Source organism: Lissotriton helveticus, chromosome 9 (assembly GCF_964261635.1).
Source record: "Lissotriton helveticus chromosome 9, aLisHel1.1, whole genome shotgun sequence".
In the NCBI taxonomy this organism is placed as follows: domain Eukaryota; kingdom Metazoa; phylum Chordata; class Amphibia; order Caudata; family Salamandridae; genus Lissotriton; species Lissotriton helveticus.
In genome coordinates this window covers 1,278,790,635-1,279,065,960 of record NC_136070.1, presented here as the reverse complement: position 1 = coordinate 1,279,065,960, position 275,326 = coordinate 1,278,790,635, and the positions used below count along the sequence as shown (strand labels likewise).

The 275,326-nt window shown below is 50.3% G+C and overlaps 1 protein-coding gene across 1 annotated transcript; it reads left to right on the top strand.

The window, feature by feature from the left end:
* The first annotated feature begins 35,259 nt into the window (after positions 1 to 35,259).
* Positions 35,260 to 237,672, top strand: LOC144780823 (SRSF protein kinase 3-like). The gene is made up of 12 exons (XM_078659326.1): positions 35,260 to 35,632; positions 103,933 to 103,992; positions 104,127 to 104,235; positions 144,811 to 144,898; positions 178,851 to 178,940; positions 180,535 to 180,639; positions 184,796 to 184,979; positions 222,766 to 222,863; positions 233,507 to 233,614; positions 235,852 to 235,921; positions 236,041 to 236,133; positions 237,316 to 237,672. Exons 2-12 carry the CDS (start codon positions 103,944 to 103,946, stop codon positions 237,498 to 237,500), a joined length of 1,179 nt encoding a protein of 392 aa, XP_078515452.1. The 5' UTR covers positions 35,260 to 35,632; positions 103,933 to 103,943; the 3' UTR covers positions 237,501 to 237,672.
* Positions 237,673 to 275,326: the final 37,654 nt, after the last annotated feature.

Genomic DNA, 275,326 nt, shown 5'->3' with positions numbered 1-275,326 from the left:
TCCAGCAATGTGTCTTTTCACATGGGACCAGCCCCATGTGAAAGTCCTGCTTCACTCCTTACGCTTTCTTCAAGCAGGCATAAGGATTTGACGTAGTGATGCCCTAGAAGTGGCGCAGTGGAATCTCATAGATTTTGCTGCATCACTTCTACATGGCTCTGCTGCGCCAGAACGCCCACCCTACAACAATTATACACGTCGCACCAGTAATGTAGCGAAGGGGTTTACAAAGTGCTGCATCTGCCCAGATGCTCCACTTTGTAAATATGGCGCAGTGTATGCCGCCATAGCATCACAAAAAATGATGCAGCAGCGGCATGAGGCCTCATAATAAGGCCCAAGTGGCATTTGGCATAACAGGAACAAGTTGGTTTAATTAAACGCAGCAGTTTAGAGAATATTGACAAAGGCGTGTCTGAAGACAGTCTCAAAGTACAGACGTTAGGGCCGCACATATATAGATTTTGTGGGTACAATAAAACACTTTGGGCCTCATTTACTACAAATTGATCCAGTGCCGGGCCCTAAGCTATTTTGCTGAGCCAAGCGGCATCATTTTAAAAGCACAGGGATGCGCCGTTTTAACAACAATATGTCGCATCCCTGTGCTTTCTCCTACACTAGCGTACAATTGGCTGTCATGCGCCAGCGCAGGCACCCTGCATGTTGGAAGCGTGCCGCGCTGATGATTGTTTTTGTGCAGGAAACAATAATTGGTGGCATTTTCCTCTTTTTATGCGTGCTGCAGGATGCAGTACACATAGAAAGAAAAATTAGGAGAAATAAAAGTATTTCTCCTTGCTGCGCCACTCCTACGCCACCCTTGGGGAGGTGTAGGAGTCTGTCGCATTCCCCAATCTACAAAACATTGTAATTCTGGGAATGTGTCAGGTTCCATGCATGTTGCGTGGGAACACCCACAGCAACACTCATTGTACGCTCCTTTCACGCAGAGCAATACGTGAAAGGGACCCATAGTTACAAAGGCAATGAAAAGTCACACAGAGTGACTTCACATGGGCTTGTAAATATGGGCAAGCCCATTGCACCGCCGGTACGTCAAAAAAAGTGACGCACCGGCTCCACAATGGGCTTGTAAATGAGGGCTGTTGACATTTCTTGAAAAGCATTGTTGTCATAAATAACCAGAAAAAAACATCAGATAAGGGGGAAACAGATGGCTCTCAACCTCGGAAGATTTAGTGTGGGCCGATGTGTGCATGTCCAGATGTCCGGTGTGGTTAGCACGTGTTCATCTTGTGCGGTGTGCATGTCGTGTCCTGGTTGTAAGAGTGTTTCTAACTACATTTGGTATCTAGCATTTGTGATATTGGCCAAACATGTTTCTTAGGGGCCAATCTCCTAGGTCCTGTTTGTGTTCAGGCTACCTATCTGTGGATTGGATCAGGGCTTCCCCTGGAAAAGGGTTTGACTATGGGCTAAGTGAGACCCCCACCTGTGAGCTGTCACTCGATAGGCGTGAGTTGGGATTGCAGGGCTTGTCTGACCACATATATCTGACTTAGGGTTGATAGGGAGGTCACCTTGGGTGAATTCGACAGCAATGTTATGAGCTAGTTAGATGTAATTTGTACCTGTAAATGTAGGTGTACTTATATAGCGCAAACCTGTCACCCAAAGGGCATCCTGGCGCTTGCTTAGGGAACCCGTCCTGGTATTCCCCTGTGAGAAACCCTGGCAGGGTGTCCACAAGGTGAAAGCCAGGCATCCCGCCGCAAGGGGCCGTAGTGGAGATTAAGCAAGCTATTGCCCAGAGTTGCAGAGTGTGACCCCGTGAGTCGAGTAGGCACCGGAGCGAGAATTGTCGAGTCCGTGGAATTTTTGAGCCCGCGACCCGCCGAGGCGGGGAATCGAACCCTGGTCCACGGTCGATCTCAGCTTCCGGGTCTGCCGCCTCTAACCACTGAGCCACGCTTCTCCACCTACATCCTCAGTATTGTGCGTACAGTTGTCATAGTGTACATAGATATTGTCTTCACTGATATTGGCATTATTATGTGTGCCTAGATCATGGCGTACATTGGCATTGTTTCTAGTGGTATTAACACAGTTATGCGTGCACACATTATGGCATACATTGACATTGTTTCTACTGGTATCAAAACAGTTACGCATGCATAGTTTATGGCATACTTTGGCATTACATTTATTGGTATTGTCGTTGTTGGGCCTTTGTATATATTGACATTGTATTCACCAAAACTAACATTCCCCCTCCAGTTGAATTTTCAACTGCTTTATCCTCCTTATATGTCATGACTGATATATTATTTGGAACAGTGTGTGTTGCTGTAGTGTCTGTTACTCTTTCCCTAGCTATGTGCATACTACCTAATTTGAGGTCTGCATTTTTACAGCAGGAAACCCTCACTTGTAGGAAACCACACAACAAAAGTACAACAAAAACTGGGATTAGTGACATGAAAAGTTTGGACACTCAGAGGGTGATCGAAGAAAATATACTATGCAACCAGTCTTGCTCAGGGGCACTTCCCTCCTTCTTCAAGTCAGCTTGCAGACGATGTAGTTCTTGGATGGCAAGTACAAGAGTTCTTTTGTTGAGATCCTTTCCTGGTTTTGTTGAGATCCTTTTCCTGGAATAAAAGCGCAACAGGAAGCACCAATCTTGGCACACACAATTGTGGTCATCAAGTCAAACATGTACCGATGTTGCATCTCCAGAAGGCGGATTGCTCTCAGTTCTTCATTGATAGCGTTTAGGCCGAGCTCAGTATCGTTTATCATCTTCAAAAACTCCAAGCTGGTTATCTGTAATCAGCGGGTGTTCGCTTTTGTTTGCATGGTGAAGAACGGTATCGACCCTCCTGCGTTTACTTAAGTCTCTGTAAACAGTCTAAATTCATTCTTCTGGAATGCCCTTGTACTGAGTCCAGCCAAAATAATCAGCAGTTCTTCTTCTTCGAGCCTGATGCAGATCGATCTTGCTCATTCTCTCTTTTCTACCACATTTTCACATATGTTAAAATGTTCTGTATTTACCAATCTCTAGTCCATTCTATGTTTTGAAATGTTTTAAGGTTTAAATGTGTATTCAGGTCCTGTCCTTGTTAAGCAATTGAATTGATGTCATTTGTTTCTCAAAGTAAAGTTTGTTGACTTCAAAAATGTAATTTTGGTCAATTTGTATGCTGAATATAAGTGGTTCTTTATTTAAATGCAGTGCGCAACGTATATATGATGACTATGGGGCTCGTTATGAACAATGTTGGTCGGAACGCTTCCGACCACTGGTCGAAGGCTTTACAACCGACACAGTAGGTTTAAATTCCGACCGCCGTATTACAATGACAGTGGCTGGAGTTTAAACCACGGTTCCGATGGCCTCAAGAAGTCCGTCGGCCAGTCGGAAACCACTCAAGGGGCCATATGTAGATAGCTAAATACCGGTTGGTAATGGCCGAAAATTGGTAATTATCCCGTTACCGTCCAGTATTTTGCCTTTTCTAATGTAGGAGGCAGGTTTTAAGGATTCGGTAATTTACCGATTCCTTATTTTAAGGAATTGGTAAAATACCGAATCCTTATTTTAAGGAATCAGTAAATTACCAAATCCTTAAAAGCTATGTAGGAGGCACTCAAGTGAGTGCATGTTAGCTTTAAGGATTCGTTATTTACCACCAACTACAGGTTGGTGGTAAATACCGAATACCTTACATAAAGCATTTTTTTGCTTTTTACTCAGTGCCCTTAGGGCATGTATGTGTGCCACATGTGCACACATGCACGATTCAGGGGTGCAACAGGGTGTCAATGTGACACCCTGCCACCCTTGAATATGCTCCCCCTATTACCATTACCGATTCGGTATTTACCGAATCGGTAATAGTGAATGGCTTCCTATGATCGGTATTTCATATTTACCTACATATGGCCCATAATCTCTTAAGGAAGGCGTTCCCCCCGTCGGGATTATGATGTCGGAACCCCCCCTGACGGCATCCTAATCAGCTGTTTGGATTCATGTCCAACTGACCCTTTTGGATGGAGTTGGGTGGAACGGAATCCGAACTGGATTTCTGAATTGCTCTGAATGGGCTCGGAGAGCCCGTCTGCCATTCGGAAAGTCTCGAGTAATCCCAAGGGCAGCACTTTCTGCCCAGGGAATTACCATGTCAGATTCTGACAGACTTTCTGTGCCTCCCTTTCCCACAAAGGCTGTCAGAAGTCGACTTTGAGGCCCCCCAGCAGGGCCCCCATGGGTGCACCATCCTCGTTTGGAGGCCAAGAAAGTAACTATGGTGTCCCCCTGTTGATCCGTGCATCCAGTAGCAGGCCCCATGATCTGCCTGCCACGGGAAGCAGGGATGAACTGCATCTCTTCTCTTTACAATGAGAGCATGCACTACAGTTGGAATGATTGCTCCCATTGTAAAAAATAGGAGTGAGACCGAAACGTGTTGGGTCGCATACTAATTGCTGGATTGGGACTGCCGTCAGGAGGTCGGGCGGTCCCAGTACCGAATCAATGTCAGACGTATTCAGGTTCCTCCGACAGCGAAATCAGGCCCTAAATTATGTAATAGTCAAAATTGTAGGTTGCTAAGCCTTGGAATGGTTTATTTCGGATTTCCCCTCTCTACTGTGGAGACGTTTTGGTATATTTCATGTATGCTTACTAATAAAAAAAAATTCCTTTCAGGACGTCTTTTTATCAGTTTTTTTGAAGTAATGTGTCATTTAAACTGGTTCTGTCATTCATTATAATACCACTGAAAGGTACAATTGTTATGTTCATTTTGTTTTTCTTTTTCTGTTTAGGTTGTTTATTTTTTAGCTTCAAACACATTTGATGTATATTACAGACTTGCTAATTTCTTTTTTTAATTCATAATAGGTCCAACTCTGAGAGTACGCGGGCAACCACCTGCCTCTGACGATGCCTCCACTGCACACTAGGAATAAGGCTTCAGTGAGGTCTCCACTCCTGCAAGTTTGGATGATGAGGAGCTGCCTGGTCCATCTGGTGTGCCTGGGCAGGCAGAGCCAGTGAGTCTCACTCTGCCCACACCTACATCTCCAACCGCTGCTGTTACCAAATCCCAGGCCATGGGTACTGCCACTTCCTGTGTCCAAGGCAGCATCACCCCAATCTTGTGGCCACAGTCTGGGCTGCTGATCGTGCAACACCACCTCCACCTCCAGTCCAGCCAGGAACCAGTAGGATTGGACACTCTCTGGGTCAAGGGCACAGGGCAGTGGGGGTAGTGCTTTTGGGAGGGAATCTCTGGGCCTGCAAAGTGAGGCCACTGGGTTCACTGTCACCCAGGCCACCATTGACCATGTCTTGGGCTCCCTCCATCAGTCAGTGTAGGGAAATGATGTGGCATAATGGCCTGAGCTGCTGAGCCCGGAGCCGGTGGGAATCATGTTCAAGTCTCGGCATCAGCGTCAACATCCTGTGATTCTGGGAAGATCACTTTATCTCCCTGTGTCTACAATTGAGGTTCCTGAGACTCTCACATGGGATTTGCCATGGTTTGTACTCGTGGATTATTTAAAGTTTTCTGTCCTAAGGCATGATGGCCCAGGCCCTGACATAGCTCAAGCAGATGAAGCAGTTGCAGAGGGAGCAGGATGGACAGATGAAGAATCTGAACTCTAATGTGGGCTTCATGACTTGGGTGCTGCAGTATATTATTCCCCACGTGTGCAGGGGTTTTCCGGCAACATCTGCTCCTTTATGTGGTCAAACAACATCTGGGCCAATTACATCTGTCACACAAAGGGAGGTCACAAGAAGAAACACCTTCACCCACCTCAGTCCCTGCAACTGTGGAACCACCAGTCAGCCTCAGGAGGGGACGTTCATCCGGACCACCAGGAGAGGATGGCAAGACCTCCCTCACCACCAGCAAGAGACGCAGAACCGAATGTCCTCCAGTGTGTGACTCCCATTCACACTGTGGACTATTTTCTGGACATGTTTACCTTTCTGATGCCAGTTGTATCTTGTTTTATTGGACTTCAAACAATTCTGTCTCTTAAATAATAGCTTCATTCACCATGACTGACTTTTCTTTTTTTGTTTGCTTATTTGTTTTCATCCTGTTTTACTTTATTTGGTTTTGTTGAATAAAAGAAAAACTTCCAAAGTCAAGGATTGGTGTATTAATTTTCTTAATTAGTTCTTCATATTTTTTCCTTCCAACATACATTTTAATGTGTCAAAAATTAAAGAGATGCTTTGTTCATAAATAAATCCCATGTAGGTAATGTTTCCCATATCTGTCAGAAATGACAACAATATCAAAACTCACAAATCAATTTTATTAAATAGTAATAAAGAATTATTTGTCATAGTTTTCCAAAAACATTACAACACATGCATACCCCAAATGCTCAGAGCCAATTTTACATTTAAAGTTCCAGACCTTGCCACCATGGAAGAGCGGAATATAATTAAAGAAATCTGATTCAATAGATAAACTATTATTAATTGATGTCATCAGCTGGAGCCAGAGCTTCTGGCTCCCAATAGGAATCCAACATCAGTAACACCTATAGTGAAAATCATGGCATTACTCCATTTTGTACCCACGGGATAATTCCAATACACTGTTGCAATCTCACATCCAACTTTAAGCGGTGTGCTACAAGAAGTTCTTTCTACAAAGATGAGAGACATCAACAGCTTCATACGCTTACCACAAAATGAAGGGAGATTAGTATGTGGTTAGAGCAATTTAAGCAACAATCAACGGAAAACAAGTCTAACGCAATCTCTAAAACTTAAATTCAATCACCAAAGTCTGTGTATCTTTCACAGGATCAACCCATGTTCCCTTTGTACTTCGCAACAGCAGCATATAACTGTAAATGTCACAACATGGTAAAGGAACCTAAAACAGATTAAACAATAAGAATCATTAAATTACAAAATAGACACATTCCTTATGAATAATTTTGAGGACATATTTTCTAACAATCAAAGATAAACAATGCAAATGAACACAATTGTCAATTTGTCAAAACTTTGATCAACAAACATCTTTGCCCTGAATTGTCCTTAACTTGCCCTTTCTACAAAATATCCAGCACAGACTTTTATCCTCGTTAGATCTAAAGTTGGTTTAACATGTAGCGGTCTATTCCAATGTCAGACATCGAGCAGGAGCTGTAACCGACCGACCTGCTGTCGTCAGTTACAATTTGTATACCTTACAATGCAAGCATGCTTTCCGGTCGGAAAGCATGCTTGTAATGTAGAAAGCAGGGGTGCAGTTCATCCCTGCACCTTGTGGGTGGCACCCCAAGGTGCCTGCCACCGGGTGCAGGGATCAACGGAGGGGCACCATAGGTGCCCTCAGTCCGCCATCTGGCGGCCTCACACCCATGGGGACCCTGCTGGGTCCCCCAGAGACAGCTTCCGACTGCCTTTTCGTGCCGGACAGACCGGCACAAAAAGGCAGTGAAAAGCTGCCATCGCACTCCCTCGGTCGTACAGAGGCGACCGATGGAGTACTGGAGGATTTCCGCACTGCGGAGAGGCTCTCCGAGCCTCTCCGCAGTCGTCCGCAATCTGGAAATCCAAGTTGGATTCCTTTCCGAACATGGTTCGGAGCCCTTCCCGACGAAATCGGAATCGGCCCCGTAATGTAATAATATGTAAATATATACTTACACTCATGTGAAGAAGTTGCCAATAACATATTAACGTAAATCAATTCCTTCCTCTTCACCGCTATCATCTTCATTTGGCATTTCAACATCCTCACAGGGCGGCACTTCATTGTCTCTATCCTCTGCAATGTATGGGATGTTCGGTCACAGGGCTCTGTTGTGTTACATGCAGCAGGCCATGGTGATTTGGCACACTTTGGGGCCGATTATGATGGCGGACGGACCTGAGTCCGTCCGCCACCATAGAGTAGGAGGGACCGTCCACAGGGGCTGCAGCTTCGTGCAGATTAGGATGTGACCGCCAGGGTGGCGGTAACATCCTCAATCTTTAACATTGCGGCGGGTGCAGCTTCAAGCTGCACCCGCCGCAATGTCAAAAATGCATACATTGCATTTGTATGCAGCAAGCGGCAGGCACCGCGCGGTGCCTGCCGATTACTGCATACAAATTCAGGGGGGTACCATAGGTACCCCCCATGTGCACCCCCCATGCCCCCCTTCACCCAGGGGGCCCGCAACGGCCCCCGCAGTGAAGCTCCGTATGCTTTTCCACGGCGGAAAACCCGCCGTGGAAAAGCATTTCTTTTCGGGCATCCTAATATGGCTGATGGTGTCTGAGAGACACCGTCACCATATTAGTGCTTTTCCGCCGCGGTTGTAAGCCAACCGCGGCGGAAAAGCTGCGGACGGAAACCAGGACCCACCAGCCATCCTAATGTGGCGATGGGTCTTTGGTGGGTCTGCAGAAGATTTTACGCATCCTCCGGGCCGGCGGTGGCTTCCGCCGGCCCGGAGGATGCGGAAAATCCTCCATCATAATCGGCCCCTTTATCGGGTGAGTAGAGAAAGGCTCCACCAGTCTTATCCAGACATCGAAATCTGGCATTTAGGAGTCCAAAAGCCCACTCCACTGGTCTCCGTGTTCTTCCATCGGCCTCACTGAAGCGGACTTCACCTGAAGTTGTTGAGTTCCTCCGTGGTGCTAACAACCATGGTAGGTTAGGATAAGCTGAGTCTCCTATATGAAAAAAATGAAATGACCCAAAAAATGTAACACAATTTTAGATCATGAAACTTAAAATTAACCAAACAATATATTGATAGATTTTACTTACCAGCAAGCCAGTTCCTCTGAGGTTTAAGTTGTAACATTTGGAGGGGTATGCTGCTGTTCAGTAGTACAAAGGAATCATGGGTTGATCCTGGAAATTGTGCGCACTCACTTGTGATGTGCAAATCTGGTAAGCAGACAACTTGCACATTGATTTAATGGAAGCTCCTTCTATTATGGTAGACTTGGTCTCTGGTATGTGGTGGCACTAAGGCAATATTTGTGGAACAATTGCTCCAAACATATGTGGGAGGCGACCCAAAGCATAATAATCTCCCTTTACATTGTGAAAATCTTAGTTTTGTTAATGTGTCTCATCATTGAAGAAAGAACTTCTTGTAGCACACAACTGAACGTTTGTTGTGACATTCCACCAGATACTGCCACCATTGATCCACTGGCCACAAAATGTACTATTGCCGTGATTTTGACTATTGATGTTATTGATGTAGGATTCCTATTGTAAGGCAGATGGTCTGGATCCAGTTGATGACACAAATCTATACTTGTTTGCCAATTCAATCTGAATTTCTCTTATATCCCATTCTCTCATGGTGGCAAGGTATGGAAACGGTCTGAACACTTGAGGCTGTCATCTTTTCACTCTTCCTGGGTTCTATGTCTGCATTCAAAAAAAGAAAAATCCTTTTATAAATTAGCAAACATTTTTTAGATATATGACACAAATGGGATGCATTTGTTAAAATATACTTCATTTCTTACCATAATTTAGCCCAACATTTATTATTGATTTTTTATATCCAATTCCAATTTAAAACATTTATAGAGCGCAGCGTGCACCGTACGGTTTCTTGGCGCTAGTGGAGAGATCAGCAACTAAGGCAGAAGAAACCTGTCGTAGAAAGAGGGGAAATTACACGGAGAAGGCCTGTTGTTAGACGGGGACCCAGAGGGTCGGCCGAATACTGGGGGAGAGGCCTCCGATGAGGGCCGTCTCCGGCGATCGTACAGGCAAGTCACTTCCCTCCCCACAGATAGACACCACACAAGGATGAGATCAACACTCTTTATATAGGGTTCTTGCGGCAAGGTTATCAGCGGTACAGGAGATTCAGGACTCGAGGGTCCTCTCAATTCTAGTCTCTGTAGGGAAAGGGGTAGCGGGACAGTCTTGGTACCGGGTCGGTACAGAGGGTGGTAAGAGAGAAGCTCACAATCCTCGAGCTTAGGAGTCTGCAAGGTTGGGCCGCGGCAGCGCCAGCCGGCTAAGATGAAGGTCGACAACGAAGGGGCCGCGGCAGCGCCAGCAGGTCAAGGTGATGGTTCAAGTACAGGGGGCCGCGGCAGCGCCAGCAGGCTAAGGCGATGGTTCGATGGGCAGAGGGCCGCGGCAGCGCCAGCAGGCCAAGGTGGTAGTCCACGTTGCAGAGGGCCGCGGCAGCGCCAGCAGGCCAAGGTGGTAGTTCACGTTGCAGAGGGCCGCGGCAGCGCCAGCAGGCCAAGATGATGGTTTCACGAGGGTGGGCCGCGGCAGCGCCAGCAGGCCAAGACGAAGTGTTCACAGGGCAGGGCTGCGGCAGCGCCAGCAGTCCGTCAAGGATGAGTTCTTCTCGGTGTCTCTCGACTCCAGGATACAACTGCCCTCCTGGTCTGGGGCTTCCCCAGTTATAGGTCTGGTTCCCTTTGATGTCCGGACCCTCGCGCCTTGAGGTCGGGAGGTCCGGAATGAGGGGGTCCCGACACCCAGCAGGGGGTTGGAGCCAGCGCCCAGGGAGGCCGGGGGTGATCGACACCCGGCGGAGGAGAGCCGTTGACGCCTTCTTCTTTCATTGACCTGCCAAGTGGTCTCTTTACCTCCTGCGTGGAGGTTGGTGCCGCGATGTCGGGGCCGGGCCAGGCCCAGGGTTGGGGTCGAGTCGAGGCCATGCGGCCTCGTGCTGTAGTGTCCAAAGATGGCGGCTGGGCCGGGGCCATGGTGCTGACGGGGACCAGGGCCAGCCGGTACGGGAGGGTTCAGGAGCTGGCGTCCCGTTGTGGACGGGTTGTGGGTTGCCTCGGGGGGATGCCGGGGTGGCTCTTGCTGGGGATTCAGGGAGAGCCGGGGTCCAGGCCCCGTTGTGCGGAGGGGGGACGGCCCAGCCACGCGGCCTGTCCAACATGCGTCCCCCCCAGCTGAAGGCAGGGAGAGTCAGCCATCCTCTTGGGGGCTCTCCTCGCCGAGGCGGAAAAAGCGTGACAGGCCGTCTGCGTTGGCGTGGTGCTGGCCTGGATGATGCTCCACAGTGAAGTCCATCCCCTGTAGGGAGATGGACCAGCGCAACAGTTTCAGGTTCTCCCCCCGCATCTGCATCAGCCATTGCAGGGGTCGGTGGTCTGTCTGCACCCGAAAGGGGGTGCCGAAGAGGTAGGGCCGGAGCTTCTTGAGGGCCCATACTACGGCGAAGACCTCCCTCTCGATGGTGCTCCAGCGCTGTTCCCGGGCCAGCAGGCGTCGGCTGATGAATGCCACTGGCTGATCGACTCCCTCGGTGTTGAGTTAGGAGAGGACGGCCCCCACGCCATGATCGGAGGCGTCCGTCTGCACGATGAATTCCCGGCCGTAGTCGGGAGCCTGGAGCACGGGGGCAGTGCACATGGCGGCCTTCAGCTTCTCGAAGGCCGATTGGCAGTCCGGAGTCCAGTTGATCGTTTTGGGGCTCTTCTTGGATGTGAGCTCCGTGAGGGGCCCCACGATGCTGCCATAGTCCTTCACAAACCGCCGGTAGTACCCGGTGAGTCCCAGGAAGGCCCGGACCTCGGTTTGGGTCGTAGGGGGTTTCCAGGCCTGGATGGCAGCGATCTTGAGCTGGAGGGGGGCCACCAGACCGCTTCCCACCTGGTGTCCTAGGTAGGTCACGGACCCTTGGCCCACCTGACATTTGCTGGCCTTGAGGGTGAGCCCGGCCTGCTGGAGGGCGTGTAGAACTTTCCGCAGGTGGCGGAGGTGGTCGGTCCAGTGGTGACTGTACACAGCGATGTCGTCCAGGTAGGCGGCGCTGAATCCTTCGAGGCCCGCCAGTACCTGGTTCACGAGTCGTTGAAATGTTGCCGGAGCGTTTTTCATGCCGAATGGCATCACCCTGAAGTGGTAGTGACCATCCGGGGTAGAGAAGGCGGATCGTTCTTGGGCCCTGGGGGTGAGGCCGATTTGCCAGTAGCCCGCTGTTAAATCGAAGATGCTCAGGTAGCGGGCGGCCCCCATACGGTCAATTAGCTCATCTGCCCGGGGGATAGGGTGAGCATCGGTCCTGGTAACGGCATTCAGTCCCCGGTAGTCCACACAGAACCGGAGCTCAGGGGCAACGCCCGGGGCGGCAGCCTTGGGGACCAGGGCGACGGGGCTGGCCCAGGGGCTGTCCGAGGGTTCGATCACTCCCAGTGTTAGCATCTTGGACACCTCGGGCTGGATGCAGGCGCGCACCCGATCTGGTACGCGGTACGCCCTGTGGCGAATAGGGGGGCTGTCCCCGGTGTCCACATCGTGAAGGCACCAGGGGGTGACCCCAGGGGTGAGAGAGAACAAGGATGCGAATCGTGTCAGGAGAGCTTGACAGTCTTGACGTTGCTCCGGGGCCAAGGCCTCGGAGAGTCTGACCCCTTCCACGGAGCCATCCTGCTCGAGGGTCCTCAGCAGGTCCAGAAGGGGCTCGGAGTCTTCTTCCGTCCCATTATCGGTAGCCATCAGGAGGCTGAGTTCTGAACGTACAAAATGGGGCTTGAGTCTGTTGGCGTGGAGGACCCGTAGGGGGTTCCGGGAAGTTTCCATGTCGATTAAGTAGGTGACGGGCCCCTTGCGTTCGATCACCTTGAAGGGCCCGGACCATTTGTCCTATAGAGCACAGGGTTCAACCGGGGACATCACCCAGACCTGCTGTCCCAGCTCGAACTCGAGGGAGGAGGCGTGCTGGTCATACCATTTCTTCATGTCTTCCTGACTGGCTTCAAGGTTGACTTTGGCGATCTCCCTGAATCGCCGGGTCTGGTTGCGAAGGGCCAAGAGGTATTTGTACACATCCGGGGGAGTTTTCTGGGGGGGCCTCTCCCAACCTTCTTTGACTAGGCTGAGGGGACCCCGGACGGGGTGCCCGTACAGGAGTTCAAATGGGCTGAAGCCTAGGGATTTTTGAGGGACCTCTCGGTAGGCGAACAGGAGGCACGGGAGTAGCACGTCCCACTGGCGACGGAGGGGCTCTTCTAGGCCCATGATCATTCCTTTGAGAGTGCGGTTAAACCGCTCGACCAATCCATTTCCTTGTGGGTGATAGGGGGTCGTGAATTTGTAGGTGACCCCGCACTGTTGCCAGAGAGACTTCATGTATTTCGAGATGAAGTTCGTGCCCCTGTCGCTGACGACCTCCCGGGGAAAGCCCACCCGGGAGAAGATCCCCATCAGGGCTCGGCCTACCACAGGCGCCGTCACGGTTCGAAGAGGGATGGCCTCGGGATAGCGGGTGGCGTGGTCCACCAGGACAGGATGAACCGGTGTCCTTGGGCGGTTCGGGGGTCCAGGGGCCCCACAATGTCTATTCCCACCCGTTCGAACGGGGTGGTGACGACGGGAAAAGGCTGCAAGGGTGCTTTGGTTTTTCGGCCACTTTTTCCGCTGGCCTGGCAGGTGGGGCAGGCCCTGCAGTGGTTGGTGACATCTTTTCGCATTCGGGGCCAGTAAAAGTGGGTCACCAGGCGGTCGTACGTTTTGTCCTGTCCCAGGTGTTCGGCAAGGGGTATATCGTGGGCTAAGTTCAAGAGGAAATCTCTGAAGCGGAGGGGCACCACCAGCACCCGACTGGCCCCCAGTTCTGCAATCCTTTGCTCACTGTAGAGCAGGTCATTGTCCCAGTAGATCCAGTGGGCCCCTGAGGTGTCCCCTGCACTCTGGGCAAGGGCTTGCTGCCGGAGTCCCTCGAGGGAGGGACAGGTTCTTTGTTCTTGTTGGAATTGTTCCTGGGTGGGGCCCCCCTCTTGACGCCACTGGGCCAGGTCGGGGAGGTCCGGGAGCTGACCGGGTCCTTCTTCGGTTTGGGCCGGGAGACTTGCTTCTGGAGTGGCCTCCTCCGGGACAATCGCGGGAGGAGGCTGGACCGGGTCGTGGCACAGACCCATTCGGGGAGGCCCAGCATCCCCAGGTGCTCTCTCCGTTCGACTGCTGCCCAGGGAGAACTTTCAAGATCGTTCCCCAGGAGGCAATCCACGGGGGCATCATCGCGGACAGTTACTTTCAGCATCCCTGATACTCCTCCCCATTCGAAGGGGACGTAGGCCATTTGACATAGACTTTCTGAGTTGTCGGCCGACCGGACAGGGCAAAGAATGTTCGGCAAGATCTGGTCCGGGGCCACCAGATGACAGCGGACCGCTGTCACACTGGCCCCGGTGTCGCGGAGGGCTTCCACCCGGCAGCCATTAATGTTGACCCACTGGCTGTACTTCTGCGTGTTGGCGGGAAGGGGGGCCCGAGGGATCAGGTCTCGCTCCCCTAAGCAAACCAGGGACATGGTGGCCGGTTCCCACTCAGGCTGGTCGTTTTCGTACTCTTCCTGGTCTTCTGGGTGCTGCTCTTCCCCCAGGGCTGCAGCAGCGACCTGGCGGGGTAAAGGGTTCGGGTTCTTTGGGCAATTGGGATCATTTGCGTAGTGGCCGGGTCGCTGGCATCGGTGGCAAGTGATGTTGGCTCGGAAGCCGGGTCGCATCGGGGGGTTTCCCCTGCCGGCCGGGGGCGGGGTGTTGCTGGCGGGAGTCACCGGGCCGGTGTCCCTACCCCGGCCATGGCCTCCTCCTCCACGGGGGCGATGGGGCCCTTGGGCAGTTCTGTGCGCTTCGCTGGGTCCGTTTCGGCCAACTCGGGTGCTTTCCCATCGGTCAGCTTCAGCGGCGAGTTGCCGAGGTTCCGTTAGTTTACTGTCCAGGAGGTGCTGCCTGAGTTTGATGAAGCAGTTGTTAGAAAGGTGCTCCCACACAACAAGGTCAAAGAGCTGTTCGTAGGTGGTCACGTTGCTGCCCTTGATCCACCCCTCGAAGGCCCGGCTAAAGAAGTTCACGTATTCCACCCAAGTTGTACCCGGGATCCGTTTGCAGTCGCGGAACCGCTGGCGGTACATCTCGGGTGTGAGCCCGTATCGAGTGAGGAGGGCGGCCTTCATGTGGTCGTAGGATGTCATCAGATGGTCCGGGAGTTGCAGCAGGGCGTCTCGCCCTTCGTTGACAAACCTCCCCCATAACCCGGCTCCCCAGTCGCTTCGGGGAATCCAGTGGGAGGTCATGGCTACTTCGTACGCTTTGAACCATTGCTGGATGTCATCGTTCTTGTAGTACTCTCTGACGACATCTTTGGGTATGTGGACCTTGGGGTCTGTAGGGGCAGGAGTGTTCGTGCGCTCGGGGACCCCGAGTTCCTTGTTCTGCTTCCGAATCTCTAGTTCTTTGAGGTTGCGCTCATGTTCGTAGGTTAGCTTCTTCTCTTCTAGCTCTCTCTGCCTTTGTTTCTCTTCTCGCTCCTCTCGGAGCCGTAAGTGTTCCAACGTTATTTTTTGTTCCGCCAATTTGAGCTCTCCATCTAAGCGAAGTCGTGCCAGTTCTAATTCATGGAGCCTGCTTTTTTCCCGTTCCCGGACCTCTTCTGGGGAGAGACCCGATCTTCTTTCTTCCGTCGGCGTGGGGCTTGTTTCGGGTGTCTCGTGGCTTTGTGTTTGGGGTACGGTCGTACCCGTCTCCGCCCAAGATTCCAGGGCTCGTTTGAAGTCCTCTTTCGTGCTCAGTCCTGTGGTTGAAATGCCTAGTTCCATGCAAAATTGTTTCAGTTCTCTGTGGTTGTATTCTTCCAGCTTTTCCATCTGGAATTTTTCTGTTGCTCCGCTCTCTTTTGTTGTCATGGTGGTTGTGTGTCGTGGGGCGAGTGACCCTCTGTACGGTTATGCGTAGGTTCAGATCGCGCCGCTGGCCACCAATGTTAGACGGGGACCCAGAGGGTCGGCCGAATACTGGGGGAGAGGCCTCCGATGAGGGCCGTCTCCGGCGATCGTACAGACAAGTCACTTCCCTCCCCACAGATAGACACCACACAAGGATGAGATCAACACTCTTTATATAGGGTTCTTGCGGCAAGGTTATCAGCGGTACAGGAGATTCAGGACTCGAGGGTCCTCTCAATTCTAGTCTCTGTAGGGAAAGGGGTAGCGGGACAGTCTTGGTACCGGGTCGGTACAGAGGGTGGTAAGAGAGAAGCTCACAATCCTCGAGCTTAGGAGTCTGCAAGGTTGGGCCGCGGCAGCGCCAGCCGGCTAAGATGAAGGTCGACAACGAAGGGGCCGCAGCAGCGCCAGCAGGCCAAGGTGATGGTTCAAGTACAGAGGGCCGCGGCAGCGCCAGCAGGCTAAGGCGATGGTTCGATGGGCAGAGGGCCGCGGCAGCGCCAGCAGGCCAAGGTGGTAGTTCACGTGCAGAGGGCCGCGGCAGCGCCAGCAGGCCAAGATGATGGTTTCACGAGGGTGGGCCGCGGCAGCGCCAGCAGGCCAAGACGAAGTGTTCACAGGGCAGGGCTGCGGCAGCGCCAGCAGTCCGTCAAGGATGAGTTCTTCTCGGTGTCTCTCGACTCCAGGATACAACTGCCCTCCTGGTCTGGGGCTTCCCCAGTTATAGGTCTGGTTCCCTTTGATGTCCGGACCCTCGCGCCTTGAGGTCGGGAGGTCCGGAATGAGGGGGTCCCGACACCCAGCAGGGGGTTGGAGCCAGCGCCCAGGGAGGCCGGGGATGATTGACACCCGGCGGAGGAGAGCCGTTGACGCCTTCTTCTTTCATTGACCTGCCAAGTGGTCTCTTTACCTCCTGCGTGGAGGTTGGTGCCGCGATGTCGGGGCCGGGCCAGGCCCAGGGTTGGGGTCGAGTCGAGGCCATGCGGCCTCGTGCTGTAGTGTCCAAAGATGGCGGCTGGGCCGGGGCCATGGTGCTGACGGGGACCAGGGCCAGCCGGTACGGGAGGGTTCAGGAGCTGGCGTCCCGTTGTGGACGGGTTGTGGGTTGCCTCGGGGGGATGCCGGGGTGGCTCTTGTTGGGGATTCAGGGAGAGCCGGGGTCCGGGCCCCGTTGTGCGGAGGGGGGACGGCCCAGCCACGCGGCCTGTCCAACACCTGTTTAAAAAGAAACATTTTTAGGTCTTTACGGAAGGTAAAATAATGAGTGGCAGAACGAAGGTGATCAGGGAGGGAGTTCCAAAACGCGCGGGCCAGGGTAGAAAAATTGGTTCCACCCCACTTTTTGCGTTTGAAACGTGGGATTTGAAGGAGAGATTTGGAGGAAGAGCGAAGCTCTCTAGTGGGGACATATTCTTTTATTAGCGAGGAGATGAATGCAGGGGCAGTGCCTAGACGGGCCTGGAAGACCATGAAGCCGGTCTTGAACAAGGAACGTTCCTTAACAGGGAGCCAATGAAGCTCCCTGAGAAGAGGTGTGGAATGATGATAACGTGGGAGAGCATAGACCAGCCGGGCCGCCTGGTTCTGGACCATCTGGAGTCTCCGCAGGCTGTAAGCTGGAATGCCGTTGTAGAGGGCATTAGCATAATCCAGCCGCGATATCACCAGTGCGGCCATGATCAGCTTAAGTGCCTGTGGGGAGAAAAAACGGGAAACAGTGCGGATGGTTCGAAGGGTGAGGAAACAAGAGGAAACTACACCGCTGATTTGTGAGTGAAGGGTGAGCTGATTGTTCATTTTAACCCCCAGTGTTTTAACTGTGGTTGAGGGAGTGGGGGAGGGACCAAGAGAGGAGGGCCAGAAGAGGGAGTTCCAGGGACTGGACGAACCACCAGTGAGAACCAACTCGGTTTTGTCCGGGTTCAATTTGAGATGGTTGTAGTTCATCCAGTCCCTGATGAATGTCATCGTGGACTGGAAATTGGAGACATAGAGAGGAGAAGAGGATAGGTCGAAGATGAGCTGGAGGTCGTCGGCATAATTGTACACGGTGACCTCCAGCTGCTGAAGAGCGAAAATAAGAGGAAAGATATAAAGGTTAAATAATAAGGGAGAAAGGGAGGAGCCCTGAGGAACACCACAAGTGACAGGAAGAGGTGTGGTCGTGAAGTCTCCTAGCCGGACCGCCTGGGTACGGTCTCTCAGGAAGGAGGAAAGCCATATCAGGGCTGAACCCTCTATTCCAGCCGCCTTGACACGGGACAGTAAGATGGTGTGGTCCACCGTGTCAAGGCGGCGGAGAGATCGAGGAGTACCAGCGCCTGATGTTTGTTATTATCCATACCCTTCCTGAGGTTGTCCAAGACCGAAACCACAACTGATTCGGTCGAGTGCCTGGGACGAAAGCCAGCCTGGCGGGAGGCCAATCCCCCATTAGCCTCTACGTGGGCGCTGAATACCGCGGTGGCATGGCGTTCCAGCACCTTGCCCAGGTAGGGCAGCAGGGAGATGGGGCGGTAATTGGCTGAGATAGACGGGTCCGCGCCAGGCTTCTTTAAAATGGGCACTATAGTGGCTGATTTGAGTGCCGGGGTCACTACTCCCTGCACAAGGGAGTTGTTGAGGAAAATAATGGGGGGTTCGGGGCAAGAGGAGTAGATTTGTTGCAGGATTCGTGCCGGACAGATGTCTGCTGGAGAACCCGATTTTACTTTGGGGAGTATCTCCCGGAATCTAGCCTCAGTAAGGGGAGGGATAAAAGTAAGGTGACTTTGAACAGTGGGAGGGGAGGGATCAACAAAGGCCGATGAGGGGGGGGGGGTGTTAGACTTGATAGTAGCGATCTTCTCCAAGAAGTAAATATTGAGTTGGTCACATAGTGACTGGGATGGAGGGATTTGGGGTGAAGCTCTATCGGAGTAGGCCAGGTCATTCACTATACCGAATATTTCTTTAGGTTTGTTTTCGGCTGACAGTATTTTTGTTGAAAAATAGGTGGTTTTAGCGGAGAGAATTGCATTTTTGTAATTGGCAAGTGATTTAAGATAGAGGGTTTTTAATGAGGGGCAATAATTTTTCCTCCACTGCCTCTCTGCCTGTCGAGCAGTCAGTTTAAGTTCTTTTAGGTGGTCGTTAAACCACCTGTTGGAGTCCTTGGGTCGCCGGATGGAGATGCGACGCAGGGGAGCCACTGAGTTGCAGCCTCCAGTCAACCAGGTGTTAATAGCGTTGACTTGAGAGTTGGATGAAAGCCCGGAGAGAATCGGAGTGGAGTTCCGCAGCAGGGACGACAGGGCAGGAAAATCGACTCTGTTCCAATTCCGCGCCCAGGTGTTTTTGGCGTGTGGGGCTTTAAATACGGGGTTGTGAGAGATGGTGAAAGAGATGAGGGCATGGTTATATGTTATTAACACGTTCACACGTGCTTTCTTTTTTTCAAAAAATGTGTAAATAATACTTTTTATGATTCTACCGGGTAGTGGGTGTAAAACTCTACGACGGGCACAGCCATAGGCTAATGTGTGTGAAAGCAATGTTCAAACGCCAATAGATGTGTCTGTCTCCGTTGGCGATAGCGTACCTCGTGTACATGTGCACAGCGTTTGAATAAAAGAGATCACTTGCCTCCTAACACTGCAGCCAACAACACCTCCTCAGCATTTCCTGCTTTTTCTGACCTCTGGGAGCCACAATGCCCAGGAAAGCAGGTGACAGGGCCTCAGCCTTCTCGCCAGAGGAGCTGGAGTGACTGGCTACAGAGGTCCTGTCCCTGTACAGCCAGCTTTATGGCTCACCGGAGGAACAGGTACATGTCACGTCCTTTGACCTTGTGGTATCACCGTGTTGGCCCACATTCTTAGACACTGTGGCTGATCCTCAACAGCCCCCTATTTGCGGCTGGAGAGCACAGATAGGCCTGATGTGGCAACAGTACCCGGCGGCCAGCGCCTGTATGGCGTTTGCCTCGTCACTCTCCCCATTGGCTACGTCACAGTGGGTGTTACTGTCAAATCAAAATATACTAGATTTCTGGGTGGTAGGGCAAGGTGGTAGGTGGTGAGACGGGTCGCTGGCCCTCCCCCACCCCCCGGGCTGGGGTGGGGCCCATCCATGTGCTTTGCAGGGGTCCCACTCAAATTTCGTTACACCACTGCTGATAGGACGGTCATTTATTTATTTTTATTTTATTTGCAAAGTTTTATATAGCGCTGGCTAGACCCGGAGGTATCAGAGCCCTTCACATGAGGATCAGCGAGTTACAGGATACATAGTTACATCAATTTGAATCAAAGAATCACAGGGAAGGAGGAGGGGGAGGGAAGGAGACACAAACGGAGAGACGAGGAAAAACAATGTCAGATGACCGGCTGGGTAGGTGACGGCCAATTTATTTTTTATTTATTTATTTTATTTTATTTATTAATTAATCTTGTAGAGCGCGAACAGCTACCCGTAAGGGTTTCCCGGCGCTGATTGACAGTATAGCATAGTAATCCACAGGGAGTTATTTTGCAAAAACCAGGACTTAAGGCATTGCGGCTTATCGGAGAGATTTATTGAGCAAAAAGCCAGGTCTTAACGGCTTTGCGGAAGCGAAGATGGCAATGCTCTACTCGTAGGTCCAAGGGAAGAGAGTTCCAAAGTCTGGGTCCAAGTACAGAAAAGGAGCGGCCACCCACTCTGGTGAGCCTAAACTTAGGCACACAGAAAAGATGTTGGGAGGAGGAGCGGAGGGAGCGTGTAGGGACATAGGATTTGACAAGAGATTGCAGATAGGAGGGGGCAACTTCAATTTTTATTTTGTGCATAAAGCATAGTGCCTTGAATTTAACTCGTTTATCGAGGTTGAGCCAATGGAGTTGTTTGATGCGTTCGGTAATTGGATCATATTTCCGACATCCACACAGAAGCCGAGCAGCGGCATTCTGGACTAGTTGGAGACGGCGCAAGACTGCCCTGGTCGCCCCCAGATAGAGCACATTACTATAGTCCAATCTAGAGGTCACCAGCGCCGTCACAACAGATCTCTGGGTGTCAGAGGGAAGGATCCAAAAGATTTTACGCAGCCATCTAAGGATGGTAAAGCAGGTGGCTGCAACTTTATTTACCTGATCCTTCATCGATAGCTCCCTATCGATAATGACCCCGAGATTTCTCGCTCGCTCCGATGGAATGGGTAAATCGCCCATAGTTGACGGCCAATGTCTCGAACTCCAAAGGTCAGGCTTATTACCAAAGACGAGCACCTCCGTCTTATCGCTGTTGAGTTTAAGAAAATTACAGCTCATCCAGCGGGAGATGTCTCTAAGACCTGTTTGTAAAGAAGAAGGTGATGAAGGGTCGGCTTGGGATAGGGAAAATACAATCTGTGAATCATCTGCGTAAGTAAAAAGATGAAGACCAGAGTGATAAGCAACATGTGCTAACGGGACAACATAAAGATTGAAGAGAAGAGGACTTAGGATAGAACCTTGGGGGACACCATGTGGAGAAAGATAAGTATTGGAGGTGGAAGTATTGGAAAAAATTTGAAAAGTCCGGTCAGTAAGAAAGGATGAAAGCCAATGCAAGGCTTTGTCACATATACCAAAGGAGGCAAGGCTACTGAGAAGGATACTGTGCAAAACAGTATCGAAGGCTGCACTGAGATCGAGCAATATCAGTGCAGCCGTTTCACCTCGATCGAGTAATTGGCGAATATTCTCAGTTACTCCTAAGAGAGTGGATTCAGTGGAGAAGCCTTGACGGAAGCCTGACTGGGAGGGATGAAGGAGCTTATTAGTGACGACAAAGCGAGATAAATGTGAATGAATATGCCGTTCCAAAATTTTCGAAAAGGCCGGCAACAGCGATATGGGACGGAAGTTGGCAGCTACATTTGGATCCGCAGTGGGCTTTTTAAGAAGTGGGGTCACCATTGCATGCTTCCAGCTCTGAGGGACCGTGGCTGTATCAAGAGAAGCATTTAACAAAGTGCAGATTACATCTAGTTGAGAAAACTCAAGTTGACGTAAAACCGAAATAGGTAGGGGATCCATGGGTGAGCCAGACTTTATATTGTTTAAAATTTCCAAAAGGGTAGCGGGTACAAGATTTGGCCAAGTCTGCAGTAAGGCCAGAGGAGGGCAAGGAGTGGTGAGAGAAGGAAATACGCTAACGGCGGATTTCTCCTGGGCTGCTATGTCTTTATAAATAGTATCAATTTTAGATATAAAATATTGGGCAAGTTCATCACACTTCGTGTTGGAGAGAGGGGGGGGGTATAGCAACTGTCTGTGAGCCAGCAAGATCTTTTACCACCTTAAATAAAACGTTGGACTTATTTATGGCTACTGTAATCAAGTTGTTGACATAGGTAGCTCTGGTGAGAGCACAGGCCTTATGGTAAAGTTTTAGTTCAGCTTTATACGTAAGCCCAGCAGAAATGGAATAGTCTTTCCTCCAGGTTCGCTCAAGTCTTTTACATTGAGATTTATGAACACGGAGGGTTTCATTGTACCATGGGGCAGGGGAATTGTGGACAGTATTTTTCTTATTTGTGAGAGGGAGGCAAGTATTTATAGCCTCAGCGAGCCAGGAATTTACCGAGTTAGCAGATGCATTTATCTTGTCTAAAATGAGTGGGTATTTAGACATAAGATCATATAAAGTTTTATTGAAAGCAGCTATGTCCAGATTTTTCCAAACTCTTTTTTTAAGATTCATAGCAGGATTAGCTATAGCCTGAGTTGTGATATTTGTTATAGTAAATTTAACAAGATAGTGATCGGACCAGGAGACAGGCAAGGCGGGAAAACATGTAATATGTGAGGAGTTAGAGAAAATAGGATCTAAGAGATGCCCACCCCTATGTGTAGGACCCTTATTAAGTAAAATTAAATTCATGGCGGCAAGATCAGTAATGCAATTATCAGCAGAATGATCATTGGGGTTATCCAAATGTAAATTTAGATCACCAATAACCAGAAAATTACTAGAAGAAATAAGCACAGATGATATAAAGTCCAAAAACTGGGTATACCAGGAATTTGCCGTGCCCGGAGGACAATACATTAGGAGCCCTGTAAGAGTATAATTGGGATTCAAGGTAAGCTTGAAAAACAGAGCGTCACATCCGTTCAAAGTAATAGGGTCCGAATGACACTGATATTTTTTATTAAAGATGATCGCCACACCACCCCCCGTCCTTTTAGGACGGTCATTGCGAACAATGGCATAGTCAGTGGGCAGCGCTTCGGCGATATCAGGGCCGGAGCTGTCATGAAGCCAGGATTCCGTGATGAATAATACGTCCGGTGCTTCATCAGTAAGCAAATCGAAAATGTTGCGCTTATGTTTAGGCAAGGAACGACAATTATGACTAATAAATGTAAATCCAGGAGGAGAAGGAATAGTCACTAGTTGACGTTGACTGTTGCATAGTAGAGGAGTATTTAGCAGAAATGGGCAGTCAGGGCAGTGCTGAGGAAAACAGCCAAGCATATCAAATGTATGCATTTCATGCGTACAAGAAGGTCTTAAGTCGAATAATTGTCTACTAGTGTAAAAGTGAGGCACCGTAGAAAAAGAGCCAGGGGTTTTGGCCCCGAGGCCCGGTTGGGCGCGGACGGGCGCAGACGGGCACGCCTTTGGCGCACCTTCGGCACGCCATCGGCGCGCCCGCTGCGCCCGCCCGCTGCGCGGACGGGAAATGACACACATATATACAGGAGGAGGGTGGGAGGGTCTGAGAGCCTAGACCGCGATCCCTGCACCTCCCTAAGATGGCGGCTGACCCCCGGCTCGATCCGCGACAGCGTGAAATCGGCTGTGCGGTCAGAGGAGGGTAACGGGAACAAAGTGACAATGTGCAAATTTAGCAAAAGTTTAAAAAGGTTTTTAAAATACACCAGTAAGCACACACATCAAACACAATATAATTTCCCGGCTTTTCGCCTCAGGAAAACACGCTGGTAGCAATCACCGAGCAGTGTTGAAGAAGCTGTTTAAACACCCGGGAGGGCGGGAGGGTCTGAGAGCCTAGACCGCGATCCCTGCACCTCCCTAAGATGGCGGCTGACCCCCGGCTCGATCCGCGACAGCGTGAAATCGGCTGTGCGGTCAGAGGAGGGTAGCGGGAACAAAGTGACAATGTGCAAATTTAGCAAAAGTTTAAAAAGGTTTTTAAAATACACCAGTAAGCACACACATCAAACACAATATAATTTCCCGGCTTTTCGCCTCAGGAAAACACGCTGGTAGCAATCACCGAGCAGTGTTGAAGAAGCTGTTTAAATACCCGGGAGGGCGGGAGGGTCTGAGAGCCTAGACCGCGATCCCTGCACCTCCCTAAGATGGCGGCTGACCCCCGGCTCGATCCGCGACAGCGTGAAATCGGCTGTGCGGTCAGAGGAGGGTAGCGGGAACAAAGTGACAATGTGCAAATTTAGCAAAAGTTTAAAAAGGTTTTTAAAATACACCAGTAAGCACACACATCAAACACAATATCATTTCCCGGCTTTTCGCCTCAGGAAAACACGCTGGTAGCAATCACCGAGCAGTGTTGAAGAAGCTGTTTAAATACCCGGGAGGGCCTGAGAGCCTAGACCGCGATCCCTGCACCTCCCTAAGATGGCGGCTGACCCCCGGCTCGATCCGCGACAGCGTGAAATCGGCTGTGCGGTCAGAGGAGGGTAGCGGGAACAAAGTGACAATGTGCAAATTTAGCAAAAGTTTAAAAAGGTTTTTAAAATACACCAGTAAGCACACACATCAAACACAATATAATTTCCCGGCTTTTCACCTCAGGAAAACACGCTGGTAGCAATCACCGAGCAGTGTTGAAGAAGCTGTTTAAATACCCGGGAGGGCGGGAGGGTCTGAGAGCCTAGACCGCGATCCCTGCACCTCCCTAAGATGGCGGCTGACCCCCGGCTCGATCCGCGACAGCGTGAAATCGGCTGTGCGGTCAGAGGAGGGTAGCGGGAACAAAGTGACAATGTGCAAATTTAGCAAAAGTTTAAAAAGGTTTTTAAAATACACCAGTAAGCACACACATCAAACACAATATAATTTCCCGGCTTTTCGCCTCAGGAAAACACGCTAGTAGCCAAGAGGCCAGAACTCCTCTATAACTGTATTGGACAGCTCCACCGGGCATCGGCCAAGGTTGCTCGGGCTCTGGGGAGGGTACAAACAGTTTTGGTATCCACCCAAGGGGCATCATCATCGTTGCATCGAAGAGGAAGAGAACGAGACACAAATGTGGAGACGAGGAAAAACAATGTCAGATGACCGGCTGGGTAGGTGACGGCCAAGGGGCCAGACTCCTCTATAGCTGCATAGGACAGCTCCACCGGGCATCGGCCAAGGTTGCTCAGGCTCCGTGGTAGGTAAAAACAGTTTTGTTATCTACATCAGTTGAATCAGCGAGTTACGGGTTACATAGTAATATCAGTGTGAATCAAAGAGTCACAGAGGGAGGCGGAGGGCGAGGGAAGGAGACACAAACGGGGAGATATGGAAAAACAATGACAGATGACCGGCTGGGTAGGTGACGGGCAAGGGGCCAGTCTCCTCTATAGCAGTATAGGACAGCTCCACCGGGCATCAGCCGAGGTTGCTTGGGCTCCGCAGTAGCTAAAAACAGTTTTGGGGTCCACCCAGGGGGCGTCATCATAGTTCCATCAAAAGCATCCGGTGATTCTGACTGCTGGGTAGGATTGTGAGATGGACGGTGGGAGCTTAGACCGATCCACATAGAGGCCTGCTTTGCTGCACCCAAATCTTAGGCGCCAACGTAGAAACAGCTTACAATAACACCAAAATGCCTTTTTTTGGTGGCATATAAGCAGCTCAGTGAGTTCTCCTCGTTGGGCAGTGTACTCCCCCTCCGGTATGCGGCTTCTTTGCGTAGATGAGGCACGTACTGGTGACTATCTAGTATGTAGAGGCCAAGTCAGTGGCACTTTGCATTGTGAACCACGGCGCCCATCTTAAAGTCAGGCATGGAGTGTGGCTCTGTGTATCATTTCACTGTAGTCTGTGCTCTTGCTGGTGAGTGTGGGAGGTCAGGGTGTCTCCACTAGCCTCTTAATCGTTCACAGCGCATGTATCTCAAGACCTGTGGCCCTAAGTCTTTCAGGCTCTCTCCCTGCGGGCACCATTTTGGAGTCAGGCAGATATTCTCACCCCCATGGAAGATCTAGGCCTCTAGCCTCATAGTAATCTACAGGGGGTGTCATCCCTCCGAGCCCCCCAGTGCCGTACTCCACTGCTCTCGCTGTTCCCTCTTACCTCCGCTTCCTCAAGGTGCCGGGTAGGTTCTTCCCACGCCAGTCACAAGTGAACAGAACCCCTCCTCAGGGCCCAGACAGGAGCATTTCTATGGGGGAGAGACCAACAGGCAGTAGCAAGGAGCCAGCAATGCATGGAGACCGCTGCCAGGGAGAATGGCTCCATATGTTGTTGGGGCCCTGGCAGCACCGTGGGGTCTCAGCAGCTCACCGCACAAACCGCAGGAGTCATTGGCGCCGTGCCCTGGTGCCTGCTGACATCTTAGGGTCAGGAATGACGGCCTCGCAGTAATGGCATCAGGAGGAAAATCGCCTCAGGAAGCAGCAATTGCCTGGTAGCGCTCGCGCCAGCAGTCTGCTCACATGTGGCGTACGAGCGAGCGCGAGGGGGCTCAAAATCGGAGGTGGCATTGGGTCGAAGGACACCGGATGAGAGTCCCCTTAATAATCATGGCTTGGGCCCAGAAGCCGTTGTCTGTCCTGTGGCTTGCCAAAAGGTATGTATGACATAACAACGCGAGTTTGTACAATGCATGACGCTACATCGCGGTCGTTACAACGACCGCGATGTTACAACAACTGCGATGTTACCACGATATGCCACCACAACGCAAGTCCCCACATGGACCCGAGCCAGATGGCGTGCCAACATCAGAAAAGGGTAATTTACTATTCCAGCTCCAGTCCACTTAACAGTAGGGAAGGTGTTGGGATAGTAAACCACACTACTTGTAATGTTAGCACGCCACCTAGCGCAAGTCGATGCAAAGACCTGCGTTGCACTGGCATAGCGTGGTCACATTGCGGTCGTTGTAACAACCGCGATGCAACAGCGTCGCGGTGTACTGACCACGATGTTAAGGATATTTCCCGCCAAAAGTGGTCTGACACTTGATAATATAAGTTAAGATACATACTGCCATGTGATAACACAGCAGAGCAACAGCACACAGTCGAAATCACTGCAATTAGAGACTACATAGAACCAAACTCCCTGTAATCAGTGAGACCCAAGATTAAGGCAAGGAGACCTAGCTCGCTACAGACAGCACAAAGTCAACCTCACTGCAAAAACAGAATTAACATCCAGTCATTATCACGGCAACTTAATAATAACATCAGGCCAAATGTATTGCAACAGAAACAGACTACAAGAGGTATCCTCAGGGTCCCGTTATAATTGACAAAATACTGGGAAATTTGTCATTTCCATTGCGATTCCTCTGATAATTCCCCATTTTACCCAAGAGTTTCACCCAGAGAGGCTCCGGGTTTCTGCTGATGCTGGATGTTTTCGGTCTCTTCAAAATTCCTCAAACTTCAGTTCTATGCCTCACTGACAGCTGGCTATCTGGTTCTAATTTTTATATCAAACTATATGACTTTCTCTTAATCTACCTAACAGGCCCGGCTCCAGGAATTTTTATTTTGGTGGACCGGTGGGCATTCCGGTGGGCAACTGCGGGCTCGATTTGTTGCATATATTTCTGGGCAGGCTTGCTTCAGGGCCCTCCTTTATCTCTTGTTAGTCTTTCAAGGCCCAGTAAAACGCCCTCTTTTCCAAATCTCTTTCTAGAGATTATCACTCTCAAAAAGTGTTTTTTCCATGTCAGGTTCCTTTGATGGGGGTTTTTGAGGTGGGACTATCAGGCAAGCGACACATCTCGGGCTCCCTCTGTGCGAGCCTTCAGGGAGAATCCCTCAAATAAATAATAATAATAAAAAAACATTTATTAAGCGCCTGATTACACTAAGAACAGTGCGCCTCCGCGCTAGGATGCATTTCAACAAGACTCCTAACAAAGACCGGTCCATGATGAGGGGAAAAGACAGGAGAGGTGAGGCACTGACTCCATTCTAATCTTCCGGGAACAAGTAAGTCTTAAGTTTCAGCCGGAACCTTGTTTCTGAAGGTTCCATCCGAAGCTCAATGGGGAGTTCGTTCCATTGTTTGCAGGCTAGAAACCTAAAGGAACGCCCACCCATCCGCGCTTTATAGATGCGGGTACCGAAAACTGCATGCTGCCCATAGATCTCAGAAGGCGTCTTGGACGATATATGGTCAACATCCTTTGGAGGTAAGCCGGGCCCTTGCCCTGTGCAATGCGGTGGATAATGCACATGGCCTTAAACCGGATACGTTCCCGCATGAGGAGCCAGAGCAAGATCTGTAACGCACGTTTTCCCGACGACTTCCTCGGCAAGTTTAAAACAAGCCTGGCCGCCGCATTTTGAACACATTGAAGTTGGTTCAGGCCCCTTTTACTAAGGCCTCTTCATTACTACCTCACCCTGACCCCGGACTCTGCAACTCACTCCCTTACAGGCTTGAATAGCCACTACTGCTCTCCAGTGCACCTTACCTCACAGCTGACCTTGGGCCCCAGCCCCATATCAGGCACCATCCGGCTCCACTTTCATTTTTCCCGGTAAAAACATTAGTAAAATCACCTTCAAACTTAAAACATTGAATACAGCAGTAAATATAATTAGCACGTACTTTAAAGTATGTCCCACAGAAGCCCTTATGACCCGACTGTTAATTAAATAAACAAAAACAGGACAGGCCCGGCATTAGCGCTGATACGAAAGTCTTTTTTTGGCACCACACCAATAACCTCTTTTTCCTTAAATACCTTTACTACCACCTTCTAACAGTGCCCCTCATCACTCCATGGCCCCCCTATTGACCTCCTCCTCGGATTCCCTCACTGCCACCCTCCACCAGTGCCCCTCATCTCTCCCTAGCTCCCCCTCCACCCCATGAGCTCTTCCTCAGATTCCCTCACTGCCACCCTCCACCAGTGTCCCTCATCGCTCCATAGCCCCTCCCACTACCTCCTCCTCGGATTCCCTCACTGCCACCCTTCAACAGTGCCCCTCATCTTTACGTAGTCCCACTGCCATATGCATTTCATTTGTTTTATAGCGCTACTCATATAGGTGTAGTGTGTGTTAGTACTTTACATCACGCACACACTTACAGAGACAATGAATCATACAAGTATGTAAATCAGCCTATAGGGAATGCCACATAAGCCAATGAGGATTACAAGGTGTAGGAATCACGTCATCCATACTGGTGAGCAGTTTATTTTAAAATGTTTTGGTCTGGGGAAACACAACCTTAGGATTTAAAGAGTATTCCATGGGGGTCAGCTTTACTGATAAAACTGTATATCTGCCCAAACATACTCATTTTAGCAACATTACAATAATTAAAGACTGAGGAAGTTCTAACTATATCACAAAACACAAAAAAGCGAAGTTCTAACTATAGCATTCATGTTTGTTTGCAGCTCTTTGGTGACAGTTCATTGGTCACTGTCCTTTGTTAGGATTGTACCTTCTGAACTGCAAGTAACACAAGGATCTCTGTGACAAAGGCAGAAACCCACTGAGCTATCCACATAAAATACAGTTCATCTACATTTAAAAACTACTAACAGACAAATGATTGCTCTCCAGCAGGATCATTAATCACCAGCGTTATCTGGGCATTTTGTATTATTATTGTTGTCCTGCATTGGCCATGATAATGATAAAAAAGAAGCACACACGACGTATGTGTCCTGCTGGGCCTGTGCAGATTTAAAAAAAACACAAAAAAACAAATAGTAACACATTCTCTTGCCTACTACTCCATTAGTCAAACTCTGTGTCACAGCCTCATGTGATAAGCAGCTGCAGGGGTCAGGAAAGGTGACTAGGAATAAACAAACGTTTCTCCTGGGCTGCATAGAAAAAGAAATATCCACGCAGCAGAACAGTAGTCAAAGGTTACCAAAGGTCACCAGTGTCAAAGAAAGGATTTGTTGCCTTTAGCCAGTGGAGATGAAGGGGTGAACAAATAAACAAAGCCTCCTTAACATGTAAATGGTCTTTTAAAGACCTGTGAAGTACTCGGGTGCGTCTGTTTGTGCGCGCGCCCCAGGAAGCTGTCTCAGCCCGGGCGCATACACACACAGACAGCCTTCAAGCCCTCACTGCGAGGGCCAAGGCTCATGTTTGGGTGGGCCAGGCCCGCCCGGCCCACCCGCTAGAACCAAGCCGGCTACCTAATATTAATCGATTGTTTGAGGAGAGGTAGGTAACTCTGTTTCAAGAAGACAGTCTGTAACTATTGCTAAAGATATTTAGATGTTTCTGTCACCGATCACCAGTGGCGGCTGGCACGGTTTGGGGCTGGGAGCCAGGGAGGGTAGTAAAGAAATAAAATTGCAGTAGGTTTTGTCTGAGACTCGTGCCGCGCACCCCGTCTGTCCTTCAAGCTCGTGCCCCCTCTGACAACAGCAAGACAATCTTTTGAAGGAATGTTAATGACAGCTCGGTGGGTGATTGACAGCTCAAACCAGAGACACAGACCTGCTCACGATCACACAGGGCGCTCGGAGTGCGCTGGCCTTGAGGCTGAAGGCGGTCTAGACTCAGCCCTGGTGGAGGTCACACACACACCACAGCAGCAGGCGCTGAACCCGCCCAGCTGTGCACTGGGGCTCTCGGGGGCACAGGTGTTGGGGTGCTGACAGGCGTTGGGGGTGTGCTGCCGTCGAGGCTGAAGGCCGTCCAGACTCAGCCCCGGTGGAGGTCACACACACACCACAGCAGCAGGCGCTGAACCCACCCAGCTGTGCACTGGGGCTCTCGGGGGCACAGGTGTTGGGGTGCTGACAGGCGTTGGGAGTGTGTTGCCCAGAGGACAGGGGAGGGTCTTATAGGATCTATAGGTGCCCTGTTGAGTGAGGGTAACTAACCTGATAGTACTGTGAGAAGCACGGATCTCGGCGTGCCCAGCCCCTGGCCACACCGATGACCCCCCTCTCACAGTGCACCCCCCACCCCTCCACTGCAGATCTCATGACGGCCTCTCGTGAAGACCTCTCTGACTGCAGCTGACAGGAGGGCGCCCCCAAGTGCCGGCTCAGCCCCCTTCCAGTGCACCCCAGCCCCTTCCAGTGCACTCCAGCCCCTTCCAGTGCACTCCAGCCCCTTCCAGTGCACCCCAGCTCCTTCCAGCGCACCCCAGCCCCTTCCAGTGCACTCCAGCTCCTTCCAGCGCACCCCAGCCCCTTCCAGTGCACTCCAGCCCCTTCCAGTGCACCCCAGCCCCTTCCAGTGCACCCCTAGCTCCTTCCAGTGCACCCCAGCCCCTTCCAGTGCACCCCAAACCCTTCCAGTGCACCCCAGCCCCTTCCAGTGCACCCCAGCCCCTTCCGGTGCAGGCCCAGCCACTTGGAGTGCACCCCAAGCTCCTTCCAGTGCACCCCTGCCCCTTCCACTGCACCCCTAGCCCCTTCCAGTGCACCCCAGCCCCTTCCAGTGCACCCTAGGCCCTTCCAGTGCATCCCCAGCCCCTTCCAGTGAAACCTCAGCCCCTTCCAGTGCACCCCCGGCCCCTTCCAGTGCACCCCAATCCCTTCCAGTGCACCCCAGCCCCTTCCAGTGCACCCCAGCCCCTTCCAGTGCACCCCAGTTCCTTCCAGTGCACCCCAACCCCTTCCAGTGAAACCTCAGCCCCTTCCAGTGCACCCCAGCCCCTTCCAGTGCACCCCAGCCCCTTCCAGTGCATCCCCAGCCCCTTCCAGTGCATCCCCAGCCCCTTCCAGTGCACCCCAGCCCCTTCCAGTGCACCCCAGCCCATTCCAGTGCACCCAGCCCCTTCCAGTGCACCCCAACCCCTTCCAGTGCACCCCAGCCCATTCCAGGGCACCCCCAGCCCCTTCCAGTGCACCCTAGGCCCTTCCAGTGCATCCCCAGCCCCTTCCAGTGCACCCCAACCCCTTCCAGTGCACCCCCAGCCCCTTCCAGTGCACCCCATCCCCTTCCAGTGCACCCCAGTTCCTTCCAGTGCACCCCAACCCCTTCCAGCGAAACCTCATCCCCTTCCAGTGCACCCCAGCCCCTTCCAGTGCATCCCCGCCCCTTCCAGTGCACTCCAGCCCCTTCCAGTGCACCCCAGCTCCTTCCAGTGCACCCCAGCCCCTTCCAGGACAGCCCCAGCCCCTTCCAGTGCACCCAGCTCCTTCCAGTGCACCTCAGCCCCTTCCAGTGCACCCAACCCCTTCCAGTGCACCCCAGCCCATTCCAGTGCACCCCAGCCCCTTCCAGTGCACCCCAGCCCATTCCAGTGCACCCCAGCCCCTTCCAGTGCACCCCAGACCCTTCCAGTGCACCCCAGACCCTTCCAGTGCACCCCAGCCCCTTTCAGTGCACCCCAGCTCCTTCCAGTGCACCCCAGCCCCTTCCAGTGCACCCAGCCCCCTTCCAGTGCACCCCCAGCCGTTTCCAGTGCACCCCAGCCCTTTCCCGTGCACTCAGCCCCTTCCAGTGCACCCCAGACCCTTCCAGTGCACCCCCAGCCCCTTGGAGTGCACCCCCAGCTCCTTCCAGTGCACCCCCGCCCCTTCCAGTGCACTCCAGCCCCTTCCAGTGCACCCCAGCTCCTTCCAGTGCACCCCAGCCCCTTCCAGGACAGCCCCAGCCCCTTCCAGTGCACCCAGCTCCTTCCAGTGCACCTCAGCCCCTTCCAGTGCACCCAACCCCTTCCAGTGCACCCCAGCCCATTCCAGTGCACCCCAGCCCCTTCCAGTGCACCTCAGCCCCTTCCAGTGTACCCCCAGCCCCTTCCAGTGCACCCCCAGCCCCCCTTCCAGTGCACCCAAAGCTCCTTCCAGTGCACCCCCAGCCCCTTCCAGTGCACCCAAAGCTCCTTCCAGTGCACCCCAGCCCCTTCCAGTGCAACCCCAGTCCCTTCCAGTGCACCCCAGCCCCTTCCAGTGCACCCCAGCACCTTCCAGTGCACTCCAGCCCCTTCCAGTGCACCCCCAGCCCCTTCCAGTGCACCCCAGCACCTTCCAGTGCACTCCAGCCCCTTCCAGTGCACCCCCAGCCCCTTCCAGTGCACCCCCAGCCCCTTCCAGTGCACCCCAGCCCCTTCCACTGCACCCCAGCCCCTTCCAGTGCACCCCAGCACCTTCCAGTGCACTCCATCCCCTTCCAGTGCACCCCCAGCCCCTTCCAGTGCACCCCAGCCCCTTTCAGTGCACCCCAGCCCCTTCCAGTGCACCCCAGCACCTTCCAGTGCACTCCAGCCCCTTCCAGTGCACCCCAGCCCCTTCCAGTGCACCCCAGCCCCTTCCAGTGCACCCAAAGCTCCTTCCAGTGCAGGCCCAGCCCCTTCCAGTGCACCCCAGCCCCTTCCAGTGCACCCCCAGCCCCTTCCAGTGCACCCCAGCACCTTCCAGTGCACTCCAGCCCCTCCCAGTGCACCCCCAGCCCCTTCCAGTGCACTCCAGTGCACCCCCAGTCCCTTCCAGTGCAACCCCATCCCCTTCCAGTGCACCCCAGCACCTTCCAGTGCACTCCAGTGCACCCCAGTCCCTTCCAGTGCACCCCAGCCCCTTCCAGTGCACCGCAGCCCCTTCCAGTGCACCCCAGCACCTTCCAGTGCACTCCATCCCCTTCCAGTGCACCCAAAGCTCCTTCCAGTGCAGGCCCAGCCCCTTCCAGTGCACCCCAGCCCCTTCCAGTGCACCCCAGTCCCTTCCAGTGCACCCCAGTCCCTTCCAGTGCACTCCAGCTCCTTCCAGTGCACCCCCAGCCCCTTCCAGTGCACTCCAGTGCACCCCAGCCCCTTCCAGTGCAACCCCAGCCCCTTCCAGTGCACCCCAGCACCTTCCAGTGCACCGCGGCCCCTTCCAGTGCACCCCAGCACCTTCCAGTGCACTCCAGCCCCTTCCAGTGCACCCCCAGCCCCTTCCAGTGCACCCCCAGCCCCTTCCAGTGCACCCCAGCCCCTTCCAGCGCACCCCAGCCCCTTCCAGTGAAACCTCTGCCCCTTCCAGTGCACTCCAGCCCCTTCCAGTGCACCCAGCCCCTTGGAGTGCACCCCAGCCCCTTCCAGTGCACCCAGCCCCTTCCAGTACACCCCCAGCCCATTCCAGTGCACCCCAGCCCCTTCCAGTGCACCCCAGCCCCTTCCAGTGCACCCCAGCCCATTCCAGTGCACCCCAGCCCCTTCCAGTGCACCCAACCCCTTCCAGTGCACCCCAGCCCATTCCAGTGCACCCCAGCCCCTTCCAGTGCACCCCAGCCCATTCCAGTGCACCCCAGCCCCTTCCAGTGCACCCCAGACCCTTCCAGTGCACCCCAGACCCTTCCAGTGCACCCCAGCCCCTTTCAGTGCACCCCAGCTCCTTCCAGTGCACCCCAGCCCCTTCCAGTGCACCCAGCCCCCTTCCAGTGCACCCCCAGCCCCTTCCAGTGCACCCCAGCCCTTTCCCGTGCACTCAGCCCCTTCCAGTGCACCCCAGACCCTTCCAGTGCACCCCCAGCCCCTTGGAGTGCACCCCCAGCTCCTTCCAGTGCACCCCAGCCCCTTCCCGTGCACCCCAGCCCCTTCCAGTGCACCCCAGCCCCTTCCAGTGCACTCCATCCCCTTCCAGTGAAACCCCAGCCCCTTCCAGTGCACCCCTGCCCCTTCCAGTGAAACCCCCAGACCCCCTACTCGGTGCAGCTCTTCCCCACTGGAGCACCCTTGCAGTGCAACTCCCAGAGTCCCCTCTCACTGCAGCTCACATGGAGCCTTCAGGCGCAACCCCCTTCCCACTGCAGCCCCCTTCCAGTGCAACCCCCTGAACCCCCTCAGTACAGATGAAAGGGCCTCTCTCTGCCCAGCCCTCTTCCAGCTTCCAGTGCAGCTCCTACAACCCCCCCCCCCCCCGCCCCCCACCACCACCACCACCACCAGTGCCGATGAAAGAGCCCCTCCTGTGCAGCCCCCTCCCGGTGAAGCTCCGGGGCCCTCTCCAGTGCAGCTACAGGGCCCCTCCCACCTCCGCCCCAGGGCCCACCCTACTCCCCCAGACACCACCAGATGCCCCCTCCCTTTCCACGGACACATTCCTGCTGAGGGCACTCCACTCCTCGCCCCCCCACACCCACCCCTCTAACCCCCATGGCAGCTGAGCGCGATCACGTCTGCCAGGTTCACTTCCAGAGGCGAGTCTGCCCTGCGGCGGTGCCAGCCCGGCTCACCCCCTGAGGCGTGTGTGCCCTGCAGCAGTGCCAGCCCGGCTCACCCCCTGAGGCGTGTGTGCCCTGCGGCAGTGCCAGCCCGGCTCACCCCCTGAGGCGTGTGTGCTCTGCGGCAGTGCCAGCCCGGCCCGGCTCACCCCCTGAGGCGTGTGTGCTCTGCGGCAGTGCCAGCCCGGCCCGGCTCACCCTCTGAGGCGTGTGTGCCCTGCAGCAGTGCCAGCCCGGCTCACCCCCTGAGGCGTGTGTGCTCTGCGGCAGTGCCAGCCCGGCTCACCCCCTGAGGCGTGTGTGCCCTGCGGCAGTGCCCGCCCGGCTCACCCCCTGAGGCGTGTGTGGCCTGCGGCAGTGCCAGCCCGGCTCACCCCCTGAGGCGTGTGTACCCTGCAGCAGTGCCAGCCCGGCCCGGCTCACCCCCTGAGGCGTGTGTGCCCTGCGGCAGTGCCAGCCCGGCCCGGCTCACCCCCTGAGGCGTGTGTGCCCTGCGGCAGTGCCAGCCCGGCTCACCCCCTGAGGCGTGTGTGCCCTGCGGCAGTGCCAGCCCGGCCCGGCTCACCCCCTGAGGCGTGTGTGCCCTGCGGCAGTGCCAGCACGGCCCTGGTCTCCGTGTGGCAGAGAGAGCCCTGGACTGGAGGTGTTGGGAGGTGAGAGACGCTTTATTAGAATTATTAATATGAATATTACTAGTATAATTAGCATCACTACCACTGTTGTTGTTGTTATTAAAAATGTATTAATGATAATTAGAATTGTCAATCGTGGCACTTATGTATTATTATTACTATAAAATATGACTATTGTTTTAATAATCAGTAGTTTTATTACTATTTTTCTGTGTATGATCTGCACGTGCACAAATATGGTCTTATCGAGCTGTGGAGTGTGGTACATGACATATGTAAATGTGCCTGGAGTATTGTAGCATTTGTATAGCGCTTGACAAGGCCCGTGTGTCTGTTTGTGTGTGTCTGTATGAGTTTGTATGTTTGTGACTGCGTGTTTGTGTGTGTTGCTGTGGGTGTTGTGTCTGCGTTATGCTTTTGTATGTCTCTGTGCGATTGGTTGTGTCCATGTGCGTGTGTGTGTGCATGTAAGTGTGTCTATGTGATGTCTGACCGGCTGGGTGTCTATGTGTCTCTCTGTATGTCTTAGTTTTTGTGTGATTGAGTGTTTGTGTCGGTGTTTGTATGTGTCAGTGTGTTAAACTGTGTGTGTGTGTGTGTGTTTGGCTGGCGAAGTGTTTGTGTGTGTCAGTGTTTTGTGTGCGCGTCTGTATATCGCTGTGTGTTTGTCTGTGAATACATTTGTGTTTGTATGACTGTATATGTGTGTTTGGCTGGATGCGTGTCTGAATGTATATGTATGTGAATGTGTCCCTTTGTGTACGTATATAGATCATGTATACATATCTACATATCTGTGTGTGTGAGTACTTGGTGCGTGTGTTTGGATGTGTCTATGCGTATGTATGTATGTGTTTGTGTGTCTGTGTATGTATATAGGCGTGTGTGTGTGTGTATGTATATCTGTGTGTCTGCGTGTGTGCTTGTGCGCTTGTATTTGGCGATAGGTCATCTTTTTAATGCACTTCTCAAGAGTGTTTTTTTATATCGCGATCCCGGGTCCGAGAACTTCACGGAGGACACGTTATCGGCCATTAATGGCCCCGTGCCTGGGTTCATAGAAGGACAATGAATGCCATCTGTGTGAGCCGCTATATTCGGGGGGGGGGGGGGCTAATCCTGTGTGGGTGGTCCACGTGTTCGCCCCCCCCCCCCCCCATCCTCGCCCCCACTGTCCTGGACGCGCCCCCACTGTCCTGGACGCGCCCCCAGGCCGACAGACTCGTGTACATGCAGAAAGTCTGTCCAAGTCACAAGTGCGTCGCGCACGTGGCAGCCATTTACTGGCAGTGCTAGCAGGATAGCTCGGTGGGCTCGTGTGCCTGCCGCACAAGGCCTGCCTCGCCAGAGGAAGCTTCATCCTCCCCAGGTTGATACATTCCGAGCTGCTGTGCCGTGTAATATTAACCCTGTCGTAACCACAGACCATCAGACACAATCCACCCAGGAAACGGCTCAGTGGGTCGAGGCACTGCTGCAGCCTGGGAGTACGTCATTGGCAATAATATTAATTTTAATAACGTCACGTGTATGCCAATGCTGATTAAATATATAGCGTTTCAATACTTGGTGTAGAAACTAAGCGCTGGGATCTGTAGGCGCGTGCATTACAAGTGATTTATTAACCAGTTAAATAGTATTAAAGCTGTACATTTCAGAAGTGAGAGTGGTTGAACTAGTTCGGACCGGTTTGAACCCGAAAACAAACAAGCCCCGCCCACACATGCACACTTTCTACAATGAGCGTGTAGCTCACTGAGCCATCTTTCCTGCTTCAGTGAGCTTGATGACGCTTTGTGAGGGAGCGCGACAATGCAGCCGGCGGCTGATCAGCGTAAGTAGATCACACTTGAGCATAGCGCCAGCTGAATGACCTCGAGGCGCTAGGGGCGGCTTAGTAAGTGAATACGGAGCCCGTGGCAGATATGAGACCCACAGCACGGATCTGCGGACTTCTCGCTCCCAATCTGTGTGCACCAAGCACCTTTACGCTACAAGATGTGGGGGAGTTCAGTCGGTGCCCATTCAGACCCTGGCCTCTCTACTCCTTACGTGCTCCCCTGTGGGGTCCCTCAGGGTTCGTCGCTTAGCCCATCTCTGTTTAACATTTATGTCTCGGGACTGGCTCCTTTAATTCAACACTTCAGTTTCAATTTAACATCATATGCTGATGATACTCATGATGGCGGTTCATAAAAATTAAGCATCCCCCCTACCACCCCTCGCAACGCAGTTTCAAAACTGCATGAGGGAAATCAGCAGCTGGGTGGGCAGGCATGGGCTGAGGATTCGGACAAAACCGAAGTGGTGATCTTTCGTAATCTCCAACCAAGATCTGACGGACTCTGGCGGGCTGTCGAGATCGGAGAGTTACCAAAACCTGTAGAAAAGGCAAAGGGCCCGATTCACAGAACTAACTTAAGACAAAATCCAAAACTTACTACTTTTGGTATTCACAGAAGGCATTTAATAGTAGTAAAGTTAGAATATTGTCTTAAGTCTGTCTTAAGTCTGTCTTAAATTTGTCTTAAATTTGTCTTAAGGCAAATTTAAGACAAAATCCTAACTTTACTACTACTAAGTGCCTTCTGTGAATACCAAAAGTAGAAAGTTTAGGATTTTGTCTTACATTTGCCTTAAGACAAATTTAAGACAAACTTAAGACAGACTTAAGACAGACTTAAGACAATATTCTAACTTTACTACTATTAAATGCCTTCTGTGAATACCAAAAGTAGAAAGTTTAGGATTTTGTCTTAAGCTAGTTCTGTGAATCGGCCCCTTATGAAGAACCGGGTTTTCAAGTACCCAGCGGCGCCAGGGACACGCCCAGAGTCCTCTAGGTTCCCTTGCCTTGGTATACAGAGACACGGAATACTTCTTGGTGGCGTCAGAGATTATATTTATTAGCTGCAGCTAGTAGCAGAAATCCCAGTAATACAGCACGATGTACAACTCAAGAAACTGCTCAATTTTACTAAGGCGAGACATCCCTATTTATACACAAAAAAGGTACATTTAAAATGCACACCCCTGCACCAAAATTCAATCAATAGAAAGTACATGACATCACACAGCATCATACAGTACAGCTCATTTTACAGTGTCCCAACCCACAAGTTAATATTTAGGCATATCTAAAATATTAATCTGAAAAGCCCACACAAACCTTTAATTGAAAGCGTAACCCATGAAATGAAGGAACAATAAAAAAGTAGTTTCAGATAATATGCAAGATTAACAAAGACGTAAAGAAACTTTAAAAGTTAACAAATGTCTTGAATAGTGATTGGAAAAAGTAAATAACGATCTTGCAGGGAAATTGGCTTGGCAGGGTCAATTCCTAGGTGAAAGGCCAACTTCTAAAATTAACTCCAGCGCACAAAGAAAATCCCTGGTTAATGTGTACATGTGATTCACAACAGGTCAGATTGCTTGGCTCACAAACTAACTTCTGAAGCCTACATAGAAAGCAACACTAGATGGCAGTCACGACACATAGCAAAAACCCAAGTTTCAGAAGAGAAAGTCTTTGAGGAAAGAATACATTTAGATGTTGTTTAAGATAACACATGCGCAAGGAAACTTAATGGTTAACAAGATCCTAATCAGTAATTGAAAAACTTAGATAACCATCAGCTAGGGAAATTAGTTTTACAGAAAGGTCAGTTCCAGTTCTGAAGTTCATTCAGAGACAGAGAAACCCAAATTAATATATGCACGAAAAGCCACTTGTTCGCTGGGACCCCACAGCACTGGCCTACGTAAGGGCAAGATTAAAATGCAGACAGGTTTGAGAATTTCAGAACCACAGTCCCTCCTTTTGCCATTACGTAGGCAATAACCTAAACTCATGTCAATCTGAATCTAGGTCTATATCTATTCTCATTAGGTCATCAAGGTGTTGCTGTAACATCATCTTATTATCCTTCACTTCTCTCGGAACTGGTCTTCTCACACAGATCATAGCACAAAGACTACAAATGGCGGGACCACACTGGATGCATAAACAACACGAGAAAAGGATAACTAACGCCATACCAAGGAACGTCAGAATCTTCCATCCCCATTTGGACAACGACTCCCATAACCATCCCATCAATGACCAGTCTCCTTCGTCCACATGAATAGACTCAGAGATCTTATGTAGTCTAGAGATGGCTTGGTACACTGTCGGGGCATTATCTGGTATGAAAACGCAGCAACTAGATCTAATCAATTTGCATACCCCACCTCTATCTGCAAGTATAATATCTAAAACAAAACAGTTCTGTAATGTCATAAGGCGATCCGCTTGAAGCTCAGCTGTAATATTGCTAAGGGCACCTGCAGTCTCATTTATAGTGGCCTCAACCACTCTCGTAAGCTGACGAATATTCCTACTATTAGCCATAGGACCCCAAAAGGGTAGGAAACCCTTAAAGAAGTCTCCAGCTTCTTGTGCGACAGTATCTTTCGCATCGATTACACCTCTACCATATCTTGTCTTATGGTAGTCGAAAACAGCAGTGTATGTAGGGGGAAGCAAAAATGCCACATAACATGTGCCAGAAAAATCAGATGGCAACCATGTGTATGCTCTATCATGACAAACAAAATACGTGCCTTTAGCTGGCACGAACGGAGGGGATTTCTGGGACGTATAAACGTATGTGTGAACACACACACTCTTACCAAGCTGAGCTCTCGGATTCTGACCATTACCTTGCAAACAAAGATGACCTCGGTGGGGTACAATCCAAATAGGAGGGGACCTTCGCTGTCTTTCTTTCTCCGTCAAGCTAGCACTATATGTCGTTTTATTCCAACCGACATATGCTCGCACCTCATCTCTAGGGATAGCGTGATACGCATCGATATCTCTAATCATATCAACTATTCCCCGTATCAAGGCATTATTACTTGCATTGTCTTTGACGGACGTACAGGAGAGGCTTCATTCACATAGATAAACATTGATTGGAGTGCCCAAACTGACCCGTTAGGCGAAAAAGGCAAAACCAAATATGGCATTCCCTTATCTGTAGTATGTGGCATAAGACCACACACCCAACAATTCGTGGTATTTATGACTAGCTGATGCTGATGCAACATCTGTATAAACGAATTGTTCACAAATTCTGGTCTTCGTGTCTGTTCATGTTCAGGTAACGTATGAAACTCATGTGAAGAAACAGTAGAAAAAGAAAGAGTAGGTTGAGAAGTTGGTGCAGACGTCAATTGTGTAGGAGAAACAAACCAGAATATAGTAGCTAATAGAATACATAAAAGTATTAAAATAGATAAAGCTATACCACACTTAGAGAACAACATTCTGTAATATCGGTTTTTCATCTCTTGCTTTTTATCATCATTCCTCAATACAATCTCCATTTTCTAATGTCGCTCACGCAATCTTGATAGAGTACTTCAGCTGTGATTATTAGCAGGGCATAGGGACACTGCAAGTCCTGCAGACCTACTGCCACTACTCAGGTCACAAACTGAACCGTTGGTACTCCTACGTGACCCTGCAACTGGCAAATGGTAACCAATCAAAAATTTAACAGAAAACCATAATACAATTTCAGAAAAAGCAAGACAAAAAGAAAAACAAAATTCAAATACAAAATACTTGAAGAAATTGTCTCTTTTTGGTCTCAGTGTGGGAGAGAAAAAATAAAATAAAATAAATGTAATGTTCAAAGTCCCTTTATTTATTTCGAGATCGGAGGTTGTAACGTGATTTAGTCGGCACACTTTGGTCGGTAAACAAAAGTTCAGGTTCGGTAGTGTCCAATCTCAAACGTGGAGGAACAGCTTCTTGTAGCACATTGTCATCCTCGCGTTCTGACCGTGTCCATGTCAAATGAGCATCACTAAAAGGAACAAACCTAGGAGTTTTTTCACATTCAGAATCGGCTATACCTTCCCTCACCCACTTGTCATATGGTAAGGGCAATGGAACCTTTTTTGTATGGGTGGCATGCACCCAGTTTTTCTTGCCAGCTACTCTAACAGCAGTTCGAGTCACTAACAAAACTAAATGCGGTCCAGTCCACCTCGGCTCCAGATTCTTTGTTCGTTGAAAATTCTTCGTAAGAATGTAGTCGCCGGGTTGAATTGTGTGTCCTGGATCCGCAGTTGCTGTCGGTAGACTGTCATAGACCTGTTGGTGGAGAACACGTAATTTAGCAGTCAAGTCATGTAAGTAATCCACCAACATAGGGTACTCAATACTGCTGTATTCTTTAGGACGAGGCACACCCCAAACATTCGCAGGACGACCAAACACAATTTCATACGGACTAAGTCCCACTCGAGAATTCACAGTCGTCCTTGTTGACAAAAGAGCCAACGGCAAGGCATCCGGCCATGTAAGGCCAGTGCTTGCTTGAACCTTAGCTAATTTCAGCTTCAAGGTACCATTGTAACATTCAACAAGTCCAGCAGACTGGGGGTGATTCGCTGCATGGAACTTCTGATTTATTCCTAATCCAGCACATACTTTCTTCATGATTTGACCCACAAATTCACTCCCATTGTCCGACCATACGATTCTCGGCAAACCATACCTAGGGAAGTACTCTCTCAGCAAAACCTTGGCTGTAGACAAGGCAGTATTATCCTTTAGGGGGTAGGCCTCTATCCACCTGGAAAAGGCACAAACAACCACAAGGACATACTTCAAATTGTTGCATCTCTCCATATGTATATAATCTAGCTGTATCACCTCAAACGGATACGTAGGAGGAGCAAAATGACCAGCTGGAGTTGGAGTTCCCTTACCAGGATTATACTTCAAACAAATCATACAATGTTTCACCACGTTCTCTGCACATTTCGGGATTCCAGCATTCTGCCAAACTGGAGCCAACAACTTGCATATTCCCTTCGAACTTATGTGGGCCATTCCATGAGCCATTGTAACCACTGGGAGCACATACGCATCCGGCAACAGCCATCGCTGGTGTTCTGACAACTCAACCCAACAACCTGTTGAATCCAACATACCCGTAGTTTCTCTCCAAACACTCACTTCTTTCTCAGTCGCTTCAGCCTGAATCATTTTCACACTTTCTATTGTGTCTTCACACATTCCACCAGCCATAACCCAATTAGCTGGGCCTGCAACATACATACGGCTCATCATGTCTTTCGCCGTTTCCTTCGCAACTTCATCCGCAAACGCATTCCCTCGACCAACATCGTCCACAACTTTCTTATGCGCACTACACTTCACAATTGCAATCTGCTTCGGGAGAGTGAGAGATTCCAAAAGTTCATTCACCAACTGCCCATGCTGTATTTTGGTTCCGTGCGAAGTAAGGAACCCACGCTCTCTCCACAAACGCCCAAAACTATAGGCAACTCCAAACTCGTACTGGCTGTCGGTGTAAACATTCACTCGCTTTCCTTCTGACAACACACACGCTCTAGTCAAGGCAAGTAATTCTGCTGCTTGCGCAGAATTCTGTGGTATGCGTGCTGTCTCAACAACTGTATGTAAAGTTGTAATAGCATACGCTGCAGTCGTTTCACCATTCGGAAGCTTAAAACACGAACCATCCACCCATAGGGTACCATCAACATTCGTAAGGGGAATATCATTTAGGTCAACTCTAGCTTTCGTTTCTTCCTCTGTACGAAGAAAACAATCATGCTTTTCTTGAGGATCCGTCTCTGTAGAGATCGGTAACAACGTGGCTGGATTCAGCACATTACATCGTTTGATGTGAACATGGCTAGCCAACAGTGTCAGCTCGTAACCTGAAAGACGTGCACTAGTAAGGTGCTGTGTCTTAGTCCTGTTTAATAAGGTATCCACTGCATGTGGGACCATTACAATCAACGTATTGTCCAATACCAAACCAGCAGACTGTCGGATAGAAACAGCCGCTGCAGCTGTAGCTCTCAGACAACTCGGCAACGCCTTAGCAACTGGGTCTAACGTAGAGGAGAAATACGTGCATGGACGTTGCTTGTCCCCAAACGTCTGTGTCAACACTGACAACGCACAACCTTCTCTCTCGTGCACGTACAACGTGAAAGGCTTACTATAGTCTGGAGTACCCAACACAGGAGCCGAACACAATGCATCACGTAGTTCAGAAAAACTTTTCTGACATTCGTCAGACCAAGGAAGAGGATGCGGAGTATCTTTCAGAGTCAATGCTAACAAAGGTTTCGCCAACAGTGAAAAATTGGGGATCCACTGTCTACAATACGATGTAATACCTAAAAAGGCACGCACTTCTCTCTGTGTGGATGGTACATTCATTTGCACAATCGCTTGAATTCGTACTGGGGTCAATCTCCTTCCCTCCTTCGACAAGAGATGACCTAAGTAGGTCACTTCTTGGCGACAATACTGTAACTTTGAAGGTGACACTTTATGATGAAGGTCAGAGAAATACCGCAACAAAGAAAGAGTAGCCTCTTTACAAATCTGTTCATCATCAGCAGTAACCAACAAGTCATCAACGTACTGAATAAGAGTAGCACCAACAGGTAACACAAAACCATCAAGCTGAGTTTTCAACGCCTGACTATAGATGGAGGGACTTTCACAATAACCTTGGGGAGCTCTCTTAAACCGGAAGCTTCGGCCTCCTAATGAGAAGCCAAAAATATCCCTGCTCTCCTCAGCAATAGGAATACTGAAGAAAGCATTCTTCAAATCGATGACAGAAAACCAAGCTGCCGAAGCAGGAATCAAAGTCAACAAAGCAGTGATATCAGGTACTGTTGGACAGGCCGCATGTTCGAGCGGTACCCCCTCCCCGCAATGGGACCAGGACCCTGGCTCTCCCTGCATCCCCAGCCAGAGTCCACCAACGACCACCCGAAGTACCCTGCAATCCCTCCACTACAAGACACCAGCTCCGGACCCAGCTGGCCCGGGTCACCATCTACCCCACGACATCGACCCGGCCGCCATCTTGGGGCACTGCAGCACGAGGCCGCGTGGCCTCAACTCGACCCTCGCCCTGGGCCCGGCCGGGCCCGACATCGAGGCACCAACCTCCCCCCAGGAGGCAGAGTGACCACTTGGCGAGTCAATGGGAGAAGGAATCGTCAACGGCTCTCCTCCGCCAGGTGTCGATCACCCCAGGCCGCCTGGGCGCTGGCTCCACCCCCCTGCTGGGTGTCTGGACTCCCTCATCCCGGACCTCCCGGCCCCCAGGCGCGAGGGTCCGGACATCAAAGGGGACCAGACCTATAACTGGGGCAGGACCAGACCAGGAAGGCAGTTGTATCCTGGAGTCGAGAGACCCGAGAAGAACTCATCCGTGACTTGGCCTGCTGGCGCTGCCGCGGCCCTCTGCCTCGTGAAACTATCGTCTTGGCCTGCTGGCGCTGCCGCGGCCCTCTGCCTCGTGAAACCATCGTCTTGGCCTGCTGGCGCTGCCGCGGCCCTCTGCCTCGTGAAACCATCGTCTTGGCCTGCTGGCGCTGCCGCGGCCCTCTGCCTCGTGAAACCATCGTCTTGGCCTGCTGGCGCTGCCGCGGCCCTCTGCCTCGTGAAACCATCGTCTTGGCCTGCTGGCGCTGCCGCGGCCCTCTGCCTCGTGAAACCATCGTCTTGGCCTGCTGGCGCTGCCGCGGCCCTTTGCTTTGAGAGAATATCATCTTGGCCTGCTGGCGCCGCCGCGGCCCGATCCCTAGACACTCCAGCTCGAGGATTGTGAGCTCGCCTTTTACCACAACCTGTACCGATCCGGTACCAAGACTGTCCCGCTACCCCCTTTCCCTACAGAGACTAGAAGTGAGAGGACCCCCGGGTCCAAGTTATCCTGTATCGCTGAGATCCTTGCCTTAAGAACCTTATATAAAGCCTTGAACTCGACTTGGTGTGGTGCCTGTTTGTGGGGAGGGAGGGTACTTGTCTGTACGATCGCCGGAGACGGTCCCCCTCGGGGATCTCTCCCTCGGTATCCGGCCGACCCTCAGGGTCCCCGTCTAACATTGGTGGCCAGCGACGGGATCCGAACCTACGCATAATCGTACAGAAAGTCACTCGCCCCACCACACACAACAACCATGTCAATAGAGAGCGGAACAACGGAAAAATTTCAGATGGAAAAATTGGAAGACTACAACCACCGGGAACTGAAGCAATATTGCATAGAACTTGGACTTCCAACCACAGGTCTTAGCACAAAGGAAGACTTCAAACGAGCCCTAGAAGCTTGGGCAGAAACGGGTACGGCCGTACCCCGAACACAAACAACCGAAACGAGCCCCGCACCAACTAAAGAAAGAGCGGATCTCTCCCTGGAAGAGATCCGAGAAAGAGAAAAAACCAGACTCCACGAATTAGAACTTGCCCGACTTCGCTTGGATGGGGAACTCAAGCTGGCAGAACAAAAAATAACCCTGGAACACTTACGGCTCAGAGAAGAGCGGGAAGACAAGCAAAGACAGAGGGAGCTAGAGGAAAAGAGACTAGAATACGAACATGAGCGCAATCTCAAAGCACTGGAGATTCAGAAACAGAATAAAGACCTCGGGCTCCCCGAACGACCGACCCCGTCTGCCTCGACCGAACCCAAGGTTCACATCCCCAAAGATGTCATCCGGGAATACCACAAGAACGATGATATCCAGCAGTGGTTTAAAGCCTATGAGGTGGCAATGACCTCCCACCGGATTCCCCGAAGCGATTGGGGAGCCGGATTATGGGGGAGGTTTGTCAACGAAGGGCGGGACGCCCTGCTGCAACTCCCGGACCAGCTGATGACCTCCTACGACCACATGAAGGCCGCCCTCCTCACTCGATACGGGCTCACCCCTGAGATGTACCGCCAACGGTTCCGCGACTGCAAACGGATTCCGGGTACAACTTGGGTGGAGTACGTGAACTTTTTTAGCCGAGCCTTCGAGGGGTGGATCAAGGGCAACAAAGTAACCACCTACGAACAACTCTTTGACCTTATCGTATGGGAACACCTGTCGAACAACTGCTTCGTGGAGCTCCGGCAACACCTCCTGGACAGCAAGCTAACCGACCCTCGACAACTCGCCGCCGAAGCCGACCGGTGGGAAAGCACCCGAGTTGGCCGGAGCACACCCAGCGAAGTATCCAGACCGTATCGCCCCCGAGGGGGAGGAGGAAGTCAGGGTCGGGGGAGAGACCCCGGCCCCTCGTCACCCCCCAGAAACCCCTCGACCCCGGTTGGCCGGGGAAGCCCTGCCGTCCGGGCCGGTTTCCGGGCCAACATTACGTGCCACCGGTGCCAGCGACCCGGCCACTACGCCAGCGATCCCAACTGCCCAAAGAATCCGAACGCTACTCCCCGCCAAGTTGCAGCGGCGGCCCTAGGGGAAGAAATAATCCCGGAAGACCAAGAGGAGTACGAGACCGATCCTTCTGAATGGGCACCCGCCGCCATGGCACTGGTCTGCTTAGGGGAGAGAGACATGATTCCGCGGGCCCCCCTTCCCGCCAACACACAGAAGTACGGTCAATGGGTCAACATCAATGGCCGCCGGGCGGAAGCCCTCCGCGACACCGGGGCCAGTGTAACGGCGGTCCGACGCCACCTCGTCACTCCAGACCAAATCTTGCCGAACATTCTTTGCCCTGTTCGATCAGCCGACAACTCCGAAAGCCTATGCCACATGGCCTGCGTCCCCTTCGAGTGGGGAGGAGTAACAGGGATGTTAAAAGTAACTGTCCGCGATGATGCCCCCGTGGACTGCCTCCTAGGAAACGACCTTGAAAGCTCTCCCTGGGCAGCTGTCGAACGGAGGGAGCACCTGGGGATGCTTGGCCTCCCCGAATGGGTCTGCGTCACGACCCGGTCCATGACCGCCCGCGCGGTCCCCCGCCCAGAAGAGCCCGAGTGGCCAGAACCTCCTCCCGCGCTCATCCCAGAGGAGGCCGCCCCAGAAGCCATTCCCTTGCAAACCGAAGAAGGACCCGACCAGCTTCGGGACGTCCCTGACCTGGCACAATGGCGGCAGGAGGGAGGCCCCACGCAGGAACAATTCCGGGCCGAGCAAAAAACCTGTCCTTCTCTCGAAGGACTCCGGCAGCAAGCCCTGGCCCAGAGCACCGGGGATACCTCGGGGGCCCACTGGATCTACTGGGACCAAGACCTGCTCTACAGCGAGCAGAAAATTGCAGAACTAGGGGCCAGTCGGGTGCTGGTGGTGCCCCTTCGCTTCCGAGACTTCCTCCTGAACTTAGCCCACGATGTCCCCCTTGCCGGACACCTGGGGCAGGATAAAACCTACGACCGCCTGGTGACCCATTTTTTCTGGCCCCACATGCGGAAGGATGTCGCCAACCACTGCAAGGCCTGCCCCACCTGCCAGGCCAGCGGAAAAAGTGGCCGAAAAATCAAAGCACCATTACAACCCTTTCCTGTCGTCACCACCCCGTTTGAACGAGTGGGAATAGACATTGTGGGGCCCCTCGACCCTCGAACAGCCCAAGGACACCGATTCATCCTGGTCCTGGTAGACCACGCCACCCGCTATCCCGAGGCCATCCCTCTTCGGACTGTGACGGCCCCCGTGGTGGGCCGGGCCCTGATGGGGATCTTCTCCCGGGTGGGGTTCCCCCGGGAGGTCGTCAGTGACAGGGGCACGAACTTTATCTCCAGATATATGAAGTCCCTCTGGCAGCAATGCGGGGTCACCTACAAATTCACGACCCCCTATCACCCGCAAGGAAACGGACTGGTCGAGAGATTCAACCGCACCCTCAAGGGGATGATTATGGGTCTAGAAGAACCCCTTCGACGCCAGTGGGACGTACTGCTGCCATGCCTCCTGTTTGCCTATCGGGAGGTCCCGCAGAAGTCCCTCGGCTTCAGCCCCTTTGAACTACTGTACGGACACCCCGTCCGGGGCCCCCTCAGCCTAGTCAAGGAAGGTTGGGAGCAGCCTCCCCAGAAAACTCCCCCGGACATCTACCGGTATCTCCTGGCTCTCCGCAACCAGACCCGGCGGTTCCGAGACACCGCCAAAGCCAACCTCAAGGCCAGTCAGGAGGACATGAAGAGGTGGTACGACCAGCACACGTCCTCCATTGAGTTCGAACCTGGACAACAGGTCTGGGTGATGTCCCCGGTTGAGCCCTGTGCCCTCCAAGACAGATGGTCCGGGCCCTTCAAGGTAATCGAACGCAAGGGGCCCGTCACCTATTTAATCGACATGGAGACTGCCCGGAACCCCCTACGGGTCCTCCATGCCAACAGGCTCAAACCCCATTTTGTGCGATCCGAACTCAGCCTCCTAATGGCTACCGATACTGGGACCGAAGAAGACTCCGAACCCCTTCCGGACTTACTGAGGGCCTTCGAGCAGGATGGCTCAGTGGAAGGGGTCCAGCTCTCCGAGGCCCTGTCCCCGGAGCAACGCCAAGACTGCCAAACGCTCCTGAGGCAGTTCGCCTCCCTGTTCTCCCTCACCCCCGGAGTCACCCCCTGGTGCCTCCACGATGTGGACACCGGGGACAGCCCTCCTATTCGACACCGAGCATACCGCGTACCAGACCGGGTACGAGCCTGCATCCAGACCGAGGTGTCCAAGATGCTGACCCTAGGAGTAATCGAACCCTCAGACAGTCCCTGGGCGAGCCCAGTCGTCCTGGTTCCCAAGGCAGCTGCCCCGGGCGTTGCCCCTGAGCTCCGGTTCTGCGTGGACTATCGAGGGCTGAATGCAGTTACCCGGACCGACGCTCATCCCATCCCCCGGGCAGACGAGCTAATTGACCGGATGGGGGCCGCCCGCTACCTGAGCATCTTCGACTTAACAGCGGGCTACTGGCAGATCGGCCTCACCCCTAGGGCCCAAGAACGATCCGCCTTCTCTACCCCAGACGGGCACTACCACTTTAAAGTCATGCCCTTCGGCATGAAAAACGCCCCGGCAACGTTCCAACGGCTGGTAAACCAGGTACTGGCGGGCCTGGGAGACTTCAGCGCCGCCTACCTGGACGACATTGCTGTGTACAGCCACCAGTGGACCGACCACCTCCGCCACCTGCGGGAGGTTCTACTCGCCCTCCAGCAAGCCGGGCTCACCATCAAGGCCAGCAAGTGCCAAGTTGGCCAAGGGTCCGTGACCTACCTGGGACACCAAGTGGGAAGCGGGCTGGTGGCCCCTCTCCAACTCAAGATTGCTGCCATCCAGGCCTGGCAACCCCCTACGAGCCAAACGGAGGTCCGGGCCTTCCTGGGGCTCACCGGATACTACCGGCGGTTCGTGAAGGACTATGGCAGCATCGTGGGGCCCCTCACAGAGCTCACCTCCAAAAAGAGCCCCAAAACCGTCAACTGGACCCCGGGCTGCCAATCAGCCTTCGAGAAGCTAAAGACCGCCATGTGCACGGCCCCCGTGCTCCAGGCTCCCGACTACAGCCGGGAATTCATTGTGCAGACGGACGCCTCCGATCATGGTGTGGGGGCCGTCCTCTCCCAACTCAACGCCGAAGGGGTCGACCATCCGGTGGTCTTCATCAGCCGACGCCTCTTGCCCCGAGAACAGCGCTGGAGCACCATTGAGAGAGAGGCCTTCGCCGTAGTCTGGGCACTCAAGAAGCTCCGGCCATACCTCTTCGGCACCCACTTCCGGGTGCAAACAGACCACCGACCCCTGCAATGGTTGATGCAAATGCGGGGGGAGAACCCGAAGCTGTTGCGCTGGTCCATCTCCCTGCAGGGGATGGACTTCACGGTGGAACATCGTCCAGGCCAGGACCACGCCAACGCCGACGGCCTGTCACGCTTTTTCCGCCTCAGCGAGGAGAGTCCCCAGGAAGATGGCTGACTCTCCCCGCCTTCAGCTGGGGGGGACGCATGTTGGACAGGCCGCATGTTCGAGCGGTACCCCCTCCCCGCAATGGGACCAGGACCCTGGCTCTCCCTGCATCCCCAGCCAGAGTCCACCAACGACCACCCGAAGTACCCTGCAATCCCTCCACTACAAGACACCAGCTCCGGACCCAGCTGGCCCGGGTCACCATCTACCCCACGACATCGACCCGGCCGCCATCTTGGGGCACTGCAGCACGAGGCCGCGTGGCCTCAACTCGACCCTCGCCCTGGGCCCGGCCGGGCCCGACATCGAGGCACCAACCTCCCCCCAGGAGGCAGAGTGACCACTTGGCGAGTCAATGGGAGAAGGAATCGTCAACGGCTCTCCTCCGCCAGGTGTCGATCACCCCAGGCCGCCTGGGCGCTGGCTCCACCCCCCTGCTGGGTGTCTGGACTCCCTCATCCCGGACCTCCCGGCCCCCAGGCGCGAGGGTCCGGACATCAAAGGGGACCAGACCTATAACTGGGGCAGGACCAGACCAGGAAGGCAGTTGTATCCTGGAGTCGAGAGACCCGAGAAGAACTCATCCGTGACTTGGCCTGCTGGCGCTGCCGCGGCCCTCTGCCTCGTGAAACTATCGTCTTGGCCTGCTGGCGCTGCCGCGGCCCTCTGCCTCGTGAAACCATCGTCTTGGCCTGCTGGCGCTGCCGCGGCCCTCTGCCTCGTGAAACCATCGTCTTGGCCTGCTGGCGCTGCCGCGGCCCTCTGCCTCGTGAAACCATCGTCTTGGCCTGCTGGCGCTGCCGCGGCCCTCTGCCTCGTGAAACCATCGTCTTGGCCTGCTGGCGCTGCCGCGGCCCTCTGCCTCGTGAAACCATCGTCTTGGCCTGCTGGCGCTGCCGCGGCCCTTTGCTTTGAGAGACTATCATCTTGGCCTGCTGGCGCCGCCGCGGCCCGATCCCCAGACACTCCAGCTCGAGGATTGTGAGCTCGCCTTTTACCACAACCTGTACCGATCCGGTACCAAGACTGTCCCGCTACCCCCTTTCCCTACAGAGACTAGAAGTGAGAGGACCCCCGGGTCCAAGTTATCCTGTATCGCTGAGATCCTTGCCTTAAGAACCTTATATAAAGCCTTGAACTCGACTTGGTGTGGTGCCTGTTTGTGGGGAGGGAGGGTACTTGTCTGTACGATCGCCGGAGACGGTCCCCCTCGGGGATCTCTCCCTCGGTATCCGGCCGACCCTCAGGGTCCCCGTCTAACAGGTACCACAGGAAACTGTGGCACGACTATCTTGTTTACCTCTCGAAGGTCAATCACAAACCGATACACAGGTGGCTGAGAAGCATCAGTACGTTTAAGGATAGGCAAAACAGGACTGTTACAAACATTACCTCTCGTTTCCTCAACTACACCCTTCTCAACCAGATCATAAACAATCGCTAAAAGAGCTCTCTCACCATCACTCGAGATCTTGTATTGGGGAATACGAGGTAGCCTAGCATTCAATTTAAGTGTGACAACATAAGGTGGAATTTGCAAAAGACCAACATCATTTGGACCTGTAGCCCAAAGTGTATCAGGAAGCGAACGTAATTCCAGTGGCAAACAATCCTTAGACAAATACATTGGAGAAATCACTTTCCTACCAAGGGTAAGTTGTACTCCTGAAGGAGAACAATGTAATGTCGCATACAATCTTTTCAGCAAGTCAAGTAAGTAAGTAGTAATAACTTTATTTCGACTTCAAATTGAAATCATAAAAGTGTACATACAAAATATTAAAAGACATTGCAATTAATCCGCCATAAAACCACAGTACATGTTTACACAATTTTTAAAACTAATTTCCATCAGGATTCAGTATCTATTTCTAGTCACAAAAAGCTATCAGAAATGGGGGAAAGGGTAATTGTTGGTAGCACACAGTTCATGGCATCCCCTTTTACCAATAATTATAGTTCCATGCCGCTTGCCTTAGGGACGGGTAGGGTCGGGGATCGGGATAAAAATCGTGCAAGTCCCATATGCGAATGGGACCATCTCCCTCTTTGGTTTGGGAGGATCGCAAATAGGGGACAATATTCGTAGCTTTGAATTTAATTAAAATAAGGTCGCCAGGGATGTCTTTGGTCGATGTACCAAGCCACCCCACCCTCCCGACCCTCAAAATTCCGCCATCTAAAGCAGGTGGCAATGGTCTGTGTTGTTTTAGCCAGGAGATGGTTTTATTTAACAAATCCTGATGGGATTCAAATTTGCCCTTAATAGGTGCAGGGAACCCAGAAAGAACAGTCACGTAAGGGGCAGCTTCTGGAGGTAAATTGATCCAATTCCTGCGCTCATGTGCAAACCTGGGTAGTCTATGTGGTGCAGGTACGGAGTTAGAAATAGTGTTCCGGCCTCTTGGATTGGGTGGAGAGATGAGGGGTTCAGGGATTTGAGCTTCCATAGGTATCGTGGGTTTAAAGTTTTCTTTATTGCAGGGGAGAATAGAGTAAATGGGTGCAGCAGTTGTTTCAGCGGCGATAGGATTTCTGGATAATTTATTTTCAATACTAGTCAGCCTGTCTCCCAGCTCATTGATTTTAGTAATAAAAGGTGATAGTGCGGTTGTTAACAAAAGTTCAATCTGTGCCAGTAGGGTCACTTGAGGTGGTGAGACTGGGTCAGGTGTTTTGTTCATCGCCTCAGTTGGGAAAATTATTAATGGTAAATCGGAGGGTTGTGGTGAAGGACTAGTGCACATTTTGTCAGTGTTCAGAATATCAATGTCATTTGCCTCATCGGTATCTCTGTCCATTATAAGGGGAGTAGATACATTCTGGGCGTAGTTCGTGCCACACAGGGCGTTCAACTCCTCCCAGATGGACATGATATGAGAACAATGAAATGTCAGAATCGGTATAAACAAATACAGTACCTCCAAGTTCGTAACAGCCAAATGGGGTAGCCCGTCCCGGCCTCCTCGTGCCTCTGAGGGCCACAGAGGGCCCGCCCTTTGCCCGGGCTTAGCCCCGCGCTTCGTCCCGCGTGCGTCCCGCGGGACGGAAACAGGGAGTGTATGTATTAGGCAGGTAGGCGGGGCCGGCAGGGGAAGAGTACCAGCTGTGGGTGGTCAGGGAATGCTGGTACTCGCAGTCCCCGGCCGCCGCACCCGCCGAATCCCCGTAGGCAGGAAGAAAACAGGGGCAGACAGCAGCAAGCAGTCCCCAGGGGGAAGAACGGCTCCTCGGATCTCCTAGGGTCAAAGTCCCGACCCACCTCAAGCCGCGAGTCGCACCCGCGGAGCGGGGGCGGCAAGAGGTATTTACAACAGGCAGGCAGGTAGGCGGGGCCGGCAGGGGAAGAGTACCAGCTGTGGGTGGTCAGGGAATGCTGGTACTCGCAGTCCCCGGCCGCCGCACCCGCCGAATCCCCGTAGGCAGGAAGAAAACAGGGGCAGACAGCAGCAAGCAGTCCCCAGGGGGAAGAACGGCTCCTCGGATCTCCTAGGGTCAAAGTCCCGACCCACCTCAAGCCGCGAGTCGCACCCGCGGAGCGGGGGCGGCAAGAGGTATTTACAACAGGCAGGCAGGTAGGCGGGGCCGGCAGGGGAAGAGTACCAGCTGTGGGTGGTCAGGGAATGCTGGTACTCGCAGTCCCCGGCCGCCGCAACCGCCGAATCCCCGTAGGCAGGAAGAAAACAGGGGCAGACAGCAGCAAGCAGTCCCCAGGGGGAAGAACGGCTCCTCGGATCTCCTAGGGTCAAAGTCCCGACCCACCTCAAGCCGCGAGTCGCACCCCCTTTTCAGCAAGTCCAAACCCAACAGGTTCTCACCACAACCAGTCGTTAAAATAAGTGGAGCTTCCAATTCGCAAGGGCCAATCGAAAGGGACAAAGGACTAGAAACCGGATTACGAACTGGGGCGCCTGAAAATCCTACTGAAACATTGGTTAAGCCAGACAAAGGTGCGCCAGGAAGTTTAGAGTGCATAATAGAACTCTTCATCGCACCAGTATCCAAAAGAAAAGGTTCTACCACACCTGATGTATTCACTTCAACATAAGGTCCACTCTGGTCTACTGGAACTGACACTACTCCCTCACTTTGTCCTTGGCTGTCCTAGTTATCATTATAACCAGAACTCTCACCTTCGACATAGTAATCCTCAACATAATATTGGGCAGACTGACCACTCGGAACATTCTGTCTGTCAAAATAATTCGCAGAATTCTGTAGGGAAGAGGAACGCTCAGTCTGAGGGATCACACCACGTCCCCTACCCCTAGGAGCTTGCTGAAAACTACCACGACCTCTTTGACCAGATACACCATTCGCACGCTGTAACAAAGCCGGGCAACTGTTCTTGTAATGACCTTCCTCTCTGCAATAAGCACACTGATTAGGGCCAGGAAAGAATCGCTGTACATAAGGCTCGGACTTCTGTAACAATCTCTGAAATTGTGGAGGTTGCTGAAACTGAGGCTGATTCTGACGAGGCGGATAAGCTTGCTGCAAAAGAACTTTTGTCTTTAACTCTTTAGTTTTTTTCTCCACTTTATCCTTCTCCTCTTTATCCCTATTCTCGTAATATTGTGCAGTAGCCAATATCTGGGCCAAAGAAGAGACAGCTCATGAACTCTCAGAGTCCTTTAACTTATTAGAAAGTTCAGGAAGCAAATTAAAGACAAATTTATCCACAAACAACCTTTGACCACCCTCCGTACTCATATCCTGACCACTATGATCAATAAACGTCTCTTCAAACCTAGTGAAGAAATCAGATACACTCTCGTCTTTCTTCTGCTTACATGCTGCTAACTTATCCCAATTCACTCGTAAAGCGGGCATCATCGTTTTCATCAGATTAATAATTCTACCTGGTAATTCTGAAACTAGAGGTTCAGGTTTAGCACCTCCCTCCTGTCTACCATCTGCAGCAACAATATTTGCCCAGGTATCACCTAATTCAGCAGCATGATTCTCATGACGAATCTTCGCCCACAAGGGTTGAGGGACTACATTACCCATCAACATATCGATGTCAGCTAAATTCATAATACACGCTTCAACTGTCTGGGACAACTCCTTGTAATAACCAGCAGGATTCTTACGAGGGTCAGGTAAGGTCTGCTTAAGAGCCAAGACCTCTGCTCTCTTCCAAGGGACATGTACCCATACTCTCTGAAAATGAGCCGGAGCGGCAACAATACCCTGATTTACATTAGCCTGAACTGCTTCTTTCCATACTGGAGGAACTTCTCTCATAGGGTACTGTTTCACTTTCCTCCTAATAGAGGAATCAGGTTCATACAATGTCTGAGGCGGAAGTCTAGATCTGAAAGCAAGTATTGTCTCTACGGCATCTGTAACATCAGATTCCACTATCATCCCTTTGGCAAAATCTGACTGAACATCGAGCACATCCTGCGGAATCGGACCCAACTCATTATCTTGCCATTCCTGACGCAGAAAAGTACACATTACATCAAAAACATACCGTTGCTTAGGCGGTTCCCACTGAAAGAAAACATCCATAACTGCTGGCAAATTATACCTCGAAGCATTTAAAATCCACCTACGAGCCAACAAATCCAACACTGTCCGTTCTTCAGAACTAGGAAGCTGACTACGACTCTGCTTACGTTCCGAAACAGGGGTCATATTCAGTGACCCAAACAATGGTGACAACAAGTTAGAAACAGTCTCTGTCATTCGTTTTCGAACAGAAGGAGAAGAAGCAGACATAAGAACAGGAGAATAAGTATTCTGAGACAAGGAAGGTGTAGGGACAAGAACAGTAGAAATCGAAGATGCAGAAGCAGAAGGCAAAGGAGTTTGAGGCAAAGCTGATAACAAAACTGGCGACCCTAGAATGGGCTGCGCAGGAGGAGGCAAAACCATCTGTGGAGCACCGGGTGGCTGAACAACAGCAGGAGGTTGAACAACAAAGGGTGGAACAACCGGGGGTAATTGAGGCGCAGTAGCACCCTGCACATAGGGAGGAGGCAATCTCAGTAAATGAGAGATCAAAGGATCTTTTTCAGGGTCTTCCATCACTTTCGGAGGAGAAGACGGCAAGGCCGGATAACATTTATCTATGGCCATGCAACGCTGTATATCTAAGACTTCACTCGCACGCTCTTCTCCATCTTCCTTAAACTGTCTAGCAGCTTGTAGTACTGACATATTTTTATCTTTCCTATCTCTCTTTGCTTGCTTAATTTCTCTCTGTTTGGCTTCCTTACGCCAAAGGCGGAAAGAGTCAAACATTGCCGGCCGGGCTTTCTTCTTAAATAGCTTAATTTCTAGATTGTCTAAAATCTCTGTTTCAAAACTACCATGTGGGGGCCATTGTAAAACACCATCTTTTTTAGTGTAGCGGACCCATACTTCATTATAAGTAATAGGGCCTACTCCATGTTTTGAGTACAATTCATAAGTCGGAGTTCCAACCGGAGGTATCGGACATGAATCCTCCAATCGGGAATCCCTGTTACTTCCACAAACAAACCAATTACCAATTTTACCAAAACTAGGCATCTTGCTCACTAGTCTGGTTTCAAACTTCAAAGGGAATCAAAAAAATGATATACTTTGTAAATATACAAGCCCTTCGGCTTTGGATACTGCAGCAGCCAAATCAAAACCAATCAAATCAAAACCAAGTAACCAGACAAAGTCGTGGGAGCGACCCATTTATACTTAACTAAATATCTGTCACGCCACCAGAAGACCGTCTATCGTCTCGCTTTACAGACATCAATCGGAGGGTCCAAGACAAGGCGACAGTCAGGGCAGCAGTCCTTCGCAGCCGTTGGAAAGCGGGAAGCCTCGCAGAAAAGTCCTTTGGTCCACGCCGACATGCAGGGGTCGATGAAGTGGGGGCCCTCCTCCAGAATTTCCTCACGTGGCTCCTCGCAAACTTCGGGCTTGGACCGGTACCACTGAAGTCGCCCTACGTTGGGCGCCAACTGAAGAACCGGGTTTTCAAGTACCCAGCGGCGTCAGGGACACGCCCAGAGTCCTCTAGGTTCCCTTGCCTTGGTATACAGAGACACGGAATACTTCTTGGTGGCGTCAGAGATTATATTTATTAGCTGCAGCTAGTAGCAGAAATCCCAGTAATACAGCACGATGTACAACTCAAGAAACTGCTCAATTTTACTAAGGCGAGACATCCCTATTTATACACAAAAAAGGTACATTTAAAATGCACACCCCTGCACCAAAATTCAACCAATAGAAAGTACATGACATCACACAGCATCATACAGTACAGCTCATTTTACAGTGTCCCAACCCACAAGTTAATATTTAGGCATATCTAAAATATTAATCTGAAAAGCCCACACAAACCTTTAATTGAAAGCGTAACCCGTGAAATGAAGGAACAATAAAAAAGTAGTTTCAGATAATATGCAAGATTAACAAAGACGTAAAGAAACTTTAAAAGTTAACAAATGTCTTGAATAGTGATTGGAAAAAGTAAATAACAATCTTGCAGGGAAATTGGCTTGGCAGGGTCAATTCCTAGGTGAAAGGCCAACTTCTAAAATTAACTCCAGCGCACGAAGAAAATCCCTGGTTAATGTGTACATGTGATTCACAACAGGTCAGATTGCTTGGCTCACAAACTAACTTCTGAAGCCTACATAGAAATCAACACTAGATGGCAGTCACGACACATAGCAAAAACCCAAGTTTCAGAAGAGAAAGTCTTTGAGGAAAGAATACATTTAGATGTTGTTTAAGATAACACATGCGCAAGGAAACTTAATGGTTAACAAGATCCTAATCAGTAATTGAAAAACTTAGATAACCATCAGCTAGGGAAATTAGTTTTACAGAAAGGTCAGTTCCAGTTCTGAAGTTCATTCAGAGACAGAGAAACCCAAATTAATATATGCACGAAAAGCCACTTGTTCGCTGGGCCCACAGCACTGGCCTACGTAAGGGCAAGATTAAAATGCAGACAGGTTTGAGAATTTCAGAACCACACTTAGAACCTCGGGGTCCTGATTGAAAATAAAGGTACCTTCTCCCAGCGAACCAATGCCACGGTTTCGGGCACCTTTTATCTGATTGGAACCTAAAGATGGTTCTGCCCTACGTCCCCCTCGATTCCAGGAGGACGGATGTAACTACATTAGTACTATCGAAAGTAGACTACGGTAACGGCCTCTACCTTGAGATGCAGACGCAACATCCGAAAAAACTTCAGATGGTGCAAAACGCAGCTGCCAGGCTTTTATTGACCCCACCAACGTATGAACCAGTTTCTGAAGACATTTGGAAACTGCACTGGCTTCCAGTGGCACAAAGCATCAAGTTCAAGGCACTATGCCTAGCCTATAAGACCTTGAATATCACAGGACCAGTATTTCTGAAAAGTATATTCTCCTGGTACCACCCGGGCAGACAGCTACGGTCCACCAATGCCAGGAGGATGATGGTTCCAAGGATCCGAACCTCGAGTTGGGGCGGTCGAAGCAATGGCCATGGTACGGCTAAACTATGGAATATGCTCCCTATGGACATTAGAGCTGCCAGTTCTCTTACTTCATTCAGAAAAGACCTGAAAACTTGGCTATTCTTAAATTAATTCTTCTTCCCTTTCATTCCCCAGGGCTTACGGTCAGGTTTAGCGCCAAGACACCTCCGGGTATTCATGCGCTTTAAAAGTTATATTAACATAACCTAACATAACTTAGCGTCAGGACGGCCACGTGTGTTCCAGGGATCCGCGGCTGTTCTAGAGCTGGAGGCCTGTGAGGGCACCCTGACTCCTCTGAACTGTTTGGCACGATGTCAAATTGACAACAGACTGACACGCTGTCCAGCTCACAGGTGGCAGAAAACGGGCACGCTGTCCAGCTGACAGTGGTGCTAGCGGAATGTCATGTTGTCCAGCTCACAGGTGGCATTGGACTGGCACTCTGTCCAGCTCACAGGTGGCATTGGACTGGTACACTGTCCAGCTCACAGGGGGCAGCAGACTGGCACTCTGTCCAGCTCACAGGTGGCAGCAGACTGGCACTCTGTCCAGCTCACAGGTGGCAGCAGACTGGTACACTGTCCAGCTCACAGGGGGCAGCAGACTGGCACTCTGTCCAGCTCACAGGGGGCAGCAGACTGGCACTCTGTCCAGCTCACAGGTGACAGCAGACTGGCACTCTGTCCAGCTCACAGGTGGCAGCAGACTGGTACACTGTCCAGCTCACTGGGGGCAGCAGACTGGTACACTGTCCAGCTCATGGAGGTGGCGGCGGACTGGCACTCTGTCCAGCTCACAGGTGGCAGCAGACTGGCACTCTGTCCAGCTCACAGGTGGCAGCAGACTGGCACTCTGTCCAGCTCACAGGTGGCAGAGGACTGGTACACTGTCCAGCTCACTGGGGGCAGCTGACTGGTACACTGTCCAGCTCATAGAGGTGGCGGCGGACTGGCACTCTGTCCAGCTCACTGGGGGCAGCAGACTGGCACTCTGTCCAGCTCACTGGGGGCAGCGGACTGGCACTCTGTCCAGCTCACAGGTGGCATTGGATTGGCACTGTGTCCAGCTCACAGGTGGCATTGGACTGGCACTCTGTCCAGCTCACAGGTGGCATTGGACTGGCACACTGTGCAGCTCACAGGGGACAGCAGACTGGCTCTCTGTCCAGCTCACAGGTGGCAGCGAACTGACACTCTGTCCAGCTCACAGGTGGCATTGGACTGGCGCTCTGTCCAGCTCACAGGTGGCAGCAGACTGGCACTCTGTCCAGCTCACAGGTGGCAGCAGACTGGTACACTGTCCAGCTCACTGGGGGCAGCAGACTGGTACACTGTCCAGCTCATAGAGGTGGCGGCGGACTGGCACTCTGTCCAGCTCACAGGTGGCAGCAGACTGGCACTCTGTCCAGCTCACAGGTTGCAGCAGACTGGCACTCTGTCCAGCTCACAGGTGGCAGCAGACTGGTCACTGTCCAGCTCACTGGGGGCAGCTGACTGGTACACTGTCCAGCTCATAGAGGTGGCGGCGGACTGGCACTCTGTCCAGCTCACTGGGGGCAGCAGACTGGCTCTCTGTCCAGCTCACAGGTGACAGCGGACTGGCGCTCTGTCCAGCTCACAGGTGGCATTGGACTGGCACTCTGTCCAGCTCACAGGTGGCATTGGACTGGCACACTGTGCAGCTCACAGGTGACAGCGGACTGGCACTCTGTCCAGCTCACAGGTGGCATTGGACTGGCGCTCTGTCCAGCTCACAGGTGGCATTGGACTGGCACACTGTCCAGCTCACAGGTGGCAGTGGACTGGCACTCTGTCCAGCCCATGGCCCACGGTTGTCGTGTTCTCGGGAGTGACAGCCATGTTCGGACCCACTCGAGAATGTTTCAAATGCTTCGCCTCCTTTTGCGGCTGGATTAAGCACCTGTGAGTGAAAAGAGAGAGTGAACCGAGGTGAGACATACCTGGTGCTGGTGAGAAAATACTCGGTCTTTTATTAGTCTCATTTCTCAAGAGGTTCCCAGAAAGGGGATTTTGGTCTTAACCACTGCAGCTATTCCAGTTCCAGTAGTGGCTCGAATCCAGTTCTTAGAAAGTAGCGGCCCGAAATGGGACCAGGGGCATCCTCCTTATGAGCCCAGGGGGGCACCCTTCCCAAGAGTCCAGGGGGGCACCCTTCCCAAGAGTCCAGGGGGGCACCCTCCTCAAGAGTCCAGGGGACACCCTTCTCAAGAGTCCAGGGGGGCACCCTTCTCAAGAGTCCAGGGGGTCACCCTTCTTAAGTGTTCATGAGCACCCTAACAAGAGTCCAGGGGGCACCCATCTTCAGGAGTCCAGGGGGCACCATTCTTAAGAGTCTAGAGGGGGCACCCTTCTCCAGAGTGCAGGAGCACCCCTCACAAGAGCTCAGGGGGCACCCTTCTCAAGAGTCCAAGGGGGCACCCTTCATAAGAGTCCAGGGAGCACCCTTCACAAGAGTCCAAGGGGGCACCCTTCTCAAGAGTCCAGGGGGCACCCTTCTCAAGAGTCCAAGGGGCACCCTTCACAACAGTCCAGGGGGGCACCCTTCACAAGAGTCCAGGGGGCACCCTTCACAAGAGTCCAGGGGGGCACCCTTCACAAGAGTCCAGGGGGCACCCTTCTCAAGAGTCCAGGGGGGCACCCTTCTCAAGAGTCCAGGGGGCACCCTTCACAAGAGTCCAGGGGGCACCCTTCACAAGAGTCCAGGGGGCACCCTTCACAAGAGTCCAGGGGGCACCCTTCTCAAGAGTCCAGGGGGCACCCTTCATAAGAGTCCAGGGAGCACCCTTCACAAGAGTCCAAGGGGGCACCCTTCACAAGAGTCCAGGGGGCACCCTTCTCAAGAGTCCAGGGGGCACCCTTCTCAAGAGTCCAAGGGGGCACCCTTCATAAGAGTCCAGGGAGCACCCTTCACAAGAGTCCAGGGGGCACCCTTCTCAAGAGTCCAGGGGGGCACCCTTCTCAAGAGTCCAAGGGGGCACCCTTCATAAGAGTCCAGGGAGCACCCTTCACAAGAGTCCAGGGAGCAACCTTCACAAGAGTCCAGGGGGCACCCTTCTCAAGAGTCCAGGGGGCACCCTTCACAAGAGTCCAGGGGGTCACCCTTCTCAAGAGTCCAGGGGGGCACCCTTCACAAGAGTCCAGGGGGCACCCTTCTCAAGAGTCCAGGGGGGCACCCTTCTCAAGAGTCCAGGGGGCACCCTTCTCAAGAGTCCAGGGGGCACCCTTCATAAGAGTCCAGGGAGCACCCTTCTCAAGAGTCCAGGGGGCACCCTTCTCAAGAGTCCAGGGGGGCACCCTTCCCAAGAGTCCAGGGGGGCACCCTCCTTATGAGTCCAGGGGGTCACCCTTCCCAAGAGTCCAGGGGGGCACCCTTCTCAAGAGTCCAGGGGGCACCCTTCTCAAGAGTCCAGGGGGGCACCCTTCCCAAGAGTCCAGGGGGGCACCCTCCTTATGAGTCCAGGGGGTCACCCTTCCCAAGAGTCCAGGGGGCACCCTTCTCAAGAGTCCAGGGGGGCACCCATCCCAAGAGTCCAGGGGGCACCCTTCTCAAGAGCCCAGGGGGCACCCTTCCCAAGAGTCCAGGGGGCACCCTTCTCAAGAGTCCAGGGAGGCACCCTTCTCAAGAGTCCAGGGGGCACCCTTCTCAAGAGTCCAGGGGGGCACCCTTCCCAAGAGTCCAGGGGGGCACCCTCCTTATAAGTCCAGGGGGTCACCCTTCCCAAGAGACCAAGGGGGCACCCTTCTCAAGAGTCCAGGGGGCACCCTTCCCAAGAGTCCAGGGGGCACCCTTCTCAAGAGCCCAAGGGGCACCCTTCACAAGAGTCCAGGGGGCACCCTTCTCAAGAGTCCAGGGGGAACCCTTCTCAAGAGTCCAGGGAGGCACCCTTCTCAAGAGTCCAGGGGGCACCCTTCTCAAGAGTCCAGGGGGCACCCTTCTCAAGAGTCCAGGGAGGCACCCTTCTCAAGAGTCCAGGGGGCACCCTTCCCAAGAGTCCAGGGGGGCACCCTTCTCAAGAGTCCAGGGGGGCACCCTTCACAAGAGTCCAGGGGGCACCCTTCTCAAGAGCCCAGGGGGCACCCTTCAAGAGAGTCCAGGGGGCACCCTTCTCAAGAGTCCAGGGGGCACCCTTCTCAAGAGTCCAGGGAGGCACCCTTCTCAAGAGTCCAGGGGGCACCCTTCTCAAGAGTCCAGGGGGGCACCCTTCTCAAGAGTCCAGGGGGGCACCCTTCACAAGAGTCCAGGGGGCACCCTTCTCAAGAGCCCAGGGGGCACCCTTCAAGAGAGTCCAGGGGGCACCCTTCTCAAGAGTCCAGGGGGCACCCTTCTCAAGAGTCCAGGGAGGCACCCTTCTCAAGAGTCCAGGGGGCACCCTTCTCAAGAGTCCAGGGGGCACCCTTCTCAAGAGTCCAGGGAGGCACCCTTCTCAAGAGTCCAGGGGGCACCCTTCCCAAGAGTCCAGGGGGGCACCCTTCTCAAGAGTCCAGGGGGCACCCTTCACAAGAGTCCAGGGGGCACCCTTTTCAAGAGTCCAGGGGGCACCCTTCACAAGAGTCCAGGGGGCACCCTTCACAAGAGTCCAGGGGGCACCCTTCTCAAGAGTCCAGGGGGCACCCTTCACAAGAGTCCAGGGGGCACCCTTCTCAAGAGTCCAGGGGGCACCCTTCACAAGAGTCCAGGGGACACCCTTCTCAAGAGTCCAGGGGGGCACCCTTCCCAAGAGTCCAGGGGGCACCCTTCTCAAGAGCCCAGGGGGCACCCTTCACAAGAGTCCAGGGGGCACCCTTCTCAAGAGTCCAGGGGGCACCCTTCTCAAGAGTCCAGGGAGGCACCCTTCTCAAGAGTCCAGGCGGCACCCTTCCCAAGAGTCCAGGGGGGCACCCTTCTCAAGAGTCCAGAAGGGCACCCTTCTCAAGAGTCCAGGGGGGCACCCTTCTCAAGAGTCCAAGGGGCACCCTTCTCAAGAGTCCAGGGGGGGCACCCTTCTCAAGAGTCCAGGGGGCACCCTTCCCAAGAGTCCAGGGGGCCACCCTTCTCAAGAGTCCAGGGGGGCACCCTTCTCAAGAGTCATGGGGGCACCCTTCTCAAGAGTCATGGGGGGGCACCCTTTTCAAGAGTCCAGGGGGCACCCTTCTCAAGATTCCATGGGACACCCATCTTCAGGAGTCCAGGCGGCACCATTCTTAAGACTCTAGGGGGGGGGGCACCCTTCTCAAGAGTGCAGGAGCACCCTTTTCAAGAGTCCAGGGGGCACCCTTCTCAAGAGTCCAGGGGGGCACCCTTCACAACTGTCCAAGGGGGAACCCTTTTCAAGAGTCCAGGGGGCACCCTTCTCAAGAGTCCAGGGGGGCACCATTTTCAAGAGTCCAGGGGGCACCCTTCTCAAGAGTCCAGGGGGGCACCCTTCTCAAGAGTCCAGGGGGGCACCCTTTTCAAGTGTCCAGGGGGCACCCTTCTCAAGAGTCCAGGGGGGCACCCTTCTCAAGAGTCCAGGGGGGCACCCTTTTCAAGAGTCCAGGGGGCACCCTTCTCAAGAGTCCAGGGGGGCACCTTTCTCAAGAGTCCAGGGGGGCACCCTTCTCAAGAGTCACGGGGGGGACCCTTTTCAAGAGTACAGGGGGCACCCTTCTCAAGAGTCCAGGGGGGCACCCATCTCAAGAGTCCAGGGGGGAACCCTTTTCAAGAGTCCGGGGGGCAGACTTTTCAAGAGTCCAGGGGGCACCCTTCTCAAGAGTCCAGGGGGACACCCTTCTGAAGAGTCCAGGTGGGGCACCCTTTTCAAGAGTCCAGGGGCACCCTTCTCAAGAGTCCAGGGGGGCACCCTTCTCAAGAGTCCAGGGGGCACCCTTTTCAAGAGTCTAGGGGGCACCCTTCTCAAGAGTCCATGGGGGCACCCTTCTCAAGAGTCCAGGGGGCACCCTTCTCAAGAGTCATGGGGGGCACCCTTTTCAAGAGTCCAGGGGGCACCCTTCTCAAGAGTCCAGGGGGGCACCCTTCTCAAGAGTCCAGGGGGGCACCCTTTTCGAGAGTCCGGGGGGCAGACTTTTCAAGAGTCCAGGGAGCACCCTTCTCAAGAGTCATGGGGGGCACCCTTTTCAAGAGTCCAGGGGAAACCCTTTTCAAGAGTCCACGGGGGACCACCCTTCTCAAGAGTTTAGGAGCACCCTTCTCAAGAGTCCAGGGGGGCACCCTTCACAAGAGTCCAAGGGGGCACCCTTTTCAAGAGTCCAGGAGGCACCCTTCACAAGAGTCCAAGGGGGTACCCTTCTCAAGAGTCCAGGGGGCACCCTTCACAAGAGTCCAAGGGGGTACCCTTTTCAAGAGTCCAGGGGGCACCCTTTCAAGAGTCCAGGGGGCACCCTTCTCAAGAGTCCAGGGGGGCACCCTTCTCAAGAGTCCAGGGGGGCACCCTTTTCAAAAGTCCAAGGGGCACCCTTTTTAAGAGTCCAGGGGGCACCCTTCTCAAGAGTCCAGGGGGGCACCCTTCTCAAGAGTCCAGGGGGGCACCCTTTTCAAGAGTCCAGGGGGCACCCTTCTCAAGAGTCCAGGGGGGCACCCTTTTCAAGAGTCCAGGGGCACCCTTCTCAAGAGTCCAGGGGGGCACCCTTTTCAAGATTCCAGGGGGGCACCCTTCACTAGAGTCCAGGGGGACACCCTCCTGAAGAGTCCAGGTGGGGCACCCTTTTCAAGAGTCCAGGGGGCACCCTTCTCAAGAGTCCAGGGAGGCACCCCTCTCAAGAGTCCAGGGGGCACCCTTCTCAAGAGTCCAGGGGGCACCCTTCTCAAGAGTCCAGGGAGGCACCCCTCTCAAGAGTCCAGGGGGGCACCCTTTTCAAGAGTCCAGGGGGCACCCTTCTCAAGAGTCCAGGGAGGCACCCCTCTCAAGAGTCCAGGGGGGCACCCTTTTTAAGAGTCCAGGGGGCACCCTTCTCAAGAGTCCAGGGGGGCACCCTTCTCAAGATTCCAGGGGGGCACCCTTCTCAAGAGTCCAGGGGGGCACCCTTCTCAAGAGTCATGGGGGGCACCCTTTTCAAGAGTCCAGGGGGCACCCCTCTCAAGAGTCCAGGGGGGACCACCCTTCTCAAGAGTCCAGGAGCACCCTTCTCAAGAGTCCAGAGGGGCACCCTTTTCAAAAGTCCAGGGGGCACCCCTCTCAAGAGTCCAGGGGGGCACCCTTCTCAAGAGTTCAGGGGGCACCCTTCTCAAGAGTCCAGAGGGGCACCCTTCTCAAGAGTCCAGGGGGCACCCTTCACAAGAGTCCAAGGGGGCACCCTTCTCAAGAGTCCAGGGGGCACCCTTCACAAGAGTCCAAGGGGGCACCCTTCTCAAGAGTCCAAGGGGGCACCCTTTTCAAGAGTCCAGGGGGGCACCCTTCACAAGAGTCCAGGGGGGGCACCCTTCACAAGAGTCCAGGGGGCACCCTTCACAAGAGACCGGGGGGGCACCCTTTTCAAGAGTCCAGGGGGCACCCCTCTCAAGAGTCCAGGGGGGCACTCTTCTCAAGAGCCCAGAGGGGCACCCTTCTCAAGAGCCCAGAGGGGCACCCTTCTCAAGAGCCCAGGTGTTGGACAGGCCACGTGTAAGGCTTGCTCCCTCCCCGCACGACCAGGCCCGAGCCCCGCTCCTCAGGCGTTACACGCAACAACAACCCGTTTCCCGTCTCCTATAGGGCCCCTGCCCCTGAACATCTCCACATCGTGGGCCCGATTCCCTACCGGCCCTCTCGCCCGGCCTGGGCGCCATCTTGGACACGGCACCACGAGGCCGCGTGGCCTCCGATCAACCCTAACCCTGGGCCTGGCCAGGCCCCGACATCCCGGCACCACCATCCACCCAGGAGGTGAGCGGACTACTTGGCAGGTCAATGGGAGAAAGAGGTGTCGATGGCTCTCCCCCGCCAGGTGCCGATCGCCCCCAGCTCCCCCAGGCGCTGGCTCCACCCCCCTGCTGGGTGTCTGGACTCCCTCATCCCGGACCTCCCGACCTCCCAGTGTGAGGGTCCGGACATCAAAGGGCGCCAGACCTATAACTGGCGCAGCTCCAGAGCAGGAAGGCAGTTGTATCCTGGAGTCGAGAGACGCAGTGAAGAACTCATCCTTGACGGACTACTGGCGCTGCCGTAGCCCTGCCTTGCGAACTACCGACCTGCCTGCTGGCGCTGCCGCGGCTCTCTGCACCCATCTTCATCGGGACCTGCTGGCTCCGCCGCGGACCGTCACTACCTTCAACCATCCCGGGACCTGCTGGCTCCGCAGCGGCCCGATCATCTAGAACGCCGAGCTCGAGGATTGTGAGCTAATTCATCTACAACCACATCCCCCAGAGTGGTAACGAGACTGTCCCGCTACCCCCTTACCCAACCAAGAGACTAGAATAGAGGGGACCCCGGAGTCCAGACCTCCTTGTACCACCTCACCGTACTTAAAGAATTGCTTATAAAGTAACGTTGAACCTTATCCTTGTGTGGTGTACGTCAGTGGGGGGGAAGTTATTGGTCTGTACGATTGCTGGAGACGGATCTCCCCGGAGACCTCTCCCCTTATCCTCGGCCGACCCTCCCGGTCCGTCTAACATTGGTGGCCAGCGACGGGATCCGAATCAACGCGTAATCGTACAGAGAGTAGCTCACCCCACGACAAAACCACAATGTCAACCAAAGAAAGCGGATCCACCGAAAAATTCCAGATTGAGAAATTGGAAGAATACAGCCATCGTGAGTTGAAACAATTCTGCATTGAACTAGGTATCGCTACCACCGGTCTGAATACTAAAGACGATTTCAAGCACGCCATTGAGTCATGGGCAGAAACCGGGGCCGTCAGACCCCCGGACCAAAATCTCGCAACAGCAGAGAAAGACACCACGGCTCCCGAGGAGCGAAGAACGGGTCTCTCGCAAGATGAGATCCAAGAACGAGAAAGAAACCGACTACATGAGCTAGAGATGGCCCGGCTCAAAATGGATGGCGAACTCAAATTAGCCGAACAAAAACTAAATCTGGAACATCTGCGGCTCCGAGAAGAACGGGAAGAGAAACAGAGACAAAGAGAGCTTGAGGAGAAGAGACTGGCGTACGAACACGAACGCAAACTAGCTGAGATAGACTTACGCAAGCAGAACAAAGAATTAGGAGTGCCCGAGCAACCGCGCCCCCCGGGGGTGACAGAAAGGAAGGTACACATCCCCAAGGATGTCGTTCGAGAATATTTCCGAGAGGACGACATACAGCAATGGTTCAAGGCCTACGAGATCGCTATGACCTCCCACCGGATCGATCGAAGCGACTGGGGAGCCGGTCTATGGGGGAGGTTCGTCAATGAGGGCCGCGATGCCCTGCTACAGCTCCCAGACCATCTGATGACCTCCTATGACCACATGAAAGCTACCCTCCTCACCCGCTATGGGCTCACACCCGAAATGTACCGCCAGAGGTTCCGAAACTGCACTCGGATCCCGGGCACAACTTGGGTGGAATACGTGAACTATTTCAGCCGGGCCTTCGAGGGGTGGATCAAGGGAAGCAACGTAACGACTTACGAGCAACTCTTCAATCTCATGGTATGGGAGCATCTATCGAACAACTGCTTCGTCGAGCTCAGGCAGCACCTCCTCGACAGTAAATTAACTGATCCACGACAGCTTGCCGCCGAGGCTGACCGGTGGGAAATTACCCGAGTGGGCCGAACTGGGCCCCATGAACAGAACCGGAACAACCACGGTCAGCACCGTCCCCGAGGAGGAGGAGGGGGCCAGGGACGAGGGAGAGACAACGCCCCGGCCGCTCCCGCTACCAGCACCCCACCCCCGGCCAACCGGGGCAACACCCCGGCGCGGCCGGGATACAGAGCCAACGTCACGTGTCACCGATGCCAGCGAGTCGGCCACTACGCCAACGACCCGAATTGTCCACAGAGCCAGACTCCGAGACCCCGCCAGATGGCTGCCGCCGCCCTGGGGGAAGAACAAACCTACGAAGAACATGAGGAATGTGAGCAAGAACGCCAGGAATGGGAACCAGCCGCCATGGTGCTAGCGTGCCTAGGGGGAAGAGACATGGTCCCGCGGGTCCCCCTACCCGCCAACACCCGGAAGTACAGTCAATGGGTGAACATTAATGGACGCCGGGCCGAAGCCCTACGTGACACCGGGGCCAGTGTAACGGCCGTCCGATGTCACCTGGTGACCCCAGAACAGATTCTGCCGAACGTCCTCTGCCCGGTCCGTTCAGCCGACAATTCGGAGAGTCTATGTCGGATGGCTTGCGTCCCCTTCGAGTGGGGAGGAGTCTCCGGCATGTTGGAAGTGACGGTCCGAGATGATGCCCCCGTAGACTGTCTCCTGGGAAATGATCTTGAGAGTTCCCCGTGGGCCGCCGTAGAGAGGAGAGAGCACCTAGGGATGTTGGGCATCCTGGATTGGGCGTGCGTAACCACCCGGTCCATGGCTGCCCGTGCCATCCCCCGACCCGAAGAACCTGAATGGCCGGCACCTCCTCCCCCGGTCGCTCCAGACACCGACCGTGCCGTCACCCCAGAACCAACTCCCGAGGGGCTCGTTCAGCCTCAGGACCTTCCCGGCCTGGATCAGTGGCGTCAGGAGGGGGGGCCCACCCAAGAACAGTTTCGCCACGAGCAGAAGACCTGTCCCTCCCTCGAGGGACTCCGCCAACAAGCCCTCGCCCAGAGTGCAGGGGATACCTCCGGAACCCATTGGGTCTATTGGGACAATGACCTGTTGTACAGCGAACAGAGAATCGCAGAGTTAGGGGCCAGTCGAGTACTAGTGGTGCCCCTCCGCTTTAGAGACTTCTTGCTAAACCTGGCCCACGATGTCCCCCTGGCTGGCCACCTGGGTCAGGATAAAACCTACAGTCGCCTGGTGACCCACTTTTTCTGGCCCAAGATGAGGAACGACGTACTCCAACACTGCCGATCTTGCCCCACGTGCCAGGCCAGCGGGAAGAGCGGCCGCAAGCTTAAAGCACCTCTGCAACCTTTTCCAGTGGTCACCACCCCGTTCGAGAGGGTGGGGATAGACATTGTGGGACCCCTGGACCCCCGTACAGCACAAGGACATCGGTTCATCCTAGTACTGGTGGACCACGCCACCCGCTACCCCGAGGCTGTTCCCCTGCGAACTGTGACAGCCCCGGTAGTCGGCCGGGCCTTGATGGGGATCTTCTCCCGGGTGGGCTTCCCCCGAGAAGTCGTCAGCGACCGGGGCACAAACTTTATTTCAAAATACATGAAGTCCCTCTGGCAACAGTGTGGGGTCACCTACCGATTCACGACCCCCTATCACCCTCAAGGAAACGGACTGGTTGAGCGGTTCAACCGCACGCTCAAAGGGATGATTGGGGGGTTGGAAGAGCCCCTCCGTCGCCAGTGGGATGTGCTACTACCGTGCCTTCTCTTTGCCTACCGAGAAGTCCCCCAGAAGTCCCTCGGCTTCAGCCCGTTCGAACTCTTGTATGGGCACCCGGTGCGGGGGCCGCTCAGCCTAGTCAAAGAGGGCTGGGAAATGCCCCCTCTAAAGAACCCTCCAGATGTTTTCAAGTACCTCCTAACCCTCCGCAACCAGACCAGACGGTTCAGAGAGATGGCAAAAGCAAACCTGGAGGCCAGTCAGGAGGACATGAAAAGGTGGTATGATCAGAATGCATCCTCCATCGAATTTGAACCCGGCCAACAAGTGTGGGTAATGTCTCCCACCGAACCATGCGCCCTGCAAGACAAATGGACGGGGCCCTTCAAAGTAATCGAGCGCAAGAGCCCTGTCACCTATCTCATCGATATGGAATCTTCACGAAACCCTCTCCGGGTCCTCCACGCTAATAGACTTAAACCCCACTTTGTACGCTCAGAGCTCAGCCTCTTGATGGCAACCGACAATGGAACCGAGGAGGACTCCGAACCCCTCCCTGACCTCCTACGGTCTCGGGAGAAGGACGGCTCCGTGGACGGGGTCCGACTCTCGGAGGCCCTCACCCTGGAACAGCGCCAAGGCTGCCGAGACCTCCTGCTGCAGTTCGCCACCCTGTTCTCCCTCACCCCAGGGGTCACCCCCTGGTGCTTACACGACGTGGACACTGGAGACAGTCCCCCTGTCCGCCATCGGGCCTACCGCGTACCAGATCGGGTACGGGCCTGCATCCAAGAGGAGGTGGCCAAGATGCTCACGCTCGGGGTCATCGAGCCCTCAGACAGCCCCTGGGCCAGCCCAGTGGTACTGGTCCCCAAAGCGGCCGCCTTCGGCGCCACGCCGGAGCTTCGGTTCTGCGTCGACTACCGGGGCTTGAATGCGGTCACCAGAACAGACGCACACCCCATCCCCCGAGCAGATGAACTAATCGACCGCATGGGAGCTGCCCGCTACCTCAGCATCTTCGACCTGACAGCAGGCTACTGGCAGATCGGTCTCACACCCCGGGCCCAAGAACGATCTGCATTCTCCACTCCTGATGGCCACTATCACTTCAAGGTCATGCCATTCGGCATGAAGAATGCCCCAGCAACATTTCAGCGGCTAGTGAACCAGGTCCTGGCAGGACTCGAAGAATTCAGCGCCGCCTACCTGGACGATATCGCTGTGTACAGCCGCCACTGGTCCGACCACCTCCACCACCTCCGAGAGGTGCTACAGGCCCTCCAACGAGCTGGCCTCACGATCAAGGCCAGCAAATGCCAAATTGGCCAGGGGTCCGTGACCTATCTCGGGCACCAGGTGGGAAGCGGTCTGGTGGCCCCTTTGCAACTCAAGATCGCTGCCATCCAGTCGTGGCAGCCCCCCATTACCCAGACCGAGGTCCGCGCCTTCTTGGGACTCACAGGCTACTACCGGCGGTTCGTGAGGGACTATGGCAGCATTGTAGGGCCCCTCACGGAACTCACATCCAAAAACCAACCCAAGAAGGTCAACTGGACCCCAGACTGTCAAGCGGCCTTCGAGAAGCTGAAGGCCGCCATGTGCTCCGCCCCGGTGCTCCAGGCCCCCGACTACAGTCGGGAATTTATCGTCCAAACAGATGCCTCCGACCATGGCGTTGGGGCAGTCCTTTCCCAGCTGAACCCCGAAGGACTTGACCAGCCAGTGGCTTTCATCAGCAGACGGCTCCTGGCCCGAGAACAACGCTGGAGCACCATCGAGAGGGAGGCCTTCGCCGTGGTGTGGGCCCTCAAAAAGCTCCGGCCTTATCTCTTCGGCACCCACTTCAGGGTCCAGACCGATCATCGACCCCTGCAATGGCTAATGCAGATGCGGGGGGAAAACCCGAACTACTACGTTGGTCCATCTCCCTGCAGGGGATGGACTTCACTGTGGAACATCGACCCGGGCAAGACCACGCCAACGCAGATGGCCTGTCACGCTTTTTCCGCCTCGACGAGGAGAGTCCCCAAGAGGATGGGTGACTCTCCCCGCCTTCAGCTGGGGGGGACGCATGTTGGACAGGCCACGTGTAAGGCTTGCTCCCTCCCCGCACGACCAGGCCCGAGCCCCGCTCCTCAGGCGTTACACGCAACAACAACCCGTTTCCCGTCTCCTATAGGGCCCCTGCCCCTGAACATCTCCACATCGTGGGCCCGATTCCCTACCGGCCCTCTCGCCCGGCCTGGGCGCCATCTTGGACACGGCACCACGAGGCCGCGTGGCCTCCGATCAACCCTAACCCTGGGCCTGGCCAGGCCCCGACATCCCGGCACCACCATCCACCCAGGAGGTGAGCGGACTACTTGGCAGGTCAATGGGAGAAAGAGGTGTCGATGGCTCTCCCCCGCCAGGTGCCGATCGCCCCCAGCTCCCCCAGGCGCTGGCTCCACCCCCCTGCTGGGTGTCTGGACTCCCTCATCCCGGACCTCCCGACCTCCCAGTGCGAGGGTCCGGACATCAAAGGGCGCCAGACCTATAACTGGCGCAGCTCCAGAGCAGGAAGGCAGTTGTATCCTGGAGTCGAGAGACGCAGTGAAGAACTCATCCTTGACGGACTACTGGCGCTGCCGTAGCCCTGCCTTGCGAACTACCGACCTGCCTGCTGGCGCTGCCGCGGCTCTCTGCACCCATCTTCATCGGGACCTGCTGGCTCCGCCGCGGACCGTCACTACCTTCAACCATCCCGGGACCTGCTGGCTCCGCCGCGGCCCGATCATCTAGAACGCCGAGCTCGAGGATTGTGAGCTAATTCATCTACAACCACATCCCCCAGAGTGGTAACGAGACTGTCCCGCTACCCCCTTACCCAACCAAGAGACTAGAATAGAGGGGACCCCGGAGTCCAGACCTCCTTGTACCACCTCACCGTACTTAAAGAATTGCTTATAAAGTAACGTTGAACCTTATCCTTGTGTGGTGTACGTCAGTGGGGGGGAAGTTATTGGTCTGTACGATTGCTGGAGACGGATCTCCCCGGACACCTCTCCCCTTATCCTCGGCCGACCCTCCCGGTCCGTCTAACACCAGGGGGGCACCCTTCTCAAGAGTCCAAGGGGGCACCCTTCTCAAGACTCCAGGGGGCACCCTTCTCAAGAGTCCAGGGTGCACCCTTCTCAAGAGTCCAGGGGGCACCCTTCTCAAGAGTCCAAGGGGGCACCCTTCTCAAGAGTCCAAGGGGGCACCCTTCACAAGAGTGCAGGAGCACCCCTCACAAGAGTCCAGGGGGCACCCTTCACAAGAGTCCAAGGGGGCACCCTTTTCAAGAGTCCAGGGGGCACCCTTCACAAGAGTCCAAGGGGGCACCCTTCACAAGAGTCTAGGGGGGCACCCTTTTCAAGAGTCCAGGGGGCACCCTTCTCAAGAGTCCAGGGGGGCACCCTTCACAAGAGTCCAGGGGGGCACCCTTTTCAAGAGTCCAAGGGGGCACCCTTCTCAAGAGTCCAGGGGGGCACCCTTCTCAAGCGTCCAGGGGGGCACCCTTTTCAAGAGTCCAGGGGGCACCCTTCTCAAGTGTCCAGGGGGCACCCTTTTCAAGAGCCCAGGGGGCACCCTTCTCAAGAGTGCAGGGGGGCACCCTTTTCAAGAGTCCAGGGGGGCACCCTTCTCAAGAGTCCAGGGGGCACCCTTCTCAAGAGTCCAGGGGACACCCTTCTCAAGAGTCCAGGGGGCACCCTTTTCAAGAGTCCAGGGGGCAACCTTTTCAAGAGTCCAGGGGGCACCCTTCTCAAGAGTCCAGGGGGGCACCCTTTTCAAGAGTCCAGGGGGGCACCCTTCTCAAGAGTCCAGGGGGCACCCTTCTCAAGAGTCCAGGGGACACCCTTCTCAAGAGTCCAGGGGGCACCCTTCTCAAGAGTCCAGGGGGGCACCCTTCACAAGAGTCCAGGGGGCACCCTTCTCAAGAGTCCAGGGGGCACCCTTCTCAAGAGTCCAGGGGACACCCTTCTCAAGAGTCCAGGGGACACCCTTCTCAAGAGTCCAGGGGGCACCCTTCTCAAGAGTCCAGGGGACACCCTTCTCAAGAGTCCAGGGGACACCCTTCTCAAGAGTCCAGGGGGCACTCTTCTCAAGAGTCCAGGGGACACCCTTCTCAAGAGTCCAGGGGGCACCCTTCTCAAGAGTCCAGGGGGCACCCTTCACAAGAGTCCATGGAACGCGACACATTTCCAGATTTATGAACAATCGTAAATCCGGAAACGCGTGTCAATGCTACAGCTCCCCAGGGGTGGCGTAGGGAGGTGCAACGAGTAGAAATGTTTTCAGTTCTCCTCGATTTTTCCTCTTTATTCTACAGCACGCATCGAAAGAGGAAAGTGCAAACTACCCACGACGCAGGCATTCTTGCACCATGGTGCAAGGGTGCCTGCGCCGGCGCATGGCTGCAGTTTGTGCGCCAGCACAGGGGAGAGCACAGGAATGCGACATATTATTGTAAATATGTCACATCCCTGTGCTTCGGAAGTGCCGCAGCGTGGGGCAGCCAAAGTGCTTGCGGTGCCACGCTGCAATACTTCCTTGTAGATCTGCCCCTGGGAGTGTAACAGGGGTGGCTTTGGTGATAGCAGAGCGTTATGGAAGGTGACCTGCTTGGGAACGGCAGCGGGAGTTACGATGGTGCTAGAGATGTGACGGTGAATGAAGTAGTGAATGAATGAATAAATGAACGGAACACCCAGATTTAGAGCCTGGAGGAGCTAAAAACCCAAGGAGTGACAGAAGATGGAAAAGTAACCGGGGCCTGGTCGGTGAAAGGGATCTTGTAAACCGACAGACTGGGGGAGTTTAGTATACATCCTCTCCCGGGGAACCCCAGTAGATCGCCACAGCTGCTGAATGTCACGTGATCACACGGGCCCGCCCCCTGGAGAGAGGTGGCCGGTGCATGCAAAGCCTGGACCCTACCAAGCTACTATGCACCCCCACCCACCCCCACCCCTTGACGCAGAATCTGCTAAAGATTGAGGCCAAGAGATTGATGACCAAAGAATGTCCAGAAAGGGACCATATACCGTATTTTCCGGCGTATAAGATGACTTTTTAACCCTTTAAAATGTTCTTGAAAGTCAGGGGTCGTCTTATACGCCTGGTGCCAAATCAAACAACGCTCCACCTCAGTGCCGACTTTGACATTGGAGCTGAAATCATTCACCCTCAGCAAACATCAGAGCCTGCGCTTCAACAGGAGTTACTGTACCGTAGATTCTAACATCCTAATCAACTAAGTCTGTGGTTTATGCATCCTATTCCTTAATTGAGTTACAGCCTGCTTTTCTAATGGATTAATGTATTTCCTAGTGAAGCAGCAGGGGCAAGCTGTATCCTTGCTTTATTAACCAGCGATTATTGGTGGTTATGAGTTGCTTGTTAAAACAAAACAAAGACTGTTTTTGCATTATGTATGCAGGTATTCCTCCGTCTTTTGCTGAAGGTCATATTTTCTCCGATACCTTTTACTCTTTTCCCTTTTATCACGAGTTAAAAATAACGTGCACCCAGATCGAACTCACACTATTCCTCTTATCCTGTTTCCTTTTAGACCTTTCCCTGCAAATTTTGCACATTTTACGATATCAGTTTTTAACTTGACTTAAAGTTGATTTTGCGTTGTTTTTATTATGTAATTGCCGTTTGCATGGTGGTAAGTCCACCCTTTTATGATTTTTTTTTTAAATCAAATAAAGTATATTTTCTTGTCTATATTTTCTGCATGGACGGCCTGCCTAATTACTGTATGTATGTGCTTGGAGTCTGTCCTTTTAACAGTGCGATCCATGTTAGACATTCTCTGATTTGAGCTGCTATGTTGGGCAAATACCACGTTCTCTTCGAGTGAATTGTCCCGTATGAGAGCAACCCCACTACCGACAGTACAGTCAACGTCACAACTTATACACCACCTCCGCTTTGACTGTTCCATTCTACAGAATATATGGTACCGGGTAAACTATAGACACCAAGATGGGGCACCAACAGCACTATGCCCATATTAAAAATATATAGGAACAGGACAGTTCTTTACACTTCATGTCACGGAGGAGGGCTAGAATCACTAATAAGCCCAAAATAAATTCTCAAAATGGCTATGCAGATTGGTTGAAGATGTGGTGACTGCGTTGGAAGAGGGGTAGTCTTATACGGCGAGTATAGCACAAACCCTATATTTCAACAAGAAAAGTAGGGGGGTCGTCTTATACGCCGGAAAATACGGTATATGGATCTATCTTTGAAAAAATCACTAGTTATGTAATTGCAAATTAGCTAATGCAAAATTATTCGCACCTTTGGGCCTTTTGGCCTATAGGAATGAATGGAGTCATATTACCTAATAGCGATTCGCTATTTACCAAATTGCTTTTAGGTAATATTATGGAATTGCAAAATTCTTTGCGAATCCTACATACATAGCATTTTGCGATTCCCAAATAGCGATTGGTTAAAAATCGCTATTTGGGAATCGCAAAATGCTCTTTTGATAAATTTGCCCCTGAGTCGCTTACAAAGCACAGGGATGCGTCATATCTACGATGTTATGACAGATCCCTGTACTACCCCTGCGCTGGCGCACAAGTGGCTGCCATGCGCCGATGCAGGCGCCCTTGCACGGGTGCCTGCGTAGCGCGGAGACTGTTATTGTGCAGGAAGGGGCACCTTCCTGCACAAAAAAATCACGAGAGCTGAATTCCTCTTTCTATGTGTGAATGCAGCACGCATCGAAAGATGAAAACACTAAGAGAAATAAAATATATTTCTCCTCGTGGCTCCTCCTCACGCCTCCCCTGGGGGGCTGCAGCATTCTGACGCATTGCCAGGTTTACGATTCCTCGTAAGTCTTGGAATGTGTCAAGCTCCATGGGCGTTGGTATGTTATGTTATGTTACCTACAATTTGTATAGCGCATAATCACCTGCAGGTCTCTTAGCGCTTGTTGGGAAGACTCAGAAGCCATCTGCCAGTCCCGAAAGCACCTAAGCGGAGGACTTAGACAATGTCCGGTGCCAGTTGCGTGGGAACACCCACAGGAACACCCACGGAAAGCCCCCTTCACTCAAAGTGCTGCGTGTAAAGGGGCCGTATTTACAAAGACAAGAAAAACCATGCAGGGTGGCTTTCTGTGTCCTTGTAAGTATGGGCCAGCAAAATGCGACGGCGGTGCATCATAAAAAGTGACGTACCCGCAGCGCAAGGGGCTTGTAAATACGGCCCAGAGTGTCCAGAGCTGCTGCCAGGTGAAGCCAAGTTCTAATACTAACACCACTTAACATCAGCAGCTGTGGTGACTGCGGGGATTCTTTCCACTTGGAACTGGGCACTGAGTTCAGGAGTGCACGGAGGGCAGCCCGGTGCCAAGCACCTTATGCTACCACCCAGAGGCCCCATCTAAGGCTGAAGGGGGGCTGGACCTCGACTGGGACGTGGCACATTCTTGGCACAGGGCTGAAAATGTCATAAGGGGCACCAGCTGAGCAGGTGTCAAGAGCCAAAGGTAAGAGGAGAGATGGCACAGGAGCCAGCTGGCATACGTAGGAAGAGGGACAGAGAGGGGTGAGAGGAGAAATGGCACAGGAAGCCAGGTGGCACAAGGAGGAAGAGGAGCAGAGAGAGGGGTGAGAGGAGAGGTGGTCCAAAGAAGCCAGGTGGCACAAGGAGGAAGAGGAGCAGAGAGAGGGGTAAGAGGAGAGATGGCACAGGAGCCAGCTGGCACAAAGGAGGGAGAGGAGCAGAGAGAGGGGTAAGAGGAGAGATGGCACAGGAGCCAGCTGGCACAAAGGAGGGAGAGGAGCAGAAAGGGGTGAGAGATGGGGTGGCACAGGAACCAGCTGGCACAAGGAGGGAGAGGAGCAGAGAAGGAGTAAGAGGAGAGGTGGCACAGGAAGGCAGCTATCACAAGGAGGAAGAGGAGTAGAGAGAGGTAATAGGAGAGATGGCACAAGGAAGCCAGCTGGCATAAGGATGGACAGGAGCAGAGAGGGGTGAGAGGAGGGGTGGTACAAGTAGAAAGAGGGGCAAAGAAGGGTAAGAGGAGAGGTGGCACAGTAGCCAGCTGGTATAAGTAAGAGGAGGAGCAGAGAGGGGTGAGAGGAGAGGTGGCACAGGAGCCAGCCGGCATACTGAGGGATTGGAGCAGAGAGTGGTGAGAGATGGGGTGGCACGGGAGCCAGCTGGCACAAGGAAGGAGAAGAGCAGAGAGAGGTAAGAGGAGAGGTGGCATTGGTCGCCAGTTGGCATAAAGAGGAAGAGGAGGACAGAGAGAGAGGTCGTGGGCGAGGAGGATCGGATCACAGGTGGCACCTGGTGTGTAAAAGACGAGCCGCTGACAAATTCAGCCCGGATCAAAAGCTACTCAAGGAAGTCCTTGCTCGACATGTAAAGACTACGGCTGTCGGGAGTCACCGGGACTTTCTTGAAGCTTTCTCGCCTCGTCATAGGTCAGCCTTCTTACAGCAGCACCAGTGTCCAGGTGTGTCTCCTCACAGGCAGTCAGGAGGGAAAGAGCCCTCTCTCCAGGGGTCCGTCCCCCCCTTTCACGCGTTGGCACTGGGCGAGGGGAACTGGAAACAGGAAAGGGCGGGAAAAGCAACGAGCGTGGGAGCACGAGGTCAGCAACCACAATCTCTCTGGGTACTCCGGGCCCGATTCACAGAATGAACTTAAGACTCAATCCTAAACTTACTACTATTTTGGTATTCACAGAATGCACTTACTACTTTTGGTATTCACAGAATGCACTTACTACTTTTGGCATTCACAGAATGAACTTACTACTTTTGGTATTCACAGAATGCACTTACTACTTTTGGTATTCACAGAATGCACTTACTACTTTTGGTATTCACAGAATGCACTTACTACTTTTGGTATTCACAGAATGCACTTACTACTTTTGGTATTCACAGAATGCACTTACTACTTTTGGTATTTACAGAAGTTAGGATTTTGTCTTAAGTCAATTTAAGACAAAATCCTAACTTCTGTGAATACCAAAAGTAGTAAGTTTAGGATTGAGTCTTAAGTTCATTCAGTGAATCGGGCCCTCCGACATTACTACTGGCCGTGGCTGGGTCTTTGGTGGTACAGACATGAGGGACTTGTTTTGCCTCCTTGGTCATCTGGTCCCTGAATGGAGTCGTCTCAAAGGTTTCTGTACGTGATATTCAGGGCTCTGCTTTTCAGAAAGGACCATTTCGGTCCTGAGCTCCTGACATGTGGCTCTCTCTTTCGAGGCTGTCAATCAGAATGTTTTATTTTGGACCTACTGCGCTCTTACCATAATGTAGTTATGTTTTTTAAACTGCCCTGGCTTTTCCCGTGCGGAGGTGTCTGGCCGCTCTCACGATTCAATCTCCATTAAATCCTGTAGCACTTCACCTGCACTGGTATTATATTGTATTGTGATGTAACATTTCTATAGCGCTTACTACCCCTGACGAGGCGTCGAAGCGCTTCTTTAGGCAAGTAGCACGCTACGCCGGGACCCATAGAGGATTAGTGTTGAATTAGTATAGTGAAACATGCAAGTACATTTTAAGTGGTGGATAGGTTAATCAGTTGTTTGGATTCGGAAGATAGCAGAAGGATAGAGGAGGAAAAAAGATTTGTATTTATATAGCGCTGTTACCCCTAATGAGGTATTGAAGCACACTATTGAGGAAGCCCATAAAGGATTAGTGGTGAATTACTATGGTGAAATATGAAAGTAATTTGAGTGGTGGATATTAGTCAGTTATTTGGAGCGAGAAGGATAGCGGATGGATAGAGGGGAACAAAGGTTTGCATTCATGTAGCACCTCTTACACCTGATGTGGTTTTGAAGCGCTTTTTTGGTGAGTAGCACGCTACTATGGAACCCATAAGGATTTTTGTAGAATTAGTATGATGAAACAGGAAATTAATTTGAGTGGTGGATATGTTAGTCAGTTATTTGGATTGAGAAGGGTTGGGAGGGATAGCAAAGGGAAAAAAGGTTTGCATTTATATAGCACTTATAACCTTAATGGGGTGTTGAAACGCTTTATTGACGGATAGCATGCTACTCTGGAACCCATTCAGGATTAGTTAGAATAGTGGAATATGGAATTTGAGAAGTGAATATGTTAGTCTGTTATTTTGATTGAAAAGGATAGTCTAGGGATAGAAGAGTAATGGATTAGAAAAACTATATTTTTAGGTCATAGCAGTAGGAGGAAGCTTTTGGATGAGTAAAAAGGGTTTTTGGAGGGGAGGAGTCAGAGGGAAGAGTTTCAAGAGGTTTGTTTTGGGGGATCGGTATAGTAAAAGAGGTGTCAGATGATGCAAGGAGGGGTAGAGTTGGAGAGAGTCTAGAAAGGATTATTTTGCAGATCATAGTAGTGGTATGGGGTTTGGAATAAATTAGGGAGTGGGTGTAGAGGATATAATGATAGATGTATAGGGTGAGAGATAGGGTAGTGCATTGGAAAGAGTAGTAGAAAGTAGTTTGAGACGAGTCAGAAAGTTGGGCTAGAAGATATATTGAGCGAAGTATAGGGTGAGAAATATTATATTGAACTGTGTTGTAACATTTAAATAGCACTTACTGCCCCCATGGGGGATTCTGAGGGTCTTGCCTACACGAGTAGCACATTTCACCATGTAGGGTGTTTGGTTGGAAAGGTGTTATCTGTTTTGATCCTATGTGAAAGTGTTTCTATGTCCTGAGTGATGACCACCGAGGTGCGATGACCATGTTACGGACACCACGCGTAGCAGTGTGGTGGATGAAGAGTGAGAGACAGACGAGCAGTTGATGGTTTTCTGGAAGCTGGCAGATTTGAACCCTTCTGCGGGCACCTTGATGGTGTTTCTTATGATCATAGTCTGAATACTTCACTAAAGGCCGATTCACAAAGGTAAATGTTAGACGGGGACCCGGAGGGTCGGCCGAGTACAGGGGGGAGAGGCCTCCGGAGAGGGTCCTCCCCGGTAATCGTACAGACAGGTAACTTCCCCCCCCCCACAGATAGACACCACACAGGGACGAGTTCTTCACACTTTTATATATCTTAAGAGCAAGGTAATTGATGGTACAGCCGGACCAGGATACGAGGATCCTGTCAATTCTAGTCTCTTTGGGGGGAAGGGTAGCGGGACAGTCTCAGTACCGGACAGGTACGGGGGTAGCAGGTGTGGAGCTCACAGTCCTCGAGCTGATGGTTCGCAAGTAGGGGCCGCGGCAGCGCCAGCAGGCCTTCCGGATGGTTCACGAAAGGATGAGCCGCGGCAGCGCCAGCAGGCCTTCAAGATGGTTCACGAAAGGATGAGCCGCGGCAGCGCCAGCAGGCCTTCAAGATGGTTCACGAAAGGATGAGCCGCGGCAGCGCCAGCAGGCCTTCAAGATGGTTCACGAAAGGATGAGCCGCGGCAGCGCCAGCAGGCCTTCAAGATGGTTCACGAAAGGATGAGCCGCGGCAGCGCCAGCAGGCCTTCAAGATGGTTCACGAAAGGATGAGCCGCGGCAGCGCCAGCAGGCCTTCAAGATGAGTTTGTATCGGTGTCTCTCGACTCCAGGATACAACTACCTCCTGCTCTGGAGCTGCCCCAGTTATAGGCCTGGCGCCCTTTGATGTCCGGACCCTCGCACTTGGAGGTCGGGGGGTCCGGGATGAGGGAGTCCAGACACCCAGCAGGGGGGTGGAGCCAGCGCCCAGGGAGGCTGGGGCGATCGACACCTGGCGGAGGGGAGCCGTTGACACTCCTTCTCCCGTTGACCTGCCAAGTGGTCTCTTTACCCCCTGGGTGGATGGTGGTGCCTCGATGTCGGGGCCTGGCTGGGCCCGAGGCCGAGGTCGACCCGAGGCCACGAGGCCTGGTCGAGTAGGGTCCAAAATGGCGGCTGGGCCGGGGACAGGGGTTCTGGAAAGGACCCGGGCCAGCCGATACGGTGGTGTTCAGGAGCCAGGGTTCCGTCGGGGAAGGGCCGGTTCCGTCGGGGAAGGGCCGGAGGTTGCCCCGGCGGGCTGCGGGGGTGGTTCTTGTCCGGGGAGCAGGAGGAGCAGGGGTCCGCGACCCGCCATGCGGGGAGGGGACAGCCTGGCCACGAGGCCTGTCCAACATGCGTCCCCCCCAGCTGAAGGCAGGGAGAGTCAGCCATCCTCTTGGGTACTCTCCTCGCCGAGGCGGAAGAAGCGGGACAGGCCGTCTGCGTTGGCGTGATCTTGGCCTGGGCGGTGCTCCACAGTGAAGTCCATTCCCTGCAGGGAGATGGACCAACGCAACAGCTTCGGGTTTTCTCCCCGCATCTGCATCAGCCATTGCAGGGGTTGGTGATCTGTTTGTACCCGGAAGTGGGTACCGAAGAGATAGGGCCGGAGCTTCTTGAGGGCCCATACTACGGCGAAGGCCTCCCGCTCAATGGTGCTCCAGCGCTGTTCTCGGGCCAGCAGGCGTCGGCTGATGAAGACCACTGGCTGATCGACCCCCTGGGTGTTGAGTTGGGAGAGGACGGCCCCTATGCCATGATCTGAGGCGTCCGTCTGCACTATGAATTCCCGGCTGTAGTCGGGGGCTTGGAGTACGGGGGCGGTGCACATGGCGGACTTCAGGTTCTCAAAGGCCGTCTGACATTCCGGCGTCCAGTTGACTTTCTGGGGGTTCTTTTTGGATGTGAGTTCTGTGAGTGGCCCTACCATGCTGCCATAGTCTTTTACGAAGCGCCGGTAGTACCCGGTGAGCCCCAGGAAGGCTCGGACCTCTGTCTGGGTGACCGGGGGCTCCCAGGCTTGGATGGCGGCGATCTTGAGCTGGAGGGGGGCCACCAGGCCACTTCCCACCTGGTGTCCCAGGTAGGTCACGGACCCTTGGCCGATCTGGCACTTGCTGGCCTTGATGGTTAGCCCGGCCTGTCGGAGGGCGTTCAGGACCTCCCGGAGGTGGTGGAGGTGTTCTGCCCAGTGGCGGCTGTACACAGCAATATCGTCCAAATAGGCGGCGCTGAATTCCTCCAGACCCGCCAAGACTTTGTTCACGAGTCTCTGGAAGGTGGCGGGTGCGTTTTTCATTCCGAATGGCATCACCTTGAAGTGGTAGTGGCCGTCCGGGGTGGAGAAGGCGGATCGCTCCTGGGCACCTGGAGTGAGGCCGATCTGCCAATAGCCCGCTGTTAAATCGAAGATGCTCAGGTAGCGGGCGGCCCCCATGCGGTCGATCAGCTCATCTGCCCGGGGAAGGGGGTGAGCGTCGGTCCTGGTGACGGCATTCAGACCCCAATAGTCTACACAGAACCTGAGCTCGGGGGCGACGCCCGGGGCGGCGGCCTTGGGGACCAACACGACGGGGCTGGCCCAGGGACTGTCGGACGGCTCGATCACTCCCAGGGCTAGCATCTTGGAGACTTCCGACTGGATGCAGGCGCGTACTCGATCAGGCACCCTGTACGCCCTGTGTCGGATAGGGGGGCTATCCCCGGTGTCAACGTCGTGGAGGCACCAGGGGGTGACCCCAGGGATCAGGGAGAACAGGTCGGCAAACTGTAGAAGCAGTTCTCTGCAGTCTTGGCGTTGTGCTGGGGACAGGGCCTCGGAGAGGTGGACTCCCTCCACGGAGCCGTCTTTCTCGAGCGTTTTCAGGAGGTCGGGGAGGGGCTCAGAGTCTTCTTCAGCCCCACTGTCGGTAGCCATCAGGAGGCTAAGTTCAGAGCGTACAAAGTGGGGCTTGAGTCTGTTGGCGTGGAGGACCCGCAGGGGGTTTCGGGGGGACTCCAGGTCCACCAGGTAGGTGACGGGGCCCTTGCGCTCCACCACTTTGAAGGGTCCCGTCCATTTGTCCTGGAGGGCGCAAGGTTCAACCGGGGACATCACCCAGACCTGTTGTCCCGGCTCGAACTCGATGGATGAGGCATTCTGATCATACCAGCGCTTCATGTCCTCTTGGCTGGCTTCGAGGTTGGCTTTGGCGAGTTCCCTGAACCGCCGGGTCTGGTTACGGAGAGTCAAGAGGTACTTGTATACATCAGGGGGAGTCTTCTGAGGGGCCACTTCCCATCCTTCTTTGACTAGGCTGAGGGGGCCCCGGACGGGGTGTCCATACAAGAGTTCGAATGGACTGAAGCCCAGGGATTTCTGGGGGACCTCCCTGTAAGCGAACAGGAGGCACGGGAGCAGCACGTCCCATTGGCGACGTAAGGGTTCTTCCAGGCCCATGATCATCCCTTTGAGGGTGCGGTTAAATCGTTCTACTAGTCCGTTCCCTTGCGGGTGATAGGGGGTCGTGAATTTGTAGGTGACCCCGCACTGTTGCCATAGGGACTTCATGTACTTGGAGATAAAGTTCGTGCCCCTGTCACTGATGACTTCTCGGGGAAAGCCCACCCGCGAGAAGATCCCCATCAGGGCTCGGCCCACCACGGGCGCCGTCAAGGTCCGGAGAGGTATGGCCTCGGGATAGCGGGTGGCATGGTCCACCAGGACAAGGATGAACCGGTGTCCCTGTGCTGTCCGGGGCTCCAGGGGCCCCACAATGTCTATTCCCACCCGCTCAAAGGGGGTGGTGACGATTTGAAAGGGTTGCAGGGGGACCTTCAGTTTTCGACCGCTTTTCCCGCTGGCCTGGCAGGTGGGGCAGGCCCGGCAGTGGTTCGCTACATCGTTCCGCATCTTCGGCCAGTAGAAGTGGGTCACCAGGCGGCTGTACGTCTTGTCCTGCCCCAGGTGCCCGGCAAGAGGCACATCGTGTGCCAAGTTCAATAGGACATCTCTGAATCGGAGGGGGACCACCAGCACACGGCTGGCTCCAAGTTCGGCGATCTTTTGCTCACTGTAGAGCAGCTCGTTGTCCCAGTAGATCCAGTGGGCCCCCGATGTATCCCCTGCGCTCTGGGCTATGGCTTGTTGTTGGAGGCCCTCGAGGGAGGGACACGCTCTTTGTTCCTGGCGGAACTGTTCCTGAGTGGGGCTACCTTCTTGGCGCCACTGGGCCAGCTCTGGAAGGTCTTGGGGCTGATCCCGCTCTTCGTTGTCGGACCCCGGAGGACCAGGCTCAGGGGTGGTTTCTCCGGTGACAATCGGTGGGGGAGGCTCGGGCCACTCTGGTTCCTCTTGGCTGGGGATGGCCCGGGTGGCCATGGATCGGGTCGTTACGCAGACCCATTCAGGGAGACCAAGCATCCCCAGGTGCTCCCTCCGTTCAACGGCTGACCAGGGGGAGCTTTCGAGGTCGTTCCCCAGAAGGCAGTCCACTGGGGCATCGTCGCGGACAGTTACTTTTAGCATGCCGGACACCCCCCCCCCCACTCGAAGGGGATGCGGGCCATCTGGCACAGGCTTTCGGAGTTGTCTGCCGACCGCACTGGACAAAGTACATTTGGTAGGATCTGGTCAGGGGTCACCAGGTGGCAGCGGACTGTGGTCACACTGGCCCCTGTGTCACGGAGGGCTTCCGCCCGGCGTCCATTGATTGTGACCCACTGGCTGTATTTCTGCGTGTTGGCGGGGATGGGCGCCCGCGGGACCATGTCCCTCTCTCCTAGACAGTTTTGGAAAAGGTGATGGACAGAGTTTCTGAATGATGCAGAATACTCTTACCAAGTCAATAGATCATGGTTTTAATCCCTCACTGTTTTTTTAGCTCACTGCACCATCCCAGCTAAGAACCTGGCTATATGCAAATTAGTCTGTTCCTGTCCCAGTGCATGATGGGAACAGGGCAAACCAAACTACCAAGCCAATTCTTATACTGGGAAGGAAACAAGCTTCCGGGGACCGGTTTCTGGCATCTCTCCTAGACAGACCAGGGACATGGCAGCTGGTTCCCACTCGGGCTGGTACGGCTCGTACTCTTCGGCGTCTTCCTGGCCTAGCTCTTCTCCCAGAGCGGCGGCGGTGATCTGGCGGTTCATGGGACTCTGATTTTTCGGGCAGTTGGGATCATTGGCGTAGTTGCCGGGTCGCTGGCATTTGTGGCAGGTAACGTTGGCGCGGAAACCTGGTCGCGTTGGAGGGCTACCTCTTCCGGCCGGGGGCGGGGGGTTGCTAGTGGAGGGCACTGTGACGGTGTCCCGGCCCCGACCCTGGCCTCCTCCTCCTCCCCGTGGCCGGTGGGGCCCTTGGGAGGCTCTGTTGTGCTCGCTGGGCCAGTTTCGAGGGACTCGGGTGCTTTCCCATCGGTCTGCTTCGATGGCGAGTTTCCGAGGTTCGGTCAGTTTACTATCAAGGAGGTGCTGTCTTAGTTCGACAAAGCAATTATTGGAGAGGTGCTCCCATACAATCAGGTTGAATAATTGCTCGTAGGTGGTGACCTGGCTGCCCTTGATCCATCCATCAAAGGCTCGGCTAAAAAAGTTCACATACTCCACCCAAGTTGTACCAGGGATCCGTTTGCAGTCCCGAAATCTCTGCCGGTACATCTCGGGCGTGAGCCCATAGCGAGTGAGGAGGGCGGCCTTCATGTGGTCGTAGGATGTCATCTGGTGGTCGGGGAGTTGCAGCAGGGCGTCTCTTCCTTCGTTAACGAATTTACCCAATAGCCCGGCTCCCCAGTCGCTCCGTGGAATTCGGTGGGAGGTCATTGCTACCTCGTAGGCTTTAAACCATTGCTGGATATCATCGTTCCGGTAGTATTCCCGGACGACGTCCTTGGGGATGTGGACCTTGGGGTCCGTCGGAGCCGTGGGGCTCGGGTGCCCGGAGACGCCGAGGTCTTTGTTCTGCCGTCGAATTTCTAGCTCCTTCAAGTTGCGCTCATGCTCGTATGCTAGTCTTTTTTCTTCCAGCTCCCTCTGGCTCTTTTTCTCTTCTCGTTCTTCCCTGAGCCGTAAGTGTTCGAGTGTTATTTTTTGCTCTGCCAATTTGAGTTCTCCATCTAAGCGGAGTCGAGCCAGCTCCAATTCGTGGAGCCGGCTTTTCTCCCGTTCTCGGGCCTCTTCGGACGAGAGGCCCGATCTTCTTTCGTCTGCAGGGGTGGTACTTGTTTCGGTGGTCTCGAGGCTTTGATTTTGGGGTGGGGATGTTTCCGTCTCCACCCAAGCTTCTAAGGCGTGCTTGAGGTCATCTTTCGTGCTCAGTCCCGTGGTAGCAATGCCCAGCTCTATGCAAAATTGCTTTAGTTCTTTGTGGCTGTATTCTTCCAGCTTTTCCATCTGAAATGTTTCCGTTGTTCCACTCTCCTTTGTCGTCATGGTTGCTGTGTGTCGTGGGGTGAGTTACTCTCTGTACGATTATGCGTCGGCTCGGATCGGGCCGCTGGCCACCAATGTTAGACGGGGACCCGGAGGGTCGGCCGAGTACAGGGGGGAGAGGCCTCCGGAGAGGGTCCTCCCCGGTAATCGTACAGACAGGTAACTTCCCCCCCCCCACAGATAGACACCACACAGGGACGAGTTCTTCACACTTTTATATATCTTAAGAGCAAGGTAATTGATGGTACAGCCGGACCAGGATACGAGGATCCTGTCAATTCTAGTCTCTTTGGGGGGAAGGGTAGCGGGACAGTCTCAGTACCGGACAGGTACGGGGGTAGCAGGTGTGGAGCTCACAGTCCTCGAGCTGATGGTTCGCAAGTAGGGGCCGCAGCAGCGCCAGCAGGCCTTCCGGATGGTTCACGAAAGGATGAGCCGCGGCAGCGCCAGCAGGCCTTCAAGATGGTTCACGAAAGGATGAGCCGCGGCAGCGCCAGCAGGCCTTCAAGATGGTTCACGAAAGGATGAGCCGCGGCAGCGCCAGCAGGCCTTCAAGATGGTTCACGAAAGGATGAGCCGCGGCAGCGCCAGCAGGCCTTCAAGATGGTTCACGAAAGGATGAGCCGCGGCAGCGCCAGCAGGCCTTCAAGATGAGTTCGTCTCGGTGTCTCTCGACTCCAGGATACAACTACCTCCTGCTCTGGAGCTGCCCCAGTTATAGGCCTGGCGCCCTTTGATGTCCGGACCCTCGCACTTGGAGGTCGGGGGGTCCGGGATGAGGGAGTCCAGACACCCAGCAGGGGGGTGGAGCCAGCGCCCAGGGAGGCTGGGGCGATCGACACCTGGCGGAGGGGAGCCGTTGACACTCCTTCTCCCATTGACCTGCCAAGTGGTCTCTTTACCCCCTGGGTGGATGGTGGTGCCTCGATGTCGGGCCTGGCTGGGCCCGAGGCCGAGGTCGACCCGAGGCCACGAGGCCTGGTCGAGTAGGGTCCAAAATGGCGGCTGGGCCGGGGACAGGGGTTCTGGAAAGGACCCGGGCCAGCCGATACGGTGGTGTTCAGGAGCCAGGGTTCCGTCGGGGAAGGGCCGGTTCCGTCGGGGAAGGGCCGGAGGTTGTCCCGGCAGGCTGCGGGGGTGGTTCTTGTCCGGGGAGCAGGAGGAGCAGGGGTCCGCGACCCGCCATGCGGGGAGGGGACAGCCTGGCCACGAGGCCTGTCCAACAGTAAACTTCAACTTAAGTGTAAATGTACTACTTTTTGGTAATCACAAAAGTAAGCTACTACTAGTAACTTTACTGCTTGTAATATTACTAGTAGTAACTTTACTACTAGTAACTTTACTGTTAGTAATATTACTAGTAGTAACTTTACTACTAGTAACTTTGTATCTAGTCATTTGACTAGTAGTATGTTTACTAGTAGTAAATGTGAGAAGTTGGCCTGATAGGTGATGTTTCCAATTCTGGAACCACCTATTATCAGACCAAACAATCACTTATGGTGTCAGGTTGTAAGTCAACCTTGTTAGACAAGCTATCCTAGGGGTAGCATGGACTAAGCAGCCTAAAGGCTTAACTTAAGAGGTCGTGTTAAGCGAGCTGTTTTACCACATACAATCCTGTAATATCAAATGAAAGGACACCACACAAGTATATATTATAAAAATATATGTATTTATTACTAAAAACAATCCCCAGTATTCTTTATGAATAAAGGGGCACAAGCGTTAAATCAAAAGCACAGTTTAAACATACAAAGTTGCACGATTATGGATGAGGGCGTGGGCCACTCAAACCATATACTAAACAAGTGGTATAAGAGATACCAATCGAACAGTGGTTAGGCCTAGGGCCTAGGGAATCGCTGGGAGCAGTCAGGACAAGCAGTGCTGAAGTCGGAAGAGGCCCACGGGATCCGGGAGCAGTGCGGAAAGCGCACGCATGCACCAATGTTAACCAATGGTGCGTAAAAATGACAAAGTTAGAGTTTAAGGACACTTCCGCTGAACCTAGAGGAACAAAACTTAAGACACGGACCCTAGAGGTGTGCACCAGTGTGGGAACACCGGTGGAGCAAAGTTACCTCACCCACAGGAAGCGGGTGCACAGGGTCGAAGTTGAGTCGGGTTTCGTCACGCAGGCTCTTGGTGCTTGAAGCTGAAAGGGCTGCAGGCGGGGTGAAAGAGAAGTGTCCGGTGGAGTCCAAGGGTGGACTCGAGTCGAAAAGTACCTGAAAGCAGAGGGGACAGAGTCTGGGTCACTCAGCAGTGACCAGGGTGGAACCAGGACGGAACCAGGCAATGTCGGGCGCAATCAGGTCGCTGTCGCGGTGCTTCTCTCCGCTGTCACGTGGGCTATGGGGCATCTACGACGTCCAGGAGCAGGTCACGATCTGTCCCACGCAGGCTCTCACCGTCGGCGCTGTCGGCTTCAAGATTGGAGCAAACAACACTTGGCAAAAGCAATCCACGCGGAACCGGGAGATTGCTTCTCACTCGAACCAGGAAGGTCAGAGTGGGGGCTCCTTTTCAGGGGAGCTGGTGCAGATCTGGAGCAACCAGATTCACAAGTCGGTTTTAAGTTTTCGTCGGCACAGGGGCCACTAGCCGGCTGGCAAGTGACCGGGCCAACGCATTGAGCCAAAAGTAGCAGAAAGGCCCCACGCAGCACTCGATGAGTGTAGAGGGGTGAGCTTCGGTGCAAGAGTGGCTCAGGGTTGGGGCTTCTCAAACCCCGGTGCACAGCTTCAAGGGTCACTCGTGGGCTGCACGGTCAGCGTCTCTTGGTCAATTCAAGATGGCGTGCCCCACGCTTCCGGTCGCCTCCACGGGTCTCAGCTCTGCAGGGACTGTGGATCGGGCTGTTGGAAGGCAGGCAAGCTTGATCTCGTCGATCTCAGTCGCTCAAGTTCCGGCGGGAACTGCAACTAAGTAGATGTCGAGGGCTGGATGGTGCCTGCTGCTGCAGGGTGGTCACTCCTTGACCACAAGGGAGATTCTTCGGGCTTCCACGTTGAGATGGAGGTCCAAGGGTCCAGAGTTTTGTTTCTAATGTTTCTTCCAGGAAATCTGATGTGCATTGGCACTGCTCCCACTCTTATTCGAATCTGGGGGGCGTGATTACCTGCTAGGTCCCCCCCTATGGGTGGGACCCAGGAAGGGGGTGGATACACCCCTTTCCTTTGATCCAGGCCGCCCTGGCACGAGGGCTGGAGTGCCCCAGAACCGGTTTGGCCGGATTATGCAAGGGGCAGCCTTGTGCGCCCCAGGCAGTGTCTGGTTTCTTTCAGACCTCCCTGCTACAATCCACTATCTCCTGTCTGGAGGGTGGTGACACCCTCCTGTGGCAGGAAACCCTTTGTCCAGGCCCCATTTGCTGAGTTTCGGTCAGCTGCAGGGGTCCAGACTCTTGTCTGTGGCAGAGGCATCCATTTTGTGGATCTAAGGCCCTTTTAGAAATTAACCGCATTAAAGTAAAGGAACATGTCTTACCCCTCTAGAGGGGTGGAATGCTATCCCCGTCGCCAGAACTGGCGAGGGGATAGTATTCCAAATCGTATGACACCTTACACGACATGTTTTGATAAAGCCAAACCAGAGTTGCTATATAACCGCGAGGATTATAAGGCACTTAAGAGTATATGGTATGGCATTATCCTGAAACAGCTTAGGGAGTTGTTACCGACAGCTGCAGACAGGCTCAGCTCGTGCTAGAGCTCCATCTCACATTAAACCACGCACTCTGCCTCCAGGATTGATGAGGCCTTCCATAGGAGTGGCTCACAGGTTTATATGTGTCCAGATATAGGTTTAGATATAGGTATACTATATCTAAGTAAGGGGTGATTACACCACCTTACCCCAGCTGAGTGATCAGCCAGTTGTGTCAATTTAAGAACCAGCCAGGGGTGGCAAAAGATATGCTGCAGCCCCTGGTAGGCCTTGGTGGCCCCTATGCCCTGGGCACCTATAGTGCATTATACAGGGGCTGACAAGGAGTCCATTTCCAATTGTGGTATGTGCCTATAGCACATGTATCATTAATTTAGTGAGAGAACAGCAGGCTGGGGGTCTGATCAGCAGGCCCACAGCCTCAGTAGTCGAAAACCAGTGAAGCAAAAAGCAAAAATTTGGGGGTGACCATAGGATAGCAGACCCTACTCTCCTACAGTAAAGTTACTAGTATGTTATGTTATGTTATGTTATGTTATAGATTTTTATTATGCGCGCAGCTACTCCAGCTAAGGAGCGTCCTGGCGCATTGACGAGGAATAGCATGAGAAACATAACACAGCTAAAAGAGCCAAAAGGACCACCTTAAATACATAGCACATACTAAGGGTAAAAAAAAAAAATAAAAAAAAAAAACTAAAACAGGAATGTTTTCAAGGCTTTCCTAAAAGCCATAAGATCTTCTAACAGGCGCAGTTCCACCGGGAGGGAGTTCCAAGCTGATGCCGCCTTTACTCCAAAGGAACGGCCACCCATGCGGCAGAGCCTATATCTGGGAACTACCGCCAGGGCCTGGCCCTGGGAGCGAAGAGTGCGCGTAGGGACATAAAAGAGAAGAGAGCCAGACAAAATTTCAGGACCCATGCCTCTCAAGATCTTAAAGGCGAGGCAGAGTATCTTAAAAAGAATCCGCTTCCGTATTGGGAGCCAGTGTAGGGAACGGAGAACATTCGCGACCGAACAGAATTTAGGGAGGCTGACGATTGCCCTGGCTGCGGCGTTTTGTACTCGTTGTAATCGAGTAAATTCGGCCAGATTGGCCCCGGCGAGAAGGGAACTCGCGTAATCCAAGCGAGAGATGACAGTAGCCTGGATTACAAGCTGTCTAGTTGGGGCATCAAAGTACTTAAGAACAGGTCTTAAGCCTCTCAACAGACCGAAACAACAAGCCGCTGTTCTTTTAGTGTGCCCTACAAAAGTCAGGCCCGAATCTATCCACACGCCCAGGTTTTTCAGCTCCAGAACCGGCGCCGGGGATGGTCCCAGCTCACGTGGCCACCATTGGTCACCCCAAAGTTCCGCTCCCCTACCGACAACCATAACCTCTGTTTTAGTGGCATTCAGCTGGAGACAGTTTCCTGTCAGCCAGCTTGCCACCGCCTTCAATCCATCCTGAAACCTGGGGGCATCCACTTCTGCGTCCCCGCTGAGAGTAACCGCCAGCTGTGTGTCATCGGCATATGAGACCAATGTTAGGCCCCACTGCCTCGCGACATCAGCTAGCGGTCTCACGTAAAGATTAAACAACGTGGGGCTCAGCGAGGACCCCTGTGGGACCCCCATGGCCAGTGGTTGGAAGTTGGACTTGAAGGGAGAGATGGAAACACAGAAGGAACGATCGCCAAGGTAGGAGCGGAACCATTGCAGGGCCAGTCCACCGACACCTATCTCCTCGAGCCGATGCAGGAGGATGCTGTGCGAGACGGTATCGAAAGCGGCGCTGAGATCTAACAGTATCAGCGCCGCCGTCTGTCCAGCATCCAGCACCGCACGGAGATGTTCCACCATCGTGACCATAGTGACTTACCTTTGTGAATACCACAAAGTAGTAATCTTTACATTTAAGTCTTGCAAGCTGCATGGATTACTATTTTTTGTGCTACAGTTTTTGAACAGACCTTGATAATAGGCTCTTGGTTGTGGTTATTCAATGTCCTTTTTTATTGTCATTTTGTATTTCTTTGTTTTTTGAATCAAATCCACATTTTCTTTATATTGCAATGCATTTTGAGATAGTCTAACTTTCACTGAAGGAAATCAATACACTCTCTGCTCTATTGCCTATTTCTCTGCAAAGTTTAGCATGTTAGAGCACAGTCATTTATTCACTGATCAGACTTATATAGTTCTAAAACTAAACATAATGTACAAAATTGTATTTATCACTCACATTGACCCGTACGCATACTAAATACTGTATACGCAGTCCCTATGTCTTCTTAGTGTTCACTGCAAAAGTGTGGGCTCTGTCTAAATGGCCAACTATTTTGAAGCTCCCACTATTAAAATAACTGTCACCTTTTGTTCATCGTATCATCAGAAATTAAGAGGTAGTCCTACTACAACTATTTGTACATCTTTATAGGCCCACCTATGTGTTAGAGCATGATGCATTATCTTGGAATCTAAATAATATATATATTCATCTGGCGAAAGGTATTGAATCCAATGTGTCACCTTTCTCAGAATGTCTTGCTCTTATGGCCATGTAAATGTGTGGAATTACATTTTAACAATAAATATTGTTCTAACGGTTTCATCCTTTTTTCAGGCTCTTCGTCGTACATTGCAGGTGACGCTCCAGTAAAGTATTCCCTATTAGTGGAGGTCACATTCTTGAGCTGCTGTAAAGCATTATCTGCTTTAGGCAATCTTTTCCTTCTCTGATCCCTACAGTAAATATCTTAGACAGCGGTCTGTTTCCCATCTTAACGTCTTCTCTTCATTGACATAACTTTTCAAAAGAAGCACATATGGTACAAATGTCCATAAAGACATCTTGATGTCCAGCTTGTTGATTAAAGGTTCATCCTGATTCACTTCCAAGATATGCTTATGCTCTGTTTCCTGTTCTCATTAGAGGTGGAATATGATTCACGATTCTCAATTGTACTTATGATACTCTATGGGCCCGATTCACAGAACTAACTTAAGACAAAATCCTAAACTTACTACTTTTGGTATTCACAGAAGTTAGGATTTTGTCTTAAGTTTGTCTTAAGACAGACTTAAGACAGAATCCTAACTTAAGTCTGTCTTAAGTCTGTCTTAAGACAAAATCCTAACTTCTGTGAATACCAAAAGTAGTAAGTTTAGGATTTTGTCTTAAGTTAGTTCTGTGAATCGGACCCAATGTTTTTATTCATTAAAGAGCTGTGCTACTGGAAAAGCCTTGGCATCCGGTCTACTGTTAAAGCGATATTCACTGAATCACATTTTCGTTTGTCTAGTTGTCAGTCCATCGTAAGCAAGTCCACACGGAGAGTGTATCGTGCCGATGGCATATCACATAGGGTACAGGTCGCGCAAAGTCTGATTTATAATTAAGGTGCTTTTTCGCTATGTTTGATTTCACCAAAAATTTGCAGGTAACACAGCTCTTAGAGTGGTAGTAGCTTTTATTGCTTGTGCCAGTATTAGTTATTTTTAGGAAGGATTTGTTCTTTCTGCTTTCACTGGAAAATCTCTGAAGTCTTTATTAGTTTTATGAAAAGTTTTCCTGTTTAACCATTCACTATTTTTATCCATGTATGTTGTACATTTGTAGGATAATGGTGAATAAGAGGTAATAAAGGTAATTCTCTCTTTTGTCTTGTCATTTGGTTGGTTGAAGTAAGGTTTCTAGAGACATTGTTTTGGCCTCAACCGTGGCCTGTTGAAATGTATTCAAATTGTATTGTCTTGCTTGAAACATTTAGAGTAAATAGTCCTGTTTCATTTCCAGTTCATTGAAGTCTCAAAAGACTCTTCTCAATCTTAACAAATGACGGCGCGGCACACTGCCGATGATGTTTAGGGATGAAAGATACTTAGGTGCGAAATAGATTCTTGTCTCATGATTTTTTATAGATATATGGCCAAATTTCCAATCTCTACACTTTATGTCTACACCCAGTTAGTGTGCAATTGGTTTTACTATAGTGATTGTGAATGTTAATTTCAAATGTATTTAATTGAGTTCACTTTGGACACTTCTATTATTCATTCAGGGAGCCATTCCAGACTCCAAAATAGTGTTAATATATCCACCCAAAAATGTACCACTGTGTTACAAACAGGGGCTATTAAGTTTACAGCTCATAATCAAAAATAGACCAGATTATTTGCACAGAATCATGCCACATTGTACACTACTGCAGGGCCTCTTTCATGGGCATCACAAGCTGCAGGGAAGCAAACACACAAGCCAACTAAATCCCCCAATGCACACCTTTAACAAGTGCATGTGCCACACTACTAGTTCAGCGACGACCCTATACACTCAGGGCCCGATTCACAGAACTAATTTAAGACAAAATCCTAAACTTACTACTTTTGGTATTCACAGAAGTTAGAATTTTGTCTTAAGTTTGTCTTAAGTTTGTCTTAAGACAGACTTAAGACAAAATCCTAACCTCTGTGAATACTAAAAGTGGTAAGTTTAGGATTTAGTTCTGTGAATCGGCCCCTCAGTGCCCAATTCACAAAGGTAAAGTTAGACCAAAATTCTAACTTATACTAAAAGTCCAACTTTACTTCTTTTCGGTATTCACAAAGGAAAGTTACTACTAGTACCTTTATTACCAGTTCTTTTACTAGTAGTAACTTTACTAGTAATATGTTTACTAGCAGTAAAGTTACTAGTAGTACCTTTCCTTTGAGAATACCAATACGTTGTAAATGTAAGTAGTAAACTTATACTTAAGTCTAAGTTTACTACCTTTTAGTATTCACAAAGGTACGTTACCACTAGTAACTTTACTACTAGTAACTGTACTAGTAATAACTTTACTACTAGTAAATTTACTAGTAGTAAACTTACCTTGTAAATAAATAAAGCTGTAAGGTTAGACTCTTGGTTCAAATTAGATTTTTGGTCTAAATGTATCTTTGTGGGTCAGGCCCTCGGTGCCGACTGTAATCTATATATTGCCAGATACAGCCACCGCCCTGTCCATAGCCCACCCCACTTCTTAGCTTTCTTGCTGAACCAACCCTCTCTCAGAACCCTCTGGTAATTGTTAGAGATCATTAAAAATGTGTTGTTTTGTAAATAGTTCAGCCATCTTTGACTTTCCATTCGCACTGTTGTTGCTCCTGCTGCTACTGGGTGATTCCCAAGGACTCGTAAACGTACCCACCAGCAGCGGCACTTACGCTATAGTGGAAGAGAGTCGCCCCCGCCTGCTGCCCCAGGAAAGCGATAAAATAAAACGATAATAAAGACGTTTTATTATTGTTTTATTTTTCCTTTCCTGTTGAGTATTTGGGGGCGGGGCCAGAGAGATGACAGGAGGAGTGGTGGGCAGCACTGTTGTCAGTGCGCATGTCGGTTTGGGTGGCCGTTTCAGTCCGGCCTAACAGTCATGCGCACTGAAGCTCTCTCCAACCCGAACTGCATTGTCGGATTGGAGACAGCGGGCACACCAAGCACAGGCTCCCAGTCTCACTTGGAGCGCTAATTTGTGGCTGTTAGACGGACCGGGAGGGTCGGCCGAGGATAAGGGGAGAGGTCTCCGGGGAGATCCGTCTCCAGTAATCGTACAGACAAATAACTTCCCCCCCACTGACGTACACCACACAAGGATAAGGTTCAACGTTACTTTATAAGCAATTCTTTAAGTACGGTGAGGTGGTACAAGGAGGTCTGGACTCCGGGGTCCCCTCTATTCTAGTCTCTTGGTTGGGTAAGGGGGGTAGCGGGACAGTCTCGTTACCACTCTGGGGGATGTGGTGGTAGATGGATTAGCTCACAATCCTCGAGCTCGGCGTTCTAGATGATCGGGCCGCGGCGGAGCCAGCAGGTCCCGGGATGGCTGAAGGTAGTGACGGTCCGCGGCGGAGCCAGCAGGTCCCGATGAAGATGGGTGCAGAGAGCCGCGGCAGCGCCAGCAGGCAGATCGGTAGTTCGCAAGGCAGGGCTACGGCAGCGCCAGCAGTCCGTCAAGGATGAGTTCTTCACTGCGTCTCTCGACTCCAGGATACAACTGCCTTCCTGCTCTGGAGCTGCGCCAGTTATAGGTCTGGCGCCCTTTGATGTCCGGACCCTCGCACTGGGAGGTCGGGAGGTCCGGGATGAGGGAGTCCAGACACCCAGCAGGGGGGTGGAGCCAGCGCCTGGGGGAGCTGGGGGCGATCGGCACCTGGCGGGGGAGAGCCATCGACACCTCTTTCTCCCATTGACCTGCCAAGTAGTCCGCTCACCTCCTGGGTGGATGGTGGTGCCGGGATGTCGGGGCCTGGCCAGGCCCAGGGTTAGGGTTGATCGGAGGCCACGCGGCCTCGTGGTGCCGTGTCCAAGATGGCGCCCAGGCCGGGCGAGAGGGCCGGTAGGGAATCGGGCCCACGATGTGGAGATGTTCAGGGGCAGGGGCCCTATAGGAGACGGGAAACGGGTTGTTGTTGCGTGTAACGCCTGAGGAGCGGGGCTCGGGCCTGGTCGTGCGGGGAGGGAGCAAGCCTTACACGTGGCCTGTCCAACATGCGTCCCCCCCAGCTGAAGGCGGGGAGAGTCACCCATCCTCTTGGGGACTCTCCTCGTCGAGGCGGAAAAAGCGTGACAGGCCATCTGCGTTGGCGTGGTCTTGCCCGGGTCGATGTTCCACAGTGAAGTCCATCCCCTGCAGGGAGATGGACCAACGTAGTAGTTTCGGGTTTTCCCCCCGCATCTGCATTAGCCATTGCAGGGGTCGATGATCGGTCTGGACCCGGAAGTGGGTGCCGAAGAGATAAGGCCGGAGCTTTTTGAGGGCCCACACCACGGCGAAGGCCTCCCTCTCGATGGTGCTCCAGCGTTGTTCTCGGGCCAGGAGTCGTCTGCTGATGAAAGCCACTGGCTGGTCAAGTCCTTCGGGGTTCAGCTGGGAAAGGACTGCCCCAACGCCATGGTCGGAGGCATCTGTTTGGACGATAAATTCCCGACTGTAGTCGGGGGCCTGGAGCACCGGGGCGGAGCACATGGCGGCCTTCAGCTTCTCGAAGGCCGCTTGACAGTCTGGGGTCCAGTTGACCTTCTTGGGTTGGTTTTTGGATGTGAGTTCCGTGAGGGGCCCTACAATGCTGCCATAGTCCCTCACGAACCGCCGGTAGTAGCCTGTGAGTCCCAAGAAGGCGCGGACCTCGGTCTGGGTAATGGGGGGCTGCCACGACTGGATGGCAGCGATCTTGAGTTGCAAAGGGGCCACCAGACCGCTTCCCACCTGGTGCCCGAGATAGGTCACGGACCCCTGGCCAATTTGGCATTTGCTGGCCTTGATCGTGAGGCCAGCTCGTTGGAGGGCCTGTAGCACCTCTCGGAGGTGGTGGAGGTGGTCGGACCAGTGGCGGCTGTACACAGCGATATCGTCCAGGTAGGCGGCGCTGAATTCTTCGAGTCCTGCCAGGACCTGGTTCACTAGCCGCTGAAATGTTGCTGGGGCATTCTTCATGCCGAATGGCATGACCTTGAAGTGATAGTGGCCATCAGGGGTGGAGAATGCAGATCGTTCTTGGGCCCGGGGTGTGAGACCGATCTGCCAGTAGCCCGCTGTCAGGTCGAAGATGCTGAGGTAGCGGGCAGCTCCCATGCGGTCGATTAGTTCATCTGCTCGGGGGATGGGGTGTGCGTCTGTTCTGGTGACCGCATTCAAGCCCCGGTAGTCGACGCAGAACCGAAGCTCCGGCGTGGCGCCGGGGGCGGCCGCTTTGGGGACCAGTACCACTGGGCTGGCCCAGGGGCTGTCTGAGGGCTCGATGACCCCGAGCGTGAGCATCTTGGCCACCTCCTCTTGGATGCAGGCCCGTACCCGATCTGGTACGCGGTAGGCCCGATGGCGGACAGGGGGACTGTCTCCAGTGTCCACGTCGTGTAAGCACCAGGGGGTGACCCCTGGGGTGAGGGAGAACAAGGTGGCGAACTGCAGCAGGAGGTCTCGGCAGCCTTGGCGCTGTTCCAGGGTGAGGGCCTCCGAGAGTCGGACCCCGTCCACGGAGCCGTCCTTCTCCCGAGACCGTAGGAGGTCAGGGAGGGGTTCGGAGTCCTCCTCGGTTCCATTGTCGGTTGCCATCAAGAGGCTGAGCTCTGAGCGTACAAAGTGGGGTTTAAGTCTATTAGCGTGGAGGACCCGGAGAGGGTTTCGTGAAGATTCCATATCGATGAGATAGGTGACAGGGCTCTTGCGCTCGATTACTTTGAAGGGCCCCGTCCATTTGTCTTGCAGGGCCCATGGTTCGGTGGGAGACATTACCCACACTTGTTGGCCGGGTTCAAATTCGATGGAGGATGCATTCTGATCGTACCACCTTTTCATGTCCTCCTGACTGGCCTCCAGGTTTGCTTTTGCCATCTCTCTGAACCGTCGGGTCTGGTTGCGGAGGGTTAGGAGGTACTTGAAAACATCTGGAGGGTTCTTTAGAGGGGGCATTTCCCAGCCCTCTTTGACTAGGCTGAGCGGCCCCCGCACCGGGTGCCCATACAAGAATTCGAACGGGCTGAAGCCGAGGGACTTTTGGGGGACTTCTCGGTAGGCAAAGAGAAGGCACGGTAGTAGCACATCCCACTGGCGACGGAGGGGCTCTTCCAACCCCCCAATCATCCCTTTGAGCGTGCGGTTGAACCGCTCAACCAGTCCGTTTCCTTGAGGGTGATAGGGGGTCGTGAATCGGTAGGTGACCCCACACTGTTGCCAGAGGGACTTCATGTATTTTGAAATAAAGTTTGTGCCCCGGTCGCTGACGACTTCTCGGGGGAAGCCCACCCGGGAGAAGATCCCCATCAAGGCCCGGCCGACTACCGGGGCTGTCACAGTTCGCAGGGGAACAGCCTCGGGGTAGCGGGTGGCGTGGTCCACCAGTACTAGGATGAACCGATGTCCTTGTGCTGTACGGGGGTCCAGGGGTCCCACAATGTCTATCCCCACCCTCTCGAACGGAGTGGTGACCACTGGAAAAGGTTGCAGAGGTGCTTTAAGCTTGCGGCCGCTCTTCCCGCTGGCCTGGCACGTGGGGCAAGATCGGCAGTGTTGGAGTACGTCGTTCCTCATCTTGGGCCAGAAAAAGTGGGTCACCAGGCGACTGTAGGTTTTATCCTGACCCAGGTGGCCAGCCAGGGGGACATCGTGGGCCAGGTTTAGCAAGAAGTCTCTAAAGCGGAGGGGCACCACTAGTACTCGACTGGCCCCTAACTCTGCGATTCTCTGTTCGCTGTACAACAGGTCATTGTCCCAATAGACCCAATGGGTTCCGGAGGTATCCCCTGCACTCTGGGCGAGGGCTTGTTGGCGGAGCCCCTCGAGGGAGGGACAGGTCTTCTGCTCGTGGCGAAACTGTTCTTGGGTGGGCCCCCCCTCCTGACGCCACTGATCCAGGCCGGGAAGGTCCTGAGGCTGAACGAGCCCCTCGGGAGTTTGTTCTGGGGTGACGGCACGGTCGGTGTCTGGAGCGACCGGGGGAGGAGGTGCCGGCCATTCAGGTTCTTCGGGTCGGGGGATGGCACGGGCAGCCATGGACCGGGTGGTTACGCACGCCCAATCCGGGATGCCCAACATCCCTAGGTGCTCTCTCCTCTCTACGGCGGCCCACGGGGAACTCTCAAGATCATTTCCCAGGAGACAGTCTACGGGGGCATCATCTCGGACCGTCACTTCCAACATGCCGGAGACTCCTCCCCACTCGAAGGGGACGCAAGCCATCCGACATAGACTCTCCGAATTGTCGGCTGAACGGACAGGGCAGAGGACGTTCGGCAGAATCTGTTCTGGGGTCACCAGGTGACATCGGACGGCCGTTACACTGGCCCCGGTGTCTCGTAGGGCTTCGGCCCGGCGTCCATTAATGTTCACCCATTGACTGTACTTCCGGGTGTTGGCGGGTAGGGGGACCCGCGGGACCATGTCTCTTCCCCCTAGGCACGCTAGAACCATGGCGGCTGGTTCCCATTCCTGGCGTTCTTGCTCACATTCCTCATGTTCTTCGTAGATTTGTTCTTCCCCCAGGGCGGCGGCAGCCATCTGGCGGGGTCTCGGAGTCTGGCTCTGTGGACAATTCGGGTCGTTGGCGTAGTGGCCGACTCGCTGGCATCGGTGACACATGACATTGGCTCTGTATCCCGGCCGCGCCGGGGTGTTGCCCCGGTTGGCCGGGGGTGGGGTGCTGGTAGCGGGAGCGGCCGGGGCGTTGTCTCTCCCTCGTCCCTGGCCCCCTCCTCCTCCTCGGGGACGGTGCTGACCGTGGTTGTTCCGGTTCTGTTCATGGGGCCCAGTTCGGCCCACTCGGGTAATTTCCCACCGGTCAGCCTCGGCGGCAAGCTGTCGTGGATCAGTTAATTTACTGTCGAGGAGGTGCTGCCTGAGCTCGACGAAGCAGTTGTTCGATAGATGCTCCCATACCATGAGATTGAAGAGTTGCTCGTAAGTCGTTACGTTGCTTCCCTTGATCCACCCCTCGAAGGCCCGGCTGAAATAGTTCACGTATTCCACCCAAGTTGTGCCCGGGATCCGAGTGCAGTTTCGGAACCTCTGGCGGTACATTTCGGGTGTGAGCCCATAGCGGGTGAGGAGGGTAGCTTTCATGTGGTCATAGGAGGTCATCAGATGGTCTGGGAGCTGTAGCAGGGCATCGCGGCCCTCATTGACGAACCTCCCCCATAGACCGGCTCCCCAGTCGCTTCGATCGATCCGGTGGGAGGTCATAGCGATCTCGTAGGCCTTGAACCATTGCTGTATGTCGTCCTCTCGGAAATATTCTCGAACGACATCCTTGGGGATGTGTACCTTCCTTTCTGTCACCCCCGGGGGGCGCGGTTGCTCGGGCACTCCTAATTCTTTGTTCTGCTTGCGTAAGTCTATCTCAGCTAGTTTGCGTTCGTGTTCGTACGCCAGTCTCTTCTCTTCAAGCTCTCTTTGTCTCTGTTTCTCTTCCCGTTCTTCTCGGAGCCGCAGATGTTCCAGATTTAGTTTTTGTTCGGCTAATTTGAGTTCGCCATCCATTTTGAGCCGGGCCATCTCTAGCTCATGTAGTCGGTTTCTTTCTCGTTCTTGGATCTCCTCTTGCGAGAGACCCGTTCTTCGCTCCTCGGGAGCCGTGGTGTCTTTCTCTGCCGTTGCGAGATTTTGGTCCGGGGGTCTGACGGCCCCGGTTTCTGCCCATGACTCAATGGCGTGCTTGAAATCGTCTTTAGTATTCAGACCGGTGGTAGTGATACCTAGTTCAATGCAGAATTGTTTCAACTCACGATGGCTGTATTCTTCCAATTTCTCCATCTGGAATTTTTCGGTGGATCCGCTTTCTTTGGTTGACATTGTGGTTTTGTCGTGGGGTGAGCTACTCTCTGTACGATTACGCGTTGATTCGGATCCCGTCGCTGGCCACCAATGTTAGACGGACCGGGAGGGTCGGCCGAGGATAAGGGGAGAGGTCTCCGGGGAGATCCGTCTCCAGTAATCGTACAGACAAATAACTTCCCCCCCACTGACGTACACCACACAAGGATAAGGTTCAACGTTACTTTATAAGCAATTCTTTAAGTACGGTGAGGTGGTACAAGGAGGTCTGGACTCCGGGGTCCCCTCTATTCTAGTCTCTTGGTTGGGTAAGGGGGGTAGCGGGACAGTCTCGTTACCACTCTGGGGGATGTGGTGGTAGATGGATTAGCTCACAATCCTCGAGCTCGGCGTTCTAGATGATCGGGCCGCGGCGGAGCCAGCAGGTCCCGGAATGGCTGAAGGTAGTGACGGTCCGCGGCGGAGCCAGCAGGTCCCGATGAAGATGGGTGCAGAGAGCCGCGGCAGCGCCAGCAGGCAGATCGGTAGTTCGCAAGGCAGGGCTACGGCAGCGCCAGCAGTCCGTCAAGGATGAGTTCTTCACTGCGTCTCTCGACTCCAGGATACAACTGCCTTCCTGCTCTGGAGCTGCGCCAGTTATAGGTCTGGCGCCCTTTGATGTCCGGACCCTCGCACTGGGAGGTCGGGAGGTCCGGGATGAGGGAGTCCAGACACCCAGCAGGGGGGTGGAGCCAGCGCCTGGGGGAGCTGGGGGCGATCGGCACCTGGCGGGGGAGAGCCATCGACACCTCTTTCTCCCATTGACCTGCCAAGTAGTCCGCTCACCTCCTGGGTGGATGGTGGTGCCGGGATGTCGGGGCCTGGCCAGGCCCAGGGTTAGGGTTGATCGGAGGCCACGCGGCCTCGTGGTGCCGTGTCCAAGATGGCGCCCAGGCCGGGCGAGAGGGCCGGTAGGGAATCGGGCCCACGATGTGGAGATGTTCAGGGGCAGGGGCCCTATAGGAGACGGGAAACGGGTTGTTGTTGCGTGTAACGCCTGAGGAGCGGGGCTCGGGCCTGGTCGTGCGGGGAGGGAGCAAGCCTTACACGTGGCCTGTCCAACAGTGGCGCTCAGTCCAATGCTGACTCTGCAGTCATGCTGCCACTAGCAGCATGAGAGCAGCGTCAGGATTGGCCGCAGTGGAGTCTGGGAGCCTGTGCCTGGAGGAAACAAACAGAGGAGCGCGACACATATAACATTCAAAGAAGAGAAGACGATACAGCATTAAAAAGCTGAAAAGGGGCTTACTTCTCCAAACCCATCAGCGAAGCAGTGGGAGAGACAAGCGACATTTCAATGCTTTTTGTGAACTGACTCTCCCTGAAGAGTAGAAAGTCGCCTCCTCTGTACAGGATAACAATGTGAGACTCTCTGCACACTTTTTGTTGTGCAACACTCAAGCACCAGCAGTTAATATTATGATGTGTGTTCATGCTAGGCCCATGGAGGAGGGTGAAGTCCCTTTCTCACCCAGCTGTGTTTCAAGTATGTTTCTCCTCTGTTTCCACCCAGATTAAGAGCTGATGGCTTCCATGGAGGGACAGGAGGAAAACCCAGCAGAATACTGCCCAGGTAGGACACTCACTTTCAGAAAGAAGCCTGTCCTAATGTGGAGTGCCACCTGCCTGCCCATCAAACAAACATTATTTATTTCATGTTTTCAAGACTAGTTTGCAAATGCTTTCTCCTTGTTGCTTCCTTCCCAGGTGGATACCATCCGGTGAAGAAGGGGGAAGTGTTCAATGGAAGATACCAAGTCATGCACAAAGTTGGGTGGGGATATTTTTCGACGGTCTGGCTGTGCCGCGACATACCGTAAGTATTACAAACACATCAGTTTTCGTGTTTTAACAGCATTGCTTAAAAGGACCCTTAAAAACGTATTGTACACATACAAGAATAAACACAAGGCTTCAGTGTCTGTTTGTTGCCTCAAAACACACAGGACCTCATTACAAGGCCATCGCGCCGCCGGTGCGTCACTTTTCTTGACGCACCGGTGGCGCAGTGTGCCTGCCGATATTTACAAGGCCACAGTAAAGTCACTCTGCTTGACTTTCCATGGCCTTGTAAATTTAGGCCACTTTCACTCATTACTGCTTGTGAAAGGGGCATTCCACGGGTGTTGTTGTGGGAGTTCCGACATTACATCCGCGGAACCTGACGCGCTCCCAGATCTACAACATTTTGTAAACCCGGGAATGCGTCAGAATCCTACGCCTACTCAGGGGCGGCATTAAAGTGGCGCAATGAGGAGAAATACTTTTATTTCTGCTTATTTTTTCCTCTTTCTATGTGTGCTGCGGCCTGCAGCACACATAATAGACCAAAATGCCATCGATGATTTTTGGGCAGGAAGGTGTTCCTTCCTGCACAAAAACAATTCTCCCCACAAGTTAACGCAGGCACCCTTGCAACATGACACAAGGGTGCCTGCCCTGGCGCATGGCAGCCAATTTTGCCTACACAGGAGAAAGCACCCAAATGCGTTGTATTGTTGTTAATATGATGCATGCCTGTGCATTTACAATGACTTCGCTCGGCGCAGGAAAATGGCTTGCAGCACCAGGCTGCGTTATTTTTTTGTAAATGATGCACATACATTGCTTGATCATTCCTAAAACAAAACTCTTTCTTTGGTTGTGACATGTATTTTACAGTTTCTCATCTTCCATTGTGAAATACTCCTTGAAGCGCTTTAAAACTATGAAAATGAGGGGCTTAATTTACTGCAAAATGATGCAGGTGGCGCCGCAAGCCATTCTGCTGTGCAGAGATGGGTCATTTTAAAAGCACAGGGATGCATCTTATTAACAACAATCCAATGCATCCCTGTTGACTGGTGGTCAATGGTTGGTCGAACATCTGGTGGCCAATGGCTGGTTGAATGACTGGTGACCAATGGCTGGCTAAATGACTGGTGACCAATGGCTGGTCGAACGACTGGTGGCCTCTGGCTGGTCAAACGACTGGTGGCCAATGGCTGGTCGAACGACTGGTGGTCAATGGCTGGTTGAATGACTGGTGACCAATGGCTGGTGGAACGACTGGTGGCCAATGGCTGGTCGAAACACTGGTGACCAATGGTTGGTCGCACGACAGGTGTCCTGTTGAACTGGGTCCGCTCCAATCCCAACTTCAGGGGCTAGAAATCTCTGAGGATAAATTCAACGATAGACTTTGTTTTTGCCCCTAGATTCTTCCTCGGTGCCGGGGATGTATAAGATGCTATGCCACTATATGCCAGGACGTCCTCTGAGATCAGGAGGAGGCCTTACTTTTGAAATGCCCCAGGTATAGTTTAATGACCCGGGGAAGCCGTTCTTTTGCCCATCTTACCACCAGAGGCTGGAAGTTGTTTCCTATGTCTCTTTGGCTAATTTCTATTAAAAGTAAATTCAGGAAACAGCTGAAGACTTGGGCCCAGATTCTGAAAGCTGTCAGGCAGCGCAGCGCAGCGCCCAAACATGCTGCGTTGCGTTGCGTTGCGTGACAGGGAGGGAGCAGGAGAGCGCCATAGTCACAGAGATCTGGCTCTATCCTCCCCTCACCCTAGCGCCGGTGCTGATTTCAGGGGCTGTGTGTCATGCACACACTGTAGCGCTATAGTGCTAGGGTGCAACCTGAGTCTACCACAGGTTTTGTACAGGACGGGTACTCTTCCGGTACAAAATACTATGCCTCGACAAGTTTAAAAGCTGTTCCATCTTTGCATGTGTGCTGTACAGTGCAGCACACATGCAAACCCGGAAAAGAAAGGAAAAATAAAACATTTCTCTGTTTACCACCTGAAAAAATATTTATTTAAAAGCAATCACGGATATGGTGGCCTACTGACCCCAGCAGGGCGCAATCGCTGTGTTTTTTGGGATTCCTAATGAGTCGCAAAGTAAGACCGACCTCATTAATATTCATGAGATAGGTCTATTTGCAACCCACTAAGAATCAAAAAAGTGTAAAACATACTTTGCTACATTAGTGTTTACGATTACCAAATACCGAATCACCAAAAATCGCTATTTGGTCATCGCAAACAGTTATTTTAGTACATGTGGCCCTTTGACACTTAGGGCCAGATGTAGGATGGCTATTACCGGTCGGTAACCGCCGAAATCGGCCGTTACCGACCGGTAACAGCCTTTTGTGATGTAGGTGGCAAATTTACCGATTCGGTATTTACCGAATCATCATTTACCGATTCGGTATTTACCGAATCTGTAAATGACATGTAGGAATGTCTTTAAAGACTGCCGCTGTGCTTTAAGGATTCGTTATTTATCACCAACTATTGGTTGGTGGTAAATAACGAATACCTCTGTAAATGCAAATCTGTGCATTTACACCTGTGCCATGTGACAGACATACATGCCCTTAGGGCATGTATGGGTGCCGCATGTGCACACCAGCACTATTCAGGGGTGCAACAGGGTGTCAAAGTGACACCCTGCCACCCTGTACTCTTTCCCAATTTTACCGAATCGGTATTTACCGATTCGGTAATTGACATTCATTCCTATGGGCCTGGAGGCCCATAGGAATGAATGGCAATTACCGAATCAGTAAATACTGATTCGGTAAATACTGAATATTAACGATTCGGTATTTTTTACCGATTTTCTTTCTACATACTATTTACCGATTCGAAAATACCAAATCGGTAAAATTCGGTATTTTCGAGTCGGTAAATTTAAATTACCTACATCTAGCCCTTAGTGGAGGCAGTGGAGACAGAGCTCCTTTAGAAATTCAATTCAGACAAGGAGCCCCTGATCAGTCGTCCTGAACACTGCCACCTGGTGAAAGGTGGGACAGAAGGGTGCTACTACAGGCTCTGCCGTTATCCGGGGCCCGCCCTTTTGTCCTTCCTGATTATTCCCTCAGTTTGGCTGATGTGAGCCAGATGTAGAAACCTCACACCTCTCTGTGCCTCGATTTTGGGTGTTCTAGGTCGGTGACTACCTTGCTGTGAGAAGCATCACTTTACACAAAGGCTGTGTCTGGAGAGCACACTTGAAAAGAAGAACCACAACTAAAGGTTCTACATTTCTAAACAGTCTGATTGTGGTGGATAAGTGTGTGACCCCACTGTCCTACCACACTTGTGGTTCCAGTTACAAGTCCTCTCACCTACGAAGTTAGTACTTTGCAGTATACTCCGAGGACTGTTGTGCAACCAGGGCTGATGTCTGCCTGCCAGCTATGCTTGCAGAGGTGAAACGACATCACAGCAGTTTCAATCGCTTGCTGGAAGAGCTGTGTACCTGTTCTGAAGCACCTAGAATCCAGGGGCGGCCGGTCCATAGAGGCGTCGGGGCAGCGCCCCCCTAGGCAGATTCAACAAGACAAGCATTGGAAATGCAATAGGTCCCGCAATAACGCGAGTCTGAACTATTAGCATTGTAAATGATAATGCCCTTTATTTTTGCGTTCTGGTTTTTGGAACATAAATAAAAGGCTTTGTCATTTACAAGGCCTATAGCTTAAATTTGCGTTAAAACGAGACCTATTGCATTGCAATGGTGGTGGTGCTGCTGAGTTTTCTCTGAATCTGCACTCTGAATCTGCACCCACAATCTGCACCCACAATCTGCACCCACAATCTGCACCCACAATCTGCACCCACAATCTGCACCCTGAATCTGCAACCTGAATCTGCACTCTGAATCTGCACTCTGAATCTGCACTCTGAATCTGCACTCTGAATCTGCACTCTGAATCTGCACTCTGAATCTGCACTCACAATCTGCACCCACAATCTGCACCCACAATCTGCACCCACAATCTGCACCCACAATCTGCACCCACAATCTGCACCCACAATCTGCACTCTGAATCTGCACCCACAATCTGCACTCTGAATCTGCACCCACAATCTGCACCCACAATCTGCACCCACAATCTGCACCCACAATCTGCACCCACAATGTGTGAGTGGCGTTGCGTGTGTGAGTGGCGTTGCGTGTGTGAGTGGCGTTGCGTGTGTGAGTGGCGTTGTGTGTGTGAGTGGCGTTGCGTGTGTGAGTGGTGTTGCGTGTGTGAGTGGTGTTGTGTGTGTGAGTGGCGTTGCGTGGCTGAGTGGCGTTGCGTGTGTGAGTGGCGTTGCGTGGCTGAGTGGCGTTGCGTGGCTGAGTGGCGTTGCGTGGCTGAGTGGCGTTGCGTGGCTGAGTGGCATTGCGTGGCTGAGTGGCGTTGCGTGTGTGAGAGTGGCGTTGCGTGTGTGAGAGTGGCGTTGCGTGTGTGAGAGTGGCGTTGCGTGTGTGAGTGGCGTTGCGTGTGTGAGTGGCGTTGCGTGTGTGAGTGGCGTTGCGTGTGTGAGTGGCGTTGCATGTGTGAGTGGCGTTGCATGTGTGAGTGGCGTTGCGTGTGTGAGTGGCGTTGCGTGTGTGAGTGGCGTTGCGTGTGTGAGTGGCGTTGCGTGGATGATAGTGGGCTTGCGTGGGTGTGAGTGGCGTTGCGTGTCTGTAAGTGTTGCTGTGTGGGTGAAAGTGGCACAGAGCCTTTGATGTGGCCTGGCGCAGGAGAAATGCTGCTGCTGCTAATTAAATACAAGAGTGGCCGGGAAGCGGCCGGGAAACACAAGTACGGCCGGCCACATAATTAGGGGAGGAGAAGCCGCACAGCACACGCTGGGAGAAGCCCTTTGATGTGCTGTGCGGCCGCGATGCGCGCTCTGTGCTGGGGGAGGGGGGAGGGCCATTAGCCTGACGAAGGGTGGGAGGGACATTGAGGAACAGATGGCCATGAAAGTGTATGGGCCAAAAGCGCGTGCCTGTACGTGCACTCGAAGAAAACGCCACGGAAAAAAGCGGTGGTTTGACAATCAGTTCGAGCACTTGAATTCTCGGCCATTTCCCATTCCTTCGGAATGGTAAAGGACGAGACCTAAAAAACTGCCCACGGGCAGCAGGAAATGTAAACAGACGGCAGACGCAATTTGTCTGTTTACATTTCCGGCCTGTGCTGGCAGCTGCTTCACAGCCTCAAGTGCGCGTGAGCACAGTCAGTCTGTCATTCAACAATAAAAGTGCACGCACGCAGGCGAGAGCAGCAGGAGTCCAGAACTGGACTCCGACTGCGCATCTGCGAGGGGCGCTTTTAATTTCGGCACCCGACTCCATTGACATTACAATTAGGCGTGCTGCGCGTGTCTAGTGTAGTACAGGAGTCTGAAGATAGGATCCTGCTCGGGCGGTGACGTATGGTCGCCCCAGGCCCTGTCAAATGGCAGGATACGGTTGAGTAACTGCCCCCCCCCCAGTCGCATCCAGTCTCATGATTTGCCACTCGCCATGAGAGGACTCAGAGACGTGATGCGACGCGGGACCAGCAGAGGAGATGGCTCATCCTGGTAGGTTTATTAGTTTTTATTTAATTTAATTACATGCCCCCCCCCCCGCGCGTACCACCTGAGTCATGCCGGCCGCGACTCTCTTCACATTCGTGGTGACCGCATGAAACCCTAGCCATGGGCGCCATTGGCATTGGCATGTAAAGCCAGGAGCCACTCGCTGCAAGTGTGCAACGTTTGCGAGGAGTAGGAGCTACTCTCTTTCTTTGCACCTCTCCTATGCTTGGTTTCACTTCCATACTAATCGACAATGAGACATTCATGACCGTGCCATTTTGTATGTGGAACCAGCCTCCCAGCAGGCGGGCGCGCGCCCTTTACAGATGTCTAATCAGACATGGGAGCGAGCGTAGACGCTCCCTTCAAGAGAGGACATTGGTCTAAACACAGATGTCTAGTAGACATCTTTGGCTCTGGTAGGGCAGAACAAAATGTAAAAGTGGATATTTAAGGGTGTGCAAACGTGACAAAGCTGAAACGTTTGGAATAAACTATTTTAATACTGGAAGCGTTTTGGTGGAAGGCTCAGGCGGGGTGTTTGAGATCGACGCACAGAACCCAAGTCTGAGCCGGGGATCGCATTTGCCCATGTTCCAGTCTGGGCACTGGGGGGCGAAGGGGGGACTTAGCGAGGAACTCGATAGCAGCCCGCGTGTTGCGCAAAATAAGGCGACTGCCTCGTGTGTAGGCAGCACAGATACTTGCATCCACTGTACTGATTATACTGCTTCCGAGTGGGTTTGTTCTTTCTTCCCTGTTTGTGTGCACCTTGTGCCCACACACTGTCGCAGTAAGGCCCGGTGTGGGCTCTCTGGGCCAACACAATTTCTAGGAGTGCGCATTTTCGTGCCCGCTAACTCTCTCAGCAGTCTCCATGGTAAGCCTCTCAAGCGCCCATGGCACGTGCGGTTATCCTTGTGCCTCAGGCTACCTCAGTAATGCACTGTCAGTACTTATTGTGCAACGGTGTTTGAGCTTCTTGTGCCTAAAGGCTATAGGAGCAAAAATACATGGTCTGTGCTACTTACCCCAGTGTTAACACACTATCCCAGTAATGCCCTTTGAGTGCTCCTTGTGCCCAAAGATTATTACTGCAATGCACGGTTTTAACTCCTTGTGCCCCGGTGTACATTGCACTGTTTGTGGTGCAACATTTGCTCCGATGTTCACGCAAAATCTTAGTATTGCACTGTGTGAGATGCATAGTATGCCCCAGCTTTCACATACTATCCCAGTCACGCACTGTCTGTGCTACCAGTGGCGTAACGAAACTTGAGGGGGCTCCCCTCCAAAGCTCATGGAGGGGGCCCTCCCGGCAGCCTGGCCCACCACCTACAGTATATCATCTTGACATCTCACTCCAGCAATTCCTCAGGTTAAACTCACAAGTGGTAGAAGTGCCGTGTTTATCACAGATAGGTATATATTCACATTGCTCCTCGTAGAACGCTCTGAGGCATTTGATAAAGGAAGCTCTGAGTTTAGGGGGTGAATGGCCAAACTGCCGGAACGTCTTCCAGGAATAACTAATACATGACTGAGACATACGTGAGAAATGAGAGCACAGCAAACATTTATCAGCCAAACTTAAAGCCACATTAAAGACTTTAGTATGTCACTGATGACGTAACATAGGATTTAGTACGACAATGATCAACTAAAGTAGATAAACAAGTTAAAGCTGTAAGTGAATTAAGGAAACATTGCCTATTACAGGGATCATGATGTTAATCAATATATACTGACTCCGTTAGAGCCCCGATGTGAGATTAGACAACCACCAGTAGAAATACTAAAATCTAGAAATAGTTTGGAAAGACTTTCATTTTGCTTGTAGATTGATCTATTGATTTTATAGTATATGTTGGTGAATTTCCTTCAAGTGTAAGACCAGCATGAGATAGAGAGTGGGTGAAGTATGTACCGCCATACACTATGTTTTACTTTTATTGCCGGCCGGGCCCCAGCCGCCCCACCATGATGCCCTCCCTGATTCCAAATTATCTGATTACCACCCACTGAAACTCCGATGGTCCTTAGGGGTGGGACAAGGTGGATGATCCCTCATGGTCAAGGGCCCATGCTGACTGAGAGCTTACCAGAGCAAATCCAGGACTGGATTCAAAAGCGAAACCCACTGAGGAAACTTGTAGGACCGAAGTGACTGCACACATTTTTGATATAACTCGCACATACCATGGAAGATGTTGCAAGACACTTAACATCTGCTTCCCTTTGTGAGTAGAGGGAAGCGTAATGCAATGGAGACATTTAAATCCCACCAGCCCACATGCTACTCGAATATAGAGGGCTGGCGCTAGAAGCTTAATGGGGAATGACCCAATACTATTTCTTTGGTAATTCCAAAGAACTGGTGTAAAAACCACACACTATCAGACAAAATTCTCTGGCAACAATCATTAATGGATATGGGTGAGCAACAGCCAGCGAGACCAATATGGCCGCATTATGAGAATGCTCACAATTATGCAGGCGAGGGTGGGAGCATTTTTAATCACGTCATTGCTGTGCCAATATCGGACACTTTTGTGTGACCATTTTCGAGTCAAATGCTACACATTTGTCTTTTGTATTCTTATTCACCCCTAGCCATCCACAAGCCATAACCCATCCATCCTTACCCATCCAACTAAACCACCCAAATGTCCCATCCACCCACCCACTTATCCAACCCCATCTATTCATCCATCCAAACCCTTTATCCATCAAACTAGCAAAACCCATCCATCTATTCACCCACCCAGCCATTCAGCCAACCTAACACATCAACCCACCCATTCATCCATCCCCACCCATCCATCCTCTTGCATCGAAACACATAGCAAACAAAGACCTCTGTCCATATTACCATCCATTTATTCACTCATCTGCCCACCCATCTCTCTAGATACAAGCTGTGAGCAACGGATAGGCCTTTCGCAGGCACAATAGAAAACTGGGAGCCTAGTTTTAATTCCACCCCAGGCCTGATTCTTCCTGTTAGACCTGGCACCTTGGCGTGAGTTTCCCTTCCACTTTTTGCTGTTGTGCCTCAGATGTTTTTGCTGGTGTCCGCTGCTCAGGGCACTGCGCCACGGCCAACCCGTGCCGCAGTGCAAGTGCTCCCTACTGAAAAGTGTACATGTGATTGATGTCCATGATTGGTTCATTGGATTTACTGTTAGTCCCCAGTAAAGTGCACCAGGAGTGCCAGGGCTTGTAACTGCCAATACTGCTAGTGGGCCTGCAGCGCTGGTTGCGCCACCCACAGAAGCAGCCTTAAAATGTGTCTAGGGTCTGCCATTGCAGAACCTGCGTGCAGTCTGGTACTGTCATGCTGGCTGGGCAAGTGCACACACTTGCCAGCCCCTAAACCTTCCCTTAACTTCATATTAGTCACCCCTATGGTAGGCCCATGGGCAGGGTGCATTGTAAGTGTAAGGTAGGACATGCCCTGATGTGTGAGGCATGTCCTAATAGTGAATTACTGCCAAATTCGTTTTTCACTATTGTAAGGCTACCAGTTCCCTTTAGGCCAGATGGGCTGCTGGAATTATTACACTCTATAATCCCAGCAGGCTCAGGGAACATGGTAGAAATTAATGTTTGGTATGCCTGAACTCAGAATAATAAAATACTTCTTTTAGTAAAGTTTATTTTAATATCCTGTGTTTGCAAATGCTACTTTTAGAAAGTTAGCATTTGCTTGCCTAACCATTTCAGCCCACCTCTGCTTTTGTGTGTATCTGACTGTCTGAGTTGTATGAGTGACAGGGCTGGGAGGTGACAGGTGGTGAATAGCAGGATGACACCTTAGTGGGAGGTGGGAGTTTCCCTGAATGATGCATCAGGCTGTGCTCTGCCTCCACAATGCTGGCTCCGCCCCCCTGGGGAGCGGCTGATGACTCAGCCTGCACCTGGTCCAGGAAGGACCGAAGCTTGTCAACAAAGTGCTCCTGGCTGCCCCTGTCCCCACAATGCTGGCTCCGCCCCCCTGGGGAGCGGCTGATGTGCCTGCCCTCACACTGAATGCAGAAGCCAGAAGTACCCACCACAAGTGCTCAGAGGCTGAGAGCAGTTATGCAAAGGCCCCCCTGGCCTGTAAGAACAAAAGAAACTGGGTATAAAAGTAGGAGCCCTGCTCCTTGTAAATTAGATCCTGTTTGCGCTACAGAAGAAACTCTGCCCGAAGAGAAGGACCTGGAAGGACTACAAGGAGGAGTGCTGTCTCTGGCCTGTGTCTGGTGCCTTGCTGCAGAAGGAGAGGAAAAGAAGAGACTACAAGAGACTTTTGCTTTTATTGAACTTTGTGCCAAACTCTGCTAAAAGATCTCCAAGGGCTTGCTGTGGAACTTGCCCCCTGACCAGCGCCCCAGGAACAGTGGGCGCTACCCCCTGACAGAGGAACCGCTGTGAGACGCTGCTTTCCCTCTGCACGCCTCTCCAGGAAAAGCGGAGCGCGCTGTGACCATCGCGCTCTTCAGCAACGCTCTGGGTGCTGCCCTCCCTCTGAACAACGTGACTGCCGCCTGCTAAGCCCAGAAGCATCGTAAAGACCAGCCCAGCTGATCTGAGCACCGTGACTGGCCCCGAGCCGCAGCTCGCAACGTGAAGAAAGCCCGTGCCCGGTGCCTGCTTGCACCCCTTCGTGTCTTGTGCCCTTGAACCCGCCTGCCGCTGTCTGAAGAGCAGCTGCGGCGTGTGGGGCAAGAACGCCGCCTGGATTGACAGAGGCCTGCGCTGAGGATCGCTGCCCACTACGTGTGCCCCCTTTGTAAGGAAAATCTCGAGGCGCTCTACTAGTGCGACCCGGCCCGTGCCGCAACGCCAACCTCTGAGCCAGAGCCGAGCCGCCGCTCGCTCCAACCCCGGAGGAAGACACCGCGACGCGGATCACCGCGCTGACCTGCGCCCAGGCTGCTTCACCCAAGAAAGGTACTGTTTCCTGCCCCGCGGTGCGAGCATCTGCCCTGCCTCGCTCGCACCGCCCTCTGCCTCGCCCAGCCCTCGGAGCCGCGTGTTGAGCGCTCCCAGGGCTCCCGCTCTCTCCCCCGCCAGCCGCGCACAGCCGTGCAGCTCGCACGGAGAGGCGGACTCTGACTCCCCGGCCGCCGCTCCCGCCAGAAGCGTGAGATTGGGCAGACCGGGCCCGATTTTCCTACGCGGAGAATCCCAGGGGCGCAGAGGGGCCCACGGACAATCAGGGGTAACCCTTGCTGATCAGAAACCGTGCCTGCAGGACGTGAAAAGTATGTTGAAGAGCCTGTAATCCCTTTTTGAAGCACAGAACTATTAAGAGCTGAATAAGAACTGTGGCACATTACAAGTAACTGGAATTTTGCAACTAACCTGAAAGACTGTATTTAAAAGCTGCTGCTGAAAAGATATAAAGAAAATATATTTTTAATATAATACAGTTTGGTGTCATTGTGTGGTGGGTTGGTGGTGAAGGGTGTGATACTGCAAATGTTTAACCACATGTGCCCCAGAGATTAGCCTAGACTGCTTGCGCCACACTACCTAGAGGGTAAGCAGGGGTTGTTCTTGAAGGTAATCCTTTGCCCTGACTTGGAAGAGAGGGTCCCTGCTTGTCGCCAGTGCTGCACTGCGCCAACCAGAGACCCCCAATTCCAACACTTCCACTACACACTCCCACCCTACCTCTTAGCTCCCAGCTGGGATTATTTTCATCCCGATTTCTGCTTTTATCACTGCTGCAGTCGTATTCTGCTCTTCCTTCTTCTTGCTCCGTTGTCTGCCTTTCTCTCTATTGCACTAGGTCAATCTTTGGAAATGAAAAATAATTCTGGATGCCCAAATATTGAACGCCCGAGTCTACAGCATGCATCCACCAGCACAAATTAAGCACGTTTGCCTGAGAATTGACTGACTCTGTCCCGACCCTCACAAGCTTCCAGAGACACTGATCTTTTCAGAATTTTTCCCCGTTTTGAGACAGGCCAGCCCACCACTGATCTCTGCTTTGTCTTAGGCCTTAGTATTACTTCCTTGGACTCTAGACCCCCCCTCCTCTTCTATGTATGGGCCACAATCACAAATTCCTGAAATACAGGACCTGGTTTTGATGATTTTGTAACACAAATTTCACTTATCAATTGGGAAAATCAGACCATACCCCCTGAGTAACTAGGGAAGTGTTTCTGCTTTCAAGGGGACAGGCAATGGCTTGAGTATTTATTTTATTTTATTTTATGTAGCTTATAAAGCGCACAGCTACCCCCGGAGGGGTGTCCCGGCGCTGGAACCTGAGTCTCAGAGGGGAAAAAGGGAACAGACAGGGGAAATGACAAGAAGATCAAAGTCTAGAAAAGAGCCAGGTTTTGAGTCTGGCCCGGAAGACAGATTCAGAGGAGCAGAATCTGAGATCGACTGGCAGGGAGTTCCATAATTTTGCAGCAATGACGCTGAATCCTCTGCCACCCATTCTGGAAAGTCTGAAGCGGGGGGAGATCAGAAGGCATAGGTCATTGGATCTTAGAGATCTGATGGACCGGGATATTAAGACTCGTTTTTTTAGATAGTTTGGTCCGCGATCATTAATGGCTCGATGAGTCAGAGTGAGGATCTTAAACTGAATTCGGCTAGCCACAGGAAGCCAGTGCAGTTCCCTACGATATGCGGCAACTGACTGACGATAAGAAATATTACCAATCAGCCTAGCTGCCGCATTCTGGACAATCTGAAGCCGGTCAGTCAGGTATTGGGGAGCTCCGGCATAAAGACTATTAGCATAGTCCAGGTGGGACGTAATGAGAGCGTGGGTGACTGTCCGGCGGGAATCCAAAGGGAGATAGGGAAGGATTTTCCGGATCATGCGTAGCTTTAGGAAGCAAGCCGAGGTCACTTTTTGAATCTGGGTCTTACAAGATAGAGAGTCATTGAAATGGAAGCCCAGGTTGCGGGCCGAATGGACGGGAGAGGGAGCGGGATCTAATGCCGTGGGCCACCACCAGGAGGAGGGGATGGAATTTTTCTGGTTAAAAAACAGCACCTCTGTTTTGTCAGCGTTGAGTCTTAGATGGTTTTCAGACATCCAATCACTGATGTTGTTAAGACACCGACGGAAGTTGGAGAACGCGGAGTCAGAGTGGCCCCTAAAGGAGAACACTAGCTGAGTGTCATCAGCATAAGAGACCACCCTGACTCCATAGGACTCCACCACGCCGGCCAGAGGGGCAAGATATATGTTAAAAAACAGAGGGCTGAGGGCCGAGCCCTGTGGCACCCCGCAAGATAAGGGTTTTTCCTCCGATCTAAAGGGCCGCAACAGCACTCTTTGGCTTCTTCCAGAGAGGAAGGACTCGATCCAGCTGATGGCAGTGCCGCCAATGCCCATCTGCCGTAGTCGGTCAAGGAGGATGGAGTGGGATACCGTATCGAATGCCGCGGACAGGTCGAGGAGGACCAGCATGGCCTCCTCGCCTCTGTCCACGCACTCTCGAATGGTCTCCGAGACCTCCAGCAGAGCCGTCTCCGTACTGTATCCCGCCCGAAATCCAGATTGCGAGTCGTGCAATAGTAAGTTGTTCTCCAGGTACTCCGTGAGTTGCAGCTGCACGGCTTTTTCCAGAACCTTAGCAGGTTTGGGGAGGAGGGATATAGGGCGGTAGTTGGAAAATACAGTGGGATCGGCATCTGCCTTTTTTAGAATTGGGATCACCAAGGCTTCCTTCCAGGTGGTAGGGAAAAAGCCATGGTGCAGAGAGGCATTCCAGATGGAGAGGAACGGGTCGGCTAGCAGGGGAGCCAATTCACCCATAGTTTTGGCCGGAACGGGGTCAGTGGGTGCGCCAGACTTGCAGTGAATGAGTAGTCTGAGAGCATCCTCCTGGGCAAGTTTATTGAAAGCATGAAGGGACGGAGAGTTAGGGGGATCGGTAGACGCAGTCCGAGGCATTGGCTCTTTAGGGAAGGAGACGCAGAGTTTATCGATCTTTTCGAGAAAGAAGTCCGAGAGTCCTTCACATAGTTTCTGGCTAGCTGAGACCTGAGTGGTCCTAGCCGGAGGGGTAATAAATTTTTTTACAATGGAGAAGAGGGTTTTAGAAGAATTATGGGCCTTGGCAATTTGGAGCGAGAAGCAAGTAGTGTCCCAAAGTCGACTATCGAAGTGATATTACGCTACCCATTAGCTGCTACGTTGATGCAAACTACCACAAATGAAAACTTTACAAAGTATATTTGATCTGTTAAATGAGCATCTGTTAGACGGGGACCTGGAGGGTCGGCCGAGCACAGTGTTCGCACAGACAGGTAACTTCCCCCCCACAGATGGACACCACACAAAGCTTATGGTAACACCTTTTATAGGCACTTCGGGTAGTAGAGTGGTACGATACAGGGCGATCAGGACACGATGATCCTCTCAATTCTAGTCTCTAGTAAGGGAAGGGGGTAGCGGGACAGTCTTGGTACCCACGGGTACGGGTGTGTAACGGTGATAGCTCACAATCCTCGAGCTCGGTGTTCGGAGGGGTCAGACCGCGGCAGCGCCGGCAGGTCCCGAAGAGGTCGTAGGTGGCACGGGCCGCGGCAGCGCCAGCAGGTCCCAACGAGGGTGAAGGTTACAACGGGCCGCGGCAGCGCCAGCAGGTCCCACGAGAATGCAGGTTGCAACGGGCCGCGGCAGCGCCAGCAGGTCCCACGAGGATGAAGGTTACAACGGGCCGCGGCAGCGCCAGCAGGTCCCACGAGAATGCAGGTTGCAGAGGGCCGGGGCAGCGCCAGCGGGTCCCACGAGGATGAAGGTTGCAGAGGGCCGCGGCAGCGCCAGCAGGTCCCACGAGGATGAAGGTTGCAGAGGGCCGCGGCAGCGCCAGCAGGCAGGACAATAGTTCACAAGGCAGGGCTGTGGCAGCGCCAACAGTCCGTCAAGGATGAGTTCGTCGCGGTGTCTCTCGACTCCAGGATACAACTGCCTTCCTGTCCTGGGGCTGCCTCAGTTATAGGTCTGGCGCCCTTTGATGTCCGGACCCTCGCTCTTGGAGGTCGGGAGGTCTGGGATGAGGGAGTCCAGACACCCAGCAGGGGGGTGGAGCCAGCGCCCGAGGAGGCTGGGGGTGCTCGGCACCTGGCGGGGGAGAGCCATCGACACTTCGTACTCCCATTGACCTGCCAAGTGGGCCGTTCACCTCCTGGGTGGAGGGTGGTGCCGGGATGTCGGGGCCTGGCCAGGCCCAGGGTTGGGGTCGGGCTGAGGCCGCGCGGCCGCGTGGTGCCGTGTCCAAGATGGTGGCTGGGCCGGGCAATGGTGCTGACGGTGGCCCGGGCCCTGTCCTGCGGGGAGGGAGCGAGCCCTTCATGTGGCCTGTCCAACATGCGTCCCCCCCAGCTGAAGGCGGGGAGAGTCACCCATCTTCTTGGGGACTTTCCTCGTCGAGGCGGAAAAAGCGGGACAGGCCATCCGCGTTGGCGTGGTCTTGGCCGGGTCGATGTTCCACAGTGAAGTCCATCCCCTGCAGGGAGATGGACCAACGTAGTAGTTTCGGGTTTTCCCCCCGCATCTGCATGAGCCATTGCAGGGGTCGATGATCGGTCTGGACCCGGAAGTGGGTGCCGAAGAGATAAGGCCGGAGCTTTTTGAGGGCCCACACCACGGCGAAGGCCTCCCTCTCGATGGTGCTCCAGCGTCGTTCTCGGGCCAGGAGCCGTCTGCTGATGAAAGCCACTGGCTGGTCAAGTCCTTCGGGGTTCAGCTGGGAAAGGACTGCCCCAACGCCATGGTCGGAGGCATCTGTTTGGACGATAAATTCCCGACTGTAGTCGGGGGCCTGGAGCACCGGGGCGGAGCACATGGCGGCCTTCAGCTTCTCGAAGGCCGCTTGACAGTCTGGGGTCCAGTTGACCGTCTTTGGTTGGTTTTTGGAGGTGAGTTCCGTGAGGGGCCCTACGATGCTGCCATAGTCCCTCACGAACCGTCGGTAGTAGCCCGTGAGTCCCAAGAAGGCGCGGACCTCGGTCTGGGTGATGGGGGACTGCCACGACTGGATGGCAGCGATCTTGAGTTGCAGAGGGGCCACCAGACCGCTTCCCACCTGGTGCCCGAGATAGGTCACGGACCCCTGTCCAATTTGGCAATTTCTGGCCTTGATCGTGAGGCCAGCTCGTTGGAGGGCCTGTAGCACCTCTCGGAGGTGGTGGAGGTGGTCGGACCAGTGGTGGCTGTACACAGCGATATCGTCCAGGTAGGCGGCGCTGAATCCTTCGAGTCCTGCCAGGACCTGGTTAACTAGCCGCTGAAAGGTTGCTGGGGCATTCTTCATGCCGAATGGCATGACCTTGAAGTGATAGTGGCCATCCGGGGTAGAGAATGCAGATCGTTCTTGGGCCCGGGGTGTGAGACCGATCTGCCAGTAGCCCGCTGTCAGGTCGAAGATGCTGAGGTAGCGGGCAGCTCCCATGCGGTCGATTAGTTCATCGGCTCGGGGGATGGGGTGTGCGTCTGTTCTGGTGACCGCATTCAAGCCCCGGTAGTCGACGCAGAACCGGAGCTCTGGCGTGGCGCCGGGGGCGGCCGCTTTGGGGACCAGTACTACCGGGCTGGCCCAGGGGCTGTCTGAGGGCTCGATGATCCCGAGTGTGAGCATCTTGGCCACCTCCTCTTGGATGCAGGCCCGTACCCGATCTGGTACGCGGTAGGCCCGATGGCGGATAGGGGGACTGTCTCCAGTGTCCACGTCGTGTAAGCACCAGGGGGTGACCCCTGGGGTGAGGGAGAACAGGGTGGAGAACTGGAGCAGGAGGATTCGGCAGTCTTGGCGCTGTTCCAGGGTGAGGGCCTCCGAGAGTCGGACCCCGTCCACGGAGCCGTCCTTCTCCCGTGACCGTAGGAGGTCCGGAAGGGGTTCGGAGTCCTCCTCGGTTCCATTGTCGGTTGCCATCAGGAGACTGAGTTCGGAGCGTACAAAGTGGGGTTTCAGTCTATTAGCGTGGAGGACCCGGAGAGGGTTTCGGGAAGATTCCATATCGATGAGATAGGTGACAGGGCTCTTGCGCTCGATTACTTTGAAGGGCCCCGTCCATTTGTCTTGCAGGGCGCATGGTTCGGTGGGAGACATTACCCACACTTGTTGACCGGGTTCAAATTCGATGGAGGATGCATTTCTATCGTACCACCTTTTCATGTCCTCCTGACTGGCCTCCAGGTTTGCTTTTGCCATCTCTCTGAACCGTCTGGTCTGGTTGCGGAGGGTTAGGAGGTACTTGAAAACATCTGGAGGGTTCTTTAGAGGGGGCATTTCCCAGCCTTCTTTGACTAGGCTGAGCGGGCCTCGCACCGGGTGTCCATACAAGAGTTCGAAAGGGCTGAAGCCGAGGGACTTCTGGGGGACTTCTCGGTAGGCAAAGAGAAGGCACGGTAGTAGCACATCCCACTGGCGACGGAGGGGCTCTTCCAACCCCCCAATCATCCCTTTGAGCGTGCGGTTGAACCGCTCAACCAGTCCGTTCCCTTGAGGGTGATAGGGGGTCGTGAATCGGTAGGTGACCCCACACTGTTGCCAGAGGGACTTCATGTATTTTGAGATAAAGTTCGTACCCCTGTCGCTGACGACTTCTCGGGGGAAGCCCACTCGAGAGAAGATCCCCATCAAGGCTCGACCCACTACTGGGGCTGTTATCGTACGAAGGGGGACCGCCTCAGGATAGCGGGTAGCGTGATCCACCAGGACCAGGATGAAGCGATGTCCCTGTGCTGTTCGGGGGTCCAGGGGCCCCACAATGTCTATTCCCACCCTTTCGAACGGGGTGGTCACCACGGGGAATGGTTGTAGGGGTGCCTTGAGTTTGCGGCCGCTCTTCCCACTGGCCTGGCAGGTCGGGCAGGACCGGCAATGGTTGGATACGTCGTTCCTCATTTTGGGCCAAAAAAAGTGAGTCACCAGGCGGTGGTAGGTCTTGTCTTGGCCCAGGTGCCCGGCCAGGGGGACATCGTGGGCTAGGTTCAACAGGAAGTCTCTGAAGTGGAGGGGCACCACCAGCACTCGCCCGGCCCCCAGTTCTGCGATTTTCTGTTCGCTGTACAAGAGATCATTGTCCCAATAAACCCAGTGGGCCCCGGTGGTGTCTCCTTGGCTCTGGGCGAGCGCTTGCTGTCGCAATCCCTCGAGGGAGGGGCAGGTCTTTTGCTCCTGCCGGAATTGTTCCTGGGGGGGCCCCCCTTCTTGACGCCACTGAGCCAGGTCGGGAAGCTCGGGGGGCTGTGTGGACCCCTCTGGGGTGGGGTCCGGGTGGTCGGTCTGGAGGAAGTCTTCTTCTGGGGTGATCGAGGGCGGAGGTGCTGCCCATTCTGGTTCTTCTGGTCTCGGGATGGTGCGGGTGGCCATGGACCGGGTGGTTACGCATGCCCAGTCCGGGAGACCCAACATCCCCAGGTGCTCTCTTCTTTCCACAGCGGCCCACGGGGAGCTCTCGAGATCGTTCCCCAGGAGGCAGTCTACGGGGGCATCGTCACGGACAGTTACTTTCAGCATGCCGGACACTCCTCCCCATTCGAAGGGGACGCAGGCCATCCGACACAGGCTCTCCGAGTTGTCTGCCGATCGGACGGGGCAAAGTACGTTTGGTAGGATTTGTTCTGGGGTCACCAGGTGACAGCGGACGGCCGTCACACTGGCCCCGGTGTCACGCAGGGCCTCGGCTTTGCGCCCATTGATGCTCACCCATTGGCTGTACTTCCGAGTGTTGGCGGGCAGGGGAGTCCGCGGGACCATGTCTCTTCCTCCCAGGCATGCCAGGGTCATGGCGGCGGGTTCCCACTCGAACTGCTCCGACTCATAGGTCTCCGTGTCTTCGGAGATTTGTTCTTCTCCCAGGGCGGCGGCCGCCATCTGGCGGGGCCCGGGGACCTGGTTCTTCGGGCAGGTCGGGTCACTGGCATAGTGGCCGACTCGCTGGCATCGATGACACGTCACGTTAGCTCGGAACCCCGGGCGCATCGGGGGGTTTCCCCGGCCTGCTGGGGCCGGGGTGGCGTTAGTGGGTGCGGCCGGGGCGGCGTCTCTGCCCCGGCCCGGGCCTCCTCCTCCTCCTCGGGGACGATGGTGACCTTGGTTGGTTCTGTTCTGCTCATTCGGCCCACTCCGGGCCACTCGGGTGCTCTCCCACCGGTCAGCCTCGGTGGCGAGCTGCCGGGGTTCAGTCAATTTACTGTCGAGGAGGTGCTGCCTGAGCTCGACAAAGCAGTTGTTGGAGAGGTGCTCCCATACAATGAGATTGAAGAGTTGTTCGTAAGTGGTTACGTTGTTACCCTTGATCCACCCCTCGAAGGCTCGGCTGAAATAGTTCACGTACTCCAACCATGTCGTACCTGGGATCCGGGTGCAGTTGCGGAACCTCTGGCGGTACATTTCGGGTGTAAGTCCATATCGACTGAGGAGGGCGGCCTTCATATGGTCGTAGGACGTCATTTGATGGTCCGGAAGCTGCAGCAGGGCATCACGACCCTCGTTGACGAATCTCCCCCATAGACCGGCTCCCCAGTCACTTCGAGCGACCCGGTGGGCGGTCATGGCAATCTCATAGGCTTTGAACCACTGCTGTATGTCGTCGTTCCGGTGATATTCCCGGACCACATCCTTGGGGATGTGGACCTTCTGCTCGGTAGGACCCGGGGAGTGCGGTTGCTCGGGCACCCCTAGGTTTTTGTTCAGTTTGCGTATTTCTATCTCCGCTAGTTTGCACTCGTGCTCGTATGCCAGTCTTTTTTCTTCGAGGTCTCTCTGTCTCTGTTTTTCCTCTCGCTCTTCTCTGAGCCGTAAGTGTTCTAAGTTTATTTTTTGTTCCGCCAGTTTCAATTCTCCGTCTAATCTGAGTCGTGCCAAGTCTAACTCGTGTAATCTATTTTTTTCCCGCTCCTGGATCTCTTCATGGGAGGGGCCTGGTCTCCGTTCCTCCGTCCGGGTGGTGTTGACTTCCGGGGCTGCGGGGTCCCGGGGGGTTGCGGTATTTGTCTCTGTCCAGGCCTCTAGGGCGTTCTTGAAGTCTTCTTTTGTGCTTAGCCCGGTGGTAGCAATGCCTAAGTCCATGCAAAATTGTTTGAGCTCTCGGTGGTTGTATTCTTCCATCTTTTCCATCTGGAACTTCTCCGCCGATCCGCTCTCTTTGGTCGTCATTGTGGTTTTAGTCGTAGGGTGAGTTACTGTCTGTACGGTACGCGTTGGTTCGGATCGCGCCGCTAGCCACCAATGTTAGACGGGGACCTGGAGGGTCGGCCGAGCACAGTGTTCGCACAGACAGGTAACTTCCCCCCCACAGATGGACACCACACAAAGCTTATGGTAACACCTTTTATAGGCACTTCGGGTAGTAGAGTGGTACGATACAGGGCGATCAGGACACGATGATCCTCTCAATTCTAGTCTCTAGTAAGGGAAGGGGGTAGCGGGACAGTCTTGGTACCCACGGGTACGGGTGTGTAACGGTGATAGCTCACAATCCTCGAGCTCGGTGTTCGGAGGGGTCAGACCGCGGCAGCGCCGGCAGGTCCCGAAGAGGTCGTAGGTGGCACGGGCCGCGGCAGCGCCAGCAGGTCCCAACGAGGGTGAAGGTTACAACGGGCCGCGGCAGCGCCAGCAGGTCCCACGAGAATGCAGGTTGCAACGGGCCGCGGCAGCGCCAGCAGGTCCCACGAGGATGAAGGTTACAACGGGCCGCGGCAGCGCCAGCAGGTCCCACGAGAATGCAGGTTGCAGAGGGCCGCGGCAGCGCCAGCGGGTCCCACGAGGATGAAGGTTGCAGAGGGCCGCGGCAGCGCCAGCAGGTCCCACGAGGATGAAGGTTGCAGAGGGCCGCGGCAGCGCCAGCAGGCAGGACAATAGTTCACAAGGCAGGGCTGTGGCAGCGCCAACAGTCCGTCAAGGATGAGTTCGTCGCGGTGTCTCTCGACTCCAGGATACAACTGCCTTCCTGTCCTGGGGCTGCCTCAGTTATAGGTCTGGCGCCCTTTGATGTCCGGACCCTCGCTCTTGGAGGTCGGGAGGTCTGGGATGAGGGAGTCCAGACACCCAGCAGGGGGGTGGAGCCAGCGCCCGAGGAGGCTGGGGGTGCTCGGCACCTGGCGGGGGAGAGCCATCGACACTTCGTACTCCCATTGACCTGCCAAGTGGGCCGTTCACCTCCTGGGTGGAGGGTGGTGCCGGGATGTCGGGGCCTGGCCAGGCCCAGGGTTGGGGTCGGGCTGAGGCCGCGCGGCCGCGTGGTGCCGTGTCCAAGATGGCGGCTGGGCCGGGCAATGGTGCTGACGGTGGCCCGGGCCCTGTCCTGCGGGGAGGGAGCGAGCCCTTCATGTGGCCTGTCCAACAGCATCTGTCCTTTCATGGCTGGTGTTCTGCAAACCTTCAAGAAGGTGTGACCCTTGCTGATATGCCCCGGACTGACCCAACATGTCTTTGTGCCCACGACTACAGCTGTGGGCCCCTGTGGAGTATGTAGGGATGACCCGCTCTTTCTATAGGTCACAATGCCACAGGAATTGTCCATTAGCTGATGGATTTTATAGATCGCCAAAGGAAGAACTCCATTGCGGCCAACACTTGCCAACACTGCTTTGGCCACCATACATCCTTCTTCGTGGCCAAGACTGTCACACTCATCTGCAGTGCAACTGTTATGCGCTGTAGAAGTGACACTGATAATCATCCAATGGGGTCTGGCAGCACACACGTCCATGTCGACGTCATATACACAGCATAGGGAGACCTGACAAACTGATCTACTGAAAAACTCTAAAAAATAAATAAAATCCTTCATTGTTGGATATAGACACAAAGATTTGACCAATACGTCAAAGTCACTCACACAACACTCTGCAAGAACACCATTGATGTTAAAGAAAAGGACATGAAGGCCAATCATCTCAAGACTGGACAACGGAAATGCCCTGTACCTAGGGGCCCCAAAATTGGTCATCAACAAACTGCAACTCGTCCAGAATGCAGCAGCCAGGCTCCTCAGTGGGACAAAGCCCAGATGCTCCGCTAAACCTGCTCTCACATCACTACATTGGGTCCCAATTCAGGAAAGAATTATCTTCAAAACCCTCTGTATTGCGCACATAATCCTCCATGGCAGAGGCCCCCGCATACTGAGACCGCTCATCAAACCTCACAAAGCCAATAGACAGCTGAGATCAAGTACCCTCTCCCTGGCCAGTGTCCCCAGAATAAGAAGGGCCACTCATACTTATTATTTACACAATATACATTTTGTCAATCCTTCTGACAATGATTGATACTCTTTAATCAAGGACGACCTTGGAGTGTATTATGGATTTTAAAGTATTCAGTACATTCTTTGAAAACTCCTAAGGTCGCAAAAAGGCTGGTCTACGCGTTTCGAACACCCTTATTAGGGGATGTTCTCGTCAGGACCACATATCTGAAAGACATAGGGGAGGTGATTTAGGGTCAGAGCTAGAAGCACATAATTGTAATCGCACAAGCGTCACACTGCTCTTACCTCTGTCTAGTGACAGAACGAAGTGCGAGGAGATCTGTAAATAATCAAAATAAAGAGAGCAGACTGAGTTTTTTTCAACAACTAGTTCAAGCAACTACAAGTAATGCCACCATAACCGTCGCTTGACAGTACAAATGATTATACTCACATTATTGCTTTCTTTTGAACTGCCTTTACTTGGATGAGTTGAATTAATTTAATTTGGACCTATAGCGTGGGGGAATGAAGGACAGAATGTCAGAAGCCACTACTAACATTAATTTAATGGGAAATGGAGGAATGCCTGACCAGGGGCTTACTTGTATAAGAAGACGTTCAGGTGTTGGTGGTGTTACTTCGTTTATTCTTTCGGTTCTGATTTATAAATTCTGCCGTCTGTGGAGAACAGAGAGCGGTATTTAGCATCAGGTCGTCTTTATCTGATTAAACACTGGAGTGAAGCAACTGAACTTGCGTTTGTCTTACCTAAAAAGTCGGCGTTCGCGTCCTCTGTTGTCCGTCTGAATCACTATGATGTTTTCGGCGGATATCCGGTGTTTTAGAAGGTCGGCGCTTTCCGACGTCTGAATGCAGTGCCTTCTCTCAGGGCTTCTGGGATTTGTAGTTTGGAAGGGCAAACTCGTGTTTGCCAGCATATTTGTATACTTATGTTGATTGTGCTCACATCGAATTACAATTAAGGATGATTAAAACGCTATTGGTATGGCGGACCTTATTATCTTTAAGTTGTGAAGATGGACTTGTTGAGAAAAAACTTTTTGAAAAAACTTTTTGAAAAAACGGACTTTTATAATTCATCTGGACACTAGTGTAAGCTGTTATGATAGCCTGTATATTTCTGAAATCTCATTAAGGCCATCGACTGCTGTGTTAAATTTGATGATAAGCATAGCTTCCCGTCTAGCCAGTTTCTCTTCCATGTCTCCTCCTCGTGGGTCTGGTTCAATTTTTGATAAAACTGTCCATTTAATATCGGATTCCGTGTGGTTCTTTGTTTTCCAATGATTTACAAGAGGCGCTGTCTGTACATTATTTTTGATCCGTGATTTATGTTGTGTGATTCTGCTCCTTATTTCTTGGGTCGTTTTCCCAATGTAAACCATGTTACATGGACAACGAATTCCATAAATAACATAGCGTGATTTGCAGTTTGTGAAAACTTCATGTTTCCAAAAGGTTTGTTTATGTTTAAACAGTGTGCCTTCTTCAGTAGTAGAACAGCATATACAAGTGCCACATTTGTGGTGGCCTTGCACCGGAGGTAAACTCAACATTGATCTTATCAATGGTTGTTTCTTTTGGGGAAGTGAAGCACGGACCAAATGATTTGCAATATTTTGATCTTTTTTAAAAGCAAACAAGGGTTTTTCTTTTAGTGACAAGTCCAGGTTTTCGACCAGATGCCAGTTTTGGTTTATCACCTTTTTAAGGAGAATTGAGTTCGGACAGAAGGTTGAAACACACACGATTCTTTCTAGTGGCATTTTCTCCTTTTTCTTTTAGAGTTCCTCTCTTGGTGACCACCACGCTCTCTTCATAGAGCGTTTCAGTAATTTTTTAGGATACCCTCGTTCTAACAGATTTTGCGTTAGTAAATTGGCATGAATCTCATATTCGTCTCTAAAATGACAGTTTCTTTTTATTCGCAGGTACTGACCGAATGGTAAGTTTTCCTTTAGATTTCTGGGGTGATTGCTTTCGAAATGTAACGCTTTGTTACGATCGGTCGGTTTTTTATATAGTGTAGTGACCAATTTTTTGTCTGATGGATAGACTTCTACGTCCAAGAAGGCCAATTTTTGTCTAGAGTAATTTATGCTGAATTTGATTTCATAAGTTCGGCTATTTAGCCATTCATGGAATTGTAATAGTTCATCTTCGTTTCCTGTCCAGACGGCGAACACGTCGTCAATGAAACGACTCCAGTGCAAGATGTATTGCGAAAATGGATTTTCTTGGTAAATGAACTTGTCTTCAAATTTGGACATAAAAAGAATAGCCAATTCTGGGGCAAAGGGGAAGCCCATCGCTACACCCCCTGTTTGATAAAAAAATTTGCCGTTGAAGTTGAAATAATTTTTTCTTAGGGCGAATGAAGCCAGTTCCATAATGAACTCTGTAGGAATTCTGACTGGTTTTTCTCTAGTCTCCAGGAAAGACGCAATTACCTCCAGACCTTCAGTCTGCGGTATCTGAGTATATAATGAGGTCACATCTAGTGTAACCAAAAAATGTGAATCCTCAATGTAGTCAATCGATTCAAGCTTATTAATAAAGTCTGAAGTATCTCTGAGGTACGACTTAACTTGAGGGAGGAACGGTTTGAGAAAATGATCCACAAATTTTGAGATCGGTTCTAGTAAGGAATCACAGACTGATACTATCGGTCTGCCAGGTGGTGTTGATTGATCCTTATGGATTTTCGGAAGGATGTAAAATTGAGGAATCCTTGGATATTTACATTGAAGAAATTCGAATTCCTTTTTTCCTAACAATCCATCTGTAAATCCCTTTTGCAGAATTGATTTCAATTGATTGTTTAATTTAGTTAACAAGTAAACAAGTTAGAGACAAAAATTATCGCTAGTTGTTGGTAATATGCCCCCTGGCTCTTCCCCTGAACATCCCCCCTTCCCTGGATCTAGCATGTTGAGCAACAGCGCTGGGACGCCCACGGGTAGCCACGCGCTTTAGAAATCCGACTCAAATTCAAAACTCAAAATTCAAACATAAACAATAAATAAACATACAAGCCTTACACTACTGCCTAGGTGGGCGTAAGGGACTTCTAATTTTTTCACAACGAGGAACACAGCACTTTACGTGGGGCGAACCCAGCACTTTCCAACATGACGGCATTCATTTAGTCAGTAGCGGCACTTTACAGATAGAGATGGCACTTTCATGTAACTTTATTGGCTCTTCCCTGCTTGTAAGGCCTGCAAAATCCCCACTGTCCTGAACGAATTAACAGTGACATGATAACAGCAGCTACAAACGCAGTAACTCATCCAATGCACTACGAAGAATAAAGCAGCCAAATTACCGGCAATTCACAACCAAAACCTGTAACCGCACCAATGGGACAGTGATAGCAGTTCGAATCCACAGCTACATCACATTTAAAGGGACACCGCCTGCTTTACCCCTTCAAGCACTTTCATTGGCAAGTAGCCGGGTTTGGTGGCTCAGTGGACTAACGCTTCCACCTCATGGTCAGAGGTTCAAATCTCGGTGGATCCACTCAGCCTTTCATCCATCTGAGGTCGATAAAATGAGTACCATTGAGTTGGGTAATAAGAAACATCTGTTATTCAGCGCCAAGATACCTCCGGGTGAACGTGCGCTTTACAAATACACATGTTATGTTATAGTAGCAGCACTTAGCATCTAGAACGGTGCATCACGTTTGAAGGGACAGTGCGCGCTTGACGCTTAGCACACTTTTAACAGAACACCCCGGGCACGTCTCAACATACCTGCAATGCCTTCCACGGACCAGCAGAAGCACTTTTCCGAAGAATTTGATTAGATTTAGTGGGGCAGATGCAGAGCCAGTAGTATCAGCAGGCATCCGCCACTGCTGATGGGGCCGTACGAATTATGCCGATCTCTGCGAGTCTGCTGCACGTGCGGTGGAATAGTGAAAACACAAACAGATCTAAGAGCATCTTCTAGGACACGAAGCAGCACTTCTCAACGGAACTTTATGGGACAGTATCAATACATCCAACTGACTCCACAGCATTTCGTGGGACACCATAGACAGATGCCATAGCATTTCACGGGACAGTACACAAACGTATCCCAGAACATTCCATAGGCACTACAAAGAGAGCCTTGCACCACCAGATCATTCCACGGGGCAGTACAAACAGATCCCTGAGCATTCCACAGGGCAGTACCACCAACAAAACTAACACCATTCCACAGGGCAGTAAAAACAGATCACTGAGCATTCCAGGGGGCAGTTGCACCACCAGACCTAAGAGCATTCCACGGGGCAATACAAACAGATCCCTGAGCATTCCACGGGGCTGTACAAACAGATCCCTGAGCATTCCACAGGGCAGTTGCACCACCAGACCTAAGAGCATTCCACTGAGCAGTACAAACAGACCCCTGAGCATTCCACAGGGCAGTAGCACCAACAGAACTAACACCATTCCATGGGGTTGTAAAAACAGATCCCTGAGCATTCCACGGGGCAGTACAAACAGATATCTGAGCATTCCACAGGGCAGTAGCACTAACAGATCTAAAAGCATTCCATGGGGCAGAACAAACATATCCCTGAGCATTCCATTGGGCAGTACAAACCTATCCCTGAGCATTGCATGGGGGTGCAAGCATATTCCTGAGCATTCCATGGGGATACAAACATAACCCTGAGCATTTTATGGAGCAGTACAACCAGTTCACAGAACATTTCTTTGGACGGTATCAAGAGATTCCAAAGAATTTCATGTGGCAGTACAAACAGATCCAAACAAATGAGAAAGTCCCAAACGCTTCGAGGGATAATATAGGCACACCCAAACAGATCTCAGACAATTTCATAGGACAGAACCGCATTTCTAAACAGACACACAGCATTCCAATGCGAAGTGCACACGCAAATCGGACAGTACATACATAAATCCGTGCAGACCTTGTAACATTTCATAGGCAGTACATACAGGTCCTAAAGCATTTCATGGACAGTGGCGACACTTCTGAACCGTACCCCATAGCGCCTAAAAGGAGAGTGCAGCATTTCTCAAGGGACACCAGAGCGTTAAATGGACTATACCAGCACTTCTAGCCAGATCACCACAAGGGACAGTGCCAGCCACGCAAAGACGTTTTAAGACATGGGCAATGTGGGCTCTGGCCCAGGGCCCCAGCCTTTTTAGGGGGCTCCTTTTAGAGCCAACTATGTTATGTCTCACCCTGATGATCTTAAGTAATTCTTAAACACATTTTTTAAATACCGTTTTCCTTTAATTTATTTGGAATGTGGTTGATTGTTACGCCCCTGTCATGTTGAAATAATTACACTGAATTTATGAAAATGTCACACATCGCAATCTGAAACCTTGGCAGCTATGCTAAGTCTACCACACACAGCACATTTGAACATCTCAAAATTCCATGCCACACAATTCAACTATACATAATTTAACCCTACAACATTCCATAATGCATGATTACAAATTTAAAAATTAAAAAACACATATTTCCACTTCACACCATACCACATAATTCCACATCACATAATAACATTCCACACAACTTAATACCACTCCAAACCACATAATTATACTCCACACAAAACAATTCAACTACACATAATTCCACTTCAACCTATATAATTATACTTCACACAACATATTTACACTCCACTCCGAAATACATTATTACCCTCCACAAAATAAAACTCTGCAACATGCTGCATAATTCCACTCCGCACAATTATACACCACACCATGCCACATAATTCCACACGTCACACAATTCATCACGCAACATAATTACACTACACATAATACAACTCAGCACCACGTAGCAACATTCCTAATGCCACTCAACATAATTTTCACTCAACAGCGCACACTTCCACGTCACACAAATTGAACTCTACACATTTCCATTCCACACCACATAATTCAAATCAACAACACAATTACACAACAATTACACAACACACCACATACATCTAATCTACACCACAAAATTCCACATCATGCTACAATATTTAACAGCACACCTCATAAGTAAACACCACTCCACTCCACAGCACACTTAAACCATTGCAGATAATCTCTCTCCAAGACACACAATCCCACTCCACATAATTCTAGTACACTCAATACCACACAATTACTATCCACATAATTACACTGCACACCATGCCACATTATTTCACTACACAGATCCAATCCACAGAATACAATTCCACAGCGAACTATTCCAATCCAAACCATATATGACTTGCATATATTGCAAAACCATATATTGCAAATGTGTGTTTACCATCCAGTGCCTCCCAGCAGATCCTGTTCCTGGAGGAAGCTGCAATCCTTCTCTGGCCCCTGTCAAGTCTCCTCTGTGCTGCCTCATCCAAAGCTTCTCAGAGGCTGTGCCCTGTGGAGAATCCTCTCTCTTTGAGGGCCCCCACCCCCACCCTTCTCAGGGTCCTGAGCAGTGCCCTGCCCTGTGGTGAATGCTGTCTCTGGGGCCCCACCCCCTTCCTTCTCAGGGTCCTGAGCAGTGCCCTGCCCTGTGGTGAATGCTGTCTCTGGGGCCCCCACCCCTTCCTTCTCAGGGTCCTGAGCAGTGCCCTGCCCTGTGGTGAATGCTGTCTCTGGGGCCCCACCCCCTTCCTTCTCAGGGTCCTGAGCAGTGCCCTGCCCTGTGGTGAATGCTGTCTCTGGGGCCCCACCCCCTTCCTTCTCAGGGTCCTGAGCAGTGCCCTGCCCTGTGGTGAATGCTGTCTCTGGGGCCCCACCCCCTTCCTTCTCAGGGTCCTGAGCAGTGCCCCGCCCTGTGGTGAATGCTGTCTCTGGGGCCCCCACCCCTTCCTTCTCAGGGTCCTGAGCAGTGCCCCGCCCTGTGGTGAATGCTGTCTCTGGGGCCCCCACCCCTTCCTTCTCAGGGTCCTGAGCAGTGCCCTGCCCTGTGGTGAATGCTGTCTCTGGGGCCCCCACCCCTTCCTTCTCAGGGTCCGGAGCAGTGCCCTGCCCTGTGGTAAATGCTGTCTCTGGGGCCCTACCCCCTTCCTTCTCAGGGTCCGGAGCAGTGCCCTGCCCTCTGGTGAATGCTGTCTCTGGGGCCCCCACCCTTTTTCCAGGCCTGGTGCTCTCTGACTGAAGAGAAACAATATCGGGCCAGCGTGTGCAGGCTGCTTGAGAGAGATGAGCAAGCCTCTCTCTCACAGCTCTCTGTGGGGGGAGGTGTTTGTTACGCCCCTGGCAAGGTGCAGGGCTGAAGGGTCCCAAGGCCCTCTGTGTGCCCCCCCCCTGTCGTGTCCACGCAGTGGGCACCATACAAAGAATTGCACGCAGGACACAGGTCGGTGTATTCACTATTCTTTATTCTTGTACTCGGTGCAGCTGGTCACACGCATCCGTCCCCGTGCTCGTCCTGATCAATACTGTCCTCTTCCTGTCCCCTGACCGGATGTGGTGTCCGGTGACCTGGTCACCTCCCTCATGACCCACAGGGTCCTAGTGTCCACTTCCTACTTGTCAGGTCGCTACATCTCCCCCTTTGTTGCAAACAAATGTTCATGATGCTGTTCTCCTGATCATTTCCGCCCCTTCAACCCTTGACCGCATTTGCCTGTTGTCGTGGTGAGAAAAGAAAGAAAGATGGAGAGAGAGAGAGAGAGAGAGAGAGAGAGAGAGAGAGAGAGAGAGACCTTCTCCCCAGTCTCTGTCTCCTACGTTTTTCTGCTTAGTCTCTTTGTCCCCTTGCATCCCTTCCTTGATCGTTTTCTGCCATCGTCTTTGCTTCTGCTTTTCAGTTGTCCTCCGCCTGCTCCCTTTTTTCCAGCCTCTCTTCGTCTTGATCGTTGTTCTCCGCCCTGCGTTTTGCTTCTTGCTCCTCTCTTTCTATGGCCGCTCTTTGTTGTGTTTGTTCCCTCAATGATTCTTTTTTGTTCTCTTCCTCTTTCTCTGGTCCCTGTGTCTTCTCTTCGCTTGCTCTCAGTACGTCTTTTGTCTTCTTCATATGTCATCGTTATGAGGCCCATCGTTTGAGCGGTGCTGTTGCTCATCAGGCATGGTCCTGGGACATCGCCTTTTAGAACATGAATGTCCTCCTTGTTTATTTTGTCCTTGTACCTCAGTTCCTCTGTGAACTTTCCCAGGTTCGTTACCTCTTTCTTTGCCCCCCAGGTAAAAACCTTTGCCGTGGACGCTCTCAGCGTCGGCTTTACTTCCATTCTCTCGTACTCTGATACACACATGACGTTGCATGTTGCACCACTGTCCAGTACAAAGTCTGCTTCATGCGCTCCTACTCTTATCTTTGCATAGTCCGTCTTTCCTCTGGTGTTCCTGTCTGCTGGCTGTGTTGTTTCTCCTGCTTCGTCTTCCTCGCTCCGTTCTGTGTGCACCTCCGACATGTGGTACAGTTTTTCTACTTTCTCTTCTTCCTCTTCTTCGCCTGACTCTCGTGACAAACTTCTCCTTTCGTTGTCAACATACCTGACGTATCTTGTTGTCGACTCTTGTTGTCTTCCTGTTCTTCCCCTCGACTCTTGTTGTCTTCCTGTTCTTCCCCTGTCGTCTCTGAATTGTGCGCTTCGGCACATACTGGCGTAGTGATTTCTTCCACCACATCTTCTGCACGTCTGGCCAAACGCTGGGCATGTGCCTCTGTGTGGAAATCCCATTCCGCACTTGTAGCATGTTCCTTCAAGTTGTCTCCTCTCTTTTTGTTCCCTCCAGTCATTCTTCCCTCGGTCTGTGCGATATCTGTGTGTCGTAAAGTGTGCGTTTTCGATTTCAACGCTCTTCCCTCTTTCCATTTCCTTGGCATGTTCCGTTGCTCTCGCCTCTGCTCTCGCTAGTGACAGGATGTTCTCCAATGAGGTCGGTTCCTTGAGTATTCTCGCCCTGAATCCCGTGTCGCGACAGCCTTCTATGATCCTTAGCCTTATTGCTTGCTCGTTATCGAATTTGTCGAACTCAAAATGTGTCACCAATTTTCTCAGCCTTGTCGCGAAGTCATCTAGTGTTTCGCCGACTTGTTGACACGCAACGGTAAATGTATATCGTTCGAAGTCAATGTTTCGTTGTGGGTCGAATTTGGCTGTTAGGCATTTCCTTAGTTTTTAATATGTTTTTGTTTCTTCGGTAGGCAGTGTCACCAGAAGTTCTTCGATGTCATCCCCTGCTAAATTCAGCAGTAGCCCTAGTTTCTTTCCGTCTGCTACATCTGTATCTTCTACATATCTTTCAAACCGTCTGATCCACTTCTCCCACCTTATTCCTGCTTGTGGCTCCGATAAGTTGAACGGTAGTGGACTCCTGTATTGTGCGCTGGGCTTTGGATCCGCCATTCTTGCCTTCTTCCCTTTATCTGCTCTTTTTTCTTTTGTTCACCGTTTCTTCTTTTCTCTTTTGTCTCTTTTATTTTCTTCTTTTCTTCTTCTTTTACTTTATTATAACCTGTTCTATTTTCTTTTCTCTTTTGTCTCTTTTATTTTCTTCTTTTTTTCTGCTTTGTTTTAGCCTTTTCCAGGCTTTCCTTGAACTTTTCTTGTGTTTTTCTGCCTTTTTCTTCTTTGCCTGACTCTAAAATGGCCGCTCTGTTGATTCCTATGGCCCTTCTTTCTATTGTCCTTTTTTTCAAAATGGCCGCCCGTTTCTCGCGAGATTTCGCGATCGAAATCTCGCTCGCCTGACTCAAAAATGGCCGCTTCCCCGATCTCGCCTCTGATTGGCCCAGCCGCCTGATCCTAAAATGGCCGCCGAGACTCTCGCGAGAGCTCGCGCCTCTCTTTCAGGATCGCGCCCTTTCCTTAGTGCTTACCGCAGTTTGCTGGTGCTTCCTCAGAGGCGGTCGGGTGGGCTCCGATGTCGCTTCTTTTCGCTTTTCGTGCACATCCAGGGTGGGCACCTGGTTCTTCCTGATGACTTCGTCTTTTTCGTCGAGATGTACGTCGGCTCGGATCCCACCTTCGTCGCCAGTTGTCGTGTCCACGCAGTGGGCACCATACAAAGAATCGCACGCAGGACACAGGTCGGTGTATTCACTATTCTTTATTATTGTACTCGGTGCAGCTGGTCACACGCATCCGTCCCCGTGCTCGTCCTGATCAATACTGTCCTCTTCCTGTCCCCTGACCGGATGTGGTGTCCGGTGACCTGGTCACCTCCCTCATGACCCACAGGGTCCTAGTGTCCACTTCCTACTTGTCAGGTCGCTACACCCCCTTCACACAGAGTTCTACCATCTCTCTCTCCCCTCTGCATTGCTTCTTCCATTGAACTGCCCTTTGACCTCTCCTGGTTGCCGTAAACTATTAAATTGCAACTGTTTCCTTTTTGAGCCCGGCTCTTCAGAGCACTGCTACCTGCTGGAAGAAAGGCAGAAGCTAAACAGACCTGATGCATTCATTGCTCACGCCTGTGCTTCAGCACTCACTTCAGTGGGGGGCGCAGGGGGCCCCTTCAAATGTAGTGAAGCCTGGGGGCTCCCCGCACCGCGGGGGCTGCGGGGGGCTTTGTTACGCCCCTGTGTTGTACTTGTGTCACCAGTAAGATCCACAGTATACTATTTACTTCTCTGTCAGGCCATACATTTGAGCCATGTTTATATTGGTCACACTGTGACCTATATAAAAAGAGCTGGAATTTATGGCCTGACAGAGAAGTAAATAGTATACTGTTGATCTTACTGGCGAGCAGTCACGGCCAAACTAGGGCCAAGTTACAACGCCAGTAATAGTACTGTGACCGGCACAGGACTATTAGTAATGCAGTTAAAGTTTGTCCTCACCTCAAGATCCTGCCCCTTGCTTACCTTCAGCGTGCCGCATTCCTCTCGTTCCACGTTCTTATGTTGTGTCAAGTGGCACGTGTCAAGGTCTGTGGAGCTCCTTGCTGTAAACTTCAATAAATCTTTATTCAAGTTACTTCCTGGCCCGGGTCGCGTCTGACTGCCGGAAGTCGGCCCAGCATTAGTTTTGACACAATTTATTTTGTAAATACTTGAAGACCCGGCTATTTGCAAAGTAAGTTCACTATTTTTGTGGCTGTAGGAGAGGAGTTTATTTTTTAGTACCAGCCGATGCCATGAAATTAATTTCAAAAAAGCTAAAACTACACCGAATTGCTACATACTTCACGAGAAAAGTGTCACATGCCTTCCAACATTTTTCGTTTTATTTAAAACTGACAAGGTCTCTCAAATCAAAAGTTTGAGGAAAAAAAGAAAAGTTTAGCTGAGGTTTGAAATGAGGAAAGTGAGTCTGTCAGCTTTACGACAAATCTCTGGCAACATCTTTCATTTATTCACCCCAACTCATGGTTCAGCCCTGGCTCACTCGCTGCGCTCTCTCACCGTGGTGCGCTCAGTGTCACTTTTACACCTCACCACTTTCAAATGTCACCAGCCGCCACTGCTAGAATCCTGCTCGCTGAGAGATGAAAGGTCCCTGCCAACCAGAAAAAGTATCTTTCCAGGAGGAGCAAGGTGTAGGGTGTCCCAGATGTCTGTGGGGCACCCAGAGGACACGACTTGACAGGTGTTGTCAGGTCCGATTCAACGCCAGGACCTGCCAGCTCTGGCATGGGTCTGTCACTGAGACCCTGACTTCAGAGACACTTACCATAGGTTCGTCTGAAAAGGCAACAAGCCACTGCCGCTCCACTCTGCCAAGTGCTCTATCACGTTCGAGCCCAGCTGATGAAACAAGAAACCCATGAGACCTGCCAGCTGTCACATTACCTCTCCTGCGAGAGGGTGCGAGAGTGCCTGAGGCCAGGCAGTGCGGCTGATCTAACGCGAGACTGTTCCGTTGCTGAGTGATACGACTGTGAACTGTGACTGTGAGAACTGAGCCACCTATTTTTAAGTAATGTTGGGGCGGATTCACAAAACTAACTTAAGACAAAATCCTAAACTTACTACTTTTGGTATTCACAGAAGTTAGGATTTTGTCTTAAGTTTGTCTTAAGACAAATTTAAGACAAAATCCTAACTTAAGTCTGTCTTAAGACAGACTTAAGACAGACTTAAGACAAACTTAAAACAAAATCCTAACTTCTGTGAATACCAAAAGTAGTAAGGTTAGGATTTTGTCTTAAGTTAGTTCTGTGAATCGGGCCCATAGACTGCACCTGAGATTTAATCACACCACTATCTTATACCTCATGCGGGTGAGTCACAAAGACTTGGGAGAAAGGTGGATTGGGGAAGACCTGGTAAAGGCTAGAGAGCTTATAGTTAACTGGGAAAAGTTTTGCCAGATTCCTTAGGTGTGATCTGATTACAATGAAGGGTGGGCGTAGTGTGCGTAGTGAGGCTACGCGAAGCTTCGTGAAGTGGGGGGCAGCTACGCCCACCCACACACTTCGCGTAGCCCCACTACGCGCTGCCCTCCTCCCTCCCGCTCTCTTCTACAGGCCCAAATTAATTTAAAATAGAGTAAAAGTATATTAAAAAAGACTTACCTGATATGCGGCGTCCAGGGGCTCCCTCTTCTGCTCTCGCGCCGACTTCTTCCAGCAAAAAGCGCATGCGTGGGCGCCCGCGAATGCGCGTTTCATGCGAGAAATAGAGCAGAAAAGGGAGCCCCGGGACGCCGCATATCAGGTAAGTCTTTTTTAATTTACTTTTACTCTATTTTATATTAAATTAGGCATGTAGAAGAGGGCGGGAGGGAGGTGGGTGGCGGGCAACTTCGCTCCGTCCACGGGTGTGCGTAGTGTTGCCTACTACGCCTACTTTGCGAATCACGAAGTAGGCAACACTACGTACACTCCATGGACGGAGCAAAGCACTGCGCCCAGGGTTAATTACAATGAAAAGTTATGAATGGGAAGACATTCTCAATTTGCGATTACCAAATTACCATTGTGCAACATTCCGTCCATCATCTTGTGTGTTTTGCTGTTCACCCTATGTGGGAAGGGTATGCCCAGATGTGGGTCCCGTGCTCACTATGCCACTGGAGTCAATCTATCCTGGCTGATAAAGGCTGATAGCCAGAAACCGGTCCTAGGATGCCTGATTCCAGTCCAGGGAAGACATGGCTTGACAGTTTGGGCTGGACTGTTTCCATGAGGCACAGGGTCAAGACTGATTTGCATATGGCCATGTGTGAACTGGGGTGGCTTGGTGAGCAAAATAACGATGGATTAAACCCAGATCTGTGACTGGGGGTGAATGTTGTGCAACATTCCGTCCATCATCTTGTGTGTTTTGCTGCGCACATACATGCCCTAAGGGCAGGTGTGTGAGCCACATGGCACTTAGAAAAATGCAGAAATGTGTATTTTTCTAGGGATTTGCAAATTACCACCAACTTGAAGTATGGTGGTCATTTGCGAAACCTTTAAAGCAAGATCGCAATTTGTACCAGCTTCCTGCATTGCATTTACAGAATCGCAAATTGCGATTACCTAAATGCATTTGCGAAATAGGTAATCGCAAAAATTGTGATTCCCTATTTTGCGAATGCCTTTTGGGATGATACGTTACAAAAGGCTTTTTACCGTTCGCAAATGGGCCGATTTGTGCGACCGGTAAAAGGCTTGATACATCTGGCCCTATAACTGCTGAATTTCTGTGGTTTGTATTGGTGAAATCTGAGCATAACTTTAACGTCTCAGTAACCTTTGGTTTTAACAGTGAATTTCTTAGGTTTTTTACATTTTATTTCATAACGTCCCTGTAACCTTTGGTTATATATATATATATATATATATATATATATATATATATATATACTACTATTATAAAGCAAGAACTTTGGACCTTTGAGGCGGGTAAACTCGGGAACCACAGCGCCAATCCACACACCCGATACATGATTGTAATGGTGAGGGTGTGCAGATGGACATAGGCTACATAAATGTAAAAAATATACGTTATTTAAAAAATTGATGATAAAAAAAAGTAGTCCCTTGCAAGTAGCGCCGGCTGCGACCTGCGTGGTGACATCAGGAGTGCGGGGAGGAGCGGCGTGCAGGAGTGGAAGAGGAGCGGCGGACATCACAACGTTTTTGTTCAAGGAACTAAGGCAAGCCACTTGGCAACTGTCTCTCGCCAGCAGCAGGCTTGTGCATTCCAGTTTATGAAAGCAAAAGTCCACTGGTTCTAAATTGCGGATTTTTAGGTCCCACTACAAGTGTATGCAGATACCCCGAGCACCTGCCTGTTTTGCGGCGTTAAAATCTGCTAAATGCACAGACTCGCGCTCAGAGAACACAGTGAGATGAGACCCAAATTCATGGGAATGTCAGGGAATAAAGTTAGCGCACAGTGTGTGGGGGAGAGAAGATGAACTGAGCTGCTGAGCGGAAGTGAGGAGGAAGGAACCTACAGATGGCGGAATCCTGGCAGAACGGCCAGATCCCGACGCACGGGGGGTGACTGCAGGCGTCGTGCGAGCGCCGCCAAACCTCTTACATGCAGTAGCAAAACCTTTTTTAACAAACACATCGATTTTCGTGCTAATGAACTCGAAATACAGGTTGCACGTGCATCAGTCAGGTTGTCTCGAAAAGGAGGAATGCAGGCATGCATCTAGCGAATGTTTACACATAATGCACTTTACGTTGAGAGTGGGCGCAACCTAAACTTGCAAGCCCCAAGCATCTGAACATAGTTAGTCTCCGTAAGAAATGTAGAGAGCACGGACACAGATCACTTCTAGCCTGCATGCGCGGTGTGCATATGCACCTAGGTCCGGGCCTCTTGGCCCAGTGACCAATTAATCCACCGAAGGGATCAGTGTTTGACCTTATGGTCTCAAGTAGAAATCCTGATAGGTGCACTCAGCCCTTCTTCCTTCGACGGTCGATAACATGGGCACCATTGAGCTGGGTAACAATAAACACCTGTTATTCAGAGCGGGGAGGAGCGGTGAGGAGCGGTGGACAGGCGGTGAGGAGCGGTGAGCGGCGGATGAGGTAGGTTATTTATTTAATTGGGGTAGAGTCAGTGCGGGTGTGGCAGAGTCAGCTAATAGTATAGATTTATTAAGGAGCGGGGAGCGGGGAGCGGCGGATGAGCAAAAAACAAAAGCAAACGTTACATTAAATTAAGCAAGCGGATGAGGTAGGTTATTTATTTATTTATTAAGGAGCGCGGAGCGGCGGATGAGAACATTACAAGTGAGCAAAAAACAAAAGCAAACGTTACATTAAATGAAGCAAAAGCAAAAATGACAATCGTGAGCCAAAAAAATACAAGAGCTAGCAAACGGTGCATTACAAAAGTGACAATCGTGAGCGTAGCAAACGGCGAATTACAGGAGGAAAAAGTGACGTGTGCAGGTTACAAAAGCATATAAAGTAAACATAGAGGTATAATACTGCAATATATGGAGGAAGGCTCCGGGGGACCCACGGACAACGTCGGGGCGGCAGGGGGCCTGAAGCCTAATTGCTCCCGGACAACGTCGGGACGAGCTGCTAGTATATATATATATATATATATATATATATATATATATATATATATATATATATATATATATATATAATATGCAGTACAAAATTTGTGCTTACTTCAATATTATAATGAGATGAAATATTCTGAATAAATGCTTTTAGTTTACCAGGGTCATCAAAGGATCATTAAGTGCCTTCATAGGTAATTTTGCATAGGCAAGGATGTAGAATGTCATAGTGAATGTTCAACTGTCTCATTTGAGGTCGAAGGGCAAATGATTATTTTCTTCGGTAATTTGTAGCTTTAGAAAGGTCTTGAGAGATAAAAATATTGTGACCAGACCAGGTGACATTTTTCTTTAGCTGCCTTCAAGAAACGCATCACAACCGTGAAATCCAAAAATAGCATTATGATACGTCTAGGTCTAGTAGAATGAGGTTGAGGCTGACCTAGACGCTGCGCCCATTGAAGACTTGGGGGCTGATTCACAGAACTAACTTAAGACAAAATCCTAAACTTACTACTTTTGGTATTCTATTCACAGAAGTTAGGATTTTGTCTTAAGTTTGTCTTAAGACACACTTAAGACAGACTTAAGACAAAATCCTAACTTAAGTCTGTCTTAAGTTTGTCTTAGGACAAACTTAAGACAAAATCCTAAGTTCTGTGAATACCAAAAGTAGTAAGTTTAGGATTTTGTCTTAAGTTAGTTCCGTGAATCGGGGCCTTAGAGGCGGAGTATTTTGAAGATCCAGAAGGTTAGGTTAGAATTTCTTCAAGGAAGCAAGAATATTAGGACCCTTGAGAGTATCCGGTAATCCATATAAACAAATATTAGTACTTTTGTTCATGTTTTCAAGATCTTCAGTGTGTAATTTAATTTTTTGGACTTCTTGCTCCAGCAAAGGAATCTTAGTGACAACATTTTGAAGATCGCTTATATGTTGTTCCATTTTAAACATCTTGCCTTCCATAGCGATCCACCGATCTTCAATCTATTGATGCTTTTCATTAGTGACACTCATGAAAGGCTTCAGACCCAAAACTCTATTTAATTACTATGGGAAACTGGCCTTTCTGTGTCATTCCCTGTTTATCTGTGGTATAAAGTATGGCTTAGAATATTTAAAACCTCTAAAGCTGCATGTATCACACAATCTCTATTTTTTGTTTATACTAGAGCTGAATTAATGTTTCTCTAAATTTGCTCCAACTACTTCCCCATTTGGTTGATCTAGTTTCACCCCTGATCTAACTGTAACTCATATTGGGGCCGATTCACAGAACTAACTTAAGACAAAATCCTAAACTTACTACTTTTGGTATTCACAGAAGTTAGGATTTTGTTTTAAGTTTGTCTTAAGACAAACTTAAGACAAAATCCTAACTTCTGTGAATACCAAAAGTAGTAAGTTTAGGATTTTGTCTTAAGTTAGTTCTGTGAATCGGGCCCTTACTCTACTATTGTCCTCATGTGTTTAACTGTTGGAAAGCTATATGGTCCAAATGTTTAAAGATCTTCCAATGTAATATTCAATAATCAAATCAGAATGTTTTCTTTTGATCCATTTCACCTGTATTTGATCATATTTCACCTAAACCTATGTTGTTTGATCTTTTCATTTCCCTTGCTTTTAAGGTTATACTTTCCTGTTGGAAAGATACTTCTGAATCATCTATATAAACATGATGGAATTTTACTTGTCATTAACTTAAAATAGTCAATGTTTCTTCATTATTGATACATCAGAATGTTAAAGCAGATCAATAGGGATTACCCTTTACTACATATTTATCGCCTCACTCACATGTAGCTTAGTTTTCATTTATCTAACTCTCTCTGGCTTTCTCTAGCCTTTCCACTTTCTTCTTTCTTTCTCTTTCCTTTTCTTTACTTTTGTTCTATTTTTCAGTCTCTCTACTTCCTTTTATACAAAATAATATGACTGACTTATACTCATAAATGTATGTTATTGGTTTTAGGATCCTTAGTAACTGTATTACTATATACGTTCTACTGTCATTGTTCTACATTTATTATGAATTACTATTGCTGATGTATACCTCTTCAATAACAAATATTTAACAAACAAAATATATACAATGCAAGCCTATTGTCTTGGTCATGGGGTCACCACATCATTATATAAAGGCAAACCTTGTGGCTTAGTCCACATCAGATATTGGCTCTCTTGCCCTGGTAATGACAGCATTATCAAGTAACATGTGTACATCCATCTGTTAGTGTACTTCAGTGTCAGTGCCTGATTGGCCAATCTTTATTTTCAAATGTGATTCTTCTCCTCTTTTTATGTTAATGTTTCTAAAGAGAATGCTAACGCTCTCACGACAGAGCTAACAGGTCGCTTGCTTGCGGCTCATTTCATCTGATTGCGTAACATCCCACATGGCCACATCCTCTAAACCAGTGATACTCAAAGTACGGCCCGGGGGCCGCATGCGGCCCTCCTGACCTTACTCGACTCAGCACTAACATGAAACAAAAAAGTTAAATATACAGCAAACACTCATTTAAAGGTTAATTGCAGTTAGGGAAAGGAAGTAACTAGGCCCTTAACTTTAGTAATACCTTCATTTGTAAAGACAGCTACTCGATATGCATGCTTTTCTTCCCCTACACCCACTTTACACCCCCCGCTGGCATTAGTGCGGCCCTCGGTTACACCACATTTTGTGACCCCCAGGAAAACGTTTGTGAGTACCCGTGTTCTAAACCAAAAGACCGTTATGGAATGCTTCTGTCCATGGAGCATCATTGTTTTAACATTCCCACACATCGGATCAAACTGTGGTGGCCATGCTGGAACTTTAAACCAATGAAAGACTATTTACAATACTTCTGCAAAACTGGCACCCGCTGCGTTGTTTAGTGTCATTATTGCAAGCATATGCCCGCCTTGTTTAAGCAACCGCATGTTTTGCACTAGTATTCTTTTAATTTATCTTGCATATGTTGTTGAGTTTGTGTGTGTTTTTTACGGTTGTGTCAGAGGGTGAATGCAGGAATCAGTGGATGGATAGATGAATGAGTGCAAAGATGAATGACAGAGTGCAAAGATGTATGATTACGTATTGTGTGCCTAAACCCATCTGAGGCACAAAAGGTACTTGTATTCATGCGCCAGACCTGTTGGCATTGCCAATGCTTATTTAGGGTTTTGAAAGGAGATGTTCATTGAGAGTTGCTTCTTAAATGTTGTTTTTAAATATTGGGGAGAATTGTGGGTTTTATTAGAAATTTTGTTTGGTTATGCTCACTGTAAGTTGTAGTTAAATGTTGTTCTTTAATGTTTCCTCATAGAGTATGTATTGTTTTTAAGTTTTATGGGATTGGTCCAGATATAAACTTGATTGACTGACTGATTGGCACTTGGAGTTTCTTTTCTAGACCATCTTGTTCTTATGTTTTTAATATATCTAATCTGTTCCAGAAAGAAGCGCTTCGTTGCTGTCAAAGTCGCAAAGAGTGGGAGAAAGTTCTCTGAAGCGGCACTCGACGAGGTGGCCCTACTCCAATGTGTAAGCGGCGTTTTCACAGATCAGATGCCTGTGTTTGTAGTTATGTTTTTCAAATCTTTTACAGTGAAGAGGACCAGTTGAAGACACTATGGCAAGGGGAAGGCAGGTGAAAAGAAATGTTTTGGTAACCAGGGACATGTTAAGGATTTTGGAAGCTCTGAGTAAAACATAATAATAATAATCCACATTTGTAAAGCGCACAATCACCCGTTAGGGTCTCTAGGCGCTGGGGGCCGTCGGGAAGATTAAGCAAACTATTGCCCAGAGTCACATGGTGCTGGGCTAACCTGCCGCCGGCGCTGGGGATCGAACCGTGATCCCCAGATTCCAGCGTCAGTCGCCCTGGCCGCAGCGCCACACCTCTCCATCATTTGAGCCCCAGTGCTCTAAAAACCTCTGAATGAATGATCCATTTTCAGCTTATTCACATCCTCTGCAACTATGGTCTGATCACTGACGACCCACATGATTGACAGGTCTTCAACTGGGCCCAACCCTGGAAAGAACAGTCTCTCTCTAGCTGACCGGCTCCAGAGAAGCCGAAATGGGAGAGGCCTGAACAAGCTCACCGCCCGCCAGAGTTTATTGGCAGAATAGCCACGTCTGAAAAGATTTTCTGAAGGGAAGAAGACTTGGGGGCAATTTTAGCAAGGGCCTTATCACCGCTTGGCGGCCCTTTTTGCTGATAAAGCGGCGATATTTTTATCGCCCTGTTGGCAAGCCAGCACTAACATGCGTTAGAACCAGCTTTTCGGCGTTATCTGCCGGTTTTCCTATCGCCTCACATGCCAGTAATAATTATCATTAATGACATGCAAGGTAGGCGTTCCTTACAAAAAGCACATGGAAAAGGTCGCTCAAACAACTTCGCTCTATTAGCAAAGCTGTCCCGCGATTACAAAAGTCACGCTAAGCCCCATCATCACAATATTCTATCGCCTGATTGAAACCTGACTTTCCAATAATGCCTATGGGAGGTGGATTGTAAGGTTAAGTCCACACTCCCCGTTTACCAAGCCTGACATTAGCGCTGTGAAATCATCGCAGGATTTCACACACTAATGTTTAATATTGCCGTCTATCGCAGGATTTCACATTGCCTGTTAGCTAAGCGTTGCTAATACGCCGTTAACACTGCAATGTAATCCAGCGATAGCCGGCGATAATTAAAATCGTGCTAAGCGCGCATTGCCATTTTTTTCACAGACTGTAGATAATATGGCCCTTGAAGTTTCTTTCAGATATATGGGAAGAGTGTTCCACAGTTTGACCAGGCAGGTTATGAAGCTTCTGCCGCTCCATGGTGACCGTCTGAACTTTGAAACAATTATTTTCTTATCTGTAGAAGAGAGCAGCCTCCTGGAAGGGGTGTACCAGGTAAACTCGGGTTTAGGTAGTCGGGCCGGAATCATGCAGAGCTTTAAACACAATCTAGAGTCCTATAAAGTCGGTTCGCTTCCTTCTAGGCGGCCAGTGTAGCTTGACCAAAGCCTGTGAGGCTGCCTGGCGCCTGAAAGTCCCAAGCGACAGGTGGCTGCTGCATTCTGCAGAATCTGAAGTTTATTGAGGAGTCTTTGCTGCATGTTCAGGAGAAGACCATTGCACTTATCCAATGTGGTTAAAACAAGAGCAGTGACCACTGTTTTTAGAAGATCCGGGGGACGAAAGGAAGCACTTCCTTAATGACCCTCAAGGTGTAGAAAGATGATGAGGATCACAGAATTGGTTTGGCCTTCAAAAGACAATTTATTGTAAAAAAGAATCCCAACTTCCTGACTTTACTAGCCGGAGCCCAAGGTGCCTAATTTTTTTTTATTTTTTATTTATTTATACATTTTCCAGTAGGTATAGTTAGCATGTTTACATACATTATCAAGTCAATCGCACTTCTCACAATATGCAGTTGGCAATTGTACTGGGCACAACATCATGTAACAGTTAACCCGTTGCGTGCGCGCGTCGGACAACGGCAGTCGCGAGCACTACCTCGGTAGTGCTGCACACTTCCATTGGCTGACGCGACCCCGCCCACTTAATTGAACTCCCGCAGCAGAATTTGCACCGTGGTTAAGGAGTTCAGCTATCAATTATCCACCTTATTATTTCCCCAAAAAGAGAAGAAAGACAGGAATCATGCATTAGGTTGGAATAGGTCAGGGCGTGTACGTAAATAGTCTGAAAGAGGTTCCCAGAAATTAGTAGGCTTAGCGGCTGTGGGTAGTTCTTCTGCGTAGAGCAAAAAATTATCCTTACGATATATAGAGTCCGATATTCGGCAGTCTACAGTTGGTGTTGTCGAGCTGTCCAAAGATGCCTAATTATTGAGGCCACCAACATGGGGCCCAAAAAGAGATATATCTTTGCGGAAGAGCAGGACCTCTGTTTTTCCTGGATTCACCTTGAGGCAGTTATCTTTCATCCAGATCCCTACTTGCTGCTATGAAATCTAGTGGCTGTATCCTTGGGATTGCTGGGCCCTGAGGAGACAATTTGGGTGGCTTCAGCGTATGTTATTACCGAAAAATGAAAGGATTTCAAAGCTTGGCCACAGGGGTGACATAAAGATTAAAAAGGGTGGCACTCAGGGGGGAAGCAGCGTTTACATCGCATGTGCTACAACGCATGAGATTAGAACGCAGTTGTTACAAAGACCACGTTGTTACAACGCAAACCATTACAACGCAAGTTGTTTCTATGACTTGCTGTAGGGGGCGCTCTAACCTAAGGAATAGCATAATTTACTATTCCAACACCTTCCCTACTGTTGCACACGCTGAAGTTGGAATAGTAAATTATACTATTATTAAACCCAGCGCGCCTCCCTCCAGCAAGTCATTGAAACGACTTGTGATGTAATGGTATGCGTTGTAACAACGCGGTCGTTGTAACAACCGTGTTGTAATCACATGTGTTGTACCGCATGTGATGTAACATCGCATATTCCACTCAGGGATGACCCGTGAGGCAGCCCACACAGTAAGCCGAAGGAGTTAGAGACAAATTCGTTATAGCAACAAATTGTTCCCTCTCGGACAGAAATGATTTTAGGAGCGCAAAACCCACTCCCCTTATTCCGATATTGTAGTGACGATCAATCAAGAGGTCATGATTGACCGTGGCGAATGCTGCAGAGAGATCTCACAGGACGTGATCAGCCGTACCTCCTGTATCAAGGGTGGCTCTTAGAGCTTCGGAGGCAACAATAGGGCTGATTCGGTACGGTGCTCACTCCTAAAACTGAATTGTGTGGGATCAAGTAGATTGTTAGAATTCATGAAAGAAGCCAGGGCCATAATATCAAGAAAGGGCGATACATTATCTCCGCTTTTATCGGCAGGAAACTGCTGCTAAAGCGGCGATAATGGGCTTGATAATATGCCCTTGTGAATTCCCTTAGAAGCCCAGGTTAACCCCAGAACCTGGGCTTCTAAGGGAATTTTCAAGGGCATATTATCAAGCCCATTATCGCCCCTATAGCGCCCTTTCTTGATAATATGGCCCCCGCTTCCAAATTAATTGGCTTTTCTACTATTTTAGCCGAAAATGTAAGGCATGAGATGGGTCGATAGCTACTTGGCTCCTGCGGGTTAAGAATGGACTTTTTTTATTGCTGGAAGAATAGATGGTCTTTTCCATTCTTTGAGAAAGTCATCAGAACTAAACATTTCATTGAAGATGTTAACAAGATAAGAGCATATTGTCTCAGGGGCTAACTGTATTGTTTTTTGGGGACCAGGGTCCCATGGGAAGCCTCATTTAATGGTACAGGCAAGACATGATACCTGCTGGACTGTCAGTGGGGAAGAGGGGCACAGCGTGTCTGAGCTCTTGCGAGGAGAATCAACGTCTTGAGCCGCTAGGGCTGAATGATTATTAGCAGCAAAAAATGATATAGACATCCTACAAGCCCCTTTCGACACATTTGCGTGCTATTGAATCACTTCTGTGACGCAACGGTGGCGTAAACCATGCGACATGTTGCACCTTATTTGCAACGTGACGCATCGAGGCAGATGCGTCACATTGTAAATCACTGCGCCACATGAAACCTGCATCAGGTGTCAGGTGGGCGTTCCGTTGCAGGGTGGGTGTTCCATTGCAGGAAAGCCTTTTAAAAGTGACGCAGTGAAATATACATGACGTCACGGAGTCAGTTTTATGACGCCACTGCGTCAAACCCTTATGCCTGCTTGAAGTAGGCACAAGGAGTGACGGAGCACGTTAAGTATGGGCGGCCCCTGAGTATTGCTGGAGTTGCGTCGTGCTTGCAACACGACTCCAGCAATGCGCCGCCCTGACGCCACTAGATGCGACACACATCTGCCTATCCTTGCGCCGCGGCGCGCCGCATTGTAAATGCAACGCATCCGTGGTGGCGCAAGGGGAGAATTGCGTTGCATCTATTCTGGCACATCCCTGCTGATTTGCAGAGATGCGCCAGTCCTCGTAAATATGCCCCCCTCTAGGGGGCGCTAGGTGGCGCCGGACCAAGATGGCCGCACTGACGTGAGGCTCTTGCCCAGTCGAGCCACATTGCTATCCTTCACGCCATCCTGACCAGCCCTAGCTTCTCCTGCTCACCGGCAACTTCACCCCCTCATTGCGGGGACTGCTCCGGTGTCTGTGTGACACGCGCCAAGCTCCCGGAGCCGGCTCTACCCGGCCTAGAAGGTGTCTGCGGCTCCTCATGCTCACCCGTCCCCTTGCCTGCTCGGGGTATTCCAGCTGCGGCAGTCCGGGGCTTCGCAGCCTGGTCGGGCGGGCCCCTCCCCCTATTCCTGCAGCGGACTGAGAGCCCGCCTTCTGCCTCGGAGCTGTCAGTGCGAGCGTACACTGACCGGGCGGTGCGCCTGAACCCTGCCGGACTCCTGTACCTCCCGACGTCCTGCTGCCTGAGGGTGGAGCCACAAGCGAGGTACGGGGGACACACAGCCGCTGATCGCTGCCGGCCTAGCGTGGGGGGACGAGACTCGCCTTGCGGAGCCGTCCGCCTGGGAACACGTCCTGTCGGCTGCTAAGCCTGTCCCCTGCGCACCCCCCTCTGCACGTCGTGGGAATCCCCTGCTGCACCTGGCGAGCTGACACTGACTTTGCGTGGCTTCCCCCCTCACCCGCCATCTTCCCGCCGCATCAGCTAGGCGCGGACATCTTGGGTCGGAACTGATTATGGTGCGGATTTTCTGACGGGCAGTGACGCCTCTCAGTACCGGATTCCCGTACCTAGTGCTCGCCCTGGCGCTACACGGGGAGCTCTCTTCTTCACTCCCTTGACGCTTGCTGTCCATAAAGGTCAAGACATCTGCTGGACTCCCGTGCCCCCTGACGTCCTGCTGCCTGCTAGTGGAGCCACAGGCGAGGTGCGAGGGAGACACAGCTGCTGGTCCCTGCCGGCCCTGAGTGGGGTGACAAGACGCGCTTTGCTGACTCGCTTCCCTGAGCAGACGCCCCATCGGCTGTCAGACCGGTCCCCTGCGCTCCTCATCTGCACACCACGGGAGCCTCCTGCTCATCCTTCGGGCCGGTGCTTGCTCTGCGGGGTTTCTCTCCTCACCCGCCATCTTTCCGCCTCTTCAGCCGAGCGCAGCCAGCTTGGGGGAACTTATTTCAGGCGCGGATTTTCAGACGGGCAGAGGCGCCTTTAAGTACCAGCTTCCCATCTCTTACGCTCGCCCTGGCAGTCTAAGGGTGGCACTCTTCTTTACTCCCTCGACGCCTGCGGTCCATACCCGTCACTGTCTGCGCTGACTTTGCGGGGCTCGGCTCACCCACATCTGCAACCCCTCTCCTTGGAGGGCTGGCGGCCATCTCTGCTGCTGCGTCCCGGACGCCTCTTCGGACCATGGGTCGCAACGATGCCAGGCAGTCGAAAATCCCATTCGAATCGAGAAAAACTCCCAAGGCGACGCTGGGGGTGGAGGGGAGCCCCTCTGCATCGGCCCCCCCCCTGAGGAGGACTGGAAGACTCTCCTGCTGGGTATGAGGCAAAGCCTCTCGTCCATTGACTCCAAGATCGATACCATCAATACCCGAATGGACAGCGTGGTAACGAAACTCGAACTCCACGATACACGGCTTCAGGAGGCGGAGGAAAGGATCTCAGGTTTGGAGGACAATGCCACTTCCTCGCATCGCCAACTCACAAACATGGACAAACTGCTCAAACTGATAGCGGACAAGAACGAGGACTTAGAAGCGAGATCGCGCCGGAACAACGTCCGAATTTTGGGCCTTGCGGAGTCCACCAACACCGGGAAGATGGAGGTGTTTGTCGAAAACCTCGTCACAGACCTGTTTGGTAAGGAATCCTTCTCCCCTCATCTCATAGTAGAGCGTGCCCATCGCTCCCTGGCTGCCCCTCCTCCCCCGGGCCTCCCTCCCCGGCCCATAATAGCACGCTTTCTCAACTATAGAGACCGGGATGCGGTCCTGCGCCGGGCGAGGGAAATGAAAACTGTGCCTTATGAAAACACGACGCTCTCCTTCTTCCCGGATTTCACTCCGACTGTCCAGGAAGCCAGGCGCAAATTTGCGGGAGTGAAGAAGAAACTGCAGTCACAAGATATCTCTTACGCCATGCTGTACCCGGCGAAACTAAAAATCTTTCATCAAGGTAAACACCACTTCTTCCAGAACCCGCAGCAGGCCGAGGACTACCTTAAACACTGCAAGAAGACCCAACACGGGGAGGAATTCACCCGCAGACGTTCTAGATCGGCCTCCCCGCTGTCACAGCAGGACTGACAATGCATGGTGGCCCACAAGTCGCTTGTACCACCTTGATAGGATCCCGCAGCACTGGACACTAAAGAACTGTGGTGAGATCTATGCTTTACTACATTTATGGCTGGACTGTATGATCTCTGTGTGCTCACTAGACCACCCCCGTCCCGTTGAGCTAACTAGGGAGACCTGGTTGTAAGCGGGTGAGAGTAGGGAGGTGGTTGGCAGGTCTGTAGCCCCTAGCTCGGACCCCCAATGGGTATTCCCCATGGTACCTCTCCCCTATTGGCTGAGGTTTCTGAAGCCGACTGTTCGGCCTTAGTTAAAGGTTGGGTATGTTTTTGGGTGGGAGGGAGGGACAGTACTACACGGCAAGTTGGGGTGGCCGTTGTGGGTGGGATGATGCTCTTGATTTACAATGTTACTGATGTGCACATTTGGGGCTGTTGTGGGGGTGGACTGGCGGTTGGGGTGGGTGAGCGAGATTGCCTACTTACTATCTTTTACACTGTGGCTGCCCGCCTTCGGGTCATATTTAGCTGTACACGGGTACACTTGGCGGAATGGGGGACGTGAGGCAACCAAACTCGATGCAACAATTTTGCCTCATGACATGGAATGTCAGGGGGCTCAACGACCCGCGCAAGAAGCGGCAAATATTAGGTTACCTAGATCGACATGGGGTATCCATCGCCATGCTGCAGGAAACGCATTTACGGCCAGACAGCTCCCCTTTGTTTGCTTCTAGGTGGGCCTCCAGCAGAGTTTTCTCCTCCTACTCTAACTATGCCAGGGGGGTTACTATCCTGGTTAGGCGGGGGATTCGCTTCATACCAGCTGGCACCGAATCGGACTCGGGTGGGCGATATTGCATGGTGTGGGGGATGCTCTACTCCCATTCAATCCTTCTTGCATGTTATTACGGCCCTAACACAGACGATACCTCGTCGCTCCTTACCTTGTGGGGCAGGATCCAAACCCTGGGTATTAATCATGTCATATTAGGAGGGGACTTCAACACGTCCTTGACACCTAACCTCGACAGGTCCCACCCTCAGGCTCTACACTACACCCATTCCCAACGCACACTGTCCGGACTTATCCGGGACCATCACTATATAGACGCCTGGAGGCACCTCCACCCCACTCTCACTCAAGGCACCCACCACTCGGCGATCCACTCTACATGGGCCCGTCTAGATTATGTGTTCCTCTCGGCTGGCCTTCTGCCTTGGCTGGAGGATGCGCTTCACCTGGCCAGAACTTTCTCTGACCACTCGCCTGTCCTCCTTACCATGCGCATCCCTGTCACTGTCTCCCCCTACCTGAGTTGGCGCCTTAACCCTGCCCATCTTACGGACTCTGCGTTCAAGACGGAATTAGAACAGGACATTCTAGACTTCTTTGAACGCAACACGGAATCTGTTTCGTCTTTCACCACTGTGTGGGAGGCCTTCAAAGTCACGATTAGAGGCTTGTGTATTGCGAAGGGTGGGGGAGTCCTGAAATCTCTAAGAGGGGACTTGTGTAAATTGGAAGCTGAACTCCAGCTACTCGAACGAGACATGACTAGAGACCCACGTGACCCTCGGGCCAAGGCCCTGCTCAGGGATAAACTTAACGACTACGCTGAAGCAGCCGGAAAAGAATGCAACTTTCTAGGTAAGCCATACACGGCTCGCCTCTATGGAGAAGGGGACAGGCCTGGCAGGGCGTTGGCCTCTGCGATCAAACCTATTAAGTACCGAAACTATGTCTCGTCCCTTCTGGACGAACAGCAGACTCCTCAAAGCGAACCGACGGAGCAACTGCGAATTCTCACGCAGCACTATTCGGCACTGTACGCTTCTCACCGGCAGTCGACCCTAGACTTGCAGTCTTATCTTGAAGACACGGCGGTCGCGTGGCTCGGCACCTCCCAGCAAAAGTTTCTCCATCACGAGCTTGAGCTTGACGAAATCAAGGACGCCATCATGTCTATGAAATCTGGCAAATCGCCGGGCTCGGATGGGCTCCCAATAGACTTCTATAAGTCGTACATTCACGTACTTGCCCCTATTCTGAAGAGAGTCTATTATTCCGCCCTGGAAGAGGGCGAGTTGCCACTCACGATGCGAGAGGCCCTCATAGCTTCCTTATTGAAACCTGGGAAGCCACCAGAGCATTGCGATTCCTACAGACCTCTGTCGCTGCTCAATACGGACGTGAAAATCCTGGCTAAAGTGCTTGCGACACGTCTGAATTTACTGATGGAACGCTTGGTCCTACCGGACCAGGCTGGATTCGTCCCCAATAGGGCGACGTCCCATAATTTACGGACTCTGCAAGCGGTCCTACAGGATATTAACCCTAGGTGTGAGGCTGCGGCTGTCTTCTTAGACGCAACGAAAGCTTTTGATTCCCTTGAGTGGGACTACCTGCTTGCCCTTCTGGAACGGATGGGGAATCCCTTCTCCTTCCTGGGGTGGGTTAGACTGCTTTATTCCAGACCCCAGGCCTCTGTGTTGCTGAATGGCTCTCGTTCGGCCCCATTTGAGATCCACAGAGCTACCAGACAGGGCTGCCCGCTCTCTCCGGTCCTTTTCGCGATAGCCATTGAGCCACTAGCGGCCAAACTCCGGCAACACCATAATCATCGGTCCCTGATTTACCCGGACCGGCAGTTGCTGATCGCTTTGTATGCTGACGATATGACCCTCTACATTGACAGACCGGGGGAGAACCTTAACCCTTTACTACGAGAGGTAACCAAGTTTGGAGCCATATCAGGGATTCAGATCAACTGGTCTAAATCAGCCCTCTTTCCTCTGACCGACAAAACCGTCCCCTTCCCGCTGGATTACCCCCTAATGTGGGAGGCAGACGAAATAAAATACCTGGGCATCGTTGTGACCAGGGACCGGGAAGCCCTTATCAGAGCCAATTATGGCACTGCACTCGACAAGATAACTGACTCCATTACTAGGTGGATTCACCTCCCCCTTTCAATGGCGGGGCGCGTGTCCCTTATAAAGATGGTCGTTCTCCCCAAGCTTCTTTACCTCTTCACCAACATCCCGTATTCCCCAGGTGCCAACTTTTTTCGTATGCTGAATTCCCAGCTGACCCGCCTGATTTGGGGTGGTAAGCAGGCGCGGCTCAATCTCAGGACACTGATGTTACCATTCCACCAAGGCGGGTTTGATGTCCCGAATTTCCAACTCTATTACGACTGTGCCCAGGGGCACTTCGCCACCTACTGGCTACACCCCCCTCCCTTCATGGCTCACCTAGCGGTGGAAGATGGCTATATGAGGCCAGCTAAACCGTCAGGGTACCTCTACACTCCCGCCCGCGTTGGTGAGCGCGACCCTACCACGGTTGAGTGTACTGTGCGAGCCTGGACCCGCATTGCGGCCCGGATGGAGGTCACATTTCTCTACTCGCCGCGCATGCACTTAGCGCACGATCCCAGACTGAGCGTAGCCTGCGAGGAAATTGGACGGCAGCTTTTGAAGAAATATGCAATGCACACCTGGGGAGACCTGTATCTCGAGGGCCGATTTCGGACCTCGACCCAATTTTTTGGAGACACAGCACCCTCGGTTATGGACTCCTTCCTGTACACCCGCCTACGCCAGAATGTACGGACGGCCACGCCTGACTTTCCCGCGGAGCCGGACACTGTGGCCCCTTTACATGCTCTCCTGCAGTCCGAACCCCCGAGACATGTGGTTTCTATGCTCTATGCCAGCTCCCGGGCCCCCCCATCCCCCCGGACGCTCAGAGCGCGTGACGACTGGGACAGTGACCTCGGAGAACCGTTGTCGGACGAGTTGTGGGAAGAGAGCTGCTCGCACACTTCTGCGGTCACAGGCAATGCGCGACTCAGACTTGCGCACTATAAATTTCTGCACCGACTCTACTATACCCCTGCTAAGCTCTTTCGCTTCGGGTTACGAGATAACGATAGATGCCTGCGCTGTGGTTCTGGAGGGGCGGATTTTTTCCACCTGGCCTGGGTGTGTCCTGCCGTGGCCTCGTATTGGACAGATATGTTCAAGGCACTGGGTGACATGGCGGGAGTTGACCTCACACCATGCCCTAGGATTGCATTACTAGATCTCCTACCCCCTTTAGTTAAGACACACCGTAAATTCCTTGCACTGGGCTTTCTGCTGGCTAAAAGACATGTAGCATGTCGTTGGGGCAGGGGCCGAGCTCCCAAATTTAAGATATGGCTTTCCACGATGACGACGTGGCAGGAACACCTGCATGCATATGCTGAACTGCTCCCCCCGAAGTCGCGCCCTAAAGACCTCTGGGCCCCACTGACCTCGTATCTCCTTTCACTTCCAGAGGCGGACGACACCCGAGTGACCGTTGGCGACCCTGTCGCCTAGGAGTACCTCTATCTCAAGACCGACCCTCCCCCTCCCCCCCCCGCTTCTTTGGCCCCTCTAGTCTCCTCCTCCCTTCCTTGCCTTACAAGACATTGTCCTCATCCACGCAAGTAGCAGCGCTTCTGTTGGACAGGCCGCATGGTCGGGCTGCCCCCCCTCCCCGCAGTAGGACCTGGACCCTGGCTCTCCCTGCACCCCCAGCCAGAGTCCCTAAACGACCACCCGAAGTACCCTGCAATCCCTCCACTACAAGACACCAGCCCCGGACCCAGCTGGCCCGGGTCACCATCCACACCACGACATCGAACCGGCCGCCATCTTGGGGCACTGCAGCACGAGGCCGCGTGGCCTCAACTCGACCCTAACCCTGGGCCCGGCCGGCCCCGACATCGGGGCACCAACCTCCCCCCAGGAGGCAGAGTGACCACTTGGCAAATCAATGGGAGAAGGAATCGTCAACGGCTCCCCTCCGCCAGGTGTCGATCACCCCCGGCCGCCCTGGGCGCTGGCTCCACCCCCCTGCTGGGTGTCTGGACTCCCTCATCCCGGACCTCCCGGCCCCCAGGCGCGAGGGTCCGGACATCAAAGGGGACCAGACCTATAACTGGGGCAGTGCCAGACCAGGAAGGCAGTTGTATCCTGGAGTCGAGAGACCCGAGAAGAACTCATCCGTGACTTGGCCTGCTGGCGCTGCCGCGGCCCTCTGCCTCGTGAAACCATCGTCTTGGCCTGCTGGCGCTGCCGCGGCCCTCTACCTCGTGAAACCATCATCTTGGCCTGCTGGCGCTGCCGCGGCCCTCTGCCTCGTGAAACCATCGACTTGGCCTGCTGGCGCTGCCGCGGCCCTCTACCTCGTGAAACCATCGTCTTGGCCTGCTGGCGCTGCCGCGGCCCTCTGCCTCGTGAAACCATCGACTTGGCCTGCTGGCGCTGCCGCGGCCCTCTGCCTCGTGAAACCATCGACTTGGCCTGCTGGCGCTGCCGCGGCCCTCTGCTTTATGAGACTATCACCTTGGCCTGCTGGCGCTGCCGCGGCCCGATCCACAGACCCTCCAGCTCGAGGATTGTGAGCTCGCCTTTTACCACTACCTGTACCGATCCGGTACCAAGACTGTCCCGCTACCCCCTTTCCCTACAGAGACTAGAAGTGAGAGGACCCCCGGGTCCAAGTTATCCTGTATCGCTGATATCCTTGCCTTAAGAACCTTATATAAAGCCTTGAACTCGACTTGGTGTGGTGCCTGTTTGTGGGGAGGGAGGGTACTTGTCTGTACGATCGCCGGAGACGGTCCCCCTCGGGGATCTCTCCCTCGGTATCCGGCCGACCCTCAGGGTCCCCGTCTAACATTGGTGGCCAGCGACGGGATCCGAACCTACGCATAATCGTACAGAAAGTCACTCGCCCCACCACACACAACAACCATGTCAATAGAGAGCGGAACAACGGAAAAATTTCAGATGGAAAAATTGGAAGACTACAACCACCGGGAACTGAAGCAATATTGCATAGAACTTGGACTTCCAACCACAGGTCTTAGCACAAAGGAAGACTTCAAACGAGCCCTAGAAGCTTGGGCAGAAACGGGTACGGCCGTACCCCGAACACAAACAACCGAAACGAGCCCCGCACCAACTAAAGAAAGAGCGGATCTCTCCCTGGAAGAAATCCGAGAAAGAGAAAAAACCAGACTCCACGAATTAGAACTTGCCCGACTTCGCTTGGATGGGGAACTCAAGCTGGCAGAACAAAAAATAACCCTGGAACACTTACGGCTCAGGGAAGAGCGGGAAGACAAGCAAAGACAGAGGGAGCTAGAGGAAAAGAGACTAGAGTACGAACATGAGCGCAATCTCAAAGCACTGGAGATTCAGAAACAGAATAAAGACCTCGGGCTCCCCGAACGACCGACCCCGTCTGCCTCGACCGAGCCCAAGGTTCACATCCCCAAAGATGTCATCCGGGAATACCACAAGAACGATGATATCCAGCAGTGGTTTAAAGCCTATGAGGTGGCAATGACCTCCCACCGGATTCCCCGAAGCGATTGGGGAGCCGGATTATGGGGGAGGTTTGTCAACGAAGGGCGGGACGCCCTGCTGCAACTCCCGGACCAGCTAATGACCTCCTACGACCACATGAAGGCCGCCCTCCTCACTCGATACGGGCTCACACCTGAGATGTACCGCCAACGGTTCCGCGACTGCAAACGGATTCCGGGTACAACTTGGGTGGAGTACGTGAACTTTTTTAGCCGAGCCTTCGAGGGGTGGATCAAGGGCAACAAAGTAACCACCTACGAACAACTCTTTGACCTTATCGTATGGGAACACCTGTCGAACAACTGCTTCGTGGAGCTCCGGCAACACCTCCTGGACAGCAAGCTAACCGACCCTCGACAACTCGCCGCCGAAGCCGACCGGTGGGAAAGCACCCGAGTTGGCCGGAGCGCACCCAGCGAAGTATCCAGATCGTATCGCCCCCGAGGGGGAGGAGGAAGTCAGGGTCGGGGGAGAGACCCCGGCCCCTCGTCACCCCCCAGAAACCCCTCGACCCCGGTTGGCCGGGGAAGCCCTGCCGTCCGGGCCGGTTTCCGGGCCAACATTACGTGCCACAGGTGCCAGCGACCCGGCCACTACGCCAGTGATCCCAACTGCCCAAAGAATCCGAACACGACTCCCCGCCAAGTTGCAGCGGCGGCCCTAGGGGAAGAAATAATCCCGGAAGACCAAGAGGAGTACGAGACCGATCCCTCGGAATGGGCACCCGCCGCCATGGCACTGGTCTGCTTAGGGGAGAGAGACATGATTCCGCGGGCCCCCCTTCCCGCCAACACACAGAAGTACGGTCAATGGGTTAACATCAATGGTCGCCGGGCGGAAGCCCTCCGCGACACCGGGGCCAGTGTAACGGCGGTCCGACGCCACCTCGTCACTCCAGACCAAATCTTGCCGAACATTCTTTGCCCTGTTCGATCAGCCGACAACTCCGAAAGCCTATGCCACATGGCCTGCGTCCCCTTCGAGTGGGGAGGAGTAACAGGGATGTTAAAAGTAACTGTCCGCGATGATGCCCCCGTGGACTGCCTCCTAGGAAACGACCTTGAAAGCTCTCCCTGGGCAGCTGTCGAACGGAGGGAGCACCTGGGGATGCTTGGCCTCCCCGAATGGGTCTGCGTCACGACCCGGTCCATGACCGCCCGCGCGGTCCCCAGCCCAGAAGAGCCCGAGTGGCCAGAACCTCCTCCCGCGCTCATCCCAGAGGAGGCCGCCCCAGAAGCCATTCCCTTGACCCAAACCGAAGAAGGACCCGACCAGCTTCGGGACGTCCCTGACCTGGCACAATGGCGGCAGGAGGGAGGCCCCACGCAGGAACAATTCCGGGCCGAACAGAAAACATGTCCCTCTCTCGAAGGACTCCGGCAGCAAGCCCTGGCCCAGAGCACCGGGGATACCTCGGGGGCCCACTGGATCTACTGGGACCAAGACCTGCTCTACAGCGAGCAGAAAATTGCAGAACTAGGGGCCAGTCGGGTGCTGGTGGTGCCCCTTCGCTTCCGAGACTTCCTCCTGAACTTAGCCCACGATGTCCCCCTTGCCGGACACCTGGGGCAGGATAAAACCTACGACCGCCTGGTGACCCATTTTTTCTGGCCCCACATGCGGAAGGATGTCACCAACCACTGCAAGGCCTGCCCCACCTGCCAGGCCAGCGGAAAAAGTGGCCGAAAAATCAAAGCACCATTACAACCCTTTCCTGTCGTCACCACCCCGTTTGAACGAGTGGGAATAGACATTGTGGGGCCCCTCGACCCTCGAACAGCCCAAGGACACCGGTTCATCCTGGTCCTTGTAGACCACGCCACCCGCTATCCCGAGGCCATCCCTCTTCGGACTGTGACGGCCCCCGTGGTGGGCCGGGCCCTAATGGGGATCTTCTCCCGGGTGGGGTTCCCCCGGGAGGTCGTCAGTGACAGGGGCACGAACTTTATCTCCAGATATATGAAGTCCCTCTGGCAGCAATGCGGGGTCACCTACAAATTCACGACCCCCTATCACCCGCAAGGAAACGGACTGGTCGAGAGATTCAACCGCACCCTCAAGGGGATGATTATGGGTCTAGAAGAACCCCTTCGACGCCAGTGGGACGTACTGCTTCCATGCCTCCTGTTTGTCTATCGGGAGGTCCCGCAGAAGTCCCTCGGCTTCAGCCCCTTTGAGCTACTGTACGGGCACCCCGTCCGGGGCCCCCTCAGCCTAGTCAAGGAAGGTTGGGAGCAGCCTCCCCAGAAAACTCCCCCGGACATCTACCGGTATCTCCTGGCTCTCCGCAACCAGACCCGGCGGTTCCGAGACACCGCCAAAGCCAACCTCGAGGCCAGTCAGGAGGACATGAAGAGGTGGTACGATCAGCACACGTCCTCCATTGAGTTCGAACCTGGACAACAGGTCTGGGTGATGTCCCCGGTTGAGCCCTGTGCCCTCCAAGACAGATGGTCCGGGCCCTTCAAGGTAATCGAACGCAAGGGGCCCGTCACCTATTTAATCGACATGGAGACTGCCCGGAACCCCCTACGGGTCCTCCATGCCAACAGGCTCAAACCCCATTTTGTGCGATCCGAACTCAGCCTCCTGATGGCTACCGATACTGGGACAGAAGAAGACTCCGAACCCCTTCCGGACTTACTGAGGGCCCTCGAGCAGGATGGCTCAGTGGAAGGGGTCCAGCTCTCCGAGGCCCTGTCCCCGGAGCAACGCCAAGACTGCCAAACGCTCCTGAGGCAGTTCGCCTCCCTGTTCTCCCTCACCCCCAGAGTCACCCCCTGGTGCCTCCACGATGTGGACACCGGGGACAGCCCTCCTATTCGACACCGAGCATACCGCGTACCAGACCGGGTACGAGCCTGCATCCAGACCGAGGTGTCCAAGATGCTGACCCTAGGAGTGATCGAACCCTCAGACAGTCCCTGGGCGAGCCCGGTCGTCCTGGTTCCCAAGGCAGCTGCCCCGGGCATTGCCCCTGAGCTCCGGTTCTGCGTGGACTATCGAGGGCTGAATGCAGTTACCCGGACCGACGCTCATCCCATCCCCCGGGCAGACGAGCTAATTGACCGGATGGGGGCCGCCCGCTACCTGAGCATCTTCGACCTAACAGCGGGTTACTGGCAGATCGGCCTCACCCCTAGGGCCCAAGAACGATCCGCCTTCTCTACCCCAGACGGGCACTACCACTTTAAAGTCATGCCCTTCGGCATGAAAAACGCCCCGGCAACGTTCCAACGGCTGGTAAACCAGGTACTGGCGGGCCTGGAAGACTTCAGCGCCGCCTACCTGGACGACATTGCTGTGTACAGCCACCAGTGGACCGACCACCTCCGCCACCTGCGGGAGGTTCTACACGCCCTCCAGCAAGCCGGGCTCACCATCAAGGCCAGCAAGTGCCAAGTTGGCCAAGGGTCCGTGACCTACCTGGGACACCAAGTGGGAAGCGGGCTGGTGGCCCCTCTCCAACTCAAGATTGCTGCCATCCATGCCTGGCAACCCCCTACGAGCCAAACGGAGGTCCGGGCCTTCCTGGGGCTCACCGGATACTACCGGCGGTTCGTGAAGGACTATGGCAGCATCGTGGGGCCCCTCACAGAGCTCACCTCCAAAAAGAGCCCCAAAACCGTCAACTGGACCCCGGACTGCCAATCAGCCTTCGAGAAGCTAAAGACCGCCATGTGCACGGCCCCCGTGCTCCAGGCTCCCGACTACAGCCGGGAATTCATTGTGCAGACGGACGCCTCCGATCATGGTGTGGGGGCCGTCCTCTCCCAACTCAACACCGAAGGGGTCGACCATCCGGTGGTCTTCATCAGCAGACGCCTCTTGCCCCGAGAACAGCGCTGGAGCACCATTGAGAGGGAGGCCTTCGCCGTAGTCTGGGCACTCAAGAAGCTCCGGCCATACCTCTTCGGCACCCACTTCCGGGTGCAAACAGACCACCGACCCCTGCAATGGCTGATGCAAATGCGGGGGGAGAACCCGAAGCTGTTGCGCTGGTCCATCTCCCTGCAGGGGATGGACTTCACGGTGGAACATCGTCCAGGCCAGGACCACGCCAACGCCGACGGCCTGTCACGCTTTTTCCGCCTCAGCGAGGAGAGTCCCCCGGAAGATGGCTGACTCTCCCCGCCTTCAGCTGGGGGGGACGCATGTTGGACAGGCCGCATGGTCGGGCTGCCCCCCCTCCCCGCAGTAGGACCTGGACCCTGGCTCTCCCTGCACCCCCAGCCAGAGTCCCTAAACGACCACCCGAAGTACCCTGCAATCCCTCCACTACAAGACACCAGCCCCGGACCCAGCTGGCCCGGGTCACCATCCACACCACGACATCGAACCGGCCGCCATCTTGGGGCACCGCAGCACGAGGCCGCGTGGCCTCAACTCGACCCTAACCCTGGGCCCGGCCGGCCCCGACATCGGGGCACCAACCTCCCCCCAGGAGGCAGAGTGACCACTTGGCAAATCAATGGGAGAAGGAATCGTCAACGGCTCCCCTCCGCCAGGTGTCGATCACCCCCGGCCGCCCTGGGCGCTGGCTCCACCCCCCTGCTGGGTGTCTGGACTCCCTCATCCCGGACCTCCCGGCCCCCAGGCGCGAGGGTCCGGACATCAAAGGGGACCAGACCTATAACTGGGGCAGTGCCAGACCAGGAAGGCAGTTGTATCCTGGAGTCGAGAGACCCGAGAAGAACTCATCCGTGACTTGGCCTGCTGGCGCTGCCGCGGCCCTCTGCCTCGTGAAAGCTTCTCACATGGGGTGGAATGGCATTTAGGAACTAAACACACACGTACAGGTCATGGCTTCAACATTGATACCCAGCCTCTCCCAGTTCCCCCTATCCCCCACAACGCTGCCCTGTGGTAGTTAACCCCTCTTACAGCTGCTGCCTTACCGCGCTACCAGCGACACGGGTGAAATTACCAGGGTCGAGTCCTATATATTCGGTACAGGGCTTGGCTTACTCCTCCCCTCCCGCCCCCCCCCCCTTGCTCCGCCTTACCGGAGGCCCTACACCTCGATACACGTGCACCTTTTCGCACTGATTAGAGCATCACAGTTGGGACTGTTCTTTTTTGTTGTTAGTTTGAATGCTTTAGCTGCAAAATGCAACCTCATGCCGAATTGCTGATTTATGTGCATCGCCAGTGTGTCAACTTGCATTCCCATTGAGACATGGTTTGACCGCTCCTCTCATGGAGGCCGGCTTGACGGGTGGGTGGGGGTTGGCTGTGAATATACTCTGCCTTGCTTCGTCATTTCTGTTTTCAGGACCCCATTCGCTTCTGAGTCACAGTGCATATGAATTGCTGCCGGCCTGTGCGTGACAGGTTGTAGGCCACTGGCTGTGTACAATTTATTGTTCATCAATAAAGGTTTTTCAAAAAAAAAAAAAAAAAAATATGCCCCCCTCTAGTTTGGCAGGAAAAAAGTCTGTCAGAGTGTTAGAAAAGGCTTGGTTACAGTGGTGTTATTTTTTTCAGGAGGATTTCTTAACTGTAGTGAATAATTCTCCAGATGCGTTTTTAGATGTTTCAGTCTTATGAGTGAAGTACAGGGTCTTTTCCTTTAAGATCAGGGTTTTGTATTCACCAATGATTTGTTTGTAAAAGTGTCTTTTTAACAATACTAGTCTTTCCACATCTGCACTCCTGTTTGCGGCATAGTTGTTTCTCGGCTCTGAGTTTATCAGAGAACCAAGGTTCTGACAGAGTATTTCTCCGAATAATGTGTGTTTTTCAGGACTAAGCTGATCAATCACAGACCCTCGCCACACAGAGTAATCTGACGTGGCTGGGTTAAGATCCTTGGAAGCAGTGAGCTGCAGAGAGCTAGAATAAAGTGGAAAGTCTCAATTTTGTGCCAAAATGAACTCTGTGAGGCGGGGTTGGAGGTGTTGATTACAGGTGAATCAGACGGTATGCCATGTTCAGACATAACTGCTGTGTGGTCTGACCAAGTCAGTGGCCATGAGGCGGTGACTTTAAGAAAAGGATTATTGGTAAAAATGCCATCCAGTGTGCGGCCTGCTAGGTGTGTCGGGATGTCTGCTAGTTGAGATAGCCCCAAAGCAGCCATACTGTCAATTAGGATTTAGGAGTCGCTGTCTGTCAGAGCCTCTAGGTAGAAATTGAAGTCTCCGAAAAACATAAATTCTGCAGAGTTTAACCAACCCGGTGCCCCTTAAAAACTAGCCAGGGGCACTGCCAATCCAAGGGTTTCTGATTTTCGATTTCAAGTGATAATCGCTGGTTAAGATTAAGCGAGTTTTTCAGTAAAAGCATAAAACCTCGTTTTCCACTAGATGGCAGCAAAGCCTTTAAGATGAAGAGTGCAGAAGTGAACATTACTAGTCTCTCCTGCCTGCTGCAGCGGTTCTTGCTCTGGCCTGGATTTTCGTTGAGCGACAGATGCCTAAAGGGGCGGCTCCTCCATTATGGCGAAGGTGCGTCGCCCTACCTGCTAGAAGTGCAGCCGGCACACACATTAACACCTTCCACGCTGATGGCGAGTTGGGCTCGTCATGAGGTAGCCTCCTCGCACGCTGATGACGAGCCCAGCTCGTCACGTAACATGCGCTTTTAAAAATCTCCGCGTACGAGCGGAATTCCGCCCGCACGCATGCGGTTAATAAAATGGTATTAAATACAATGATATTAATGTGTCCAAGGCTCAGCGCGACGGCAGGGCGGATCAGTGCAATTTCACTAGTAATGCCTCCCCCTGCCAGTGCGCATGTCAGATTGGCTTGCTGCCTACAGCCGACCAATCTCACATGCGTACTTCAAAGCCTGCAATCTCAAACCTGAGAAACAGCCGAGGGATTGCAGCCACAGGCCCGAGTCTCAAAATGAGTGCTGGGTTAGCCTGCTCCAACCAATCAGGGGGGCATATTAACAAGCCCATTATCGCCGCTTTAGTGGCCGTTTTTGGCCAAAAAGCGTGGATAATGGCATCGCAGTATCAGCAAGGACACGCTAGCGTGTGTTTCCTTGTCGTAGCACCGGCTTTGCTTATGCCTCGCTTTGCATCTCTAATGAGATGCAAAGTAGGTGTTCCCGAGCAAAACCACAGGGAATAAGTATTTACAAGGCCTGCCCTGACACACATAGCGATGGCAAAACCCGCGCTAACCGCGGCTACTGAAATTCAGACTTAGCTATATGTGTCATGGGGGTGGAATCTCAGGCTACAAACATCATGGGTTATTTACAAGTGATACCTATCGCTGCAGGAATGTCGCTGGATTTCCAGCGATATTCCTGCATTTCACCAGCTATCGCTGGATTTTTATCGCCTGGGTGTTAAGCGTTGTTAATATTGCGCTTCCCGGGCGATAGCCGTTGATAATTAAAATCACACTACTCGCGCATAGCGATATTTAGCGCGCGTTGTTGGTAATATGCCCCAGGATTGGCTAGTTTAGCATTCCGTGGCGGAAGTCCTTCCATTTCCTCCCGAGCGGAGGAGAGCACTGGGAGGAAGGAACCTACGGCAGTGAGGACACAAAAAAGAGCGTCGGGCAGCAGGTAAGTTCTTTGTATTTTTTTTTACGGATACTGTCGTCTGTCCCCCCCTTCCCCATCGTCCCTCCCACACCGTCACTTCGCCCCCACACCAGCCACTACTGGATGCTCAACTGCGCGTCTTTGCATGTGTGAGAAATGCGGGGGTGGGAGTGGGTGCCGGGCTCGGACAGTCATCGTGAGAGGTGCTCAGAGGCTCGAGCTGCCCCTCTCCACCCTTAAGGTAGTGACCGTCCAGCTGCTGGAGGAGGTGGGCTTCCTCAGAGTCAGGTGCACATCTGTGGGGATGATGTCAGCTCCGGTACTGTTCTGAGATGATCCAAGAATGTTGAAAAAGCCCTGTCCTTTCACACATGGAAATGGGACAGGCTGGTCAGCCCTAACTGGTCCTTTCTTGTTGGGCTACCCTCCTACGAGCATCCTGATACTTTGTCCAGTATAGTTTTTTTTTATCTGCCCTTGGTACTATTGGTCGGAGCTGCCTTTTTTCGTAGGTCAGTCACAAGGCCTGCTGACTATCATCTAGATATGAATGTATACATAACTTTGGACCTGGGGCTCCTTGCATTTATAGGGGATGTTTTTAAGGAAGAGATTAGTGCTCCTAATCTCTCCTCCTCTAACCTTTCATCCTGGTTCCAGTACCAGAGAAGCACCTGGGGTAGATCAAGGCCTCCCGGGCCTTCTGAGGTCTGATTACTGTTGGACTTCCTTAACATGGAGGCTTGCGAACATGTGTTTCCACATCTGGAACTTACTATGACAAACCCTGCTCAGGAACGAGCTGAAGACACTCTCTTTAAACGGATGTATGACGACACAACGAGGGCCATTTCAACGCGGTCCGTTAGATCGCTTAGGAATAGTGTGAATTACTATTCCAACTCCAGTCTACATACAGTACGGAAGGTGTTGGAAACAGTAATTTACACTATTCCTTAGTCAACAGCGCCATCCAGTGCAAATCGGTGTAATGACTTGCGTAGTGAAAACCACGATGTAATAGTACCACGTTGAAATGGATGCGTGGTAAACGATATCTCCCCTTTAAACAGCACTACATCGCAATGCAGTTACAGTTCACTTCTCCGAGAACTTCATGTCCCTTCAACCAGTCATTGACACCGCATGGAGCTCCGCAGGGTACGGGAGAGGATTACATTGATGATTATAAAACCTTTATCTGCAGCATCCCAATTATTTTCAAGGAGAAATGTGGAAGTACTCCCGAGGCGGGGCTTACATTCATCCACTCGCAAAACAAATTCACATAATCGGGTGCTGCGGACAACGGCCAAGAAGCCAAGGGAGTCATGGGTTGAAAAAGTTTGAGAATCACTGGTTTATTCAAGTCTAGGTCTGATGGCCTGGGTGAAGCCGGATCTTAATCCTTGGGGGTGGTAGAGTAGCAGGCCATTGAACTTATGGTTTTTAGTAAACTCGACTCGAAACGAGAGTGCTTCTCGCTCAAGATTGGTGGATACAGCAGAAAAGCAGGCGGTGAACTAATCGCTGTAGATTATCCCAAGCCCGCCACTCCTCTTGACAGCTCCGTCCATTCTATAAACAGAGCACGCCATGGGGATTGCTGTGACCGAATCAGGACCAACCGCAGAATCAACACAAGGTTCAGTTATAAATACAATATCTAACTTGTGGTGGTCCAAAAAGTCAGCAAATTCATCCTGTTTTTTAGCAAGTGATCTAGCGTTTAATAAGGTACAGGAAATTACACTGGGCCTGATTCACAGAATTAACTTAAGACAAAATCCTAAACTTACTACTTTTGGTATTCACAGAAGTTAGGATTTTGTCTTAAGTTTGTCTTAAGACAAACTTAAGACAAACATAAGACAAAATCCTGACTTCTGTGAATACCAAAAGTAGTAAGTTTAGGATTTTGTCTTAAGTTAGTTCTGTGAATCGGGCCCACTCTGTCTAATCAGGTTGTTGAATTTGACTGCCCTACTAAAACTGTTGGAGCCAATTGTATGGTACGTAAGTGCGAGGCTGCTCGCTCGGCACTTCAGGGTGTCCAGTAAGCAGTGTGGTTTGCAAATAGGAACACCGGGGTTCTTACCTGAGGTGTTGAGGGCTAGAAGTTCATCCTTGGAGTATCTTAGTAGTGGAGATGTGTGAGACAAAAACAAGTAGAGTTTCTGATGTTGGACACCAAAGGGCGCGGACCGACGCAGATGGGTTTGCCTTTGACATGTCTCTGGTGCGCCATCAGCGCACCCACAGTGCGCGGACACGCAGGGAGGCTTGCAATAAAGCCTGTCATCAAGGGGGGCGTGTCAGGGGGGGTGGTGGATCAGTGCAAGTAGGAGATGGTGAGGACAATTAAAATTTAAGCTGGGGTCCAGCACCCCCACTATCATAACGCTGGCTTCGCTGCAGAAAAATGGTACTGGTAAATAAAGCACAAACTTAAATAAATGGGTGAAAGTGGAACACATAAAACTATTATAAGCGGGCAAACAGCCTTCGCATATAGTGCCAGGAGCCAGGCACCTCCTGAAAAGCGGCACGCTAGTGGCTACAAGGAAATAATGGTGGCATATTCACAAGCCCCTATCGCCATCACAACGCCACTTTCAGTGACGTTGGGATGGCGATACAGGCCTCGCCTTATTCACAAGGCAGTGTTAAGCCACTTAATGTGGCTTAACGCTGCCTTGTGAAAAAGGTACCCTTTTACGCTGTATTTAGCGTGAAAGGGTAGGGTAATGGGTGTTGCGGTGGGCATTCCACCGCAACATCCATTGATTTTGACACTGCCCCCTATTCACAAGGGCAGCGTATACAGGAGGCAGCGCCAGAATTTAGACCGGGGAAATCCTGGCCTTCAACCGGCGAAATGAGGAGAAATGTTTTAATTTCTCTTCGTTTTTGCTTTTTCCATGTGTGCTGCCTTGTGCAGCACACAATGAAAAAGCAAATTGACATGGTTTGTGTATGTACAGGAAGGTGTCCCTTTCTGTACATAAACAAACCTTTTTTTTAAAATGCCATTCTGTCACTTTCATGTGTGCTGCATAAGAGAGAGAATTAGATTTAGGATTGTTTATGTGCAGGAAGGGGCTCGTTCCTACACATAACTAATCTTCCCCTGCACACAGACAACCTTGCACTCTGGCGCAAGGGTCCCTGCGTTGGCACCAAGTTGTTAAACTGGGCACCATCACAGAGGAAAACGCAAGGCTGCACCATGTCCTTTTAAATATGGTGCAGCCTTGCGTTTCCGAAGTGGCGGAAAGAGGCGTTAAGCCAAGAAGGCTAATGCATCTCTCCGCCACCTCCTTGCGAATATCCCCCTAGGGGTCTACCTACAACCAGAAGCTGCGTGAATGCGCAGTGAGTCTCGCTATGAAGACCGTCATCCGGGGGGCTGTCAGGGTTTTTATGCAGGGAAGTCCCATTAAGAGCTGGACACACGCATAGGATTTTGCAGAATTTTACGATGCGCTTCGTCCTCCGAAAGACTGCATCATAGTGCCATAAAACTGGCTCTGCCCCAGCCAAGCTAGCTTTTCAGAAGTAGCAACTTGCCAGAAATCTTCTGTAACCTTATAGGCTAGTCCGTCTCTGTCAATATCTGCATTGAGACGCCATGTTAGGAGTGTGTATTTTACCTTCAAGTAGAAAGGATGATTCTCTCTCAGCAGCATCGGAGCCCCAGGGGCCTTATTTATGAAGGCCTTGCGCCGCCGGTGCGTCACTTTTTCCCATTTCAAAAGTGGCGCACCGGCGGCGCAAGGCCTTCATAAATAGGGCCCCAGGTCTCACCAGCGACCTTCAGAAGTGACCCCAAGAACAAGGTCGCGGAGTCCCTAAGAACATACAGGACATAGGGTCTAGAGAATCAACTTTAAGATGTTTTGCTTCACTTCAAAGCTAGGGCCAGAACCAGCCCTAATCTCAGGAGTCGCTATTCACGAAGGCCATCATTGGAAACGTGCGGGCAGATTTACAAGCCCCTTACGCCACTTTTGCGTCACTTTGCCCATGTTAAAAGTGACGCAAAAGTTACGCAAGGGGCTTGTAGATCTGTCCCTTGCACTTTTAGGCCAGACCAAACCGGATTGAACTGGAATCCTGATGGTGGCAGCTCAGCTCTGGAACCCCCTCAGCCCAGAAGGAATAAACTGGACCTCACAGCCTAACTGGACAACTTTACTAAAGAAACAAAAAAGGCACTTCAATGACGCTTTCCCAACCATTCATGAAAATAAGGGGACTCCGCTGGCCCTTCATGTACAGACGGCCCCACCCCACACGATGTCTGATCTTAGTCAATACTCAAATCTATCAGTCGTCTCAATCTGTTATCCTGCCATCCTGGCTGAAGCGTTTTCTGAGGCAAGCGAACAATTCAACACATTTAGTTACCAACTCTGTATGTATGTATTTTTGTAAAGCGCGAGAATCACCGGGGGGCATCTCGGCGCTGTATACCGCCAGGGAACCCGTCCTGGCTTTCCCTGTGGGATGGTCCCTGCTGGGAATCCCCAAGGTGGAGCCAGGCATCCCCAGCGTTGGGGGGGGGCCGTTGTGGAGATGAGGCAAGCTAATGCCCAGAGTTGCCGAGTGGGACCCCTGGTTAGAGTGGGCACCGAGGCGAGAATTATCGAGTCCGCTGACCCTGGTCCATGACCCTGCCGCGTCGGGAATCGAACCCTGGTCCCGGGCCAACTTCTGCTCTCGGGTCTGCCGCCTCTAACCAGTGAGCCACACCACTCCACTCTCAGCTATGAAGTGGTGGTCCATCACAAACCCGCACATTACGCCACCTAAAATATATCAACAGGCATGTCACCCCTGCAGAAGCTTGAGGGAAGAAGGAACCCCTGGACCAGCCTCATTTTTATATCTGAGTGGTCAGTGAATAGAATACGTCTCTAAAGCAAACAACTCATCATTTAAATGCCCAACTCAACGTTCCCATTAAACTCCCACCAAAGTGTGTTCCACAACATTTGAGCAACTCAACCATATACTAAACCAGTTGACCTACTCTATTCTCACTACCCTCTCTATACCTCAGCTTCTCAGTGCCTCTGAACACTCCACCTACCTCAGGTCTGCTTTCACTGCTGAACTCCTTGAAATCCTGGAACCATTCATTGATAAGACCAATTTTACCATTCTTGGTGATTTTAATTTCCATTTGGAAATCTCCAACTCGGCCGACACCATATCCTTGGTAGACTCGCTGGCCTCCTGTGGTCTTTTACAAAGAGTTCTACCCATTCGGCCGGCCACACACTGGACGGGGTGTTTACCAACGATTCTAGGTTGAAAGTGGGCCTCCCCTTTCCTCTCTCTTGGTCAGACCATAAGGCAGCCCCCATCGAGTTCACATCGTGTCTACCCTATGTGCCCCTTAAGGACAATAAAATCTGGGCTCTGAAAAGAAACTACAGGGGCCTGAATAACGAGTCCCTTGGCCCTATTATCGCCAACCTTAAGTTCTCTCCCAATACTGATACTGATGTTGCTGCTTCTGAGCTTGTTGGCACCATCTGGAAGGCTATTAACATCCTAGCCCCGGCTAAGCCTCATTATTGCGCTAGGAAACGCCCGTCGGCACCTTGGTTTTCAGACTCTCTTAGACTGCTTAGGCAGGAGTGTAGGAGGCAAGAAAGGTTCTGGAGAGCCCATCTTGATCCCGATGAGAGGACTAAACATAAAATCCTTATTAAAGGATACAAGACCGCAGTCCTGGCAGAAAAACAGTCATATTTCACTAATCTGACAACCTCCCTCAGTTCTCCCAGTGAACTATTTAAAATGATAGATTCCTTATCTACTGTTCAACACCCCGATCCCATTGTCGCATCTCAAGAACTCTGCGATCAGATATCCTCTTTTTTTCATACCAAAATTGTGGATATCTATAAAGCCTTAGAAGCCCTCAATCTGACCCAAGAACCCGCCCCGTCATCTGTTCTATCCCCCTGGCAGGAGCTGCCTCGGGCTCCTTGCGGAAACCTGTCCAATTTTCCTCTTCTTAACCCCGAAATTCTTAATGAGCTCCTCGACAAACTTAAATCTGGATCCCCGCTGGACCCCTGCCCTCTAAAAATTTTGAAAAATTGCAGAGAGGTCTTACTTCCCCCTCTGTTGGAAGTAAATAACCTGGCAATCTCCAACTGTGTCTTCCCTGCCCCTTGGAAGATGGCCATCGTCAAGCCCCTCCTGAAAAAGGCATCCTTGGATCCCGGGATTCTAAAAAACTTCCGCCCCATATCCCTACTCCCTGCTCCCACCAAGATGCTCGAGGCTCACCTCAATCACCATCTCAGCGCCTTCCTGGACAAAAACTGCCTGCTAGATCCATTTCAGCATGGCTTTCGGAAGGCGCATAGCACAGAGTCAGCCCTCACAGTGGTGGTCAATAACATCCGCGCTAAGGTCGACAGTGGTCAGGCTACCCTTCTGATCCTGCTTGACCTTACAGCTGCCTTTGACACCCTGTCTCCCACCATCTTGGCCTCTCGTCTTGGTGAAATGGGAGTAGATGGGTCGGCTCTGAGCCTCCTGACATCTTTCCTCAACCAGCGTGAACAAAGGGTCAAACTGGGTAACTTCCTCTCCTCCGCCAAGCCTTTGTAGTGTGGGGTCCCTCAGGGCTCATCTTTGAGCCCTACACTTTTTAACATATATGTGGCCCCACTTACTAGGCTTGTAAGATCTTTTGGACTGGAAGTATTGTCGTATGCTGACGACACCCAGATTATGGTCTCCCTCTCTCAATCTGTGGAGAATACGGCCTCAAACTTCAGGGACTGCATGGAAGCAGTAGCAGGCTGGATGACCTCAAACGTCCTCAAATTAAATGGGGAAAAGAGCGAGGTCCTCATCTTTGGAGGCAAACAAGATATCTAGTCGGCTGACTGGTGGCCGCCTGCCCTTGGTTTGTGTCCCAAGCCCTCTCCTGTCGCCCGCAATTTGGGTGTAATTCTTGACACCACACTTGCCTTTGACAAGCAAGTCAACAGGACAGTATCCACCTGTTGTGGTGTCCTAAGGATCCTGAGTAAACTCACACACTATCTTGCCCTGGAAGCCCGGAAACAAGTCTCGGTGGCTCTCATCTCTCCTCGTCTGGACTATTGTAACGCCCTCTACTAAGGTATGAGCAAAAGGCTGGTCCACCGTTTACAAGTTGTCCAGAACGCAGCAGCAAGGTTTGTTGTTGATGCCCCCAGACGGTCCTCAGGATCCATGATCAGAAAAAACCTTCACTGGCTTCCTGTGCAGGCCAGGATAAATTTCAAGGTATTAGTTCTTACCTACCGTGCTCTTCACGGATCTGGTGCAGAAGACATTAGGTCTCTTGTGTCCTTTTACACCCCGGGCAGGGACTTGCGCTCTGCCAACAAAAACCTTTTGTCTGTCCCTCGAACCGCCATGGCCAGATGGGGAGGGAAGGCCTTCTTCTCCCTTGCCCCGAAACTTTGGAACACGCTTCCAGCTGAACTCAAGGGCCAGGCGTCCCTCGCCCTTTTCCGTAAGGGCCTAAAAACTTGGCTTTTCGTAGAAGCCTACTCGTAACTGTTCATCTGTGTTCACCCTTCACTCAGCTGTTTCCATCTGATGCGCCTTGATGCCTCCGGGCAAAGTTGCGCAATACAAGTCCCAAATTCATTCATTCATTCATTAAAGACGACTCTTGGAGCGCCGAGAATCCAACCAGAGAGCGCGCGGATCCTATAAACAAGCTCCTTACATGACACTTACCCTCTATGTCCAGCATCAATATTGTGTCAGTGATCCAGCTATCAGATCACCCATGCTAAGCTTATCAAAAAAGGGAATAATCTACTTTCCTGACACTAAGGCAACTGCCTCCCTTACTTACCATATTCAACTTCCTTCAATATGCACCACAAGCTAGAAACATTAGAGTGCAATGCAATAATTCAATGAAAATTAATTATCCTTATCCACACATGCACAGGAGTCAGAACTGAATTAGTAAACATTGAAAAGTGTACTTATCAGATGTGGTTATTGCACAGTCTTCTGGTGGGTCTGCTCCAGCACTCTTTCGGCTACTAGATAGGGTATTAAATTTAACCACAAGGACTCTTTGTATTCTAGCAAACTCACTCCTACTTCTAGGAACCAAGTGATCACATGATAAGTTTATTCACTTGCTGCAGAATGAAAAAACCAAGAAATTAAATTTACTTCTCCTTAATCCTCTTTTTTCTTGCCAGGTGAAGGTTCAACAGTGTCTGGATATGTAGTCCACTAGTTAAGTAGTTCCGGCTTATATTTCGCCACCCAAAGTTACTAAAATATCAGTGACATGTGTTGCCGCACAGCGGATGGAAGCCCTATGCAAAGGTTGTCGTCATCTTTCAATTGTTTATCAATGTATTTGGATGTTAAACCGGTCCTAGAGAGGTGAAACTTTTGCCCAGATAGTCTTATAGGGGGCATATTAACAAGGAACAGGAAAAATTAACGCTAAGGGCGCTTAGAGTTAATTTTTTTAACGCCCGCTATCGCTGGATAATATCGCCTGATTATCGCGTTATTAACAACGCTAACCGCCTGGGTGATAAAAAATCCAGCGACAGCGGCATTTTGGGAGGTTATCGCTGGTAATGCAGCAATAAAACTACAAGGATAGGGATATCCTTGTTGATAGCCCATGGTGGACTCAGCCATGTATTCCACCTCCCATTGGATGACATGGCTAAGTCTGAAAATTAGCAGACATAAAAAAGCAGCGTTAACCGTGGTTAGCGCTGCTTTTTTGTCTCTAACAGGGTTAGCGTGAAGCTTGATAATAGTAGAAATGTCGCTTAGTGCCATTTCTCCTATTATTTTGCTCTGGAACGCCCACTTTGCATCTCATTAGAGATGCAAAGGGAAGCGTAGTGGAAAAGGGTGCTAACATGCGATTTTGCATGTTAGCACCCTCTTGTTGATAGGGCGATATTTTCATCTCCGCTTCTTTGGCTTTTAAAGCCAAAAAAGCGGAGATAAAGCCCTAGGTAATATGCCCCATAGTCTGTAAAAATGACACAATTATGAAGAAATACTATAGCAAAGAGTGCCTCCAATAAATACATTCTTATAGAAATGTAGCATTATTTTCCTACACGTAGGTACATTAAAAATTAATGAACAAAATAAATAGTTATAGAAATATCATTAAAGCTCCAATAAATAAAACCAGCTCACATGAATTCAAACAGCACATATCCAACCTAAAACAGGTACACATCAATGTCTAATACCTTCATAAAGGAAAAAAATCTTGATTAAGTGCGCAAGACCCTATTAATACAAAATATATCAGATTTAAAAAGTGCATCCGTTTGGGACTACAAACAAAATGTGTTACTTATGTGAATACTAAACTGCATTATGCAAGACCACCATCACATCAATACAACCAGCACATATACAACCTAAAACAAATATACTCAATATATGATCCCTTCTCAAGGAAGGAATATATTAATATGTACTTCAAGAACACATTAATACTTTACAAATCAGAAATTCAAAAGTGCATCAGTTGGGGCCTACAGACTAAGGGCCATATGTATGAAACTTTGATTTTGCGATTCTCAAATAGCGATTTTTAGAGAATCGTTATTTGAGAATCGCAAAATGCTATGTATGTAGGATTTGCAAATAATTTTGCGAATCCTACATATTCCTTATTTGTGAATCGCAAATTGCATTTTGCTATTAAGGAATACCTCCCCATTCATTCCTATGGGCCTAGAGGCTCATAGGAATGAATGGGAAGACATTTTGAATTTGCGATTCTCAATTAGAGAATCGCAAATTGAGAATGCAATTTCAAGGGTGCCAGGGTGTCAACCCTGAAATGTGCATGTGTGCACAAGTGGCACACATACATGTATGTGCTCCACATGGCACTTTGAAAAGTGCAAATAAGTGAATTTTTCAAAGAAATCTCAAATTACCACCAACTTGAAGTTGGTGGTAATTTGCGATTCCTTAAGGCCAAATTGCACTTTTTCTGTGCTTCTTACATTGCATTTAAGGAATTGCAATTTGCGATTCCTTAAATGCAATTGCAAAATAAGGAATCGCAAATTTTGCGATTCCTTATTTTGCGAGGCAGTTTTGCTTTCATACATACCACTGAGCCAAATTGCGATTGCAAACGCTGAAATTCTGCGAATTTCGGCGTTTGCGATTGCAATTTGGAATGATACATATGGCCCTAAACTAATTAGTTAAGCAAATCCTAAAGTGCATTATGCAAAACAAACATCACATTGGCCGACTAAAGGATGACCCATTATTATCATTCCTTTTTAAGGTATACCTTAGGAAAATCTACATCAGAGCACTTTCGTGGACATATATATCATATTCGAATAGGAACCATTGCCCTGTTGAGACATAAGCAGCATACGTTTCTGTAATATCTATACTAAAGTGCATTGTACATGGTCAAAGATTAAGAAAAGGCCTAAAACCTTTGGGCCGTAGTAAAGAGCTCGGTTTATCCCTGCGTTGGTTTACGTGTTCTTGGATAATTCAAAGATCACCCCTGTGTCACAGGACAGGGCAAAAGGGGCTATTCTAGAGCAACTTTAGAGGAGAAATCCAGGCATAAGAAGATACAATTTTACGCAGATATTGATCGACGGCAATGGCTACATCTTGATACCCCAAACCACACACCACATTTAAACCCATTTCTCTCGACCATGTCCAATATTTTCTTTAATTAGTCACAGGATCTTCCTCTTTCTCTAGGAAAAATACACAATCTACCAATAGGGAGCTCACTGACTGCATTCTGCCCCCGCCCCCCTTACAAGGGAACTGCTCGAAGTTCACAAAAATCTGTGCTTTCAGACCTGGCATCCACCGCCCTGGATCAATGCCCACCCTGAGATGCAAGATTTAATTATTCCAGGTCTTGTCTGGGACTCTGAATAAATAAGGGAAGAGGCCAGGGCCCTCCTGAGTTAATACAAATGGCAAAATAGATCTCCTGTTACTCAAGTTCTCAAGAGCTTCATTCCTACTGGTTTCCTCAGTATAATGTCTAAGAGTATGCTTCTCCTAACTGATTTGTTTTGTTTCGCCCCCCATTTAAAGAATATATCCTTGAGGAGTAGGGACAGGTTCAAAGACCCCTTTGAGAGTTGTGACATTGATAAATTTCAACTATGACCTACCACGAATTGTGAATAACTTAATAACTAAAAATAACATTTGAAGCTTTCAACTAGACATTTTCCTGAAAGGATTAATACATATATAGAAAAATAAAGTTGTTTTATACTTAGCTAAGGTACTTAAGCTTTCTTTTAGTAGTGTGTGTGATTCAGTTAACTTTAAGAGCATCATAGGGCAGCCATTCTTAAAAACTCTTGGCTTGTTGCTAACAATCCAGCCAATTGTAGGTCAATTTCCTGACTCCTAAACTGCAAAACATTTGGAGCAAACTGTCACCCTACAACTTCAAAGCTGCATTGGCCTGGGATGGGCACTGAATCAGCAGTGACAGACATCTGTCACAGATGATCTTCAAGTAGTAGTAGATGGTCGCAGTGGTGGCACCGCGATCCTTCCGGGTCGTACCAACTTGCTCGACATTGTTGGCCAGAAGATTCTCACTGAAAGCAGTGGTGTAGCATTATCCGCTGCAGCCCCTGCAGTGTGGGAGGAGCCCCAAGCTCCAAGGGACCCCCTCCGGCACTGTGCACGCGTGGCATGACCCTGGCCTGAGAGCTCCTGACTAGGTCTGGAGATTGGGGGGGCTCCCTCCATGTACTGAGCAACTGAGCAGTTCGAGGGACATCCGTCCAATGGGTGAGGTCCTTCTCGTCTGGAAGAACTCCCACCAGGACCACAATGGTTATTTCAAAATCAGCATAAACCCCCTGTTGAGTAGCCCCACCTTGAACTCTTATCTCCCCCCTGCTTGTTAACCTAGATATGCAACCTCTTACTTGTTTGCTACATGGATATAATATAAATGTGGGTATGTATCAAGCAGAGATTATTTTTAATTTAAAGAAACTTACTTTCACTCCTGTGCTAGACTCTTCAATCAACTCGTCCATGAAAGGAAAGAAGTTCATAACAGCTTATTCTGTTTTACGAGAAGATTATACTGGCCAAGAATAAATGGACATTATATAAAACATACGCACCTGTAAAGTACAGGGTGCCTTTTGGCATCTTGGTGCTGAGCTAATCCTATAGGACTTGAACCTGTGACTATGAGATCAAATACAGATTCCTGAAGTGGGTGCTTTAACCCCCTGAGCCACCAGCCTCAGCAGTTAATAAATGGTGTGGTAATTTATGACTCACCTCCCTGGGTCCAGCAATGCACCAAGAGAGGTGGTAAAAAACCTGGGCACGGTGCCAGCTACTGCGCTTTCACTTAATCAACCGCCAGGTGCCCCTCCAAAGCCTTTTTTAATATCCTCGATTTCCATGTATTCTCTTCCAGGGTTCCTACACCAATGCTTGCGTATAATCTAGGATCGACTTTGGAAGTTACCGAAGCAGTGCAGCCGGCGACTTCAGCAGGTTGAAACGTGTCGGTGAGGATTCTTCTGAGACTGGAGAAGTTTGACCAGATACATGGCCACCTTCACCATCTTCACTGCTTCCAGTGCACTACAGAATCCTCTTCAACCCCACTTGACTGAGGCAGCAATATTCTATGGGTGTGACCCCACCCACCCTCCAACCACATGATCTAACAGTTAAATTCTTCAAAGATAAGCCTAGCCTCTCAGCCACCGTTGAGGTGCCCACCTTTAGAACACTTTTCATGGGGCGAGCGAGCTTTCTGAGTCCTAGGAGCAGAGATGGGGAGCGCCCTCGATTTGTGCTCCCATGGAGCCTTGGGGCCTGTGCCTGCTGTCTCCAACCCGGCAGCGCAGCTCGAGTTAGAGAGATCTTCAGTACGCCTGACGGGTTGGCTAGGCTGAGACGGCTGGCCAAACTGTCATGCGCACTGATAACAGTGCCCGCCACTCCCCCTCAGTGGCTGTCATCCACTGGCCCTGCCCCCAAGACTCCACGGTAGGCCAAATATAAAATGATGATAAACATGGTTTGTTATTGTTTTATTTTTCAAGTTTTGCGGCTGCTGCGGGCGGGGTGGCGACACTCCTCCGCCATAGTGAAGCAGCCGCCACTGATTATAATAATAAGATATTTTTGATTGTTTCTTATTATGTATATTACTGCGTATGAATCCCTGCTCATTAAACCCATGTCTCGATGATTGTCTATCGCAGGTGAACGGCGCGAGGAAGAAGGAGTGCCACGGGGACCACATCATACATTTGATGGACGACTTCAAGTTAATCGGCGAGAACGGCCTTCATATCCTTCCGCCACGACAAAGAGTTGGAATGAACTTTGGGAACCAGGGCTGGGGTTTAAGTGATCCAAGAGCTCTGTCCGCAGAGAGGGGAGGACAGAGATCCGTAGCGCCCCGGGACGGGCTCAAGTGTGGCAGAGGGAGGGGGTAAAACAGGGCAGAGCCCAATCTCCCTATAAAATGGGCAAGCCAGCGAATGATGTCACAATAGTCGCAAAACCCCAGCTGTCGTCATCAAACAAAGAAGGTTCTAGAATGCCTTTGGCTGGCAACTGATAGGGATGCAGCACTGGGCAAACAGAACTGTTTTTTTTTCTGTACACTGGGTGGCAATTCCGCCGCGGTGCGGGTGTTCTGATGAGTGGGCGGGTCCGCGTCGGCCGACGGACGTGCACAGCACTACGAAGGTAGTGCTCGCGACGGCCTTTGGCCGACGGCAGCAACAAAAGGGTTAAGGCCTGATGCTAAGTTTGTTACAAGCGGTATCTGTTGTCACTTACAACAGCCTGGTGCTGCAGCACAACTGACACACTGATCCACCAGCCGCGACATCATGGGGACCCATGATGCTCTATTTACCTTCATTTTCATTTCATTGAAGTAAAACAGAACAAAAGGCTAGAAACCAGGGCTGGCATTTGCTTTGATGGCACCCGATGTGGGATGTATGACGTTACAACGCACACTTTTACAACGCACACCTTTACAACGCATTTTTTACAACGCAATATCCATTACAACGCATTCCATTACAACACATGCCATTACCACAAAATTTTAAAAACTACATTTACAACGCATTCCATTACAACGCATAATACCTTTACAATGCACACCATTACAACGCATTACATTTTATTGCATGTTTGGTAAGTATTGGATAGTGTAGGGGTAAAATTTACTATTCTAACTCCAGGGGGTGCAACAGTAGGGTAAGTGTTGGATAGTGTAGGGGTAAAAATTACTATTCTAACTACAGGGGGTGCAACAGTAGGGTAAGTGTTGGATAGTGTAGGGGTAAAAAATTACTATTCTAACTCCAGGGGGTGCAACAGTAGGGTAAGTGTTGGATGGTAATGTTATGCGTTGTAATGGTATGCGTTGTAATGACTGAGTTGTAATGCCATGCGTTGTAGTGGTGTGCGTTGTAGTGCCATGCGTTGTAATGGTTGCGTTGTAAATGCATGCATTGTAATGGATGTTGCGTTGTAAAAGTTTCGTTGTAATGGTAGTGCATTGTAAAAGTTGTGTTGTAAAGGTTGTTCCCCCCCGATGTGACGTTATTTATTGGCACCCCCTCCCCATGACCTCCTTCTCCACAGATTCCCTCACTACCATCCTCCAACAATGCCCCTCATCTCTCCATAGCCCCTCTCTCACCTACAGTTTGTTTTATAGTGCCACTCATAGCAGTGGGGGGTGTCACAGTACTTTACATCACACACAATATACAGAGACAATGAATCATACGTGTGTCAATCAGCCTGCCCACCATTTCCCAGGTGTCATTGCAACCTGGGCCCCTAGCTCCACAGGACTCTCAGATGTGGGTTAAATGCTGCTATTCCTCAGTTATGATTTCCATAACAGAGCCACATGTGTGCCTGGTCTTTGAGCTCCTGGGGCCGCCGCTGCTGCACCTGATGCACAACCATGGACCGCGAGGACTGCCCATGCCCTGCGTCAAGAGGATCCTGCAGCAGGTGAGCATGGCATCACCCCTGTGGGTGCACTCAGGTGGGCACCAGGACATGTGGAATCTGAGCACTGTGCAGTCTCAGCATGAGAGCGGCGGGTGTGGCGCACTTGGCATGCTGTAGAAGGGTGAGTGGGGCTGTCAGAATCTCTGGTACTTGGGCTGTTGGGTTGAGTGGGGTCCCAGGAGCCTGGCAGTGAGTTACAGTTGGAGGGAGGGTGGAGTCCTGATCAGAGTGAGGCAGAATACGCTGTACTTAGGGGGACTAACTTGTGCGGAGGAAGTGGAAGGGTTTTAATCCTGTCACTGTGGAGTCTGTCGCTGTCAGCCCGGATGCCTTTTTAGGTTTTGTCCGTACAGCACTTCCAAAGTCTCTTATAAAGAAAAAGAAAATCTTAAAAAGGGGATTAGAGCCCGCCAATTACTTACATTACTTACCATTGGCTGGTTCCCATGTCACTTGTATTGCCTTGCTTCCTATCTTTTAGGCCTCCTCCTCGGCTCCGGCTTATTCTGGGTTTCAAGTCTTCGTCTTGGAGTGGGGACCAAGTACAGATTCCTGTGGCCAATATCCTTCCATTGCCCACAGGCACTCCTTCACCCCACCCCCTGTGGTGTCACACCGCCATTCTCCCGCTCTCCCTGATGACAATCTCTCCCGTCGCCATCCGATCTTTGTAACTCTTCTGTGTAGTTCTCTTTAATCCACCCTCAGCCCTTCTCCTACTACACACTCTAAAAACATTGGGCCTGATTCACAGAACTAACTTGAGACAAAATCCTAAACTTACTACTTTTGGTATTCACAGAAGGCATTTAGTAGTCTTGAGTTAGGATTTTGTCCTAAATTAGGATATTTGTCCTAAATTAGGATTTTGTCTTAAATTAAACTTTGGACAAACTTAAGTTAAACTTAAGTTTAATTTAAGACAAAATCCTAATTTAGGACAAAATCCTATTTTAAGACAAATTCCTAATTTAGGACAAAATCCTAATTTAAAACAAAATCCTAATTTAAGAAAAAATCCTAATTTAGGACAAAATCCTATCTTAAGACAAAACCCTAATTTAGGACAAAATCCTAACTGAAAACAAAATCCTAATTTAAGATACAATCCTAATTTAAGAAAAAATCCTAATTTAAGAAAAAATCCTAATTTATGACAAAATCCTAATTTAAGACTACTAAATGCCTTCTGCCTTAAGTTTGTTTTAAAACAAATTTAATACAAAATCCTAACTTCTGTGAATACCAAAAGTAGTAAGTTTAGGATTTTATCTTAAATTAGTTCTGTGAATCGGCCCCCAAGTCTTTCTTGAGATTGAACCCGTTAATGCTTGTTTGTGGGATTGTACCTTCTGCTGTGATGCAAGGGAAAGAGGGACCCTCTCTTTGATCACCTGCTCTGTCATAGCAGCGAATCCATCCAATCTCAAAGTCTGCCATGATACCCAGCAGGCCTTTCTGAATATTCAACCATGTCCGCCTCACCGATGAGCCAATTGAGGTTAAGTTACAGCTTCCATGTTAACATTGTTTGCATTTTAAATACAATTAGACCCAGACGTATAACAGGGACCACATTTGAGGCCATTGAACCTTTTGTACCAGTGGCTTCGTCAGGTTGTGCTCCTGAAATGTTTTCTCTCATGGTTCAGATGAGCTGTGCTACCTTTGACCTGGGCCTTTTCCCAGACTCCTTCAGGAGACCTTTGATAAGTTACTGCTTGTGTCATCCTTCTGATCAACGCTGCCCTTTCTTAAGCACCAGTTTCAATTGGATAATGATGACATGTTCTGTACAGGGCTTTTATCAAAATACCTTATATTGAACTGTTTGTAAACAAGTAGTTTAGAGGCCATTAAACTCTAGAAGCCCTGGGCAGGACGTTGTCTACACCTCTCAATAACCAGTAGCCAGTCTTGAAGCTCACATTCTTGAGAAGGTTTTGGCTAGTGTTGTCACTTTCCTACTATCAAAATAGTTTGACACATCAGACGTCTTGCGGTATCTCAGAAATTATTTTGTGTTGTGCACAGTGCAGAAAATGCCTATATGTAAACATATAAAATACTTGTACCCCAATTCTGAATTGAATAGCCCCCTAGGAGCCACACTAAGTACATTGGGGCAGATTTACAATAACTGGTTCATCCCTGCATATCAGCATATTGCCTGACGGTTGAAACCCCTTGCGCCACCATGGAAGCGCCACATTTACAATACGGCGCACTGCGGCGCAATGATAGAGAGATGTGTGACGCATCTGACGGCGGAAAGGTGACGCAGTGCTGCAGTTGTGTCGCAAGTGCGACACAACTTCAGCACTGCTCAGGGGTGCCCTATACTTTCTGTGCTGCGTCACTCCTTACGCCTGCTGCAAACAGGTGTAAGGTTTTGACACAGCGGGGACGTAAAAGTGACTCAGTGAAATCTTGTAGATTTCACTGCATCACTTTTATGGGTCTTCCTTGCGATGGAACGCCCACCCTGCATACATTATACCTGACACAGGTATAATGTGAACGAGTACAAAGTGCCAACAAGGGATTTCATTAAAAAGTGTATGATTAGTCAAAACATTCTTAATCTAGTTATTTAGTGGTTCAAAGTTTGTCAATCTTAAACACAGCAATTGTTAAGGAAACAGACATTGTAGTCTGTTTTATTTACAATTGCTGTATTTGTAATGACTACTTGTTCTACTACGACATTTGTCAAAATTTGGATTCACTGAGGAACAGACATTTTATTCATGAATTGTAGGTCAGAGTTTACTGTACCTTTTTCATGTCTCTGCATCTGATTCAATGAAATTATTTTTTTGTATGGACCCTATCAAATATATTCATGAACTTTGATTAGATATCCCTGTGTTTTTTCTCTTTTTCCTTTCATTGCTGTTGATTCTTTGTGCAAAGATTGCATAATTTGTCCAATTTATTTGATTGTTGGTTTAAGATTGACAAACTTTGAACCACTAAATACCTAGATTAAGAATGTTTTGAATAATCATACACTTTTGAATGAAATCCCTAGTTGGCACTTTGTACTCGTTCATATTATAACTGTCCACGCCTCCAAGTGTGTATTGGGTCACCCCTTTTGACTATTCAAGCAGGTATAATGTAACGCAGGGCTTTACAACGTGATGCATCTCACTAGATGTATCACGTTGTAAATATGTTGCATAGTGGCGCATTGTTTATGCCGCCACAGTGGCGGAAAAGTGTTGCAAGGGGCTTGTAAATCTGCCCCATCATTCTTATCTCCCTCATATAACCCCTTCGACGCTGATGACGAGCGGTAGCCTCCTGCTACGCTGATGACGAGCCCAGCTCGTCACGTAACATGTGCTTTCGCATATCTCAGCGTACGAGCGGAATTCCGCCCGCACGCATGCGGTTAAGCAAAACCATAAGCGTAACAAGAACAACTTTGTGTCAATGGCTGGTCGCAGGGATACATACTTCACACTTTTTGCATATAATCATGATCCTTGTATGTTAATGATGTCTTAACAACACGTGCTCTGGAATAGAACCTTGTTGACACGTTTCAAACCCTGCTTTATTAAGGGGTTCTCCTCAGGACACAGAACAACTGAATAATTATTTCTACCACAGAACCAGTCATGAGGTTATCCCACTCTTCTTTCTGTATGTATATCCCATTGTTTTTTAAATGTGGCAATTCCAGTCGACTTGGCAGTGGTATGCTACATCCTTTAGGGAGAGTCGATATACAGGAGATTTCCCTCCACACTTTGAAAATCTTCATTTAGGCTGTCCTCCTCTCTTCAAAACACTTTCCAGTAAGTAAAATCAACCTCGATAGATGGAAAACGGATTGAATAACGCTCCAAAAAAGAGCTCTGGAAAAAGTCTTACAAAGAAAATTCAACATTTGATACATGATAAATCTAATGGGCATCAAAGCTATTTGCCTTAATCTCATTTTAAAAGAATCTGGAATTGTGCCCCAATGGTAACTGCTGTATGATAAAGTAAAGCTGCAAATGCATAATCCTCGCCTCCAGTCCTGATATAGAATTTGCTTTGAATGATAAAATGAACTTAAAAATCAAAGGTTGATAGTGACATTGCTTCTGTGAAACCTGTCTCTTGGGAACTCGATCACAGCCTTGCTCTGTTGACCCAGGTGCTCCGGGGCCTGAGCTTTCTGCACAAGAAGTGTCGGATCATCCACACGGACATCAAGCCGGAGAACATCCTGGTGTGTGTGAAGGAGGAGAATCTCCGCCAGCTCCTGGTCGACGCGCACGCGTGGAGCCAGAACAGACATCAGGAGCCGGGTGCACAAGGTAGGAAATGCTATAGTACAGGTGCGTCGTATAGCGTTACGCTGCACTAAAGTCACTTCAGGCTGCTGGATAGAGAATACATCTCTACCCAAAAACCTCTCCCCACGAGTGCTGGACACAAGAACAGTCAACACATTGAAAGGGCGCGAGGGAATACAGGTGCACCGAATAATAGAGGCAGACGTGTTAGAGCATGTGTGCTCCCCACACCCAAAACATGCAAAGAGAGCTGTTTAACATACCCCTGCATTATACAACACTATTGATCGATCGACACAGCCTCAGGCAGGAGTAGACGATTGGAAATGAAAATAAAGAGCTCACAGTGGACCATACCCCCTTCTCTGCAGTCAATGTACACTTTCGGAGACCCAAGGAAGCAAGAGTAAGGTTGAAGTAGAGACTGAGGGGCAATTTATTAACAAATCATGCAGCGCAGCAAGCAACTTAGCTGCACTGCGCTGTGTGACAGGGAAAGGGCAGCAGTGTGCCGTATTGAACATAATAAGGTGCATTCCTATCTTTTCCCAGTGCCGGCACGCAATGTGCTGCCTAGCGCCAACACAGACACCCTTGCACCACGGTGTAAAAGTGCTTGTGCTGTAAGCAGGATTGTTTTGTGCAGCAAGGTACCCCTTCCTGCACAAAAACAATCCTAAGAGGCATGTTCCGCATTCTACATTTGCTGCATAATTAAGCACAAGTAGAGAGAGGAAACCTCAAGGATAAATAAATATATTTCTCCTCATTGCACCTTGAGTAGTGAGGCGTTAAAATCTATTTAATGGCGGCCACTGCTTGGATGTCTGAGCAAGACCTCTTACCTCCGGGTCAGGGACCTAGCTCTCAGCCCCAGCAGCTCCGCTGTTGTGTCGCTGCTGCTGCCCCCTACACCTATCTCTAAGGTAAGTGTTCGAGGCCCTACTCCACCCAAGGGCTCCTGCCTGCGCCTCATCCCTGGTGATCCAATGGGAGAGCCTAGCTCTTCTGCTGGTCTGCTGTTGTCTGTCTGCATTTGTGTGCTCGTTTTTCTATTTTTGTCTATCTTTTTGTTTTCTCTGTGCCCTTGTTTGTGTCCTCCGTGCCAGTTTTTGCCACCCTTTTCCTGCCACTGCTGTCCACGTGGCCCCTGCCGGTACTCGTTCCCACCTCTGAGCTGCACTTCCCTCCCCCTTCACTATTTAATGGCAGCTGCTGCGCAGCCATGCCGCTGCCATGCCAAAGGCAAGCCCGTTTGAACTCGTCCGTGACCCGACTGCGACCACCGCACTTCCCTATTAAATGGCGGCTGGTGCGCCTAAGGCAAGCCCGTCTGAGCCCGTCCGCTACACGACCGCGACTAGCGCTAGGGACCCTGGATTTCCAACCACCCACTGCTACGACTCAGCTGCCCTCCTCGCACTCAACCCCGGAAGAAACAACAGCTGCCAGCTGTCTATGCCGAACACCACCCTGTTCTCCTGCCAACACTGCCGACAAACCTTCAACACCCTCCGCACCCCCATGGCCGCCACCCCGCACCGGACACCAGCACCCCAGAAGCCCTGAGGAGCATCCTCCTCAACATGAGCTCCCTGCACAGACATGCTGTAGAGATCTGGGACCTCCTCAACACCCTCTCGCCAGACGTCGCCTTCCTCGCGGAAACTTGGACCAACCCCACCTCCACCCCCGACATTGCCACCACCATCCCCAATGGATACTAGATCCAGAGGAAGGACTGCCCCAACCGCCCAGGAGGAGGACTCGCCATCGCACCCAAGAGCTCCCTCTGACTCACCACCTCCAGCACGAACATCTCCCCATCCACCTGCATTTCCAGATCCAGGCAAGCCCCAGAATGACCAAACGCGGCAGCCTCGCCTACAGACCCCCCGGACCTTGATACGCGTTCACTAACTACCATCGCCGACCTCATTGCGCCCCAATCCATCGCCTCTATGGATTATATACTCATCGGAGACCGCAACTTCCACCTCAACAACATCAGTGACCCCAACTCCGCCACCCTCCTGAACAGCCTCGCCAACCTCAGACTGAAACAACTTGTCACCACCCCTACCCACAAGGCTGGACACACTCTCAACCCCATCTTCACCGGAAGTTACAACATCCACTTCAGCCACACCATGCAAGCCCCCTGAACGGCCCACCACTGCATACACTTCCATGTGAACAAACCCGCCACCCCCAAACCTACACCCGCCTGCCAAGAAGGAACTGGAGCAAGGTCACCTCAGTTCCACCCTCAACAGTGATGGTCCCCTACTTCGACCGACTCCAACTCTGCAGCCAAAGAACTTCACAGATGGATCACCAAGAATATATGATATTACCACGATTACAAGTTCCACGCATGGCATTACCACGCGAATTTTAGTTCGCAAGTGGCTTTACCACGCTGGAATTTGCAACGAAGGATTATACCACGCATTTTAACGTCCTTTAAGCACAAACGATAAAGATTAATTTCTTACCTGACACCTTCCTGTCTTTCACCAGCAGCCCGTACTTCAATTCACCATCGAAACAAGCGTCAAAACACGTCTACCAAAACCAAAAAAGGACTGCTATTTTCACGTACACGGCACGTCTTTGGGGGAGGCACTTTCCTTTTTCTTCGGTGGTACTGAAGTTCGTTTTTTTAATTTAAGTAATCCGCTCCTTTGTTTGTTTTTTGGGGGGGAGACCCCCCCAGCCCCCCTCCGAGCCCCCCCCCGCCCCCCAAGCCCACGACCCCCCCTGCCCCCCCAAACCCACGCAGAACGACTTGAAGGAATACCACGTCTCCCCCCAGCCCGTGGTAAAGACGTCGTGGAAGGCACCCTCGTTGTAAAGACGTTTGCGTGGTAAGTGTCACGTGGTAAACGTTATTAGTGGTAATGCCTTCGTGGTAAATGATGTTTCCCGGCCACCAACTGTGCAGTCAAGCTCGACCCCCTCTGTAACCCCGACAGACAGCGCCCCAGGAATGCCACCTGGTTCACCGCCGACCTCCAAGAATCCAGACGCACCTACAGACGTTTCGAGAAGAATTGGATAACTTCGGAGGGCCGCACCACTTACAAGAACGCCATGACAGAATACCACCAACTCATCAGATCCACCAAAAGGACCTTCATCCATACCACTCTTGATAAATCTGGGATTTCATCAGAATACATGGGTGAATGTGTGGGAACATCCATGCTCCACACACATTACACCCTCCCCACGCAATGTAGCGCAAGGTAGTGATTTGCACTGCCTTGCGTTATACTGGATTTACCAATCCATGCAGGGTGGCCTCACCTAGCTTGATAAATCTCATTATAGCTTTTGCGCTGCCCTGTGTCACCTTGCGAGGTGCAGGCGATGCACAACATATAATAAATACGCCCCTCTGTGAGTAAAGTGCAGGCAGGAAAAGGACAGACTGGATCCGACTGGCTGCAAACAACCTGCAAGAAAGACTCTGAGTACACTGAGGGGTGGTTCACTAGTAACTCACTGACGTGCCAATACTGACGTATTCTGATTAACAACTACTCTGAGCACCTAAATTACAAACAGAACTAAAATCCAAGGCTGGTTCACAGATTCGGGAATGCTGCAGTTTTACTCTTGCAAATGGTTTTTTCGACTAAGGACATTTTGCCAGAATGGTCAAATTCTTACAATTTGGAGAAGTGTGGCTCAAGTGGAGAAGAGTGGCTCAATGGTTAGAGCGGCAGACCCTGATGGAGAGGTCTAGCCCGGGACCAGGGTTCAATTCCTCGCCTCAGCGGGTCTTGGGCTAAAAAAATCAACGGACCTGATAATTCTCGCCTTGGTACCTATTCCAATCATGGAGTCCCACTCTGGGCAATAGCTTGCTTAATCTCCACAACGGCCCCCACAACGCTAAGGATGCCTGGCCTCCACCTTGGGGTGCCCAGGAGTGGACACCTCACAGGGAAAGCCAGGATGGGTTCCACAGCGGTATTTGTACAAGCGCCTTGAGACCCTTGCGGGTGAGTAGTGCGCTATACAAGTATCAATTTACGTTTACAATCATAACTTTTTAATTTTGTGTGTACTTCCTTACCACCTTATCATATGTATTCGTGTTAACGGCAGGAAAAGCTGAATTTCACGGGGAGGAAATGGGGAAAGGACACTGCCATAGTTCATGGGGATGTAGGCGACTTGGATACTCTACGGATTGACATCTTTTCTCAGCGAAAACAAACAAAACATTAATATTAAAATGCGCATTTGGGTTATATTCACAGATGCGGAATTTAACTTGTGTAAACTTCACAGACGTAAGTTCTCATTGAAATCTACAACAGCGTCTACATTCCTTGGCTATTGTCAGCATTTCTTTGTAGGCAGGAGAACTTTGACAAGTCTCGTCTCATCAGAGTCTGTCTTTATTTTTTATTTTTTGACGCCTTAACTGCGGCCGTAATTTCGGAGCAGTGCGGGCGTTCTATTAGGTGGGCTGGGCTCCTTCGGACATTGGCCGACGGCAGCACTAGGGAGGTAGTGCTCCCGTCGGCCAATGGCCGACGGGAGCACGGAACGGGTTAAACAAGTGTTATTGTAATTTCATAGAACGTGGACCTCAGTAGGCGGGGCACGGTGCTGCCCCATCTTACATAGTTAATACATTGTGGGTCGAAGCTCATGCAGTAAAAATGAAAGCATATAAAAATATTCAAATACGATACTTAAATGTTGGGTTACAATATTCCATCTCCTCACAAACGATGCTGCCCCGTCTCCTCTCTCTCTCTCTCATCGTCGTTCCGCACCAGCATAGTAACCTCCTACCTCAAATCCCCCCCCTTGGAAGTGGCTCCATGTAGTCCAATGTGCCTTCTCATGTTCCTATGAAGTCTCCTCCCTCCATGTCTCCTGCATCCAATCCCCATGAGGAACTCCAGCCCTTAATGTAGGGACTGTTGCTAGGGTGGACTCCGCATCTCCGCGGGGAAGAGGGCCACGGTTCTGCAGCGCATCTACTAATGTCTCCCAAGCCCTGACTACTTCGAGCGAGCCATGGCCTCGCTTGGCCTCACGGAGCTTCACTGCTCTCTCACATCCTGCCCATCCTACTAATTCCCTTTTCCAGACCGACACCCGGGACCTCTTGGGTCATTCCAAGTTCTGGCCAGTAGTGGCTGCTACTGGACGGGAGTAGTGGGGCTGGGGTGGTGGGAAGTGAGGGAGAAAAAAAAAAGAAAACACTTATCTGGGCCGACCGGCCGCTGTGTCTCCTCCGTTCTCTTCTTCCTGTCTTTTTACGGAGTTTTTTATAGCGCGAACTTGCGTCATTGCTGAAACTCGAACCTGGTGCCCCAGAATCGAGGTCGGCCGCCCTAGCCGTTAGTCCAACTCCTCTCCCCAACCCTGCAATCCAGTGTTGTGATTGGTCTGAGTGCTGTGTTTCGGCTCTCAGACGATGACTGGGAGGCTTTGCATGTTCCTCACCAGGTTGTGTAAAGCAAGCCAGGTTTGGGAAGATGCAAAGTGCGCAGGACTGTTTGGCCGGCCCGAGAGTGCCGGCCAAGCAGTCAAGAACACTTAAGGAGTGTAAACCGCTCTGCTCCCTGTTCTGGCCAGAACCTCCAGCCCGAGAGCCACTGACTTCAATAGGAAAAATAAAATTATAATAACAATGTTATTATCATTTTATTTTTATTTTTGAGCAGTGGGGCAATGCTCATGTGCCTTAGTGGAGGTGCCGCCACTGGTTCTGGCTCTTTCTCTCTTTGCAATGATTAAAGCCAAATCTTGGGCCTTGCTCGCAGCCTTAGTTTTGGCAGGGTGCGGGAAGCAGCTCAAGAGACAGTGTCCGGGGCTGCACGGGACCTTCCTCTCAGCTGCACGAGACCTCCCTCTCGGCTGCACGGGTTCTCCCTCGCGGCTGCACGGGACCTCCCTCGCGGCTGCACGGGACTTCCCTCTCGGTGACCTCAGCTGGTTCTCCAGTAATATTCTCCCAGTAACCTGCTAACGTCGGCCGTTCCCAGAACATGTATAAAAACTCGGCCCCCACTTTTCCAGACCTCTGGCCCTTGGCTCCAGGGGCATTACACAGGCCCCGCGGTGCGGGGGGCCCCAAGCTCCAAGGGGCCCCCTCGGCACTGTACTCTGGCCAGAGAGCTCCTGATTGGGCCTGGAGGGGGCCCTCTTCGTACCGTGCAGGGAGGCCCCCTCAATTTTCGTTACGCCAGTGCTTGGCTCGCTCCACTGCAAAGCACCTGTTGATCCTTCCAGGGGTGGGGCATACTCTGGGCACTACGGAGCAGATTTACAAGCCCCTGTAGTGTAGTTCCTATTATCCCAATAGGCTCTGCGCATTGGAATAATACCTTCAATAGTATAGGCCTAGACCAGACGTTAACTAGGTCTACTACTGTCGATATTAGACTTAAAGTTTTGGGTTTGCCAGCTTAGCTCAGAGTTCACTAGAAACTTTCTCGAATAGACAAGGAGGAGTTTAACTTCCCTGGATAGACAAGAAGGGATTTAGTTTCTGACAACCATAGAACATGACAACTTTGCTCTCCCCTAATCAAGAGTGTATCTCTAGAGTCGTGTGAAAACAAAAGACAACTTATTTTACTCAGTCAGTACGTGCATTCTTAGTCTCACCAGATTGTAGAGAAAAGGAAGAGACAGGCGTGTTCAATAAAAGATGGTATTTATTGATCAGGCTCTTTTCTCATACAAGAGAAATGGATCGATATTATCGCAATACTTATGGTTAAGTAAAGTGCATACATTAAAAGCAGAAGTATAAAATAGTACTGTAAAAACATTTATATGGTTTCTAAGCCATATGAAGGTTTAAAATGGATAAAATAGATACATACACATATACATTTGACTAATCGTACTCAACTGGTGTTTCTAACTACGCCTACCCCGATGTACCTGACCTAAGCCTAATACGTGGGCGGGAATAGAAAGTAGCAGTTTAAGTTAAGTTTGTTTTGCCAAGTGACTGACTCAAGAATTCTCTGCGAGGGGTTATTCAGTTCTGTACCTGGAATTTAGGATGAATGAGGGATGGTATCTCTCGTCTCTGGTCTCGATATTCCAGGCTGCCTGCGAGGGCTACCCGGAAGCGCCGGAGCTGGATTTCTCGGCAGGAGAAAGGCAGCGTCTCGTTCTCAGCGCGTCAGGAAGGCGGGGCTGCGCCAGCGGGGTCTGCTCTGCTCTGGGCTTCGGCAAGTCTGGCTGCTCCGATCTCATCACCACCGCGTGTGTTTGCATAGGGCAATATCGGTAATATTTATACCTTTAAGGTGCCGAGATTGACGTAAGGATGGACATAGATACGTCAATAAGGATGTCATACGACTTGGTCGTTAGCACATTCTTTTGCTGAAGTTCTCGGTGAAATCAAAACAATGGCCGCAGGGTTTTTCCCAGGTTGTCATAGGTTTGATTTGTTTTGAGAACTCCGTATGCCTTATCAGGGGCTGGAGGAATATCGCTTGTCTAATTAGATTGCAAGCGTTATGACCTAATCAGATAACACGTTCCTGTGCCGTAGTGTGGCTTAATCAGATAACGGTTTCTGCATCATGGGGGTTTTCTGCATCATGGGATGGCTGCTAGTTAACTTGTTAACCAGAATAGGGTCAGGAATAGGGGGATCGATACAGAACCTATAGGAATACATCACACCCACTCCACGCTAACTATGGACATATTTACGAATCTAGGCATAGTAAAACATACTGTAGAGTATTGTGTATACCTTACCACCCCAAAATACATAAAATGCATTTTGAAATTATCAAATATACGGAAAAAACAGTCACATGTTGTGAGAAGTTGGCCTGGTAGGGGATGTTTCCAATTCTGGAACCACCTACTACCTGACCAAACAATCCCTTATGGTGTCTGGTTGTAAGTCAACCTTATTAGACAAGCTATCCTAGGGGTAGCATGGACTAAGCAGCCTAAAGGCTTAACTTAAGAGGTCGTGTTAAGCGAGCTGTTTTACCACATACAATCCTGTAATACCAAATGAAAGGACACCACACAAGTATATATTATAAAAATATATGTGTTTATTACTAAAAACAATCCCCAGTATTCTTTATGAATAAAGGGGCACAAGCGTTAAATCAAAAGCACTGTTTAAACATACAAGTTGCACAATTATGGATGAGGGCGGGTGGCCACTCAAACCATATACTAAACAAGTGGTATAAGAGAGACCACTCGAACAGTGGTTAGGCCTAGGGCCTAGGGAATCGCTGGGAGCAGTCAGGACAAGCAATGCTGAAGTCGGGAATGGCCCTCGGGATTCGGGAGATGTGCGGAAAGCGCACGCATGCACCAATGTTAACCAATGGTGCGTAAAAGTCATAGAGTTAAAGTTTAAGGACACTTCCGCTGAACCTAGAGGAACAAAACTTAACACACAGACCCTAGAGGTGTGCACCAGTGTGGGAACACCGGCGGAGCAAAGTTACCTCACCCACAGGAAGTGGGTGCACAGGGTCGAAGTGGCGTCGGGTTTTGACACGCAGGCTCTTGGTGCTTGAAGCTGAAAGGGCTGCAGGCGGGTTAAAGATGAAGTGTCCGGTGGAGTCCAAGGGTGGACTCAAGTTGTAGAGTACCTGAAAGCAGAGGGGACAGAGTCTGGGTCACTCAGCAGTGACCAGGGTGGAACCAGGACGGAACCAGGCAATGTCGGGCGCAATCAGGTGGTCGTCGGGGAGCTTCTCTCCGCTGTCACGTGGGCTCTGGGGCATCTGCGACGTCCAGGAGCAGGTCACGATCTGTCCCACGCAGGCTCTCACCGTCGGTGCAGTCGGCTTCAAGTTTGGAGCAAACAAGCCTTGGCAAGAGCAATCCACGCAGGATCAGAAGATTGCTTCTCACTCGGACCAGGAAGGTCAGAGTCGGGGCTCTTTTTCAGGGGAGCTGGTGTGGATCTGGAGCAACCAGATTCACGAGTCTTCTTAGGTAGTTCGTCGGCACAGGGACCACTAGCCAGCTGGCAAGTGACCGGGCCAACGCGTTGAGCCAAATAGAGCCAAAGGGCCCCACGCAGCACTCGTCGAGTGTGGAGGGCTGAACTTTGGCTCAGGAGCAGCTCAGGGTGGGGGCTTCTCAAACCCCGGTGCACAGCTTCGAGGGTCACTCGTGGGCTGCACGGTCAGCGTCTCGTGGTCAATTCAAGATGGCGTGCCCCACGCTTCCGGTCGCCTCCACGGGTCTCAGCTCTGCAGGGACTGTGGATCGGGCTGTTGGAAGGCAGGCAAGCTTGATCTCGTCGATCTCAGTCGCTCGAGTTCCGGCGGGAACTGCAACTAAGTAGACGTCGAGGGCTGGATGGTGCCTGCTGCTGCAGGGTGGTCACTCCTTGACCACAAGGGAGATTCTTCGGGCTTCCACGTTGAGATGGAGGTCCAAGGGTCCAGAGTTTCGTTTCTAATGTTTCTTCCAGGAAATCTGATGTGCATTGGCACTGCTCCCACTCTTATTCCAATCTGGGGGGCGTGATTACCTGCTAGGTCCCCTCCTATGGGTGGGACCCAGGAAGTGGGTGGATACACCCCCTTCCTTTGATCCAGGCCGCCCTGGCACGAGGGCTGGAGTGCCCCAGAACCGGTTTGGCCGGATTATGCAAGGGGCAGCCTTGTGCGCCCCAGGCAGTGTCTGGTTTCTTTCAAACCTCCCTGCTACAATACACTATCTCCTGTCTGGAGGGTGGTGACACCCTCCTGTGACAGGAAACCCTTTGTCCAGGCCCCATCTGCTGAGTTTCGGTCAACTGCAGGGGTCCAGACATTTGTCTGTGGCAGAGGCATCCATTTTGTGGATCTTAAGGTCTTTGGAGAAATTAACCGCATTAAAGTAAAGTAACATGTCTTACCCCTCTAGAGGGGTGGAATGCCATCCCCGTCGCCAGAACTGGCGAGGGGATGGTATTCCAAAGCGTATGACACCTTACACGACATGTTTTGATAAAGCCAAACCAAAGTTGCTAAATAACCGCGAGGATTATAAGGCACTTAATAGTATATGGTATGGCATTATCCTGAAACAGCTTAGGGATTTGTTCCCGACGGCTGCAGACAGGCTCAGCTCATGCTAGAGCTCCATCTCACACAAAACCACGCACCCTGCCTCCAGGATTGATGAGGCATTCCATAGGAGTGGCTTACAGGTTTACATGTGTCCAGATATAGGTTTAGATATAGGTATACTATACCTAAGCAAGGGGTGATTACACCACCTTGCCCCAGCTGAGTGATCAGCCAGTTGTGTCAATTTAAGGACCAGCCAGGGGTGGCAAAAGATATGCTGCAGCCCCTGGTAGGCCTTGGTGGCCCCTATGCCCTGGGCACCTATAGTGCATTCTACAGGGGCTGACAAGGAGTCCATTTCCAATTGGTATGTGCCTATAGCACATGTGTCATTAATTTAGTGAGAGAACAGCAGGCTGGGGGTCTGATCAGCAGGCCCACAGCCTCAGTAGTCGAAAACCAGTGAAGCAAAAAGCAAAAATTTGGGGTGACCATAGGATAGCAGACCCTACTCTCCTACACAACCCCCCCCCCCAAACGCAGGGACATTAAACTAACCTTGACCAGATAAGTCTTCATGTTCTAAGTGGAAGTACCTGGAGAGACCATCTGCATTACCATGGTCAGTCCCTGGGCGGTGCTCCACTGTAAAGTCCATCCCCTGTAGGGAAATGGACCACCTGAGCAGTTTGGGATTTTCACCCTTCATCTGATTGAGCCATAAGAGGGGCTTATGGTCTGTCTGCACCAGGAAGTGAGTTCCAAACAAGTAGGACCTCAACTTCTTTAATGCCCAAACCACAGCAAAGGCCTCCCTCTCAATGGCTGACCAACGTTTCTCTCTGGGAGTCAGCCTCCTGCTAATGAAAGCAATAGGCTGGTCTTGACCATCTTGATTAAGTTGTGAGAGCACAGCTCCCACCCCCAACTCAGAAGCATCTGTCTGAACAATGAACTGTTTGGAGTAGTCAGGACTCTTCAGGATAGGTGCAGAGCACATGGCCTTCTTCAGGTCATCAAATGCCTTCTGACAGCTAACTGTCCACTGAACCTTTTTTGGCATCTTCTTGGATGTCAAGTCATTTAATGGTGTCACTATAGACCCATAGTTTTTCACAAACTTTCTGTAATACCCAGTCAGGCCCAAGAAGGCTCTGACTTGTGTCTGGGTAACTGGAGGAGCCCAGTCCTGTATGGCCTGGATTTTGCTTTCCAGTGGCTGAACCTGGCCTCCACCTACTAGGTGGCCCAGGTATACAACCTTACTCTGCCCTATCTGGCACTTTGTGGCCTTGATAGTTAGGCCTGCCTTTTGCAGGGCCTCCAAAACTCTCTTCAGGTGGATCAGGTGATCCTCCCAGGTGGAGCTAAAGACAGCAATATCATCTAGATAAGCTGCACAAAAGTCATCCAACCCAGTAAGGACTTGGTTCACCAACCTTTGGAAAGTGGCAGGTGCATTCTTCAAACCAAAGGGCATTACCACAAACTGATAATGTCCACTAGGGGTAGAGAATGCTGTTTTGGCTTTTGACTCCTCAGCTAGTCTGATTTGCCAGTAGCCAGCTGTCAGATCAAATGTGCTCAGAAACTTGGCAGAAGCCAATCTGTCAATGAGCTCATCTGCTCTTGGAATGGGGTGAGCATCTGTCCTAGTGACAGCATTGAGACCCCTGTAATCCACGCAAAACCTCATTTCTCTCTTTCCATCTTGGGTATGAGGTTTTGGCACCAGGACTACTGGGCTGGCCCATGGGCTCTCTGATGGCTCAATCACTCCAAGCTCCAACATCTTTTGCACCTCAGCCTTGATGCAATCCCTGACATGATCAGGTTGCCTGTAGATCTTATTCTTGACAGGCAGACTGTCACCAGTGTCCACCACATGGGTACACCAGTCAGTCTGGCTGGGTGTGAGTGAAAACAATTGCCTGTGGGCCTGCAAAACTTGTCTGCAGTCCATCTGTTGCTGGTCAGTGAGGCTGCCTGCCAAGGCTACTCCATCAACTGAACCATCATCAGGGTTCTGAGAAAGCAGGTCTGGGAGAGGGTCACTCTCTTCCTCCTGTTCCCCATCTGTGGCCATGAGCAAGCTCATGTCCTCCCTGTCCACAAATGCTTTCAAGCGATTCACATGGATTACCCTGTGAGGGCTCCTGGGTGTTCCAAAGTCTACCAAGTAGGTGACTTCCCCCTTCTTCTCAATAATAGGATAGGGTCCACTCCATTTGTCTTGGAGTGCTGCTGGAGCCACTGGCTCCAGTACCCATACCTTCTGTCCTGGTTGGAACTCTACCAGCACAGCCTTTTGGTCATGCCAAGCTTTCTGTAATTCTTGGCTGGCCTCCAGGTTTTTGGATGCTCTTTCCATGTACTCAGCCATCCTGGAGCGGAGACCAAGTACATAGTCCACTATGTCTAGTTTGGGCTTTTTGAGAGGTAACTCCCATCCTTCCTTCACCAAACACAATGGACCTCTCACAGGGTGGCCAAACAAAAGTTCAAAAGGGCTGTAGCCAACCCCCTTCTGTGGGACCTCTCTGTAAGCAAAGAGCAGGCAGGGTAAAAGAATGTCCCATTTCCGCCTGAGCTTCTCTGGTAATCCTTTTATCATGCCTTTAAGGGTCTTGTTAAATCTCTCCACAAGCCCATTGCATTGTGGATGATATGGGGTGGTAAACTTATAGTTTACTCCACATTCCTTCCACATTGCTTTCAGATAGCTGGACATAAAATTGGTGCCCCTATCTGATAACACCTCCTTTGGAAAGCCCACTCTTGAGTAAACTGCAATGAGGGCTTTTGCCACCACAGGTGCTGTGGTGGTCCTCAGGGGAATAGCCTCTGGATACCTGGTGGCATGATCCACTACCACCAGTATGAATCTGTTCCCAGATGCTGTTTGGGGGTCCATTGGACCCACAATATCAATTCCAACTCTTTCAAAGGGAACCCCCACCACAGGTAGTGGTATTAGGGGGGCCTTTGTTGTGCCACCTGACTTACCACTGGCTTGGCAAGTGACACAGGAGCGACAAAACTCCTTGACATCCTCTGACATGTGAGGCCAGTGAAAGTGTGAAACAAGCCTGTCCCACGTCTTGTTCTGGCCTAAGTGTCCTGCAAGGGGAATATCATGGGCCAAGGTAAGAAGGAACCCCCTAAACTGCAGAGGTATGACCAACCTCCTGGTCATGCCAGGCTTGGGGTCTCTAGCCTCTGAGTAAAGGAGTCCATCATCCCAATACACAGTATGGGTACCTTTGGCATCCCCAGCAGCCTCAGCAGCAGCCTGCTGTCTGAGGGGTTCAAGGGAAGGGCAATCTAATTGAGCCTGCCTCAGGTCTGCCCTTGAGGGTCCCCCTGTCCCCAGAAACTCAACCTGGTCAGGTTCAAGCTCCTCAGAGACAGTCTCCTCTTGGACTGCAGAATCAGTTTCCTCTGAAACTTGATCCTCAACCTGGGGCAAGGTGGAAGGCTGGGCCTTTCCTCTCTTGCTCCTTCTCTTGGGTTGTGGCTGGTCTATTGTTTCAAGATCCACCACTGGTTCAGGAAGGCACTTCTTAGCCTGAGCCCTTGTCATGGCAAGGACATGCTCTGAAATCCCTAGCATTTCTGCATGAGTCCTGTACTCCACTTCTGACCATGCTGAGCTTTCAAGGTCATTGCCTAACAGACAGTCTACTGGTAGGTCTGCACTCACCACAACTTTCTTTAGGCCATCAACCCCTCCCCAGGAGAAGTTCACAACTGCCACACTATGGGAGGTAGTGGAGTTGCTGGCGTTGGTCACTAGGTAGCTCTCACCTAGTACAATCTGTCCAGGGTCCACAAAGTCAGGTGTCACCATTGTGACACTGGCACATGTGTTCCTGCATGCTTGAGCCAGTTTCTCATTAATTAAGGGAGTCTGCCTGTATTTACCAGGTTAGTGGGGCTTACTGCAGTGGGCAACTCAATGTCCACATCATACAGGAGAACTGCCTGTGTAGGGATTCTGACTAGGCCAGATCCTACTTCAATACCCAGGGTCAACCCAGCTACACCCTTGGACTGTGTTCCACCACTGCTTACTGTACTTGGGGTTGCAGTTGCTTTAGGAGCTGTAGTGGTGGGAACTGGATTTGCCTTGGTGCACTCACTGCCCCAGTGTGAAACTGATTTGCAGGTATTACACCAAGGTGTCTTTGGACCTTTGTTCTTCTTCTTCTTGTTACCATTTTGGGAACCACCCTCCTTACTATTAGTTTGGGGGCCTGAAGACTTCTGGTCTTTTTCTTTATCTTTCTGATTCTGGTTACCACCCTTCTGGTCTGTTTTCTTCTGGTCACCACCTTGGTTCTGGGGTTTCTGCTTAATCCTTGTTCTGACCCATTTGTCTGCCTTCTTTCCCAATTCTTGGGGAGAGGTCAGATCAGAGTCAATAAGGTATTGATGCAACAGCTGGTTTGTACAGTTATTAAGGATCTGCTCTCTCATTATAAGATGGTACAATCCTGTATAGTCTGAAACTTTACTTCCCTGCAACCAACCCTCCAAAGCCTTAGTGGCACACTCAACGAAATCAGTCCAGTCTTGAGTCTGTGCTTTTTGGGTGTCTCTGAACAACAACCTGTATTGCTCAGTGGTTAGGCCAAACCCTTCAATAAGAGCACTCTTCAAAACAGAGTAGTTTTTGGCATCCTCAGGTCTAACTGTGAGGAGCCTGTCTCTCCCTTTCTCAGAAAAGGAGTACCACAAAATTGCAGCCCACTGATTCTCAGGAACCTGCTGTACCATGCAGGCTCTCTCAAGAGCAGTCATCCATTTGTGGATGTCATCCCCTTCTTTAAAGGGGGGCACAATTTTGGTCAGGTTTCTATTATCATAGGCCCTGTCTTTTTCTCTTGGAAAATTGCTGCCACCAGTGACATCTAAGCCACTTAATTTCTGCTCTCTTGCCAAGGCAAGTCTAGCTTGAGCCAAGGCTACCTCCTCCCTCTCTATCTGGAGTTTGACAGCCCTCATTCTGGCCCTATGCTCTAGCTTTTGAGAAGCACTCATGCCTCTCTGTGATTCTCTGGAGGCACTAGAAACATGAGAGTCCCCTGAGGGAGATCTCACTCTTCTGTTGCCTGGGAGAATAACATGTTGGGTTCTGGGGAGGTGCTGGCCCTCTCCATTCCCCAGTAGGTCCAAGTTGGCCTGGCTAAGCCTGGCAACTGGAACCTGGCTACCCTGTTCCTGAACTTCTAAGTCCTCAACATCTGAGTCCTCATCTAAGTCATCATCATCCTCCTCTTCAGGGGGATCAGTGACAGGGGGGTTCCCTCCACTTCCTGTGTCTAGGGAAGCTGCCTTTGCCTTCTCTAAGTCATCCTGTTCTAGGATTTCTACCAGGATTAGGCAGGTGGGGCTTCTGCCCCTTTTTAACCCTCTTGCTTTGCACAAGGCAATCAAGTCTCTTCGGGTTAGTTTGTCATATCCAAAAGTTGCCTGGGTAGGGTCAACTGTCACAGGATTAGACCCTGAGGCTTTTCCTGTGTCAGACATGGTTACTAGTGAGGTGTAAGTGGTGCACTTACCTACACTAAGTGTTTTCCTACTGTACCTTGCTAGTTAGTTGTAGTCAGGGTGTGCTAATCCCTTCAACCTACAACTACTAAGTTCAGTAGAACTTAATATGCTAAGCTTTTGATTTATATGTACCTAGAGGTACTTGATGTGATCTTTCAATTTGATATAAAGATTGCAATGGTAAAACAACAGCAAGCTCAAATCCGCACCGCTGCTCACCAATGTGAGAAGTTGGCCTGGTAGGGGATGTTTCCAATTCTGGAACCACCTACTACCTGACCAAACAATCCCTTATGGTGTCTGGTTGTAAGTCAACCTTATTAGACAAGCTATCCTAGGGGTAGCATGGACTAAGCAGCCTAAAGGCTTAACTTAAGAGGTCGTGTTAAGCGAGCTGTTTTACCACATACAATCCTGTAATACCAAATGAAAGGACACCACACAAGTATATATTATAAAAATATATGTGTTTATTACTAAAAACAATCCCCAGTATTCTTTATGAATAAAGGGGCACAAGCGTTAAATCAAAAGCACTGTTTAAACATACAAGTTGCACAATTATGGATGAGGGCGGGTGGCCACTCAAACCATATACTAAACAAGTGGTATAAGAGAGACCACTCGAACAGTGGTTAGGCCTAGGGCCTAGGGAATCGCTGGGAGCAGTCAGGACAAGCAATGCTGAAGTCGGGAATGGCCCTCGGGATTCGGGAGATGTGCGGAAAGCGCACGCATGCACCAATGTTAACCAATGGTGCGTAAAAGTCATAGAGTTAAAGTTTAAGGACACTTCCGCTGAACCTAGAGGAACAAAACTTAACACACAGACCCTAGAGGTGTGCACCAGTGTGGGAACACCGGCGGAGCAAAGTTACCTCACCCACAGGAAGTGGGTGCACAGGGTCGAAGTGGCGTCGGGTTTTGACACGCAGGCTCTTGGTGCTTGAAGCTGAAAGGGCTGCAGGCGGGTTAAAGATGAAGTGTCCGGTGGAGTCCAAGGGTGGACTCAAGTTGTAGAGTACCTGAAAGCAGAGGGGACAGAGTCTGGGTCACTCAGCAGTGACCAGGGTGGAACCAGGACGGAACCAGGCAATGTCGGGCGCAATCAGGTGGTCGTCGAGGAGCTTCTCTCTGCTGTCACGTGGGCTCTGGGGCATCTGCGATGTCCAGGAGCAGGTCACGATCTGTCCCACGCAGGCTCTCACCGTCGGTGCAGTCGGCTTCAAGTTTGGAGCAAACAAGCCTTGGCAAGAGCAATCCACGCAGGATCAGAAGATTGCTTCTCACTCGGACCAGGAAGGTCAGAGTCGGGGCTCCTTTTCAGGGGAGCTGGTGTGGATCTGGAGCAACCAGATTCACGAGTCTTCTTAGGTAGTTCGTCGGCACAGGGACCACTAGCCAGCTGGCAAGTGACCGGGCCAACGCGTTGAGCCAAATAGAGCCAAAGGGCCCCACGCAGCACTCGTCGAGTGTGGAGGGCTGAACTTCGGCTCAGGAGCAGCTCAGGGTGGGGGCTTCTCAAACCCCGGTGCACAGCTTCGAGGGTCACTCGTGGGCTGCACGGTCAGCGTCTCGTGGTCAATTCAAGATGGCGTGCCCCACGCTTCCGGTCGCCTCCACGGGTCTCAGCTCTGCAGGGACTGTGGATCGGGCTGTTGGAAGGCAGGCAAGCTTGATCTCGTCGATCTCAGTCGCTCGAGTTCCAGCGGGAACTGCAACTAAGTAGACGTCGAGGGCTGGATGGTGCCTGCTGCTGCAGGGTGGTCACTCCTTGACCACAAGGGAGATTCTTCGGGCTTCCACATTGAGATGGAGGTCCAAGGGTCCAGAGTTTCGTTTCTAATGTTTCTTCCAGGAAATCTGATGTGCATGGGCACTGCTCCCACTCTTATTCCAATCTGGGGGGCGTGATTACCTGCTAGGTCCCCTCCTATGGGTGGGACCCAGGAAGTGGGTGGATACACCCCCTTCCTTTGATCCAGGCCGCCCTGGTACGAGGGCTGGAGTGCCCCAGAACCGGTTTGGCCGGATTATGCAAGGGGCAGCCTTGTGCGCCCCAGGCAGTGTCTGGTTTCTTTCAAACCTCCCTGCTACAATACACTATCTCCTGTCTGGAGGGTGGTGACACCCTCCTGTGACAGGAAACCCTTTGTCCAGGCCCCATCTGCTGAGTTTCGGTCAACTGCAGGGGTCCAGACATTTGTCTGTGGCAGAGGCATCCATTTTGTGGATCTTAAGGTCTTTGGAGAAATTAACCGCATTAAAGTAAAGTAACATGTCTTACCCCTCTAGAGGGGTGGAATGCCATCCCCGTCGCCAGAACTGGCGAGGGGATGGTATTCCAAAGCGTATGACACCTTACACGACATGTTTTGATAAAGCCAAACCAAAGTTGCTAAATAACCGCGAGGATTATAAGGCACTTAATAGTATATGGTATGGCATTATCCTGAAACAGCTTAGGGATTTGTTCCCGACGGCTGCAGACAGGCTCAGCTCATGCTAGAGCTCCATCTCACACAAAACCACGCACCCTGCCTCCAGGATTGATGAGGCCTTCCATAGGAGTGGCTTACAGGTTTACATGTGTCCAGATATAGGTTTAGATATAGGTATACTATACCTAAGCAAGGGGTGATTACACCACCTTGCCCCAGCTGAGTGATCAGCCAGTTGTGTCAATTTAAGGACCAGCCAGGGGTGGCAAAAGATATGCTGCAGCCCCTGGTAGGCCTTGGTGGCCCCTATGCCCTGGGCACCTATAGTGCATTCTACAGGGGCTGACAAGGAGTCCATTTCCAATTGGTATGTGCCTATAGCACATGTGTCATTAATTTAGTGAGAGAACAGCAGGCTGGGGGTCTGATCAGCAGGCCCACAGCCTCAGTAGTCGAAAACCAGTGAAGCAAAAAGCAAAAATTTGGGGTGACCATAGGATAGCAGACCCTACTCTCCTACACATGTATTATATGCACTCAAGCTGTAGAATAACGCTAAAGTAATCACGCATATCTATACATTATTGCTAAGTTGTATATGAGAATTTACACATGAAATGGCTCTTAATACAGAAAAAAGGTTCGAGACCATTCCATCACAGAATAAAATAATTATGAACATACCAGCGTGCAGCTAATGTCTATAAAGTATCTAAAAATAGAAATTTTAGTTCTCTAAGAATAGTTCTTACTTTAAGCAGAAGATAAGTGTCCCGAAAAATTCGTAAAAATATTTTGGGGCTGCTGAAAAAATTGCTGTCCGTGAACTGGAGGGAAAATTGTTCATGGTATTTTATTATTCTAGTTGAAGGCCAAATTCAGGGAACGCCGTGTGCGAGCTTGCTCAAAAGTCTCTATTTCTGCTCTGGTGAGAACATCATATCATTTAGACTGTCGAAAAAGCTGTCAACAGCTTCCTGGGAGAGTTCCACTAACTCGGTAAAATGTGTAACCATGCATTCGTGCGCATGATTGTCTCCATTGACGTTTTGATTAGTATTGCTGACAGAAGGTCGTACCTGATCAATGCTGCTTTCATCTTGAACTTCACTACCCCTTAATCGTAGTGGTGAAGCTTCCACGAATGCCGTCATCAGGATTGGTAGCCGTTGAGGGCAGCACAAAGCATGAGCCTTTATTGGACTCAACAATGTTTCTGCATCCATTGGCGCATCCGATTGTAGCGTCAGACAGGTGTCTAACACGCATTCTTCTCCGCATAGCAAGCACCTTAATACAGGTAAAACACATCGATGCCACATTGGTCGAAATGAAAGAAACCAAGTCATGTTCAGGTCTCTAAGCCGGGATAGTCCCAGGATTTTTGATATCCGGTCCCGGTATCCAATGGCTCGGATTGTTTCTTCCCTTGTCGCAGGTGTTTTGTCTGTGACACGGTTTGCCATAACGAAATATTAGGACCAAGAATAGGATTCCTGCAATTAGTCCCAAAATGAGGGGAAGTCCGCCAAAAATCGAATGGACGAAATCTGGAAAAATACCCAGTATGGCTTTGAATGGTGTTAATGCCATCGAAAATACTGTCTTAAATACTTTTGAGACTCCACTTGTATCAGAAATATTTAAGATTTCATTCAGGATTTCTGCGAAATGTATGGGGGAATTAGTTGATAACAATGAGTGAATCTCTGCAGTCGTCCTTGCGACTAGGAGATCATACGTTTCTTTTGATGACGTGAGCCTGGTCGGCGTCTGAAGAAGCACTGTTTTCATTCTGCTTAAAGTATCTATTCGAATAGAAGTAATTTTCAAGTTGGGCCATGCCCTTGCCTCCCTGTCTGGAAAGGAGCTGGGGAACAATAAGCGTCCACAGCACTTGACCTTCGCAGTCGTAGTTACGAGATAAGGAGTCCCGGGCTTAAGACTACAACATCTGCGGTCCACAATTAGAACGTAACTCCCATTATACAGACCCTCCAGGATATCGCTTCTGTAGAAATCGCGGCATTTTTACAAAAGCCGCTGCCGCTATATCCTGGTCTCCTGGGGGGTCTGCAAGCAGAAAACGATCTAAATCACAACCGCTTGCTCGGACGTCTCCATATTTGTTGTGCAGCCAGGCAGTGCCCAAAGGATGCGTCAAACGTCATGATTCGCACTTACATGCTCCCTTCAGAACGTACTTCCTTCTCCCTTGAGAGGCACCCCAAAGCCTGTAGGTAAGAGTAGGGCCTATATAAAACGGAAAAAATAAAGACTTAATAATAAATAAATAAAACATGTTGCAGCACGCTGCTGCGCATCTCATTAGCTGTGCTATGGAAAACATTCAGAGGTGCGCGGGCGCCCCCTGACGGCGCAACACAAGAAAGGCCTCGGTTCCACGGAGGGCTCGCCGCCGCACACAGGTGCATGGAGCAGTGATAAAGGCCGACACTGCAAGGGCGTCCAGGACACCTCAGAGAGGGGGACGAGGGGGAGCCGGGTGGGAGCACCCCGGGAGGCGGCCGGTGCAATGCAGGTGTCAGCAGCAATTACTGCTCCGCGCTTCTGATCAAGGCTCACTGCTGACAGCTTACGCTTTCCATCTGGTATGCCGTCCACGACTGCAGATCACACACTTACTGAGGAGCATTCAACTGAACACTTTAGAAAATAGAGAGAAATGCAGGTTTCTTGGTAAAACTTTCAAAATAAAGCAGGAGTCATTATTTTTAGTTCATGGTTTTTTTTGCTAGTAAAAGGCTCTTATGTTATTGATACACCCATCTGGTAACACAACAGGCCTTACCTAGTGTGAACCCCTACTGAGTAGGGGTACTAGATGGCTGGCTCTATGGCACTAGCGCACACCCTCTGCAGTCCTGGGCTTCCCTTACACACAACTATAACTTCCAGAATGCACGGATATCTTACATGGAATTTCCGTTTCCAGAATCTTTTCTTGAATTTATCTCCATCCCTCAATCTTATCTGCTGTATGCAGGTGGGTTTTGTAGATGTTCGGAATTGTGAAGCACACGCTCGAGGGAAACAAAGGGGCAGATTTATGAAGGCCTTGCGTCGCCGGTGCGTCATTTTTAACATGGGAAAAAGTGACGCACCGGCGGCGCAAGGCCTTCATAAATCTGCCCCAAAGTGTCTACATTGTAAAGAAACCAAATATACATAGCTTCATGTTGTTAAATAACAAAAAAACTAAGATATCTGTTTGTTGTAGGAAAAATGGCCACATAAAAATGCCGCAAAATTGCCGCTAAATTTCCATTTTTGTGCCGCTAAATTTCCATTTTTGTGCCGCTAAATTTGCTAATCCATGCCGCTATATCCTGGGGGGTCTGATTATAGAGTCTTTGAAAGAATGGTTCTATCTCTGTTGCAGGTGCGCCTAGCTGGTGACATGAAAGGTTAGTGAGTTCCCTTCACAGGCTCCATGCAAACTAATTCCATTACACAGAAGTGTACCGCTTAGTGACATCGCACAATTATTGCCACTAAGAAACACTTTCTGTCCTTTATTACTGACACATGCATGTGAATAGGGCAAGTTCCATGTTGTTTTAATGTACCCTTTTCCCAATTTTTCGTACATGCCAGCCTGTATATATTTTTGGCAGTATTGAAACCTGAAGGTTGATATTGGAATATTAATTATCCCATGTATTATCCATTCACTGACAGGTCGTTCTGACATTGTCACTGGTAATCTCTCAAGTTTCTCAATGCTCAGGATTGTATAATCACAAAAAGGGGGTAGCCCTGATCTCTTGACTGGGTGAGAGTATTCTGCTTAATTCAGAGACTCTGTCCATCACCACCCCTTGTTGTAAATATTTTTGTCCACCCTAAGCGTGGAAGGGTATACTCAGATGTGAGTCCCTTGCTCATTGCACCATCAGGATTCAAGCAAGCCGGGCCGAAGACGGCTGAAATGCCAGAAACCGGTCCCCGGAAGCTTGTTTCCTTCCCAGTGTAAGAATTGGCTTTTGTAGTCTGGTCTGCCCTGTTCCCATGATGCACTGGGCCAGGGACAGACTAATTTGCATACAGCCAGGTTCTGAAACTGGGATGGTGCAATGAGCTAAAAAACGGTGTTGGATCTAGCCCTGATCTCTTGACTGGGTGAGAGTATTCTGCTTAATTCAGAGACTCTGTCCATCACCACCCCTTGTTGTAAATACAGGATTGTATAATCAGCACCCTTCTGTGCCATACTGATTTGTTTATCAGTAAGGTTAAAGATATTGAATAGTGACGTTGTGTTGATTAAACGCCAAGGCACATAGCCTGAACGCAGATTTTGTAACGTCCAGCCAAGTTGTACAATAGAACGCAATTGAGACTGACCGTGTTGTAACAACAGTAAGTCTTGCGATAATATGTCGATTGCTGAAGACACAATGCTGTCCAGAGAAAAAATTCTGGAGGACAGAGTCATTAACCCATTGTCCACTACAGAAAGTGATTTTTCCAAATTAATACGGTCAATTTCCCGTATACTTTCTGCTGTCTCAATTTGAGTAACCTTCCAGGCCTCGTTGTAAGCTGCATATACAGAGGCTGCTATGAAGCGTTTTTGACGCTGTTTGCGCGGTCCCATAATGAAATCACGCAAGTCAGCACCATCAGTAAGTAAAGTTAGGTGTTGCTTAATTTCTGCCAGTGTGGAAGTTTGTAGCCATTGCAGGCATAATTTGCCCACACTGTAGGTGGTTATTATCCCTGGGTGTTGTCTTTGGGAATATCTAGGGTCTGGCCTGGTCAATTTGAACCCCTGTGTTTTGTTCAGGAATCTGTCTTGACAGTTATTAGTATCTGTGGGCCAGATCAACCACTGTTTCCAATCAGGATGTGTTCTGTTTTGGTTTAATACATAATTTACGTCTATCTCTTCATCTGTAGAGCTATTGCTGTTCATTGTTGGTTTTGGAATAGACGGTTTATTTAAATCTTTGATTTTGGCTAGGCCAAGACAGGTAGTTTGTTGAACAGTGTCATTTAAAAATATAATTTGTTCTGGGATCATGCAGGCTCTAAACAAAGATTCTATACCTTGTACTTGCCATTCTTTCATTCCCCAAACACATTTTAATTCAACATTTTTGTCCCAATAATCAAAACCAAAAGTATTCATTTGTTCAAAGAATGAGTCTGAATATATCAATTTTGTGTTTGTTATCATGGTCTTTGTCCCTGTCTTATTTGACAATTTGAAATAAAATGTTTCAGCATTACTTGAGTTGAAACCTGAAAAGTATGAATATTTGTCATAAACGGTTCTTGAGCTTCCTTTTGGAGGGGTTGCACAATGTTCCCATTGATTATAATTTAAAACATTTCTAGGCTGTGCAGATCTATGTAGAAAATGGTTACCATAGTAGTTATAACAGTACATACTATCATAATTTGTCGAACCCTGCAAATAATCATGTTTGGTAAATTTAGCAGACATCACTAAGTCAGACATCATATTATTTATACTTTCAAAGTCCCAATCATCAGCAAATGAGCTTGGTTTTACAAAGTCACTCAACGAGATCTTAATTTGGTGTGGATATTTCAGGATTTCAACCGGACCATAGATTTCGTAGTCAGTGTTGTCCCATGCGACCCCACCCGGTATAGGATTGGCTGTGAAGTTGACTGAAGAAAGTTCTCTTTTCTCGACGTGTGAAGATGTGTGTGGTTTGAGGATCAAGTTGATTTTCTGACTTGCTGTGTCCATTTTAGCATATTTTCCCTCAATGAAGCGTCCCAAAGTTAGTACCATGATGAGCCAAAGTATGAGGATAAATGCACCAAAACCCACCCAAAATTCAATCCATGGAGAAATCAGATATGTTTCTTTCAGTTCTTTCAAAAGTTCCTTAACTTTATCTTTAAAGGTTTTTGATGATGGCTGTGTTTTTGATTCACTGAAGCCTTCAGAGGAATCATCGAAGTTTATGAAGTAGCCGGATGCAGTTCTGTCAATTGTTCCAATTGCTTCAGGATTTCTGTTTCTTGCATATTCGTTTGTTACTTCATTGTAGGTTGGTGTGTCTCTGCTAAATGTTTTTATTTGGGTTTTCAGAGGTCTAAGTTCCATTGCATTGTTGCATAGTCCTTGTTGTTCTTCTGTAGGCGTTTCGAATGTAATTAACCTCTTAGATTGAACCTCTGTGTTTGTAGCAAATCTTGGTGTTCTACTACTTATCGGGAGTCCACTTGGCCTACTATTTGTTATCGGCCACATGATTGTGGTTTTACCAGGTCGATGGATACAACTCGGTTCTCCTTTTTACCAGCAAGCGGCGGTAGTACAACTGATCTTGTCCCGTTGACAGACAAGACAGGAACTGCTTTTCTGTAAGAAGGTCCAAATTCCATCTTTACCGCGATCTTTTCTCTGACTAGATCCCCGACTTTTGGAATCCAGACAGGTCTTGCTGGGACAGGTGGTGGTTCTTCAGTGGTTGTTGGCTGCTGTTTCAACTTTATGTTGCTCAGGTCTTTTCTTGTTTCGTTTAAGTCCTGCAAAATAGCCAAACGATCTTTGATATCAAAGCTTTTTTCCTTCACCACTGAAGTCTGACTGTCGAGGTCTAAGACTAACATCCTAGTTCCAAATAATAATTCGTACGGACTGAATCCCTTCAGAGAATTTCTTGGCAGGTTATTTAGACTACGTTGGACACTTATTAGATGTTTGACCCACCCAGCTCCCGAACCTAATATCCTTTCTGTTATAGATAGCTTTATGCCTTGGTTTTTTCTTTACACCATCCCGTATCCCTCAGGAAGGAAGTGAGAAGAGTCCCGCTGTGCTATGCTCATTTGGCAATGATTAAACTGAAAACATTGGTCAAACGTAGCATGCTCCTAGCGTATATGCCATTTAGACTCGCAAATCTTTGTATAACAGTCCAGACGTCAGCCAAGTGCTGGTGATCTACATTATAAGTGGAAACTAGCCTGTATATGTTAATCGGACGCTTTGCTTTTTACTGTTGATCTTTTCTGGAGTGAAACGCCACGGTATTATACCGTTTCTCTCACCACTGCGATTTCTGTTACAGTTTGGGCAGTTTTTTACAAAAATGGTATGATGCAGGCTCATGCCTGGCCACCAGTACCTTGATTGTAATTCTTCCAGAGAATCTTTTAGTTTGAGGTGTCTGAGACCCTCGCCCATATGAGCGTCTGCGATTAACAAAGTTCTCCTGTCCGTGTTTGGAATTACTCTATCCCCCACTCCAGGGATTCGAGCAAAAGGAACGGAGTTTGCATCGATTATGTATGTATAATTGAGTGGATAGTTGATCGGTAGCGCTAAGCAGTCGCCTTTTGATGACGTTCTCACCGCCAGCGCTGTTTCACCGTCAATGAATTTTATTGTACGCTTTTTTCTAGCTACGGAAGCCGAGTTAGTTGCTACCGCTGTGGCTGTCTCAGCCAATGAATTCCCTGCAACGTGAACGCCATCACGCTGATGACTCAGTGAGTGTGTCACGTGAGTCTTTGGTAGTTCTTTTTGTAAAAGAGCTATTTGTTCCCAAAGCAGTTTTTGCTTTATTGTTGCACCCGTGTCATCTTTGTAACCGTTTTGAATCCATGTCTGCAAATCGTTGTTATATGATTTGACGCAGTAATATGAATCGGACACTATAAGTGTCGGGAATTCGCGATCTGCATTATCTAGCGCCATTTTCAATGATATTATTTCAGTCTGTTATTCTGAATTAGTTTCTACTGAGTGTGTTTTTGTTAATAGAGGTCTTAGTTTACCTCCGCGCCACACTTCTTTTGTAATCTCACATGTGGGGTTGTATGCTTGTTCTCCCCAAACGGAGGGTTGAGTATGTCCGTTTGTATAGATTACACAAGCGTATTGTCGTAAGGGCAGAATGTCGATTGGCAGAGGGAAAGTTCTTTCATATTCTAGATTTTTTAATTCTTTTAATTCTGGATCAAAGTAGTACTTTACTTTGTCCGTTGTAATTGAATTCACCCATTGTATCCATTCCGGATTCAATGTTGTTGTTGGTAAATTACACGGTGTTGTTAATGCCTCAAAGGCTGATTCTGCTGTTCTGACTGTGATACGTCTACCGTCAGCTTTATCTTTTTCTCTAGCTATTGCGGTTTGAACTGCATTAACAATGTTTTCTTTAATACTGAATTTCTTTTCAGCTTCTGTGTACAAGTGTGATTTGAATGCAATCGGTACCTTTTCTCCCTCATTAGAGGTCAGGTATGTGAATCCGCATCTCCCTGGGATGACTCGAATCACAAGATTGCGTGTGTTATCACGTGTTTCTAATTTTGTTTTAATTAACATGTCTGTTTGTAAGGATCTCAAAATTTCTGTGTGTATTTGAGTCCAATTGGTTCTTTTAAAATCTGGTTTTATTAGATCATAAAAGGGGTTGGACCCTTTCTGCGTAATTTGCAATGTATGTTCTTCCGAAATTTAGGAAGCCTAGAATTGACTGTAGGTTTTTTAGTGTTCTCGGTGCTTGGAGTACGGCACATTTCTCTAGGAAATTGTCTGCCAGGCTTTTGCCTTCACTTGATAATTCATATCCTAAGAACAGGACTGTTAGATGGGCAATTCTGGATTTTTTAAAGTTGAATTTGTAACCCTCTGTTGCGAACCCAAGTATTATGGTGTTCACTCTCTTCAAGTGAGTATCCAAGTCATCATCTGTTAGGTATATGTCGTCGACATATGATAATGCTTCGTCGTCATATATTTGTAGTAATTCTGTTACTCTCGCTGAGAATACTCCCGGGCTGTTCTTGTATCCCTGGGCTAACCGACAGAATTGCTTTTGAGTGCCATTTATTGAGAACGCAGACAAATATCTGCTCTCTGGTGCTATGTTTTGACAAAAGAATCCATTAGAGATGTCTAATGTTGTTTTGTATTTTTTGCGCACTATGTTATTCATTAGTGCAGCACTATGCGAGTTTTGCACTGCAAAAGTTTTGCAACATGAGTTAAGGTGTCGGTAATCCAAAACTAGACGATATGAATTGTCTGGTTTGGAGACCGGAAACAAAGGGTTGTTCATTTGTGAGGTGCAAGTTTCAATCACCCCCTGGTATTCTAATTGATCTAGGATTTCTTTTACCTGTTTTTTAGCTTCTTGCTTAATTGGGTACTGTCTTTGTGCAGTAGGTTGTGATTTTAACTGGATTTTGTGAGGAGGAGAGTCCTCATCCCATCCTACGTGATTTTTATATAAAGCAGGAGCTTGAGCTACTGCCCACTTTCTAGCAAGTGTGTATTTTTTATGAATTGGGATATGATTTGAGAAGGCAGGCATAATTATTTCTTCGCCATGAGGGCAGTCCCTGACAAACTCTGGTGGCCAGTCTTTTTCAGCTAGAAGGATGTCATAGCCCTTGGAGAGATTATCCCAAAATAGTCCCCTTATTTTTCTAGTCTTATCCCCTTCTATACGTAATGTTATTTCATATATTTTGTGAGGTTTGCTAACTCTGGTGTCTGCAGTTTCCACTTGAAGATATTCATTCGTGTCCACTGTCTCCAGAAGATTCATAAGGACTTTGCGAGCTATGCTCACTTCTGCTGCGCTGTCTAGCATTGTCTGAGCCCATTCTCCGTTTTTCAGTTGTGTCCTCAGTATTCTCGGCATTGTTAACTACTTTAATACTGGCTACCTTCTTTTTTGGAAATTGTAATTTCTTTTTTAGATGAGCAGGTTCCTTGTCTTTGGACTTGGCGTGCTCTTCTCTTTGTTCTGATCGTCCTCTTCTTTCCAATTTCTGCGTGGAAGTCTGAAAAGATTGAGAGGGACGTGTATCAATGTCTTGATATCTATCAGGCTTCTTTATATTATCCCTATTTCTAAGGTTATATCTTTTCCCAGAGGGGTCACTTTGGGGTGACCTGTGTCTTTGGTTCGGAGATTTTTCTCTCCGCCGTGGAGACCTTCCTCTGGACTGGAATTTCTTTTCTTTACGATTGGATTGTTTGTTTCCATCCCAGCTCTTTTTTTGTGATGTTGAATTATTATTAAAAAATATTTTTTCAGGACTTTCAATCAGTTGTGGTTTTACTGGTATTCCACCTAAACTATCTCTACCTAGTTCCTCATAGGACTTTTCTATAATTCTGGCAATTTCAGCTGGTTGGTCTGCTATATCTGTCTCTTTTAACCTCTGGCGGATCGCCACGTTTGCTGCTTCTCCCTTTATGTTGGCTAATAATATAGCCGAGACCTGCTTGAAGTCTTTTAGTAATTTCATACCAAGAGTTAAAGCGGGTTCTGGACCGTATTCGTCTTGAATTTGTTTTAGCACATCTGGTATTACCGAAATGGATGGAACACCGTGCGTTTTTGTGTAGATGGAAGCAAAGACTGTACCCCAAGTGTCACAGTCCTCCACGTGTGGTGCGATTCCCATTGGAAGACAGATAGTCAGAATCCTATGTTTTTCTAACGGGGTGGTGTCTGGAAACACCGCCTCTATTTGGGTGATTTTCTGTGCTAACCAGAATGGTATTTGTTCCCGTTTAGCTGGTACTTTCCCTAGGCAGGATTGTATGTTCTGTGGTGTAATTTTATTTGTGTTCCCCTGATGAGGGGTCAGCTGTGGAATTTTAATTGCTGGTTGGATTGTTGAAGTCCGCATCACATATTGGACTAATTGTCTATGTAATTTTATTACTTGTTTTAGCTGTGTTAAAAGCTCTGGTGCAGGCATTCTTTCAATGTCTGGATGAGGTGTGTATCCGGCTAGGACCGGCCACGTTGCTCCTGGTCTACCTAAGGGACCGAGCCTGGTGATGTGATTATTATGTTTTAGGGCGCCATTAAATAAGAGCAGATGCTCTTGAAATTTAAGTGGTACTTCCACCTCCTCGAAAGGAGTATACTCTTCAGGAGGTTCCTCTGTTTTGTAATAGTGGAAGACCTTTGTTACAGCATTTGCTGCTGGAAAGTGTATCCATGAATAGAATACCTCTGTCTGCCGATATTCGTGTGCCTTTATTACGAATATGACTGTGCCACCTCTAGGTGTCAGTCCATTTTCTATAAGTTTTAAAGTTATAGATTTCCTTTTGTTGACCGGGATGAGTATTATATCCGGGTCTGCGTCTTGCATAGTATTATCAGCTGCTGTGAGTTCAGTTGCTATTCTAACTGCTTCTCTTTCATCATCACTGTCCATTTTACCGACAGGAAGGTTATTTTGTTTGTTTGCAGATCAGGTTTCTTATGGAAACAAAGATTAGATGCACAATATTTTGGAACAGTGTATCCTTCAACGTTGACTAAACCAAGGACCATACATAGGAGTTTCCTCCTGCGAGGTTTGGCGGATATTACCTTTCACCCACTCCAGACGTCTTTGGAGTATTATGGGAAAAAAGGGGTCTGAGTGAAATAGCACGACTGAGTTACTCTAAATGTCTTACGTTAGTTTTATCGCCTATCCAAACGCGTAGGGCGCCATGTAGTGTAGTTCCTATTATCCCAATAGGCTCTGCGCATTGGAATAATACCTTCAATAGTATAGGCCTAGACCAGACGTTAACTAGGTCTACTACTGTCGATATTAGACTTAAAGTTTTGGGTTTGCCAGCTAGCTCAGAGTTCACTAGAAACTTTCTCGAATAGGCAAGGCGGAGTTGAACCTCCCTGGATAGACAAGAAGGGATTTAGTTTCTGACAACCATAGAACATGACAACTTTGCTCTCCCCTAATCAAGAGTGTATCTCTAGAGTCGTGTGAAAACAAAAGACAACTTATTTTACTCAGTCAGTACGTGCATTCTTAGTCTCACCAGATTGTAGAGAAAAGGAAGAGACGGGCGTGTTCAATAAAAGATGGTATTTATTGATCAGTCTCTTTTCTCATACAAGAGAAATGGATCGATATTATCGCAATACTTATGGTTAAGTAAAGTGCATACATTAAAAGCAGAAGTATAAAATAATACTGTAAAAACATTTATATGGTTTCTAAGCCATATGAAGGTTTAAAATGGATAAAATAGATACATACACATATACATTTGACTAATCGTACTCAACTGGTGTTTCTAACTACGCCTACCCCGATGTACCTGACCTAAGCCTAATACGTGGGCGGGAATAGAAAGTAGCAGTTTAAGTTAAGTTTGTTTTGCCAAGTGACTGACTCAAGAATTCTCTGCGAGGGGTTATTCAGTTCTGTACCTGGAATTTAGGATGAATGAGGGATGGTATCTCTCGTCTCTGGTCTCGATATTCCAGGCTGCCTGCGAGGGCTACCCGGAAGCGCCGGAGCTGGATTTCTCGGCAGGAGAAAGGCAGCGTCTCGTTCTCAGCGCGTCAGGAAGGCGGGGCTGCGCCAGCGGGGTCTGCTCTGCTCTGGGCTTCGGCAAGTCTGGCTGCTCCGATCTCGTCACCACCGCGTGTGTTTGCATAGGGCAATATCGGTAATATTTATACCTTTAAGGTGCCGAGATTGACGTAAGGATGGACATAGATACGTCAATAAGGATGTCATACGACTTGGTCGTTAGCACATCCTTTTGCTGAAGTTCTCGGTGAAATCAAAACAATGGCCGCAGGGTTTTTCCCAGGTTGTCATAGGTTTGATTTGTTTTGAGAACTCCGTATGCCTTATCAGGGGCTGGAGGAATATCGCTTGTCTAATTAGATTGCAAGCGTTATGACCTAATCAGATAACACGTTCCTGTGCCGTAGTGTGGCTTAATCAGATAACGGTTTCTGCATCATGGGGGTTTTCTGCATCATGGGATGGCTGCTACTTAACTTGTTAACCAGAATAGGGTCAGGAATAGGGGGATCGATACAGAACCTATAGGAATACATCACACCCCTTGCGCCACTTTTGCGTTACTTTTAGTATGGGAAAAGTGACGCAAAAGTGGCGCAAGGGGCTTGTAAATCTGCCCCTAGATACAGATAGTGGGGCCTATTTATGAGCCGATGCGTGACTTTTGTGCAGCTGGTGCGTCACTTTTTATGGCGCACCAACAGGGTAAAAAAATGCACCTTGTTGCGTCATATTTACAAAGTGACTCATCTAGGTAGATGCGTCACTTTGTAAACCCCTGCGCCACATTATACCTACGCCAGGTATAATGTATGCGGGGGGCGTTTTGACGCAAGTAAGCCTCGTAAAAGTGACGCAGTGAAATCTATGAGATTACACTGCGTCACTTCTAGGACGTGAATGCGTCAATTTCTTACGCCTGCCTCACAGCAGGCGTACGACTGACGCAGGCCCTTTAACATCGGGCTTGCCTCATGTGAAAGGACACGTTGCTGGAGTTGCGTCACTTTTGTGACACACTCCAGCAATGCGTCACTTTAGCGCCATACAGATACGTCAGAAATACTGACGTATCTGTAACTCCTTGCGACATGATGCGTCATACTGTCAATATGACGCATCATTGGTGGTGCAAGGAGGGTGCAGTGAAAAGTGACGCATCGCTGTTTTCACGCAGCGATGCGCCACTTTTCATAAATGAGCTCCAGTGAGTTTAAAGAGGGCGTTCATAGATTCCTGGGTTATTCACTCTAATGTCATCCCTCAGTCCCCCTCCCAGAGGGCACTTAGGTGCCTAAGGGTAACCTCGGGCCCTCTCGCATCCTTTTATAAATGTAAATGTAGATGTAGTTGAGCTTATATAGCGCACAGCTACCCGCAGTGGGTTTCCCGGCACTTGCTTAGGGAACCCTTCCTGGTATTCCCCTGTGAGATAGCAGGGTATCCACAAGGTGAAAGTCAGGCATCCCGCCGCGAGGGGCCGTTGTGGAGATTAAGCAAGCTATTGCCCAGAGTCGCAGAGTGTGAACCCGTGAGTCGAGAAGGCACCGGGGCGAGAATTATTGAGTCCGTGGAATTTTTAGCCCAAGACCCGCCGAGGCGGGGAATTGAACCCTGGTCCAGGACCGATCTCAGCTTCCGGGTCTGCCGCCTCTAACCAGTGAGCCACACTTCTCCATATACAGACAGGTGACAGCTTTAAAGGTTCCCGAGTTCAGAGTCCGTCTTGTTTATGGGAAGAGGGGCAGATGTCCGGACAGCAGGTCTTTCTGAGAGAGCTGCGGGGCTGGGGCTGAGTCAGCCGTGTCTTTATGTTTTCACTGCAGGTCACTCGCCCTCATGGCCATCGATGGATGGTTTGGGTTCTATTTGCAATGTAAAGAGTTTGCAACAGTTTACGTCCATACCCAGTCCGGCCACGTGGTGGCAGTGTTGCATCAGACAAAGTGTAGATTATTGAAAAATATACATTCCCCGTGACAATGCACGTCTCAACCAAACCTTAATCACAGCGTCAACCACGTGTTTGCAAGAAATTGTAAGTCCGATAAAACATCACGAGAACATGTGCCTTTCCTATATATGTGTGTGTATAAGATATGTATATTTAAGTTTAAAACAAAAGTTATAACTCGTTTTTTTACAGTTTTGTAATATGTAAACTTTTAAAAACCAATTAAAAATAAGACAACACCCAGCAAAACATAGATATTTTGGATTCATATAAAAAATATATCCACTAGGTATGAACTTTTCTTCTTCTGCGTTGGCATGTTTGGGAATTCAGGAGATTTAGGGGCATATTCACAATGAAGTGACTGGCGTTAGTCTTCCTGGTTTAACGCCGCGCTCCGCCACTTCTGAAACGCAGGTCTACACCGTATTTACAACAATATGGTGCAGCCCTGCATTTCCCTCTGCGCTGCCGCTAATTGCAGCTGCCTAACGCCGATGCAGACACTCTTGCACCATAGTGCAAGGGTGTCTGCTTTGTGGGAATGATTGTTTGTGCAGCACATATAGGGCCTGATTCACAGAACTAACTTAAGACTCAATCCTAAACTTACTACTTTTGGTATTCACAGAAGTTGGGATTTTGTCTTAAGTTTGTCTTAAGTCTGTCTTAAGACAAACTTAAGACAGACTTAAGACAGACTTAAGTTAGGATTTTGTCTCAAGTCTGTCTTAAGTCTGTCTTAAGTCTGTTTTAAGACAAAATCCTAACTTCTGTGAATACCAAAATAGTAGTAAGTTTAGGATTGAGTCTTAAGTTCATTCTGTGAATCGGGCCCAATGAAACAGCAAAAACGAGGAGAAATAAAGCATTTCTCTTCATTTCGTCAGCTTAAGACCAGGTTTTCCCTGGTTTTCATTTTGCCACTGCCCCATATTTATGCCACCCTTGTGTATAGCGGGCAGCATCAAAATCAATGGGTGTTGCGGTGGAACACCCACTGCACCACCCATTGCCCTCCCACTTCACGCTAAGTATAATGTGAAAGGGTGTCTTATTTACAACGCAGCAAGTGGCTTAACTCTGCCTTGTAAATAAGGCAAAGCCTGTATCACCACCACAATGTCATTACAAGTGTCGTTCTGGTGGCGATAGGGGCTTGTAAATATGCCCCTTAGTGCTAAATGCACAGGTTCTCGACACTTTTTCAAAAGATCATAAAGTGCAGTCCCAGTAGTTGGCCATATGTGGTGCTGGATGTACTTTAGTTCTGGGCTGGTGTAGTTTAATTCCATTTTGTGTCCCTTTTTGGATGAAGTAACAGTAGAAGGGCAGTTTGTGAATATCAAGGTGCTTTAGTCTTTTATGGGGGGCACACGTCACTCTCTAAATCCCTTCCTGATCCCTCCTTACGCCTCCCTAAACCCCCTAGTAGAGGCTGTTACCAGACAGGGGTGGTGAGTCGGGTGGGGGAATTAATTAACCCAAAAAAACATACCTTTAAACGATCAGCCAGCCACCGCCTCCCCTGTATCCTCTTAAATTTCTGCAGTCCGGCCAGCAGCAGGAATCACCTTGCACACAGGCTCCCCTGAGCCAATCACAATGCTGCAATGCAGCGTTGTGATTGGTTTGAGAGGCGTGGATCACGCTCAGAATGGAACGAGGAGCTTGTGCATGCTCCTCACCAGACTGTGTAATGCAGCCTGGTAGGAACATGCAAAGTGCGCATGACTGTTTGGTCGGCCCGAGAGGGCTAGCCAAACAGTTCATGCATACTAAGGGCCCGATGTAGGTAATCCCAGATTACCGATTCTTAAATACCGAATCATACCGATTCGGTATTTAAGAACAGGCAAATGGGATGTAGGTAATTTTTCTTAAATAATTACCGAATCGGTAAGTTTCGGTAATTACCAAATCGGTATTTACCGATTCGGTAATTGACATTCATTCCTATGGGCCTGGTGGCCCATAGGAATGAATGTCAATTACCGAATCGGTAAATACTGATTCGGTAAATGGGGGAAACATTGAAGGGTGGCAGGGTGTCACTTTGACACCCTGTTGCACCCCTCAATCGTGTATGGGTGCACATGTTGCAGACATACATGCCCTAAGGGCATGTATGTCTGCAACATGGCACTGTTGGAAAAGCAAAAAAAATGCTTTTTCTAAGGTTTTCATTATTTACCACCAACTACTAGTTGGTGGTAAATAACGAATCCTAAAAGGGGAAAAGCACTCATTTGAGTGCTCCCTACATTTCAGATTCGGTAATTTACTGATTCGGTATTTTTAAGAATTGGTAATTTACCGAATCTGAAATGAAGCCACCTACATATGAAAAGCCTAAATCCGGTCGGTAACGGCCGAAATTCGGTAATTTCGTCCGTCACCGACCGGAATTACGCTTCCTACATTAAGCCCTTAGTGAGTGCAAATCACTCCTCCCTTGCTCTGGTCTGCCCCGCCACACATTGCGCACAGGACTCTGACTGCATGCAATAGGAAAAATAAAATAACAATATGTTATTGTTATTTTATTTTTCCTTTTTGTGCAGTGGGGCAATGCTCCTCAGCCTTAGCAGAGGAGCCGCCACTGACACACCCCCACCCCCTTTTAGAGATATTTCCCATTTCCCTATTAAAACATATACTTACTTGCAAAACGGTACAATGATGAATCTAGGGGTAAGCCCCTAGATCTTAACTGGTCTATTGATTCTCATCTTAAATCAGGATCTGATTACTGTTTCATTGCTAATCACCACTTTTAGGCCCAAAATATCTACTTATTGAATACATGTTGTTGAGATGCTGTGGAACTGACAATGCCCAGTTCTTTATGTTTCCAAACCACTAAAGTCTCTCGGCCCTATTCACAAAACTAGTTTAAGACATAATCCTAAACTTACTACCCTTTTGGTATTCACAGAAGTTAGGAGTCCTAACTTTAGGACTCCTAAATGCCCGCTGTGACTACCAAAAGTCTTAAAGTTAGGATTTTTCTCAGTTTAGGATTAGAAATTATTGCATCAAGCTGCAGTTCCACTAGTCATTACTAGATGTCCCTCACGAGTCAAATGCAAAAGCATTGAAACCCTAAGCTCAGAGCTAGTACTATAAATTCTACATACAAAGAGCTGAACTGCAGCTTCATGAAAGGGTTTCAATGCTTTTGCATTTGACTCATGAGGGACACCTAGTAACGACTAGTGGAACTGCAGCTTGATGTAATAATTTCAATGCTTTTGCATTTGACTCGTGAGGGACATCTAGCAACGACTAGTTGAACTGCAGCTCTTTGTAGAATTATTTTGATATTCGATACTATAATATTCACTGCCCACTGCTAATCTCGTCCCATAATGCTTTGCATTGCCTTTGGTTGGGATTGTATTTTTGCCCATAACTGTGCTTGGGGTGGTCCTAAGAGGATCGGACCACCACTGAATCGTTCAGCATGATATGCTCTTTGTTTTCAAGGCATCTGCTTGGTCCTCCCCCTAGGTTAGGAGGGACCCCAAAATCATCGCCTCTCTGATTGCCTGATATTATTCAATTTCAAAATAAACTTTTTAATGTGTAAAGTTGCTTTATCAAAGCATTTGTGGGTGCAGTTTAGAAGCTGACTCCCTATGTGGAGGAGTGGATTAACAAACCTCTGTTTTTCATGGAATGCGTAGTTAACAAATCTCATTGACCAGGGTTACTTTTTTCTGATTACTAAAATCTTAGAGTCAAGTATATAGCTGGCACACACCTGTTGCTGCTCTCCTGATTGGCTCCTGCTGATACGCTACTACTGATTTTCTTTGTGCTTTCTCACAGCTGTTGGCTTTTTGTGCAGACACAAATCGTGTTATTCCCATTTAGCTGAATTCCATCTGTTCAACCCTTTCTGCTGACTCAATCTTGTTTATACTATATTGACCCAACGCCCTGTGTCCTTTACTGCTGACACACAGCTGCTTACATTCTTGCTGCTGGTTCTCTGCTGCCTGTAGTCTTTCTGATGATTTACTGCTTTTCATATTGTTCTTGCTCATTCACTCCTCACACCGTGATGACTCAGTGCTGCTCAGACTCTTTCTGCTGACTCACGGCTGCTTTCCTTCTTGCTGTTGGTTCTTTGCTGCTTATAGTTTTTCTGCTGAGTTACTGCTTTTCATATTGTTCTTGCTGATTCACTCCTCACACCGTGATGACTCGATGTTGTTCAGACTTTCTGTTGACTCACAGCTACTTACATTCTTGCTGCTGATTCCGTGCTGTTTATAGACTTTCTGCTGATTTGCTGCTTTTCATATTGCTCTTGCTATTTCACTTCTCACACTGTGATGATTCAGTGCTATTCAGACTCTTTCTGCTGACTCACAGCTGATACACATTCTTGCCACTGATTCTCTGCTGCTTATAGACTTTCTGCTGATTCACTGCTTTTCATATTGCTATTGCTGATTCACTTCTCACACTGTGATGACTCAGTGCTGTTCAGACTCTTTCTAATGACTCACAGCTGCTTACATTCTTGCTGCTGGTTCTCTGCTGCCTGTAGTCTTTCTGCTGATTTACTATTTTTCATATTGCTCTTTCTGATTCACTTCTCACACTGTGATGACTCAGCGCTGCTCAGACTCTTTCCGCTGACTCACAGCTGCTTACATTCTTGTTGCTGATTCTCTGCTGCTTATAGTCTTTCTACTGAGTTACTGCTTTTCATATTGTTCTTGCTGATTCACTTCTCACACTGTGATGACTCAGCGCTGCTCAGACTCTTTCCGCTGACTCACAGCTGCTTACATTCTTGTTGCTGATTCTCTGCTGCTTATAGTCTTTCTGCTGAGTTACTGCTTTTCATATTGTTCTTGCTGATTCACTTCTCATACCGTGATGACTCAATCAAAGCTGTTCAGACTCTTTACGCTGACTCACAGCTGCTTACATTCTTGTTGCTGATTCTCTGCTGCTTATAGTCTTTCTGCTGAATTACTGCTTTTCATATTGTTCTTGCTGATTCACTTCTCATACTGTAATAACTTGATGTTGTTCAGACTTTCTGCTGACTCACAGCTGCTACATTCTTGCTGCTGATTCTGTGCTGCTTATAGATTTTCTGATGATTTGCTGCTTTTCATATTGTTCTTGCTGATTCACTTCTCACACTGTGACGACTCAGTGCTGCTCAGACTCTTTCTGCTGACTCACAGCTGCTTACATTCTTGCTGCTGGTTCTCTGCTGCCTGTAGTCTTTCTGCTGATTCACTGCTTTTCATATTGTTCTTGCTGATTCACTCCTCATACCGTAATTACTCGTTGTTGTTCAGAATTTCTGCTGACTCACAGCTGCTTACATTCTTGCCACTGATTCTCAGCTGTTTATAGTGTTTCTGCTGATATGCTGCTTTTCATATTGTTCTTGCTGATTCATTTCTAATACCGTAATGACTCGATGCTGTTCAGACTCTTTCTGCTGACTCACAGATGTTCATCTTTTCTTGCTGTAGAGGGCGCAGAGCTCAGTTTCCTAACTCACCTCTTTGAATCTGGGAACGCGGCAAAGCTTGGGGTTAAAATTGCAGACTTGGGAAGTGCTTGTTGGACGGTAAGCCTGCCTCCCCGCTTCCTGCCTACTGAACCCCGGCATCTCACTCCAACATACTTGTATCACTCACTCACAATGAACGCCAGTACCTCATCCCATCTGCCGCTCACCGTCCTTACTCACCATCTCACTCACAGCATCTCACTCCAACATACTTGTATCGCTCACTCACAATGAACGCCAGTACCTCATCCCATCTCCGCTCACCGTCCTTACTCACTTCACTCCAGCATCTCACTCCAACATACTTGTATCGCTCATTCACAATGAACGCCAGTACCTCATCCCATCTCCACTCACCGTCCTTACTCACCATCTCACTCACAGCATCTCACCCCAACATACTTGTATCGCTCAATCACAATGAACGCCAGTACCTCATCCCATCTCCGCTCACCGTCCTTACTCACCATCTCACTCACAGCATCTCACTCCAACATACTTGTATCGCTCACTCACAATGAACGCCAGTACCTCATCCCATCTGCCGCTCACCGTCCTTACTCACCATCTCACTCACAGCATCTCACTCCAACATACTTGTATCGCTCACTCACAATGAACGCCAGTACCTCATCCCATCTGCCGCTCACCGTCCTTACTCACATCTCACTCACAGCATCTCACTCCAACATACTTGTATCGCTCACTCACAATGAACGCCAGTACCTCATCCCATCTGCCGCTCACCGTCCTTACTCACATCTCACTCACAGCATCTCACTCCAACATACTTGTATCGCTCACTCACAATGAACGCCAGTACCTCATCCCATCTGCCGCTCACCGTCCTTACTCACCATCTCACTCACAGCATCTCACTCCAACATACTTGTATCGCTCACTCACAATGAACGCCAGTACCTCATCCCATCTGCCGCTCACCGTCCTTACTCACCATCTCACTCACAGCATCTCACTCCAACATACTTGTATCGCTCACTCACAATGAACGCCAGTACCTCATCCCATCTGCCGCTCACTGTCCTTATCATCTCACTCACAGCATCTCACTCCAACATACTTGTATCGCTCATTCACAATGAACGCCAGTACCTCATCCCATCTGCCGCTCACCGTCCTTACTCACCATCTCACTCACGGCATCTCACTCCAACATATTTGTATCGCTCATTCACAATGAACATCAGTACCTCATCCCATCTGCCGCTCACCGTCCTTACTCACATCTCATCCCCAGCATCTCACTCCAACATACTTGTATCGCTCATTCACAATGAACGCCAGTACCTCATTTCATCTCCACTCACCGTCCTTACTCACCTCACCCACGGCATCTCACTCCAACATACTTGTATCGCTCACTCACAATGAACGCCAGTACCTCATCCCATCTGCCGCTCACCGTCCTTACTCACCATCTCACTCCAACATACTTGTATCGCTCATTCACAATGAACGCCAGTACCTCATCCCATCTGCTGCTCACTGTCCTTACCATCTCACTCACAGCATCTCACTCCAACATACTTGTATCGCTCATTCACAGTGAACGCCAGTACCTCATCCCATCTCCGCTCACCGTCCGTACTCACATCTCACCCCAGCATCTCACTCCAACATACTTGTATCACTCACTCACAATGAACGCCAGTACCTCATCCCATCTGCCGCTCACCGTCCTTACTCACCATCTCACTCACAGCATCTCACTCCAACATACTTGTATCGCTCACTCACAATGAACGCCAGTACCTCATCCCATCTGATGCTCACCGTCCTTACTCACCATCTCACTCAGAGCATCTCACTCCAACATACTTGTATCGCTCACTCACAAATGAACGCCAGTACCTCATCCCATCTGGCACTTACCGTCCTTACTCACCATCTCACTCACGGCATCTCACTCCAACATACTTGTATCGCTCACTCACAATGAACGCCAGTACCTCATCCCATCTGGCGCTCACCGTCCTTACTCACCATCTCACTCACGGCATCTCACTCCAACATACTTGTATCGCTCACTCACAATGAACGCCAGTACCTCATCCCATCTGACGCTCACCGTCCTTACTCACCATCTCACTCAGAGCATCTCACTCCAACATACTTGTATCGCTCACTCACAATGAACACCAGTACCTCATCCCATCTGGCGCTCACCATCCTTACTCACCATCTCACTCACGGCATCTCAGTCCAACATACTTGTATCGCTTATTCACAATGAACGCCAGTGCCTCATCCCATCTCCACTCACCGTCCTTACTCACATCTCACTCACAGTATCTCACGCCAACATACTTGTATCGCTCACTCACAATGGACGCCAGTACCTTATCCCATCTCCGCTCACCGTCCTTACTCACCTCACCCACAGCCTCTCACTCCAACATACTTGTATCGCTCACTCACAATGAACACCAGTACCTCATCCCATCTCCGCTCACCGTCCTTACTCACATCTCACTCACAGCATCTCACGCTAACATACTTGTATCGCTCATTCACAATGAACATCAGTACCTCATCCCATCTGCCGCTCACCGTCCTTACTCACATCTCACTCACAGCATCTCACTCCAACATATTTGTATCGCTCATTCACAATGAACATCAGTACCTCATCCCATCTGCCGCTCACCGTCCTTACTCACATCTCACTCACAGCATCTCACTCCAACATACTTGTATCGCTCATTCACAATGAACGCCAGTACCTCATCCCATCTCCACTCACCGTCCTTACTCACCATCTCACTCAAAGCATCTCACTCCAACATACTTGTATCGCTCACTCACAATGAACGCCAGTACCTCATCCCATCTGCCGCTCACCGTTCTTACTCATCTCACTCACAGCATCTCACTCCAACATACTTGTATCGCTCAATCACAATGAACGCCAGTACCTCATCCCATCTGCCGCTCACTGTCCTTATCATCTCACTCACAGCATCTCACTCCAACATACTTGTATCGCTCATTCACAATGAACGCCAGTACCTCATCCCATCTGCCGCTCACCGTCCTTACTCACCATCTCACTCACAGCATCTCACTCCAACTTACTTGTATCGCTCACTCACAATGAACGCCAGTACCTCATCCCATCTGCCGCTCACCGTCCTTACTCATCATCTCACTCACAGCATCTCACTCCAACATATTTGTATCGCTCACTCACAATGAACGCCAGTACCTCATCCCATCTGCCGCTCACCGTCCTTACTCACCTCACCCTCAGCATCTCACTCCAACATACTTGTATCGCTCATTCACAATGAACGCCAGTGCCTCATCCCATCTGCCGCTCACCGTCCTTACTCACATCTCACCCCAGCATCTCACTCCAACATACTTGTATCGCTCACTCACAATGAACGCCAGTACCTCATCCCATCAGACTCTCACCGTCCTTACTCACCATCTCACTCAGAGCATCTCACTCCAACATACTTGTATCGCTCACTCACAATGAACGCCAGTACCTCATCCCATCAGACGCTCACCGTCCTTACTCACCATCTCACTCAGAGCATCTCACTCCAACATACTTGTATCGCTCACTCACAATGAACGCCAGTACCTCATCCCATCTGGCGCTCACCATCCTTACTCACCATCTCACTCACGGCATCTCACTCCAACATACTTGTATCGCTCACTCACAATGAACGCCAGTACCTCATCCCATCAGACGCTCACCGTCCTTACTCACATCTCACTCACAGTATCTCACGCCAACATACTTGTATCGCTCACTCACAATGGACGCCAGTACCTTATCCCATCTCCGCTCACCGTCCTTACTCACCTCACCCACAGCATCTCACTCCAACATACTTGTATCGCTCACTCACAATGAACGCCAGTACCTCATCCCATCACCGCTCACCGTCCTTACTCACATCTCACTCACAGCATCTCACGCTAACATACTTGTATCGCTCATTCACGAGCGCCAGTACCTCATCCTATCTCCGCTCACCGTCCTTACTCACATCTCACTCACAGCATCTCACTCCAACATATTTGTATCGCTCATTCACAATGAACATCAGTACCTCATCCCATCTGCCGTTCACCGTTCTTACTCACATCTCACTCACAGCATCTCACTCCAACATACTTGTATCGCTCACTCACAATGAACGCCAGTACCTCATTTCATCTCCACTCACCGTCCTTACTCACCTCACCCACGGCATCTCACTCCAACATACTTGTATCGCTCACTCACAATGAACGCCAGTACCTTATCCTATCTGCCGCTCACCGTCCTTACTCACCACCCCACCCCAGCATCTCACTCTCCTTCCGTCAGTCCTGCAGAAGCATAAGCTGAAAAGAAAGGCAAGACATTTGAGCATGATCTTAGGGAATGAAGAAGAAACACTAAGAACATTGAACTAATGAATGCAATTTTTGGTTATTTTCAAAAATAGCAATATGACAATAGAAAGGGGTAAGTGGTTAATGTTTGTTTAGGGTAAGTGTTATTGGGATGTTTCGGTTTATGGATAGGTTAAGAAAGGAACCTGGCAGGTTTGGGGTACAGGTTGTTAAGGTTAGTGGTATGGGTTAGAATAAGGGTTAGCATTAGAATTAGGGTAAAGCCTGGCCTTAGAATAAGGTTTAGGGTTGGGGTCTGTGTAGGGATTAGTGTTAGGGTAAGGGTTAATGACGTTAATGCTTGGGCAAGTGTTAGTGTTTCTGTATGTGTAAGGGTTAGTGTTAGGGTAAAGGTTAATGTTAGTGTTCAACTAAGGGATATTTTCCTGGTAGGCGTTAGTGTCAGTGTTTGTCTAAGGGTTAGTTGTTAGGGTTAGTGTCAGTGTTTGTCTAAGGGTGAGTTGTTAGGGTTAATGTCAGTGTTTGTCTAAGGGTTAGTTGTTAGGGTTAGTGTCAGTGTTTGTCTAAGGGTTAGTTGTTCGGGTTAGTGTCAGTGTTTGTGTAAGGGTTAGTTGTTAGGGTTAGTGTCAGTGTTTGTCTAAGGGTTAGTTGTTAGGGTTAGTGTCAGTGTTTGTGGAAGGGTTAGTTGTTAGTGTTTGTGTATGTATATGGGTTAGTGTTAGGGTAAAGGTTAATGTAAGTGTTCGACTAAGTGATATTTTCCTGGTAAGCGTTAGTGTCAGTGTTCGTCCAAGGGTGAGTTGTTAGGGTAAATGTCACTGTTTGTGGAAGGGTTAGTTGTTATGGTTAGTGTTCAGTTTAGGTTTAGTGTTTGGTGTAAGCGTTAGTGTTTGGTAACAGTGTTCAGGTAAAGGTTAGTGTTTGCTTAAGGTTAATTATTAGGATCAAAGTTAATGTTACTCTTTGAGTAGGGGTTAGTTGTAGTTTTAGGGGAAGGATTAGTGTTAGTCATTGGTAAAGGGTTATTGTTCGGGTAAGTGTTAGTGTCATTGTTTGTGTACGGGTTAGTTGTCAGGTTAGCGCTGCTGGTCAGTTTAGGGTTAGACTTTGGGAAGCATTAGTATTAGGGTTTGTAACAGTCTTCAGGTAAGAGCCAGCCTTTGGGTGAGGTTTATTGCTAGGGTAAAAGCTAGTACTTGGGTAATCGTTAGTGTTCAGGTAAGCGTTAGTGGTAGTGTTCAGTTAAGGGTTGGTGTTCGGTTAAGAGTTAATATTTGGGTAAGGGTTAATGTTCAGCTGCTTATAAGGGATAGTTTTAGTTCAGGATTAATTTAGGGTTAGGTTAGAGGTAGAAAGAGGCTTAGGTTAAAGCTTAACTAAATATAAGGGATCTTATGGCTAGAGTTAGGTTACTTTTAAGGGTAGGGTCATGGCTACAGGTGGCCTTACGGTCTCATCAGGGTTTGGAAGAATGAGAACCCCCCCCCCCTATAAATGAGCAACGCTCCTGAGTTACCAAACCTTCAGTTACTCAATATCCTTCAATGGTGGGGAACTACCAAGTTTCTGATGTTCACTTATCTGCCCAAGCTTGCAATTAACAACCTCTACACGCGCTGGGATAAAAATACCAACATGTTAGGGACATTTCTTTTTTGTGTCACCAAACAAACCCTTGCTTCCTGGGTTTGCTTCTGTGTAACAAAAACGGCCAAGTTGGCTGCAATGAAATGGAGCCCCACAGCGCTTTTCATTTTACTGAGAGGGTGCCCGCCAAGTCTACTGAAGCCCCTTCATCATACATGCTCCACCAGAGTGGTAGGTAATATGGCAAAGACCATCCTGGCAGGCGGGCGATCACCTGCTGGGGTCATAATGGGTTGACGAGTAGATTTAAGGTTGGGCAAAGGGTTAGGGCTGTCACAAGGGTTATGATTAGGGTAGGATCTCAGTAAGGATTAGGATAAAGACTAGTGTTAGGGAACGTGTGAGAGGAATTGCTACGGTTAGGCTTAGATCAAGGAATGGATTAGTTTTTGGTTTAGGGTTAGCTTTCCGGCTATGGTTAAGTAGCTGGTAGGAATTGCATATAGATTAGGTAGGTTTAAAGGAGAGTGTTAGTGGTGAGGTTAGGGTAGGCTAGGGGTTGAAGCAAATGTAAAAGATAATGGAAAGTTGAAGGTTATGGTTTGATAGTGAATATAATATGTAAAACCAAATATGTGCAGGGGACAAACCTTTTTCTGTAGGAGCCCGTGGCCGGTGCTGTCGAAGACGATAGTTGGCAATTACCAAGGCTTCCATGGTCTTGCTTAGGAATCCGCATAACTTGCGCAATTCTGTGGAGCACAAGGAGGAGTGTGGCTCACTGATTAGAGCGGCAGACCCTGATGCAGAGGTCTGGCCCGGGACCAGCGTTCAATTCCCGACGCGGCAGGGTCCTGAGCCTAAAATGTCCACGGACTCGATAATTCTCAACTTGGTGCCTATTCTAATCATGGGGTCCCACGCTGACACTCTGGGCAATAGTTGCTTAATCTCCACTACGGCGGCCCACCCGCTGCGGGATGCCTGGCTTTCACCCTGGGATACCCAGTAGGGGTTATCTCACAGGGAAAAACCAGGACGGTTTCCCAAGGCAAGCGCCTTGATGCCTTCGGGTGATACGTGCGCTATATAAGTCGCAATACATTTACATTTACACAATCACGTGGAATTGCCTAAGAATTCTGTAAGATTACACTTGAATTACGCTACAAGAGTAATTGCGCGAGCAGCAGTAATTGCATAATTGTTATTAATTCCATGTCAAGAGTAACGCGGATTTACCAAAATTACTCCAGTTCCTCTGGTATAATTGAAATTCTGCCCCGGCCTAGTTGTGATTGCGCCTCATGCCTTTTTCTTACACCACCCAACAATTCCTGTCTTTTTATCTCAATCCTGCAGGCTCTTTTTTATCCCCTCCCGGCTTTCTCCCTTGGTCACTGTTTTCCTATCTGCCCGTCTGTTTCTTGCTCTGGACCAAAGTTAGATGATGAAAAATAATGCCCAGTCCCCAAATATGAGCACCTTTGTCCATGATCAGCAAGCACCGGCAGAAATTAAGCATATGGTTAGGTTATTCTAAGAAGCAGTGTTCAGGTTAAGATTAGAGTGAGGTGAGGGTTGGGGGTTCAGGAAATACAAGGGACAATGTGAGCATTAGGGTACCTTTAGGGTTACAGTTATGCTATGACTAGTACCAGGGTTGGTTAGGGTCAGAGTAAATGTAAGGGCGAGTGGTATGTTTAGTGTTACAGTTATGGCTGATGCTATACTGTTAACTTTATAGAATTGTATATTATGGGTTCTTTTTTATTGTTAACCTAATTTAAAATGAGACATTAGCGGGCACGTATTCCTTATTGTATTTTATCATCTTCCACCTTCCACCTTCCTCCCTCCCTCCCTCAACCACCTCCTGCCCAGCTCCTGCACTTTTATGTCTTCTACTCATCTGCCAACTGTACTGCAGCATCTCGTCTTGATCCCCCTCTGAGACTCCCTCCATTAGAACAATAGCATCTCACCATGATCCACCACCAAGACTCCTCCTCTTAGAATCACAGCATCTCACCATGATCCACCACCAAGACTCCTCCTCTTAGAATCACAGCATCTCACCATGATCCACCACAAGACTCCATCACTTCAAACCACAGCATCTCACAATAATCCACCTCTAAGAGTCCTTCCCTTAGAACCACAGCATCTCACAATAATCCACCTATAAGACTCCTTCCCTTAGAACCGCAGCATCTCACCATGATCCACCATCAAGACTCCTCCTCTTAGAATCACAGCATCTCACCATGACCCACCACCAAGACGCCTCCTCTTAGAATCACAGCATCTCACCATGATCCACCACCAAGACTCCATCACTTCAAACCACAGCATCTCACAATAATCCACCTCTAAGAGTCCTTCCCTTAGAACCACAGCATCTCACCATGATCTGATAATAAGACTCCTCCTCTTAGAATCACAGCATCTCACCATGACCCACCACCAAGACTCCTTCTCTTAAAACCACAGCATCTCACAATGATCCACCTCTAAGAGTCCTTCCCTTAGAACCACAACATCTCGTCTTGATCCCCCTCTCAGACTCCCTCCATTAGAACCACAGCATCTCACCATGATCCACCACAAGACTCCTCCTCTTAGAACCACAGCATCTCACCATGATCCACCACAAGACTCCTCCTCTTAGAACCACAGCATCTCACATGATCCACCACAAGACTCCTCCTCTTAGAACCACAGCATCTCACCATGATCCACCACAAGACTCCTCCTCTTAGAATCACAGCATCTCACCATGATCTGATAATAAGACTCCTTCCCATAGAACCACAGCATATCGCCATGACCCACCACCAAGACTCCTCCTCTTAGAATCACAGCATCTCACCATGATCCACCACAAGTCTCCTCCTCTTAGAATCACAGCATCTCACCATGATCCACCACAAGACTCCTTCCCTTAGAACCAAAGCATCTCGCCATGATCTGATAATAAGACTCCTTCCCATAGAACCACAGCATCTTGCCATGACCCACCACCAAGACGCCATCACTTCAAACCACAGCATCTCACAATGATCCACCTCTAAGACTCTTCCCTTAGAACCGCAGCATCTCACCATGATCGACCTCTAAGACTCCTTCCCTTAGAACCACAGCATCTCGTCTTGATCCCCCTCTCAGACTCCCTCCATTAGAACCACAGCATCTCACCATGATCCACCACAAGACTCCTTCCCTTAGAACTGCAGCATCTCGCCATGATCTGATAATAAGACTCCTTCCCATAGAACCACAGCATCTCGACATGACCCACCACCAAGACGCCATCACTTCAAACCACAGCATCTCACAATGATCCACCTCTAAGAGTCCTTCCCTTAGAACCACAGCATCTCACAATGAATAACTTCTAAGACTCCTTCCTTTAGAACCACAACATCTCGCCATGATCCACCTCTAAGTCTCTTCCCTTAGAACCGCAGCATCTCACCTTGATCTGATTCTCAAACTCCTTCAATTAGAACCACAGCATCTTGCCATGACCACCTATAAGACTCCTTCCCTAAGAACCACAGCATCCGCCATGATCCACCTCTAAGACTCCTTCCATTAGAACCACAGCCTCTCACCGTGATCCACCTCTAAGACTCCTTCCCTTAGAACTGCAGCATCTCACCGTGATCCACCACTAAGACTCCTGCCTTTAGAACCATAGCATCTTGCCATGATCCACCTCTAAGTCTCCTTCCCTAAGAACCATAGCATCTTGCCATGATCCACCTATAAGACTCCTTCCCTTAGAACCGCAGCATCTCACCATGGTCCACCTCCAAGACTCCTTTCCTTAGAACCACAGCATCTCACCACGATTGACCTCTAAGACTTCTTCCCTTAGAACTGCAGCATCTCACCATGATCTGTCTCTCAATCTCCTTCCTCCAGATCCCGGCATCTCTCCACGATTTCACTCTCAAACTCCTTCCACAGGATCTAGGTGCCTCATCACAATCTGCCTCTCAAACTCCTTCCTCAGAACATTGGGGTCTCACCAAGATCTGCCTCTCAGACTACTTCGCCGGAGCCCAAGCCTCTCACCACGATCTCCCTCTCAAACTCCTTCCACACGATCTAGGTGTCTCATCACAATTTGCCTCCTTTAACAGAACCCTGGCACGTCACCATGATCTGCCTCTCAGACTCCTTCCCCTGAACCTTGGCTTCTAACCAAGACCAGTTACTCAGACTCCTTCATCAGTACACCAGCATCTCACTATGATCTACCTCCTCGTCTCATTCCCCCAGAACCCCCCGTGTCTCACCACGATCTGCCTCTCAAAACCCATCTCCCAGAATTGGAACATTTTACCACGATCTGCCTCTTAGACTCATTCCCTCAGAACCCGCGTGTCTCACCACTATCTGCCTCTCAAATCCTTCCACAAGAACCTCGGCATCTCACCACAAACAGTCTTCCAAACTCCTTCACTTAGAATCCCATCTCCTGACCACCATCAGCCTCGCACTCACCTTCCTTTAGACAACCAGCATCTCAATCCTTTTTGTATCTCATTCTTTTTCCATTGAACCTCAGTATCATCTTAGTTGCTCTTTCTTGTTCATTTACTCATTCCTGGTACTCTCTGGGAGTATTCATTAATTGCAGATATTGTTCTAAACTCACGGTGGGGGTATCCTTTGGACCGGGACTTCTGTGGTTATGCATTAACCACTGTTTTTCGTTTCAGTACAAACCTTTCTCCGAGGAGATCCAAACACAGCAGTACCGGGCTCTAGAAGTTCTACTGGGATCAGGATACAGCACTCCAGCAGATATATGGAGCACTGCATGCATGGTAAGGACCACCATCCGGTGTACTGCATGCATGGTAAGGAGCACGACCCTGTGCACTGCGTGCATGGTAAGGAACACAACCCGGTGCACTGCATGCATGGTAAGGAGCATGACCTGGTGCACTGCGTGCATGGTAAGAAGCACAACCCGGTGCACTGCATGCATGGTAAGGAGCATGACCTGGTGCACTGCGTGCATGGTAAGAAGCACAACCCGGTGCACTGCATGCATGGTAAGGACCACCATTTGGTACACTGCACACATGGTAAGGATCATCATCCTGTGTACTGCATGCATGGTAAGGACCACCATTCTGTGCACTGCACGCATGGTAAGGACCACAACCTGGAGCACTGCATGCATGGTATGGACATACCACTGGTAAGTTCCTAATAAACACTGTGTTGTGCCACTTCTAGGATTCAAGTTCCATTACCCATTACTATTTCTTTTTCTTTGCATCACAACAATTTATCTTTGTGTTTTCAAAGCTCAGATAGAATTTGTTTGGTTTAAAAAAATTCTCATTCCATTTAACCTATGTTGCAATTCAATCAAGTCACGCACAGTTGGCCGCGTTAAACAGGACACCAAGCCCGGGTTTCCAGTCTTCGGCGATATGAGATCCAACTATGTGTCTGATTTAGAGTTCAGCAGACGGGTTACTCCATCACAAACAGGGTCGAACTGACCTGTAGCGCAATCCCAATGGGCTGGTTTGACAGAGCGGTGTGTGGGTCGGTTTTTTAGCAGTTTGTGGGCCTGTTATATAAGGTTGCATGGGCTTGTTGTTACTGTTGATTTCGCTCATATTACCACAAACATTACCTGCAGCAAAGAACAATGCATGCAGTCTGACATACCTTGCAAAATACACATACAGCGTGCCATTAGGAGTAAAAACTGGCCTCTTTTATAAACGTGGGCCACTTTTATAGCTATATGGTTCGCTATTCGAGGCCATATTTATTTTGGTGCCTGTCCCTTGTTTTTTGTCCTGTCCGATCCTGATCGCAAACATGATGGCTATCCCGTCTGCCGTATTATAAGTGCATTATATCCAATGGAACTTGTAAACCGTCTGCAAAGTCTAAATTAAGCCCATAATCAGCGAAGTATAAATGAAACCAGAAAGGTAGTAAGATACACCTTTAATTCACTTGCTTGTTACTGTTAAAACACTTATATCTATTTTTGTCAACTTTAACCTTAAATTACAAACCATTATGTAAAAAATTGATTCATTTCTGTCTCATGGTTCCAGAGCAGAGTGCAAGTTGTATTTTTAGGGCACGCGGAGGCTGGTGCTGGCTCCTTCTACAAGTCTCTGCTGAGTCTGACATCTGACACTCCATATACAGCCTCATCTCTCCAGCATGTGTATGAAGGGGGAACAATGTTTACAACGCAACTTTTACAACGCACTTCCATTACAACAAAACTTTTACAACGCAACATCCATTACAACGCATGTCATTACAACGCAACCATTACAACGCATGACACTACAACGCATACCATTACAACACATACCATTACAACGCATACCATTACAACGCATAGTACCCCTACACTATCCAACACTTACCCTACTGTTGCACCCCCTGGAGTTAGAATAGTAATTTTTACCCCTATACTATCCAACACCTACCCTACTGTTACACCCCCTGGAGTTAGAATAGTAATTTATACGCCTATACTATTCAATACTTACCAATTATGCCATGTAATGGTATGCGTTGTAATGGTATGCGTTATAAAGGTAGTATGCGTTGTAATGGAATGCGTTGTAATGGTAGTTTATGGAAATTCGCTGTAATGGCATGCGTTGTAATGGAATGCGTTGTAATGGATGTTGCGTTGTAAAAAATGTGTTGTAATGGCATGCGTTGTAAAAGTATGCGTTGTAACGACATACAACCGTATGAAGGGCTGCCTGATTTCATCTTGTACATGTTGCCCCACATCCAATGGCCATTTATCATCACGCGGTTCCTAAAACCGGCAGAAGGGAAGATAATCTGGTTGTTAGACTAGAGGGATCTCAGCATGACTGTAAACTTATGCAGGGTACCAGAAAGATTGCCAATAAGGTGAAATATACAGTACAGCTTATGGAGCATCTCCTGCAGAAGGCAACCATTTAATTTAATGTTATAAAAGTGAAAAATTGATTCTTTGAGGGAGGTGAATCGAGATCCTCTGATGTAAAAATGTAGTAATATCTCACTGTTCCAGGCATTTGAAATGGCCACTGCTTCATACCTGTTTGAACCTCAAGCGGGGAAGGCGTTCTCCAGAAATGATGGTATGACTTTCTTTTAACTCTGAACTTTGCTCAACTATGCTAATGTGAAAAAATATAATTTTCCCTGTACCTTTTAGACATCATTTCATGTTCTCCTTTCCTTTCTTTTGACCTTTCAGATCACTTAGCATGCATAATAGAACTTCTTGGACGGATCCCACCCAAAATTGCTTTGTCGGGGACAAATTCACCAACATTTTTCAACAGACAAGGTATAATGAATCTGTCAATTCCCTACGTTAGGCCTGTGCGAACGCGTAGAGTGTCACTCTGCAGAGTTCCATAGAGTTACGCGAGCGTTGGAGTTGCGCTACGTCAAGCTGCTCGCACTGGGCCTGATTCACAGAACTAACTTAAGACAAAATCCTAAACTTACTACTTTTGGTATTCACAGAAGTTAGGATTTTGTCTTAAGTTTGATTTAAGACAGACTTAAGACAGACTTAAAGTTACAAATGGGGGTGGGGTCGCACACTACTCACACACCGGCGGTGTCACCCCTAAGGACTCTGGTCAATGTAGTAAAGTGTTCGCGATGCATCATCTTTCGATCTTCTGCTATCTTCGAGTAGTAGTGTGAGTAGTGTGCGACCCCACCCCCATTTGTAACTTTAAAGCTCCCGTGAGCAGTGGGCTGATGAGCCTGGGATCCCGCACCTACGCGCCTGAGTGGTACTATACCTGGCAGATATTGGCAGCCATCGGCAACCCCAGTACACGGCCTATCCCTGCTGATGAGGGGTAATACCCCGAAACACGTGTCCAGGGATGGCGAAGACAGCGAAGATAGCAGAAGATCGAAAGATGATGCATCGCGAACACTTTACTACATTGACCAGAGTCCTTAGGGGCGACACCGCCGGTGTGTGAGTAGTGTGCGACCCCACCCCCATTTAAGACAGACTTAAGTTAGGATTTTGTTTTAAGTTTGTCTTAAGTCTGTCTTAAGTCTGTCTTAAGACAAACTTAAGACAAAATCCTAACTTCTGTGAATACCAAAAGTAGTAAGTTTAGGATTTTGTCTTAAGTTAGTTCTGTGAATCGGCCCCAATAATTTTTACCATCAGGAGCTTCTCCTGTGACGTAAAATCAGCGCAAACGACATCACACTGCATGCCAGAGGGCGCTGCTTATTTCTGCCACTTGGGTAGATTTTCTACAATAGTGGCAGCTTTCTCACCGCGAGCAGCAGCTTTCTCTGACTACCTTACAAATATAAATGGGGGGGAGCAGGGGGTGGAAGCCTAGCACCACAACATCTCTAAGAAAAGTAGATTCTGGGGCTACTGCAAAAATGCTTTACGTCACCGAAACCTTACGCTTGCACAGCAGACATGTTTCTTTAATGTGCCCCTTCATGGAGAGTTTAACAATGTCTGCTTGTTTATCCCCAGGTGACCTGCTCCGGATCCCTTCCTTCTACCCATGTGGGCTGTATGAGACCCTTGTGGGAAGGTTCAAGTGGCCGTCCACCGAGGCTGACCCTTTCTCCAACTTCTTGCAGCCCATGCTGGCGTACGCGCCAGAGAAAAGGGCCACCGCTGAAAAATGCCTCCAACACCCCTGGATCAACTCGTAAAAAAACTTCTTCTGGGCGAACTGGTTTACAAAACATCAGTGAAAAAAACATGAAACTGGTTTAACAGGATATTAATAGGCATTTGAACTAGATTTTTTTAAAAGGGTGCTACAAATTCAGATTTTAGGAGTTGTTTCAAACTGAGGAAGATTTGTTTTTTATTCTTTTGCCCGCGAAGATCACACTCTCTTTGTTATGTATGTTCTGGAGGCTGATTTTACAACCCGCACTTTATGAAAAGATTTCAGTAGACCCCCAGTGGGTCGAAGGTCCGCCCTCAGCTCCCCTTCCGCAGGATGTTACCTGGATATCGGTGTGAGATAAATTTACATGCAACGGATCTACCTGGAATTCTGAACCTAGACCGTAGCAATGCTCAAAGCCTGTCATGATTCCAGCCCTTGAGGGCTGCAGTGGGTCACCCCTGCTCTACACGTTTGATCCCCATATCTAATCTCCGTAGGCCTGATTCACAGAACTAACTTAAGACAAAATCCTAAACTTACTACCGTTTTGGAATTCACAGAAGGCACTTACTCATTTTGGTATTCACAGAAGGAACTTACACATTTTGGTATTCACAGAAGTTAGGAGTCCTAACTTTAGGACTCCTAAATGCCTTCTGTGAATACTGAAAGTCTTAAAGTTTGGATTTTTCTCAGTTTAGAAGTCCTAAAGTTAGGACTCCCAACTTTACTACTCCTAAACTGAGAAAAATCCTAACTTTAAGACTTTCGGTATTCACAGAAGGCATTTAGGAGTCCTAAAGTTAGGACTCTCAACTTTACTACTCCTAAACTAAGAAAAATCCTAACATTAAGACTTTCGGTATTCACAGAGGGCATTTAGGAGTCCTAACTTCTGTGAATACCGAAATGAGTAAGTGCCTTCTGTGAATACCAAAATGTGTAAGTGCCTTCTGTGAATACCAAAATGGTAGTAAGTTTAGGATTTTGTCTTAAGTTAGTTCTGTGAATCGGGCCCCTTGTCTCCAGGTTACTTCTCTTCCATTCACCCCAGACAAAGACAAAACTAGAATTCTACCCATCCTGATCTGCAATCTATCAGAAACAGGACCAACATGGAGAACCCATCAAAGGCATTTACTCTGTTCAAGGAGAAGTTCATAAGGTTGTGAGATGCCCAGCTTTGGTTGCATCACATATCTGGGTTTAACCTAAAGGTTTAATCCTGGTTCTTCAACCTAGATTTTCACCCTTCCTATCTCTGGAAAAGAAAGAATGATTGAGTTAGGGAAATGTAACACCTCCTATTAGTCCCTAAAGAAATGTCAGTCTTTTGTGGTTTATTTATTGTTGGTTAAAACAATGTTCGCGACAGTTAGACAATGGAAGTACGAGAGCTGGAAAGGAGAATGAAGGGATGAGAAATATATAGTTTAAATCTTGCGAAGGATAATGGATCAGCAAAATATTGAATATAGTGAAGGGAAACCAGGTCTTTGTTGCAAAGAGGCTGATTTTCTATCAGTAGTTCTTGTAGACTATGTTCATAATCACCCATATGACAGCTTTGCAGATCTCAGAAAGCGGTGCTTGTCACTGTGGAAAGTTAACATTAGTGTTCGCAGGAGAAAGGACTGCAGCGTACTGCAATACATGACAAAAGCCTGACAAGCTTCAAAATGGCAGCTATGGTTGATTTATAATGCAATCAAGCATGTGTCCATCTCCCTTGTATGTCACCAGTGTATGAACTGAGACACCGTTCTACATCTACAACGTGAAGTGTCAAATCTTTTACATCCACAACATGAAGTGTCAAATCTCAGGGACACAATTAAGCTTTTGTGGAAGAGGAAAGGAAAAATCTGATGCCACCAGGGGAAGAAAAAAATAGATACCTTTTAAATACCACCTTTTGAATTTACAATTATCCATACATTTCACAGGAAGCATATTTTACAATCCAATTAGTTTTTATGGCAGGATTATAGCTAGAAAGGAAAGAAATACTATCTTGAATTTCAAATGAGCATAGCTTTAATTTTAGACTTGGAAAATTAAAAGTCAAGTCCCCTCAAGAGCAGGATATAGGAAGGGAATCCAGATTCAATTATCCTTGAAAAAGACAAGTATCTGCCTCGTTGATTGGTGTTTTGTTAATGAGGGTGTTACAATTATTCAATAATGCATTAGCATAATGCCACAAAATGTCACCTGAATTATGGGGTGCTTTTGGTCTGGGAGAATCAGTTGGCATTTTGTTTGCATTGACATGAAAGTATGATGTTCACAAAAGCGAGTGGGTATGAAAAGACATTTGCAAAAATCCTCTTCCTCAACTTCAGACATCCTTGGGTGTTGCACTTAAGTCACAGTGCAAAATTTACGGCAAGATTGAATCTTTCAGGAATATTAGATTTAGCTGAGAACGTTTTGAACACAATAACATACAGCCACATGCATCAAGCGATTTAGGAATCGCAAATGGTGCGAATCGCTAAAATCGGCCGTTTGCGATTCCTAAATCACTATTTGGGATGCATCAAACAAAAATACAAGAAATCGCTATTTTTTGCGATTTCTAAAAATGCGATTGCATTTAGGGAATCGCAATTTGCGATTCCTTAAATGCAATGCATGACACCTTTAACAATTGCGAATTCGCAATTAGAAGGAAAAAAATTACCATGAGGTAGGACCTCATGGTAATTTGCGAAAATACTAAAAAATGCATTTTATTGCTTTTTTCAAACTGTCATGTTGTGCACACACATGCCCTTAGGGCATGTGTGTGCACAACATATGTGCATAGATTGATTTCAGGGGTGCAACAGGGTGTCCTTTGGACACCCCTGCACCCTTGAAATCGCAATCTCAATTTGCGATTAGCTAATTGCGAATCGCAAATTGAGATTGTCTTCCCATTCATTCCTATGGGCCTTTTGGCCCATAGGAATCAATGGGAAGGGATTCCTTAATTGCGATTCGCAAATTGTGAATCGCAATTAAGGAATAATAAGGAATCGCTAATAAAATTGCGATTTTTTGATGCATTGCCGTTTGCGATTCCTTAAAAATCGCTAATAAGGAATCGCAAAAGCATTCAATGATGCATGTACCTGATAGAGTATGGAAATTTGATCTGTTCCATTTCAGTTTTGAGTAGGAAAGACAGAAGAATTGTCAGGCACCGTGAATCAACCATCTCTCCAAGCATTGCTTTACCTTGGTTTTCACCAATCGACATTCCATTATCTCACACCATGGGCAACGTGCACAGGCTGGGATTGATTGCTTCTTTAGTTCCACCATTCTCCATCTGGGGACAGGAGAGTGCTGTGATCTCCTCCCTGTGATGACAGAGTGAACACTCTGGCTGTAATTGAAGCATGCGGGGTGTTAGCCATTCTGAGGGACTGGGATCAGACACCCAGGACAGGTGCTCACCTTATCATTGTCCCCGGGGGATCCTTGTAGAGTTTGACAGAGCAGGAGTGTTGCCGTCAATCGACAGGGCTCCTGCCCAGTAAAGTCGCAGCTCACCGGTCTCACTTAGAGGTCGGTGAAGCACCAGCTTCCAGTTCTAGAGTCTCCCCTGGCGTTGGAACCCGTAGACCGATGACCTATCCCCCACAGGCCCAGTGAATGTACAGCAGGAGGCCGCCCTATTTAAGGAGCGACTTCACATTACCTTTTTCCTCTTCAAAACGGCCAGGAAAAGCCGTCCCCAACAGAAGAAAACAGAAATACACTTGAGTACTGGGAGAGATCCTGATACGGTCATTTGTGATTTCTTTCTCCTAGAAATTGAGGGCCCGATTCACAGAATGAACTTAAGACTTAATCCTAAACTTACTACTATTTTGGTATTCACTGAATGCACTTACTACTTTTGGTATTCGCAGAATGAACTTAAGACTTAATCCTAAACTTACTACTATTTTGGTATTCACAGAATGCACTTACTACTTTTGGTATTCACAGAAGTTAGGATTTTGTCTTAAGTCTGTCTTAAGTCTGTCTTAAAGTCAAAGGGAAATCCCTGGAGTGTAACAGTTAGTCACTGGTATCAATACCCACACGGTTACACCATAGCCCCTGGATTACAGGTTGCCATAGATCACCGTCAGAAGAGAAGAGATTTGTATAATGATTTCCACAAAGAAAAATATTTGTTAACAATCTAGATTTTTTAATTAAAATAAAACAATAGTTTACAATAAAAATGCATACATTTAAAATTTCAAAGGAACTTTCCCTGAAAAATAAAAGTTAATCAGCAAAATATCAGTGAACAATATAAAACTGTAAAGCATATGAGTACATTCACATTACATTGTATATCATAAACACAAAGATTTTGTTACTATAGACAACACATGTAATAAAGAAAAGAGAAGAAACCCCTTTAAAACGGTGGCACTTTGATGTTTCTACCACTATTGATTCCTAGATCCACTAGCAAAAAATGGCATGAATACTATAACACACATGCGACAATAATACATGTACATCCAGTGTGTTTTGAGCTAAAAGTGGATTCTCTCGTATGGGAATGCGTCGACGCGTTTCGGTGCTTTGCACTTGGTACTGTGGCACCTTCCTCAGGACTTCTTAGTAGGGGTTTTCCGTACAAGAAAGACTTCACTTTCCCTAAATATAGGCAAAAAGGATATCACTCCATTCCTTTATCGGTGGATACTGGGCGCCAATTGCGTCGTTCCAGGAAAGTCACTATGGGATCACTGGCTGTATTTGGCCTCTATGTATTCTTTAGAGCTTCTATAGGCGGTGTTCCTTTATCTTCAGAATTCGTCTGGTCTTTTTTCTTTTTTCTTTTTATTTTAAAACCCGGTATCTTCACTGGTTTTAAAACTCGCTTCGAACGGGCATATATTAGGGGCCTCGCCGGAACTGGATATGTTCTTTACGCTTGTGGCGCCGTGTTTCTGCCTCGTTCGATCTGCACTGCACTTAAGTCTGTCTTAAGGCTGTCTTAAGTTTGTCTTAAAACAAACTTAAGACAAAATCCTAACTTCTGTGAATACCAAAAGTAGTAAGTTCATTCTGTGAATACCAAAACAGTAGTAAGTTTAGGATTGAGTCTTAAGTTCATTCCGGGAAATGGGCCCAACATCCCCTCTCCCCCTCCCCCATTAGGAGGTTTGTATCTGAAAGTCAAAAAGAGTTTGCCAAGTCGGGTACAAGTCTATGGGCCCAATTCACAAAATTAATTGAGACAAATACCTAACTTTATGACTTTTGGTATTCACAGAAGGCATTTAGGAGTACTAAAGTTAGGATTTTGTCTCGGTTAAACTTACGTTTGGGTCTTATGTTAAACTTAAGACAAACTTAAGTTTAACTGAGATAAAATCCTAGTCGTAAAGTTAGGATTTTGTCTCAAATTACTTTTGGTAATCGGGTCCTTTGCCTCTGTGGAACTGCGCCACCAAGGTATGCACATAAGACCATGAGATCCTCTTCAGCCTACAAGCAACGTCATGATAGGACAGATGGACTTTACCTGTGGAGGGGAGGCGTGGCCTGCTGACCGGGCAGGCTGTGGGCACCCACCACAGTATAAATGAACCTTCATGTTTTAAAATAGTGGGGTTTAATTAAGCATCTGTAGACAAAAACAAGAGCAACCTTTAATAGGTTTTTTAAATCCTATCGCTACATAGTAAGTTCATTTTTAGGTCTCGCCTGTCGATGCGCATGCGCATCGAGCAAGCGAGACTATAGGGGCTCATCCAGACTTTATCTAACTTGCAAGGAATCGTGGCGATTCCTTGCAGTGCCCGTGACTTTTAAGCTCAATGCGCATGTGCATTGAGCTTAAAAGCGCGTGCACATGCCCCCAGCCGCCTGCCTTGCCTACTCTCTCTCACAGCCTCCCCCAGCTCCGCCCCCTCACTACTTGATTGCACGGCCGCTAGGCCGTGCCTCCCCTACTCTCCTCCCCCCTCCCCCTCTCCTCCCCTGCCTGCCTGCCGCTAGGCCGTGCCTCCCCTACTCTCCTCCCCCCTCCTCCTCCTACTGCCGTGTCGCACCTCTCCCCTCTCCGCCCCCTCCCCTGCCAGCCGTGTTACGGTGAAAGGCTTGTTTGTTTATTTTACCCGCCGTGTCTCTGCTGCTTCCCCCTGTCCTGTCTCTCCTCCTCTCCCTCTCTATACCCTCCCCCTCCCCCCCACCACTCCCATCAAGTCCCTCTGGTCCTTCCCTCCTCCCCGGACCCCTCCTCCCCTGCCCCCTCCTCCCCTGCCCCCTCCTCCCCTGCCCCCTCCACCCTTTCTTGTTTGAAAGTGGGGTTGGTGACCACTCTGTCTCCCTTAGGCCTCGCCCACCCGGACTGGACTCATCGACTGTTGCTCGCAGCAAGCTTCCTGGCCTCATCCTCGGCCTGAGCTCTCTGGCAGCGGTATTGGGACAGTCCTGCTGACATCACTGCCCTTGCCCGCTACCCCCCAACACACACACACTTCCTCCCTACTTTCACCATCTTCTCCTCCCTCCTTGCACATCGAACCTCCGCTCGCACCCTCTTTCCGCCTACCTCCTTTTGCCCACCCTCTATCGCCACCTTCTCCACCCGCTGTTGCTGAGCTGCCCCCATGCCGTTAACCTTAAAAGGTGAACGCATTCTTGCACAACCCCCCATGCTCTGGCAGGAAATGACCCATTACCTGCCCGCTGGATGGGGGTGGGTAGATGCCTCCCCCTGCACTCCCCCGCGCCTCCCTGCTCAGCACAGTCCAAACGCTGCTCATATCTTTCCTCAGTCTTTGTCATTTGTTCCCTGTTTGTCTTGTCTTCTCACCCCTCTACCTTTCACGCCACCCCTTTAGTACTCAGCCCTTTATGCTGGCTCCTCACTCCCTTTCTCTCTTTCTCCAGTGTTGTCCCTTTTTCTCCTCTTTCTTATTCCAAATGATCACATTCCCTTCTCTCTGTCTCACTAACCCTGTATCTCATATCTTTCTATATTTCCTATATTTCGTCCAAATTATTTTAATCTTTCCTTCGTCCTCCTGTCTTTACCCTCTGTTTTCCATTCCCTTGTAAATATTTTTCACCTGCCCTCTTATTCTCTAACTCCCTTACTGGCCACCTTTTGAATATTTTTTCGTCTAAATTTAATTCCTTCTGTTTTCGTTGCATGTTATCCTCTGCTCTGCCTACTGTCTTTTCTCTTCCCCGTTTCCATACCCTCTCCTAGGATATATAATTTGTCTCTCTTTCATGCCTGAATTTGGGTTTGGCTTTCGGTTTCTTGCTCTCTCCCTCTCACGCTCTTTCCTCACCCCTCAGTTTCTAACAACTCTTTCGACATTTCCTACCTATTTTCTTCTATTTTATTTGCTCTCATTCCTTTTCTCCCCATTTCCCCCCCAGACACATTCACTATTTCGGTTTCATTTTGTCTTTATTCCAAAATTTATTCCATGTTTTGAACCACTAATTCCCTTCAGTCTTTCTTCCTCAATTTTGTTTTGTTTTTCTCTTGTCGTTTTCGGTTTGGCTTGACAGCGCAGCTGCCTGTGTACCTATGGTTACAAATTCGATATATTATACATAAACGGGTGTTTCGCTCAACGTTTAGCATCGCTCAACTCCTGCAATTGGCTGTTTGCTACACAATTTAATTTCTTTTGGTGTGCTTGCATTGCAGTGCATGAGTAGGTGGCATTAGCAGTGCAATACGTCTCACATTTGCAAGAGTTTGAGCTATTGGCATTGTAAATGACAATGCTTTTTATTTATGTTTTGGGTTTCAAAATAGATAAATAAAAGGCATTGTCATTTATAATGCCAATAGCTTAAACTCTCGCAAATGCGAGACCTATTGCATTGCAAATGCTTGTTTAATAAAGTAAATATGATGTCTAAGTATTACATTAACAGAGGTACAAAGATGCCGTCAGCTTTTTTGAAGCAATCATGATGTGAAGTCTAAGAATTCTGTCTTAAGTCTGTTTTAAGTCTGTTTTAAGTCTGTTTTAAGTCTGTCTTAAGTCTGTTTTAAGTCTGTCTTAAGTTTGTCTTAAGACAAACTTAAGACAAAATCCTAACTTCTCTGAATACCAAAAGTAGTAAGTTCATTCTGTGAATGCCAAAAGTAGTAAGTGGGTTCTGTGAATACCAAAATAGTAGTAAGTTTAGGATTGAGTCTTAAGTTCATTCTGTGAATCGGGCCCTCTCTGCCCCTGTATCTCACTCTTGCAGTTTCATTTTCACCCCCGTTTTCCCACCTTTAAACAGTTTTTCCATCTTTCCTTCCTCCTTCTTTCCTCCTTACCTGCTTCTCTCTCTCTTGCTCTGGGTCAAACTCTGATCAGGAAAATAAGTGTCAGTCCCCAAATCATGAGTGACTTAAGGCCCACCTATAACCACCAGCACAAATTATGCACAGCTTAAGCCTATCTCTGACCTGAACCCTATTATGTACCGTTTCCATTACTCAAAGCCTAAGCCCTACTCTCCTAAAGCATAACATTATCCCTTCTACCTAGCCAGGCCTTCTATAGTATTGTTAACCCCTGTATTTTAAAGTCTGTGTCAACTAATCTAATAATAAGGCCTGCTCTAAATGATTTATTTTTAAAGTGTGATAAATCGGGACCTGTTTGCAGTGTCGCCCCCGCACTTTTTGCCCCCATTTTGACTATTATGTGCTGGTTGTCTGACACTGATGGAACCTCACCACTGCTAACCAGACCCAGGGCCTGTGCTCTGATCAAAAGGACATGGTAATTAGGTGAAATTACAATTGGTAATGACAGACTAGCTGTAAGTCCCTAGTATATAATAGGGCACGTGGGCTTAGAGGCCCAGTAGACTTAATGCACATAAGTGTGCCCTGCTGTGTTGCCTGCTTCCATTTTAAAGGCAGCCCTGCTTTGTAGACTGCCTTTACATTAAACTTCTACACAAAGTTTGTAAATACTTTGAATACAATTGAAATTACTATTAGATTTCTTTTGATTACTTTGCAGATTACTTTGTAGAAGTTGGATTCAAAAGTACTTCCAATGCCTCAAGCTACCTTATTTTTACATATAAGTCACCCCTAACATCTTCCCTAGGTGCGCCTGGGGTAGGGTGCCTAGTAACTATAAGCAGGGACATTATAAAGGATGATTTATAAGCCCAGGTGAGGGAAAAACTGCCAATTTTGTTTGCCCCTTTGTACAAAAAAACGGTCTCCATGGGCTAACATTTATTTAAGTATGCATATTGACAGAAGCAAATTAGAAATGTCATTAAAAGACTGTAATTAATAGTTTGAATATATCCAACAACTTGCCATTGTTAGATTTGTTATTTCTATTACAGAAAATAAGTTATAGAACTTTCTTTTCTGCAAGCCAAAATCCAGTCTGCCAGCTGCCCACTCCTGATTGGCCAGCCTCCGCCAGGCTGAGCCAAGCTTTCTTAATGAGGCGTGAAGCGGCCTGGTAGAGAGACAAAGGATTCCCTGTGGGTGGAGAACTGCAGCTGCAGGAGCAAAAGGCACAATATGGTTGGAGTTGCCAAAAGGCACAATACAGGTGGAGTAGCCAGACCGGTCTTCAAAGGGAGAATGACACTTAAGGCAGTACAGGCTCACCCCCACATCCTGCACCCCCAGCCACACAGGAAGGGGAGTGCTCGAGAATCTTAGCCACACCAGTGGGTTGGCTTAGCCAGATCTAACCCTCCAGGAGAAAGTTTCTCCATTTTGAATTTTAGACAAATAGTGATTTCTGGAAAAAGAATATGCCACACTTTGTACTTGATGGTGACACCCTGCATCCCATTGGTCAGGGGGGGCCCCCTGTTTGACACTCAAGAACAGTGAATAAATATGGAAGAGTTGCCAAGCAACTCAGATCTACCGCCTTAAACAACAAAGAGAAGAAGGACTGCCCTGCTGGAACCCTGATCTGCACCCAAAGGACTGCACCTGCTACACAACCTGGTACTACAGCCCTATGGACGTTGCACATCATCTCCACCAAGAACTCCGACTCCTGTAGTGTGTTCTATGGACTTTTAAGGATTTTTACCAGGTGCATTGTGGGAATTGTAGTCCCAAAATCCCAAGGACCATCTCAGGGCTTCTAGACACCTGGATTGGTGTTTTGCACACTTGAACCCTCAAGTGGTACTTCAGTAAGAAGTTCCTGCAGTTTGGAGAAGTTTAGAGCAACTTTTGAAAAAGCTCCATAAGGTGACCAACCCGCGTCGAGAGCCAAGCAGACTATGTCAAACCGCGACCCTGTCTTGATTTCAGGTTCGTCCCGCTGAAGGCTCGGAATCTCCAGCCGTCGACAAGACTTCCATGTGTTGACTGGGCCGCGCGCAGAATCAACCCAACAGCGTCAATGCAGGTCAGGCTTGAAGAAGAGTCTAGCTCGACATCGAGAGAAAATCCTACAGAAAAATGTCTAAGTCTGAAGGTAAAATTTTGACCGAGTCCTCCTGCTTACTCTATCTGACCAGGGTCCATCACGGTTGGTCTCAAACTTTGTCCCGGTCAAATGCGACCAGATGACCCAAGTTGGCGCTATTGGTTTTTAAGCACTAGAAAGTGTTTTTTCTTTAAAAATGCACATCTCAGGTTCCCTACATTGGAATATTGTCGTTTTGCTGAATATATGTTCCTAAAAATATAAGCTATTTTTATAAATTGCTGTTGGATTTTTATTGTGTATTTTGTGTTACTCATTTAATGTATTGGTGTTTTTAAATGCCTTAAACACCTGCCTCCTAAGTTAAGCCTGCCTGCTCATAGCCAGCTACCAAGGGTTGAGCATGGTAATAATTTATTGATCAAATTTCCAATCCGAGCACATCAAAAGTCCAAAATTAAGTGATGTACAAAAACACATTTTTTCTCGTAGTCCACATTTAATCCAAAATATACAGTCCAGGGAGTCAGTATCCAGTCCCTTTACAGTAAATGCAGATTCCTTACCACAGTTCAATATTGATCCATTTTTTGTAAACACCATATATATCTTACATTTTGATACAGCCAACATGTGTTTCATCAGTATTAGTCAAACCACGACTTCTTCAGGGCTGTAAATTATGAATACATGGTATTGAAATACTATAGCCTAACAACTGAGAAGTATGTTACTGCAGTCACTCAATGTGTCATTTGGTTATTGTGCTAGAGATACACTAAGAGAAGTCAATATGACTATTTTCAGATATCTGTTCAATTAGCGACGTTTACTGTATACATATATTGTTTGAAATTACAATAATGTTATGAGCGACAAAATAAGAGTAACAATACATTTTGCAGAGACTCGAACCCGATTCCCTAGCTTCATGCCCTAAGGCTACATCCACTCCCCAGTGAAAAGAAACAAAAGACTCAGTCTCAAGAATACAACTTAGCAGGGTATTCCATAACTTGCCAGCTGCCACAGAAAAGCAGCGTGTGCCCATCTTGCCTTTCTAAATTTGGGAACTATACCTTTCTTTCTGAAGGCTGATCTTAAGTGCCTTGGCGGCCTATACAGATGAAAGGCAGACCTGATGGCCAATGATCCTTTGCCGTGAAGAGCTAGTTATACTATACTAAGCACCTTAAAGATCACACGCTTCCTGATTGGTGCAAGCTTCGGAGGCCTTCTGTTAGACGGACCGGGAGGGTCGGCCGAGGATAAGGGGAGAGGTCTCCGGGGAGAGCCGTCTCCAGTGAATCGTACAGACAAGTAACTTCCCCCCCCCACAGACGGACACCACACAATGATAAAGTTCAACGATACTTTATAGGCAATTCTTCAAGTACGGTAGAATGGTACAAGGAGGTCTGGACTCAGGGGTCCCCTCTATTCTGGTCTCTGTTTGGGAAAAGGGTAGCGGGACAGTCTAGTTACCAAAAAGATGGAAATAGCTCTCAATCCTCGAGCTCGGTGGTGTAGATGAACGGGCCGCGGCGGAGCCAGCAGGTCCCGAGATGGATGAAGGAAGACGACGGTCCGCGGCAGAGCCAGCAGGTCCCGATGAAGGTGGTGGTTACAAACGGTCCGCGGCCACGCCAGCAGGTCCCGACGACGATGAAGGATAGGGTGGTTCCCAAAGCCGCGGCAGCGCCAGCAGGCAAGACGAGGGTGCACAAGACAGAGCTACGGCAGCGCCAGTAGTCCGTCAAGGATGAGTTCTTCTTTGCGTCTCTCGACTCCAAGATACAACTCCCGTCCTGCTCTGGAGCTGCCCCAGTTATAGGGCTGGTGTGCTTTGATGTCCGGACCCTCGCACCTGGAGGTCGGGAGGTCCGGGATGAGGGAGTCCCGACACCCGGCAGGGGGGTGGAGCCAGCGCCCGGGGAGGCGATGGGCGAGCGGCACTTGGCGGGGGAGAGCCATCGACACCTCTTGCTCCCATTGACTGACCAAGTAGCCCGCTCACCTCCTGGGTGGACGTTGGTGCCGGAATGTCTGAGGCCTGGCCAGGCCCAGGGTTGAGGTCGATCGGGGGCCAGGCGGCCTCGTGGTGGAGTGTCCAAGATGGCGCCCAGGATGGGCGCGCAGGCCGGTAGTGGGTCGGCCTACGCGGTCAACAGGTTCGAGTGTAGGGGTCCCTGCGGGGACGGTGGACGTGCAATGGTGGTGTGTGGTACTTGCGTGGCTGGGCTCGGGCCTGGTTGGGCCGGGGGAGAGCGGCCCTTCATGTGGCCTGTCCAACATGCGTCCCCCCCAGCTGAAGGCGGGGAGAGTTACCCATCCTCTTGGGGACTCTTCTCGTCGAGGCGGAAGAACCGGGACAGGCCATCTGCGTTGGCGTGATCTGGCCCAGGCCGGTGTTCAACTGTGAAGTCCATCCCTTGTAGGGAGATGGACCAGCGTAGTAACTTCGGGTTTTCCCCCCGCATCTGCATCAGCCACTGCAGGGGTCGGTGGTCGGTCTGTACCCGAAAGGGTGTGCCAAAAAGGTAGGGCCGGAGCTTCTTGAGGGCCCACACCACCGCGAAGGCCTCCCTCTCTATGGTGCTCCAGCGTTGTTCCCGTGGTAGGAGTCGCCGGCTGATGAAGGCCACCGGTTGATCACGGCCTTCGGTGTTCACTTGAGACAGGACTGCCCCAATGCCATGGTCGGAGGCATCCGTCTGGACGATGAACTCCCGGCTGTAGTCGGGGGCCTGGAGCACAGGGGCGGAGCACATGGCGGCTTTCAATTGTTCAAATGCAGCTTGACACTCTGGGGTCCAGTTGACTTTCTGGGGCTGATTTTTTGACGTGAGTTCTGTGAGGGGCCTCACGATAGTACCATAGTCTTTCACGAACCTTCGGTAATAGCCCGTGAGGCCCAGGAAGGCTCGTACCTCGGTCTGGGTGATGGGGGGCTGCCAGGACTGGATGGCGGCAATTTTTAGCTGCAGAGGGGCCACCAGGCCGCTTCCCACCTGGTGCCCGAGGTAGGTTACAGACCCTTGCCCAATTTGACACTTGCTGGCCTTGATCGTGAGGCCAGCTCGCTGAAGGGCTTGCAGCACTGCTCGGAGGTGGTGGAGGTGCTCGGACCAATGGTTGCTGTATACAGCGATGTCGTCTAGGTAGGCGGCGCTGAATCCTTCGAGCCCCGCCAGGACCTGATTGACGAGCCGTTGGAATGTTGCTGGGGCATTCTTCATGCCAAAGGGCATGACGGTGAAATGGTAATGGCCATCGGGAGTGGAAAAGGCAGAACGTTCTTGTGCCCGGGGTGTGAGGCTGATTTGCCAGTAGCCCGCCGTCAGGTCGAAGATACTGAGGTAGCGGGCAGCTCCCATGCGGTCGATTAGTTCATCTGCCCGGGGGATGGGATGTGCGTCTGTCCTGGTGACCGCATTCAAGCCCCGGTAGTCGACGCAGAACCGGAGTTCGGGTGTGGTGCCGGGGGCAGCTGCTTTGGGGACCAGTACTACAGGGCTGGCCCAGGGGCTGTCTGAGGGCTCGATGACCCCGAGCGTGAGCATTTTGGCTACTTCTTCCTGGATGCAGGCCCGTACCCGATCTGGCACGCGGTAGGCCCGGTGGCGGATAGGGGGGCTGTCCCCCGTGTCCACATCGTGCGTACACCAGGAAGTGACACCTGGGGTGAGGGAGAACAGGCTGGCGAATTGTGACAGGAGAACTCGGCACTCCTGGCGTTGCTCTCGGGTGAGGGCCTCTGAGAGTCGGACCCCATCTACGGAGCCGTCTTTCTCCCGAGTTCGTAGAAGGTCAGGGAGGGGCTCGGAGTCCTCTTCAGCCCCATTGTCTGTGGCCATCAGGAGGCTGAGTTCTGTCCGTACAAAGTGCGGTTTCAGTCTGTTAGCGTGGAGGACCCGGAGGGGGTTCCGGGAAGATTCCAAGTCGATGAGATAGGTAGCCGGACCCTTGCGCTCGACCACTTTGAAGGGCCCTGTCCACTTGTCTTGTAGGGCGCAGGGTTCGGTGGGGGACATCACCCATACCTGTTGCCCAGGTTCAAATTCGATGGAGGAGGCATTCCGGTCATACCACCTTTTCATGTCCTCTTGACTGGCCTCTAGGTGGGCTTTTGCTAGTTCTCGGAATCGCCGGGTCTGGTTGCGGAGAGTTAGGAGGTAGCGGAAAACATCTGGTGGGTTCTTTAGAGGGGGCATCTCCCAGCCTTCCTTGACTAGGCTGAGCGGTCCCCGCACGGGGTGTCCATATAGCAGTTCAAATGGGCTGAAGCCCAGGGACTTCTGGGGAACCTCTCGATAGGCGAAGAGGAGGCACGGCAGCAGCACATCCCACTGGCGACGGAGGGGCTCTTCCAACCCCCCGATCATCCCTTTGAGCGTGCGGTTGAACCGCTCAACGAGTCCGTTTCCTTGAGGGTGATAGGGGGTCGTGAACCGGTAGGTAACCCCGCACTGTTGCCAGAGAGACTTCATATATTTCGAAATAAAGTTCGTGCCTCTGTCACTGACGACCTCCCGGGGGAAGCCCACCCGGGAGAAGATCCCCATCAGCGCCCGGCCGACTACCGGGGCTGTCACAGTCCGCAGGGGAACAGCCTCCGGGTAGCGGGTGGCGTGGTCCACTAGCACCAGGATGAATCGATGGCCTTGTTTTGTGCGCGGGTCCAGGGGCCCTACGATATCGATTCCGACCCTCTCGAACGGGGTGGTGACCACGGGAAAAGGTTGCAGGGGGGCTTTCAGTTTGCGGCCGCTCTTTCCACTGGCTTGGCACGTGGGGCAAGATCGGCAATGCTGGTGTACATTGTCCCTCATTTTGGGCCAGAAGAAGTGGGTCACCAGGCGGCTATAGGTTTTGTCTTGACCCAGGTGTCCTGCCAGGGGGACATCGTGGGCCAGGTTTAGCAGAAAGTCTCTAAAACGGAGGGGTACCACTAGGACTCGGCTGGCCCCCAGCTCCGCGATTCTTTGCTCACTGTACAGCAGATCATTGTCCCAGTAGACCCAGTGAGTTCCGGAGGTATCCCCTGCGCTTTGGGCTAGCGCTTGCTGGCGGAGTCCCTCGAGGGAGGGACAGGTCTTTTGTTCTTGGCGAAATTGTTCTTGCGTGGGCCCCCCCTCTTGAGGCCACTGGTCGGGGTTAGCGAGGTCTGGAGGTTGAGCTGGTTCGGGGGGGACGTCACGGTCGGTGGTTTCGGCGGGGGCGACCGGAGGCGGTGGCGCCGGCCATTCGGGTTCCTCTGGGCGGGGGTTGGCACGGGCGGTCATGGACCGGGTGGTGACGCACGCCCAGTCCGGGACGCCCAACATCCCCAGGTGCTCTTTTCGTTCGACTGCTGCCCATGGAGAGCTTTCCAGGTCATTACCCAGGAGGCAGTCTACGGGGGCATCATCTCGGACCGTCACCTTCAACATGCCGGAGACCCCTCCCCATTCGAAGGGGACGCAGGCCATCCGACACAGACTTTCTGAGTTATCGGCTGAACGTACAGGGCAGAGAATGTTTGGTAAGTATTGTTCGGGGGTCACCAGGTGACAGCGGACGGCTGTTACACTGGCCCCAGTGTCACGAAGGGCTTCAGCCCGGCGTCCATTGATGCCCACCCATTGGCTGTACTTCTGGGTATTAGCGGGTAGGGGGACCCGCGGGACCATGTCTCTCCCCCCTAGGCAGGCGAGAGCCATGGCGGCTGGCTCCCATTCTTGGTGTTCCTGTTCATATTCTTCTTGTTCCTCTGAGATCTGTTCCTCCCCCAGAGCAGCAGCGGCTACTTGGCGGGGTCTTGGGCTCTGGTACTGGGGGCAGTTTGGGTCGTTTGCATAGTGTCCGACTCGTTGGCATCGATGGCAGGTACCATTGGCTCGATATCCCGGTCGCGCTGGGGTGCTGCCCCGGTTGGCCGGGGGGGTGGTGCTGGTAGTGGGGGTGACCGGAGCGTTGCTTCTTCCGCGTCCTTGGCCTCCTCCTCCTCGGGGACGGTGCTGACCATTGTTGTTCCGGTTCTGTTCGTAGGACCCATTTCGACCCACTCTGGTGATCTCCCACCGGTCAGCTTCGGCTGCGAGCTGCCGGGGATCCGTTAACTTGCTGTCGAGGAGGTGCTGGCGAAGTTCAATGAAGCAATTGTTCGACAGATGCTCCCATACCATAAGATTGAACAGTTGTTCGTAGGTTGTGACCTTGCTTCCTTTGATCCAGCCCTCGAAGGCTCGGCTAAAGTAATTGACATAGTCCACCCAAGTTGTACCCGGGATGCGGGTGCAGTCTCGGAACCTCTGACGGTACATCTCGGGTGTGAGGCCATAGCGGGTGAGGAGTGCAGCTTTCATATGGTCATAGGAGGTCATCTGGTGGTCCGGGAGTTGCAGCAGGGCGTCGCGGCCCTCATTGAGGAATCTCCCCCACAGACCGGCCCCCCAATCGCTTCTATCGATCCGGTGTGCAGTCATAGCGATTTCATAGGCCTTAAACCATTGCTGGATGTCGTCCTCTCGGAAGTATTCTCGAACGACATCCTTGGGGATGTGTACCTTCTTCTCTGTTGCCCCTGGAGTGTGGGGTTGCTCGGACACCCCTGCTTCTTTATTCTGTTTGCGTAGGTCGATTTCAGCTAGTTTCCGCTCATGTTCATATGCCAGTTTCTTTTCCTCGAGCTCCCTTTGTCTCTGTTTCTCCTCTCTTTCTTCTCGGAGACGCAGGTGCTCTAAGTTGATTTTCTGTTCGGCCAACTTCAGTTCAACGTCCATTTTGAGCCGGGCCATTTCCAGCTCGTGTAGTCGGGTTCTTTCTCGTTCCTGGATCTCGTCTGGCGAGAGACCCGTTCTTCGCTCTTCAGGGGCCATGGGGGTTTGTGCTGCGATGTTTTGATCGGGGGTTCCGGCAGCCCCGGTTTCTGCCCAAGATTCTAGGGCCTGCTTAAAGTCATCTTTGGTATTTAGTCCGGTGGTAGCGATACCTAATTCGATACAGAACTGTTTAAGTTCACGATGGCTGTACTCATCCAATTTCTCCATCTGGAATTTCTCCGTTGATCCGCTGTCTTTAGTTGACATCGTGATTCGCCGTGGGGTGAGCTACTCTCTGTACGGTTTATGCGGTGATTCGGATCGCGCCGCTGGCCACCAATGTTAGACGGACCGGGAGGGTCGGCCGAGGATAAGGGGAGAGGTCTCCGGGGAGAGCCGTCTCCAGTGAATCGTACAGACAAGTAACTTCCCCCCCCCACAGACGGACACCACACAATGATAAAGTTCAACGATACTTTATAGGCAATTCTTCAAGTACGGTAGAATGGTACAAGGAGGTCTGGACTCAGGGGTCCCCTCTATTCTGGTCTCTGTTTGGGAAAAGGGTAGCGGGACAGTCTTGTTACCAAAAATATGGAAATAGCTCTCAATCCTCGAGCTCGGTGGTGTAGATGAACGGGCCGCGGCGGAGCCAGCAGGTCCCGAGATGGATGAAGGAAGACGACGGTCCGCGGCAGAGCCAGCAGGTCCCGATGAAGGTGGTGGTTACAAACGGTCCGCGGCCACGCCAGCAGGTCCCGACGACGATGAAGGATAGGGTGGTTCCCAAAGCCGCGGCAGCGCCAGCAGGCAAGACGAGGGTGCACAAGACAGAGCTACGGCAGCGCCAGTAGTCCGTCAAGGATGAGTTCTTCTTTGCGTCTCTCGACTCCAAGATACAACTCCCGTCCTGCTCTGGAGCTGCCCCAGTTATAGGGCTGGTGTGCTTTGATGTCCGGACCCTCGCACCTGGAGGTCGGGAGGTCCGGGATGAGGGAGTCCCGACACCCGGCAGGGGGGTGGAGCCAGCGCCCGGGGAGGCGATGGGCGAGCGGCACTTGGCGGGGGAGAGCCATCGACACCTCTTGCTCCCATTGACTGACCAAGTAGCCCGCTCACCTCCTGGGTGGACGTTGGTGCCGGAATGTCTGAGGCCTGGCCAGGCCCAGGGTTGAGGTCGATCGGGGGCCAGGCGGCCTCGTGGTGGAGTGTCCAAGATGGCGCCCAGGATGGGCGCGCAGGCCGGTAGTGGGTCGGCCTACGCGGTCAACAGGTTCGAGTGTAGGGGTCCCTGCGGGGACGGTGGACGTGCAATGGTGGTGTGTGGTACTTGCGTGGCTGGGCTCGGGCCTGGTTGGGCCGGGGGAGAGCGGCCCTTCATGTGGCCTGTCCAACACCTTCTTAAACCAAAAGATATTTCAGAGTGTTAAGAATAAGAAGTGCAGCTCCATTTTGCACAATCTGGAGCTTGTTCAGAGGGTAACTGTGGATATTAAGGTACATATCATTGCCGTAATCTAACTTGGAGATGACCAACACGATTACCACTGATTTCAGAAGTTTCTCAGGAATAAAAGTCGTAAAGTTAGGATTTTATTTATTTATTTATTTATTTATTGTGACTTGTATAGCGCGCTATAACCCAGGGGTCTCTAGGCGCTTTGTTAGGGTCAGCTAAACAATAATTTTGCATCAGTTAAACTTAAGTTTGTCTTAAGTTTAACTTAAGAGCTAAACTTAAGATTTACTAAGACAAAATCCTAACTTTAGTACTCCTAAATGCCTTCTGTGAATACCGAAAGTCGTAAAGTTAGGATTCGAATTGGGCCCAGAATCCCTGGTGCCTAGTGGGATTTCTGCACCGGGGATGGCAGATCAGTGGCTATTGCCCCCATCTGCCTCCCGGGAGGGCAGAAATATGTTGGATTTTTTGGGGGGCATTGCCATGCCCATTTTGGGCAACCCTACCCCTATATACATAAAAATAAAAAAATCCCTGGTGCCTAGTGTGCATTCTGCCTCCTGGGGGAGCAGATCGTGGGCTATTGCCCCATCTGCCTCCCAGGGTGGCAGAAAGACTGTGTAATTTTGAGGGGCCATTGGCATGCCCATCTCGGGCAGCCCCCACCACTAAATATGCCCTAAAAAAATCATGGTGTCTAGTGTGCTTTCTGCACCCCTGGCGGGCAGATTGGGGGCTATTGCCCCCCATCTACCGCCCAGGGTGGGCAGAAAGACTGACTGTGAGTAAAATAATTGTAGGAGTAAAAACCCTTGCCCAAGGGGCTGCCCCCCCTCCCTGGAGCCTAGTGGGTGGATCCCTGCTTGTGGATCGCCCTCCTGAAGCGATCCCCAAGCAGGGATCCACTAGAGAGGGGAGATTATCCCCTTTCCAATGATATATCTCCCATGTACGTGCCGCCTTTTATGCGGAAGAAATTAAGGTCAGCCCCAACCCCACCAAATGTTTGTTCAAACTTGTACAAGAGCTTCAAAATAGCAAGTGCTCCACCCTCCAATATCACCTCAGCACAGCAGTGTGAGGATCTGGCCACCTTCTTTGTTGACAAGGTAAATACTATATATAGCTCCTTTCCGCAGCACCCTTCCGAGTCTTGTACTCACAATTTCCCTAGTTCTAAGAGGGCGGTCCTGGCATGTATCCCCGAGATCACTGCCGATGAACTGGCTATAATCTGCAAAAAAGTGAAATCTGGGAGCCCGGCAGACCCTATGCGGCCTGCCCAATTTGTTGACTCCCTGAATTTCTTTCTGTTACCCCTTAGATCTCTTCTTAACCTGTCCTTTTCCACAGCAACAGTTCCTGATGCTTGGAAACAGGCCTTAGTCTCCCCGATAATAAAAAAGCCGACCCTGGATCCTTCCAGACCGGAAAATTTCAGGCCAATATCCCTCCTCCCATGGGTGGCTAAACTCGCTGAAGCCCATGCCAACTCTGTGCTTGAACAATTTGTACACCAAAATGACATCCTGGACCCATCTCAAAATGGGTTCAGACCGGGTCATAGCACAGAGTCTGCATTGCTGGCTACTACTGAATATCTTCGAGAGATCCTTGATGCCGGTTAGAGTGCAGCGCTGATCTTGCTTGATCTCAGCGCTGCCTTTGACACGGTGTCGCACGGGATCCTGCTCTGCCGCCTGGAGGAATTTGGGATTAGGGAGTGTGCCCTGGAATGGTTTCGGTCATTTCTTCAGGATAGATCCTTTAGGGTTTCTGCCCCTCCTTTCCTATCCAAGTCTCACCGTACGGGTCAGGGTGTCCCACAGGGCTCAGCGCTTAGTCCGTCCCTTTTTAATCTTTATGTGCAGCCGCTTGCTACGATCGCCAGAGAGTGGGGCTTGACGCTGGTATCATACGTTGATGATACTCAGCTGGTCGTCACACTCTCTGAGAGTCCATCTGGCGATGCTATAAGATTTAGGGACGGAATAGCTGCAGTCGCTCACTGGATGACCAACAACTGTCTCCAGTTGAATTCCGGTAAAACAGAGATTCTTCTGCTGGGGAAGAATACGACCCTGTGGAACGAACACTGGTGGCCTCCCTCCTTAGGTCTGATGCCTGCTCCTAAAGCCTCAGTAAAACATCTGGGTGTCTGGATGGATTCCTCACTGGGCCTCCAGACCCACACCAGGAGAGTGGCAGCAACTTGTGTAGGCCTATTAAGGAGCCTTCGTCCCATCTTGGGCTTCTTTGAACCCGCAATGCGTCAGCTTGTGGTTCAAGCTATCATCCTGTCACGCTTAGACTACGCCAGTGTCTTACTGCTAGGTGCCAACAAATCTGAAGTATCCCGCTTTCAAAGAGTTCAGAACTCAGCTGCTAGGACCCTGGTTGGTCTTCCCCGAAGATGTTCTGTCAGAGCTACGATTAAAAAACTGCACTGGCTCCCAGTGGAATCTCGCATTAAATTTAAGGCACTGTGTCTGGCATTCAAAAGCCTTAAATTTCAGAGCCCGGCCATTTTGCGCCCTCTTTTGACTCCCTATGTCCCACACCGTAATCTACGCTCCCTTGGTCAGCACCTTGCAATCATCCCTAGGAGCAGGCTCTGCCGTATGGGTGGACGCTCTTTTCGGGTGCTGGGAGCCAGGCTCTGGAACTCCCTTCCGGTTGCCATCCGTGGTATCGAGAATCTGCTTGCTTTCCGTAAAGCCGTGAAGACCTTCCTGTTCTCCCCTTCCTAGGCCTTTCCGTGCTTGCACGCTCCATCCACTCCACCCTCACTGCTCGCTAGCGCCAGGACGCCTCTTTGCTGGGGCAGCTGTCGCGCTCTTACAAACTAATAACATAACATAACATGTGCCTCCGTGCACCGAGGCAGTGAAACTGAAAGTGAGTTTCAGTTTCTCCGAAATGATGGCAGCGCAACGTGCGCTCTGATTGGCATCTCTGAGAAATTTTCAAAACACCCTCAGGAGCTGGGAAAGCTCCTCCCCAGCTCCTGAGGGTGTTCTGAACGAAAGGAAACCCCTCTGGTGCCTGCACCAGAGGGGTTTCCTGACCCATGTGCGCGGAGGGCCGGGAGCCATCGATGCACCAGTGCTCATGTGCGTCGGACGGCTCCCGGACGTTCGATGCACTGAAGGGGTTAAGGATTTGTCTATGTTGCAGGAGCAAGCATCTGATGCTGAAAACAAATGTTGGAGAATTATACGTCTTACCGCAAATGACCTGCAACCATAGGGGTTGAGCCGTGGGTAACAGTGGACTTTAAATGCTGCATTATAATCATCTTCTTCACTGGTGTTTGGAAGGTTCTCAATGAGCTTGAACCTCTCTTTGCCAGTGTAGTGTAACAGTAGGCACCTCGTCATGCTTCCGTCAACCTCCTTCATTGCCTTGAAATAATTGGTGAGCCTCGAAGCCAGGTCTTCCTCCATGGCGCAGTGGGGGAGTGGTTGGCCAATTTGATAAAGGGTGGAAAGTGGGTTGCTGGTTGAGCCAGCAACCTGGCAAAAAGCTACTCATTGTGGTTGGGCTGTGGCCGCTGAACCGCCGAATGTCCCAAATCGGAGGACAGGTCGATCCGCCGTCTATATGCTCCGCTGTGCTCCCCGCTGGCCCCTGCTCTGCGTCACTTATGCTGGAAGGTAGGAGAGGCCCACTATATAGCTTCTGCGACAGTTGGCATCCTAGTACTACTGGTCTGCCTGCTGAGTAGCCTTGGTGGCGGTCCTGTGAGTTCCCAACCGGTGTGCTACTACTGTCCCTCTCTGCTAGAGCAACTCCCACTTCCTGGGCGTCTGCAGAGGTACGTGGAGCTCTTCTATAGAGCTCTTACTTCAGTGCGGTTCTCGCACCTCCCTGCAAGGAGAAGTATAGAGTCTGAGGACCAGGGCCAGCGTAGTGCAGTAGGTGGCGTGTGAAAGCCTACCGTGCCGGTGCATGATGCTTGGTGGGTCCTGACCTTGAGTTTGTCCAATCACTCCTTCGTTTGGCAGCAGAGGGTGGCAGCAGCTGCTGTTGGCCTGAGGCTGAAAGTGAACTCCTTTATCACATTGCAAGCAGGACCTGTAGGTCTGCCAAGTCTGCTGCCACATGGACTTCTGGGTGCCCTGGCGTGAGCTGGGCCACGAATCCTCAGTGATAGATGACAGGTGTAGTTGGGAGTTGAGCAAGCCCTTTGGCCATGGTGCGTGGAGGGTCTCATCGCCCGTGTAGTGGTGCATGCATTAGCCTTGTCAGGCCTTACAGGTGGTAACAGTGCACAAAGAGACACCCCATGCTGCTAGGTACAGTCCAGACTGCAAACATGAGCCTGGTCAGTTGCTTTTTAGGTCTCGCTAGAGCCAGCGCATGTGCTGTTCTACACGAGACATTTAGTAGCTGGCTTTTGAAAGTGCTGCCAAAGGCTGTTGCCTGCCACCAGCGTGCGGTTACGCGTGCACGCGCCGCCATCTGTCTTTCCTCCGTCGTCATGGGTCATTACAATGCGGTGATCTCACTTTCGCATCAGCGGGCGCTCGCGCGTGCACCACTTTTGAGGCCGGGCTTGTCTGATTAGTACACGTACCCCCACCCCCTAAAAAGGCATGGGCACCCCCATCTCAAGCCACCGCTGGACTTCGCGCACAAGAGGTCAGCGCAAAGCTGGCTATAAAAAGCGGACAGGTAGAAAGTCTTTTTCAAACAATTTTTCTTCATCTCGGGCCCCACGCCCAACAACATATGCAGGCAGGAGGGACCAGATGCGATTGGTGAAGCGAGTGCGCGAAGACCCCAAAAAAGCGGAATAAACCTTTCCTGCAAGAGTTTGGACTGCTAATTGCCGTTCCCCCGAAATAATCATTTTCTGGCCTAAAGTAATTCCTGCACTTTCCAAAAAAGAAGTTTTCGCAGTTTATCAAACTTTATTGACGTTACCCTGGTCTCCCTTTCAACCCGATCAATGTCTAATGTACTTTTGTAAGTTTTAAGCGCTAACCTAACCCAAAGGCGTCTGGGCGCTGTACACTGCACTAGGCAGTATCACAATATTACAGTCAAGGTTAGAAGACGGAGCTGAAACATTTCGTCATCACCGAGACGGTTCTGCATATGATTGACATGGCACGGCCATGCAATGCCTCCCTCGGAACCCCTGGCCTGCTGCCGATGTCACAGGGGAGTCTGGGCTCTAATCCCAGTTTAAGCAAATGACTTAAAAGCATGTGATTCTAGGCAAATCGCTTTGCCAAAAATTGCAAATATGCCAACTTTGTTAGTTCCACATAACTTTAAAGTCTAAAGCCTTGATGTTTCAGGTTTTCCATCATATTTATGAACGTAAATGTTCTACCATGGTGCGTGCGGCATTAGCTGAAAAAACTAGACTTTCTAAAAGTCACTGCCAGGAAATGGAGCCAATCAGGAGCCCTGTATCAGGTGAGCGCGCAGAATGACGTCATAATCTGTACACAGGGCTTCTTTGAAGAGGGCTTTTGCAGCTAAATATTGACATCCCTCAAACATGTTCAAAAATCACTGCCACATTTCATCTTCTTTAAAGACTCTCTGCAGGAGGAAGCCAGCTTTGAGAGTGACTTAAGGAAAGGACTTAGGGTGGTGCTCGCAGTTCCCGAGTATTGTGGTTTTTAACACAAATTATTTGGTAAATAAATGATGTCTTATTTCCGCTTTGATATAATTCATAGTGACAATGGCCATTAAATATTCACCCTTTATAAATGCGTAACCAGAACCAGCAATGTCCTTGCCCAGTCACACAATTAATTTCACTGAACTTAATACCTTCAGTTAAATATAATTACGCACAATTAATTAGGGCTGACGTCATCAGCTTTGATAACGGGTGTTTTAGTCTAATTGCTTAAAAGGAAGAAACTAAACCAACACACGTAATACCAAGCATTGGCATAGCCAATAGGTTTCGCCTTTGGGACCTTATAAGTGTTTAGTTATCCAGCACAACATCCTTGGTGCAACAACATCAACTTTTGCATGGCTAAACACTTATAAGGTCCCAAAGGCGAGACCTATTGGATGTGCCAATGCTTGTTTTAGTCTGTTGTCCATGTCCAGTCACCAGTGCCTGCATGCAAGTGTGTTAATCTCTGTTTGCCAGGCAGCACACTACAACCACACCTCCTGGATTTACTTACTAACGAACCATATTTACATAACACACCATTTGCCTGCACGTCCCTCATCCCACTCATCACTTGATAAGGATTTTAAGTGTTTTCTCTTTTTTGCGTAATGTTAAACGTAGTGGCGTTGTTTATGTTGAATGCCATACATTGTCATTCTCTAAGGGTTTTAACTTTTAAGTGATACAAACATGCTTTTTAGGTCGAGGGACTGTGGGCTTGGCCGTAGGCAAAGACCGGAAGTCAGGAGAATTATTGTTACTTAGAGTGGCTGCTTTATCCCGCCTCTCTTTTCATCTCTCCTCCATTGACTGGCTTCCTAAACGGAGGCCAGCCATTGGAGGAGAGAGCCAACCCTCCAAAGAAGCTCCGTCTTTTTCGGATTCGGGGGCGTACATTTTGCTGTTCTTTCGCCAGTGACGTCACCCGTCACTCAGAACAACAAAACACACGCCCCCGAATGCGAAAATGACCATGCTTTCTCCGAGGCATTTCTGCTTTGCCTCGGAGAAGGACGGTAGTGGTTTCCAGAGCTGCTCTGCTTGTCCCCACTCCCTCCGCCCGCAGCTCTCCTTCGTCCCACTCCCACCCCCCTCCCTCCGCCCGCAGCTCTCCTTCGTCCCGCTCCCCCCCCTCCCTCCGCCCGCAGCTCTCCTTCGTCCCGCTCCCCCCCACCCCCTCCCACACCAGGACAACTATTTTCATTCGCAATGAGAGCAGATGTGCTGTGTGAGTGGCCATCCCGCGGGGTCAGGGAGAAAAGTTTACTGGAGGTCTCGGAACCTACCTGGAAGGAGAGCAAGACCCGTTTTTATCTCTCCTCAAGCCTGGTTTGTTTGGGATTCTAGCAGCGTCTACAATTAGACGGCTGCCATTCTGTTACCGGTAATTGGATGCGGAGCAGCGATCTGACCGAGACACCTCCACGCCACATTGAGGAAAGATCCCTCTCGCTCCTTACCGGGAGTGGTGCCGTGCTCGAGGGATGTATGACGTTACAACGCATACTTTTACCACGCATACCATTACAACGCGGTTTTTACCACGCATACCATTACAACGCATAGCGCTTTGGGGTGCTGGATAGTGAATAGTTTAATTTACTATTCCAACTCCAGTCCCTGTGGACACTAGGGAAGGGTATTCCATAGTAAATTAACCTATTCCCTATCCTAGAGCGCCCCCCAGCGCAATGCGTTGTAATGGTATGCGTTGTAATGACCGTGTTGTAATGGTAGTGCGTGGTAAAAGATTCGTTGTAAAGGTTGTATACCGTGCTCGAGGCGTCTCTACACCTCATAAGGTACTTCTGCTCTGCTCTTTCCCTGCGGCTGCCCGCGGCGTCACTACAACATGTCATGGAAATCTCTTTCCACTCTCTCCCTGAAGGAGAAACTCCTTGCCTTAGATCGTGGACTCAGGATTCAAAGAGAGCTTGGTCCGAGTAGCGTTCTCTACGATGGCTCGGCAGGAAAAGACAGAATTACAGAAAGTGTCACAGCCTTGGAATCGCGTTGTGTACACACTCCTTTATTTCTTTTCAATCACATTGTGAAAGCGGTGCTTCTTTTTTGCAAACACTGTTTTTGATGATACAATCTCATGCAGTAAAGCACTTTAACAAATTCCTATATAAATAGACCACACGTTCACTTAAAGCAGTTTCAGTCCGCCGCACGCTCTAGCTTGGAGGCTGACTTCTAAAACAGTGAAAACAACCCCCTCAAGATTCGCACTCTCCCATTTTAGCCCCATTCTCGTGGTGAATACGGCATAAGTAAAACTTGTAGGATTTATCGAAGCTGCTCTGGGAACGTCGAGAGAGGACACATTGTCACTGTGCAGTTCGGCATCAGACCGCAGAGCTTGCAAAACCCACAGCCCGGGAGGCTACCAAGCACAATGTAGCATTTAAATATAACTTGTGACGTAATTTAAAGATGCATACTCGTTATTCTGATGCAACAGTACTGAATGCCAGAACATATAAACATGCAAGGTTCTTGGATCCATAGGTATGCTATTTTGTTTTTTCAGCTGTCTTTTTTTTCCCCTGCAGATTCAAAATGCTACGATGAATGAGTTACCTTACATCATGAGTATTCAGTGCTTATTAGAGGCATTCATTTCAAAGGACATTGCCAGGTGGTGCTCATCTGGAAAGTAATAATAAAACAAGCATTGGCTGGGACTTAACCTTGTATTTACCACATGTGGTTCTCTTAACACCTTGTCTGAAAAGCTTTTCCCCCCCCCCGCTCCTTGTATTTACCACATGTGGTTCTCTTAACACCTTGTCTGAAAAGCTTCCCCCCCGCTCCTAAAATGCTAAGCCCTTTTTTCACTATTTGGTGTAGTTTACACATAGGTCTCTCTGCTAATGCAATAGGTAACACATATCCAAAATATTACGCTAATGCCAACAGAAATTACAATGCCATTTATTTAGGGTAAAAAAAAAAACAATACCAATAGCTCTACCTATAATATTGCCGAGACCATTGCATTGTAAATGCTTGTTCCCGTGTGACGCTATGAGGAAACTGTGTGACGTGCTGTTCCAGTAGCATGTACCACACCTATCCTCCCCCTTCTCGTCAGTTACCCATCTCTTACCAAACCCGCTCAGGGTTTCCTGAGTTTAGTTTTCTTGTCCTATTTCTTAATCATCAGAGCGCTCCCTGATTTAGGTCTGGGGCAATGGAGTTGCCTGCATAGCCAAACTGGGCATCAAGAGCAACCCCCTTTCTATAGCTATCCCCAGCTCATCAGATTCACATATGGCACCATTATTATAATAAGCATTTACAATGCAATGGTCTCGGCATTATTAAAGGTAGAGCTATTGGCATTGCTCATGACATTTTTTTCATTTTTTTTTAAAAACAAATAAATGGTATTGTCATTTACAATGGCAATAGGTGAGCATTAGAGAGTATTCGTGGACCCAGGGCCACACACACACACACACACAGACAGCCGCGCACACACAGACAGACAGAACCACACACACACAGACAGACAGAGCCACGCACACACACACAGACAGACAGAGCCGAGCACACACACACAGACAGACAGAGCCACGCACACACACACAGACAGATAGAGCCACGCACACACACACAGACAGAGCCACGCACACACACACAGACAGAGTCACGCACACACACACACACACACAGGCAGAGCCACGCACACACACACACAGGCAGAGCCACGCACACACACACACAGGCAGAGCCACGCACACACACAGGCAGAGCCACGCGCACACACACAGGCAGAGCCACGCACACAGACAGAGCCACGCACACACACAGACAGAGCCACGCACACACAGACAGAGCCACGCACACACAGACAGAGCCACGCACACACACAGAACCACGCACACAAACAGACAGAGCCACGCACACACACAGACAGAGCCACGCACACACACAGAGCCACGCACACACACAGACAGAGCCACGCACACACACAGACAGAGCCACGCACACACACAAAGCCACGCACACACACAGACAGAGTCACGCACACCGGGATGACAAGCAGGGAACAGAGGCAGAGAAAAACCGGGGAACAGAGGCAGAAAAAAAACGGGATGACAAGCAGGGAACAGAGGCACAGAAAAACGGGATGACAAGCAGGGAACAGAGGCACAGAAAAACCGGGATGACAAGCAGGGAACAGAGGCACAGAAAAACCGGGATGACAAGCAGGGAACAGAGGCAGAGAAAAACCGGGGGAACAGAGGCAGAGAAAAACCGGGGGAACAGAGGCAGAGAAAAACTGGGGGAACAGAGGCAGAGAAAAACTGGGGGAACAGAGGCAGAGAAAAACCGGGGGAACAGAGGCAGAGAAAAACCTGGGGAACAAAGGCAGAGAAAAACCGGGATGACAAGCAGGGAACAGAGGCACAGAAAAACCAGGATGACAAGCAGGGAACAGAGGCACAGAAAAAGCGGGATGACAAGCAGGGAACAGAGGCACAGAAAAAACGGAGGAACAGAGGCACAGAAAAACCGGGGGAACAGAGGCACAGAAAAACCGGGATGACAAGCAGGGAACAGAGGCACAGAAAAACCAGGATGACAAGCAGGGAACAGAGGCACAGAAAAAACGGAGGAACAGAGGCACAGAAAAACCGGGATGACAAGCAGGGAACAGAGGCACAGAAAAAACGGAGGAACAGAGGCACAGAAAAACCGGTGGAACAGAGGCACAGAAAAAACGGAGGAACAGAGGCACAGAAAAACCGGGGGAACAGAGGCACAGAAAAACCGGGATGACAAGCAGGGAACAGAGGCACAGAAAAACCAGGATGACAAGCAGGGAACAGAGGCACAGAAAAAACGGAGGAACAGAGGCACAGAAAAACCGGGGGAACAGAGGCACAGAAAAACCGGGATGGTTCAGGGGGAAGACATCGAATGTTCTCAGTGTGCCAATGGAGTGGAGTGGCATATGCCACTACAATGCAAGCTTTAGACTCCATACACAACAAAAACTGTTCTAGCTTTTGACCAGGGTTGCCTGCCTGGTAATCTGTGATGCCATCTTCAGTTCCCGGCTTTGGAGTCAGAGGCCCTGAACATCAGGATTGTCGGCACCACGTCCTGGTGGGCATGGTGCCTTTGAGAGAGAGTCAGGTGCTCCGAGTTGGCACCAATCCCCGGGTGGAGCCCGGCAGCCCCACCCCTCCGCTATTACGACACATTTAATGGGAGGTCAGCGTCCTGGTACCACCCTGCTCCCGTACAGCGCCCCATGTGACCCACGCTGGTGGCCCCATACTGTGCCCCCACCCCAAGTGCCTACACCGCCCCCGCTAGCACTGACTCATAACGGTGACACCAACCCCGTGCCCCCTGGCCCCCAGTACTCACGATGGTGACGCTGGCCTTGCGTAGGTCGCGGTTCTCTTCCTGCAGGGATTTGCACTTGAGCTTGTAGGTTTCTAGCTCGATCTTGAGGACCTTGTTCTCCTGCTGCAGAGACGCCAGCCAGTTGCTGAGCTCCTCCAGGTGGAAGGGCGAGATGACGATGCCGGACTTGATAGAGGAGGAGGAGGATGAGCTCTGCATGGCGGTGGAGACCGCACCGCCTGTGTCGCTCTCGCTGGCTCTGTCCGCCATGGTTGACCCGGGCCCCGGTGCGGCGAGGAGCATAGACGGCGGCAGAGTGTGTGTGCGAGTGCTTACACTGCGCATGTGCACCTACCCTCGGTCGTTGGTACAGAGTGTCTCCCAACCCGCGTTCTGCAGTGGTTGAGCACAGCGCCATCGCCAGGTCTGCGAAGCACCCGCGAGGTGCCGATCAGGGAGATTCCGGACTGCGGCAGGCTCGCTAAAGTGTTAACTATGTCTTAAATGCATATTTTACAATGTATTACCTTGTTATGTCATTTTGGATGTTATTTATTTATAATTATAAAAGATTGAAAGGGTTTTTACAAATTAAGCAATTAAGTCTACTTACAATTGGTACAGGCAAACTTGTGCATTTGCAGTACAAGGGGTACCCAGGACGTGTAAGTTAAGAGTGCCCCCCAGGGACTCAATACTTGTGCCACACAAGTGGGACAACGTAAACCATGGCCCTCGATCGGCCACTGCAGACTAGAAGGGCAGTGTAAATGGCTAACTGTCTTTGCCATTTAAGGTGATGACAAATCACGAAGTTCCCTTTTAATATGTTACCCCTAAGGTAGGCCTACCAAGCCACAAGGCAGGATGTTGTATGTTAAAAAGTAGAACATGTACTTTTTACATGTTCCAGCAGTCAAACGGTAAATCGTTTTTACTGTGGAAAAGCTAGTAACTCCGTTGTCAAGTACAGAACAAATTTGTTCCTGTAAGCCTTTCTGCTCAAAGCCACAGCTACCTATGGTTGACCTGAAGGTTTGATACATGAAATCTAAAAGGTCCTGAAGGGGTTGGTCAGTATTACATGGCGAGGTTGCACACGCATAAAATACACCCCATTTCTTCACAAAGGGTAAATGGGGAACACTTGGGAGAGAGAGAGAGGGGTTCCTATTGTTGGGTAGACCGGTACTCAGGCGGCTATCAATTGGCAAACCAATTTACCTGGGTGATGTAACGCCTTTGGGTTGTGATAAGCTCGGTATGCCACATGAGGGGTTCGGCCACGTTGTAAGTGGGCAGACTGATGTATCCTGGGACAGCCAGGTGTTCCACTTACCAGGAAATGCTCACCAGGAGGGGGGATACCTGGTAGTACATTGGCTACCAACTACAACCTATCCAAGTGCTATTTCGGGGCATAAACAAGGCACTGTTGGCAGCCCGATTTGGACTGAAAGGACTGCCCTACTGCACCTAGAAACCCGGCGAAGAGGCTGCACCACCGTGGACTGCACCTGCTGAACCTGGCGGCTAGCAAAGGGCCTGTTTGTTTGTAGAGTAGTCTGGCTGAAGAAAGGGGCCTCAGATTGGCAGCAGTGCCACAATAGTTGTAGCCTGCTGGAGCAAATTGGTAGTCCGTCTTTGAATCGCTGAGAAACACCATGTGCAGCAGAGACCAGGACCGGATATTCAAAGTTGCACCCAACACCACTGGACCTGGAAGCACATATTGGACGCCCAGAAGGGGAGTTGGTAGCCATGAGGATTCTGCAGTATTAGGTGTCTGCTAGCCCAGTGCCGATGGGACTTGACAGGACCTAGATGACTTGAGATAAAGCTGTATGGCCAGCCACGCCTCACCCTGCTCGTGGACAGAGGCGTAGTTTAGTTTTCAATGCATCACATCCGCAGAATCAGATTGTTTTCAACATACTGAATCTATTGCATAAGGAATTCATAGCAGAGTTAGAAGTGCCTGGAAGTCTTGGTATCTATCTGGCTCACCTCTCGTAGAGGGGAAAGACTTGCAGACTTCACCTGGGCCATCAGCACCCCATAAACAGGCTTGTTGGGGGCTCCCGGTCTGTTACCGATACTTAACCGTATGGAGTGCCTATAATGAGCGGAACGGTCTTACCGAAGTCAAAGGAATAACCAAAGATGCACGATTCAAAAAGGTTACCGACAGGGTTTTTAGAATGACTACAATAGCCTCAGTACCGGTGCGCACTGAACTATCTGCACCTAGCTATGACCAGCCAGCGAGATCCAGAGACCCCCCTCAAACATCTGGGGCAATGCTCCTTTGCTCCCCTCTGCCTGCATCTCCTCCCGATACACGCACGGAAGTGACCGGGGCCAACACCCACTGTGCAGGGCTGGCCTAAGGCATGTGCAAGCTGTGCACCTGCACAGGGCCGCCAAACCCCAGGGGCCGCCACGCCAATATATATCCTTAGATACATATTTGCGTGGCGGCCCCTGGCAGGGATTTGGTGGCCTCCGGCCCCCTACCTACACTCCCTGCTCAGGGCCTCCATGAGCCTAGAGCCGGCCCTGCACTGTGTGCAGACAGTGTTTGCTTATTACAAGCACAATTCACAGTCTACGACTAGACACAGCGTTCGCTACTACCAGCCTAGGCCATTTGAGGGAAACGTTACTTACTGAAAAGATATGGCAGCTTCAGCGTCAACCCTCATTGCGCAGCGCCCAGACCCGGTCTCTACCAAGGGTTTATTTATGTAGCAGATGGAAACTGGTGTCAAAATGTGGGAGGCACTCTATTACACCCCCCCCCCCCCCAATTACCGGTATTTACACTATTTGGCTATTTCTAGTCTAGTACGACCTGGCTGGCCAGAAGTATCTGGCAGGGTTTAAAAAGTACACAAAAGTGAAGAAGACTGTTTAGGCTGCTGCAAGGGGCTTGAAGGCTGCGGTTTTAGGCTCTTAATGATCTGGACACTCCGTTTTCTGCATGTTTGACTTGACGACCCCCCCCCCCCACCGCGGAGCGCTAGCACGAAGATTTCCTTCTACAGATAGGTATGCGTAGGCTCCATTTCCCACCTGGTTTCCGGCCATTCTTTGCATACCTTCCATTCTAGTCTTAAAACCACCGGTCTGATAATCCTAACCCCGCAATACAACACTAGCTAATCTTGAGTCCATCTGAATACCCGGCCCTAATGATAGCTCGCCACTGGGGGAACTTGAGCTAACGCACTTGAGCAATAACCTACCCCGCGGTATTTGACAAACCGCAGTTGAAAGCCTGTCTGGGGTAGTAAGCACTACATAAACACAAGAACGAGGGCATGTACCGAACCACCAGCAAGCAGAGCACAGCAAACCATTGCTCCCTGCAGTGACTTAACCAGAAGGAGGTGCCAGGAAAGCATCTCTAGGGGGTGCAGATAATACTGCCACCCGACAATCTTCCCAAGGCCGGGTTAAGAGGGGTGCATTAAATGCCAAGCTAAATACTGGACATCGCGCGTTAACATGCATGCAATCGTGTGGGTCACCCTGTGAACATACAAGACATCCCCAGTCATGTGTACCTATACATACTAGAACTACTGCCAATGTCAGGTGGTAGTGGGGATGGAATGCAGTCCTCATTCCAGTTAGAGGCATTTAGTTACACCATCCAGCACGCTTGGGTTTTGGAACCCTCCCTTAAGGGTAGAGCCGATCTCAGCGGTGGGGCGCCAAGGGCTGCCAAGAGAAGTCCCGAGGCCAGCATCGAGGTAAGATAATCGTGCCTATAGTTACCTGGTAGTGACTCAGTATGAAGGGCCAAGAGAAAGCCCCCCCCCAACGTCCTGCCTGCGGGGAGGTCAGCCAAATAGCTCCTATTTGCGGTACCAGAGATTATGGCATCGGCGCCAAGGAAAGCGTCACCACCCCACATTAGGAACTGCGCCCCAACGTCTTCAGCACGGCGGCGTCTGGGGCCAGCTGCTGCTGAACCCTCCACTGCCCTCAACACAAATCGCAAAGGCGATCTAATCTTAGCGAGAATCAGCCTCGGAGGGGGGGCTACCTGCCGCCGCTTACAGGTGCACAGCAATGTTAGCGAGCCCCCTTGTCGTCTATGTGGGGCACGTGTCACGGCCACGTGCACAGGCTCAAGGTCTGGCAGTTGAATGAGCTCGGCCACATTCATGTAACTCGTACTAAGTTAGGCCGTAGCATAGCGAGGAAGCCTTTTAAAGCCCACCACCCTAGTAGCTGAACCCGGGTTGTGCATTGGTGGCATTCACCTTCACTTTAAAGCAGGGTAACTTGTGCCCTCGGTCTGTAGTACACCAACAAATGGGTCCACGGTTGCACATTGTGACTCGAGGGACAGGATGCCCCCCCCCCAAAAAGCAAGTATGCACACATGACTCCCCCCAGCGAATAGGTAAAGAAAAACATGTGAAAAACATTAAACCGCAGGCTGCAACCAAACGCTGCGCGCGCTATTAGTGGCGAAAACAGAAAGGGAAATCACTGAATTGTAGCTGGTCTCGGCTGCCGTCTGCTTCGGGGCGATCCTCCGCCCCCAGCTTCTCCCTCTTGTCGCGGCTCTCAGGATGACGCTCCCGCCCCTCGCGCCGGCGCCCAGTCACAGCGCAGCCTTTCACTGACGAGCAGGGAATCCTTAAAGCGCAGGGCCAATCCCAGCGCGGCCCAGGGGGCTGACGTCAGCGGTGCAAGGACAGAATTCTCGGGCCCGCGAAAAGACACAGAATCACGAGGCAGAAGGAGAAAAAAGGCACAGAATCACAGGGGCAGAAGGAGAAAAAAAGGCAGAGAATCACGGGGCATAAGGAGAAAAAAGGCACATAATCATGGGGGCAGCGAAGGGGACAGGAGGAGAAAAAGTCCCAGAATTACGGGGCAGAGGGAGAAAAAAAGGCACAGAATCACGGGGGCAACGAAGGGGACAGAAGGAGAAAAAATCACAATCACAGGGGCAGAAGGAGAAAAAAGGCACAGAATAACAGGGGCAGCGAAGGGGACAGGACGAGAAAGAAAGGCACAGAATCACAGGGGCAGAAGGAGCACAAGCACTTACCCTCGGTAGCTCCGGCAGGAACGCGGACCACGCCACCACACCAACCATCTTTCTCCGAGGCGAGGCAGAAGTGCCTCGGAGAAAGCATCGTCTTTTTCAGATTCGGGGGCGTGGTTTTCATTCTCTCCTCTTCCCATTGGCTGGAAGGTAAAATTCCAGCCAATGGGAAGAGGACAGAAAGAAAACAAGAAAGAAGCTTAAAAAAAGCCCCCAAATCCGAAAAAGACGGGGCTTGAACCGAGTGACGCCCCTCTCCTCCAATGGCTGGCCAGCATTTACTAGGCCAGCCAATGGAGAAGAGGGGCGGGTTTCAAGCCCCCTCTAAGAAACATTAAATCTTCGGGCTCCGCCCACACTGCTTACGCAGTGCGACGGAGTCCTCGACCTAAAAAAGGATCCTAGTATGGAATGGATACCTCATTTCAGGCTGCAAAAGTGGACTCGCCAAAGTGGACTTTGGTGAGTAGGGTGCACGCTCTTGCAATAATTTCCCCGCTCCCTGACCTCTGAATCAGCTGGGGCTGTAAAAAACATTACAGCAGACTCGCCTGAGGAGCAATGGGTCCCTCAAGCCCTCTGACTAGTACTTGCACCGTTTGGGGCAGCTACCCCCTGACTCGCCATTTTGGGAAGACTTGACATTTATATTCAGCTCTAAGACATTATGGCTGATTGGGAACCTTTTGAGGAGGATCAGTACGAGCAATATTGTGCTCAGTAAGATCAAGGCTGCAGTCTGGAGGATGATTTAGTTGATGCCCTGGTCAGCTCTTCCACTCAAGGCCCTCGCACAAGACCTGGCACTCCACCCCTTATTTAACCATAAGTACCTCATTCACCCAGCGGGCTCAACTCACGCCCACTGGGTCGGCCGGTACTTTGCCTGCTCCTCAACAGCCTCACTGGGGTCGCACTTCCATCCTTGTCTCCAGGGACATTACTCTCTGTGCTGGCGAGGCTCACGGCAGTAAGCCGCTGCAGGGTCGTGCGCAGGCGGGCTCCAACTTCCACACCTACCTCTTGTTGGTGGTAGAAGCCAGACACAGGCTACACTTACCCTCAGTATAGGGAAAAAAGGGAGTAACCCCACTACCCAAGAGACAGGGTACTACAAATGCTGATTAAAAAGAGATTCTCTTGGATCAAATGTGTTAACCAAATGTCATTCATCTCAACACCAAATAAATCCAAAATTTCACAACAACCGTACCTCAAAACCCCAAGAACAATTATAAACACAAGTAGAAACTGAAAAGAATGTAAACATATTTATTAAAAATCTATTTTTTTATAGAAATTATTTATAATTAGAAGCAAATTCACTATTAAAAACATGAAACAAATAATCAAAGTGTAAAATACATGAGAGACAACAGACATGTGACACACATAAAGCATCAAAATGTGGTTATTTAAAAAAAGAATCAATCAGTTTGATCAAAAGACAGTCATTGAATTATATGACTGGGCATTGACACTTAGGTGGAAAACAACTTCCCAGCTATAGTAAGGGGCAAATTGCTTCACATTGTTGAGAAAGACCTCACTAACTTGGCTAGGAGCATGTATAACACAGAAGTGGGATACTCTGAGATTATTCCCGGGAGGTACCTGGAAGGGGCTCCATCCCAAGGCAGAGTATACAGTTGTCAGATACAAAAATAAACATCATAACTTGCGTCAACTATAATATTACTTGTGAAAGATAACAGGAGTATAAACCCATCAACCATGTTGGGATTGGGGTAGAGAATTATACACAAGAAACAGTATCCCAACCGGTATTGTTTGGAGACAATTATTAAGGATATCTATACAGTATTATCCAGAGAGAAAAAGGAGACTCCGTTTGATTTTCATATGTGCTCAAGGCATCATCTTTATAAACATTCCGAAAGGGTATGAAACAGTTGAGATAAACAGTTAATATCAGCACTGCAGTATTAAATAATAAGTGACAGCCCAAGGTTGTACAAGGTGCACGAGTGCAGAAGGTGAGTGACACTACGGCGACACAAGTGACAGTGAGAGCAGCGTGGACGGCGCAGAGTGAGTAGTGAGCAATTATGTACAGTGAATAAAATCAACAGAGTGGTTTCACTCGTTCGTTCCCAATCTATGGACAGATTTATTCCCCGGTTCCCTCCCGCCCATTACACAAGGATCAGCGGAGATACCTCCATGGACCACTCGGTTTCAGGCTAACTCCTCCTTTTGCGATCTGCCCCCGCTGATCACGCTGGGATCAGCGTATAATGAACCTTGGACCACACGGCCATAAATTACTGTGTTGTTCTAAACTTGAAGTAGCGACCACGTGTTCCACAAACACCGACAACAAAACCACCCCCCCCCCCCCTCTCGCCAACCACGCTGGGATCAGTGTTAGAATCATCCCCGGACCATGTGGCTCTTAATCATCCCGTGCTCTTCCACACTTGATGTATCTACCCTGTGAGCTTCATTCTATTAAGGCACGTCCTGCGAGGCACCTAAACCACCTCCTGACTGAATAGAATTACAGTTCCTGAATAATCTGCTGCCGACAACGCACTGCCTCCAGCCCCCTTGTCCTGATGATGATCCAAAATCTTATGGATCGAAACGCCGTCGACTCTCCAGCGAGATTCTAGGCGCCCTTCACATAGTGGTTTTCACAAAAAAATGGAAAAATTAATAATAATCTTTCTGAACTATCTTGAAACCACTCTGTTGATTTTATTCACTGTACATAATTGCTCACTACTCACTCTGCGCCGTCCACGCTGCTCTCACTGTCACTTGTGTCGCCGTAGTGTCACTCACCTTCTGCACTCGTGCACCTTGTACAACCTTGGGCTGTCACTTATTATTTATTACTGCAGTGCTGATATTAACTGTTTATCTCAACTGTTTCATACCCTTTCGGAATGTTTATAAAGATGATGCCTTGAGCACATATGAAAATCAAACGGGAGTCTCCTTTTTCTGTCTGGATAATACTGTATAGATATCCTTGGTAACTATAATATTACAGTCTGGATGAGGGACACCTGTCTTACATTGGTACTAATGTACTTCTATGTCAGTCCACGGAGGCTCAAATTATGCTTCTCAAT

What these genes read in the sequence shown, in the direction of transcription:
- LOC144780823 (XM_078659326.1), top strand. Translation starts at nt 103,944, where the DNA reads ATGGCTTCCATGGAGGGACAGGAGGAAAACCCAGCAGAATACTGCCCA. An exon ending in TAGGAAATGCTATAGTACAG is followed by an intron (nt 184,980 to 222,765) that starts GTGCGTCGTATA and finishes TTCTTGCTGTAG; the next exon opens with AGGGCGCAGAGCTCAGTTTC. An exon ending in TATGGAGCACTGCATGCATG is followed by an intron (nt 233,615 to 235,851) that starts GTAAGGACCACC and finishes TCACTGTTCCAG; the next exon opens with GCATTTGAAATGGCCACTGC.